Source organism: Tetrao urogallus, assembly GCF_951394365.1.
Source record: "Tetrao urogallus genome assembly, chromosome: 6".
In the NCBI taxonomy this organism is placed as follows: Eukaryota; Metazoa; Chordata; class Aves; order Galliformes; family Phasianidae; genus Tetrao; species Tetrao urogallus.
The window spans coordinates 49,683,450-49,927,288 of NC_136819.1; the positions used below are offsets into that span (position 1 = coordinate 49,683,450).

The 243,839-nt window shown below is 41.8% G+C and overlaps 7 protein-coding genes across 14 annotated transcripts; 4 read left to right on the top strand and 3 right to left on the bottom strand.

The window, feature by feature from the left end:
• Positions 1–1,219: 1,219 nt before the first annotated feature.
• Positions 1,220–43,598, top strand: DYNC1H1 (dynein cytoplasmic 1 heavy chain 1; the record flags this gene model as incomplete). Its single annotated transcript, XM_079537008.1, has 78 exons — positions 1,220–1,499; positions 3,739–3,826; positions 4,374–4,547; positions 4,765–5,020; positions 5,648–5,834; positions 6,035–6,306; positions 6,417–6,644; positions 7,398–8,474; positions 8,763–8,942; positions 9,459–9,608; positions 9,905–10,051; positions 10,180–10,320; positions 10,458–10,634; positions 10,736–10,846; positions 10,932–11,051; positions 11,282–11,521; positions 12,107–12,262; positions 12,633–12,746; positions 13,335–13,445; positions 13,526–13,735; positions 14,117–14,263; positions 14,438–14,604; positions 15,269–15,442; positions 16,142–16,307; positions 16,386–16,574; positions 16,660–16,854; positions 17,526–17,808; positions 18,064–18,164; positions 19,592–19,751; positions 19,874–20,117; positions 20,289–20,472; positions 20,964–21,176; positions 21,333–21,571; positions 21,696–21,852; positions 22,281–22,508; positions 22,697–22,927; positions 23,058–23,198; positions 23,475–23,708; positions 24,265–24,471; positions 24,567–24,688; positions 25,056–25,221; positions 25,485–25,648; positions 25,909–26,038; positions 26,776–26,909; positions 27,164–27,278; positions 27,396–27,557; positions 27,634–27,848; positions 27,934–28,138; positions 28,277–28,450; positions 28,548–28,667; positions 28,789–28,909; positions 29,516–29,711; positions 30,313–30,430; positions 31,221–31,436; positions 31,973–32,185; positions 32,351–32,478; positions 32,649–32,802; positions 33,520–33,666; positions 33,748–33,898; positions 34,093–34,346; positions 34,516–34,650; positions 34,744–34,838; positions 34,921–35,095; positions 36,179–36,254; positions 37,291–37,451; positions 37,724–37,835; positions 37,917–37,977; positions 38,258–38,381; positions 38,721–38,834; positions 39,110–39,280; positions 39,491–39,708; positions 39,859–39,962; positions 40,365–40,576; positions 41,241–41,394; positions 42,150–42,292; positions 42,654–42,822; positions 43,234–43,361; positions 43,470–43,598. 78 exons carry the CDS (start codon positions 1,220–1,222, stop codon positions 43,596–43,598), a joined length of 13,965 nt encoding a protein of 4,654 aa, XP_079393134.1.
• Positions 43,599–54,809: 11,211 nt separating this feature from the next.
• On the bottom strand, positions 54,810–60,855 carry HSP90AA1 (heat shock protein 90 alpha family class A member 1; the record flags this gene model as incomplete). The annotated part of the gene is made up of 10 exons (XM_079537480.1): positions 54,810–55,687; positions 55,867–56,200; positions 56,311–56,579; positions 57,423–57,570; positions 57,698–57,888; positions 58,147–58,312; positions 58,894–59,202; positions 59,673–59,806; positions 60,239–60,605; positions 60,697–60,855. 10 exons carry the CDS (start codon positions 60,853–60,855, stop codon positions 55,578–55,580), a joined length of 2,187 nt encoding a protein of 728 aa, XP_079393606.1. The 3' UTR covers positions 54,810–55,577.
• Positions 60,856–80,775: 19,920 nt separating this feature from the next.
• WDR20 (WD repeat domain 20) lies at positions 80,776–122,963 on the top strand (the record flags this gene model as incomplete). Of its 8 annotated transcripts, none has more annotated exons than XM_079537906.1 (4): positions 80,776–81,039; positions 107,627–107,809; positions 111,066–112,343; positions 122,910–122,963. In XM_079537906.1, the coding sequence occupies 4 exons, from the start codon at positions 80,776–80,778 to the stop codon at positions 122,961–122,963; spliced, it is 1,779 nt and encodes a 592-aa protein (XP_079394032.1). The 8 variants fall into 8 exon arrangements, with proteins under 8 accessions (XP_079394032.1, XP_079394034.1, XP_079394031.1 ...); XM_079537908.1 differs by lacking the exon at positions 122,910–122,963 and adding an exon at positions 121,525–121,533; XM_079537905.1 differs by having other exon boundaries at positions 80,791–81,039; positions 107,627–107,842.
• A 3,907-nt stretch (positions 122,964–126,870) lies between these two features.
• On the bottom strand, positions 126,871–143,899 carry MOK (MOK protein kinase; the record flags this gene model as incomplete). The annotated part of the gene is given in 12 exon segments (XM_079537481.1): positions 126,871–127,007; positions 127,010–127,244; positions 128,189–128,300; positions 128,536–128,709; positions 129,130–129,231; positions 131,544–131,722; positions 132,909–132,957; positions 133,427–133,505; positions 136,245–136,315; positions 137,518–137,607; positions 139,138–139,252; positions 143,656–143,899. Coding segments are annotated over 12 exon segments (1,587 nt in total).
• A 1,257-nt stretch (positions 143,900–145,156) lies between these two features.
• On the top strand, positions 145,157–156,070 carry ZNF839 (zinc finger protein 839; the record flags this gene model as incomplete). Its single annotated transcript, XM_079536931.1, has 8 exons — positions 145,157–145,657; positions 146,460–147,377; positions 148,683–148,934; positions 149,605–149,697; positions 150,039–150,191; positions 152,026–152,166; positions 153,135–153,273; positions 155,085–156,070. The coding sequence occupies 8 exons, from the start codon at positions 145,157–145,159 to the stop codon at positions 156,068–156,070; spliced, it is 3,183 nt and encodes a 1,060-aa protein (XP_079393057.1).
• Positions 156,071–168,047: 11,977 nt separating this feature from the next.
• TECPR2 (tectonin beta-propeller repeat containing 2) lies at positions 168,048–201,837 on the top strand (the record flags this gene model as incomplete). Its single annotated transcript, XM_079536659.1, has 19 exons — positions 168,048–168,281; positions 168,421–168,549; positions 168,943–169,074; positions 170,023–170,180; positions 171,267–171,579; positions 172,342–172,474; positions 173,825–174,283; positions 174,943–175,925; positions 177,209–177,392; positions 178,898–179,071; positions 182,408–182,588; positions 184,009–184,150; positions 184,958–185,198; positions 185,918–186,011; positions 186,827–187,056; positions 190,427–190,575; positions 199,869–200,010; positions 201,286–201,435; positions 201,683–201,837. 19 exons carry the CDS (start codon positions 168,048–168,050, stop codon positions 201,835–201,837), a joined length of 4,383 nt encoding a protein of 1,460 aa, XP_079392785.1.
• A 14,578-nt stretch (positions 201,838–216,415) lies between these two features.
• Positions 216,416–217,294, bottom strand: ANKRD9 (ankyrin repeat domain 9; the record flags this gene model as incomplete). Its single annotated transcript, XM_079537641.1, has 1 exon — positions 216,416–217,294. The coding sequence occupies one exon, from the start codon at positions 217,292–217,294 to the stop codon at positions 216,416–216,418; it is 879 nt and encodes a 292-aa protein (XP_079393767.1).
• Positions 217,295–243,839: the final 26,545 nt, after the last annotated feature.

Here is a 243,839-nt window from a genome sequence, read left to right on the forward strand (position 1 = left end):
GGGGGGGGTGCATTTTTGCAGTAATTGATATAAATAATTACTGCAGTTCTTATTTCCTATCTCTGTCCTGCTTTCTCCTCCATACTTCCTTACTTCACTTTCCTTATTTCTTCCCAGCAGCAATTCTAGATTAATGATATTGTATCTTCCTTTGTAAGCCTCAAAGGTGGTGACATTTTGGTGCAGCAGATGACAGCTGTTTAGAAGAGTGAGCATGCTGCCTAGCTTCAGCTACCTTCTTTGAGATTCCAGGTTATGCTTGAGCCAAGGTGTTCATTTAACTTGTGTTTTTTTGGATCCTTGCCTGATCTGATGTTTACTGTGTGGATATGATAGGTGGCTATTTCCCCCAGTGGGAAGCAGCAAGGCAGGGCCTAGCTATGGATCTTCAGTAGAATTCAGCCTTGCCACAGCTTTTTTTTTTTTTCTTTATTTAGTCTAACCCTTAAAGCATAACTTACACATAGAAGAAAGTGTGTGTGAACAGGCTCGCCTTCACATGGAAAACACGGGAGTGTTGTACCAAACACTTGAAGAACACGGTTAATGGCATATTAAATAGAACACTCAGATGACTTGGCTACCTACTGCTCAGGGGAGAAGGCTCTGAGCTCCAGGGAGACTAAGTAAAAGGGGCTTAAGAAGGGAGGAGGGGGGAAGAGATGTGATAAGGATTTAAACTAGAGGGTAGATTTAGATGAGGTGGCAGGAAGGAATTCTTCACGCTGAGGCCCTGGCCCAGACTGCCCAAGAGCTGTGGCTGCCCCATCCCTGGACGTGTTCCAAGGCCTGCAGCAAGGGGTGGAACCGCACGATGCGTAAGGTCCCTTCCCCCAGAGGCTGGTCGGTGATTTATTAGGCTGCAAATAAGCTGACGCACGAGCTGGATCCATAAAGCGACCAAGGTGAAAAGCCGCAGCCAAGCGTCATCTACGATCGTGCCCGGCCCCAGCGCCTGCGGACGATGGCTTTCCGCCTTCGCTCTTCCAGAAGGAAGCAGTCAAATAAAACAATACTGCTTCTTGTTTAAGAAACGAGGAAAGTGCGCGGCCCCAGGCGCAGCGCTCCGCGCCGCAACGCCTCACGCGGGCCCGGCGCCAAGCGGTGCGGCCCGGCCCCGGGGCGGAGCGCCCTGCCCGTCCCAGGCTCCCCCGCGCTGCTGGGCGTCGCTTATAAGGCGGCGGGCGGTGCCGGAGCGGGAGGTGCCTCCTGCCTCGGCATGTCCGACTCCGGCAGCGGCGCGGGCGGCGGCCCCGGCGGCGGCGGCGGTGAGGAGGGCGGCATGGAGGTGTCGGGCTCGGCCGTGCAGAACGTGGCCGACGTGTCGGTGCTGCAGAAGCACTTGCGCAAGCTGGTGCCGCTGCTGCTGGAGGATGGCGGCGAAGCCACCGCGGTGCTGGAGGCGGCCCTGGAGGAGAAGGGTGCCGTGGAACATATGCGCAAGTTCCTTTCCGACCCGCAGGTGCACACGGTGCTGGTGGAGCGCTCCACCCTTAAAGGTGAGGCGAGGGCCCGCTCCCGCCGCCATCACAGCGTCACAAAATGGCGGCTCTGGGAGAGAGCGAGGGATGGAGGGCGGGTGCGGCGCTTGCGGGGCTCCGCCGCCGTTCTGCTTGGGGCCGAAAGGCCGGGCGGTGGCTGCTTCCGCCGCGGCCGGAGTCCGCTGCGCTTTGTTTGCTACGGCGGGCGCCGGAGAGGCGCTGCAGCGCTGCAGGTGGTGCCCGCCTGCCTGCCGCCTGCCCGCCCGGAACGGCGGGACGAGAAGGGCCGGAGCTGGAGCTGCCCGCGCGGGGCTGCGCCGTGCTGCGTCGGAGCGCCCCGGGTTCCTCAGTCCGGGCGCGGTGTCTTTGTTTAAGAAACGCCGCCGGGTGCTGCGCTGCGTACCGCAGCCAGGCTGGCTGACAGAGGGGCGTTCCTGCGGTTTATGTGCTCCGTTCGTTTGAGAAGTGGCTTTTTATTAAGGCAGTCAGCAGCCGTTGACTGTCAGCAGTCCCTAAATAGGCCCTTCTGGTCACAGGATCTAGCGTGACGGATGCTAAAAAATACGAGTAAGGCCCCTTTCTGACACGGAAGTTTGCCATTAAACAATGCCTGCTGTCTGTGGCTGTGTGAACGCCCTGCGCTGAGCGGCGTCGCGTCCCGCATCCGGGCTTTGCTGGGGCCGTTCCCCCCAAGATCCTCCTCCTCCTTCCCGGCTCAGCAGGGATGACGGCAGAATTTTCTAGACGAAAGACCAACCTGTATGCCGTTAAGGAGGTTCACAGGAGTCTGCGCGGCGTTAGCAGGCAGCGCGGGTGATCTCTGCAGTCCTCTCATGAGGCCGGTTGTGCTCCGTTGGGAATAAAGCAGTGAAGCACTAGAGATCAGGGAGCTCCGGGCATGTTTTCATGCACTGAAAGAGGCATTCAAGGCCAGGCTGGATGTGGCTCTGGACAGCCTGGTCTGGTGGTTGGTGACCCTGCACATAGCAGGGGGGTTGAAACTAGATGATCATCGTGGTTCTTTTCAACCCAGGCCGTTCTATGATTCTGTGACACTTATGTGTGTGGCAGAAGCTGAATGCTGGTGTATTGTGCATAAAAGCTGCTTGCATCAGTATGTTTGGAGTTAGCAGCTGTTTGGGGAAGACGGTTTGACCCAGCCCACCTTGCATCCAATCTGGCAGCATACAGAGATGTTTTTTCTGATGCAGTTAAAAGCAGTATTTTTGTTGAAATCTGGGCATGGCATAGATAGTGTAAAAGAAGCTACTGGTTACAAATACAGCTGAACAGAGGCTGTGTTTCTGAGTAGTGGAACGTTATGCGGTATCACTTGCTATGCAGCCTGCCAGCAGCTTTCACGTGGGTTCCTGTGGTGTCTGATGTGGTGTTGTTGTCTGGCCAGGCTCCTGGTGCTCAAGGTTGCAGCCTGAGAGTGTGCCTCCTATGCAGGGCCAGATGAAATGGGAGAAGAGTGCAATGCATCTGGTCAGGGTGTGTCCCCCATCAGGGAGTAGCCTGCACAGAAACCTCTGCATTGCAGCACAGCTCCACGCATCCCCAGGAATTACATCATCTGATAAGGGCTGCACTACTGCCTGATCACCCCTGGGGGCTGTGATGCATTGGTTCCTCGTTTTGTTCTGACTTGATTTCTAAATCACTTTTCAAAGAAAAAAGTCTGAAAATACAAAGCAGCATAAATGTTTAGTGTTCTTTCTGAAATGTAGCTATCCCAGAGCATATTCCTGCAAAAAAAATGCATTGAATTTCCTGTACTCCAGAAGATTTCATTCAGTTTCATAAGCAGAAAGTGGGTGACAGTGTGGTTGTTGTGATGTCCATTGTTTTGAGGGTTGGAGGGTTTTTTTGGTGGTTCTTTTTTTTGTTTTTGTTTTGTTTTGTTTGTTTTTTGTTTTTGGGGGGCTTTGTGTTGCTTTTTTTGCTGTTTTTTTTTTGGGGGGGTGTTGTTGGGCTTCTTGGTTTTTTGGGGGGGGATGTTGATTCTTTTTTTTTTTTTTAATTTTGTTGTGGTTTTTATTTTTTGTGGCAACCTAGAAAATTGAATGGAGTTGTGCTACAAAACCAATGGACCTATCCTGACTGTGAGGAATATTGCAAAGTAGAATTTAACTACTTTGTGTGATATGCTGATATAGGAATTAAAGATTAGAAAACGTTGTAGCAGAATATGTTCGAGAGAGGACAACAGAGGTTTTAAAAATAAAATGTTTTTTACATAGCGTATTTTTTGCAGAGGATGTGGGAGATGAAGGAGAAGAGGAAAAAGAGTTCATTTCTTACAGTATCAGCAATGACATACATTATGGAATAAAATCAAACAGGTGAGTCAGTAAAATAGATCTTGATGTTTTTACCCTATTGAAGCAAAAGCTACACTAGCAGGCAGATGATCAGTACTTACTCGTGCTTCATGCAGTGCGCTTTTCAGGGGGGCAGTGACTTTTCAGCGGGTAGGCTCTGATAAAGCAAATGCATCACAAGGGATGGACTTGAGAAAACGAATAGTTCTGAGGTTACATTCATAAAGGAAATTGTCTTATTTCATAAGCATACGTATAAATACAACACACCTGCAACTGGGGTTCAGTAATTTCATGTTTTTGTTTGGCCATTACGTGTTGCATTTCTATACAAAGCTTGTTAAGGTGAGTGCCTCTAGTGTCCATGTACAGTGGGTGCGTAGTGACAGCTGAATACTTCAGAATTAAGATGTGTTTATTGGAAGCCTTGTTTTCAAGCCCCAGAAGCAGGATTGTAAAGTATAAGATGGAGGTTAGCATTTACGTCCTGTGAACTGAACTTGCAGTCGGGTTAAAGCTGTTCTGGCTCCAAGTTTCAGATGGTAAAACTCTCCTCTCCGTTCTGCAGCCTGGCATTCATTAAGCGCACACCAGTGATTGATGCCGACAAACCAGTGTCGCTCCAGCTGAGAGTGCTCACTCTCAGTGAAGATTCGCCGTATGAAACACTACACTCTTTCATTAGCAGTGCTGTTGCTCCCTTTTTCAAGTCCTATATCAGAGAGTCTGGCAAAGCAGACAGGTAATTCAATATAAATGCTGCACTTTTCTATTAACAGATAAAAGCAAGTGTTCAATGTGAAACAGCAAAGACAATGACCAAGGCAAGTCGTAAGTGAAAGCGTTTAAGTGTGTAGTTGTATATGAAGCTACTGCTGACCCAAAGGAATGGGGGCAGGGGAATGACCAGGATGGTTTTTTGACTCTGTGCCAAAACAGAGCACTTTGTGCTCTTTCAGGGATGGCGATAAGATGGCTCCTTCAGTTGAGAAGAAGATTGCAGAACTTGAAATGGGCCTCTTGCATCTGCAGCAGAATATTGAAATTCCGGAGATTAGTCTGCCAATTCATGCAACCATTACTAATGTTGCCAAGCAGTGCTACGAACGTGGAGAAAAACCAAAGGTTACAGATTTTGGTGAGAAGGCTGAGGATCCACTGTTCCTCAATCAGCTGCAGTCTGGAGTCAATCGCTGGATTAGAGAGATACAGAAGGTAAGAAGACAGGTGCCAGACTGTGTGGGAGATTCTGTGTAGTACCGTGAAAAAGCCCACTGTGTGTCTTCATGGTGAAACTGGTAATGTAGCACTACGTGCAGAATATCTGAGACTGCTTTTCTAAGGCATCAGAGACTCTGGTCTAATTCTAGACTAGACTAAGCCTTGTCTAAATGTTGAGATTAGTATAAATTATTCTGTAAGCAGTTGAGAATGTGACCATGTTATCTCTACTGGATAAAACATCTGCACATAACTGGCAGTTTCCCAGTGAAGGTTGTAACCATTCCTCAAATCTGTACAGTAAGTTAAGAGAAACAGGACTTTTGTTCTGATGTTTCTCCAGGTGCATCCACAACCACTTCAGAACAGTTGCTCCACTTCTGTCTCACAATTTGTTGTACTCCTGCCTATTATTACGCAAAGGAACTCTGCTGTTCTTCTTGCACCCAGAATTAGCACCTACTTTTTTATTTTCTTCATGGGAACAATAAACATTAAATTCTAGTAGATGTTATATGTCCCAGTTATATTTAGTAATAGAACAAGGTTTTGCAGCAGAACCATGTAAGTGAAATGGTTTTTTCCCTTCCTCACTCCCTGTTTTTTTTCTTTATTTTTAAGGTGACCAAACTAGATCGAGATCCTGCATCAGGCACTGCGTTGCAGGAGATCAGCTTCTGGTTAAACTTGGAGCGTGCTTTGTATCGTATTCAGGAAAAACGCGAAAGTCCAGAGGTTCTTTTAACTCTGGATATTCTGAAGCATGGCAAACGTTTCCATGCTACTGTCAGCTTTGATACAGACACAGGTAAAACATTTGTTCCATAAATCTCTTTACCATCATCTTCGTATTCTTCAGATGTTCTCTGGAAAACCTGTTCTGAAACGTCAGTGTTGTACAAAGAACAGTGCTTTGTAGAGGAATGTTGGTCTCATTAAAGCTGCTGTCTTGTGCAGATTGGATTAACGAAATGAAAAGTTCTAAATCAAAACATCTTTTGCTTTTAGGTCTAAAACAGGCTCTGGAAACTGTGAATGACTATAATCCACTGATGAAAGATTTTCCGCTGAATGACTTGCTGTCTGCTACTGAGCTAGACAAAATAAGGCAGGCCCTTGTTGCAATATTTACCCATTTGAGAAAAATCAGAAACACAAAGTATCCAATCCAAAGGGCATTGCGTTTAGTGGAGGCTATTTCAAGAGATCTGAGCTCTCAGCTGCTTAAAGTGTTGGGAACCAGAAAACTGATGCATGTTGCCTATGAAGAGTTTGAAAAGGTACGCTTTGGGGTTTTGCAATGGCAGCAGCTGTGTTTTTGCATTGAGTAGTGACTATAAAGAGATACTTCACTTGGCAGCTAAAGTTCATATCTTGAAACTTTCTTCAGGTAATGGTTGCATGCTTCGAAGTTTTCCAAACCTGGGATGATGAATATGAGAAGCTGCAAGTTCTGTTGAGAGATATTGTGAAAAGAAAAAGGGAAGAGAACCTGAAGATGGTGTGGCGTATCAGTCCTGCTCATAGGAAACTCCAGTCTCGTCTTGATCAAATGAGGAAATTCAGGCGCCAGCATGAGCAGCTGAGGGCAGTCATTGTGAGAGTCTTGCGACCTCAGGTAATAATCTTGATTGTTACCAGGCAGAAGAGCTATGTGCTTTCCTGCTTACAGGCAATATATGTAATGATGAGGAGGAAAGGGGGTGTTATATTGAACTAGGTGACTGTTCCTGGTATCTGGGTGTCAGTTGTTCAGTTTTTCCCCCAGGTGTTTTATTGTGTGTCTTAACATTCTGTTGTGTTGTACTGTAGTACTAAAATTCTGTAGAAGAGTAGCAAGGGAAGGGGAAATGAAACTTCAGTTACAGGCTGGCAGAGACTGCTTCTGCAGACCCGGTCTTCTTTCTAAAGTGGTCAGGTTAAATACAAATTCAAGAAACAGCTCTTCAAGTTGGAAATTCACTTTCCCTACCAAAACGCTTGCTAAAAGTCTTAGTCTTAACTCTGACATATTGGACTGTATCCTATGTGACCGTATTCATGTTGATAGGCATAGCAAGAGACTTAAAATAGAGGAGATTAATTAGTGTGTATATACGTGCACAGTAAGACGTGTGTGTGTGTGTATATATGTATATATACAAGCTTGGCTAGAGCATAGTGAAAAATGAGTTTATGCTGCACAGTGGTGGAAGTTTGTAAGGTAATTAGTTCTGTTCTTCATGGAACTTAAATCTGAAATATTACTAAAACTCTGCTAAGGATTTGGGTACTAACATGTAACTTTGCAGTGCTTGTTAGAATGGGCTGGCTTTAGCTATTTCTAGGTAAAATTTGAGGCAGCTGACTCATTAACTGTTTTTTAACGCAGGTAACTGCTGTTGCCCAACAAAATCAAGGAGATGTACCTGAACCTCAAGATATGAAAGTAGCAGAAGTACTTTTTGATGCTGCAGATGCTAATGCCATTGAAGAAGTCAATCTCGCTTATGAGAACGTCAAGGAAGTGGATGGGTTAGACGTTTCCAAAGAAGGTACAGAAGCCTGGGAGGCGGCAATGAAAAGATACGATGAAAGAATTGATAGGGTTGAAACAAGAATAACTGCCCGTCTGAGAGACCAGCTTGGTACAGCAAAGAATGCCAATGAAATGTTCAGGATCTTCTCTCGGTTTAATGCCTTGTTTGTCAGGCCTCACATTCGAGGTGCCATTCGTGAATATCAAACACAATTGATTCAGCGTGTGAAAGATGACATTGAGTCTCTTCATGACAAATTTAAGGTACAATACCCCCAAAGTCAAGCTTGTAAAATGAGTCATGTTCGTGACTTGCCTCCGGTGTCTGGGTCCATAATTTGGGCAAAACAGATTGATAGACAGCTCACTGCTTATATGAAGCGTGTTGAGGACGTCCTTGGCAAAGGCTGGGAGAACCATGTAGAAGGTCAGAAATTAAAGCAAGATGGAGATAGCTTTCGCATGAAGCTCAACACTCAAGAGATCTTTGATGACTGGGCAAGAAAAGTTCAGCAGCGCAATCTTGGCGTGTCTGGTCGTATCTTCACCATTGAAAGTACTCGTGTTAGAGGTCGAAGTGGAAATGTCCTAAAACTGAAAGTCAACTTCCTTCCAGAAATAATTACACTTTCAAAAGAAGTGCGAAACCTGAAGTGGCTGGGTTTCCGTGTTCCTCTAGCAATTGTCAACAAAGCTCACCAGGCAAACCAGCTCTATCCATTTGCCATTTCCCTGATTGAAAGCGTCCGTACGTATGAACGAACGTGTGAGAAAGTGGAAGAGCGTAATACTATCTCGCTTCTGGTTGCTGGCTTGAAAAAGGAGGTGCAGGCTTTGATTGCAGAAGGAATTGCACTTGTGTGGGAGTCATACAAACTTGATCCATATGTGCAACGTTTGGCTGAGACTGTCTTCAGTTTCCAGGAAAAGGTTTGTTACACTGTTTATCTTTCAAATTCTGAACTTTAGTACTCCACTAATGAGTCATTAAGCAAAAGTGGACTGTGATAGCTGCTCAGTATTGCTTCAGTAGCTCTTCAGTGAAGTGATCACTTGAGTTAACACAAATTGGTCAGCTAAATGGATATTTTAGTAGAACTGAAATTGATTGACTTAGTGCATCCAAAATAAAAAAAAACCTGACCATTTTTTGCATAGATGTTGTCTCTCTAACCTCTCAAGCTAAATGTTGTCTTTTTTCTTAAACCTTTTCGTTAGGTGGATGATCTGCTCATTATTGAAGAGAAAATAGACCTGGAAGTGAGATCGCTGGAAACATGCATGTATGATCACAAGACTTTCTCTGAAATCTTGAACAGGGTCCAGAAAGCTGTGGATGATTTAAATCTTCATTCATATTCAAACTTACCAATCTGGGTCAATAAGCTGGATATGGAGGTACGTTTCAGATCAAGTAGTATTTATTTGGAGGAAAAAATATAATCAGGTGCAATATTTGTGCAGATGATGGAATGCTTGTTTGTTTTCAGCTGTTATCTTTTGGGATCAATGAACTCCAGGAAGTTCCTTGGAAGAAACAAGTCTGATTGTGTTTGACTGTGAGAGCATGCTTAGCAGTAAGGTCAATAAGGGATGGGCAACATTTTCTGTGCTTGTAGTGAAATCTGTTTACCTTAGTAGTGTTTAAAATTGTTGGATACTAGGCCAATTTGAAAGCAGTTAAACTTGCTTAATTCCATTATGTCCATGACAACAGAACAACAACAGAACCTTTGGTTCTGTTGTTGGCGTTCACCAAAAAGCCTACCAAAACTCTTAGACCTCTTGCATGTAGTAGCTTGGTAAGGGAGCACTTGGTTCTTTGAGGCATCACAGTGTATCTGGTGTCAGAATATGCTGACAGTGAGGCTCAGCACTGTGCAACTGTTCTCCAATGAGGCTTCCTTTCTGTAGATTGAGAGAATCCTGGGTGTTCGCCTGCAAGCCGGGCTGAGAGCCTGGACCCAAGTTCTTCTGGGGCAAGCAGATGACAAAGCAGAAGTTGACATGGATACAGATGCTCCACAAGTGAGCCATAAGCCTGGTGGAGAACCTAAGATCAAGGTAAGTGACCGGTACTTTGTTTTGTGGCTTTTTGTTTGTGTATGTGTGTGTGGGGAGGGGGGTATTTGTTTTTTTCTTTCGTTGCTGGTTATTCAATGTAGTGATTTTTAGCTCCGGCTTTTATGGGAGGTAAACATTTTTTCTGCATCTGATTTTGAAGAAATACTAAGTTTCACCTATATAAGTGTTAGTTGCTTTCCAAGAGTGCATGCTACTTCAAGAAGTCCCAAATTCTTGTCAGCATGGGTTGTAGTAGCATCTTCCAGTATAACTGAGTATGTTCACTGTTTCTGCAGAACATCGTACATGAGCTAAGAATAACCAACCAGGTGATATACTTGAATCCACCAATTGAAGAGTGCAGGTACAAACTTTATCAAGAATTGTTTTCATGGCAGACAGTAATCCTGTCACTACCAAGAATTCAAAGTCAGAGATACCAGGTGAGTGTCGGTAGCTACGTCTGAGCGGTTCTTTTTGCTTTGCACTTAATTGCATTCAGCACTGGCATGTTACTGAAGGACTGAATGCAAATACATTAAAATTCATATATATCACATGTAATTCTCAGGTTGGAGTGCATTATGAGCTGTCTGAGGAAGAGAAGTTCTATCGTAATGGATTAACGCGGATGCCTGATGGCCTTGCAGCCCTGGAGGAGGCGTACCGTGCTGTTGAGGGAATTGTGACGGAGGTGGAACAGTACGTCAAGGTAGGAGGCTGACACTACATAGTGCTACACTTAGATGAATGTGGACTTTGCTCATTTTCATTAAGAATTTTCAGGGTTGGAGGGAACATCTTTTAAAATGTACTGGAAAAGTTAGAAATGTGAAATCTCTTTATTAGGTTTGGCTGCAGTACCAGTGCCTGTGGGATATGCAGGCTGAAAACATATACAACCGCCTTGGAGAAGACCTAAATAAGTGGCAAGCCCTTTTAGTTCAGATAAGAAAGGCCAGAGGAACATTTGACAATGCAGAAACTAGAAAGGAATTTGGACCTGTTGTGATAGACTATGGAAAGGTAAGAAATTGCAGTTATTGATTGTGACAAATGCATTAAAATTTGAGGTGCGTAAGAGAAAACAGGACTAATAACTATTATGTAACCTTGTTCAACTGCAGGTACAATCAAAGGTGAACTTGAAGTATGACTCCTGGCATAAGGAAGTGCTCAGCAAATTTGGCCAGATGCTCGGTCAGAATATGACGGAGTTTCATTCACAAATTTCCAAGGTAAGACTCTTATCTGTCTGTAGTTTTTCGCTTTCAGATGAACTTGTTCTTGTTTTCTGAAATGCTGACTTATTGCCCCACGCAGTCCCGTCAAGAGCTGGAGCAGCATTCAGTGGATACTGCCAGCACATCGGATGCAGTGACATTCATAACATATGTGCAGTCCCTGAAACGTAAAATCAAACAGTTTGAAAAGCAAGTGGAGGTATGTTACCTTGCTCAACGTTTCTTATTTCTGAGAATGTTGGACTTCATTCTTAAGTGAAGTAATGACATTCAAGCATAGCTTCACAGCATTCAAATCCTCCTGAGAATAGACTTGAACTTCCTGTTCTGAGGAGTCTGTAATGAGTTCTTGTTAAAACGTGTTGAATATTTAGTCTTGTGCCATCAGTTAAAAAGGTGAAACTAACTTAGAATCACCGTCTCCTACAGCTGTATCGCAATGGTCAGCGGTTGCTTGAGAAACAGAGGTTCCAGTTTCCATCCTCTTGGCTGTACATTGACAACATTGAGGGAGAATGGGGTGCCTTTAATGACATCATGCGTCGGAAGGATTCTGCCATTCAACAGCAAGTAGCAAACCTGCAGATGAAGATAGTTCAGGAGGATCGGGCAGTAGAGAGCAGAACAACTGACTTGCTAGCGGACTGGGAGAAAACAAAGCCTGTAACAGTAAGTACTGATAATTAATATTCAGTCACCAAATGAGATGGTTTTTTGGCACTCAACAAGAAGTAGGCAGTTCATTTTAATGGTTTGTTGGGTTTTTTTGTTTGTTTTTTTTTCCAATTTTTCATTATGCATGATGGTGAGTCTTTGTGAGGATTCCATTGTTGTTTGTTCGTTAGCTTACTTGTTTATTTGTTTGGTGGAGGTAAGTTTATCCTTAAAATCTGAAATATCTTAAGGACAGAAAGCAAGGCAGCTTTAGTTACTAACAAAACTTTGACCCACATCAGTATGAAATGATCAGAAAGAGGGTGTATATGTAGAAAAACTCTGAAGAGTTGGTGTTTTGTTTTTTTGTTTCTTTTTTTTGCCTTCCCTAAAGTGATATTCAGTAAAGCAAAACACTGCATTTAAAAGTGGGATAGGCTTTTTCTGGATTTGTATTTTGCCTTCTTATCAGTATGCTGGAAATGGGGAAAAAGAAAAAAAAAAGAGACAGACCAACATTTTGTATTCAGTCCTTGCTTTTAAGTTAGCTTCAACTTGACTGCAAACTTTTTGGGTTAATACATCTCTTCCAAACTTTAGGGCAATTTGCGCCCAGAAGAGGCTCTTCAGGCTCTTACCATTTATGAAGGAAAATTTGGGAGGCTGAAAGATGATCGTGAGAAGTGTGCAAAGGCCAAGGAGGCTCTGGAACTAACAGACACAGGATTGCTCAGCGGCAGTGAAGAACGTGTCCAGGTATAACCTATTCACACAGCTTCTTGTCAGTCTCATGGCAAAATGGTTCAGTTCCATTTATTTCTTCCTTTTATAAAGTGACTTGTATTACTAAGTAATTGTATCAAGATGCAGTCTCCACTGTCAATCAGTTCTAGCCTGAAAGATTGTCCATCATTTCTTCTATGACTGCCTTACTCTTGTGAAGCTATTAGGTGACAAAAAAATGCAAGAATCTGTGCTGGGTCACTTTCTGTTGCAGTCTTGTTGAATTAGCAGGCTAACTAATTGTTTTTGACATGTTCAGAGGTTCTTTCTAACTCCCCCATGCTATATTGACTGTGAGGAAATGGAAACTAATTGCTGATGTTTGGTTCCTTTTCTACTCTAGGTAGCCCTGGAAGAGTTGCAAGATCTCAAAGGCGTTTGGTCTGAACTCTCAAAGGTCTGGGAGCAGATTGATCAGATGAAAGAGCAGCCCTGGGTTTCAGTGCAGCCTCGCAAGGTACTACGCTGCTGTACACATAAGCCTTATAACTACTGAAAGCGTGTGTCAATTAAGAGTTAGGCTTCTTGAGATAGAAGTTCTCAGTTGTCACACTCCAGTTGCACTGTTTATGTACCTTTGCATGCATCTCACGAGTATGTTTCTTGAAATGCTAAGCTTAAAATCACAGCATTTGTCGCAAGTTACATAATTCTCCAGTGTGATTCCATTAATGAGGTTGGACCGTATACAGAGAGCATATGTGTGTGTGCTCTGCTGGTTTTAAGTAGGCTGTTGGACCTCAATAAGGGAACTTCATCTTACAGCTGGATGAACAGCATCAGTTTTGTTTAAGTGCTCAGGAGGTAGAAAGCAAAAGGAACGCTAAGCCAAATAACCTGCCTGTGACAAAATTTCTTAAATCTCAGTTGGACAAATAAAATTGTATTCTCAGCACCAGAGCAACCCAACTTACACAAATAACTGCAACATTGAAAAAGCTGTGCCGTAGATTACACATTTTCACATAAACCTCTCTGAAATAAGATGCTTACTTTTATGAATGCAGTCATATGCACAGAGAAATATTTATTTTGTTATTGGCAGCTTCGACAAAACCTAGATGTTCTGCTGAACCAACTAAAGAATTTCCCTGCCCGCTTGCGACAGTACGCCTCCTACGAGTATGTTCAGAGACTTCTGAAAGGCTACATGAAGGTAAATTGCACTCATTTCTAAAATGCCTCAGTTTTGTAGTTCGTGTTCCAAGGAGTAACCTGCTTTCTTGTCTTCTGTAGATAAACATGTTAGTTATTGAACTGAAATCAGAGGCACTCAAAGATCGTCACTGGAAACAGCTGATGAAGAGGCTTCATGTTAACTGGGTTGTCTCAGAACTGACCCTGGGGCAGATCTGGGACGTTGATTTACAGAGAAATGAAGCAATCGTCAAAGATGTACTGCTTGTGGCACAGGGAGAAATGGCTTTGGAGGAGTTCTTGAAACAGGCTAGTAGCAACTCTTCTGTGTATGCACTTACTGTCAAATCAAAGCTGTTCTGACACTGTAGCTGACACTTAAGTAGTAAACTCAATCTAAGCTGTTGATAGAAGTGCGCAGACTCCATGGAACACTGTTTTTTCGGAACAGCTTAAAGCTGTGAAAGATTCTGGTAATGAAACTTGAATCATTTTGGAAGAGCAGTCCTCAATAATGACTTCTAAAAATGCTGGTAGTGTTATATTCTCTATCTTTAATAACAACTAGAGCATGAACTCAGAATCCTTGAATAAAAAAGAGAAATCTGATTATTCTTAACAGATTTGTACTTTGTAGTTATGCTGAAGCAGAAGTAATTGATGCCTTATCTCACCTGTCTTTCCCTTCAGATAAGAGAAGTATGGAACACCTATGAACTGGATTTGGTCAATTACCAGAACAAATGTCGATTGATTCGAGGATGGGATGACCTTTTCAACAAAGTGAAAGAGCACATTAATAGCGTGTCAGCTATGAAGCTGTCACCATACTACAAGGTAAATGGGAGAGAAAAACTAAACAATCTTCATTGAATTCTGACTTTCCTGTCGTGTATTTCAGTTGACAATTAATTGCATATGCATACTTTATTACTCGTAAGTGGTTTTCTGCTAACAGGTACTGGTCCTGGTATTATTAAAATGAGTGTTCATGTACCATTTAAACTTCAGGTGTTTGAGGAGGATGCCCTCAGCTGGGAAGATAAACTGAACCGGATCATGGCGCTCTTTGATGTCTGGATAGATGTCCAGAGGCGATGGGTCTACTTGGAGGGTATCTTCACTGGTAGTGCAGACATCAAGCACTTACTGCCAGTGGAGACCCAACGGTTCCAGAGGTAACTTCTTGATTGCTTTTTTCCTTTCTTACCTATCTGAACAGGTCTACCACTTCATAACTTCAGTGTAGCACTTTCTTAAGCCAAAATGCCCAGACTGGTTGGATTACAACCCTGCTGCAAACTTAAGTTCGTTAAGCAAATAAATAAAGCAAAAACTACCCGTTGACAACAGTGACAGAAAAAGGCTTGTAATAAAAAGGGTAACAGGCAGTTTTAAAGGTTGATTTGAATTCAGGTGTTTTTTCTGAGTTCCAGTCAGTTAACTCTGGAATTTTTCTGGCACTGTGGCTACCAAAAAGCAAGCTTACATCTGTTTCCATAGCCTTTCATGTTACCCTAAAGTGCCGTTTTCTTCCTCTGCTTTAAGTCATTGATTTGTCCATGTTTATTCCACACACTTTCTATCAAATCAAAGAATCACTTCGATGCATCTTTGCAGGAAGTGAAGAAAATCAGCCTTCAGCAGTGGAAGTGATGGAGTTAACTTTGCAAAGAAGCTGTATTTTTTTTGGTGGTGGTATTTTGAAATAAGTGAAGAGCTGGTTTTGTAATTTAGTCTTGTGTTCCATAGGGTAGCTGCAACAATTAGAGAAATAACTTTGGAGATCTGTCAGCCTAAAGTGAGTGAATTTACACTGAAGTACTGTTATTTTACTTGCAGCATCAGCACTGAGTTTCTGGCACTCATGAAAAAGGTGTCCAAATCTCCACTTGTGATGGATGTTCTCAACATACAAGGTGTGCAGAGATCACTGGAGAGACTGGCAGACTTGCTTGGGAAGATCCAAAAGGCGCTGGGAGAATACCTGGAAAGGGAGAGGTCCTCTTTCCCTCGGTAAGAAGCTGACTGTGGGAGAAAGTAACTTGCTGTTTCATACAGGAATAGGGTACTGTTATATGAAGCCTCTGCCAGTCTTAATGTACTGCGTATAAATAAAGTGTTATACCTGTATATTTGTGACCTCAAAATACTGAATTCAGTTCTCAAGAAGTGGAACTGAAATTTCTGGTTTTAGGGATTCAGAAGTTTAAGAGTCATTGCAGCTGATTTCTATTAACTTACAGATTGTTTTCTGAACTGCTTAATTTGGGAGACCGAAGAACAGTATCTGAACTGTCACAATCCAGTATATAAGTTACTGGTTCTGAGTTATCCCTAGTCATCAACTGCTCTGTTGCTTAACATGAGAGAATATGAGTGACTTAGCAAGAGAACATACAAAAGTGGAAGTTCTGCCTGTGTAAGAGAATTCCCAAGTACTGCTGTGGATGTTTCAGAGATGGATAAGTAAATTAAATGCTCCACAGTATGAAGCACATATGCAGTATTGTGTGGATGCTGTTACGTGAACTGAAGCTAGGTTTTAGAACTGAGCTCGCTCTTCTGGTGAATTTATGGTTCTTGCCCTTTTACAGTACTGGAGAGTTAAGTGTCAGTTACTCCCATGTAGCGTCTGTCTGTGAAATGTCCATGTCTATAAATAAAAGTGATAGTTGGAGTTTTGATACAGATCTAATTTTAAATAATTATTAGGTTTTACTTTGTTGGTGATGAAGATTTGCTTGAGATCATTGGAAACAGCAAGAACGTTGCTAAGCTTCAGAAACACTTCAAGAAGATGTTTGCTGGCGTTTCTAGCATCATTCTCAATGAAGATAATTCCGTGGTTCTGGGCATATCCTCACGTGAAGGAGAGGAGGTAGATCTGCATTGTTTCTCTCTAATTAAAATTTTGTAAGTATGTGAATATAGATTGACTTAAAGCTCATTCTTCCAGGTGCTGTTCAAAACCCCAGTCTCCATCACAGAACATCCCAAAATTAATGAGTGGCTCACTCTGGTTGAGAAAGAAATGAGAGTGACCCTTGCCAAATTGCTTGCGGAATCTGTTACTGAAGTCGAAATCTTTGGAAAAGCAACTTCAATTGATCCAACAGTCTACATCTCTTGGATTGACAAATTCCAGGTATCAACATGGAACATCTAAGCATACTGCAGCTTAGTTACTGCAGTGAAGAAAACTGTCTGATGAGGATTTTTTTGTTACACAGGCTCAGCTTGTTGTCCTGTCAGCCCAGATTGCATGGTCTGAAAACGTTGAGTCGGCCCTGAATGGTATGAGTGGAGGTGAGGACAGCAGTCCTCTCCAGTCAGTGCTAGCTAACGTTGAGGTCACGCTCAATGTGCTGGCAGACTCTGTGCTGATGGAGCAGCCACCTCTTCGCAGAAGGAAACTGGAGCACTTGGTAAGTAAAAACCACCTTTCTTCTTGTGTGTTAGGAAGAGAGGCTCTGTAATAATTCAGTGAGAAAGATCAGTCTGAGGCTTGTTTTTTTTCCTCTAGGAAAATGTTTAATGCAATTTAAGCAACAAGCCCTGGTCACGTAGGTGGCTGTGGTTTGAAACTCTTGTGATTTTGCTACGTGATGGCATATTATAGACTAAGCTGCCTGTTCCAAACGTAAATGTTAATGATTTCTTCTTTCCAAAGTAAAATACCTTATTAAGCTGCTATTACTATATGCTTTTGTGTCTAAGTAGAGATTGAGAGTTGGGAGCAGAAAGTAAAATCACTCTGAGTTATTCCTTTGGATTTTTAAAGGATGTTATCTCACCTGTTTTGGGAGCATTGTCTTCATAATTTCTGGGAAGTGAAATACCTTGTTCAGCATTGTAATGGATTAACAGACTAATGGAGGACCAGGCTGCTTTGCTGAAAGCTAAGAAAGTCCTTAGCCAGAGCAGTCAACATTGTTAGTTCTGTCTTTCTATTAACGCTCTTTAAACAGTGTAGTTGGTAGTTCGTGATTTCTAAATGATGGCAGTTTACTGTGCTGATCTGAAAAGTTGTAGAATTCCTGGCTTTACTGGCAGTGACTTGTACTGCTGCAGTCTGAAGGGTTACTTCATTTTCCAGATCACTGAGTTGGTGCACCAGAGAGATGTTACGAGATCACTGTTGAGAAGCAAGGTCGACAACTCCAAGTCCTTTGAGTGGCTCAGCCAAATGCGGTTCTACTTTGACCCAAAGCAGACAGATGTGTTGCAACAGCTCTCCATTCAGATGGCAAATGCCAAATTCAACTATGGTTTTGAGTACCTTGGTGTACAGGATAAGTTAGTACAGACTCCTCTTACTGACCGCTGTTACCTGACAATGACGCAAGCCCTGGAGGCAAGACTTGGAGGATCACCATTTGGTACGTTGGGTCTGAAGAACAGTAAAAACTTCAGATATGAACTCTTACGCTCTGGAGTGTATAGCTTTAGTCCAAGGTTTCAGAATGTTTTTAACTAAGATGTTGAAGAACAAAACAGTCTTTTGGGAGAATCTGTAACAATTTTAGGTTCCTTACTGAGTACCATTGGAATAGGTATGCTGGCAGGTGATGTGGTTAGGCAATGGTACATGAGACTGTCAACACTAAAACACATTTCTCTTGCTTCAAAATTAGGTCCTGCTGGTACTGGTAAAACAGAATCTGTTAAAGCTCTTGGACATCAGCTGGGTCGCTTCGTGTTGGTTTTCAACTGTGATGAGACATTTGACTTCCAGGTAAGCTGCTCAATTTAAAAGAACGTGGTCTTTGGTAACACGTGCTAAGAATCTCTTCGGAACAGCCAGCAGTGTTTACTTTTGAAATGATCATGTGTAACGTTTAACTGAGCAGGTTACCTGTAGTTGTACAGGTGCTCTATAGCAGAAAATGCCTGAAGCAAAAGTGGGGTGAAAAATTGTTTGCAGGGGCAATGTTCTTCTGTTTTTGTTTGGTTTAGTTTTTTCTTCAGAGCTGGTAGTTCAGTAGTAAATTGAGGAAAGGGAATAAGAAGGGCAGGAACACGAACTGGCTTTAGGAAAGTAATTTTCTTAGTAGTGCTAGTTTAATGAAGAACCAAGGAGAGTTTGAGGCTGCATGATTACCAAATTATCCTTTGTGGCAAAGCTGTAGACTTCGCCTCAGCGTGTGAAGGATGACTCAAAACTAAAAAAAAAATGCCCAGATATTGTAAAATTAGTAATGTTTTCAAGCTGAGAACCAGATGAAATTTCTCTGTTAACTGTAAAGCAGTTCTGTGAAGAGTTTCTGTAAATACAAATACAAAACACAGATGAGGAATCCTGGTCCTTCCTGGACTCAGGTGGAGTGCAAGTATGTGTTTTTTGCTTGTTCATTTGTTTTTCTATACAGCTGCGTTCTTTTAGGACCAGGAGTTCATTTTGTCAGTGTTTAGCCTATAGTGGTAACCGTAAGAAGGAATGGTAAGAAGTGATAACTTAGAGAGGAATAAGAACAGGGATGGCATGTGATATTCTTGCCCCTAGCTCTCTTCCTACCTCTGACTGGTGTCAGGATCAGTAAGTGCCAGGATTAAATGGGTTATTTGCTGTTCATGTTTCAATGAATCTTTACAGGTACTTACTTCTCCCCTTGAATTCATTTGTTCCTGTAGCATTCTCTACCAGCTAGCTCTACTGCATTACTGTGCACTTTACAAAAGAGCACCTTTAATCAATTTCCTGGCTCTTGTATTAGAAAATGAAAAGCTGATTCTTAGCCATTTTGAACTACTGTGGCTTTTAGACCTCCAACATACTCTCTTATTTTGTGGAGTCTTGCTTAGAAGGCAGTCAGAATCTGTCCATCCCATTTGCTCTTCTGAAACGCTTTGTAATTCAGTAACTGTTGTGATAAAGTACAAGAACAGTACCTAGCATTAGCAATACCAACAAGCAAAGCATCTGGCAGTGGATATACTTCCACTGTTTTGTGAATGCACCATAGGACTGTAGTAACAAAAAGCAGCAAATATCTGAAAGTCAGTTAAATTCTTTACAGCTCTTACAAAGAGTCTGACTTGTGTACAAATGCAGTTCCTCCTAGCTTTGGGTGCCCTATCTAAAGTACTGTTGTCCGTTCCTGTTGCCTATGCGTAGGCAAGAAGGATGGTGCTACTTCAGTGAATTTTCTTGTCTGTGTGCAGGCAATGGGACGCATCTTTGTGGGACTTTGCCAAGTGGGTGCTTGGGGCTGTTTTGATGAGTTCAACCGGCTGGAGGAGCGCATGCTGTCTGCCGTTTCACAGCAAGTTCAGTGCATCCAGGAAGCCTTGCGAGAGCATTCCAACCCCAACTATGACAAGAGTATGTCCCTGTTCATTTCTGGTAGTGTTGTGTAACATCCTCAGCGTCCTTTGTGCTGTTTTGTTGCTCAGTTACATTTCTCCCAACAGTCATGAATGAAACCGCTTTCCTTCTCTTTTCAGCTGCAACACCTATTACTTGTGAGCTGCTGAACAAACAGGTCAAAGTAAGCCCTGACATGGCTATCTTCATCACCATGAATCCTGGCTATGCAGGCAGATCGAATCTGCCTGACAATTTGAAGAAGTTGTTCCGTAGCTTGGCAATGACAAAACCAGACCGTCAGCTGATTGCCCAGGTCATGCTGTACTCCCAAGGTTTCCGTACAGCTGAAGTGCTCGCCAATAAGATTGTACCATTCTTCAAGTGAGTGTCAAGTTTTGCTCCTGTAGCTGCATTGTACAGCTTATTGTTCTAATTTGTGATGTTCTATGCAACTCACTAAGCACTGCATAGCAATTAAACGATGGCATGTATTTTCTTGAATGTTGTGTTGGTCTCTATTGAGAGCCATATTTTGTATTTCTTGATTCTTAGGCTTTGTGATGAACAGCTGTCCTCCCAAAGTCACTATGATTTTGGCTTGAGAGCACTGAAGAGTGTGCTGGTTAGTGCAGGTAATGTGAAGAGGGAGAGGATTCAGAAGATAAAGCGGGAGAAGGAAGAGCGTGGTGAAGTTGTTGATGAAGGAGAAATTGCAGAGAACTTACCAGAACAAGAGGTGACGTGGGTGTGAACTCTTCTGTGACAAAGTGCAGGATGCAAACTAAGCAAAGCAAACGCCCTGCGGCGTTTGGCAATTGGCAAAGTTATGTTACTCAGAGGAGGTGATAATTGATAGCTTAGAAGCACTAAGTGAAAGAGGTGCTGAACTCAGAATCCCATGAATAACAGTAAAAGATTTGTTTTTATGTGACTAATGCATTCATAATTTTTATTGCTGCTCAGTTCTTCTCTAGTTATTTCCAAAAGCATATTGAGGAAGCAACTACAGTTGTATAAACTAAAAATCAACAGGAATTCATTAAGTAGTTTGAAGGCAGAGTCCTACTTTGATGGTTGCTCTTACCAAGACCTTGCTACTTTGGTGCCTTATCAGTGAACTTTGCAGGGAAGTGCTCCTTTTTGAACACCCTCAGCAAAGTGAACTTAATTAAAAACTAAACTAAAACTAAAAACTTAGCCTTAATTAAAACATGATTCTCTCTGCAGATCTTGATTCAAAGTGTATGTGAAACCATGGTACCAAAACTGGTTGCAGAAGATATTCCGTTGCTGTTCAGTCTCCTTTCTGATGTATTCCCTGGAGTGCAGTATCACCGTGGGGAGATGACAGCCCTGAGAGAGGAGCTTAAGAAAGTGTGTCAGGAAATGTACCTTACCTATGGTGATGGAGAAGAAGTTGGTGGCATGTGGGTTGAAAAGGTAAACATAAAATCAAAAACATTGTGCAGTTGGAATTAATGCATGTGTAAGACTTAATATTCCTTTTTATTATGAACTTTCTCACCTTAATTGAGCAAGAAATAGAAGGTTCAAAGTACTACTGAAGTTGTTCACATGTTGTTTTTTCTGTCACAGGTTCTTCAGTTGTACCAGATTACACAGATAAATCATGGATTGATGATGGTGGGTCCCTCTGGAAGTGGAAAGAGCATGGCTTGGAGAGTACTATTGAAAGCTCTTGAACGACTGGAGGGTGTGGAAGGTGTTGCTCATATTATTGATCCAAAAGCAATCAGCAAAGATCACCTCTATGGTACTTTGGATCCAAATACCAGAGAATGGACAGATGGCTTGTTTACGCATGTCCTGAGAAAGTGAGTCATAAGTAGCACAAATGAAAAGTGGGAAGTAGATATGTGCCCTGTTTTTTCTTGGCCTCGTTTTGTATTTGTTCACTGTTGTCTGTAACACTACAATAAATGTTTCTTTCAATTACAGAATCATAGACAATGTGAGAGGTGAGTTACAGAAACGTCAGTGGATTATCTTCGATGGTGATGTAGACCCTGAATGGGTTGAGAACTTGAACTCTGTTCTGGATGACAACAAACTGCTGACTCTGCCAAATGGAGAACGTCTCAGCCTTCCACCAAATGTAATGCTCCTTCTTTATAGTGACTTTGTGACTTGATTTCATACAAACTTGATGCTTTTTTCTTGTGTTGTGCTGTTGCCATTCCTGTTTCCTCCATAAGCAGGCTAATATTCATCTCAGGTCTGCAGGAGTTCGGAGCTCTGGTGGAACCCAACATTTTGTGTTAGGTTTATTCTGACCCTGTGAGACCAATTCACTGCATTCTATTAAAGTTTAGGATAGAAGGCAGTAATGATGAATTTTGCTTATAGGAGTTCAGTGCTGCTGGTTCTTCAGAGGCTAAGTACACGCTGACTTCTAAAACAAGGTGTAGATATGGGGTTGGTAATTTTTCAGGGTTTTGGGGGGAGTTCCTTTGTCTGTTGTTGTTTTGTGTGGTTGTGGGTTTTTTTTAACTTTAAAATCTGTTTTAAATTTGTGTTCTTCAGGTGCGTATCATGTTTGAGGTACAGGATCTGAAATATGCCACTTTGGCTACTGTGTCAAGGTGTGGTATGGTCTGGTTCAGTGAGGACGTCCTCAGTACAGACATGATATTCAATAACTTCCTGGCGAGGCTAAAAAGCATTCCTCTGGATGAAGGTGAGGAGGAAGCTCAGCGAAGGCGAAAGGGCAAAGAAGATGAAGGAGAAGAAGCAGCATCCCCAATGTTGCAGGTATCATGAGAAGCCTGGTTTACTTCAGATTTGTGTCAGCTTCTCATAGAAAAGCTGACTTTCTTGTTAAATCCTTTTTTTAAAAGAACGTTAAAATAAGAAGCATTTCCAACTTTAAACAAAATTACTTCCTGGTTGTCAAATGCAAACCAAATGTTTTGAGTAGTGCTTATCTCTCCCCCCAACAGATACAGAGAGATGCTGCAACTATAATGCAACCATATTTCACATCCAATGGCCTTGTAACCAAAGCACTCGAACACGCTTTCAAGTTGGAGCATATTATGGATCTCACCCGTTTGCGCTGCCTTGGTTCTCTGTTCTCCATGTTGCATCAAGCTTGCCGTAACGTAGCGCAGTACAATGCCAACCACCCGGACTTCCCAATGCAGATAGATCAACTGGAGCGCTATATCCAGGTGAAGATGCTGCGCTGCTGCGTGATTTCTGTCTTTGATGTGTCAGAATAGTAGCTAGACTTTATTTATTGTACATGAAGTTCTGTTCTATTGCTGTATGAACAACAGCTTCTTTTGCTGCTTCCTACAGAGGTACTTGGTCTATGCAATACTCTGGTCTCTCTCTGGAGACAGCCGTCTGAAAATGAGAGCAGAGCTTGGAGAATACATTAGGAGAATTACCGCTGTTCCGCTGCCAACTGCACCCAACATTCCTATAATTGACTATGAGGTAAAACTTGTCTTATGCAAACACTGCTGCTTTGTAGTCTTGGAAGCTTGATTTAGATTTTGAAGATGAAGATGGAGAATAAAACACTAGGTAATCTTAAGTTCTGCAGTTTCTGACTTTCCAGAGAGCAGTGGTCTAAGCTGCGTGTTCCCATAATCACATCAAAGTCAATGCCACAAGATACTCTGGTTTATAAACATGCATGTATTTTAAATAAGGTTGAATGACGTTCCTGTTGTAAGTTCTGATGGTGTTTTCTGATGGTTGTGTTCTTAGGTGTCCATTACGGGTGAGTGGGTGCCATGGCAAACCAAGGTTCCTCAGATTGAAGTTGAGACACACAAAGTGGCAGCTCCTGACGTTGTAGTACCAACCCTAGATACAGTTCGCCATGAAGCATTGCTGTATACCTGGCTGGCAGAACACAAACCTCTGGTACTCTGTGGCCCACCAGGTTCTGGAAAGACCATGACCCTCTTCAGTGCTCTCAGAGCCCTTCCTGATATGGAGGTATGCAGGAGTGTGTGCAGTCACATGTGTGTGTGAGCAGCAGCAAGCTGCTAATTTCCTTAAAGATTGAATTAGTCTTGATGTTGTACTGAAGCGATTTCCTAGCTTGAATTCAGTGGTGCTTCCATCTTAATCAGTGGTATATCAGCACAGCAAAAAATAAAAATTATGGTGTGTTTAAATTTATTTCTCATGATCCTCAGCCCAAAAGCTAATTCCTTCATATCTAGCATCAGTGAATGCAGGAGCATACCTCCGTTTGGTAATGAAAATTTTGTAGTAATGTTTAAGAACAGCTGTCATCCTTGAGAGTATTTAGGTAGAAAACCAGTGAAGTAAAGCTGTGATGTTCTGAGTACACAGTTGGGCAGGAAGCATTGCTGCATAGTAAATGGAAAACCTGTGGAGGGAAGCATACAGGTTACTATAGTCAGTAACCTGATGGTATATGTACTTCTGCTATGGCAAGGTGGGCTGTAGGGTACCTGTTTTCCAGGACACTGTTTCGAGCTGTAGTGTAGTCTCACTTAACTAATTTTCTCTTCACTATTTTAAGGTGGTTGGACTCAACTTCTCTAGTGCTACTACTCCAGAACTGCTCTTGAAAACTTTCGATCACTACTGTGAGTACAGGCGTACGCCTAACGGAGTGGTGCTGGCTCCTGTGCAGTTAGGAAAGTGGTTGGTGCTGTTCTGCGATGAAATCAACTTGCCAGATATGGATAAGTATGGCACACAGAGAGTCATATCCTTCATTAGACAGGTTTGTTTTTCATTGAAGTTAACTATATCGTAACAGTTACCTTCACAGAAACTTAGTGTTATGCTGATTTTGGTTTCTTGTTTTGTTTTTTCCAGATGGTGGAACATGGAGGATTCTACCGTACGTCAGATCAGACGTGGGTGAAACTGGAGAGAATTCAGTTTGTTGGCGCTTGTAATCCACCAACTGATCCTGGAAGAAAACCTCTCTCACACAGGTAATACATTTGATAAACAGCTCTATGTAGCTACAGAGTAGCCAGGTCAAAACGGAGGCAATGAATATGAAATCCATTCTTCATATCCTTGTTTAGTACTAACTGTGCTTACATCGTGTTCTTCACTTCTGAAGGTAACTGCTAGCTGGTTCCTATTCTGACAGTCAGTGGCCTCATTGTTAAATTTGAGTCACCTGTCTAAAATGCAGAATTCTTTTTGGTCCAAATCGCTATGATCCACCTTGATCAACTGCAGTTACTGTTGTGAATTTTTTATCAAGCAGTGTTTTAACTTGGCAGAAAAACAAGTGAAATAGTGTAGTCTGTAACTTGGCCTATCAGACTCTCAAATATGTTAATCTTTCAGATTTTTACGACACGTTCCTGTTGTTTACGTGGACTATCCTGGACCAGCTTCACTTACTCAGATCTATGGAACGTTCAATCGTGCCATGCTAAGGCTGATCCCATCACTTCGCACATATGCAGAACCTCTTACTGCTGCTATGGTAGAATTCTACACAATGTCTCAGGTAATTTCATGACTACAACCCTAAATTCTAATTAGTCTTCCTTTTTGCTAAAGCACTTTAACATGCGTTGCTTGCCTTTCACATGTATAGCCCATGTACGACTACTCAACTAATTACTTGATTTCTGATGAAAGTTTCTGAATGCGGCTAGCAAAGTAATATATGGCAACTGAAGTCCTGTAAAAGTATGGCACAATTTTGAGATGAAGTAACTGCTATATATATGTTATATAAATAGAACTAATAGATGTTTGGGTTTTTAGGAGAGATTCACTCAAGACACGCAGCCACACTACATCTATTCACCTCGTGAAATGACTCGGTGGGTGAGAGGAATATTTGAAGCATTAAGGCCGCTGGAAACCTTGCCGGTTGAAGGCCTTATCAGGATTTGGGCCCATGAAGCACTACGTCTCTTCCAGGACAGGTAAGAAGCATGAGATGGGAGAGAGTGAAATTTAAAAAAAAGCAGTGCAAAATCTATTTTCCCCACTCGTTGCCTGCTTTCATTAGAAAGCTGAAGTGTGCTCTATGTTAAGGAGCTGGACTACTTTCCTTCACTTCAGCTTAACTCTTGTGAATAGTAACTGCAGTGCAGAAGCACTTTGTTGGTAGCACTGCCATGTGAGGTGACTGCATCCTCCCCCTGCAGAGGATTGTAGCCGTGGTATTTTTTTCTTTTTCCAGACTTGTAGAAGATGAAGAGAGACGTTGGACTGATGAGAACATTGATATGGTTGCTCTGAAACACTTCCCCAACATTGACAAAGAAAAAGCTATGAGCAGACCTATCTTATACAGCAACTGGCTGTCAAAGGTAATAAGGAGTAACAGAATAATGTGGGAGCAGTTAACTGATGAAGCTCTTTTGCCTATATTTGTATTTTTGATAATTTGTATTTTCCATTGGATTAAGCTAATTTCTGAGAAGTTCTTGCTGTGATTATCTGAAATAAGTGACCACAGAGTTAATAGTTACTATTCCAGGGATGCTATCCTTACTATGGGAGGATGTACTGTAGTACATAAAAGCAGTTTTAAATGATGTTTCTCTAGAATAGGATAAAGCTTTCCAAAAGCTGCTGGCAGCTGCTGCTTATGGAATCTCCTGACATTGTAAATTTTATGGTGGACTGTTTCTCAGTCTGAACAGACAGATACTGCTGGGCAGTCCGTGGAAATATTGCTGCATCAAGTCATGAGTCATTCTAATCTGCTACCCTTTTCTGCGGCCAATAGCAAATGCTTAAGGCTGTCTGAATGGGGGAGTGAGGGAGATCAAGTCTGTCGCACTACTTCCAAGTCTCTTTTGTGACTGACAGCTCAAGCTAAGCTTATAATAGGTCCAGTAGATAAAGTGTTTAAACTGTGTACCACTATCAGTGGGACTTGAAGCTGTAAACATGTCCTTGTGTATCTTAAATGAATACAGCATTCTTAGGCTTCCATTAGGGGATTGCTTTATAATTCTGCTTTCATCTAGTACAAAATTGATCCCTGAACAAAATAACTTTCAGCTCCTAAATTCCCTACTCTATTGACTGATTTTTCTAGGATTATATTCCAGTGGATCAAGAAGAATTAAGAGACTATGTGAAAGCTAGGCTTAAAGTCTTTTATGAAGAAGAACTTGATGTACCACTTGTTCTGTTTAATGAAGTCTTGGATCATGTATTAAGAATTGACCGGTAAGTTGAAACTTCAGTTGCTGTTTGCATATGTTGTATTAAGAGACTTCTTTCCAAAGCAGAGCAGCCTGTATACAGGCTGAGAAAGGAGCTTGATCTCATTCTTATCCATAAATGGTCTTTTAGCTCCTGGATGGCTGGATTCTAGCTAGAGAATTTTTGGTTTTGGTGCTAACTTGAAGTTTAGGTACTGAAGAAAAAAGCTTTATTAAGTTGGTAACACTTGACCAAACCTGCTGTGTTATTTTTTTCAGAATCTTCCGTCAGCCGCAGGGTCACTTGTTGCTTATTGGAGTCAGTGGAGCAGGAAAAACAACGCTCTCAAGATTTGTTGCCTGGATGAACGGTTTGAGTGTCTATCAAATTAAGGTTGGCATGCTGGTTTCCTGACAAAAACAGTCAGTTGAAGCGTACTTCATGAATGCCTCTACAAAAGATTCTACCAAAATGAAATTTATATTAATAACAAATGTTAAATCTTTCCAGGTTCACAGAAAATACACAGGTGAAGATTTTGATGAAGACCTTAGGACAGTTTTAAGACGTTCTGGCTGCAAAAATGAAAAAATAGCTTTCATAATGGATGAGTCAAATGTATTGGATTCTGGATTCCTGGAGAGGATGAACACTCTCCTAGCCAACGGAGAGGTAAGAATATTTGATGTAATCATGTTAAGCACCCTTTTACCACTATAATCTACTACAAAATTATCTTTTGAATTAGGTTCCCGGTCTGTTTGAAGGAGATGAATATGCCACCCTCATGACTCAGTGTAAGGAAGGAGCACAGAAGGAAGGTTTAATGTTAGATTCACACGAAGAACTCTACAAATGGTTCACCAGCCAAGTTATTCGCAATCTCCACGTTGTGTTCACTATGAATCCATCTTCTGAGGGCCTGAAGGACAGGGCAGCTACCTCTCCTGCCCTCTTCAACAGGTAATTGCTGTATATTCAAATGTACATTTTCCATACTACGAAAACAGTATTTTGGGGAATCCTTCACAAATGCTTTGTGTTTCAGATGTGTTTTGAACTGGTTTGGAGATTGGTCGACTGAGGCGCTGTACCAAGTTGGCAAAGAGTTCACAAGCAAAATGGATCTCGAGAAACCAAATTATATTGTGCCTGATTACATGCCAGTTGTGTATGATAAGCTGCCGCAACCACCATCGCATAGAGAAGCTATTGTTAACAGTTGTGTGTTTGTTCATCAGACTCTTCATCAGGTATGTTTTATTATATTGCTTAACTTGTGTTGTTCTCTAGGCCTCAGAATCACACACTGTTTTCCTAAAAAGTATGGTATTTAGCTTCTGAATAGGTTTAAAACCAGTGAGTGATCAACAGTTCTTTCTTTCCTAAAGGCTAACGCTCGTCTGGCAAAACGAGGAGGCAGAACCATGGCAATCACACCACGCCACTATCTGGATTTCATCAACCATTATGCCAACTTGTTCAATGAGAAACGAAGTGAATTGGAAGAGCAGCAAATGCATTTAAATGTCGGCCTTAGAAAAATCAAGGAAACAGTTGATCAGGTACGTGTCTTTAAAACTGCGCTCTTTGTGAAGGTTGGGATGATTAAATGGATCTCTGTGCTTAATCTGAATTCTCCCATCTGACAATCTAACTCAGGTGGAAGAGTTGCGGCGTGACCTAAGAATAAAGAGTCAGGAACTGGAAGTGAAGAATGCAGCAGCCAATGACAAGTTGAAAAAGATGGTTAAAGATCAGCAAGAGGCTGAGAAGAAAAAGGTAAAAATCTTTGTTAGATCTCTCATAAATATTCTTGGTTATGACAAGAACCTGTAGAGTAAGTACTTGAGGAAGTTCAGCTTCTAAAAAGCAGCGTTTTGTCTGTGAAACTCCCACCTAGGTCATGAGCCAGGAGATTCAGGAACAGCTGCACAAACAGCAGGAGGTCATTGCAGACAAGCAGATGAGCGTGAAGGAAGATCTTGACAAGGTGGAGCCTGCTGTTATTGAAGCACAGAATGGTATGTCAGCACGTGAGGGGATCACGCTGTGGGATTGGATCTAAAACTGAAATCTGTGGTAATATGCTTCAGTGTGGTCCGAGTTGGTCCTGTCTAATGAAGATACGGGTACCTAACATGGAGCTGAACAGCATTGGAGAAACTCCTACTATTTTAGCTTCTGTGTTCTGTGTTGTTTGTAGTATTATGTGACATTTGGTACTCATTGTGGTTTGTGACTTAATTTCTGGCACATCAGCTTAGTTATTCAGTCTGTATGTTTGTAAAGAAAGCTCATAATCAGAAAAGTTGCTGATGCCTTTTAATGGCATAGACAGTATACGAATGAATTGCATTTTCATAAAACTGGGTAAAAGAAACATTCCTTATAACAAAGCTTCAAATAAGTCATTTTGAGACAAGAGTAAGTTGCCTGCAGGCTGTTGTCCAGTTAAGTTTTGTAAAAGTTTGTCTTGTGGTATGGTAGTTTTGAGTGTTTATCTGCTACCTCAGCTTCCTTTGAAAAGTTTGAAGCATTTTTACATATCCAGGATCCTTTAGCAGACTCTGCTAACAATTATTTTTCTTCTTTCAATCAACATTTGTCATCTTTCTGACACTGGTTAGCTGTGAAGTCCATAAAGAAACAGCATCTGGTAGAGGTCCGTTCTATGGCTAATCCACCTGCAGCAGTGAAGCTAGCACTGGAGTCCATCTGCCTACTGCTGGGTGAAAGTACAACTGACTGGAAACAAATACGTTCCATCATCATGAGAGAGAACTTCATTCCAACTATTGTTAACTTTTCTGCTGAGGAAATCAGGTAAAGAGCAAGAGAGTCTTATGTGAAAAAAACTATTCACAAAGACATGGGTAGTCTTAATTGGACTTTCCCTCTTTGTAATTGCTTTTGTTGTATTTCTTTTGAGACTGCTTTACTCCTGCACTTGCTACAGGGAACAGATTTCTGCAGCAAAGATGGACTTTACAAACTGGGTCAAAACAGTTCCTGTATTTCAGGGCATAATTCCAAATCATTGTACTGCTGTCCAAAGTCTGTTACTGTTCTAAACTACTCTTCCAGCAATGACCAGGCTGACTGTAGCTGCCCCTGAGCCTGAGCAGGTGATCAGACGAGACCTCCTGAATTCCCTTGCAGCCCCAAATTATTCTGTGATGCTGTGAGCAGAGTTAAGCAGTTTGTGATGAACCAGTTAGAAGAATTCATTAAATAGCCTTTTATGACTCATAAGCTATAATTTCTGATACAATGTCTTAAACTAATGAAAACATGTCAGCTGCCAGTCACCAAAACTGTTAGGAACTGTTCTTGGCGATTGTGAAAGGCAGACCATTCTCTGAGCACCACCGGTGTGCTGACCTTCAGTGAACTCACGTTGTCTCTAATAACTTTTCTATTGCAGTGATGCCATCCGGGAGAAAATGAAGAAAAACTACCTGTCAAATCCAAGTTACAACTATGAAATTGTAAACAGAGCATCACTGGCCTGTGGGCCAATGGTGAAATGGGCAATTGCACAGGTAAAGTTAGTGCTGCAGGAAAGAATACAAGGCGAAGAGTGCACGAAGGTGTATAGCGGGGTCTGAAGGCTCTGAATTTGCCTGTTTCAGCTAAGGAAGCTACTTTGCTTTGAAGGCATTGGTAGAATATCCATATGGATACATCCATATGAACATCCAGAATGTTTATGGGTTCTATAGTACGGTGCCAGAGATAGACTTTTTGCACCAAGAAACTTCAGATTTACAGTGAATAATAGATGATCCTTTCTCTGTTGTTTTACTGTACAAGATAATTTTTTTGAGCTTTCAGTAAGACGTGCTGGAAAATGCACCGCAGTCTTCTTACTGAAATTTCTGCTGTCTCTGTCTTGTTTCACAGTGGGGCACGTTCACAAGCAACTCTGTTGGAGTCTTTTAGAAAAAAATGAATTCTTTACTAGGAAAAATAGATGAGCTCAGTATGGGCATGAATGAATAATTAAATATTTCTGTAAAACAGTGTTGCATACTAACAAATGTGGTCTCGACCTTTTTGGATGACTTCTTGTGAGTGCAGAGCAATACACCTGACAGAGCAGGTATATTGCAAAAAGCAGCCTTTTTTGTGCTGGGACTTGAATTAAACTGAGGCCTTAAGATTTCTGAGGCAGTCTTTAAGTTTCTGTTAAGTAGCTATTAGTTCCTCTCCAAGTGCTGCAAGTACTTTTCAGCTTGAAAAGTTGAAACTGATAGTGTGTACCTGAACACTGGGGTTTTTGGTGACTCATTTTAACATGGAAAGTACAAAGGGCCTATTGATTGTTAACAGCTTAACTATGCGGATATGTTGAAAAGAGTGGAACCTCTACGCAATGAACTGCAGAAGCTGGAGGATGATGCCAAAGATAACCAACAGAAAGCAAATGAAGTGGAGCAGATGATTCGTGATCTTGAGGCCAGCATTGCTCGTTACAAAGAAGAATATGCTGTACTGATTTCAGAGGCTCAAGCTATTAAGGCAGACTTGGCTGCTGTGGAAGCAAAAGTAAGACTTCACGTATTTTAGTTTTCCATTCTTTCACCTTTGGTAGTCAGAAATTGAAGCGTTCTTCAAAATTATGCTGAGAAAACTGAGCTGCTTCCTCTGTGCATCTGAGCTATCTGTTTAATTGCTGGGTCTCACAAAGCTTCTTAAGCTACCTGGCTAGAGTTAGAAATATCCAGCTCCTGTTGCCAGTTAGATAACAAGAAAGTTTACATCAGGCTTAAAATAAGCTGAAACCTTTGGAAAACAGCCACGGATGTAGTGTAGTATTGTAACAGGACTTCATGTTTTTGCAAGAGTTCCTCAGTCAGTTTGACCTAACCACCAGCACATCACTACCCAGTACTTAACCTTTTAAACTTTTCAAGATGAATACCAACCTAATGAATTGATGCTGGAGTGCATACACACAGATTTAATTTCATTCTGAGTGTCTGTGTTTAAATTGGAGCTTGAATCAGTGTAAGTGCTGTTCCTTAGAACTTTCAATACTGTAATTATACATCGTTTAATGAGACTGCTTTGCTTACTCCAAGGTGAACCGTAGTACAGCTCTTCTGAAGAGTCTTTCTGCTGAACGCGAAAGATGGGAGAAGACAAGTGAAACCTTCAAGAACCAGATGTCCACTATTGCAGGAGACTGCTTACTTTCAGGAGCTTTTATTGCTTATGCTGGTTACTTTGATCAGCAGATGCGTCAGAACTTGTTCACTACATGGTCTCACCATTTGCAGCAAGCAAATATCCAGGTAAAGACAACATCATGACAATCGTAAGTCTGTTTTCTGTCACAGTTCAAAAAGCTCTAAGATTTCTAAGTAAAGAATGGGACTACTGGAGATTTGCAGAGCTGCATTTACTCAAAACGTCTTGACAGTGTCTAGTCAAGTACTAACAGTCTGTGCTTCTTGCAGTTCCGTACAGACATTGCAAGGACAGAGTACCTTTCCAATGCAGACGAGCGACTTCGCTGGCAAGCAAGTTCTCTACCCGCAGATGACCTGTGCACTGAGAATGCCATCATGCTCAAACGTTTTAATAGGTATTTAACTCCTATATTCAGAATTCTAGAGGTGTTCTGACAGGGGGCAGGCTTTTGTACCCATCAGAGAATTCATAGGAACTCTTTCAAAGCATCTGAATTCATAAAAGCTGCTTAGAGGTTATCTGGGTCAGAACTCAAATAATGAAAGTGGTTTTTTGTTAACTTAGGTATCCACTGATCATTGATCCCTCTGGGCAAGCTACAGAGTTTATCATGAATGAGTACAAAGACCGTAAGATAACTCGGACTAGTTTCTTGGATGATGCTTTCAGGAAAAACTTGGAAAGTGCCTTGAGATTTGGAAACCCACTCCTGGTTCAGGTTGGTTCCGTGATCTTGTAGAAACTGCTTGCAATTCTTAAATTCTTCGCTGTTTACTAGAAGAGCTGCAGTCTTTCTGTTAGTAAAATGCAAGTCATCTAATTTTCAAGGTATTATTTAATCAGTACAGAGTAGTACGCGAAGTATTAGTGGTGAGAGAAGTGAGATAAGCAGTTATAAGAAGCCATTTCTTCTTTCTACTTTTTTAAGGTCAGATGCTTTTATTTTCAGATGATCTTTTTGTACTCTCCAGACTTGCAGCCTATTTCCTTCATCCCATATGCTGTCTCTAGTCATAGTTACTAATGGCTAATATGCCTGGCTATGCAGAATTAATCTGTTCTGAGTGGCGGGAGGAAATGTCAGTAGTGGTTGGCTTTCGCTTCTGAGATTCTGTTTCCTAGCATAGAACTGGGAAAACATGTTAGCTCACAGATGAGATCAGCAGCTATTACCTGTGTGCTTAGAATGGGGCCTATTATGCATTTAAACTGATGCACCTAGGCCATTAACAGTACTCTTGTACTTGAGGCCTTGTATAGTAGTAGCATAAAGTCTGAGCTTGTGTTGTTCAGCTACAAATGGAAATCTGAATGTGATCTCTATTCCAAACTAGCTGTAAATTGAATGCTACCCGAGCATTAGCCTTAGTTGGATCAGGAGTTTAGCTAGAGATATGTGTAAGTAACAGTTTGTGTAACGCATCTCTGCTTTTAGGATGTGGAGAGCTATGATCCAGTTCTGAATCCTGTTCTGAATCGTGAAGTCCGAAGAACTGGAGGCAGAGTTCTGATTACTTTGGGAGACCAAGATATTGATTTGTCACCATCCTTTGTTATCTTCCTCTCCACTAGAGATCCAACAGTAAGCAAAACTCAGAGCTTTCCTGGTGGTATAAATGGTGTGCCAGTGAGCTGAGAAGGTTTTTCATGTTTTCTGTGATAGGTTGAATTCCCACCGGACCTCTGCTCTCGTGTTACATTTGTGAACTTTACAGTAACTCGCAGCAGCTTACAGAGCCAGTGCCTGAATGAAGTCCTGAAAGCTGAAAGACCAGATGTTGATGAAAAGCGCTCGGACCTCCTCAAGCTTCAGGGTATGGTTACCAAAGTTAGAGCACCTTCCTCTTGCTCTCAAAGAATACAGTGGTTTAACTGCAGCTGTAGGCATACACAATGAAATACTTTATAGTTGATGGCCTTGCTTTTTTTGTGTGGCCAGTGGCAAAATTTAATCCTTAAAAACTACCACACTTCTGCAGTATGTAACCTAATTTTTCTTCTAATTAAGGTGAATTTCAGCTGCGCTTGCGTCAGTTAGAAAAATCCCTACTGCAGGCTCTTAATGAAGTGAAGGGACGTATCCTGGATGATGACACCATCATTACTACTCTTGAGAACCTGAAGAAAGAAGCAGCAGAGGTTACTAGAAAAGTAGAAGAGACTGATATTGTCATGCAGGAAGTGGAGACTGTTTCACAGCAGTACTTACCCCTTTCTACAGCATGCAGCAGTATCTACTTCACTATGGAGTCACTGAAGCAGGTAGGATGAGCTCTTCGTACCAGAAACCTCATCTAATTATTATTCAAAGCTGATTTGGGACTGCATAATTGCAATCCCAGCTGCAGTGTAACAGTTTTGTAGGCATAAGCCATTGGCTGACAGAACCAGCAGAATTCTAGAGAGGAAACCAAACTCTTTTGTGTTTCAGATACATTTCCTGTACCAGTACTCTCTCCAGTTTTTCTTGGACATCTATCACAATGTCTTATATGAGAACCCAAATCTGAAGGGAATCACAGACCATACCCATCGTCTCTCAGTTATCACAAAGGATCTCTTCCAGGTTCAGTATTTTACTGAGTAGATACACTAATAGTTTTTGGAAGGTTGGAGTTGAAGGCTCCTGATGCCACTAACTTCACTCTTTTCTGAATAGGTGGCTTTCAATAGAGTAGCACGTGGCATGCTGCATCAGGATCATATAACATTTGCTATGTTGTTGGCCCGGATTAAACTGAAAGGCACTATTGGGTAAGTGCTTTCTTCAGTTGAAAAAGGGAGGGATGTTTTGAAAACAGCATTGAGCTACAATTTTCTGTTCCCTTAACATTAGGGAGCCTACATATGATGCAGAATTCCAGCATTTCTTGAGAGGAAAGGAGATTGTACTGAACACTGCATCTCTCCCCAAAATCAATGGTTTGACTGTAGAGCAGACAGAAGCAATGATGAGGCTGAGCTGCCTTCCTGCCTTCAAGGACCTTGTTTCTAAAGTTCAAGCTGATGAGGTAAGTGTTGGCTGGGTTGTTTTCCTGCACCCAACTATTCGGCTAAGCTTTATAGCTTTCTGACCTATAAGAGCTTCGTGTTACAAGTAAGTTTTCCTAGTGTGTTGTGGTCTTTGTGAAAATTAATGGATTTATTCATTTGTATACGAGCTGTGACATTGGATTTGTAAATATCAGCATTGTTCATCTTGGTGTTTGTCAGATTTTGCAGACAGAAACTGATGCTACGTGTCTTTTTTACTGTATCACTATTACATGATTGTTGTGAATTAGTGGGGAGTATACCTAGCCATCATTATGGTGAGCTCTGGCATTTTAATACTGGAGAAAATTTGGATAATCGTCAGCTGCTGAACAGTGTGCTCTTTTGATTGAAGATACAACCCCAGTGTTCTAAAATTACAGCACTGTCCCACCTGTAAAACTGTATGTTCCAAAATTCCATATCATCAATAGCTCAGTTGCCTTGCCTGCTATTTTTTTAATAGCAGAGCTGAACTCTCATTGTTATCTCGGGCAAATATTCTTCACCTAGGGTAGAATGCTGCGTGCTTTGGGCTAGGGCTTGGTACAGAGCTGCAGAATCAGGGTATGCTGAAGGCAGTCAGGTATTAGGGAATATTAGTGAAACAATTGAACGCACCTGAGACAGTATAACACACAGAGCATAATTTGGGTTCAGGTGTGGACTTCTTGTTTTAGTACGTGAAGTTTTTATTCTGAAGATGGGTGATAGGACAGGAGCATTAAACAGGAGAAATCTTTCAAGTTGTATATCATGTTAACCAAACACTTAACTACTTAACAAATTTTTTTAAAAATCTACAGGGGATTTTTCAAATGAAGGGCTAGTAGAGCTTGGCCTCTGTCAAGTTTAACTTTACCATAACTGTCTTTTGTTTCTTACCCTAAGTCTATAAGTAGCTGAATACTGCAGTACATTCAATTATATATTTAAAGGCTGAAATTGGAGATCTCTGTTGCATCATGAAGAGGACCTAGACCATGCAGCACACTTTCAGTGCTGTGAAACTCCATTTCTTTGCCATTTCTGTAAATACTTTGCCTTTTCTTTCAATACAGCAATTCTGTATCTGGCTGGATAGCAGTTCTCCAGAGCAGACTGTACCGTACCTTTGGACTGAGGAAAAGCCTGCAAGTAAGTTAAGTTGCACTATTGCCCACACCAGTCCTACTGTACTGACTTCAGTGTAAGTAGAACTGAGGAGATTTTAGAATAATCCTAAAATACAGCTGGAATGGAAAATCACAAACTTAAGACTGCGGAAGAAACTTGGTCTGTTCTTAATAAAGACAAAAAACAACACTTTTGTAGGCAGTGTTTGTAGGCAGTTGTTACTATACTTTATTCCTGCTCCTTGTTCTGTGATGTACACTTTGACTTCTAGGAAGCACAGTAGTCTAAAAAGCTCCAAGTTTGATGTATTTTCTGAGGAGAGGTCTGTTTTACTATACTGTTTTCTCCTGCAGTTGCAACTAAGCATGAAGTCTGAATTCTTGCTGCAGTAGTTATGAGAGCTAACTTATTAAGCGCTGCTTGCATCTCAACCAGTGCCCCTCAGTTACTCCCCTATCCAAAAGGTAGTGCTAGGAAGTGCTTGCCATCTGTGGTTATCCAAGGCTCATTCCTTTAGGCAACGTTGTATGCTAAGGTTTTTAAGCTTATTAGATACTGTAAGGCTGCTTCACCATTAACTGAAGCAACTTTATGTTACCTATCCTGTCCATGCTGGGCGAGTATATAATACTTTGAAGTCCTGAGGAGCAGCAGATTATTGAATTAGGGAGATAATGGGAAGAGATCTGTTGTCCCTGAAAGTTTAAAATGACATGATGGCAATTCTGGAGCATAGCTTTTGTGAACAGGTAGCGTTTCTGTAGAAGCATTTGATGAAGTGGGCTTTTAAAAGGCTTGCAGCATAAGAAATTGGGGAAGTAGTTAAAATGTCACAGAAGACAAATCAGCTGAAGCTGATACATTTCTTCTTACTGTTAAGGAGAACACCAAGTATAAGCATTCCATTAATATGTTGCAGCAGATCTTACAGAGGGATAATTACTCTGTAAATATTTAGTGTTTGGAGTGAGATAGGAAAAAGAGAATGGAGGATTGAAAAGAAGGTGCTGAGAGTTGAATTTCTTACCTGTCCCCCTAATTCTGTTCCCCTCTCCAGCTCCTATTGGACAGGCCATTCATCGCTTGCTTCTGATCCAGGCCTTCCGTCCAGATCGCTTATTGGCAATGGCACATACGTTTGTTTCAACAAATCTGGGAGAGTCTTTCATGTCCATTATGGAGCAGCCTTTAGATCTGACACACATTGTAGATACAGAGGTAAGTTTCCTGTTTGTGAAAGGATAAAATCCTGAGGTAATGCTCTGTGCTGCTTCATGGGAGTTCCACAGCAAGTAAAGTTGTTCACAGAACATTTCTTCCTGTACCCTTCTGCCTGTGGTATGAAGAACGGATTGTTTGCTTATTTGTTGGAAGGAAAATGAGGATAACATAATGATTTCAGCTGTCCAGAGGGAGGAAAGACTGAGCTTCATGCATTCATGTGTTCACGCAAGGACTGCTTCATCTTATTTCAAATTATTGCGCAACAGGTGAAACCCAATACTCCTGTGCTGATGTGTTCAGTGCCTGGTTATGATGCCAGTGGTCACGTTGAAGACCTTGCAGCTGAGCAGAATACACAGATTACTTCCATTGCTATTGGTAAGAACTGAATATTTTTCATTATCTAAGCATAAATAAAATTGTTAGCAGTAAGAGCTTTAGCAACTGTCTGTCTTCCAGGTTCTGCTGAAGGATTTAACCAAGCAGATAAAGCAATAAACACAGCAGTGAAATCCGGGAGGTACGTTCTATCTGTTTTTCAGCTAGAATGCCACCTGAAATTTATAATAATTTATGCACAGCTGTTCAACTGAAGTATTTTCAGGAGAGGTGGGTTGTAGCTGCAGAACTGGATAGGTAGCATGTTTACAGTAGTATCTGATTCTATATAATAGAAGGGTTTAAAAAATGGAAGAAAGCCTGTAGCATTAATATCAGATTCTGTTGCTCTTGTGATAGTAACCAGGATCCTTGAGCAGTGTGCTATTAATAAACACTCCTTCTGTTTCAAAACTTCATAGGTGGGTAATGCTGAAGAACGTTCACCTGGCTCCTGGCTGGCTCATGCAGCTGGAAAAGAAGTTGCACTCCCTGCAACCCCATGCTTGCTTCAGACTCTTCCTTACCATGGAGATCAATCCAAAGGTAATGCTGATCTGAACGTTGATGCTTTGATAGAGTAACTGGCTTGAAGAACCAAGAATGCTGCCCAGGGAAGGATTTCTCATGACTGCCTCTCTCCCTTAGCAAAAGGAGAACACATGCTGGCAGGAGTTAGTTTTAGTAATTTAATTCTACCTGAAAACTTCATATAATTCCTTCTACTGATGACCCCGCCTTCCCGAAGAAAGGCAGGACTCACTGAGGACACACTGTGTGTGCTCAGAACGAGGTTTTGAATCTAACACTAATGCTATTAGAGGGATGTAATGTAATGAAGGCTGAAGGAGTTGGATTTGAGCTTGTTGATCTTTTCTCTTCTAGGTGCCAGTGAATTTGTTACGTGCTGGCCGAATCTTTGTGTTTGAACCTCCTCCTGGCGTGAAGGCAAACATGCTGAGGACTTTCAGTAGCATTCCAGTATCTAGAATGTGCAAGGTAAGGCTGTGCCTTCTGTGGATGAAAGGGAAATGTCAGAATGCGTTTGTTAGAATTGTACTTTAGAAATCTGACAAAACCTCAGCTTATAAAATATATGTAGAGTATCTTGTTCATTCAGAAGTAAAGTAGTTGCTCCATCTGTTGATAGAACATACTCAGTTTTGGTAGCAATCTAGTACTAAATGTGCTATTTTCTAGCCTTTTAGCAGGCTTTTTCTTTATCAGTTCACTTGGGTAATAAAGCTTTTTTTCCCTCCTCCCCTACTTCCTAGTCTCCAAATGAACGTGCTCGTTTATATTTCCTGCTTGCCTGGTTCCATGCCATTATCCAAGAGCGTTTGCGCTATGCTCCACTGGGTTGGTCCAAGAAGTATGAATTTGGAGAATCTGATCTGAGATCTGCCTGTGACACAGTAGATACGTGGCTGGATGACACAGCAAAGGCAAGTAGTCTTATACCCTAGGCATAGGTATTATTTAGATTACTTAACTTCTTCAGTCATGTAGTCTCTTCTGGAAACCTTCAGCTACTTAGACGAGTAAGGCTTAAATAATCTGCTGGCAATTCAACTTAGCTGCTGAGTATGATTCCTCTAGCAGAGGAGAGGTGAGGAGGATGGTTTCCTGCTGATTGCAGTGTGTTTTTCTTACAGGGCCGCCAGAACATTTCACCTGATAAAATCCCCTGGTCTGCCTTAAAGACCCTGATGGCACAATCTATCTACGGAGGCCGCATCGATAATGAATTTGATCAGCGTTTGTTAAACACTTTCTTGGAACGTCTGTTTACTACTCTGAGTTTTGACAGTGAATTCAAACTGGCTTGCAAAGTTGATGGACACAAAGATATTCAGATGCCAGATGGGATCAGGTATCATTTTTCCTATGCAGATTTCTGCACGCATTTCTTAAACTAAAACTTAACCCTCATCTGTATTTCTGTGCTGGTGTTCAAATGGACAAATAATTACCTTGCCATTCTAATAAAGGAAGGCCTTCTAACCAAAATTCTTACTTGCAGACGTGAAGAATTTGTCCAGTGGGTTGAGATGCTGCCAGATACTCAAACACCATCGTGGCTAGGCCTGCCAAATAATGCAGAAAAAGTTCTTCTTACCACACAAGGTAAAAACAGAACTTTAGCAATTACTTACGAAGATTAGAAGACCAACAGTTTATCTGAAAAGAGATGAGACACTGAAGTCCTGATGAAGAACAAAACATTAGCTTTCCCTCCTCTCTCAACAGTTGATTTAAATTCTGCAGGGTAAGGGCTTTAGCATTCCAGAAACTGCCAAGAGGCTTCTGTGAATTCAAAAGCTGACTACACGTAGCCTTCCAGATGGCAAATTCCCGTAGTTCTAGAAAACTTTATACTCAGCCCAAGAACCCCATGCAGCTAGACAGTTCTGAATCTTAGGTCTAGAGCTGGGGGAGAGATAAGCCCTGATTCTTGCATGTAGTAGGATGTTTTCGTCTCAATGCCAATTCTTTTCTGACTAATAGTGTATCTTTTCTGTGTTTTAGGCATAGATATGATCAGTAAAATGCTGAAAATGCAGATGCTGGAAGATGAAGATGATCTGGCTTATGCAGAAACTGAGAAGAAGACAAGAACTGATTCTACATCAGATGGTCGCCCAGCCTGGATGAGAACACTGCATACCACAGCTTCTAACTGGCTTCACCTTATCCCACAAACTCTAAATCATCTGAAGCGAACCGTGGAAAACATTAAGGTAAGAATAAAGTTTTGTCTGATGTGAACATAGGAGCTGCACAAGTTCTGATGTATTGGAGAAAGTGCATTGTGATTTCGAGCACCACCAATTAAGCTGTTCTGTGGGACAGCAGAAGTTGTGTTGGTGCTGATTCCAACTGCCTCAGCTATATCACGACCCATTGAGTTTCTTGAAATGCTCTTAGAAGTTGGCTCCGTGCTTTTAGGGAATTCTTTAAATCACAGGAACTGCTTCTGAAGCTTCTTTGTGATAAAGTAGCACACTGGCTGCTACTTATCGTACTGCCTTTCCAGCTAGTGCACGCAAATTGACATTGAAGTTCAGTGATAGTAAAGGAATATAAGGCAGCAGCTTCTGCTGAGCGATAGCACACATTTCAGAGGGAAACTCTTGGGGTCTGGACAGTAGTTAGCCTAAGCTTTAACTCCAGAGTAAGCTCCTCAGTTTAAGATGTCCATGACTGCCTAATTGCTTCAGAAAGCTTAACTGTGGGACAGCAGGTGAGAACCTTTTGTTGCTAATCAAAAGCAATCCAGAAATGATTTGAAGGAGCTGCAGCACACAGTCTGCATTTGTTGCTCAACAAGAAGTCTTCTGCTAGTTTTCCAGCAAGAACATTAAATGTTGATCTGCAACTTACTTCAAATGTTCTGATGATCAGGATCCTTTGTTCCGGTTCTTTGAGAGAGAGGTGAAAATGGGAGCTAAGCTGCTTCAGGATGTGCGTCAGGACCTTGCAGATGTGGTTCAAGTGTGTGAAGGGAAAAAGAAACAAACCAACTACCTACGTACACTCATAAATGAACTGGTGAAAGGTATGGGAATTAAAACTGGTATCTCTCTGTGCTCCGTTTGCCTCTTGTACTCTGTAAGTTAGAGGCTGTTAAGCTCAGCAGTTTAAAAAAGAAACTGCAGGGAAATCAGGATTGGCTTTACCCTTTGGGACAGGCAATCCCTTTTGAGTTGAGCATAGAAATGCAATTAGTTTAATAAGAGATTTCAAGTTGGGGACAGTAACTTTAGGCTTTTTCAGATAGTTTACATTAGCAGCTTAATTTCTAGTGCTATTAGATTGTTTCAGTCTCTAAATGGCAACGGAACAAAGTTTTATAGCACAAAGAAACATCGCTGTTAATCACATCTAGTAATTTCTTCATTTTTGTAAGCTTCTCTTTCAAGCTTGTAGGTAAACTTGTATTTCTAATAATAACTGAAGATCTGTTATTGAAGTAGCACTCTGACACCTTTTTTGAACAAAAACAGTGGGTAAAGCACAGTAAATCGACCAGTTCTTTTTATGGAATTCAAATCTTCAAGAAAACATAAAGATCAGTTATTAGAGTATGTAGATGCTTGTAACTGAAGTTCCTTTTGAATGATTTCTGTAATTGGATGGCATTTTAAGTACTAGACCTAGAGGCTCTCTTGAATAAATGCTTTTACTTACTAAGAAGCATTGTAATAGATATTTGTGTCCTGATGCAAGCCCTAAATGGTTATTGGAAGAGGAAGAAAAATTGATAGTGGAAAAATAGTGCACAAATCTTAGTTTTAATCACATTTTTCATAGGTATCTTGCCTCGCAGCTGGTCTCATTACACAGTGCCAGCTGGAATGACTGTGATTCAGTGGGTGTCTGACTTCAGTGAACGCATCAAACAGCTGCAGAATATTTCCCAGGCAGCTGCCTCTGGCGGAGCAAAAGAACTAAAGGTACTTTATGCTTGTATCAGCTAGAGATTGCATCTGGATTTAGGTGCATAACTGCTTTATGGAGTCTTCATATCAAGACTCCTTAGAGGTTCCTCAGGAAAAATAGCTTCAATCAGTTTTTCCTAATTGTGCTTGTAAATGCTGTTAAGTATCTGCCGATACCAAAATAATGAGGGCAGCAGGCTAACATGTAGATCAGAGGGGAAAATAGAATTTTTACAGTGACAGATAACGTAGACTTAAAGGAAATAAACACAGTTACACAGTGTTCCAGCAGCAGGAAGATTTTAACATACGTTTAGATCGATGAAGCAATAGCTATAACAATTGCTATTCTTTTTCCTCTTCCCTCCTCCATTAGAACATCCATGTGTGCCTCGGTGGCCTGTTTGTACCCGAGGCATACATTACTGCTACACGGCAGTATGTTGCACAGGCAAACAGCTGGTCCCTGGAGGAGCTCTGCCTTGAGGTCAATGTTACAACCACACAGAATGCTGTGCTGGATGCCTGCAGTTTTGGAGTCACAGGTAAAACTCACTCCGGAAAGAGGGGTCTCTGTTCTACAATACTTCCACAAAGTGCTAGTTTTGAATGGGTGTCCTATGAGAAAGTCGTATCACTACAGGAATTACTGGACACTTTCTGAAGTTGTTACATACTTTCCTATTAATAATATCTTTTATCATGGTAATAAGCATCAAAACTCAGGTCAATGTATACTTAAGCAGTATTCCATAGAGTATCTGTTGTGACCCCTCTATTTGGGGCATGAAATACTTACTGCTCTCTTAATGGACAAAGCGGAGAACCTAGTTTAAAATATATTCTTGCAGACCTTGATGGAGTAACATCACAGCCCTTAAATAGTGCAGAGGGAGACTTACTTTCCTTAGATGTAAGAAAGCTCTTAGAACTCTAAAGTGCAATTCAATTTACAGGCCTGAAGCTTCAAGGAGCTACATGCAGCAACAACAAGCTGTCACTTTCAAATGCAATTTCAACTGTATTACCTATTACACAGCTTCGTTGGATCAAGCAGACAAACGCTGATAAAAAAGCAAATGTTGTAAGTATTGACTGAATTTGCATCATATAAATACCACTAAGCAGCACAGGAACTTCTTCCCGTCTCCAGCTACCTTGCATAACTCTTCTGTGTTCACATTTCTCCCAGGTGACGTTACCCGTTTACCTGAACTTCACTCGTGCTGATCTGATTTTCACGGTCGATTTTGAAATTGCTACCAAGGAAGATCCACGTAGTTTCTACGAACGCGGTGTTGCTGTTCTCTGCACTGAGTGAAAAGCTTACAAATTGGCAATACTGTAATAAGTGTCACTGTTTTGTATATTCCTCATCTAGATGTAGTTGATGTGGATAGGTTGTCAGGTGGTTTTGTGTGAAGTTGAATTGGAAGAAGGGGGGAGCGGTAGTTTGAAAGCTGCTGGGCTAGGTTTGTTTGAAGGAATACCAGATGAGATTTTTAGATGGTTACTGACAAGCAGATTTGCTGGTAGTATTACAGGAAATAAAACCCATAAGCAAGATTTCTGACTGCCTGGAATTATTATGGTGACTTTCATCTGGAGAATTGTATCTACAGTCTTTCCAGGGAATAACAATTAATAACCTGGTATTCAGGCTTAGTGCTGATCTTCACAGGGCTCTCTCAGCTAATTCTGTGACTAAAGCATAGAAACAAGACCACTGACAGACAAGTCTCTAATGCACTAAGACACAGGGCCTAATGTCATCTCCTATGAAGTCTGATAACCAAGTTTAAAAGTAATTCACTTGTTAAGTAAGCTGTTGTTACAACGCTGCTGGGATGCATTCAGAAGCTGTACTGTTTTAATGAAAACATTCCTGTGGGGGAGGCTAGCAGAAAAAAGAGGCATTCCTCTTAAGCTGCTTTTATGGTGGCTGAAGGCTCCCATTTCATTTTTGTTTGGGCCAAGAAGCGATCAGAGATGCGTGTGAAAAGTTATCATGCAAAGGTTAGTGGAATGGTAAAATACTACTAAGCTTGTAGCTTGCAAGGGGTTTTCCACCTTTATTAGTAGATTTAGGAAAATCTGTATGTTATTCTGTGCCAGTCATACAGAATGAATGCTTTCACAGCTAGTTGGTACCAAAATATTTCAGACAATTATACTTCTGGGAACACAGGCCATTTGTGTGGAAAATAGAGACAGCAGATGAAAAACACAAAGAGCAATAGCTATGTAAAATCAATTGCAATTCAGTCGTTCTTCCTTCCCTCCTCAACATACCCTTGTAATACTTCCAAAGCTGAACAGATGTTTCCAGACACAGCACACAGGAATCTGGTGCCCAGACACTGAAGTAGCACACAAGCATCAATCTCAGCTGGGTCTGGAAAAAGCTCATCTAATTCTCATTTAAATTGCCACACAAGCTTGTTTAGTTGGTTCCATCCTTCAAGATGGATCTCGGAGCAGCTGTGTTTGTATCATCATCTGAAGTCTTGTTCAGGTGCTTTTGCAAAAGAAACCTAGCAGGTTGACTTCTAGAATGAGAGACTTCATCCAACTACTTAATTCATACCTTAAATCAAATGGCCTGGATTTTCTTTCTTCGTTTCTCACCAGCGCTCTCAGAAATGGTGATCCCTTTTCTTTTAATAAGTGGTTGTCTGGAAGTGGTGCCATCACAGTCATCTGCTAGCAGGGGTTGTGGAGAATTATCACCTGCATTTGCAAGGAGATGAGCAGGGGCTGAAGGATTAACACCCACTAGTAAGGAAGGGTCAGGCATCAGCCATGTGGAGGGAAGCACTTCTGTGTCTCTCCTCAGCTTAGAGGATTGCAGCAGGCTTCTTGGGAAATCCTTCTGCTGGCTAGGTAGTTCAAGGGGAGATTTGCCATCATTTACTCTCTGGCTGTGAACATCACTGATTTTAGTTTCTGAGCAGTCCAGAGGTTGAGGGAAAGACTCTCCATTCCCTGAAGGATCAGCATCCTCGAAAGCCATTGCTTTTGGAGCACTGCTCATCCACGGTGCAACTTCTATACTGTTCAGAGAACTCAAGCTACAATCAGAGTGAGTGGCTGTGTCTTCTGAATCACCATCATAAGGATCTAAGAACTGAAAACAAAGATCTCTCTAAACACGGAGGACACTTAGTTGTCTGAAGAAAAATACAAAGGTGTACAGCAGGGTTAAGAAACACTTCAGCATAGTGTGGAAGTTCCGTTGATCCACTCCATTTTAATTTTTGAGTGAACACAGAGAACAAAGCTGCTGCGTAACAGCTGAACTTACTTGCAGTCCCTTGGAGTCTCTTGCCTTCCTGAGTCCTTCAGCAAGTGGGTTATGCAAGACCTGTTTAAGTGAAGTTGACATACGTTTATAAGGCATCTTCCTATGAGTCACTGATGACTTAAAGTAATATTAAAGCAGATAAAAACCTAAAGAAGCCAGATTATCCCATCATCTCAAAAGAAAATAAAAATGTGTGGCAGTCTAACTTCTACAGGCCTGGTTTAAAAAAAAAAAAAAAAAAAAAAAAAAAAGCCTGAAGTAGAGGGAGGAGGGAGGAGAGCCCTGCTGAGTCTTAGCACTTCAGACATGACTATGAAGAGAATGATACTGTAATCTCACCACCAAAAAAATAAATTACAAATTAACAGTAGAAAAGCTGTCAATTGGAGGCTAGAGAGCTTCCTTCCAAATTAGGTCACTTCTTGTTCTCCGACATTAGAGGCATACAACCACTACACTGAAATCCCCAACAGAGCAAAAGTCTGAGCTACACGACTCAGCACAGGAGCTGCCATTATGGCCCTGGCCAGCTCGGTGCTTCCAAGGTGCTCATAAGATCTGCAGTGCTCACCCTCAGCATTGCACCTGTAAGATCTGACAAGAGTCAGTTACATACAGCATTTCTGTATGCTCACTGTATGTATATACACTTATCTATATGAAGTCACCGTGAACAATAAGATCAGAGCTCACAGCAGCAAGTTCATTTATATTCTGCTGTGCTTTGTAGCTCCTGACATATAGGAGCTACACATAGGAGGCTAACAGAACAAATTCACCAGAGCTCAGCTACACGTTATGGACAGGAATGTATGAAGGGTATGAAACTAAAAATAAAGCCAGCTCTCTACTCCAGAATGCATTTGGTTTCTTTCCTACTGATATTAACCACACTGGTTTGCCAGCCAGTTCAGGAACCTATCAATGTTCACTACCGACTGCCACAGCTCTGTTCTCTCCCATCTCATCTGAAATGAGCATTCAGCAGAGCTCCTGCAGCAATCTTGCCCAGCACCACCACCAGACACAGCCCAGATCTGCTGCAAGCACACCCTCACAGAGAACTGATGAGGGCCATTTTGGTATAACCTGAAACTGCTGCTTGTTCTCTCCCTGAAATTTCTGTACAGTTTTAATTCCAGCAACCACTCCTTTGGCACTTCTTGTCAAAAGCAAAAGGGTGAGAAGAGCTTCTAAGCATGGAAACACCTCAGAATCTGGGCCTCACCTCCACGCTGGATTCAGACTCTGACTCCGTGCTTGACTCCACCACGCACTTCTGCTGCAGAGGAAGAAGGGAAAGAAGCACCACTCGTAGCTGAAATTCAGACAGCTTCGGGTTGAGGCTGAAGGCCCTGCATGAGCCCGAAGTCCTGTGTTTTGTCAGAGTTTTCATCACAGGAAGCTGCTCAGCTTCTCAAATATCTCACTTTTGTGGTACTGATTGGGTTGTGCAGGGCAAGACACCATGGAAAGCAGAAGACTTTCTCTTCCCTCCCCAAAGTTTGCTCTCCCTAGGGGTTGGTTTTTTTTGGTTCTTTGCAGGTGAATTAGATTATTCACCATTTGAATCAATTTATTCACAGATGTTTCTCATCAGCTGTTCTTCAGCACAGCTCCCTGTACCAAAGCATCCAGCACAGTCTATTTTGTAATTTAACAAGAAGAAACAGCAATTAGAAGAAAGTTACCATGTATTTACGTGCCAGTCTTTCTACACAGTCCAAGCTTTTAACAGAATCCATAATTTCCAGAGCATCTAACAGAATGGGGAAGGAAAACACATCATAGAATCATTAAGGTTGAAAAGGGCTACTAAGACTATCATCTATTCCAACCCCAATCCATCCTACCATGCCCACTTACCCTTAGTGCCTTAGTGCCCACCTCCATGGTTCTGGAACACCTCCAGTAATGGTGACCCCCCACCTCCCTTGGCAGCTTTTGAAGAAGCTTACACTCCATAAGGGGATTTCAGATGCTTTAGAAAAGGCACAAGTTTTCAGAACCATTAAAGAGGTGTTTGTACTCAAGACATGAGACCAGCAAACACAAGGCCATGCTCAGAGCCAGTCCTGCACCCAGCCCTCCCTATGGGGTCCCACTCACCTCCGCCCAGGCCCTCTGCATACCGCCCCACCCGCCGCTGCCTCCTCGGCCGCTGCCTTCTCTCCAGCGAGGCCATCCTGCTGCAGCTCAATGTGCCTGGGCTGCCAGGCACCAGCTCACACCTGCCTCTCTGTTCAGTTCCAGCTGAAGACAGCTTAAAAAGGGACATAAAGAGGAGAGTGAGGCCTCCTGCAAAAGTGCTCTGTACCACAGCTGAAGGCTCCAGACCCCTCCTCAAACCAAGCTCACTGGACTGCACATAGGCCTACAGCAGAAGCCTATAGAAAATAGCACAGCAGCTCACATACCTTACTCACATTCCTGATACTGAGAGCACAATTACACACAAGCACACACAGCCAGAAGTGCTACACTCCATTTCCCCCTCTGCTTGCACTCATTTATTTTCTGCAGCCCGGTGTCAGTCACACAGCCCTCAGGAAGCAGCCCCGAGCGTGCAAAGGCCTTGACGAAACAAATGCCCACCACCAGTTGTCAGTCTAAAAAGGCCCCGTGAGTCAGACCCTGGAGACACAGAGCAGCCCACAGCAGCCTCCCACTCTGCACCTAGCCACCAGCTGAACTGCACACGCCTCCTTTCTCCCCCAGCAGTTGCTGCTTTTCCAGCTCCTTACCTCATCTGCCTAGGCCATCCAACAGCTAGGCCCTTCTATCTAGAAGAGGCCTGCAAAGACTCCTACAGCTCTCCCGCCACTGAAGCAGGCTCTGAGTGGAGTTCTGTCAGTGCTTGTAGTACCAGCTGACTTCAATGAGTGCAAATAGCCATCACCTTTCATCCACACACATGGCTCAGAGTCCCTCCTTCTACACAGGCCTGCCCCAAATAGCTGCTGATGCTCTATGGGCAACAGCTGTTAGCAGTCGCTCCCTACCAGGTAGGACTCAGGAGAACTGCTAAGGTGAAATCATGACATTAAGATTCATGTCTTCCACACATCAAACATTTTAGAAACACACTATGGGAGTGCACTGTAGTGAGAGTGCTTCTATTTCACTTGCAGTTGGGAGCAATCTACTCCACAAAATAGTCCCTATGGACCACATCCAGTGCTGGTACTCTGTGGTATACAAACAAGATTTCAAGATTCTTGATTTTCTTTGGTCCTTCGAGGCAGCACAAGCTGGAGACCTGAACCAGGAGCTTGAGAACACAGGTTGTGCTCATGACTTTTCTTTGTCTGAATTCATTATCTTGCAGAAATGATTTCACAAAGGGAATGAATTAGCACTGCTTGACAGCACTGATCCATCCTCACAGTAGATGCAGCAAAGACATAAAGCCAGAAAGCCACGCTATTCCTCTCCATTCAGAGAAGGAATTTTTAAAGGCTGGCTAAGCTATTGCTGTTTTACTTCCCAGTCTGTTCACAAGTACCAGAGTGGAAGTATTTTGCCTGCCTTCGAATATGGCTTTCTAGTAACCCATACATTTCTACGGTAGCAGATGCTGTTCTGAAGATGTAGTGCTCCAAGAGTGCCCGCATCCCCTTCGCTCTTTGAGGTCAGAAGAGAGAGGATGGTATTTTGGCTGCCTCAGTTCTGCTTGTCACTTCCTCAGCTTCTTGTACTGAGGATGCTGAGAAGGCAAAAAAGGCAATGGGAGGATGGATATGTAGATTCCTCTTATTAAAATCCTTTTGCATATAACAAATATGCTTAAAAAAAAAAATCAAAAAACTGGAGTTCTTTTGCTTGAATACGTGCCTGGCTGTGCTGGGAATGCATACTGCTTGTTTTAATTGCTTCTCCCAATTGATTTCATGCCTGAATATCAAGGGATATGTTGAAATTATTGGAAGAACAAAAAAAGGATCAATTTGCCACTTTTTTTGCAGTTTCACTTTTTCTGTTCAACATTATGGTCATAGCACTGATTAGACTGAATGGTGGACAGCATAATATCTGAATGGGGCTTTGTAAAGTGAGAGAGGACAAAGGAGCTCTTGCAGTGTAGCTGTTTGGTTTTTTTTCTGACTAGATGAGCAGTTTTAGCAAACTTTCCAGAATCCATTTACCTCAGGAATATACATAGTCCTTCAACAAACTATTAGCATTACATCAAGCTTAATACATATGCTCTGCAGAGATAGAAAAGCTCCTGGTGAAATGTTTGTATTCAGGCTAGACTCGTGGTCATTGCTGTTACCAACAGCCTAAATATGAAGGGCTTTCATCTTAAAATTAGAGATCACCCATGTTGGCAGGGGTCTGTGGGATCCTGCAGGTGATGGGACATCAAGATGACATCAGCATTCAGGCAACAGCACGGGACAGATGCACCCTGCTCCTATCTTGACATATCAAAGTTCTGTTGATCTCAAAATCCACCTGTCCTGCATAGGCAAAAGTGGCATGAAGATATGAAGCAACAGGAGGCCACTGAAAACTGAGCAAGGAGAAAACTCAGTTCTCATGATTCCATTCCATGAATGCTGCAGTCTGTACCATCTGCTGCTCTGGATCTAATTTCAGATTGCAAGGACGCACCTGGTAACTACTGTTACAGTACATGCTGACAGTGCTGAGTGCCTAAATCAGTATCTGCAAAGAATGTCTTCATTGAACTAGCATGACCCTCCATCAGGGATTTGCCTTGTGCAATAACTGTAACATTTGGCTTTGTTTCCCAGAGTTGTTCCATAACATTCTGGGCCTGGAATTACTGAAATGTTGCTTGGTTGTGCCATCAAGAAGAATAACTTGCACTCTCCTCACAAGCAGAACAGAAGGCACTGGCTGTGCTCTATGGCAGATGTTTAGGAGGACTGGCCCTGCTGTACTTGAAGCTGCTGGTCCCTTATAACTTCTTTGCTTAAGGAATGGAGCATGGTATCTTTAGTTGGACTGGTTCTTGGAAAACATAGGGAGTAAATGAGTGATGTGGCCATCTCTTATCACAGTGAGTGCCAGGAACAGCTCGTGTCAGCTGCGAGCTCTGGGGAACAAAGGTGCTGTGTACAGATTTGTCCAACTTGTAGGAGAAAAATTAAAAATGGGATGTTGTGATTTTGAAACTTGAATTCTACTATACAATCTCCAACACTGCCCAAAGGAAGCTAGGATAAATACTTCTGACAGTGCATTAAAGACCAGAAAAAGTACTATAGACATTATTAATACAGCAGAGCCTCGTTTAGGTGACATGAAGGGTTTTTTTTCTTTTTTTTTTCTTGTTCAGTGGTACATGGTAGAACTGCAAACATTTGTTGTTTGTTCACACACATTGCTGTCTCACTCTGGTAGCAAAGCAGCTGTAATACTGTTCTCCAGAAATGCTGAAGATTCGGACGGCTCGATATCCATGGGTGAGGAGCAGTCAGGCCTCTGGGGCCAAACTGCCTCTGTACTAGCTCCAGATTTCTGAGATGGTTCACACAGTTCCATCAAGAATGCTGATAAAGCAGATTTCTCCTCAGCAATTGTTTCCGTTGGTGCTCTAAAACCATCTTCTGGTGCCATATAGATATCGCTGTGGGACTCTCTAGCTGGCAGGACTGCCTTTCCAGGAGAAGGAAAAAACTGTTGTTGATCTTCTGAAAGGATGGCATCTCTCAAAGCTGCTGCCTGTGGCAGGCCCTGCTCCGCTACAAGTTTAACTCCTCTGCGACGCTTACCACTAGTGACATTCATACTGGAGTTTGAGTAGTGTGAGTAGTGTGAGCTGTCTTCTGGGTAACTGCAGTAAGCATCTAAGAACTGAAATAAAATGACTTTCAGTAAGGTGTGTTCTCACCGTCTGGGCAGTATAATTGAAAATCAACCAGAAAGAGGTAAGAAAAAAGTGAAATCCACTTGGACGTTGTACTCCCATATTTTAAAGCACAGAATAAATGAAAGCTTGCCTCTGTTTTAATGGCAGAATAGTTCAAATCAGAATTCTGTGCAGTGGGGCAAAAAACACATACAGCATTTACTGCCCACCCTCTTCCTCACCATCCCATCAGAACTGCACCTTGGTATGAAAGAACGTATGCCTCCGTCTCATCTTCATGCTGCTGCTAAAGGCACTGAACGCTGCTCTGATACACCTCTTCCTCCTTGGACCAGCCATACTGCAGTGGAGGTTTATTTGCCAGGCATTTTCTCGACCTTAACTTTTTTTAGAAATACAACGTTTATACAGTTGACCACCATAAAGATACATCTTGGCCTAAAATTGCTTTTCAGTGTAAGGTTTAGTTTGTTTTAAATGAAGAACTATTAAACATTATTTCATAATGAACTATCAGGAACATTTGATCATATTTGATGTTCATGTCACCCCCTTTAGGGTGCCTAAAGAAATCTGGAATAGGGAAATCTGAAAAAAGTGAAGTTTGATTTACTCACAGGTAGAAGTTAGCCCAAAATGATGAATATGCCAAAGCTTCTGTTGTAGAATTCGTATCATCTCCAAGCAAATTAAGAAGGTGAATGAAGATCTCAGATCAGCTGTAAACTGATAAGTAAAATACTCTTCATCTGCAGGATAAATCACTACTCATGAAAACTATATAAACAGTGTTCATATCTGTAGTCTATCAATTACTGTATTTGAAATGCACTTTATTTCATAAATCCAGTTGATGCTTGGAACTCAACGGAGTTCATGTTTTTGTCAGTTCCTAAGACAATGAGTTACTTTTCTTCCGCCACCAAACTCTGGGCTTTACTGCATGCAATGAGGTGAGCCCTTCACAAGGGGAACAGGAACATCAGCCAAGGTTCCAAAATCCAGAACACACGGACCAGTTTACTTCGAGAGCAGAGGAGTCACATACTTCTGAATGCAGCGTCCTAATGCCTTAAGCTTGATAACAAAAAGTCTAGCATCAACAGGAGAGCATTCTGAATGTCAGCAGAACTTGAATGTCAGCAACATAACCCCTAAACAAGGAGAGTACGGCCAAGCTGTGAAAAAGAATTCCCTTGTAATCACTTACTCAGTGGGTTGGCTGCACTGTACTGAAGCTCCAATAAGCAGAAGTACTTTTATTTTGGCATCTGACCTTTTCATACAATCACAGAACGGCCTGAGTTGAAAAGGACCACAATGATCACCTCTCTTCAACCCCCCTGCCGCAGGCAGGGTCGCCAACCACCAGACCAGGCTGCCCAGAGCCACATCCAGCCTGGGATTGCCCTTGCTGAATTTTGTTGTGCACTTCTGCTTAGAATACATCAATCTGTAAACTCTTAAGCAGTGTTCCTAACTTATTTCCAAGGGAGGGAAAAGCTTAAGATTTGATGGGAAAAACCTTCCTCCATTATGAATTTTACATTTTTATTTACTAACAAAGATTTTTTTTTTTTAATGATGATCTTGTAGAATAGATTCTAGTCTTAAGACACAGATATCTTAAAATTCAAGCACTTTTAAGCCCTTGGTACAACATTAAGATCGCACGTCAGTGAGATCTTGGACTGAAATCTATGTTTAACACAGTTCTGAACATCTGATCACTAAGGAGAAGCACCTTCACCTTTTGATCAGTCTGTATTACCCACGGTAGAAAACGCAACTCAGTACTGATGGACACGTTTAAGTGTGTGACTCTTAGGAGCCAAGACAGGGCCTGTTTTGATGTCATAGTCACTACTATAGCAACATATCCATTCCTATGCATTCTGCTACATTCTCTTTCCATGGAAGATCTCGTCTTAAGCTGTTTAAGGTTGAATCTTAAATAGAAATAGTCACACTGACTGAGTCTTGTCTCATTTCCAGGCTAGGCAGAGGAGAGCAGAAACGCATGGCCTGTTTTATGCTTTGGCATTTCTCATCTTTGCCTTGCCTCCCTTTCACTAACACAGTAACTGCCTGTAGACTTCTGAGATAGTTGGGACTTCAAGCATTTTGGACATTAAGCAGTGAGGAAGTAATACAGGCATAGAAGCCAAATGTCTCACCTATGACAAGCTGCAGATATCCAACCATTACTGATTTATCTAGCTGTTAATAAAATAGCTTTACAAACTTTGGACAACCAACCAATCAACCACAGTTAAGTGGGGAACTTCTTTTCTTTTCAAGGTTTGTTTCTATCATAAACATAAGGAACAAATGACACTTCACTTTCACAGCACACATCAGCAGCAGCAAAAGTGAGGAACTCCTCACCAAGGGCACTGGTGCAGTAAAGAGCATCCAGCAGTTCAGGTCTGCTACAGAACACCTCATCAAGAGCAGTCCCTTGACAAGGCCTTGCTCCAACTGCAAGTGTCACAGCTCACAGGCTCTTGTCCTGATGGGGGATTTCAACCACCCAAGTTATCTGCTGGGATAGCAGCACAGTGGGTGGCAGACAATCCAGATTCCTGGAGTTTGTAGAGGGAAGTTTCCTGGTCCAGGTATCAGATGGACCAACCCGAGGTGAAACCTCACTGGACCTGGTGCTCACCAAAGCAGAGGAAAGCATCAGAGAGGTTAAGATTGGAGGCAGCCTGGGCTGCAGTGACGACACCCTGGTGAAGTTTGTAATCTGGAGGAATGCTGACTGGCAAAAAGCAAAATAAGGACACTGAACTTCCCAAGAGCAAAGTTCCAGATGCTCAAGGAATTGCTGGATGAGATCCCCTGGCAAACTGCCCTTGTAGGCAGAGAACAGAGCTGGCAGCTTTTTAACACCCTTTTGTAACTGCAAGAGCTCTCCCACTCAACAGAAGTAATCAAGCACAGGAGGTGAGCAATCAGCCTGGCTGAACAAGGACTGGCAGCTTAAACTGAGGAATAAGGCAGAAGGGTACAGGAAGTGGAAGCAGAGTTGTGTTACCTGGGAAAAATGTAGGGACATTGTCTGCAAGTGTCTATTAGGAAACTCAAGGCACAGACAGAGCTGAACTTGACGAGGCATGGTAAGACTATTAAGGTAAATAGGCAGGAGGAGACAGACCAAGGAGAGTACCAAACCTGTACAATTTATTGGACAGCCTAATGCTGCATGTGAAATTCACTGCCAGTACAACACAATGAACAAGGCTTGCAGTTTTAGGAGCCTGTTTCTGCCTTACAAGTACTGGTAATGACATCTATTCAACCTAATTTTAAGCACTGCTTGGAAGAGATTAAAATAGTCTTTAGCCTCTATTTTTACTGTTCCAACATGTGACACCAGTTTTTGTAGTGGCAGTACAAAACATGCAAGATGAACTCAGGGTAGCTAATACTCGAAATCCGTAACACCCATTCTGACCAGCAGCTTTTGTTCCCAGTATTAACAGACAAGTCAGCAACAACTCATTCTTAACACTTTTATTCTTACAGTTCTAGGTTTGAACTGTACATGCAGATTTGCATAAGTCACAATAGAGATTTACAGTGGATTCTATTCTATGGTAGAGTGCAATCCAGAATCCTTGAACAGTATAAAAAACAACTTTAAACATCAAGACCTTGTTAGGAGCAAAAGGGTTAAAGCTTCCCCAAGTGTCAGCTCTCATAGATACCTAGTTACTAGGTACTCTATGTTAGACATATTCAGAGTTGAAGAGCTGTAGAACACTAAACAAACTTGACCATCCAGATGTCATACCATCTTTGTTACTTTTCTGGCAATTAAGAATAAGTCAAAAACCCTGCCACCTGCAAACCAGCTAATACAGACAAAAATAACTACTCCTTACTTGCCTGTCTAGGGTTGTACAGAGTTAAAGAAAATACTCCCTCAATGGCATTTGTTATCTCACATCAGCTGAAAAAGCAATGTAACAAAAATAAAGGTATAACATCTTTGAAAATAAATATAAAGAGGGAATGCAGACCAAAGTGTCAAAGATTTTTGTGGTTTTTTTTTTGTTTTCTTTTTTTGGCAGGTAACATTCATAATATACAAAATATAACTTATTCATATTAGCCAAGGAAACATTCGTGAGTTCCTGTAAACTGTTTTAATCCACCTCCTCCATACGTGATGTGTCATCATCTCCTTCAAGAGGTGGCATCTCCTCGGTAACTGCAGGACTGGCCTCCTCTGCAGCAGTATCATCTTCATCAATGCCTGCACAACAAACACGAGGACCATGAATGCTTATCCCGGAACTCAAAGCCTTTATTTGCCTCCACAGAACTCTCTATGGCCTGAAGGTTTTCACACCACCCCACTGCTCCATGTGCTCAGAAGACATGGAAGTATAAACACACCCAGAACTTACTGGAAACAGAAGATTTCCAACTTACCCAGGCCGAGTTTGATCATCCTGTAAATGCGGTTGGCATGTGTCTGGGGATCTTCTAAACTAAAGCCAGAGGACAGGAGAGCTGTCTCGTACAGCAATATGACAAGATCCTTCACAGACTTGTCATTTTTATCAGCCTCTGCCTTCTGCCTCAGTGTTTCGATGATGGAATGATCAGGATTGATCTCCAGGTGCTTCTTTGCTGCCATGTATCCCATTGTGGAGTTGTCTCTCAACGCCTGTGCTTTCATAATCCTCTCCATATTGGCAGTCCAGCCATATGTACTTGTTACAATACAGCATGGAGAAGTTACCAAGCGATTGGACACAACAACCTAGGAAAGCATACATAAAATTTAAGTTCTTAGCTTAACATTTCAACATTTCTAATGCACCAGAACCCCACCGCCTGGTCAAGGTGCAAGTTACAAAACACCACCATTACCTTTTCTACTTTCTTCTCAAGGATATCTTTCATTATTTTGCAAAGGTTTTCAAACTTGGCTTTTTTCTCTTCCTGTTTCTTTTTCTCCTCTTCATCTTCTGGAAGCTCTAAGCCCTCTTTTGTTACAGAAACCAGGGTCTTGCCTTCAAATTCCTTCAGCTGCTGCACACAGTATTCATCAATAGGCTCAATCATGTAGATCACTTCCAGCCCATGTTTGCGAAGGCGCTCCACAAAAGCAGAGTTCGCCACCTGGTCTTTTGTCTCACCTGCAGGAAGCATGAATGTCATGTTCTGTTTGAACCTCAGCACTGTCACATACCCAACTGTATTCTGGAAGAGCCTATGCAACCCAATGATGCTCAGTAGCTCTTACCAGGGATTACAGATTATGACAAACCACGGTAGCAATCCTGCTAGCCTGGTGAGACTTAAGCCTTCCCAGCACTGTTTTAATTTGAAAAGATGTTTGCCATTCCAACCCTTCCTGGCTCACAGGGGATAAAATAAACTAGCTGTGCAAATGCAGTTTACACCCTTAGCTTTGTCAAAAAGCCAGCTTTATATGTGTTCTTCCTTACCTTCCAGGAAGCGATGACAATGAACATATTTCAAAACTAAGGCAATGCTTTAAGAGTAGCTGTAACAATGCAGACCAACACTGCATTGCACTTGCCAGGAGCAGTTAATGCTCCAACTAGCCCAGGTTAGACAGGAGGAAGCATCCTAGGATACCTTGCGAAGTCTGGAAGTGCAGTTTGCACTAGTAGTAAACATTACTTCTAACCAGCCCAGCACACCATAAGCTACTGACTATAATCCCATTCTACATGGCAGTATCTACTTGTTTTAGAAATACTATAGGAATCAGCCAGTATGACAGAAACACAGCAAACTTCATCTTCTCCTGATACATGCCAGAATTTCTCCATCACAACAAACTACATAACTGACAAGTAATCACGTGCAAAGCATTGCACTTTTCACAATGACTTTTTTTTTTTTTTTACATCAATTATGGAATTCATTTAAAAACTGTAGGAGAGAAATGAGCATCTTATCCCAACAACCTTACCTAACTGCTTTTCACAGGGCATTTCTTGCCAACTCACCAGTAATGTAGTAGACGTGTTTCTGGTTTTCCTTCATGCGAGTGCAGTAGTCCTTCAGAGAAACCATTTCATCACCAGATGCAGAAGTGTAATACCTGAGTAACTCTGAGAGTTTCTTGCGGTTCTGGGAGTCTTCATGAATACCAAGCTACAGAAGTAAGAGAAAGAACGACTGAAAGGCTTCCTTAAATAAATACTAAGCTGTGGGGTGCTCAGAATGTGGTACTAACAGAAATCTGTACAGTTTACAACCAAGATAAAGGAATACTACAAACCTTGATATTCTTGGAGAACTGCTCATAGAACTTTTTGTAGTTCTCCTTGTCTTCAGCCAACTCGGTGAAAAGTTCCAAACACTTCTTCACCAAGTTCTTCCGTATCACTTTAAGGATCTTGCTTTGTTGCAGCATTTCACGAGAAATGTTCAGAGGTAAATCCTCAGAGTCTACAACACCTCTCATGAAGTCTGGAAGGAAAACATCACAATTAGCTTTGTAGGTTTTGAAGAACTAAGATTTACAATCACTACGAAGTGGCTTTGCTGCTCTGTATTTGAAATAGACTTCTACTCAATTTTCATACAAAGCAAGCAGTGCTTTCTTCAACTGCTCAGATACTTCGACTCTCAAGACTCTGCCTTTCTCCATCCCCATTTTCCTCTTTTGAACATAAACTCTGCTAATTTCTCTAGGTATTTTCAGAAATATTCTTCTGCAGCACTCACTCAGGTACTCGGGGATCAGCTCCTCACAGTTGTCCATGATGAAAACTCTGCGCACATACAGCTTTATGTTGTTTTTCTTCTTCCTGTTTTCAAACAGATCGAAAGGTGCCCGTCGTGGGACAAACAGGAGAGCTCTGAATTCCAGCTGACCTTCCACAGAGAAGTGCTGTAAAAAAAAAAAAAAAAAAGACCACTTTTTAGAATTGCAATTTGTCTCTTAAGTAATGCTGATCTCTTTCACAAAAAAAGAAAAAACAGTATTAAATGCAGTAAGCAAGACATTGGTCAGAAAAATGAGCATGTTCTCCAAAACATCATCTGAATTCTACTCAGCTGTTGCCAGGCTGTGAAACAACTGTGAACTGTGCAGCACCACCTTCAACCATGAAGGCCTGGAAAGGTTAACTGAACCCATGCTCCCATTTTTAAAACTGAACTACAAACCAAAACAACAGCTAGGTTTCTATTTGAGATCCACTTTCAAGTTTTGTAAATAGATTTTCCAACTAAGAAAACATTTGCATTTATATTTGCAATAAACAAAACCAAATGTATTTGTTGAAGATGCTGAACACAAGCTTTACAAGTTGCCTGAGCAGCTGTAGCACAAGCATCTCACAATGTAAGCACTCTGAACAGTATCACTCCTAACAGTAAGCAACTTCTACAATACTCAAAACAATTTAGATGCTTGGCTTTAGTGGCAAAAAAAAAATAGTGCTTATAAAAAGACAAACAAGAACGTACTTTGACAGCCAAATGGTCCTCCCAGTCATTAGTTAGGCTCTTATAGAACTCGCCATACTCCTCATTGGTGATGTCATCTGGATTCCTGGTCCAAATAGGCTTGGTCTTGTTGAGCTCTTCCTCATCGATGTACTTCTCCTTGATCTTCTTTTTCTTCTTCTTATCTCCATCCTTCTTTTCCTCTTCCTCGTCAGAGCCAACATCTTCAATCTCTGGTTTATCTTCTGTCTTCTCCTCCTTCTCCTCTTTTTCCTCCTCCTTTTCTTCAGCTTCATCATCACTCACCTCCTTATCGCGCTCCTTCTCCACCTATGAAAGAGAACATCACTTGGACTTCACATGCCACCTGTTACATTAAAAGCAAGTAATGAACTGCAGCCTAAGTAGGTAAACAAACTGCAATTAAATCTACAAACAAGCACAATGCCCAGTTTTTGTCTTAGACTCAAACACTTGGCAGTGTTTCAGTACATGTGGTTCTATGGCAGTTCCGCTGTTGTACTGCATTGTAACGACTTTCCTCTAAGAATCTACGTAAGCACAGTTAAGATTTGAACTGTTTGGAAACTGTGATGCTACTGACTTGGCTCCATTTTTTTTGTTTTAGCTTCATCTTGTAAAATTAGTTCACTAATTAACAGCATCACGTCAGTTGAAGAGCTACACCCATGCAGAATCTGCAGCAGCAGAGCAATGTGGTATACAGACTGCCCATTTATATTTAAAAAACACATTTTTTAACTCCTGCTCCTTAATACACAGTATTTCAAAATACATACGAAGAGCCTGATGGGGTAGCCAATGAACTGAGAATGCTTCTTCACGATTTCCTTGATCCGCCGTTCTTCCAGATATTCAGTTTGGTCTTCTTTGAGGTGCAGGATAACTTTTGTTCCACGGCCCAAAGGCTCACCTGGAATGAAATGTACAGGTAATACTTACACAGAAGCAAACCAAGCTGTGATAAACCCCACAAATATTTGATTTAAACACCATACTCCTCTACCAAGGATTTCTTTATCCCCAGCAAAATAAGACACTATACTAAAGCAAGCTTACAGATGACACATTCTTACTGCACTCAGCATTTTGCACATATTCCTGATGTTTCAATAATTACTCTCTTCATCTGACATCTTCCAAACCTACACAAGCATTTCTATGTGTAATTTTAAAATAGCCCTCATTACCACACACTGTTTACTCCAGACATTCCCCTAGCACATCTTAACAATTACTCAAAATAAATCTGACTTAATACAACTGTTTTCTTCCACAGAGTAAGCAAGCATCTGAATCATTTGCTAATAACCTTTCAAGAACTGACCTGAGCAAAAACACTCACCATTATCGAGTCTGACAGTGAAAGATCCTCCAGCTGATGACTCCCAAGCGTACTGCTCATCATCATTGTGCTTGGTGATCACCGTCACTTTCTCCGCAACGAGGTAGGCAGAGTAGAAGCCAACACCAAACTGACCAATCATGGATATATCAGCCCCCGCCTGCAGTGCTTCCATGAAAGCCTTGGTACCAGACTTGGCAATAGTACCAAGATTGTTGACAAGGTCAGCTTTGGTCATCCCTATGCCAGTATCCACAATGGTCAGAGTACGATCATGCTTGTTTGGAATCAGGTTAATTTTCAGGTCTTTTCCAGAATCTAGCTTGCTTGGGTCAGTCAAGCTCTCATATCTGATCTTGTCCAGAGCCTATCAAAGAAAAGGCAAGCTTTAGCATCCCCTACCTAAAAATCTTGGCAGTTCTATAAACATAAACCAGTCCAAGAGCCCAAATACTTACATCTGATGAATTGGATATCAGTTCCCTCAAGAAGATTTCCTTATTAGAGTAAAAAGTGTTGATGATCAGAGACATCAACTGAGCAATCTCAGCCTGGAAGGCAAAGGTCTCCACTTCCTCCTCCATTGGTTGGTCCTGTGTTTGCACAGCTTCCGGCATCTGTGAAGAAATAAAGGTGAAATTCAATGCTTAACAACTCTAGCTTGCTGCACATACACACTTAAAGGCACTTTGAATTCAAATCAATAGCTATGTAGTTTTAATTACTGTAGCAGTAAGGAACTCAGAGAAAGAACCCGAGAGTTCTGAAAAAATGCAAAACTAAATGGGGCTTTAACCACATGCTTTTAATGTACGCTTCAGTTTGCAGTTTTACCATTTTACAGTAGATTACAGGGAATAAAAATGGAACTGAAAACCTGGCCGGATATTCCGGATGCTAACTGCTCTATTCTACAGGCATCTCACATTACGACTTGTACTTGGCTCTCTTTCTCCCGAGCTGCCGTTCTGCTCAATGAACTACGACCACTGGCTCGCAGGACTCGCAGCACTCAGCACGCACTGAACACATTCAGCCCAAATGAACACATTACCCGGTAGAACAGAGATGTTTTCTCTCAGGAAGGTCAAACACAACTCCAACCAAAAAAAAAAAAACCCCAACCTCAGCCCCGTTTTAAGTGGCGTACAACGAACAGAAAACAACCACAGCAGGGCAATCCCGCCCTACACCGGCAGCGAAGCGAGCGCCGATGAACTCTACGGGCGCAGCCGCCTCCATACAGGACGCGGCGCCTGGCGGCACAGCCGGCCCTGAGCGCCCCCTGCAGGCTCCCGCCGGAAGTAGCGGAGGTTCTAGAAACTGCCAGAGCCTTCCCGCCGCCCCCCCGCCTCCACCCACCGCCGGCAGCGGGGCGCAGCGCGCACCCCGCCCGCCCTCCAATGCCGCCATCCGGGGCTCCAGCACCCCGCGCAGCGCCCTGCCTATACGGCTGGGTTGGACCGCCTTCCCGGCGCCCTCAGCTCTCGCCCCGGTGAGAGAAAGCGTATCTGCACGGAGAGCCCTTAGGGAAACGCTTCCTCCAGCAGCGACCGAAATGCCAGCCAGGCGCTGCCCGCCATGCCGTAACTCGCCTCACAGCCCCATCGGTAGCAATGAATTATCACAGGGGTCGCAGCACACCCCACCTCCCCGCTCCACCTCCATTGTACATTCCCGACTCCCTCTACCACACGTTTTAACGACAAGTTGAAAATGCGTCTCGCACCACGCGGCTCCCCGCCCCCCCCCCCCCCCAGCCCGCAGTACCGCCGCCACACAGACGCCGCCAGAACGCCGCACGAAAGCGCCCTGTCAGCGCTACCCCCCCTGCAGCCCAGCTGCAGCTCCGCCGCCGCTCACCTCAGCAGCAGGGATGGGCTGTCGGTCACCTCACAGAATCAGCAAACGCTCTCTACCCTCAGCGCTGCGCCTCCACTAGTGCGCGCCCCCGGCCGCCCGCCCGCCTTATATACAGCCGGCGCCGCCTCCTTCCAGAACCATCGGGAACCTTCACTGACAGGCACGGGGGAGGGGGCGGGGGGGCGGGGCAGAGCGCCGCTACGGGGCGGGGCCGAGCCTCGCTCAGCCAATAGCAAGGGGCCGCGAAAGGACGCCGTCAGAGCGCGGGGCTAGCGCGGGCGTTCGCCGTTACTTCAGCCATCGGGGTGAGGGCGGGCTCCGCGCGTGCGGAACGAGGGGTGAGGCGGTGCGCGCGCTCCCTATTCGCTCGAGCGGCGGTTCAGCCCTACGGCCGGGGAGGGGCTAATCGGGCGCGTGCGCGTGCGGAGGTGGCTGCTGAGGGGGGTGGGGTCGGCCTCGGGGCGGTTGTGCAAGCGGCGGTGACGTCATCGCAGCTCCGCTCCTCATGGAATGTCCTAGAAGGGGCCGCGCTGCGCGCTGCTCCGGCACGGGCTCTAGAAGGGCTTAGAAGGCGCTGCGCTTACCTTTCCCCGACCCCCCACCGCCTTCAGAAGAGCCCAGGAGTGGGGTGCGGGCTGGGAGTCGCCCGTCTTCTCTCGGAACTCTGTGTGCGCCGGGCGGCTCCTGCTGAGCCGGCTGTGCAGGTGGCTGCGGCTCCCCTCGGGCGGGCTGGGGCTGCCGGGCCGGCTGCGTGATTCACAGCACGGTGGTGCTGTGTGAAGCGTTTCGCCTAATGGAGAAAGCAGAGCAGCTCCTCACAAAGCAGATGTTGGTCTGAAGGCTGAGCAAGGCTGTGCCTCTCAGTACGTAGACCTCTGTGGGATTAAAAGAGCTGAGGGATCAGTTCTGAGAAGCTCAGAAGGCCTACATAGCGATGCGGTTACCTCAGGGTTTGAGCTGTAACAGCAGATGATAGGCAGTGCTGTTGCATTTGTTAGATCCCAAAGCCAGAAACCCACTGAGGTTCCCAGGCTGTGCGCGGTCATTGCTGCCTGTCAGTGGGAAGAGGTGGCATTCAGAGGGCAGGCCTTTCTCCATTTATGCACTATGCGTGAAGTCTCTGGTGTCTGTCTCCTTACAGCGAGATGAGCACATCTAGCAAGGAGGCTATTTTTATATCCCGAACAACCTGATTGGGAGCGAGGCACCAAATGCAGGCCTTTGTGTCTCAGGAAAAGAATCTGCATCGAGTGTCTTCCAAGCTGCCTTCTGAAACTTTCCTCTTGGAGCTGATCCACTCCTGGGGATATAAATACCAAGTGAATGTACATGTTAAAACTGTTCAGAGATGGAAGCATCTCTGCAAGAAGAATCTCATTTCTGTAAAGCACAGCCATTTATTTACGTGAGGAATAAAAAGGATGCTGTTTCTGTAGCAAAATTTATCCCAGGCCCAGTTGGTTTTTTTTGTTTTTTTTTTTTTTTTTTTTTGCATTTCTGTTGTCTCTTGGGCATACTCCAAACATCTATCTAGGTCAGCATCTGACTGGCATGAGAATCTAATTTTTGTATGCATAACCTGCTCTTATTCCAGTTAAGCATCCTAAATTATGCTGGGTAGCACACCCTGTGAATTAGACGTTATGATGCTTAGCTCTATGAATGCATCTAACTGAAGGTCCTTAAGCCGAGTCTGATTTTTTTGCATCCTTTATCCTGCAGTTCGACCTAAACAAGCATCTGATTGAAATGGGGCCTACAGGCTTGATTTTGTTGCAGAGCTGTGTCTCTCAGGGAATTTTCAGTCCATTTTGTTATCTTCTCTGACAAACAAGAAGATACATTAAGTATCTTATTAAGTAACTATGTTCAAGACTAGATGAGGAGTTAAAATTACAGCTCGCTTCACTGCAGTTTCTGCAGTATCTGCATCAGGATCTGCGCTGGTGCAATGACTTAGAGGACCTTGCCCTTCTGAGCAGAGATGTTATACCAGCAACATAAACAGAGGGCCAAAATATGGCCTTAATTAGAAGTAAAAATTAATTGTAGTGTCAACAGTAATGCAAGATGGTGTAACATTAGCTGCTGGTTAGCACACAGGAGAAATCAAACAGTGAGAGTGAAGCTATTTACTCAGTTTAAAGCTGGATTTCAGCCAATGCCCAGCCTAGAAAGTTCTTTGGTTCCACCCAGGCCACCTCATCTCTTTGGTGCTTACACTGGTTGGTTTTTTTTTTTTGCTTTACTCCTCAGCTCTGATTTTGCAGTTGTTGTCAATGCGTTACTTTTTCTTTCTCTTGAACGCCGAAGTCTACAGAACAATATAGTCCAAAATCCTTTCTAGAGAGTTACATGTTCCTTCCATTGCACAGTGACTGCTTTCAGGTATACTTCAGCTGCTTTACTCATCTGCTTCCTTAAAGCAGCTTAATGGCTTTTATACACTGTGTAATAAAGTGTGACAGTTGTACCCAAAGTATCTTTAATGCTTTTCTTAGATACAAAATTGTCTTGATCTGTTATGCTTTCTATATGACATACCTTTTAGGTTGAAACTCTTTTCGGATTCCATCAACTGAAATGTTTCCTCGCCTGTATTTGGATCAAAATAACTGAGGTATTTTAGTGAACTGCTAAACTGTTACCACCTATGCACATCTCTCCAGTTCTTTTGTTTTGTGTAACATCCTACTAAAATTATTTACATATCCAAAATTTTAAGATTGCCATTTTTATCAAAATATTAAACATGTTTTTCTTAAGTCTTTTACCTTCTCATCTCTTGACTAACATGCATTCAGTCGTTCATATCTAGGGATATACTTCGTGTTAAGCATATGAAGACCAGTGGAAGGTTTTACTTGTGGTTGGAATCACAGGCCTTCACATGGTCTGATGTCAACGTGACTGAAGTAACAATTCTGTTTTTCTTTGGTTATTGTGTTATTTAGCTTTCAAAAGCAGACTGATTTTTTTTTTCTTTCCAAAATTGTTTGGCAAAACCAATAGGAAAAGTAATCTCATAACAACTCATCCGAGTTTTCCAAGCTCTGCTTAACACCAGTCCCTGTCTGCCTGTATAAAGCTACTATTTTCTTCAGGAATTTTGAACAGTTCTGTATTCTTCTTCTGTTACACAGTGAGGGCTGGTGAAGACTGACATTTTGTTCTTGTGGTTCTTCTATTTTAAATGATCACAGTTTCATATTGCTTCAGATTTTGACTAAAGTGTTGCAGACTTGGTTTCTGCCAGTTCAGTTAATTTGGGGAGAAGATCTGTTCAAAATATTTCCCTTTTCTTAACTAAGAGAGTAGTATACTTCCGTGTGTTAACAAACAGTTCTAGTAATGGGGACATTGCTGAAACCTGATATTTTCAAGTCCTTTGTTCTTGGCACATTCACATACAAGTTTGTTCTGTTCCACATCCCCCAGCCATTCTCGCTGTCCCAAATCCATCTGTCCTTTGATTTACAGCCTGGACAAGAAGCAGCACGGTCTGTGGCTGCCACACACATGTGCTTACTGAGCAGCCGGCCATTGCCTCCCAGCTCTTAGGCTAGACAGACAGCGAGGATGAAGCTGGACACTCCTGTACCTTCCTTCAAAAGAGCCTACAAGGGGATGCATCGCTGCTACCTGCCTATTCATTTTCTAGGACTTCAACATCTCTATGATCTCTATTCCTTTGTTAGTTTAAATTGAATTGCTTAAATAAGTCAGGATTACTAAGAATGGATTGATGGACAGCCACAACATTACAGCGTGTTTCATTGCCTTAGGAAACTAGACTAAAATAATTCTTCCCTTTTGCTTCTCTCCCTCCTTTTTTTTTTTTTTTATACAGACGTACCCAGCATTTGAAGAATGAGAACAGATTTTTCTTTGTTTTTCCTTATTTTTTTTAATTATATGGTACTAAAATAAATAACAAGAGGGACCTGCCTTTTATTCACTGAGATCTCCTGCTTCAAACATTACTGTAAATGCAAAGGCAAGGAAAAGACAACAACCACAGTACTCAATCTAATCCCAGGCAAATCATTGCCTTTTTTTTTTGTCAGAATCTGAGCAAGTTCAGATTTGGTTCAGATTTGAACCAAATATTGAAGAACCAGGTATTTTAAAATCAAAAACTTTTAAAATCAGAACTGTTCCATACCAACAACACATGCTGTAATGTTTGAGAATGCTCCAGGGAGACTTAACTGTCTCTGGCCTTCTGGTACTTGAAGGGAGCTTATAAGCAGGAGGGGGACCAGCTTTCTGAAACAGTCTCATGGTGATAGGACAAAGGGTAATGGCTTTAATCTAAAAGAGGGAAGAGGTAGGTTAGATGTTAAGAAGAAATTCTTTACTCAGGGGGCAGTGAGGCCCTGGCACTGCTGCCCATAGAGCTGTGGGTGCCCCATCCCTGGAGATGCCCAAGGATGGGCTGGGTGGGGCCCTGGGCAGCCTGAGGTGGGGGGCAACCAGCCCATGGCAAGGGCTGGAAATGGGTGGGCTTTAAGCTCCCTTCCAACCTAGGCTGTTCTATGGTTCTGCGATGCATTGCTGCTCTGTCTGCAAAGGCTGCAGTCTTGCATTTGCTGCTTTTCCAAGGATAAGCCCCATACCTGTTCCCTAAATACATTGCGTTTTATTAGAGGATTTAATTATATAGTTTTATTGAACTTAAAAATTAACAAAGAACAAAGTAAAACATGCTGGAAGTTATTTAATATTAAAAGCATTGAAATAACACTCAGGAAAATTGGGTTTTATTGTTGGTTCTCCCACAGGCTTCTTTGGTGTTGCTGAATAAGACTTTTTTTTAATATTATTTTTATAACCACAAAGAAATTAAATGAAATCTGCATAGAGGATTTTAATTCCAACATTTAACTAATCCTTGAGTGCTTGATGTTGCAGTCTCAGTGCTTTTGAAATTAATTCTGTCTGAGTTCTGAGACAGATTCGTCATGTTATCTCAGTGCTTCAGGGTTTTTCCTTATAGAAAACAAAACTGCAGCATCGAAATCACCCATACAGTAGTTTTCAGAAAACTGACAGAAAGATGTGGAAATGTGTGTCTGGATTTCTTTAACGCATGGAATTACGCATGTAAAACCTGCGTTATCATAATGAGATGCAAAGCTGGCTAGGGATTGCTGGCTGAGCAAAACACCGTGCTTTCTTTAAAACTGTTCGTCAGGCTGTCTTCTTTCCTACTTTGTCATGCCTTACTGGGAGCTGATCGTTAGGTCACAAAAGAAGTGATTTGTAGCAGAAATAGTATCAATCATCACCTTCATATTTTTTGTAGTGGAAGGGTTCTTAAAAGGCAGAGAAGAAAATAGCTTCCTAAAATGTTGTCGTGCTTCTGAACTGTAGATGGCAGCAATAATTGTATGGAACAAGGGCAACATGTATGGAAATGGGCATCATTCTTGTAAAAGTGTATGGTTTTTAAAGTACGTGGTAAGAGTATGATAGCAGCCAGTTGTTGCTCTCAGAAGGAATTCTGAAAGAACTTGTACTGTTCAAGAATACATTGGTTATAACAAGAGTCAACATTTCCAGTGCTAATACATCCCAAGCGTAACTTACAAAAGCTCAGCTGCATAGAAGGGCTGAGAGAATGAGCATGGAATGTGGAAAGGCCTCAGCACGACTGTCTAATCTTAACATAAACCACTTCATATGCTGTTTCTTACAAAATAAATAGACTTTAATCAGTATAATTTAATATTTTAGGTTTGTCTTTGCATTCTGTTGTGACTGGAAAAAGAAATACTGTGTTGGAGTTTTACACCACATATCCATATTGTGATTTACACTTTCCCAGAACTGGTGCATAATGATGCACTTTCTCGCTGTAACTACACATACACATACAACAAACCTAGACTTACATCTATGAAAACACAAAGGACACTCTTCCACAAGGTTACAAGTGCTTCTTTCCACTATCTGTTTCTGCTCTTTAGGAGCACTGTAAGAGGACTGCAGTACCTGTTCTCTAAAATGTGTGTTGTCTTGTCCAGTGTGAGACAAAAAAAAGCAGTACATACATTTACATGGTGTAGAGAATGACAGTAGAATGCCATAACCATCAGAGCACCTTTAAAGCAATATGCAGTCAGGAACAGGAATGTTAGCTTTGTACCAAGAGGTATGGTCACAGCTGTAGCTTTAATATAGCTACAGTTAGGATTTTTATTTTTATTTTTCCCATTTATGGGCCAAAGTTGCAATAGATCCTAACTTGGGAGAAAAAACTTGGAGGAAAAAAAACTCTTCCAGAGAGCAGGTGGTTTGGCTGAGAAGCTTTGGACAGAATTCTGGACTTGCCATGAAGATACTGAAAAGTTGTGGTGGGAAAGTCACACCTCTAGAAAAATAGCAGAGCCTTATCAAGAAGTGTGGAAATAACCCGATACTTTTTCCCTGTGCATATTCAGATTATAAAAGCTGGATTCAGTATGACAGCACGTTATAGTTTAGATGCAAGTTTCTACAAAGCTTTGAGAAATGACAGAAATTTAAAAAATGTGCAAGCTCAGTTCCACAAGGGACATTGTTAGCATTTACAACAGAAGTCCATAAAATTGATTCTTCTTAGTCTTTCAGACTTGGGATATCATCTTTAGTATCATTCTATACTTTTAAGAAAAACTGATTTAAATCTGTGACAGGATCTGGGAACAGTTTGTAGCACTTGGTTGATAGTTTTGTTTTTTCACATTTCAGACTTGGAACTTCCATTTTACTGCAGATACATTTAAAGAAAAAAGATTCTAAAATTATGGACTACTTGCAGGTAATAAAGGGTTAAGTCTTCACATCTGCCTGTGATGAACACTGTGTTTATGTGCTGTTTAATGTTATTTTTCTTCTGTCAGATCAAAAGATGCCTTTCTTAGGGGGAAAGAGTGAAACAGGACAGCCCTGAATGTCAGCCTTCTCTCCAAAGAATGAAAAAAAAAAAAAAGCAGCAGTAAGATAATCTTGATTAAAGCTGACTGTGAATAGGAACTATGAGAAATTTTGTCAAGAACTGTATGAGTACTTGATTAATCACACATACATTTATCTGTAGGCTATGCTACAGGAAACAGGCATGGTGAATTACAGGGAAAGTCAATTTTCATCTCTTTCAAAGTGATGTTTCCTGCCACAGTAAGGCAAATCTCCTGCAGTAACTTTGCCATTTATACTGAAATCCTGCTTTGCTGTCAGATGAGCTGAGAGTATTCTTAGCCAGTTAATGTGAATATCAGTATAATGCAGCTGCTCTACAGTGCCTTACATTATAAAAGTAGGACAGACTAGAATTATTAGAAGTCACCAGGTTATTTGTAAATCAGAGCAGTGCTGGTTGGTACTTGTCAGTAGATAGTTCTGACTCTTTTTTCTATCCCAGAGACTACTAAAAAAAAGTCATTTCAGATTCTGAATGGCCAGGTAAGCTATATCTCCACATTATCTGGATTAGATATGTCTGGAATAGTGAAAGTAAGTTTGCTTTGTTAAATTTAAGTTACTTAAAAAATTTGTCTAGTATTTAAAATAAAAATGGCAAGTTCACTTTAACCAGAACAGTTCTTTATTATAAAATAGAAATATAAAAAATTGATGATCAAATGCATATTCTGTGCCTTGCTTTTGCTCTTTTAGAGTAAATCTACAAATGTGAGTTGCAAGAAGTAGTAAAGGATTGGGATAGTAGAAGAGATTTTTCATCTTTTTTCTTTTCCAGGGCATAGCTGTTCTTTCTAATGAGTTACCTAAAATTATATTTCCTCAGATCATTTGGTCAAAATGAAGTATCTGTCCCTTGCCCATAGTTCTGTGGAACTTTTTCAACTTTCTTTGTCTGATAGAAATGCAGTTTTGAGTTTATGCCAAATATAACCAGAATGATTTAGCTCCATTCTCCTTACTTGTCTAAGATGGAATATTACAGTGGTCTGTTATTTTCACTAGGAACCTCTGCATTCACATCCCTGTTCTGTTCTTTAATTTGCATGTTATTTCCATCTTCACTGACTTCCCTGCATGTCAATGCTTTTTTAGGACTATGGGTCATTACAGGTCATATGAGAAGCATTTCCAACCCCACTTTGCATTTTCATGGAGTTCATTCATGAAAAATAATACTGACTTACCTGGTATTCAGAATGTTTTTCTAAATTGCTTTCTGCTCATCTTTTGTGAGTTTTGGAGCTAAAACTATAAACTTGCTGTTTAAAAGACATAATTACTACAATGGTCAGTGTCAACCAGACTTCTTCTTTGGCCATAAATGTACAGCTCTATGGTATATCAGTATAAAATATATATTCAAAGTTTATTACTTTATCCACATAATTAGGATGTTCAGCTGCAAATCTGTATTTTCATGGTCAAATAGTCCAGGTTTTAACAAAAGTACCAGCTGTGTCTCACTATACTCACCAGCATTAATGTTAGTTTTATAAGATATCCTCTAAGTTGTGAAGTGAGAAGATAGATAGACTGGTAAAAAGTATAAATATGTAGATAATTGTCTTAAAGTGATCATTAGGAAGAAAAATCCAGAAATTATCACGCACAAAATGTAGAATCTTTCTTGTAAACATTAATGCTAACAGTACAAAGACAGCTTAGTTACTGCTCTACTAATAGCATCTGGGAATGCTGCAAGGACATTAGGTATTCAGCTAGTGTTTCCAAGTGTGTACTATTAGCATCTCAAACAAGACACTTACAGAGAGTGTAATTGGATAGCTGATGAATTGAGAATGCTCCTTCACAATTCTTTTGATTTGCCTTTCTTCCAAATGTTGTCTTTGGTCTTCTTTAGGATTTAAGATAATCTCTGTTATGCAGCAGAGAGGTAACCCCTGAATGAAATCTGAAAGTTTTAGTAGGCACAGGTGGCCAAACAGTAAACTCTTTCTGAAATTAAGGATCAAGATTCTCTTGCTATGAAATCTATGAGAATATCCCTGAGAATGATGAACTGATGCTGTATACCTATTCTGTGATGCAATAAACGTAACAACTACAGATAGTACAGCATTTCACTTTCCCTCAATTTTCAGAATCCTGATGAAGTGCAGCAGCATACAGCAACACGCGCACGACAAAAATGATTTGATATGGCAGAAGTTCATTAAGCTTGACCTTTTTCTTCAGATGGTAGACTTAGTAAAACTGAAATGCAGCAGTGTTGTAATGTGTGATTCTATCTTTATTCTTTTGCTATACGAATTTCAGTCAGTGGTTGTTACCCAGCAAAATTTGCTGCTAAAGTTAGAACTGCTGTTCTGTTGTGCACCTGTGCTCCCGCTGCTGTTTTGCAACAAACTTGACATTAATGAGCTACGAGATGGAGAACGGTAAATTCAGTTCACAATCGTTTATCATTATTAACAATGACAGCAAGAGAGCCTTGCACTGAAGGTGATATACATACTGCCTATCATTTTGCTTTGTGACCCCAGCACATTTGTAGTCAGGAAGGCAGAGAAGAATCAAAGCTCAAACAGAGCAGTCCCGGAGCTATCAGCACAATAAATGTTTCTACGAAAGCTTTAGTGCCAGCATTCACGGCAGTGATGGAGTGGGCTTGAATTGTCCTGTGCCTGACTACATGATGGTGAGAATGCAGTTGTGCTCACTGAGTTGGGCATGCCCAGGACCCAGCTAGTCTAGATCAATAAGGGCCACCAGTCTGATTTGGTTCAGAAACCACAACAAAATCAGGTTTGAGCTTTCTCAGGCTATACATAGGAATTCAGCTGTATTTTACCAGCTGAGTCACGATAATATCTCAATTAAGTACATCCAATACATTGCAAAATGGCTCCCCCAAAAAGCTTCCTTTTTGAAGTACAAAGTGTTGATGAGCATCTACTGGAAGGCAGAAGTCTTTCTCTTTTCGTCCACTGGCTGATTTTGAGTTTGTGCAGGTTCAGTGCTAATAGGGTAAACAGGACTGAAAACTCACTGTGTGTATATACATACAAACTTGACTGTGGCGTACAACTTCTTAAACTGACTGGAAAAATACAAATAATTTTGGATGTATGTTTTGAGAGTGAAAGAAGAGCATAATTGTTGTTACAGATGTAATATTAATACTTTATATTTTGGACTTGAATTCTCTGATTTCTAATTTCTTGCTTAAGGTAAAGGCAGCATAAAATGAATAATTGTTTAATCAGGAGGAATTTAGCAAGCTTTTTTATGTAGTCAGGTTATGTCATAAAGCAAGAAAAGTAATCATGTGATTTGGCTTATTACCACTAATTAATTTCCATTTCCATTTTGGGACATTACAGAGTTTAAATTTTACAGTTACTACAGAAAAACAGACACTGGAGATTCTTCTCAGTCTCCTTTAGCAGAAACATTACCTGTATTGGAATGCTCTGATGTAATTGAACTTAATGAACACGTGAGATTTTGGGGGAGAATAAGAAGTACTGGCCTAGCTGCTATAATGAATATTCCACTCAAGTTAGAATAAGACTGCAAGGAAACATTTTCCTGAAGGGATACGCCACACAGTAAAATCCCTCCTGTTTAAAGATAACTACCTCTGAAAGTGTCTAAATGTGTAGATTTCCCCTTTAGGATGTGTTTATATTTAATGTTCCTATTTAAGGTATATTTAAAGTCTCCTTTATTCACCTTTTTTGAACTAAGTTTGTGAGAGACTTACATCTCACCAGTAGCGAGTGCTATTTTGTCCACAGTTCTCTCCAGCCACAGCTGTGAGAAGACAAGAAATGGAACACGTTATGGTTTAGGCTATCTGGAATGATTTAGAATATTATGATAAGATTATGTTTGAATTTTCCAAGGGAATTAATGGAAAGAAACCTACTGTAGTCACATTTCAACTTGCCTTAGCAGAGCAACTAATCTTCATCAGCCAGGTCTGGCAGTAGAAGATTGACTGTTATCACTCATTTTTCTGCAGTCTACTCTATGCAAATAACCTTCAAGTCACACTTTTAAATAAGTCCATCACTTGCTTGAGACATGCAGTGGGAGAGGGAGTGTAAAGAGAAACTGAGTAAGACTTACTAAGCATGGAGCAAGTCAGACTTCCAGTTGGACAAGTACTTAACATGCATTTATCTGATACACTGTATATCAAAGGCTGACTGGGTTTTCTAACCCATGTGTTAGAAGCAAGCAGCCTCCTCATTTGTGATCTAGAAACAAGCATCCTGATTCTGCACTTCAAAACAACTTTTATGCCTACAGCAGGTATGTAAAAGGCTACATACTAAAAATAATGTTGACTTACATCAGTCTTGCATAAATATATATAGTTCTGTAAAAGCTAACCTTACGGAATCACAGGATAGTTAAGGATGGAAAGAACTGTGTTGGAGGTCATCTCATCCCACCTCCCTGCTCAGGGAGGATCACTGAGACCAGGCTGCCCAGGACCACAGCAGCTCCTCTGAAAGGAACCCACTGATGGCTGTCATTCCTTCTCAGTCACACAGAGTGGATCACAACTGTGTCCAAGAAATATACTTAAAACGAAACCTGCTGCTGCAGCACTGGAGATAGATGAACAGACTCTGCTTTGTCACACATCATCTCAGCTCGAAGAGCACTCGAAGAAAAGAAGAGAAGGATGCATCTGTTTGTGAATGGCTAAAGTGCGTCGTAGGACTGTTCATATTTGTGAATGCAAATTAAGATAGTAGCACTTGCAAGATGAATCCATTAAACAGAAGTAAAGCTTAGAAACTATGTTAATGCTATCCTAATGAGGATTCCTTCTTGGTGCTCGCACTATTGCTGCTGTGACGAAGAGAGAAAGGAATGTGGGTCTCCTTGTATGTCCCACCACTTACCTAAGAGCTGGAACGTGGGAGTTCAGCATGAAGTTTGTCGGGTTTGCAGTGCAGTTAGAATTCACCAGATGGGGCTAATAGAGCAAATATAAATATTCTCTATAGAAGTCAAGTCATACTGAAGAAACCGTATGTACTTACATACATGGCACAGCAGTTATAACCTTCTAAAAGTCTGTTTTAAAAAATGTTAATCTTCATAGTGAATTCATTATTTACAAGATATTTTATTTTGATCACTTAAAATATTTGATTTTTTTTAACAAATTAACTATTTGAACAATTCACCACCACCAATATCTGACTCAGGAAATATGTAGGCTTCTTATTTATATGTATATATATATTAATCTCTAAACTACTACGGAGCCACAAATGTAAGAAGGGAAGTTCAAGCTTATAAATCCATATGGCTTTCCTTTATGATATGGTGCATGACTGATTTTGTCTTCTAAGTCCATCTCTCAGATTCAGTTTCATGTGGAGACTCTGAACATACTTAGATATCACAGTAAAGTTTTAATTAGCTGATTTAAAAAAAAAAAATCCTGCATGCACTGTATCTCTGAAATGACCTTATCTATGTCACATCATCAAATCAAAATGTTATTATTGAAAACTGAAGTACTTGCCTATGTCAGACTGCCATTCTTTATATTCTGCCATGTCTTTAATAAGTGATTCTATCGCTTTGCCATCAGTGGTAACAGAAATACATTAAAATCTAGCATGTATCTATCCCGTGTTTGATTTTAGTATGATAAACCTAGCTACGAAAATAACAATGAGCAAATATACTTCAGATGGCATTTAACTCAACCTACTGAACAAATACTGGCAAATGACATAAATCATGTCACTATGTCACACCATGTCACAGAAAGATGGAGGTAAAAGACAAGAAATATCACATTACTGTGCATACTTGATTAAATGATTACTGATAAGTATATCTTAGCTAAGAATATAATGTATGATCTGAATAAGGATGGTAGTTTCAGGTGAACAAGAAAAGCAGGAACCCAAGAGCCTCATCTACTTAGGTAGCTTCCAAACTTGTACTTTCTTCAATAATCGCATCACTTACAATAGGAGAAAGAGAGTAAGAGAGAAACTGAACAAGTTTCACTACACATGGAGCAAGTCAGACTTCCAGTTACACAAACATTTACAGTGCTGAAAGCTTCAGTGCTGATGATTTTGTATGATCTAAAATGTATATGTGCTAAAATTGTAAGGTACATATGTTAATGAGAATAATGAGAATACATGTCATAGCAAGAAATCTCCATTCTCTTCAGCCAATCCCTCTTCACGTTGCCTTGTAGATCACAAAATCCCTACCATAAAACTATAATTACACTTTGACATAAAAATAGTATTGGGAAATTTTGTCTAAATGGTTACACAGTCCTACTCACCAATCTTCCAGGTCTCAGATACGAGTAAGTTCTGGACACAGTGGATGTCCAAGACTTGTGAATTTAACTTACGACCTTGCCTTGCAAAAGAAAGTAATGAAAGTCGTGAGGATGACCATAATAATAACCATAATGAAGTCAGCACATAATCCAGAGAAATGAGCTCTCCTTTCTATAAACATGAAATGATTCAACTAGCATTGAATGAACAGCCTGTGCTATACAGCATCCAAAGCACTTTTGCTTCAGTGGGCCCATAAAAAGTTCCATTAGAATATCATCTATCTAAGATTTTAGTCTTTCAATTGAAACAATTTGAAGCCAGTCATTCAGGCTATGGAATTGAAATAGCAGTGGTGACACTGATGAAGAATCTTTCAAAAATTGAGAGAAAGCAAATAGCCATTCTTTCAGTTAGGATCTTTGCAGCATGTTTATTTTGAGAAAACACTGTTTTGTGAAAAAGATGATAAAAGAATGCAGAACATGCTAACAAGCTTTCAGATCCTCTTTGAGAAATACACCAAAGCACCAAGAAAACAGCTCCATTAAGATGTTCTTATTAATCCTCTCCTCAGTCTTTTTCAGAAATGAAGTTTGAGTGCCAGCAAACAGAAGAACAACAATTTTGCTGTTGCCAAAGTACTAAACCTAGGCAGTAAGCAGTTGAGTAGTCAGGACAGACAACCCATCCTCTAACAAGCAAGCCTTATTTGAAAATGTGCACTATTATGCAAAACTGAGACAGAAGAACCATGGAGTTGCTATTAAAAAGATCTCATAATCAATTAGGTAAATGGCCTGGAGAGACTGGGGAACCTAGAATAAATTTGTTTTAGGCTGGTAATTATCGAATTGTAGAATCATAGAATGGCTTGGGTTGGAAGGGACCTCAAGGATCATCAGGCTCCAACCCCCCCACCACAGGCAGGGCCACCAGCCTCCATATCTAATACTATAGCAGGCTGCCCAGGGCCCCATCCAACCTGCCCTTGAACACCTCCAGGGATGGAGCATCCACAGCCTCTCTGGGCAGCCTGTTCCAGCACCTCACCACTCTCTGGGTAAAGAACTTCCCCCTGACATCCAACCTAAATCTGTCCTCCTTCAACTTAAAACCATTACCCTCGTCCTGCTTGTAATGCTTCCCTTTCCATTGCTGTTACAGTCTGTTCTTTCCAAGGACACTTTTCTCAGATTTCCTGTTCTGCTTAAAGGAGATTTAAATCACACAATGGCAGCCAGGTTTCTTTTTAATTTGCATGGCTGACTAACTGTTAACTAACTGTTGTTCACGCCAACTGCAAGTTGCTTGGCTGACATGCAAAACCTATCAATAAACATGTACAATCACAACACGATCACCAAGAAGACTTGCTCAATAAAAACCAGCTGAATGAAACAATATTTACATACTGAATATTTTGATGCTTTAGTTACAAACATGAGTGGCTACTGCAAACTGCAATTTAGGCACATTCTTAGCCTTCCTGATGGCACTAACTTCTCACTCTACAGCAATGATAAGCATCACTGTCTAGAAATACCAGTTTTGTAAGCAACTCAGTTATTGCTACTGAACAATGATCAGACTTTGCTTATTCACAACTCTGTCATTCCTCCCTTGGATTACAGCAGTACCATATGTATGGATAAATGGTCTTCCATATCTAGAGAATTTTGAGAAGCACATTATGCTGCAGCACATTTTACAAACACAGCTATTTGCAGGCTTATCAAACCAGTCTTTCCAGCATTCCACAGAATTTAAATTAAGTTCTTAATATCAGCCTTGCCTTCAGAGAACATAATTTAGGGGGTAGCTAAGACTTCAAGATAAGAACTGTTTTTGTCAAGAACAGCAGTCTCCACTATGGAGGTAAGCTAGTCTGTTTAGGAGCTAACTTTCAGGGAGCTGACTGCAAACACCAAAATGAACTCATTCTGAGACACAACAGATTTCACTGTCACTCAGTTCCAACTGCAAAGCAAACTCTTCTTTTACATAAATGTTTTTTCTTTCTTTAGATATCCATTTATTTTTAATTAATAAACCCCCAAAGCTATGAAAACATATTTTTTTTTCACATACTTATTCTCTTAGGGAGAAACAACAGCACAAAACCACAATGTATTCTAGCTGAGTAAACACCTACATGCTTTTCTAACACCCTTATGTTTTGTAATACATATCACAATGCATTATCACATTTATTTAGAGTTGGTAGCTATGAAGAAATTCTTAACACAAATACAGAGTTCAGATGTGCTGCTTACATATGTGTGTATACCTGTGCCTGCTAGTAATTCACACACATCAATCATTTGGTAAGAAGTAACATATGCAAAGTTTTTGATACTCTGAAGTTGGTCACCCATTAAGTATCTACATTCTTTTTGGCATCAGTAGTCCAAGCAAGACATGACAGACATACTACAGTTGATAAATACTCCAGAAATGGGCTCCTGATTTCTGCCTCATAATCTGCTGGCAGTGCATACCAGAAGAGATGCTTTTAGCATGATGGAATAGGGTGTAGTCACCTTTTTTTTTTTTTTTCTTTTCCCCTCAATAGTGCTGATAAAAGCATCACTGAAAGGACCACTGATCTCAGCTGTTGCATTTGCAGTGAAGTAACAGACGACATTCAAATTCAAACATAAAAAAGTTTTGTTAATAACTGTGCTTGGATCACCTAAGTTGTAAGGTTCTCGTTTTCTCAAGGCCAGTAAATGCACTATTTATAATGCAGCATGAAAAGCTGTAGAACCAACTTAAGCATCAATTTCAGAAAACCACATTCTTTTATTAATGTTAGTGAATTTTGCTCATGTCTGCTTTCCAACTTACCAAAACATCTGCAAGAATTACAGGCACAATACAGCAGTGATTCTGACTGACTTTTATTCATACAAATGTATGTGCATACAAAACAACACATCTATGGGTGTCCTAATGGGATCATTTCAGAACTATAATCTTTGGTTCTCTTGAAACAGAAGAGTTTACAAGTGCTACAGATAACTTTTTCATAAGGCTGATCACTGTAATCTTTTTTCCCATTCTTTAAACAACTATTTGGTAAGGATTGTTGATGGGGCTGTACAATAGCGTTCTTGTGACTTGCAGCTGTGTTTTTTGAATGAATATTTGTCTTGGATTCTCTGTGGAATCTCTCAGCAGCTTTTATTGACGTTTCTTGGTAAATGTTAAACACTGCATCAATTCTTTGGCTTTCTGCACAATCACGTACTGCTGATAACCAGGTACATGTTCACTTTATTTATTCTTTGGATCACACTCATTCCATTAGGTGACAGATGGCCTGCTATGGTTTTAGTACAGTTTGCATTCCACACAACCCCTCCATTAAAATTTCCTACTTAGTTTCTTGAAGTGTTCTACTCGATATTGTCAGTGTGCCATGAATAAGACATTCTGAGCATGTCAACTTGGAACAACTTTTTGGGGGGGTAAAAACGTCTGTTTTTAGTATTACTATCATTTAGAGATCTTTGCATTTCCTGCTCTTCTTTTTATGAGTGAAAACATTCTGACCTTCTCTCCAGAAGTCCATTCATGAAATTTCTGCATGAAAGAACCAGTCTCTAGATGAAAACTCTTAAAATAATTGCAGCTCTGCTCGCCTACTTCACGTACTTCCAGGAGTACATCAATACAGTCTGGCAGCTGGCTGATAAAGTGACGAGATCTACTGGTCATAATCGATTGGCTTTATCTTAAGAATTTCAAGCAAGGCTTCAATACCTGGCCTCACTACAGTTTGATTATCTGTACTTGTTCAGATATCCACTAAGTTATATACTCCATTGTATATGCATTAACCTGGAGATCCTCAGCTGTTTCCTGTCTCTCAGCTACTTCGTACTCATATCTCGATGATCAACAACAAGGCAGCATTTAGATTCAAGATAAATCCCGTTGGATTAAACTGATTTGAAAATAAACGTTAGACCTCAGGAGTCTGAGTGAGCTTTTGTGATTGAACAGATGGAGTGGAAAGAAAGCGAGGTCCTGCTTCCCTCCTGCTCTGCATTTCCTGTTTCCTTTCCCTTATACAGTAAGCATTTCTCATTTAACCCATTTCACCTTTGAATCACAGAATCAATTGAGTTGGAAGGGACTTGCAAAGGTCATCTTGTCCAACTCCTCTGCAATAAACAGGGACATCTACAGCTCAATCAGGTGCTCAGAGCCGGGTCCAGCCTGACCTTGAGTGTCTCCAAGAACAGGGCATCCACTACAACTTGGGGCAACCTGTTCCAGTTCCTCACTACTCTTACAAAAACCTTTTCATTAAATCCTTATATTTGAAGGGGGTACCCATGTATCTTTCAGAAATGGCTCATTACAAGGTCAGATGAACACCACAGCTGGTGAAGGTACTGACAGTAGAAAGGAGGGAGCAGGACAACACCTATTGGAGCAGCTATATCAGAGCAAATCAGCTAGATGTGAGAATAACCTTGAAAGCACATTGTTACAAGGCAGTCTGACTCTGTGCTGATCAGCAGCTGATTCCGGCAGCTGCACACTTCCAACTCCTTCCTTATTTTGGCTCTAGCAGCTGTGATGATGGGATCAGCTTGGTTGCCAACCAACAACTTGCTTGTCATTTCTTCATGCAGGGTGCTTCTCAGGCTGATCTGACTCACCCTTCGGTTGCATGATTACTGGAACTGATGCAAGGGAGGCAGTGGAAAGAGGCACCTGAAGACAGAGAGCTCAGATGCATTTCTACAGCTAGAGATCAGTCTCCAATTAGTTTAAGCCGACCACAAGGCTGATGCAGTAATCAGAAGACACAGCTTTGCCTCCCTAGGGAAAGTAACCCTTTCAGATTCTGTTCACTTCATCCCTTAAACCAGAGGAGGACATTGACCTGCTTCACCGCAGATCTGGCTCACAACAACGTGGGTTACGTGACAACCCGTTTTTCCAGTTAGCGCTCAGCTGGGCCAACTCCCCAGCCTGGCCCTGCGCACGGCAGGCACCTTAGGCAGTCTCTCTTTACAGAACCATAGAATCGAGTCAGCGGCGGGTCGACTCGAAGCGTCCAACTACGGCTGCGCGTTCTCTTTCACAGACCCACGACAGGCAGCTCCCAGAACGAACCCCGGCTCGCCCTCTTCCCGCCGCCGCCATCTCGGCCGCCCCTCCGGCGAGCCCCCACTGCCCCCGCTCGCCGGCCCCGCCCCTCCCCGCCGAGTCCCGCCCAGGTGCAAGCAGCCCGGCGCGTGCGCGGAGGCGCAGTAAACAGCGGCCGCCGCTCCTCCCCCTTACGCCGTTTGCGTGGCCGCCTCCGCGCAGAGCCGCGCGAGCGCCGGCGGCGGCGGCGGTTGCGCAGTGGAGCTACATCCGGGCACTGGGGCAGGATGAATGCTCCTTTCCAAGATGGCGGCGGAGGGAGGAGGGAAGGAGATGAACGAGATTAAGACCCAGTTCACCACCCGGGAGGGGCTGTACAAGCTGCTGAGCCACTCGGAGTACAGCCGGCCGAACCGGGTGCCCTTCAACTCGCAGGGCTCCAACCCGGTCCGCGTTTCCTTCGTCAACGTCAACGACCAGAGCGGCAACGGGGACCGGCTCTGCTTCAATGTGGGCCGGGAGCTCTACTTCTACATCTACAAGGGGGTCCGCAAGGTACCGGGGCTCGGCCACCGCGCCGGGGAGCTCGGGGCCTCCGCGCCGCCCGCCCACCCTCTGAGGGGCCGCCCGCCGAGGGGCGCGGGGCTGCGTCGTGGGCGGGGGGTGGCGGGACCGCGGGGCTGACGGCGGCCGGGCCGGGCCGGGCTCGGCCGCTCGCGAGGGAGAGCTGGGGTGGGAGGGTTGCGTGAGTGAGCCGGCGCCCGCTCCTTCCCGGGGGTCTGTCGCGTTCGGTGCCGCACCCGTAGGTGTGTGGGGAGGTGAGAAGGGGTGGGATCGCTTGGGCCTTCCTCGCTGTGCGGGAATGGGGGCTGGGTGTTCGGTAGCGAGGAAACCGCGGGCCTCCTTCGCTCGCTGCTTCAGGTCGGAGGTTGGCGGGCTCCAACGCCGGGCGTGATTACGGTGGTGTCAAATCCCCGGTAGGGCAGAGGAAGGCTTCCGAGCTGTGGTCGGAGGGCTGCGGTATTCGCTGTAATTTTAGGCCTTTCTTACGGCTTTGAAGTACGGACTGGTTTCGAGGTTGTTCCTAAATGGGAGCGGTGCGGAGAGCTGAGTTTTAAACGTCAGGTAATTAATGCGGAGAAAGTTGCTTTTACGGAAGGCGCTCATTGGTGCAACTCGAGATAGACTTCTAATGGTTAACGTTAGATGCAGGACCGGTGGGGTGTGCGTTTGATGTTTCGGGTCACCATATTTATGAATAAATCCCTTCTACTAGTTGTTTCTTAGGGTCGTTGCCTTTATGGCATTTAGAAGAGCATTTCTAACTTGTCGTGCTGTTTGAATGTCACTCAGTATATGAGAACACAGGCATAATGATCGTTAGGCTTCTGGTTTCTGTTTCAAGAAAGGGGGGTTTGTTATCTCGTATACTTGAGACTTAGCTTCCATAAGGTGAGTCCTTTGAAACCTTCCTGCCTTTAGTTTACCGTGTAACATGGATAAGGAGGTGGAGAACTGGCAATACACCCAGGACTGTGCAGAAAGCCTGTGGGTGAGGAGGGAGTCAGAACTGGGCCTGCAGGCTGCTAAGCAAACACCCAAATCACTGCTCCTCTGTAAAATGTGAGCATCTACTGGAGAATTAAGTCTACCTCGTTATCTGTTTACTGTGACTTGACAGATCTGATATGTTCTGTATAATGGTATGGATTTTAGTTTTGCACTGCAGTGAATTTTCTTAACCTAGTTGTTTTAAATAATCCTTAGTCAACAGTCTCTTGAAACGTGTCATGAGTGTTCTTCTATCAAACATTTAAGCAGTTGCTTTCTTTCCTATTTACAAGATATTATGACAGTATCTCTGAAAATCTAGCATTTAAACTATTGGCATGTTTGTGTTCTTATATCTTGAGTTTATTTTTTCCATACAAAGTAACTGTGGAGTTCTCTCATGTGTTACAGAATGAGCCTTTATGTAGTGTAGTTATGATACATGTGATTCTTGCAAGTCGTCTTAGTCACCTCTTGCCATGCTTAAAATAAATAAAAAATGAAATCTGAAGCTTGGAACTGCATTGGAAATAGGGAACTGAATGACTTTTTCAAATTGTAGAAAGGATTTTGAGATTAGTGTTCCAATGTATTTTTTTCCTGGCTGCTAAAAGCAGCTTTTGTGCTACATGGTAACAGAGAAAGTGTTAGTTTGTCAGATTGTTAACTTATGAGCTTTGTGTTAACCTGTTACAGCACTGCCTATTGTTTTCCTCATAGCAGTATAAAATGCATTGTTCAGAATTCATTTCAGTGAGCTCTTATGGTACTAACAAATGAAAATATACTTCAAAATCTTTTTATGTAATGTGCTAAGTTCTGTAAAATTAATCCAGAGAAATAGCTGAAATAAGCTAAAGAAATATTTAAAATGAGAATAGAGAAGCCAGGCTGTCTTAAACTTGTAATGGTTGTTTCTTTGGAATTTATTTTGGAACTATTCATTTGAAAGGTGCTTTTGTCTGTGTACAAAGTTCAGAGAAGAACAGGCTGATGCTTTCAACTGATGATTGGGGACTTTTGGTATAAAAGGTTACATATTTTCTGGCTATGGTTGCAGGAAGGAGCTACTGTTACCTAAGTTGATAGTATGTATGTCTTAAACTGGACAAACTAAACTTTGCATGGCTTCCACTTGTTGGGCGAGGGACCCAAAAATTTGTGATCTCTGCATAATACAAATGCTAACAACTTCTCTTATGAGTTACTTCACAGTTATCAAAGTGTCTCTTTAAAACACTCCCTGATAATTTTCAGACTGTGATTTTCATCTTGGTGAAGTCATTAAGATAGAGTACAAATTGAAGTTAGTGAAGCTGTCTTGTATCAGGTAGCTAAGATTGTGTCTTTTATTTTACTTTTCCAGAGCAAGAACAGGAGCAAACTTTAAATGTTATACTTCTATTAAAATGAGTGAAAGAACCACCAGGACTTTATTTTAAGGAGAAGTGTCTGTCTGATGCTGGGATAATTCTTGTATCAGTGATCTATTGCAGATCAGTACATGTCAAACAGGAGTTGCACTCAAACCACAAATAATAGATAATGCTAATATTAAGTGAAAAGTACCACTTGTAAAGATGTTTCTTGAAATCAGTGATGCTAAGTTTCCTTCTTTTAGTTTCCATTAAATCCTAAATATGTTGCATCTGCGATGTCTGGTTTGTGAATCATTTTTTAAAGTACGCTGCTAACACGTGTTCAGTTTAGGATATTTAAACTATAGAAAGTAAAACCTTTTCAAGACATTTCTTTAAGCTTGTTTTATTTTCTAAGAAGCCTGATTGAGGAACAGTGTCCAGTGTTGGGATTGGAATACAGATAAATAATGATGATAGTTAGGAAGAGCAGTAAGGGAGCTTTGGTAGCATTTCAAGCTGTCTCTAGAGATTTTTTTTTCCTTAAAAAGTAAAAAATGTTTTTCACACAAATTCATTCTTAAACGAATATTCCTTAAAATAATAAAAGCTCAGCTTTCTTTCTTTTCTTCTTTCTTACCATAAAGCATTGCCATTACCATGAAACGTATCACTAAATTGCCGTGTATTCCATGGCAGTGAAAGGACATCAGTTGTCAACCACTGCTGTGAGTTTTTTCTAGTCTGTTATTTTGTTTGTGTTTTAGGCTAACAAAAACTTGATCAGTTCTCCTTAGCTAATAAGGTAGTGCTGGCTTCCAGAAAACTATTGTTTTTTGGTTTGTATCCACTGAAAAAGGAAGTGCGTATATAAGTTAGAAAGGAGAAATTGAACTGTGATTGAATGAGAGGTGGTGCTTTACATATGAAAGTATATAATTATTCTCAACTATGCTGAGTGTCAGTAGGCTTTCCCTTACAGTCCTCCTTAACTTTGATATTAAGGCAAGATATGATCTTCTGTTAAACTGAAAGGTTGAATTTTTGTGAACTTAACTGATCTAGTGACTGCTGGAAATGATGGTACAGCAACCAGGTATCTTCTTGGCAGTGTGCTCCCTATATCCTTGCTAGCTTTGGCTGTGCTCAGCCTCAGTTTGAGCTGGTTTAGCTTGACGAAGTTTAGCTTGCTAAGCTAGCGGTTCAGTACATGCGCTTTTTTAATTTTGATTTGGTGAGTTGAACCATTTTGTCTTGGGTTCAGGTATGAGCAAGCACAGTGAGAGCAAAGAAAGGGGTGAAGAGAAAAGGAACAAAGCTGCCTCCAGGCTGTCAGGTTGGATTCGTTGCTTGACGGTCTCACCTGAGCAATGCCTTTACTGCTGCCTTAAGTTCAGATTCAGAATGATCTGTTCTTTAGGGATTGTTGAATTAATCTTGAGAGTTATAGATGATAGAGGAGGCTTTTTCTGTTTCACGGAGTAGAAGTATAAGGTAATCATTCAAAAATGATTGATCAAACCATGATGCATTGGTGCTTTGGGTGGGTTGCCTTTTTCTGCAACGCACATCAGGAGTGAGGGCTGCTGCTCGAGTCTTACTGATGAGACAGTCTCAAGGTACGTCAGTCTGGTTTGTGTCTGGTTTTGCAAAATGGTTTATTAGTTGATTCATTAAGCTTGAGAAGGAGCATGCTATTTCATCATCTTTCTTGTCATAGGAATGACTGACAAGACAAGGCTTTCTAGATCGCTGCTGACATTTAACTACCAAATCTGTTTCCCTTTTTACTCGGAAACTAGTGCGTTTTCCCTTTCCCCCCACCACTATAATTAGTGTATTCTCTCTGTTTATTATAAAGGCTTCTGGGCAAGTCAGCATGCAGTTGAGGCTTCAATACAGTCACATGAAGGTGCATATTAGCAGCAGCGTGGCACTGTATACAGGCTTGGTTTTTACCACACATTGGGTTGTTACTGAATTTGAATGCCATTCAACTTATTATATTAATTTTTCTTTGCTAACATGTGGCAGGCTTTCCCAACAGTAGTTGTTGGTTTACTTGTTTATTTTGAACTTCTTTCCTGCCAAAAGAGAATGTCTTCAGTTGTATTTCTTTTCCTCAGCTACTGAAGGCAGCAGTCTGTCAATAGCTGTGTGATGTTAGAGCGTGTTATAATGGTATCGTAGTGAAAAACAGGTAGCTGGTGAGCTCAGGTTGGGGAAGGCGTGGAGGGTGGAATCTGTGTGCTGTCTTTTCAACCTTACATTGAAGAACTGACTTAGAAATAATTATATTTGTCCTAAGATGAAGGTAAGCTCATATCTTAATGTCTTTTACAGCATTCTGATAATCCCCAGTTATCAGCAAAAATACTGCTGACGTGTAGGATTCTTTCCTTTGCATTATTCTAAATTGCAGTGTTGTGTGTCCATTTGGTGAATTCTTAAATATGTCTTTATTGGGATCTCTATTGTCCAGCTGAGAAATATTATACTTGGTAATGACTTTTGTTCTATAGAATGTTCATCTAGGATCTTGTCTTAACGATGGAACGATAATGGGTGGCATTTGTCACCGTGCTTAGTATATTGCTTCCTCTGGGAAGGGTAGTGCTCAGCAGCTCTAGGTTGGAAGCTGGAATCTGCAGAAACAGCACATTTTCTCAAACTGTGGTGGGGAGGTGAGTTAATACTACTTCATATTGAGGTATCACTAGGCTGTATCAGACCTCCAGAAAGATGCGCATTCCAACAGCATATATGAGCTGTGGAAATATTGAGGTTTGTGAAGATATTTTTAGATACACTTGCTCTGAAGCACAGTGAGGTGCACCTACATCTTTGAGACCAGTTTTAGAATAAGATTGCCACAGCCCTCATGCATCACTTAAGAATAGCGTTCCTATTTTTTTCCTAACATCTAACAAAACTTTTTTCTCCGGGGGGAGAAAGCTGATTGCTGTTTTCTGCTGGGGCCGTGGAGAACAACTGACTGCCTTTGGCAACAAATCTAGATCTCTTTTAACCTTTCTTCTCATGTTGTGACTTTTAAGTGTTTGATTGCTCTTCTCTGTTAGCTTCAATTAGCTAGCATTATCTGCAGTACCTGAAGGAGATATCGCCCCAGAAAAAGGGAGAATAATTCCCTGTGTCATTCTCCTGATGCTCTTGCTACCATATTGAAGAATGTTGAGATCCTCAAATTATTCTCATGGTATTGACTTGCTGGGGTGGTTTATCGCTTCTTTCCTCCATGCTTTCTTTTAATTAGTCACATGGCATTTTCATTGAATTCTGTTCTATTTGCTTTATTAAAAGGTGTTTTTATTTCCAGTTCTGTGCTGCATACTGCAAATAATCCTTCTAATCTTGCTGTTATTCACAAGTCTGGTGTGTTTTCTTGTCCTTAAAAAAAAACACCCTTAAAAACCATGATATTTAGCTTGCTTGTAGGCATCACATGAGGCATACGAACACAGAAGTGTTCCTAATGTCAAGGCATTGTGTTTGCTGCTGACCTTTTTCTTACAGTCCTGTTATTCTTATTTTTTCTTCAGAATACAATTAGACTGATTTGATGCTGACTTTTGGCAAATTTGCCATCTGTGGAATTTTCCCCTGATTGTCCGGCTGCTTATAGATATTACTGCGGTATTTTTCATACCAAGAAAAGGCTGTCTGTAACTGTCAAATTCTACTACAAAGTTTTTGGCTACTAGAAATATTGTGGAAATGAAATCAGAACTTTCCTCAAAGGTGTCTGATGCAATCCTGTAGCTGGGTAAATATTTCTATTCTGTGCTATGAGGGCTTGTGTAGGCTGCATCTATTCAGCTGTTGTGGATGTGGCACTATTAACCCTTTTAAAAAAGACACTGCAGATTTGGTTGGATGTGCTTTTATGGTTATTTTCTCTGTGTGTGTGTGTCCTGAGAGATCCCTCAACTTCTTTCTGAGTTTTTCTTCCTTGCATTGTAGGTAAGAGTTGCATTCAAACTGGATTCACCAGTCCTGTGGAGGTGTTGTGGCTGGATCACTAATTGGCTTCCTACAGATCTGTGCTTGTGAAAGTATTTGAAAGACTTTTGGAAAATCCAGGCTTTTAATGGATAGGTAGACTCACTAAGTGAAGTGCTGTGATGTAACTGGATGTTTTCTTTGATTCTAGCTGGACCCCATGCTAAGGACTGCCAGGACTTGTTACAAAATGATTTTTTTTGTTTTTTATTTTTTTAGGTTTTTTTGATTTTTTTTTTTAAGTTTTTTTTTGTTTTCAACAAATGTCTTTCAATGACACTTAGGAGGGAAGTAGCCAAGACTTAGTGGTGGGTTACAGGGTAACAGGTAGTTTTAACAGGTTAACTCTGTCACGAGGCTTATACAGAACAATTAGGGCTGACTTGAGAGAAAACCTGACAAATAAATAGCTGTTTTAAAATGACCCTATTAAACATTTCTTACTGTGGAAGAGAAGGGGATACTTGCACTTGATGAAGCCTACAAGGTGATGATTCTCTGGGGGCTGCTTCTGTTCTGTAGGTAGTAGCATTAGTCTGTAGTGCTTTCAGCTTCTCTAGTCCATGCTCAAGTCCAGGCTTCCAGCCTGCATTGCAACTGTCTGACTTCAGTAAGCTGTATGTTGCAGCGGCAAGTGCTGGGAAGGAGATGAACAGGTCGTTCATCTCTATCTGCCTGCATGGCAGCAGTGTTTTAGTGTCAATGCTGGGCCCTGCTGGCCAAACCCTTATGTTGGTAGGCAGCATTTTGTAGGCAGTATTCTGTAACTAGGGATTTTTTGCCACTGCAGGTAGAATTTTTGTTTGGCATTACAAGTATATTTCTAGTACACTAAGTAAGTCAGAGGAATTTAAACTAATATAAAACCATTCGTTGTGGTACTTAATCTTTGCAGGCCAACAACATTTTAGTCATAATGCCTCACATGCAAATAATGATCATTTGTAGCACAAACGTTTTTGCTTCTGGAGAGAGCTTTGTGGGCCAGCTTTGTCAGAATATTGACGAAGGAGTTGTGCTTAGATTGCCAGGAGTTTGCATTATGCTTTGACATCTGACAGTTAATAATTAAAATGAATATTGAAGGTGCTTCAGACTCTATTTAAGCCTTGCATAATCTTATCTCTGATTGGCTCACAGGCCGTAATTGGCGTTTGACATTGCAAAATCAAATTTAGTGCCCTAGATTAAAGTATTGCAAGTCTGTGTGAAAGAAGCCATCTGAAATGCTTATTTTTGAGTGATATGTATTCAAAGGCCACTTGCTGTCCAGTTGTCCCAACTGTGAGTTGACACACTTGGAAACGATGCTGTTTGAAAATGGGCAAGGAAAGCCAAAGCTTTTCAGCCTAATAATGCCACTCTCCTTCAAGAAAACTTAAGGAAACTAAACAGTAATAATAACTGTGCCATAGTGTAAGTTGAAGTAATGATATTTTGTTATATCCTCATGAACTGACAATCTTTCCTTCCTTACCTCACTCTACTAATAAGTACAAATGTGTATGCGATCCATCTTCCAGCACCTAAATTGCTCCAATTTCTTGCCTCCTGTAGTTTAAAATAAAGCAGCTGGTTTTTTCTTGTTTCAGCTCCTGTTTAGCAGACTGCTGGTAGAAAACATAACCCTATAGTTTTTGTGGGCAGGACCACCAGGCACTGCAACTGAAGTCTTTCCAATGACTGTGACATAACTTGGAGTCGGAATTTACTCTTGCGTTTTTCAGAAAAGCTGTTCGTAATGCAGTGACAAATCTTTAAGTGATGCTTTCTGTAAAATGATTTCAGTTCTGGCATACCGACCGTGATCAGTCTTTAATTTCATAAGTTAATTGTGGAATTCACAGGTGGCTGCAGTGGTCAAAGTAGTAATGCTTTTCTGTTGGTAACTCTGTGGGATTGCAGAGTGGTTAATAAACAGATCCTTGTTTAATAATCCTCATCTTTGCATGCATGGAGAATGTGAAATGCTGTATTAGAGTAACTGCTGGCCTGAGCAAGAGCTCTTAACTAAAGAAAGCCCCGGAGTAAGGAGGAGAAGCTGCATGAATATTGAATGTTATAAGCAAAGTTATTGTCCTCAGTCTACTAGGAAAACAAGATGCAATTCCTATTATCTGTATTAGGAGTTTGAATACGTTTGTTAGGAAAGTGATAGCATGGAAAATTTCCATGGGATTCCAGCTTATGGTTTTAAAGTTCCCTCTTGACTAAAGGAAGAAGAAGCAGTGACAGAAGGAGACTGAGTGGATGTCAATATATATTGAGGCTGTGTTTAAAAAGCCCAGAAGTGTTGTGAAATAAGCTGTTGGAATGGTGCCTTATGGACACTTCAGCCTGCACAGTCACAAGGATAACAATAAATATGAGCAACATGACTTTTTTTAGACCTTTTTAATAGGAGTGTGGGCCAGAAGTCTTAAGTAGCTAGCTGTGTATACTGAAGGTGTCACAATGGTCCATCTTGAAAAAGTGATTTATGAGTGCAGGAATAGTTGCATGATTTGGCAATACAGCTTTCAAAGTTTGATATTTTGAAAACGCAGTGTTTATTACTTGTATTCCCGATGCAGCTGTGTTAATCCAGGTGGATGTTTTTAAATTTGTTTGCTTTTTTCCCCCAAAGATGATTGTCAGAAATACAGGGTGCTCTCAAGGAAACTGTCCAGTGATGTTCGTGTCAGCCTAACACGTGCCATGGCTTTCCTTTCTCACCTTGGCAGGGAATCTGTGTTCCCTTGTGCAGAATAACTTGTAGCAAACTCCTGCAAAGCCGTAATGTGCTGTTCCTCTCAGTGAAGTTTGTGACCTTCTAACAGAGTTGGCAGGGTAGATTCAACCGAGCCAAACAAAGTTCTGTGTTTGATCCAAAGTGCAGTATTTGAACTGGGTTGGTTGAAAGGTAGGAATTGTTCTGACAGCAGAAGTCCCTGGCACGTGTAGAATTCGTATGCCCGTATCAATGGGATGGATGGTTAAACAGCTGAGCTCTGTTCAGCTCCATGCTCTAGTACAGGCTGCTTTTATGACCTTTGGCAAAAGGCTGGAAATGTGGATGGTTACTTGTGGCCAGCACAGCTGCGTGCAGGAAGATCAGTAAGTGACAAGTAGCAGGCAGATGGCTCCCTTCTGTCCTTCAGGAGATTATCATAGGAAAGAGGCAGTGTTGTGTGTCCATTTGGTAAATTCAGACCTTTCATGGTAATTTTTAAAGAACACGATTAATAAGTGCCATTTTCACCCCCTCACCTAATATCTGTGCCACTGGAGTTGTCAGCTCTCGTTGCTACTTAGAGTATCTTCAGTACTGCGCATGCTTTAAAATAAGGCTGTCAGGAAAACTTGTGCCCAGATCAGATCAAGTCTTTTGCTCTCGAACTTCCAAAACAGGATTCTGGTTTGCAACCTAGGTGATATCCCAGACCTCGTATGGGTGTGATTATGGAAAATCTGAGTTCACAGCAGCGTATCTGTCAGGGATTTGGTTCTCGGTATGTTTTCTAGTAGCCTGCCTCTTATTCTTGTTCAGCAGCACTTTTTGCCTCATTGGCCTGGGTTGTTATGAAATGTCTTTAGGCCCAGAAGGAAGATACAGTACTGTAAATTAACGTCAGAACAAAGAGTTAAGGCAGATGTGTTATTTCATCTGTCTGTTACTAAATACAACCACGAAAAGTATAAACCAATGGGCCTCATTCTGGATGGGAGCATAGATTATATATTTAGTAGATACTTTATTCACATACCTTCTGCAGAACTGTTCTGGGGCTGTAAGAACAACAGCGAGTTGCATCTTATTTTTAGTACAAAAGTAACTAGGCTTTGTTCTAGTAATATTTTGTTAACTTGCTGCAACGTGAGGGAGTTGTTGGCTTAATAAAAATAGTGTACGAAAAATGTCTGGCATTCCTGTAGGGCTTGCAAAATCCAACAGTAGCCAGAAAGGGACACAGCTTTGACTTGCTGGACAGACATTTCTATATTGTATTTGACTCTTACTGAGCTTTGTAATAAAAAAAAGCCATGAATTGATTAACAATTAACTGCTACAGTGAAATAAGTTTCTATAGCAACAGTGCAATGCGGGCTACAATTATTCAGGCTGCTTTTCTGGAACAGATAAAAATTTTTCTTTCAAGCAGTGAATTTACGCTGCTGGACTAAAACATTGGTTTGTTATAGCAACGGATAATCCTGAGCTCTTTGGCTGCTGCTTTTTCTTTTTAAATCCTAAAGAAATAACTTGGCCTCTTTTGTGCTACAAGAGAGGTGGGAAAAACATGAGAAGATAAATACTAGAGTGGTGAACTGGTGGAAACACAACTTAATATTGCTTGCCTGTAGGCTATTTAGTATAACAGAGCTATAATGGATGTGTTGTTAAGCGGTATGAATTTATACTTCCACCTGTTGACAAGTTTACATGAAATGGAGCTTGCTTTAATTTGATAAAAATGATCGTATAGCAGCTTGGAGATTACAAGTAAATTGGCTAATAGAGTTTAGTCCTAATGAACTGAATGCTGATATTGATTCTATAAATCAGTCAGGTTCTTGTTTGTTGGTTTGTCTGTTGTTCTGTGTATGTTTGGAGTCTCTGCATATTTTGTTTGTTTTGATACTTGTGAATGCCCTTAGAGGAGTGTTCTACTGCAGGCTTCACTGTTAACACTGGGAAATACAAGGGTTTTATAAAGGGACAACTTTTTTTTTTTTTTTTTTTTTTTTTTTTCTCCACAAAGCACACCTGTAAAGCCACTTTTTGGAAGTAACTATTTGTTACTTGTTTTGGTCTTTTTAAAATTGGAAGAAATGGAATTTGAACAGCTGTGGTTTAGAAGCTACTGTTGCTTTGGTCTTTCAGCAGGGAACTTAATCTTGTGTAAGGTGTTTTAAGGATACTTTGGTTGTCTGAGCACTCGAAGGAAGAACCAAGAACAGTGGCAATATAAAGTCAGTGCCAACAGACAGCATTCACAGATACATATGTTCTGTTGAAGTGTCTTTCTTTTTCTGGTAGCAGAACATCGTACTCACATTTGGGAATAGAAGAATAAAATTAATTCAAAGCTCCAGGGAAAGTCCAGGCTTTGGAGGTGTGACTTGAGCAGAACTCTTGTCCAACAGGTTGGATAACTTCCTTGTGTGTGCTCAGGAGATGAACAAGTCAAGGGATGATGCTGTCAAGTCCCGTGATGTTTTCAGTTTGTTCCATGGGCCACCGAAGAGCAGTCAGCCTGCTCTAATTTAAATAAACAGCACTTCTAGCAGTTACAACTTTGTAAGTTTTACTTAGAGATTAGCCAATTTAAACAGTTTCCAAGTGAAAGAAACTTGCAGTGTTCTGTAAGTATCCCTCCTGAGCCAGAGCACTGAGCAGCAGTTGCTGAATTGGATGTGTGTGCTTTCATGTGGAATCCATTTAACATTTACGTACCTATTTTCCTTGTTTTGTCTCTCACATCTAGTGTGTGTGTGTGTATCTTTGTACAGGTTGTCTGAACTTCTTTAGCATTAGAAATAGGTGGGAGAGGATTGCTTATAAGTGCAGTAAGTCGTATGGGTAGACTACAGCATTAGGAGAAAATGAAAGGGTCTACTGGAGTGTGAAGAATAAGAAAGAAACAGAAATGTAACCTTCCTACAGCTGTGAGTTTGTTATAACGTGCTAGATTGTAACTGCTGAGGAAGGGATTGTGGTTAACTAAGTGTACATCTGAAAAGAATCTTGTCAAGCTTAATTATATATCTTTCCTTGACTACTTCATAACTGCTTCAGTAAACTGTAATTCTCGCAGTGGAAGAGACTACCCTATGTACATCTACTACTCCTGTAGCAGAGGAGGATTGGAACCATCATTATTTAGTTTGGAAATTCACCACTGTGTGTTGAAATGCCCATTGCACTGGTATAAATGTCATTCATAACTTTGGCTTCAAGCATCGCTTCAATCCCCGTCCTTTTCTGAACTGTCAATTCTGGATTCATCTATTAGATATTTGAACTGAGGGAGATCTAGAACCTAAGCTCACTCTGTTGTGAAATGGGGAATCAGAACAACTCTTGATCTCCTTTTGTGTGCCCTGCTGTTTGAAAGGACTGTAACAGCTGTTGGGAAGAGAACCTCAGGATGAGGTATTTTAGCAGTGATTTTGGAAACGACAAAATCTTTTTGTCTTTAAGTCACTATTGAAAATAGTAAACAGAGTTCTTATAATAAAGTTGAGAGGGATCACTGTTTGTATTCAATATTCTATATGGTGAAACAAGCCACTATCAGAACCGTAACCAATGAGGAACTGTATTGGAGATGTACTTATGGACTATTTGCTTCAGCCTGAAAGCTTTGAGAAGATGTAGACATTACCGCGTGGTTATCAAGCTGAGCTAACTTGAAGTACAGCTGTTGAAGACAGGAGGTAAATGTAACTCAAAGATCGGTGAAATGAGTTTATCAGTAGAAGTAGGGAAGTGACTTTGCTGTTATACAAGGCATTGAAGAGTTGTCTTTAATACTGTATAAAATTTTAGTTACTCATGTTGATGAAAGTGAATTTCAGCTGCTGCTGTTAGGAGAAGGTAGTGTGTGATGTAACGCTGGCAAAAAATGAACATGATTTCAAGTAGCCTAGCAAAGCAGTCACTTTCTTAAGTTGTGAGAGGAAAGAAGGGGAGAATAAATAATACAAAACCCTCCTGAGATGTCTGAGAGACATTGCCAGATCTGCCATAAATCCTAATCCCAAAAAATTTGCTATTAATTCAGAAGGATTCTGCTCTTTGACCAACCCTGCTGTAAGCTGTTGCTAATAGCTGAACAACTGCGTAATGAAAATAGTGCAGTGTCAGAGGTTATAGACTCCATGGGAAGTACAGAACAGCTTTTAAGAACAGGCAGAGCGTTTCATCCAGAAGCTTCTTACAGCCCAGCTGGATGAAAGCAGTGAAGAAAATGTATTTATAGTGATACATGTCCAACTATCTGTGGTACCCAGAGAGACTGCCTCGCTAGCTTTTAGATCCAGAAGAGGAAATGAAATGCAAGACGCAGAGGAGGCTGGGGACAGTAAAGCCCAATGAAAGAGTGGGAGTACAGCTGAGTTTGCAGATACTGTAGAAAGAACATACAATGTTTTGTGGAATCTCAGTGGTTTTACAAGCAAGCTTTGGGGGGGTTGTTCCTTAGATTTTCTTGTAAGTCTATGCAGCAGGCATTGAAGGTCAGAATTATTTGTCTGTAAGCATGAGACCTTCCTGAATAGTAACATCACATAATGGTGGGTCTGTTAATTTATTATTAAGGAGGTGACGAACTACATACACATTTATTTCTTTTCTTGGGTAGGGGATCTTAACCAACTAAGCAGTAAACTGCTTTTTATTTCAAGATTTCCTAATGTTACCTACTTTTGCCTGGAACTGTACTACACTAAAGCATTTGATGCATTTTCCAGGAATTAGGAAAGACTTTTGTGCTCGCCCAGTCAGGTGTTTTCATATTCATGATTCTGTAATTGAAATGAATGTTTGAAGAAGGATCTTTCTTCGAAATGGAAACTAACAGAGGCTGGTAACTGTTGCTTGGCTTGGCCCTGTTGCTTATCCATAGAGCTTCAAGTAAGTGAGCCAGTTACCTGGCTCCTCTTGCATCAGAGCAGCAGGACCGTTTTCCCCCAGGCTATGAGCTTTGATGTGCGGAAACTGTCTTAAATACACTCTTGGAATACATCTTCCTTTCTGCTGTGAATGTAAAATCTTGATTCGCAGGAGAGAAGATACTGCCAAATAGAGACTCTTCTGTGTTCTGCTGTAGCTCTGTAGTTATTGAATACACCTTGTGCCTCACATTTGAACGTGTTCTGTTTATTTGCACATCTTTGGCAACAGAGTGTCCTTATTACCCTCCCATTTAAACAACAACAAAATCTTTTGAGGTTTGTAATTCTTAAGGGTACTGCTTCAGTATGAGAGCTGTTGGCTTTGCTGGTTGAAGCACTTAGGATGTGTTCGTGTGTCCTGATTAATATGCAACACTAAACAGTTAAACAGAATTTCAAGTAGATGCCCAGCCTGCTTGGTTACCATGGCAAACACAGCAGGAAACTCATGCCAAAGTTTGGAAGCTAAGATACGCGGAAGAAAACTTCTAAACCAAAATAGTCACGTCAGAGAACAAATGCAGTTGTTCGTAATTTCAGATGCCTTTTCCAAAGGGTAGTAATTTATTTTTTTTTTTTTTAATCAAACAAACCTTAATTCCCAGTCCAGAGCTTTGCACAATGCAGGCAATATTCTCAAGCAGGGAAGAGTGGCATTCTTTGTTTGCTTGCCCTCTAACTGTAAGGGCACTGAGTGAATAGAATAGCTTCTTGGAGCTGGATAAATTACTTCAGTACAGTAATCAAGTGTTATGTATCTTCAGTGTGCCTTGTCATATTTAACTGGTGTGATGAGGATAGCTGTTGAATCATGTATGTATGTATGTTAATGCTGTTGAAGAATTTAACTTGCTTTGTCACAGTTATTTGTCCTAAGGCTGGCTAACTGCAACTGAGGTCTGTAAGTTGGTGTTTTAGTTGATGTGGTTCTCAATTTGTTGACTCCCTGTTCAGTCAGCTATCTGCCTGTGAGCACAGTATTTGGTGTCAGTTATGTCAGTAGATTATGGCAAAATGTGAAATTTTTGAGCATGGCTTTTTCCACTGTTATGGCTGCATGCAGGTCATGCAGTTAGTGTTCTTTCTGAATGCAAATCAGTATGTGTATTTACATATAGCTTTTTCAAAATCTCATCCCCCTGAGGGGAAGCTGTCTTGCAGAGAAAAGTCAGCCTGTGGCTGAAGTGGTGTTCAGGAGTTCTGGTGAGTTTAAGAATAAATAGGTTGGTCTGCAGGTGTGTTACAAATAGGACAGTTACACTGGACTACAGGTTAGTTGGTTCTTTTTGCAGGCCTTTTTGAAAGGGTCAGTCATTGCTTCATAACACGACAGAATGGGAAAACATCTGGGAGATTATACTAAGGTAGTTCAGAGAAAGATGACTTGAACTGCTGCCATTTATTGGGCACATTAAATAAAGCTTTAAGTAACTTTGCCCTAATAAGCTTAGCATACTAGAATTTAAAGTTCTCTGGCAGATCTGAAACTTCCAAGAAAAGTAATAATGGTGAAAAGCAGTTGGTCTGATTTGCCTAAGTGTTGAGGCAGGAGGCAAAGAGAGATGTTGTGCTAGGTGAGTGAGCGCAAGCACTGTGTGCTGGGTGGCACGCAGTGGAGGAAGAAACTCAAATCAGTTTGGTACCACTGCACAGAAAAGGAAGGGAGGGTGCTGTAAATGATTCAGCCTTAAAACTGATCAATACTTGAGTGCTGATTTTTCCTTATTGTGAGAAAAGGATGAAGCAAATCATACTCCATTGTATAAATTGGTAGCTTGATCTCAAAGTGCTCACAGATTGCTAAGAAAGGACCTGTTACAAAGATTCAGAGAAGTGAAAATATAGTTATCTTAAAACATCTGTGAAACTACAGAAAAGGCTGGGACTGCTTATTTCAATAAGCAATATAAGTGCTGTGTATGTAAGAAATATTAGACAGTACTGTCTTTCCTTGGAATCTGGAAACCATTCAGTGATATCTGAAGGGAACAAAATTCAGAAATTATATTTTATTCTACAGATTTCACTTGACTGAAAGGCACTGGTTCGATCATCCAAGCAAATAATAAACAGCAAAGTAGGTATTAAAACAATACCTGGTGATGTTCTCAGATCTGTGCAGTTGTTAATGCAAACAAATCCCATCAAGTGTTGTTAAACTCCCATGTTTGCAATTCAAATGACTACTCAGAAGAAATCTAGATGGAAGATAAGAAACAAGCTGCATTCATTTATTGTCTCTCCTGGGTCATGTTTCTGCCCAGCACTGAAGGAATGGCATTGAAACAAAAAGTCTGGATTGTGGTCCAGCTCTGTGATAATGAAGTGTCCGTGTTCCATGACTTATTAAATCTACATCTTAATTTTTAAACCGTTACAGTAGAGACCAGTATAAAAATGCGAACCTTTCACCCGTGGTTTAATTATAGCCCTGAAAGATCATTGTTTTGAACTTAAAATTGTGCAGCGAGATCTTTTTTACATTCCTCTTTAAAAAGAGCTGAGTAGGGGGAGAAGAGGAGGAAGGTGTCTGCACCGCATGCAGAACGTGCGTGATTCTGAACTGGGTTTCTGCTTCAGAGGTTTTTATCCAGCTGGCTGAACTACATTTGAGCCAAAATTCTGTAGAACAGCCACAGGGAAGAGACAGTACCAATATCGTGCCTTCTTTTCACTTCTTCCCTTTAAAAAAATTGCACAAAAGGCAACTAATTGCCTAAACCAAAATAGAACATCTAAATCAGTTCATGCCTATTGGGAGTGTTTGATACAGTGACTATATTCCAAGTTGTTTAAGTAGCCTGTTTACAGATCTGGTGTGACCAAGCCTGTAATCTGCAATCAAAGTCTGTTTTGTCTGCAGTGTGTGGTTAGCTGATGCTCACGATAAGCATAAGGCTGGAAAAGGAACTTAACGTCTGTGGAATACTAGTTTCATTAGCTGGTTTACGAGTGACTGACTAGAAGCTCAAGAAGAAGTTAAAGCTCTCTTCCGCTTTCTGTATTGCATAGTAAAATGGTACCGTGGAAAGAGTGACTGAAAGGATTGAGGCGCTTCTGGAGAGGAAGGTGACGTTTTCAACCGCAGGAATAATAAGAATTAACTTACAAAAATATATAGAAACAAACACCTTTCAAAAAGCAAGGTTACAGTGTCATGTCATTTCCCCAGAGCTTGAATGGTTTGATTAGAGAGCAGCTGAAGATCGCTCAAGTTACTTGGAGTGCTTCCAGTCTACTTCCTGGCTGTTATTTTCCTTTCGGAGGAGCTCCGCGCTGCTCACGGCCCCCTTTGGGACTGAGCAGGGAGCGCTCTGCCGAGCTGTGCTGGGTCGCGCTCAGCTTGCGGGAGCTGTGTGCTCTGAGCTGGCTCTGGAAGCAGCCTGTCACAAGTTGTGCTTCTGCTCTTCTGCTGGAAAGCAGCAGTATTGGGTTGGGCGTAAGCCCTAACCAGTGTCTAACAGGTTGAATTGAAAATCCCTTAAATTTGTAAAGCAACAGTTGCAGTGACTTGCATGCCACAGATGCAGGCAATAGTTTTTGGTTTGGGGGGGGATGGGGAGGGAGAAGTATCAAAATTCTTCAATTTCACTCAACTTCCCTGGTGCAAATGAGTTAATGTTCCTGTCCTACTTTAATGCCCTTTGCCGAAGGGAAACAAAGGGTAACTTGATTCTGTGTGCACCTGTGAAGTGAAAAGTGATTTGCAAACAAAAACAATATTTTGAGGATGGGGAGCCTGTTCTAATTTCTGTTTTGTTTTTGAGCTCTTTTAAGCTCAGTGGTATTGATAAGCCAGTACTTGCACCTTAAATACTCCCAATAGGATGTGCTGGTCTATACTATGTGGTTGATATGTAGATAAATATTTTTGTTCAAGTCTTAATGTAATGGAGTTAACAGTGCTGTGGTGGTTGCAGATCAAGTAATTCTTTGTCTCTTCTTTATGGTGTTCACATCCATATTCTTAATCTTGTCAAAGATTCTGTTTGTCTTGTATATTTATTTCAAACCATTGCGTGCTCCTTGTTCTGTTCAAGTGCTTAGAATAATTCTTCTGGAAGCAGAAAATGATAATTTTATTGGATGCTCCAGAAAACTAAATAGATTTATGTCCGGCTGTCTGGACTAAAGCTTTCATCGCAATTTACGTGGTCAGAGTTGTCTGCTATGTGAATAACCATTGGAAGCCTGTTAAGTAATGCTTCACTTTTGGAATTCATGGCTAGCTTGTATGGCCCCCAAGTGGAAGTTAAATCTGATTAAAGAAGAGCATCAAGTAGCTTCCCAAATTTTCAGGCAGCTTTGTACAAAATTGATGTTTAAGGCTTTGTTATGGGTAAGTTGTGTGGAACATTTTATGTAGGAAAAAGAAATAGGTTAAGTAAAATTACTTGGTGTCCCTGTTTTACTTACAGAGCTGTTCTGAAGCAGTATCCTAGAAACTCCGTCGTGTACCTGAAGTGTTCCTGTTCAGCTTTAATGAAGTGCTTTGTGACTTGCACAAGCCTTCTGCAAAGATACAGGAGCCCATTTATGAGGAACAGTGATATTAAGGAGCGTAAATGTTCTGTTGAGTAGAAATAAATCTTGAACTGCTTTTGCTTGGAGCTAGTGCAAGTTATTTTGTACTTTGAGATCATCAAAAACTTCTATGTAGTAGATAGAATACATCAAAAAATGTGCCCTTGTTGCTGCAGAATCTATAGAATTTCAGAAAGTAAAACTAGCGCAGATTGGCAGCTACACTTTCTGAAGTCTCCTTGGAGTAAAGGAGTCTGTGGAGAAATACCTTAAAGGAATGTCTTTCAGGCTGTGTGTTAAGAGTATCAGACGATTTTTCCCCCTTGCTAGTTGTTTTTTTCTCTTAGTTTCTTAGTTTCCAATTTTCCAACTTCCTGTTGTCCTGTGCAATAATCATCATCACTTTCTCACAAGCTCTTCCTTTCGATTAGAGAAGAACAAGAGAAAGTGGCTATGTGCTTGTTTTTTGTGTTAGTTGGTTCTTGCCCTTTTCTTAATTGGCAGCAAACAATTCAGCACGGGTTGTGCAGTTGTGTTAAGCTGTTGATGTTCACAGAGTTTGAAGTTCAGGCAAATATTAAAAGCAAAAGTAAAAATGAAATAATGTTTTGTATGTGTTTGAGCATAACTTCAGAGTTATGAGTTATGTAGAGCTGATGCATTGAATGTGATGTTGCAAAATAAAGGCTATAATTTCATTAGCATCAGTGGTTTTGCAAGGCTTAGGAGACAGAACTGGTCTTTAGTTACGCACCAAACACCCATTATGCAACTGTTACAGTTAAACAAATCAGTTAGGTATGGGAAAAGCAGCTCAACTGTCCTTAGTTACTTAAGAAACTGTCTTTACAGTGTAACTGTATACATAGGGCTACTTTACAAATGGCGACTGCTGACTTTCTAGAGAGAATTGAAATATTTGCATTTTTACAAAGTTCCCAGAGGCTTTCCTAGGACTGAGGTGAGATTGCCAGACTTTGTGCTTTTTGCCCAGAAGTGTAATGTCACTAGCTGCTGACTGCTGGCTGTGTTTGTAGAAAGCAGTTTATTACTGATTGGCTGTGTACTGTCATCTTTACCAAACAGTGTTTTATTAGGGCTTTATGTATGCAGTGAGTGCCTGGACTTCATGCTGTGTATGTCGTATAAATTAAGCAGAACTTTTGCTCTACATCAGTAATCTTTATAGGGCTAGTCAACTGACCTGTAGTTTTCTTCCAGCTTAAGTTTCCTTTAAGACATAAACCAGACCTGTTAAGTAAGCCGGCCCGGCCCTACTGCTGTTGCTTTGGCTGGTCCTGAGTATAGGGTCGCAGGGTCTTTTGGGTTGGAAGGGGTCTCTAAGGGCCTCTGCTCTCAACTTCTGCCCACAGCAGTCAGTGGGAAGGTCAGAGCAGCCTGAAGCGTCACGTGTTGGGGTTTTACAAAAATATTCCAGAGATGATCTCCTTTTCTACTGAAGTATACAGAATGATTACCAGTGTGAAGCGTTCAAACTAGTATTTCTACCAGAAAAATAAAAAATAATGTGCAGGGGCACTGAATAGGCTTCACCAGAAAATTCTACAGAAGTGCCGAAAATACCACTGGCACACACTCAAACAGCTGGGGTTGGCAGGGGCCTCAGAGATCATTTAGTCTAACCTTTAGCACACTGTACAGAATTGCATCTAGGTAGGTTTTGAGTATTACTAGAGAAGGAGGAGATTCCACAGCCTTTCCAGGCAGCAGCTGCTTGTGCTCTGTCACCTGCACAGCAGAGAAAGTCTTCTTCGTATTCATATGGAACTTCCTGTGGTTAAAATTGTGCCCGATGCCTCTTAGCCTGTTGCTGGGCACAGCTGGAGAGCCTGGCCATCATCTCATTACCAACCTAACTGGAAGTACTTGTATATATGGATAAAACCATCTGTCTTCTCCAGTTCTCTGCCTGTCCTTATCAGAGAGGTGCTGCAGTCCCTTTGTTTTCTTGGTGGCTCTCTGTTGGGCTCTGTGTAGTTCCAGAGCTCTCCTGTACAGAGGAACCCAGCGCTGGACCTCACAAGGGCTGAGTAGAGGGGAAGATTGCCTCCCTCGGTATGGTGACCACACTTTTCCTATTGCACTCCAGGATAGCATTGGCCTTCTTGGCTGTTCTTAGTAACAATTACAAGAATTGACTTGTTATGTTATTGTAAGCATTGTAACAAGCAGTGTTTTCCCAAAATAATATGTTTATAGATTGGGATGATTAAATCCCTGAAGAGGTACTAAGGATACTAAGCTACAAGTAATGGTGTGAATTCCAAGCTTCAGAAACTCTGGAAAAATTGTTCTAGAAGTGTAGGATTTGTCCTTTTCTGTTGTTGCTATAGCTGTGTGTATATAGCCAACCTGTAATCTGTCATTCAGGATAGTTAATTACAGAATGGCCAAGGTTGGAAGGGACCTCAAGGGTCATGAATCTCCAACACCCCTGCCACAAGCAGGGCCACCAACCTCCACATTTAATGCTAAACCAGGCTGCCCAGGGCCCCATCCAACCTGGCCTTGAACACCTCCAGGGACGGGGCATCCACAACCTCTCTGGGCAGCCTGTTCCAGCACCTCACCACTCTCTGGGTAAAGAATTTCCCCCTGATGTCCGACCTAAATCTTCCCTCCCTGAATTTAAAACCATTTCCCCTTGTCCTGCAGTTATCAACCCTTTCAAGGTGTTGATTCCCCTCCTATTTGTAGGCTCCCTTTAGGTACTGAAAGGCTGCAATGAGGTCACCCCGCAGCCTTCTTTTCTCCAGGCTGAACAAGCCCAGCTCCCTCAGCCTATCCTCATAGGGGAGGTGCTCCAGTCCCCTGATCATCTTTGTGGCTCTCTTCTGGACCCTCTCCAACAGCTCCCTGTCTTTCTTGTACTGTGGGCTCCACACTTGGACGCAGTACTCCAAATGGGGCTTCGCAAGAGCAGAGTAGAGGGGGACAATCACCTCCCTGTCCCTGCTGGCCACTCCTCTTCTGATGGAGCCCAGGATATCATTTGCCCTCCGAGCCGCTAGAGCACACTGCTGGCTCATACTAAGTTTTTCATCTATCAAGACCCCCAGGTCCTTCTCCTCAGGGCTGCTTTCAAGGACCGTTCCTTCCAGCCTGTACGGATGCCTGGGATTCCTCCGGTCCAAGTGCAAAACTCTGCACTTTGCCATGTTGAACCTCATCAGGTTCACCCGGGCCCACCTTTCTAGCCTCTTGAGGTCCCTCTGAATGGCATCCCTTCCTTCTACCGTGTTGACCGCACCGCTCAGCTTGGTGTCATCAGTGAACTTGCTGAGGGTGCACTCAATTCCTACATCGATGTCATTGATAAAGATGTTGAAGAGCACCGGTCCCAAGACAGACCCTTGGGGGACGCCGCTTGTTACCGGCCTCCATGTGGACACAGAGCCATTAATGACCACCCTCTATCTGTGGCCTTTCAACCAGTTTCTTATCCATCGAGTGGTCTACCCATCAAATCCACATCCCTCCAATTTGGAGATGACGATGTGGTGGCGGACCATGTCAAAGGCCTTGCTCAAGTCCAGCTAAATGACATCGGTCGCCTTTCCCTTGTCCACTGATGCTGTCACTCCATCATAGAAGGCCACCAGATTGGTCAAGCATGACCTTCCTCTGATGAAGCTGTGCTGGCTGTCACGGATGACACGCGCATCCCTCATGTGATCAAGCATGTCATCCAGGAGGATCTGTTCCGTGATCTTCCCAGGCACAGAGGTGAGACTCACCGGCCTGTAGTTCCGGGGTCCTCCTTGCTCCCTTTCTTGTAAATGGGAGTGACGTGACCCTCCCTCCAGTCATCTGGGACCTCACCTGACAGCCATGACGATTCTCTGGACTAGGGAAATTCTCTTATGAGGATTTTTGGAAGCGAAACTTTTGTTTTGTGTTTGTTCTTACTTCCAGCCTTAAAGACCTGCTATTCTGTCTCAAACTCACGTAACTCCAGTAACCCACTGAAAGCCAGTGTACTGGCAAATCTGGTATTAAATAATATTAAGTATCTGAAGGAAACATTTTAATGACTAATGGAATTGTCTGAGAGAAATTAATAAATAAATCCTTCCCTGTCTGTTCTTGGAGATGTTTTTTTAGCTTTGCAGGACATATAATAGCTATTATATTTCATGTAAAATGTGCAGAAAGCTGCAGATGGAAGCTGGAAAAAGATGCAGGAAGAGCTTGGCATCTGTCAAGGAGCATGATTAAATGCTGATTTGAAGTAATGTGATTCAGTGTTTGTGAAACTAGTATGAAAGCTAAAGTCTTACATCAGTAGTACATCAGAAGAATGAATCTCAGACAAATTAATCTGGCTTTGACCTTAGAGTTCTGAATGGTTGTTGGTACCCATCCTAATCAGACATTTCAAGTGTCCAAATATGAGAACTTAATATTTGCTTCAGATTGAAGTAACGGATATTTTCTTTCATTCTGCTCCCAGTATTAAGAGTTCTGCTCAACTGCCCTTCTTCTGGATGTCTCTGTTCAAGGTGAATGGGCAAATTACATAGGCATGCACACTTTTATATATAAAAAAAACTTACTTCTGTGTATTAATGTGTGTGTATATGTAAATATGTACATTTCACTTCCCTCTCCCTAACCCAGTATGACTTGTGAGTTCACTAAATGGGGCTGGGATGTCCCCAAGACAACTACATGATTCATGTTTATTTCTAGAATACGCCACAAAGAACCAACTGGCAATGTTGTCAGGTTTTTTCTTCTGCATGTAACTGTACGATTTTGTAAGGACTACTTTGATCTGTACAAGGACAGAACTTGGAAACCATCGGTGTCCCAGGTACACCGATTTTGTTAGCTGCATCACTGACTTCTGACAAGTGTTGAGTGAGATTCTTCTTGCTCTTTTTTGCCCTATACCCGATATTTGTTTTTCCTTTGCTCAGGGGGTACTTGAAATACAAGTGCTGTAAAGGACAGACTTTTAGTGCAGGTGTCAGTTGGCCCAAATGCTATTAATGAGACTTGATTAATAAATATATCCTTCAATGGCTTTTGTAGATACTTTTATTCCAAAGGAGAACAGTCTTAATCCTTAACCTTGCATTAAACGTTCCGATCTAATTTTAGTCAAGCCTAAGTATTTTTTCAGAAGAAAAATTCACAACAATTAGGACAAAAAGCACAAAAATCATTAGCTACCAACTCAATCATAGGCAAGGGTGCCTTATGTGCTTGTAGCTGCCGTGTTTGGTAACACTTAACCAAGGTCTTTTGGTTCTGCTTCAAAGTACATCACCGTGTTTTTGAAATAAGGACAGTTCACATCACCTTTCTGAGTAAGTTGTGTCAGATACCAGCACAGCTGTGGACTGGGATTCTCTTTTTCTGAGAATCATGTCCTCCACAGCAGAGCTATAGCAAATGGACTTAATGGAATGCTAATGAAATGCTGAGTCATAGGCCCTATTGAATTTTATGAGTAAGTGCTTTTCTTGTTCTTATCAAAAATCCAATGGCAGTTTTCAAATGTGCAGAAATAGAGACAAAATGGCTTTTGGTTCTCAAGATCATTGATTCTATCCTGTCTTTCAGTGAAGACAGAGCAAGACCAGAAAAGTATTTTGGTGCTTGTAGTTTTGATTGATCTCCAGGAGACAGCTATGTCATAAATATAACTGAAAACACTAGCAGCATGTAAACAAACAAAAGATAAGGCACCCCTGTCATTAGAAGCCTATCTTCTGCTAATTGAATTAATTTGCTTGCACTCCATTTAAATTCAGACAGATTGTCACTGCCATCTGGCTCCCAGAGAGCAGGTAGGACAAGCACAGTGAATTGTGCTTTGATTTCATTTATCAGAGTTTCGTGTCTTGCTAGATTTATCACACAATTTCAGAAGGCTTTAGCCACTGTAAGTTTTTTGGACAAGGAAAATTATAGCACTGGTGCAAAACTCTGAGCAGACAAGAGTTTCAAGCTGTAATTGGCGATGTCTGGATTCTGTGCCACTTAAGAATAGTAAGGATTCAGGCATAGAAGACCCTGGAAATAATTGATTTCCACTAATGGGAGAGTCGGCCATTCTGATCTCTCAGCATGATTCAGGCTGAGTTCCATTTATTTTGGAAGGGATTTTAGGTGCTGCGTTGTGATGAAAGTTTTGCCAGGGGCCATACCTGGAGTCTCCTGGCTGAAAGCAGGGAGGCACGGTACCTTGCTCGCTCCTGGCATTTCCGTGAGGTGCAGAGGGATGCATTTCTGTAAAATGGCCTTCCACATGAAAACATTGCCACCATTTTGTGTGTTATCTCTCGCTATCACTTGGGACATTTAGGACAAGAGAATCTTGCACAGTATGGGAGCCCAACTGCGTGGCCTCTAGGATTTGCTTTCTGGTTTCAATGTACGGATTTACATGCCTGAGAATGCGCCTCGGTGGGCCTGTGCCTCATCCTGTGGTCCCAGTAGGGCTAGCATTCTATTTTAAAGTTCTCCTTGAAGAGATATTGCTAGTATTCTTTTTAGCTTATAATGGATCTCTGGGCTCTGGAGAATCACTTCATAATCTGCTGACTTCAGAAGGAGGAATATATTGTCTCCTTTTGAAGTTTTCAACCAGAATGCTGTACACCTGATTAAACTGATTTATAATATTCTACAAAACATTAAGTGCAACTCCAGTGCTGTAGTATATATTCCCAATCACATGTATCCCATGGGTAAGTTTGCCTTGGAAAAGGCTCACCTGATGTGATTCGCAGTGTAGCTAGTCCTGGTCTTTACCTACTGACAGACAGGTCTGTTTCTGTATGTGTAACTCTGTGCATGCAGTGGATTTGTTATCCTTACATGTTATTCTCCAAGATGCAAGCAGTTTTCTTTTCAGCGAAGCTTGTCCTCTTCCTCAAACAAGTTTTATTTCCTCTATTGCTGGCCTGATTTCCTCTGACTAAAAATACTGTAAAAGTATGTATCGGAATTAGAAACCAAGACTGAAATCACAGCTGCATCAGAACTTTGTAACTACAGGCTCTGTAAATAGAGAGGTTTTCTTCTTTAAAAAAAAGAAGGAAAAAAACCTGAACCTGATGTATATAATGGTGCATAGTAAATGTGTGGGTTATAATCGGGATGATGGAAGATTAGAGTGCCTGTTCAGAAGTGATACAGGGATAAGCGTGGGTTACACAACCAAGAGCATTTTAAATGACTTTTCCTTGTGATTCTTCAGGCACTTCAGTGCCAGATCTTCATTTGTTTGTGTTGAAGCTCTTCTCTTTTGTTGGCACTTTCTAATGTCTGTCTGGATTATTGAGTAAATAAAATTGATATATTGACTCATAAAATGATTTTTGATTGCAGGTGCTGCAAAGTATTTCCACGTTTCATAAGTCAGTGTTAGAATCACAATCGTTTTTTAGCTTAACAGTGAAGAAGTGCTTTATAGTCATGGTATCAACGTTCCAAGTCACTGTTCCTAGAAATCTCTCATTGGAACTAGTCAGTCTTTTTAATACTGATACCAAGATTATTTTTGCCTGTTGTAAGAGGATGCACTTATAGCATAAGGATTAGCATGTACTATTTTTGACTACCAGAACCGGTTGTAATTGATATTGAGGAAGCTGCTACTGGAGAAATAGAAGGTACCTTTTTTCAGGGATGGGATGCTGCTTCTGAAAGAAAAGCCTTCTGGGAATAGGTTGATGTTGAGGACTCACTGGAGCCTTTGTGTTACTGAGCGCATTGGTTGTCATTAGTTTGTCATATGATACAGTTCCAAAGGCTGGGTAGGTGTAGTGTTTTGCAAACTTGAAAAACATGAAAGAGTTACATTTTATCAAAAGATAAACCTTTTAAAGACATGTTTTGGTGTCAGTAAAGTATTCAGTAAATACAGAGCTGCATTTTAAAGTACGATTTTATGACTGCATAAATTGTTGCTTAATATAAAGTTATTTGTAGATAGAACTTGCATGTGTATACATTGTGATAAACTGTTTCAATTCTGTTTGCTCTTTTTGCAGGCTGCGGACTTGAGTAAACCAATAGACAAAAGGATATACAAAGGAACACAACCTACATGCCATGACTTCAATCACTTAACAGCCACAGCAGAAAGTGTCTCTCTTCTAGTGGGCTTCTCAGCAGGCCAGGTCCAGCTTATAGACCCTATTAAAAAAGAAACTAGCAAATTATTTAACGAGGAAGTAAGTAGAAATCTTAACATTGTTGCATGCAATGTATTTCTGATATAAAAGATCCTCACATTGCTATAGGTGGCTTTGTTTGCCTATACAGCTCATCATTCAATCACTGCCTTTTGTTTTCCAGATGCTTCGTTGATTTAGATTCTTACTGAGCAATGTTATTCGTGAAGGAACCTTTTGGGGTTGTCATGTTTTAAAGGAAAAGAAAAAGTCAGGACTTCTTACTTTGGGTGATACTGTAAATGGAACTAATGTCAGTTAGCTTAATAGAAAAATATCTTCACATCTGCATGTTGCTACATGTTCTCTTACAGATGTTTCTAGAGGCATTTAGATCCAAATGGAGAAGAAAACATTTGAGCCCTTTTTAATATGTTGAAGTCAAAATATTAACTCTTAATTAAGGTAAAAATACAGTTCTGTATGGTCAGAAAGCTGTCTGTATCAAGAATTCCTACGGGCTTCCTCAGGGAAGACCAGGATATTAAACTGAATGTTGCACAGGGGAAGCAGAATGCTCACAAGGTCTAGATTGTGACATTCCTGAAAGAATCTCCATCTGTGCCGTAAGGAAGAAGAAAAAAATAGAGGGAGTGCTAAGATGGGTGGCGAACTGAGATCGGTTTGCAAGACCACTGGCTCTCATTGCCTGGTAAAACTGGTATTCTTAGAAAGGTAAGTTTACAGGGGGAGAGATCTGTAACTGATGAAACGTGGACAGCATTTTCTGCAGAGGATAAGCAAGAGATTATTTATTGCTGCTTTTTATGTTCTAATCCAACTGCAGGTAATGCATGAGGTCATCAGAGGGCTTTGCAGGTGGTTTGTTGTTGGAGTTGTTTTTTTTTTTCCCTGAGACTTCAAATCTGGATAAGAGCTTTGCAGATTAAGTTAAGCCTTGCTCAGCTTTCAGTCTGAGAAAGCGTGTCTTTCCAACCTCAGGGAGTTGTTTTCTTTCTCTGTCTTTGTGCAAAGAAAATTGAAGTATTGTTCTCAATGGGGTTGTTTTATAATTAGAACTGTCTAATTCCTTCTCAACTTTCTAAAAGTAGCTACAACTGGATCAGAAGAGGAGTGTTCTTTGTTCCAAGCCTTTTACACCTGTTCTCTTTGCTTGTGTAGAATGGGAAACAGTGCTGGAGAGCCTCCTAATTTTGCATGGAACATTCTTTTTGGTAGAAACCACTGTATGTATTCCTTCTAACATTGTCCTTTTAAAAACAACAAAAAGCAATCGCAGAAAACCAAACTCGAGCATTGGTACAGCTTCACCACTGGGAGTGCTTACGTGGATGTGAGCAAATTAGTTGTGTCAACGCAGCTCTGGTGTAATCTTCTACGATAGTAGCACAAGTATTAAAAATGGTGGTAGAAAACTGATAGCTAAAATAGCCTTTCACAGAGCAGTTACCACTCTTGTGGCTGATCTGTAGTTGTCTTAAGGAGAAACTTTTGCTAAAATGCATTCTGTAAAGATCAAATGCATGTTTACTTGCTTTGATGTTTACTGTCTAACTTCCATGGCGTAGAGGTGCGTTGCAGCCTGAATAGTGATAGAAACACTGCAGCAATCGGACATTACGAAAAGCAGCCTTTTCTGTTATCACCAACAGTACTTCACTGTGATGGAAGTGTATCTTCTGCCTGTTTGGTGGAAATTAAATGATACCTCTTTCCTACAACTCTAGCAGAGATTTGCTTGGTGCTCCCAGGTCTTATTCATGTGTCGGGTAGAGTTAGAAGGCGCATTCTTTTTTCCTGCACTGATTTTCATCTGTGGTTACAACCAACTCCAAAATGTCTATTTTTAATCTGTCAGTTCCAATGCTGAAATTTGCTATGGCTATGTTTAGAAGTTCTATCTCTTCTCTAAAAACCATTTCAGAGAAACATTAGTGAGTGTTTATGTTTGAGTTGGTACGTTTACTTCACAATGAAGGTGCCGGTTGGTTTTAGAATATATTTAGACTTTAGTACAGAATGAGAAGTTAAGGAAGAGAGGATGCCTGGTCTTATACTGAACTTGGCAGTAGCATAAGATTATAAGCAGATTATAACAAGAAATGGCCAGGTGCCATTTGATGGTTACAGGCCTAGAATTGATAAAACTCAGTGTATTATCCATCAGTTTTCATTTTGTGATAAACAGCATAGCAAGGGATTTTTCTTCTTTTTTTGGGGGGGGGGGGAGAGGGAGGGGAAGGGGAGGGTGGCTTTTATAACTTGTTCTGGTATTTCCTCAGACTCTCTGTATTTGCGTTCTTGTCTTTTGTATAGCTCAGCTCTCCTTTTAGCCTATAATCAGTCTGTCCCAAATACAGACCTTGCATTTGCTTGTAAAGAATTTTGTTTCCAAGTTTCAGTTGAGTGATGTCATGGCTGACTGTTGACCAGCCCACCGGAATTGCACTTGACTCCCTGAGTTTGACTTTACCTCTCAATTCTTAGAGCATTGAAGACATGAGTTGGGCATGTTTATTTGATGTGTTCATTGTTTTGTGATGATGGACTTCATGAAAATGTTTTCCTTTAAATGAAGCTGCTTAATCAGGTGATAATTAAGAGTATAGATAGATTCTTGGTTAATTATTTTTTTGGAATTGAAGGGAATTGAAGGATGGGGTTTTTGAGGTGAAGAGGATGTGTGCCTTCTGAATTTGCTGAATTACATGCATCTGACTATTAACTCTCCAACCAGGGGACACTGTGTAGCATTTGCTCCATAAATCAGTAAGCTGGTCAAGGTTCCTCAAGGTTTTTTTTTTTTTCCTTTCAAGGGGTGATTTTTATGTATGTGATTTCAGATAAAACCTGAGTCTAAACTTACTGCTGCTGATTTCGAATGCATTTGCTCTGTAGCACAGATGAGTAGCAGCCTTTTTGCCCTTTAGCTCATTCTGTGTTGTTGGTGTTTTGTTATTTTTTCATACCCTTTAACCTACACAGTGAAAAGTAAACTTTAGGACTCTACCTTGAGGTTCATAGCAAGAGATAGGCTTTATCAGAGTATGTTCTTTGCAATATGACTGGACAACAATAACCTTTGGTAGCACTTTCTCTAAAAATCACTTTCTGTTAATTGCCTGACAATCTTATAAGTGTTTGTGAATATCGTAACGTAGCTCTTTTCCAGGAAGTTGAGTTGACTTTGCTTAAAGTTTCTTCTCTTTCTCCCCAGAAAGTTCACATTTACAGTTAATCATTAAAACTTTTACTTTTCAGACTTTCTGATGTGTATCTTCTTTGTTTTTCACAGAGACTAATAGACAAGTCCAGAGTAACCTGTGTAAAATGGGTACCAGGTTCGGAAAGCCTTTTCCTAGTAGCTCATTCCAGTGGCAATATGTACTTATATAACGTGGAGCACACTTGTGGTACCACAGCCCCACACTACCAGCTACTCAAACAAGGAGAAAGTTTTGCAGTTCACACTTGCAAGAGTAAATCCACAAGAAACCCTCTGCTTAAATGGACAGTAGGTGAGGGTGCGCTGAATGAATTTGCCTTTTCCCCAGATGGAAAGTTCTTGGCGTGTGTGAGCCAGGATGGTTTTCTTCGCGTGTTTAACTTTGATTCCGTGGAATTGCATGGTACAATGAAAAGCTACTTTGGAGGACTGCTGTGTGTGTGTTGGAGTCCCGATGGGAAGTACATAGTGACGGGTGGAGAGGATGACTTGGTAACAGTTTGGTCTTTTGTGGACTGTCGAGTAATAGCAAGAGGTCACGGACATAAATCGTGGGTCAGTGTTGTTGCGTTTGATCCATATACCACTAGCGTAGAAGAGAGCGACCCGATGGAATTTAGCGGAAGCGATGAGGATTTCCAAGACCTTCATTTTGGCAGAGATCGAGCAAACAGCACGCAATCTAGGCTATCCAAAAGGAACTCTACAGACAGTCGTCCAGTAAGTGTTACGTATAGATTTGGTTCGGTAGGCCAGGACACGCAGCTCTGTTTGTGGGATCTTACAGAAGATATCCTCTTCCCCCACCAACCTCTCTCAAGAGCAAGGACACACACCAATGTCATGAATGCCACAAGTCCACCCGCTGGAGGTGGTGGAGCTAACCCAGGAAGTAACGGAAACAGTATCACAACACCTGGAAACTCTGTACCCCCTCCTCTTCCACGGTCAAACAGCCTTCCACACTCTGCAGTCTCAAATGCTGGCAGTAAAAGCAGTGTCATGGATGGTGCCATTGCTTCTGGTGTTAGTAAATTTGCAACCTTATCACTACATGATCGGAAGGAAAGACACCATGAAAAAGATCACAAGAGAAATCATAGCATGGGACATATATCTAGCAAGAGCAGTGACAAACTGAACCTAGTTACTAAAACCAAAACGGACCCAGCTAAAACTTTGGGAACACCTCTCTGTCCCAGAATGGAAGATGTTCCCTTGTTAGAGCCTCTAATCTGTAAAAAGATAGCACATGAAAGACTGACTGTGTTAATTTTTCTTGAAGACTGTATAGTCACTGCTTGTCAGGAGGGATTTATTTGCACATGGGCAAGGCCTGGTAAAGTGGTAAGTTTTAATCCTTAATGCTGCATCAAAGAACTAGAACTCTGAATAGGTAGTTTTCTTGAGATATAAATGAATGTTGAATATAAAATTTCTTTATGCTTAATGTAAAAAAAAAAAAATCCTCAGAGCCATACTTTTGGATACTGCATGCCATATTTCTGAATGATTTGAAGTGTCTTGGATACAATTATTAAGTATAGTTGCCTTCCAGCAGAAGAAATAAATACTGTGCATCTAAACTATTGATCAGTGTTCTTATACTTAAGCGTAACCACAGTATGGCGAAAGCTATTTATGTAAAAATTGAAGTAAAACATGTCAGTCACTAAAATAATTACATTTCTACAAAATAACTGCACTCCCAATAGCAGTAGCTTATAAAAGCTGCTGCTTTCAAGTCTAACAAGAAATGTGAGCCTCTGAAAAATTAAAACCAAAGTTTTATTCCTCCATCTTTTCTGTGGTGGTCTGCCGTTAATGTAAAGCCACTTCTTATTAAAGTGTTGGCCATTCTACGAGCAGATTTGTGAGCCCATTACTGACTGTAGTTTATGCTTTTGAAACTGTGAATCAGCACTGTCAAGGAAATCTAATTTTAGCTGGTCTTGACTTATATATTCTTCGTCAAATTAGGGAAAATACAAGAGCGAGCTTGCTCTACGTAGGTTCACTTTTATGTTACTGTCACTTCTGTTAGCTGAATTTGGTTATCGCAAGCTTGTGCTTTTTGATAGCACCTGAACCATCAGTTGAACCTTCATTAAAATATATTATTAGTTTTAACTTTCACCGTTAATGCACTTAAATGCAGTTAAAATCTTATTTTTCTTCTGTTCAGTGTTCAACAGCAAGCTAAACTTGGAATGAAGCTAAAAGTGGTGTTTATTTTATTAAAAAGCACCTTGTGCTACGTTGGCTTTGTTTGTCAGCAGTATTTTAGAGGAGTACAGCTAGGAAAACACTGCCAGAGCTGATCCACCAAAAAGGGCCATTACTTCCATGAAAGCTTCTGGGGTTTTGTGAAATGTAGGTCATCGCCTGAAGGGAAGAAATCTGCCAGTGCCCAAATAGTGCCACTACGTTGGGCAGCATAAACGGCCATCTGATGGCTGTAATATTTTAACTACTTTGTTTGTGAGTCTCACTCTTGGAGTGGAGGTACTGTAGACATTTAGCATTAAACACCACTCGTCCATTGCTGTAAAATTTTAGGTAAGGCTCGAGATTTTTTTCTTAAAACATTTCATATGATGTAGATTGAGGTGTTCTAGAATCTGTCGCTATTTCTGTACTCAAAGACAGCTTTGCCCACTCTACATTGCAGTGCATTTTTCAGGGTTATAACTAAGAATTGCAAGCCCTTCTCTGAAGAGAAAAGTGGAATGTAATAGCTAACAATATTTTTTGCCTAAGAACTACAGTTCCAGCATTAATTTAAAAAACGAAACAAAAGCAACTTAACCTGAGCTACTTAGTTCTAGCACTGAATGAAATGAAAACACTAAAAGTTATCCTTTCTGTGACTCAGTGCAATTAGTAAGTCTTAAGAATTAGCATAATATATGTACAGCAGTGCCTCAGATTTCTATTGAGCTGTTTTTTTCTTTTTGTTCTAAAATTCCTCTCTGCAGCACTAAATGCTACGGTGTTAAATTTCAGTGGCTGAAGTGGGTTTTGTTAGGCTGATTATAACTGAAACACATTCTTTCTTGTGCATTAACTTTGATTTGGAATGTGACATTTCAAATATTTCAGAGATAAAGTATGCAGTACCAAAAATCAGGATTTATGTATTGGCCAATATGGAAAACTTTAATTACAGGTAAGTAATTTTCATGCTGAAGTTATCACTTTCAAAATTAATATTGCACACTGATGTAAATGCCATATTGTTTAGGAAGTATTTACTTAGAAATTTTCAAATGAACTTGTTTTTCTGATATCACTTGCATTTCTAGTGAGCTCACTCTGATGGTCAAAACTGAATTTTGATGGCATGTTTACAGGGGTTTGATAGGAAACTATTTGTGCCAGAAGGACGTTATGAGCATTGTTTTTGTTTATAGAAAAGCACTTAATTTTATTTAATGAGAGTTGTCAAAGTACAAAACACTCATGGTAATGTCTTTCTTACTGGGTTATATACCATTCATTTGTTTCGCCACCTGTTTTATCCTAGGCTGTCCCTTGACTCGGGGTTAAAGCTGCTATTTCTAGTCTTCCTTTTGAAATATGGGTCCCCAAGTGATCTTAAAACTCCGTCACTTTTTTTTTTTTGTCTGCCAACTCTAGAGTGAAAGCCTCTGAATCTTGCTGCTTCTTCCATCATTGCCTCAAAAGGCCTTCTGTAAATTCCTGGCACTGCCAGCCTAAAGAAAGAATTGGATGGAATGCTGAAGCAGATTTGCAGCGTTTAATATAATTTGCCTTGAGCCAGTGCTACCTTTCCCTCATTTTTAGTAGCCATCAAAAGACACGCTGGATAATTGGACAGTGCACGGCAAGGTCTGAGTTCTGTGGTTGCTCTGGTGCTGCCGTCAGTGGAAAAAAACAAATCCAGAAACTTCTTTTCAGCTGTGCTCCTTAGGATAGGCTGTACAGTGCATACAGCGTCCTCGCCGTTTGTAAACAAGCTCTCCAAATTGCTATGTCACGTGTATAGCGTAATCATACCTTGAGCTTCCTCACTGGCTATCCCATGCTTGTATCTCACTCCCAGAACTATTATGCTAGCTCCCGATCAGAATAAGGTCAAGTAAATGGAAAAATTTTAATAAGAAACAAGTTGATTGAGACTCAGGGTTCATTGAAATTTTTTACTCTCATTTTTTCTTAGCCTGTTTCTGAGAGAAGGTTCAGGGTAGTAAGAAAAATAGGTTGCCTTAACAAGAGTATGGACTTCCTCAACTACATGGTGACAATTAACTGTCTCCTTTTCCCCGTTTATTTCCCAGCCCTGCAGAAAATGTAAATGGCATTATAGAGCTGTTGTATTTGTCTTAAGACAGGGGGAAAAAAAATCTGAGAGGAACTGAGGTAGGCTTCGTGTCTGACCTTTATAGCTCCTTCAGACTGAATTACAGGAACTGCAGAAGCAATTAAAAAGCAAAGCAACAACAACGAGAAGAAAAAACCAAAGCAGGAAAACACTAAAAACAAACCCATAAACAAAGAGTGAAGTGGGGCCTAGAGATGCACAACAAGCTTTCTCTGAGCTGAACGGCCAGAGGAGCCCTCTGTGACTTCTGCTCGCTGCCGTGCGCGGCGGCTCAGTTTATTGACATGAAACTGCTGCTGAGTTGCTTCCTTTGTCAGAAAGCTCAAGGTAGGATTGGGCAGAGCCACGGCCAGGTGAAATGGCAGTGTATAACCTAGCAAGACAAACACCTTACCATCTTGTAAAACAAATGCACATGGAATGTATTTATTTGACTTATTGTACAGGAAAACTTAGACTTAAATTATAACATCCTTGAACTTTCCAGTTAACTACAATTGTAGTACAGTATCATGTCTTAGTATGACTTCTGTTTTAGTAAGAGTACTTAAACATTCATGCACTATATTTTGAGTGAGATGAGCAGCTATACATACTAATTCTTCCTCAGTGGAAAGGAGCATTTCATCGTTACAATTGAAGTTCAATTGCTGGTATTTAAGTACTATCAAATAGATTTCTTTCAACGCGATACGGTATCTGTATAAACTTCAGGGATGACTCTAGTAGAACTGAAACGCAGCTACGACTTCAGGTTACCGTGCTGAAATTTGAGGCTTTCTGTAACATGCGTAATGGCAAAGTTGCACAGAGCATACCCGCATTATCAGGGTGAACTTAAACCTAGTACACTGGCGTGATATTTATAGCAAGGTGTGTGTGTGCGTGTGAGAGGAGGTGCGGCTCCGCCAAGCCAGGAAAGACCACGGCCCTGCAAAGGCTTTATGAGGAGGATGTCTGGATTAGGAAATAACATGACTTTTACTAAACGCTTTTTAGAAGACCCGTGTTCCGAATTACCACCTCTTACAATTTGGTTATGTACTTGCGATGACTGTATATGTCTGCCCCTTTAACAATATAAAGCTTCTAAATTAATATTTAAAATGCTGGCCTGCTTATGTTACAGTAATAAAATTTGTGTCAGTTAATTCACTGTCGATTTACATGTAAAAATTAAACAATATTTTTTCTGCATTTTATGAATTCTGTATACTGGAGTTTGTTAAAGATTGCCATGTTAGGTGATACTGTACAAAATTGTATTGACTACCTTTAGTGAAAATCAAAAGTAAAATTCATATGTATTTCCTTTTTACACTTCCATCTAATTTCTTGACAACTTGAATAAATTTCATAGAGCCTTTCTAACATGAACTATTGTTAATTTAACTGTTGCAATAATTAAGCTTTAAGAAGTATTGTTGGTATATTTATAATTTTAAGAAAATTATGTTTGTTTCATACTGCTTATTTTTAGCTGTTCTATTGTCACTGTTACAGCTGAAGAACTTTACTAAATACTTGACATTACAAAATAACTTGCTGGGGTTGTCCTCTGTATACTGATGTTAAATAAAAATGTGTGATTGAACTGTAAATGTAGATAACTTTCAATAGTCCTTTTCCATGTTTGAGTTCTAATTTATCTTGCAGTCTGTAGTGGTCCTTTGCTTTCATACTGTGCTGAACAAACGGCCACAATGCAAACTGTTAACTTGCCATGTTTTAAAGTAAGTTGAGCGCATCCTGTAACCAGCTCTGAGTTAATGTTTCCCTCCAGCTCAAGATAATGCATACATTTTGATGTTTAAATCTTGCTGATAAGATTGTGTCTTCTGATATATATGCATATATATATTTTTAGGATTAGAGTAACAGAGTATTTATAAAACCATTTATGAACTTTAAGCTCAGATTCAATAAAACACAGACGTGGATGGTTCTGCCTAGCCACCAAGCAGGAGCTGGGCCGGGGCATTTGCTGTTCTTTCTAGGACTCTCCAGGAGCTCTTTCTTCTGTGGACTCTAGCGCAGGGTACGTTGTTTATTCCAGTGTTAGACTTTGACATTTACCTAATGACATTTACCTAACGAATGCTGAATCTACAGCCCTGAGGATATGGCTTGCTCAGATGATTCATGCGTCTTTAGTCTAGGAAAGCTTTGACTAGTCTGGAAATAAGCTCATCTGAACTTGAATCGCTTTAGGTAAAGTTGCATTTCATCTGGGTGGCCTAAGGGTGGCTTCACCCCTGCAGCCATAGTTCTGTGTTAACTCCTGGAGGAAGCAAACAGGTCATGCTCATTGCAGTGTTTCAGAGGCACTTCTGAGAAGTTTCAGTGGAGTATTTTCTTAGTGGCACTCCTGTCTGACTGAGGTAGGGCTCTCTTCACCTCTTAGGGAAGTCATCTGTAGACTACAACTGAGGAAATGCTCTCTCTTAAATGAACCTGAGAACATACTGATACTTCAGAAGTACCGGCTGGCCACTTTGTGTATAATGTGTGTATTTAAGAACAGAGGCCAGTGGAAAAAACAAAATAAATCAGTCAAATAAATCAGTCCCGAAAGCTGATGTGGGCCAATTACATCATATGATGCAAGAACAGGTTGTTCAAACCAGTTCTCTACCGTCAGTGTGTGAAACCAAACCAGCTTCACAAGGTCTGCAGTCACAGAAGATAACAAAAGATGACTTGGAACATGCAAGCGAGAAGACACCTTCCTTTATTTAATGACGTTGCACAAACTTGTCAAGGAAATAACTTGCTTGGTCACATTATTTTCTGTTTTTCAAGTTGGATGTTAGGTAGGTGCTTCTTCCTTTGTTTCATCTCTTGTCATGCTGAGATCATGTTTATTCTACAACTAACCAAGATGAGCTTCCCTTCAGTCATCTGATTCTCCCCCGGTTTTTCTCCTGGTTTATTTCAATTGCATTATTTTCTAATCTAGAAAGTTAAAACCTTAACTGGCTTTTATAGTTTGGAGAGGCTGGAGAGAGAAGTGTTCTGGCCATGTGAGCCGTCGCTGCCTGAATGAAGCTGCAGTTCTTATTGACTGAGTGAAATCAGGTTTCTGCTGGCAAAAGCATTCTGTGCTTTCCGTGATGCTTAGTTGCACCTTACTCTTCTCCAACAGGAAAATAAGCAAAAATTCTTCCATTTGCCATTCAAAAACTAGTCTTGAGGTAACCATACCTTGTACTGCTACACAGGCAAGATTTTTTGCTAGTCTTCTAACAGCTTCTCATTGATGGCAAGCAAAATGGTGATGCATCTCTATTACAAGAAAAATTCCTTTGGATATGGAGAAGTGAAGGGCAAGTGTTGCTACTACACGCTTTCAGGAGATCTGATCTGCCAAATGGTTCAAGAAGTTATACTTTTCTATAACGCTACTAGAATAAAACAAAGCCAACCAAGTGCAAATAACATTTAGAACTCTATACACATTGTAAAGATAGGAGGGCAGAGCCAAACTGATAGCTGAATTCCATACAAAATGGTTCTCTGTAGCAGGTTTTGTTACTGTTCAGCAAGCACTGCCTTGAAACTTCCTTAACCTTCTTCAGTGATAAATTTTGACTCTGTCAGAGACTGATTTACTAAGTATCTGATTTAGTAAATATATGCAGTTCAGTGATTTAAGCTAATAAATGCTGACTCATCTGGATAAGAATCTGTTGGCCATTTGTTCACACTAATCTTAATCCAATTCAGCTGATTTGACTGCAGGATTTTAAACAGATGTGAAAAGTCAGCATCTTATTGCTCCAACGTGGGATTAGGCTGTGGGACTTTTGTCAAGTGAAGCACTCAGTCTGGATGACTTTTTGTTTCAGGTGACTCTGAATATCACAGTTTTGAACAAGAACTGTGTGCGCAATGCTCTGCCAGTAATTATTATTTCATATATTGGCCATAGCAGCAATGACAGAACAGATCGATGGCATTTTTGCATGGGTGTTCGTTGACTCTGCTATTGTTTGTTGCTGGCCTAATTGCATTAGTGACGTGTACTGTGGGACCTGTTGGCCTCTGTGCGTCCAGAAAGTTCTATATTGGTTGTATTTGCACTCGAGTGTTTGCTTCGCTGCTTTTTTCACCTACTTTTCAATTTCCAAGCAAAGCAGAATTGTGCAGAGCTCTGCCATCCAGCGAGTTCCCTAGTCGCTGCTGTTAGCATCCAGTACCAGAGCTGTGCATTCGCACACAGGCAGCAGCTTTACGGTGACTTGACCATGTGTCCAAATGTGCAGTTTGCTGTCTACATCAGTGACACCTTTGGCTCCAATTAGTGCTGTTCTAATTTACATAAAGAAAATATCAACTCTGTCGCTATTGATAGCTTTTATTCTGATTAGCTGTGTCTTCCTGATGTGTTTTTCCCATCAGCTGTCTCATCCTGATCTTTCACACTATTCACAGAGTTTCTACTAGGAAACTTTGTGTTTCGTGTAATTGAGGAAAAAAACCAGATCTTAAAAACAACTCCCTGCCATCTCAGGAATCGTGAGTGCTGGCCTCTGCAGGGCTTTCTGAGCAGACCACAGGGCTGAGCATTGTGCATTTGGATGGAAATGGTCATTTTGATTGCGTTTGTTACACTTTTTATTCCCATGCAACCCTATTGATGCCTTCAAAGTTTTTACTGAATACACAAAGCGCTGTGTGTTTCGGGAAGCCAGAGAATGTGTGGATCAATGTGGTGTGGCAGCGTGCCCTGAGACTGCACATGTGATGCTCCCACGTTGCTGATGGCAGAAAAACAACCCAGCCCTCTGCCAAAGAGGCCCAGTGGAACAGCAATGATGCAGCACCTCCTTGGGGCTCTCTCTGAGGTTCTGATGAAGGTGGTCCTATCCAATTCCTGACTTGAGTTTCATAACTGCTCTGTTTCTCGCCCCCTGCCAACATCACGTGCTGACAGAATAACAGTGCTAATAAAGGACTGCATTTATTTTCAAAACTTTTCTGAACAATCTCTTGATTTGTCTCTGTTGCATGCTGAGTACGGTCTGTTTGTTCTTAAGCTAAGCTGATGTGCGCTATGTGCTCTTCGGCGCAGCAGATCTGAAGCTGTGTCATCTCCATTATTCGCTTTTTCTGTCACAGCTATTAAGCAGCAGTGTTTCTGTTGCTCTAATGAGGTGCTGCAGGTTTTGTTCCATGCTTCAGCACCCGCCTGCCCAGGCTGGGTGGTTTCACCACAGAAAGCGCTGTGCTCTGATCCCTTCATCCTTTGTTTCCACACGGGAACTTTTGAGGTTGTTACAACCTTTTTCCTGGAGAATGTCAGTTGAAATATTGCAGTCCCACAGCCTTTGTATTACAGATCGCAGTCTGACATGGTAGTTTTTGTACCAAAACTTTTGGGAGCTGTCGCATGCTTTTCTAAACAAGACTTCCTAAAGCTGCTTTGTTGTGGCAGAGCTCCATAGAATCTTTCTTGCTACTCAGGACCTACCTGGAATTCTTAAATTCTTACCTTCCTCTATGAAACTTTCACACCTGAAGCCCTGACCTTCTTGCTTTCCTTGTATGAACATCCGTGGTCTGAGATGATTTTGGAAGACTAAGTGTTCAGAGGAACTCGCAACACTGACCAGTGGCACAGAAGTGAATGTTGGGATAGCGATTGCATTGCTGTAACTTGGTCATGTTTGAAGAAGATACTTGCTAAGTTTTAGGATGTGTACAAGCATCGATCATAACGTTCTCTGCAGTTTGGTGTCCCTGTGCCCTGCCTGCTCACAGATGCAGAAATAATTTAGAACAAGGGCTGCTCGTGTGCCAGCTGTGTGGGCTTTGGTTGCAGGGAATATGCACAGCGTGGAAGATGAAACCAGGGCTGAGAGAATCTGTGTGCCTGGTCTTGGAACTTATGTGTTCCAGAGCTGGTTGTAGTCGCTGGGGAATCAGGCACCACACTGCATTTCAGCACTTGCTACCAGTTTCTGCAGGAGCTGTGGGAAAATAAATGACTCTTCATTTCTCAATTATGGTTGCATTACAAATGCAGTATTAGAATAGTGCTTATTTCTCTTTGCTTGAGTTTGATCCTCCTGAAAGATCCCCACTATTTTCTGTGTGCTTATAAAGCACATATTTGCATATGAACCATTTGTCCTTCTTATTGAAGATTTACAATAATACTTTTTGGACATCTTTTTCCAGGGTACATGAAACTTGCTTAGTGGATGTAATCTTGCAAGAAAGACGTTCCAGTTGTTGCTGGATATAATTGACTTCTGAAAAAGGCTTCGGTAAACGAACTGTAGAGTTGTGTTTCATCTTCCTTGCTTTGAAACCTTTCTTGGTAAAAACTGTCAGGAGTGCCTGAGTAGCTTGTTTGCTTTTAAAAGTGTGCCTTCTCATTACTCCGTAAATAATAATAATGAAACTTTTTCTTTTTACTGAAAATGCAGCGTCTCTGAGTTGAACCCAGCCCATCCAGTCCCCTTTCCACCCCTGTCTGTGGTCAGGATATTTCTCCATCAGTAGTGACTTTTCAGTTCTGCAGCCCAAGCAAGAAAGAGCTCCTGTAGATTCTAAAGATGTGACCTAATTCTGCACTGTGTGTTAACTGCTGCCCAAATCTGTCGGCTTTGATGAGTCACAGGAACTTTATTTTTGAGGTAAGAAACTAAGCTGGTAGCTATTGAGAGGAATTCGTAAAAGTGCATTTATCATGCCCACCATGTAGTGCAAGTGGCACAGCGATGGTCACTGGTGTGCTTCCAGCTTAGCTGCCATTGTGTGAGTCTGCTGGCAGTTTTAAGTAAATAGTGACAATGCAAGAAAATGAAATTGTAATTAGATATTAAGCTTTTCCTAAATAACTGGTGTATGGTTCCTTTTATGTGAATAAATAAAAAGGAACTACTACACATACATCGAAAGTGGGGTCTTTTGCCCCTGGTATGGCTGCCTTAACTCAGAACGGTAGCCCCTGCTGAGCTAGGGCTGCCACACAGGAGCAGAATTACACTTGAAATAAAGTCTCATCTCATTAGAATGGCACTGCAGATTAAATAAGTTCTGAACACAACAAGCTTAAGTTGTAATGGGAAATTTCACTGAACTCTGACTCAGTGTGTCCTTCTTACGATGACATAAATAACTCAGTATTCGGTTAGAGAACCTAGTTTTCTGTTTAAAGCTTGTAATGTTCAATAGCATATGAGACTGAACGTTCTCCTGTATCAGGTTAGCTGTCAACCTTGCTGCTCCTGAACCAGATTCGTTTGTTGACACCCCCAAAACGATCGCTTTTTGGTGTACCATCTTTGGGGCGCAAGGCAGACTGAAACCCAGTGCTGGAATCCTGTGCACCACGCGTCTGAAACGCACACGTGTCCTGACGTACTGAAAGCTCTTCTGTGTGCTGCTGACTGATACCATAGTGGCTGAGGTTCTTTTGTGGGGAAGGAGGTGCTGATACCTTCAGTAAGCAAGTGGTGGTAAAACTAAATTGTACTAATCTTAGCTTCAGGCTAATAATTTTATAAAAGTACTCTCAGGTTCTCTTGCTGGATTAATGTAAACTGCTTTGTTTGCAGGGTTTATTGTCATCCCAAAACCAGGCCAATTCTCCAAGTGGAACTGTAGTATAGCCACCACACTACTGCTAGCAAATCTCTGAACACAGGACAAGAAGTAATGGCAGTGGAACCAGGAGCCGTTCTTCAGGCAAAGAGCATCACAAATTATAATGTGGCAGAGTGTAAACATGGAATTATGTGAATCACATAGTTAATTTGAAAAGGAATAATGTAATGAGTTCTTATTACAGCTAATACTGCTAGCTGCTCACCCAAGGAAGTTTTCATTTGAGAAAAAAAGCTTCCTTTGGTGCTGCGGTAAAAAATATAGTAACATTTTTGGTTTTCTTTATACTTTTGAAGTCCAGTGTAATTTAATCTATATATATAAATATATAAATAAAAATATATATAGTGTAAAATAAAGTATGTTTCTTAAATTGAAGTAAGTTCAATGGTTAAATTAGTACTTCACCATTGTTTATTTTGCACTGATTTTTTTAACCAGAGGTGGCGAGAGGACAGCCTGGAATGCACTCATAGAACATGAAAGTCATTACTTTCCGGCTTCAAATGTTATTCAGGAAGATGGATGCTGCAATCATAGATTTTTAAAACAGAATTGTTTTGCACTTAAATAGTTTAATGCTAATAGAAAATTACTTTAAAATCGGTGTCTAAACACCAGAAAAACTATGTTGTGGAGAGAAGATCCTTTGTATCTATTAAACATTTATTTTAATATTGTTGTTTCCAACTGCAATCAGCTCTGTATTATATGTATAAATAATGTAATTCAGTGACGGGGAGGGGATTAATGGATCATTACACTAGAAACTCAGTCATTTAAGAAAGTGATATTTCTAATTCAGAAAATACATATTAAACTATCTTGAATATGCATTTTTGTTTACTTTCTGTTCAAATTTGATCCGTTTTGATGTAATCAATCCTTTGTTGAATTAAATGTTTGGTACAGAAATATAATATAAACTTTGTAGAACAAATTCCTTTTAAAAAATCTCACCTGGAACATTGCTTCATGTTTAATATAGTTGAATTTTGACTAGGAAAATGAAGTAACTTTGGTCCGTTCTCATTCTTCGTGGTTGATCTCAAAGCACATCAGGCAGCGGAAATCTCGCAGACAGCTTTGTGGGGTGAGGATTCTGTAATCCCGTAATGCTGCCTGTTTGTCTGGGAGTTTAGAAGTGAATAATCCAGCGGGAGCAGACACAGCCACCTTCTGACCTGGCAAACTTAAAATGATGTCAGCATGCAGAAGAAGACAACTTGTTGTTCCCTCTTAGAGGCATCTCGTTTACAATTCAACAGTTTTAAACTGATAACTGTTATGGAAATGCACCTCACGCATTTGTACAGTTTAATGCTGCTTGTCTAAACACAAATTTAAGTCACTGGCAACAGAACATTTCAACTGTTTTTTGGCATTTCTTGCAAAGATTGAAAAAAAGAGAGCTGCTGTTTCATCCCAAGCCCCAGCAATGACCCGCGTCCCTGGCATCTCTCAGTGCTGAGCAGAAACACGCAGCCTCTTGGCCAGTCTTGCAGATGGGCATTGGGTCAGCAGAGCAGAGCTGAGGCCACAAGCCTGAGAGTGCAGCGTGCCTGACAGTAGGCACAAGCTGTGCATGAGGCCGTAATTCAGCAACCAACTGCCCGTCCTGCTCCCAGCCACGTAGCTGGGTTGGAATGCTTTTAATTGCAAGTAACCATTAGGCACCTTTAGGCAGGAGATGAATGAAAGCCTGGAGAGAAACAACTGCATAGCTGCTTGTAACTACATCTCTTATTCTCGTCATGCAGCTGGCACATAAAGAAGTGCCAGCTGTATTTATAAACTGGCATTTGGATTGTCTACATCATTTAAAGACAGAACTGTACTTTACAACTCTCATATACTTGGGGTTTTCTAAAATAGAAGGAATGGGGAAAATACTGAAACTGAGCAGCATTATTGTTCAGAAGTTCTGTTTTATTAACGTATTGGGTTTAGCTGTTAAAATACAGATAAACCTGGTCACTGAAAACTAATGCAGTTACCTCCCTGGAGAGTTCTTTGTATTAGTGCTTCATAATGTTTGAGTCAAAGTGAAACAGCTGAGGAAAAGATGTAATAAAGGCCTTTAAAGGACTTTTTGTAGTTTACCAACTGTAGGAAAAAAAAAACCAACAACAGTACCATAAGGATCATAGCATCCAACATCAGGGTAATAACAGCAGCTACTTACATACCTGTTTGCAGAGCACGTCCTGCTACAAATCATAGTTGAATAGCAAAGAAGGAGTCCGTGTGTGCATCTGTTTTTTTGCAGTATCTCTACCACTGGGCAATCACCTGGAAGCCTTCCACCCCCCATCCTTTCTTCACTATGGGAAAACTGATTTTAGGAAGAAAAAGAAAACAACTTACCTGGAAATAATGTAGAGTTCTATAAAAAGCATAGCTCTTAACATGGTAGGAAAAAATAGCTGTAGGTTAAAGCAAATTAAATAATGAAAGAGATGGTCTCAATGCAGAACTTTAGCTGGAAGGATTGCTTGCCAATTTATATTTTAAAGTTGAATGTGTTTTAACTAGAAAGCAAGTGGGAAAACTCAAGTTTGCCCACCAGTCCAACAGTCAGAGAACTATATTTGGTTTCCAGAAGAATAGTAAGGAACTTGCTATTAAATAAACGTCCATGAAGCGCTGTATGTGCCCAAATGTGCAAGATCCACCTGAAAGCTTAAAATAAATGAAGAAAACATTCCACAGTGGTGCTTCATATGAAATACCCAATTTTCATAGCAAAAGCAATCTGCTGAATTGCTTTTTTTTTATTCTAACAGGCCAACAGCCTCAAATACTGATGTGAGAGAAAATTGCTGTGATATACAAAGTCGGATAACTTTTTTTCACCATCTGCTCTTGAGGAAAAAAAGCACAAACCACCGGATAAGCTCACAGCAGAAAATGTAAAACGTTGGAGGTTACTGTTTGTACTTTGTTGCCTGTAGAGCTGCAGTCCTTCATTCAGTTTCCTAAGCTTAGCATCACACCTTTTAATTTATTATTTTTTTAAATATAAACCAATGCTAGAAATTCAAACAAATATTGGATTGCCTTATTACCGCTCAAGCTCTCCACCTGTTTGGTTTCAACAGTATGAACCTCTAACAAACAAAGATGACTATCAGCAGCAGGACAGTATAACTCAGCTGGTCACCGTGTCTTCACGTATTCACACTCACTTCTGATATAATCGTGGTTAGGAATTATTTTCTACTTAGAAGCAGGAGGAAGATGACCTTCCTCAGTACGACTTTCAACTAAAAAGAGAAACAGCACCTACCTGTGCCGTTGCATTCTGCTGTTTAAGTCTCCCTTTTCTCTGTTCTACTGTTGGACTGCAGTTCCTCCGCTAAGACAAGTATGTGAGCAGAGTCTTAGCTGGTTTGCTCTTGAATCAGATAAAAAGTTGCTTACCCTTTTAACTGGTGGGTATATAAAAATGTTGACCAGTTATGCTAACTTGATCAAAATCAAACATATGTTTGTATAATCTGCAAGTTCTCGGTAAAGCTTGAGGTTGAAGTCATTGAATACAGGAAGTAAATACTTTCCAGAAGTTAGCAGTCATTTATTATCTAATATGAAACCCTGTATTCTGTGGACAACGTTCCATTCCTAATACTGAACCTCATCAAATCTTCTCGTTATTTTTAACCAATCCCTTCTTCTGTCGGGTTCTAAAAGAAAAAAATATATATATTTAGAAAGTCCAAAGCAGAGTGTTTAATTAAACATCGATCATCTTCGGTAGCAGAACACCAAAGCATTAGGTGAGCAGCCCTTTATAGCTCTGGGAGGTTTCTGACAATTGTCAGAAAAACACAAAATAAAGCACTGTTGTTCTTGTTGGATCTCTAACAGTGATCACTGCATGCTCTTGTTTTTCTTCACACTCTCAATACCTTAAAATGGCCAGTAACCTTCTCCTCTTCGTTCTATAGCAGGTAAGTGGTAATGTTTTAGGGAAGACTTAAGGGTCTTCTGTTTCTCAGACTGTTGAAGAAACAACAGAAGTTTAAAATATGCTCCATAAAACCTATCTTGTTATACTCTAATGAGCAAGTGAGAATCTGTACCTCCATATTGGATCCAATAAATCTAACAGACTGCAGCACAGAGGTTGCATCACTTTTCTTAGCTGCAGGAAAAACTGACTGCGAAGCAGGTGTAGGAGGGGAAGGCAAGTTAGCAGCTCCAGAAGGTCTTAACATTGGTAGCTCTCCACAAGGAAATCCATGCTGACATTTTGCTTTATCCTGGGCTTTCCTAAGAGAATGCTTTTAGGACAGAGAAATAATGTTTAATTTCTCTCAGAACATCTTAGAGAAAACAAAACAAATCAAATACTATTTTGGTGTTTTGTTTTGTTTGTTGTTGTTTGTTCATTTTTGTTTTTTAATTACTACCCCATGAGATGCTTTGGGCAATTTTTTCCTTACAGAAATTCTCACAAAGCTCACATTGATTAACCCAGGAACTAAAGTGGTGGAAAAACGTGTCTGATGCTATGGAAGAAGAACTAAAGCTTTCAATATTGGATGCACAGATATTTTCATAGTGATTGCTTTTTTTTTTTTTTTTTTTTGTGACAAAGCTGCACTTGAGAGTTTTTGCATGCAGTACCAATTTCTGTCTCACTTTTCAGATACATTGAATTCTAAGAGCACTTTTGTTGGGTATTTTCACGTTATTTGACTACAGAGTTTTAGTAGACAGAATTTTGAATCCAATTTTAATTTGCTGATTTTCTGAGTCGAATGTAAGTTCAAGATTTGTCTGGATATCAGCTGAACATGGAATAACACTGTTAAAAAAGAAGACAACCAAAAAAACGTATGCAGACTGAAGGCCTTGAAAGGCAAAAATAAAGTTTGAGCAGAGAACAGAAAATGTATCTGAAAAACGTTTTAAACTCAGGGGTAAATTGGAAAAAATGAAGAACATAATTTGAAAAATGAGGCATTGACTTCCTAAATAGCAGCACCCATGAAAACTCTCTGTCAAAGGCATTATGCTGTGTCACAGCTTTTAAATGCTAACTCATTTGTTGCAGGGTTTGGGGGGATGGGGTTCTGCTCCAGACCCAATGAAGATTGGTTTGGGGCAGACTGAGTAAAACCAAGTAATCAGCTTAACTAAAACATTTGTTTCTAGCTAACAAGCTCAGTCTCACAAATTACTTTCTCGAAATGGACTGTCAATGCTTCCATGTAAATATTACCTCTCCTTGACTTCCCTTTGAAATTTGCCACAAATGCAGAGGCACTTGCCCTACTGTATTTTCTAGTAATCTTACTTTTTTGCGTGTGGCCAACGTTTGTGTATCAGCTGCCCTAAAAAGGTTGGGGCAAAAAGAAGAAAAAAAGAGGGAAAATGTCAGTTATGCTTTAAGTGAAGTTCAGACTTAGTGCAAAGACTTATGTTGACTGATATTTCATTGTATTGCAAAAGTTAAGTATCAGCACCATAAGCAAAGTTCACTTCAATCCACTTGAAATAATAAGCACACAGTGTTCTTCCACTTCTTGATCTTAGTGTTCAAGATTGAAATGAATTGAAGTCACTTGCCAGAGCTCCTGAAAATAAGGATGCTGCAATGCTTGATGGGCAGCAATTCTCTCATCAGGATCGTATGTTATCATTGCGTACAGGAGAGTTAATCCTCTAGCAGATAAATTGTGCACTGGAGGAGGTATCCCTTTTCCTTTTTTAAAAGGGAAATGAAAATTCAAACTTGTTGACCTGTGTTAAGCAAGTTGAGAACAGTTACTCATAAATATTCGCAGCAAAATTGCAACTTACACTTGAAAAAAAAAAAAATCAGAGTTAGGAAATCAATTGTTAGGGGAAAATAAGTAATATTGGACAAAACATCTTCTTTCCTAACAAGTCATGTCATTGGCCTTAAGCAAGTATGGGGGGAAAAAAGGCCAAATAAGATTGTTCTAAGCTCAGATTTCTTCTGCTGTGCCTACAAGGATCACAAATGTGTGACGGTCTCTGGGGAAGAGGGGTAGAAAGAAGACAACGCTCTTTGGTCAGCAGCTGTCACAACACAAGTAGAATTTGGTGGCGCTTCTCTGCCCAGAAACATCCCAGCTGTACAGTTGTATTTTGGATATTTAACCACTGAGATTAGTAACTACGAGAATGCATACTTACTGCTTGAACTTGTTGAGAGTTCTGTTGGCAGGAGTGCCTATCACATCATGGATTTTTGAAATTTGGTCTAGATCATTAGATCCAGGAAAGAGAGGCTGAAAACTGCAAAGCAAGAGGTGGTAGTAGCATTACACCACAGTTAGTTAAACTAGTTTAAGTGACACCACTGTCACCGATTGTTGTTGGTTTTCTCCTCCATTTAAGAGAAAGATAAACTTTAGGATTATTTATTTGTGAACAGTTTTAATACCAGCCAACAATTACAGGACAATATGTGAGCAGCACATTACTACAGCTGCATTTTTTAATTGAAAAGGAAGTTTGCGTTATTAAACAGAAATCTATAGTTGTCCTTTCCTCACAGGGTTGGGGTGAAATACGTAAGGACAACATCCCTCTTTGTGAAAGGTAATGCATATAGGATTTTGTTTTCTTCTAGCATAGTTGCAGATCCCATAAAACAGAGTGTTTTATGCACAAAGAAATACATATTTATAAGAAACATTCCATTCCTACACACAGGTTCTTTTCAAGCAGCAGCACTGGAGAGATGGTAATTTGAACTACATTCCTGAGCCTTATCCTCAGTTAATATAAAACTTGCAAATAGTCCTTGAAAACGTTGTTATCAATAGAGCAATCTGACTCAACAAGTTAGGTCCACTAAAATTCAATTCTTGCATATGTTCCCTTCTTCCATGCAGGCAGAACATTTCATTTGGCACATAATTTTAAGAAATGCTTCCTCCTTAGCACCACTTGGTTCTTGAAAGCAAAACATTCAGCCCCCTTTGTAGAAGGGAAAAACTTCTATTAACTGTTGGTAAATTCAATCCAACAGCTGTCTGCTCACCTCTCTGAATGTCTTTGTAAGGCTTTGAGAGGAAGGAGAAAAAGAGATTTGATTCCCGTTGCACAGCAGTATCTCACAATTCAAGCAGGAGTGGGAGTGGCTTTTGTGTGAATAACAAAAATGTCAAAAATGCACCATCTCGAAGTGTAACCTACAACTGAAGGAATGACAAGTGCACAAAGGGAAGGAATCCTCAGCAATCCAGGACCGCAGGTTTATGAGGAGTAGAGAAAGGGAGAAGACTTGAAAGACAAATGTGACTGAGTACAATTCAAAGATTCTTCCAAAAATGTGGTCTCAAGTGTAGACTTTGGCAAATGTTCAACAGCAAAAACTGCAAGATCCTCTTAAGAAGAAACAAACCTGTCCATAACTTCCTTCAGCTTGGCAAAGCTGTACTTTTGAAAATTCACTTATTTCCAAGGAACATTCCTCATTTCTTTCTGAACACATCTATTGGGACTCTGGAAATATGCAGTGGTTGCAAAGACTGAAATTTGTTACATTAAGCTAAAATTAGGAGGAAATGTCTCATTTGTAGTGTGTAATTTTCTTGCAAAACTTCAAAGCACACCAATTCAAACTGGAATGGGAAAACACGGCATTTTTAAAACATTTGTTCCCAATTTACTTTGCAAGAGAACCACCGCATTTGGAATTTTTCAGTTAACAGTTTTCTGAGCGAATGAGGACTGTTTCTGCAAGTTAGCAGCCAAAGCACAGGAGCTGTCATTTAATGTGATGGCAGCAGCTGCGCCTGCCATGTGGAGGAGGAGGAAGGAGAAAAGCAAATGTTACCACTCCTGGTTGCAGCAGTGTGGGAGGAGAATAGAGAACTGCTGTTGTTGCTATGGCACAGAGATACTGGAGAAATAGTCATGGTGGTTGTTAGTTTTTTGTTTTCTGAAGACCAAGGACAATTTCACTGAGTTATGCTTTTATCATCTTTGATGATCCTATAGGACTGTAATCCATTGTTTTCTGAACACCTCCTTCACTGCAACCCAACTTGAAGACATCCCAGGACAGAAGGTTCGGGCATGGCTCAAGGGTCTTGAACGACCCTTCCTACACCAACTAGTTGTGCAAGGGAGCGCCTTCACTGATCTTCTGTGCTCACGGAAGTCATGAAAAAAGGGGAAAATCTGCCATCAAGTGTATGAACAAAGGCTGAGGATAACTAGTGATACCCATGCCAGGACTTGAGCCGTACTTCAGAGACACGGCAGATAAAGTACAGTCCTGTGAAATTCAAATATGAAGACAGAGGCCTGGGAGCAGGGGACTGTTCAACAACGTTATTCTCCTTGTAACTATTTTGTAATGGGTATGATGTTTTCCCAAACAGCTTGCTGCTTTACTAATGGCACAATAAGGTGAACGGAGTACCAGACAAGGGATGATTGCTGCCTCATCAGCCCTGCAGACTGATCATGCAGTAAAGTTCCACGAAATGGTGGAAACAAAGACCAGATTATCTTTACCACGTGCTCCTTATTTCAGTTATTTACCTTTGATTTTCCTGATATCAATAAGCAAAACCCTCCACTGAACACGGTACCTTGTGATTTCATAGAAAACACAGCCAGCACTCCATACATCCATTTTGTAGCTATAGTAGCCATTTGTAAGCAAGCATTCAGGTGCTCGGTACCAGCGTGTGGAGATATATTCTGTGTATGGCTGCTTAGAATATATCGTCCTACAAGATCCAAAATCTGCTAACTTCAGGGTATTCTGCTGCAAAAATAAAGTATCTTGAATTTAGAAACACGGAAATATTCAGGCAAGGATTTTCCTGACACATTTGAAAGTAGTCGCTATAAAAGAAATCACAGATTACTTAAAGAATAAAATATCAGAAAGCCCAAGGGGAGTGTTGTAGCAGTAAAACTGCATTTAAATAGCACACAGCTCCAAGAGTTGAAGAGATCTGTGTCCCACAATATGAAGAACTGCTTTTCTACCTCATTAAAAGGCAGAGCTAAGAGTTAATTGAAAAGCATATGGACAATTACTGAAAGGAAGCCTGCTAAATAGGACATCTGGATTAAGTGATTTTCTTTGACTTCTTGCGTTTAGCAGTGATGTAATGGATGGTTTCAGCTTCCTTTTGCAACAGTTCTCTCCTGTATGCTTCTATGATATAGAAAAGAAAAAAATATATCTCCAGAAAATAAAGTTTCATCAACTGGATTATAAAATCCTTGTTTTTCAGACATTAGCAAAACAACATTCTGGAACTGGTGAGAGAATAGATTTCAATGGAGAAATCATCTGAAAGCTACTATCTTCTGCTCTCTTCCTTAGGAGTAGCTTCCACTTAGAGATTAAACCTAGAAAGAAAGATGCAGAACTGAACCCCACTGCTCGTCTCTAAATAAACACAGAGGAAAATATACACGATTAAGGATCATTTTGTAGATTGGCAGAGAATTGTCATAGAATCACAGAATGGTTTGGGCTGGAAGGGACTTTTAAGATCATCCAGTTCCAACCTCCCTGCTACGGGCAGGGGTACCTTCCCTTAGAGCAGGCTGCTCAAAGCCCCATCCAGCCTGGCCTCAGGGCTTTGACACATGGGCACGGACACAGGAGGCTCTAACACAGCTGATCTGCCTCAGGTTTGTGCTTGTTCCTTCATTCTTCTAGATTAGGATGAAGCATCAGAGGCAACTTTTTATGTAATTAATATGAATTATATAATGTTTATATATTTTTATATATAATACAAATATTATAATAAGATCATATATAGTTACTTATGTAAGTATATAATTACTTATATAATATATAACAACATTATATATATATAAAATAAAAACTGTGCTTCTATTCCTAAGGAAGTATTACTTTCTCAGCATAAACAAAAATACACCAATACGTTTCATTTTCAGTTAAATATTCTCCACACAAAATGCATTACCTTTATTAATATGTTTTCTGGTTTCACATCTCTGTGAAATATCCCATTTCTGTACCAATATGAACACATCAGAGAGAAGAGTTCAGTGCAAAGATAAATACTATCGGTGCTTCCACTTATTTGTAAAACAAACAAAAACCAACCAAGCAAATCAACCATAAACTAACTAACACTTCCATCAGCAGAGTAAAACATTAATTCTACCACCACAGTGGGACAAGAGCTGCAGGTATGGGAATGGGGAAAGGGTAAGTGGAGGAAGGGGAGGTCAAGCTTTCTACTTCTGCTCTCGTGGTTACAAAAGGATGGGAAGGGCCCCCACGCTCCCAGAAGGGCTTCCTGCAGCTCCCCTCAGGTGCTGGCAAAGCACTGGCACCAGCTTGCACCTGGGCAGTGTCCTTTTTTCACCCTGCAGCAGTCTGCTGCCTCAGATATTTGTGTGGATCTACTTAGCAATGACCCCAAAATCAGTGAATGATGCATTTACCGCAAAGGTGTTGCTGTGCCTGGTCTCTTACCTATGTATGTGATCAAGAGATTTGCATAACTGGTACATGTAGTTCTTTATTTTTTTCTCAGATAATGGCTTTCTCCGTCCTAGAATTAAATTTCAAGTTGTCCAGGTCATTTTTAGCAAACAAGAGAATACCAGGAAATACTCTTCAGCTTCCAATAATGCACTGACATTACATTTCCAGTTATGTTATTTCTGTCGTTTAGAGCTAGCTTTGTAATCCATTTTCCACTCAAATTCAGGCATAATTTAAATTTCAGTGAGAACCAGAGTAGTTGGGCTAACATAACTGTCAGTTCTAGTCTGTAAACAGCCTTAACTTTTACTGCCTGTTTTTCTTCCATTATCTGCATCTCCAAATTCTGACAGAACTCCAGTATTTCACTTCTAAAAGTCTGATTTCCTTTCTAAAAAAAAGTTACAGGCCTTCAGGTTCATGATTCCTATCCATCACCTCAAATTAGCGTGATGTTTAAATGTCTGTGATTCACTATTGACTTGCAAATTACAGGTTAACCCAGATAGCTGCTTGCTGTTGCACCATAATGACAGTTATAAAATGCATCTACTTTACAGAGCCCTATAGTAACTACTGGGCCTTTTTCTTTTATAGGCTCCAAAGGCCTTTTAATCTCACTGTAATACCTTTATATAATGCTGCAGTGTTGTCAGCAGTGGCAGAAGTGATCAGATTTTTGCAAACCACAGCAGGTAGGCCTGTGCCCTCTGCCATCAGCGTGGGTAACAGGTGGGGCAGGAGGTGGGGACTCCAGTCTGCCTCCATAATGCACCGAGCGGGATCAGCTCACGGGGCGCTGGAAACTGAGCACACTCACATCAGGAATGTCACATTCTTACCCCAGTGGAAAGAGAGGGTGTTTCAACATCAGGATTTTTGCTGTTTTCAGTAGAAAAGATGTTAAAAGATTTGGCCGTTCAAACCAACTCTGATCACTGGTAGTATTTAAGAAACCAAACCTTCATGAAAAGAAGTCGTGCTCAGTTGTCTTCCTCTTCACAGGTCACTACTAAAATCTGGAGCAGATGCTCTTCTACTTTCAGATTTATACTGCAGAAAGCTTACTGGGAAGCCATTACGAAGCAAGCCATAAGAAGGCAGCATTAGGAAGCTGCAGTCATTTTTCTTCGGGGCATCTTCCTCACCTCTCTCTGAGCCTTATTTACTTCCTCATTTTAAATGACCAAAATGTTCTGACTGAAGCAAAGGCAAGGCTGGTTGTCACTGATACCCCCACACACTGAGAGCAAGAGAACGATGGCTTCATGTATACACAAACAGCCTTAACTGAACTAACAGGAATCTGTCAGTGTAACAGAGGGAACGAAATGGTAGGCTCAACTTCTGCTCCATAGGAAACCAGTGATGCCTACTGTGAAACACCAAAGTTATTTTCTGAAGCAAACAAACAAAGAAAACCTACCTGGAAAACGATCTTGCTGGTTTAAAATTAAAAACAAAAACCAACTAATTAACCAAACACTAAAACCAGAACACATTGAAACCACTAAAATAATTTCCATCTGTGTTCAATGCCTAATATAGCAGGTTTTTCACATTAAAAAATACAGACACACACACAGAAAGCAAGTGCTCTGGGGTAAAGAAAAAAATAAAGGCATTTAAAGAGCAAATCCATACATTCACTTTTTCCACAATTGTAGTATAGTTCCTAGAGAGGGAAAAAGGAAGGGTGTTGTTAATGTGCTGAACTAACTTCATATCAGTGAGGGCTCCTTCCTGCACTCAGCTACTCATCTGACTTAACTTCAAAAATTCATCATGGAAAAAAAAGAAAAAAAGCCTTAATAAAACCAGCAATTATTCATGTTTGTTTCTTTGATCAGTGGAGTCAAACAACTCTATTTTAATCTCAGATCTGTAGCGATCTGAACACTCAGTGTCACAGATACAGCATGAGAGCAAGTCTTTACTTTACTACTCTGAATATCTTCCTCACCTCTCTCTGAGCCTTATTTACTTTTTACTTTTTACGTTTTTTTAAGTTTTTTACTTATTTACATTTTAAATGACCAAAGTGTTCTGATGGAAGCAAAGGCAAGGCTGGTTGTCACTGATACCCCCACACACTGAGTTTTAAAATTAAAAACAAAAAAACCAACTAATTAACCAAACGCTAAAACCAGAACACACGTGTTGAGTTACTTAAATGAATCACCCAGCCGTAAAGACAATAAAATTTTAAATAACTCCACCAAAAAATCCTCTTTGACTACTGAAATTGTAAGTAAGTGTCACTCGGTTATTGTAACCAACTCCTTTGGTGTCTACAGATCCTTTCTTAAATCAGCTTTTGTTCCTTCTGTAGGAATGCTTCCTTAAGCCCTGTGGCATCCCACCTGCTTTCACAGCCACTTTCAGAATTCTTCACAATGGGTGTTTCCAGTGAAAAATGTTCACTGAAAAGTGGAGAAGCGTTACTGCGCGGTGTTTAAAACAAACCGCAATCATTTTCAAGTTGTTTCATTGCAGTCCTGACCTAACAAGAGCCTGTTCAGGTTGCATTTTTTGTTATATAAAGCCACTTTTTTTGTAGTCAAGGTCGTTTCCAAGTTGTCGTGTAAAGTTTGACTGCAGAAATAGAGGGGCACTGACCTGACTCTTTAGAAACCTTCGGCATGCATCCATGCTTTAAACAACTGGGTAGATGAAAGAGAGTAAATCAGCACAGCACAAAATTTCACTACAAAATTCAGAACGTGGAAGAGTGAAGAGAATATAATTAATTCCACTTTGTAGTCTACACAAGGAGAGTTTGTCTGCTTAAGCATATGCCACATACCTTTTATCAGCTCATAAATATTCATATCCATAAGTTCACATATCAGTGAAAGGCAGCCAGCTTTTTTATCACTGAAGAAACAAATTAGGAGACTTTAAACTAGAAATAAAATGTACATGTTGATTTCTATACAGTGTAGAGAAAAAATAATTTAACTAGTACTAAAATGGACACTTTCAACTGATGCTTTCATGCTTTCCAACTTAGGCTCTGACTTCTCATACTTATAGTTCGCACTATCCAGAGTGTCTTCTGCAGAATTTAATTGACTTACTCTGCAAAGGTGTTGGAATGCTTTTTTTGAGCTACACAACACTGTTCAGTATCAAGAAATTTCCAGTAAATTGAAGTGATACAACCTTACAACAAGGTAGAAAACACATTATGCCATACATGAAAATACTTTCTAGCTTGGTCATCAGTAGCGCGTTGAGTGGAAATAAGCATCTGACTGCAATCTCTGCTCACAGCAGTTTAGGTAGATGATACTCTATCTAATACTTTATTTTCCATTTCACTGCCCTGTAGAGGCAGATGTCTCTTGGCCTTCCGTTTTTCTAAGAAAATAATTGCATTAAAGCACACCCCTCTGCAATGCTGTTAACCCTGACAACTACTGAGAGAGCGTACAATCAGCAATCCAGTTCACAGACAGACTGAGAAAGAGCTAGGTGAGCTGGTTGGCCATCTGGATGACACTGTATTAACATCACAGCAGCTGAAGCTGAGAATTCCAGAGAGCTGCTGACATGACTACCAGCTTCTCATGTACTATTTGCAAAGCACTATCTGTAAACCTACCTACAAAATGATGCTGCCAAATAGCTTCTCTGGATCCCGACTTCAAACCGCCAGGCCAAACCAAGATCCTTGAAGTATCAGGGCATATTTCAGCAAAGAAGCTCTGAGCTTGCCAAACCAAGAGTCTCCAGCAGACTCGGTGTTGTGTAGTTAAAGTAACTCAGTGGGTTTGGGACAAGGGTTCAAATCATCAGCAAGTATTCTATGTTACAACATGAAGTTTAGGTATGCTAGAAATACACCTAGCCTGTCATCTTAATACGGATGTTGAAGTGTTTTTCAGATTGCTGCAAAAGACAGCGAGCTCTCCTTTAATAAAAAACCACAATAACTTCAGAATTTGACAGATCTGCTGTTTTTTCTTTCTGCTGGAAGGAAAGGCTGGCTGAGCTCCTACAGGTTGCCTCTAGATCCAGAAGTTACCGCATGTTGCTTGAACAAAATAAGGAAGAAATGAATGAACCATACTTACAAAACAACTTCATGTAACGTAAGGATATTAGGATGTGGACTCAACCTCCTCAGGGCTTGTATTTCACTCAGATTATTCACTTGTTCAATACTAAAGTTGAATTAAAAAGAAAAAGAAAACTGACTTGCAATCAGAGACCAGATTACAATTGTCCTCCCCTGCCACGACTGTCAAAACTCACTTCACACTAGTTCTGAAACTGAACTTACAAGGGCAGCATCAGATAAATTGTTTGCCTCCTTTGTTTCTTTACGGAACAAATCAATAATCAGCAGATTATTGGCTCCATTCCTTCTTGCAGTCCAGAGCAGCTGGACTTACCTTAACATGATCAGTCATGTACTGTGCTCTAGACACCAGCTGCTGTGCCATGGACATAGCTGGCAGGAATGCTGTGACACGTAATATGATGCAGTTCGTTCTAAGCTGGCGTTAAACATTAAATCATACCAATTATTGCTCAGCATGCTGCTGGAAGTGACAGTCTAGCCTTGCCAAATTTAACATTTAAAATTCAGTTTGAACGTTAAGCAATTACATGAAAAATATATGCTATTCAGCTGTTGATTAATTATTTTGTTGCCCCCCTAGACTATAATAAACAACAAAACTAAATGCTATAGAACCTCTGAGGAGGGAGGAGGAAACAAAGAGCTTTGTACACTGTTAAATGGATCAGAAGAGGAGACATAAGCTTTTTCATGACTTTAAAGCTAAACACCAAGTCATGATTTTCCAATTTGAAACCAGGAGAAATGCTTTGAGTGGGCTTGTTCTATTTAGAACACTTGTCTGTTCCTCGAAGAGTTTACCAAGAGAATTTGTCAGCCAATTCACCAGAGGGTTAAAGGCCTAAACAACATTAAAACCGTACTACGTGAGAACACAAGTTGGCTTGTTATTCCCTACCACCGAACTGCATACCTCCTGATCTTGATGTAGCTGAGCAGGTAGTTTCAGTACTCTTTTGATCACAAACTGGACAAGTCTGGTCAGTAGTAGGTAATGCATAAATGACCCAACAGTTGTCTAACGCGGCAGAGAATCAGAAGTCACATCATTAATTGAAGATATTTGGGTTCTTTTGTGTTTGGTTGAGCTTACAGTAATTTTTTCACACTTCCACTTTTCCTTCTCTAAAGTTCTGAGACAGTAAACCGCTGACATTAGTGAAGTTTCACTTCAGAGCAAAATGTCCTAATTTACGTCTTCTGTACCAACGTGTCACTCCCACTGCGAGCAGCAGGAAGTTAAGAGAGTTAAATGAGAATAAGGTCAGTGACCCACAAAAGCAGAGTTGGGTGCATATATATTTGAAGCAGAATGTCAAGTGAATGTCTCTGCTTCCACGCGGCCCCTACTTTTCCTGTTTAACTTTCCATCCAGCAGTGGTCAGGCAGCATTTGCTATAGTAGAGGACAACAGTTCAAGTACTCAAGGTAATAACCCCACTACCAAATAGGAAGGCCCTTCATAATAAGCAGCAGAGATCTCTTCCTACACTGCATGCAAACCTTTTTACTACACAAGTATTCAAAAACCTTCACTTAATCCTTATTTTTCATTTCCCCACTAGATTTCAGTAAGATACCCTGCAGGAGTAGAATTAGTTACGCATACCTTTTAAAATGTTGTTTCATGCATTTACATGCATAGTACTTTCCATCTCTAAGACTCAACATCTTCAGGACATCAGAAAACGTTCCCTCTCCTATCTTACAAACTGGTTGATATTCTAAAAACAAAAACACATTGTTTCACTTTACAGTAGAAATTGTTACAACGACTGCATAGCGATCCAGAGTAATTTGCTAAATTCTGACTACTGGAATCTTTTTTTAATAAAAGCTTGTTTGTTTGTTTTTTTTTCTGTTAGCACAGAAAAAAACTTCTTTGAGAGGAAATATAAGGAATAACAGAAAACAACATTTTGCTGCTCATATTACATGAACTTGTGTTCCTGAAATACACTAACAAGGTTCAGGAGTAACCGTGCCTCCTCGCTCAGAGACACGATGCTCTCCACGTGGCACTTCTTATCCTTTCTTTCTGTTACAGTGCATTAGCAACTGAGGAATGCATTTATGCTTTGTGTCTTTCAGAAATGTATCATTTTCTTGAAAGGGTATCTTGGCATTGTTTCATTTTTTTCTTTTTTAAAGAAAAGTAATTACTGGTTTTAAAGCTTTATTCCCCTATCGTCTTCAGTCAAGAGTATCCAAGTAGGCCAAGAATAAGGCTTTATTTAAATATTCTCAGTCTTCTGATCTCCTTCAGAACTGACATTTCTTTCCTCCTTTATTCTCCTCCAGCATTCTAATCAACTGTTCTCAATCCCACTGACTGGTTCTCTTCACCCACCTTGTCCTCCTGTTTCCCTTTATTTATAGCACCCACAGATTCTACCCTTGATACTTCTTCCACTTATTTTACCTGGACAAAACCCAACTCTGCTAAGCTCTACGCTGCTCTTGCTTTTGAGCTAGATCCAAACCCAGGGAGGCAGAGCAGGAGACCTCCTCTACCCTGTTGAGCCCCTCTGGGGAGTCGAGCAGCAGAGCAGTAACTCCAAGGAAGTGCAGCTGTCTGCATAAGCTGCCATGACAGCACGGAGCCAGGATGTGCTCTGCGACACTGCCCTCCCAGAAGCCTTCCTAACCTGATGGGAGCACTCCTTCTAAGGCCACTCCTCGATCAGATTCTGTCCTACTGCTTGGATTGGAGGAGAAGGGAATTTACTAGTGTAGATGTGGGTCATTTCATGCCAGTTGCTCTTTGTGGCCAAGAAGATTTCCAGATATGTTTAATTTACAAGTATAAACACAGCCTCACAGCAGAGAAAGCCTGCCAAGGAATTTTGCAGAGAAAAAGTCACTTAGGCAGAGACATTCTAATGATGTTTTCCAACTAGCAATCAGTTTGTGTTGCCTTCACCTCTTTTCTCCTCCCCAAGCTTCGCACTTGTTAAAAGTCTTCTTACCTTGTGATGCAAGTGCTTACATTTTAATTAGCAGAAACTGTCCCCACGCAACCCCCCCTTTCTCCAAAGAAGCTTCTGGGAGAACTGTCATTTGCTTGTCTTGTTTTTGTCATCTGCTGCTGAGGTTTTCTGATTATCACGCTTCATGCTGTTCCAGTGTAAAAAATATATATATTTCTTTGCCCAGATTTTCTTTAAAACCCAGTCCTCTCCATAAATTCAAACAGTCTTTTCATTTCCTACATTGTTTCCTCCCCTTTTCCCCTTAAACTCACAAATTAGGCCTTCTAATTAGAAAAAGAGAGAAAACAGAGCAATTTAAAACCAATCACACAGTCTAGTGCTCTCTACACAATTATATATGGAACAATTACTAGAAGCAGAAATAGAATTTGAAAACCATTATGGGTAAAGGAGACAATAGCAGAGACTCCAAAGTATGGGTGAGACCATGGGGTTTAGCATGTGTGGCTGTTAGCAGAAACTGGGCAGGCAGTGCTTCAAGCAGGGTGATTTCTAATCTTTCGTGAGCTCTGAGGACCACAAGCAAGAAGCACATGCCCTCCTTAAGTTTTAATTTCCCATCTAAATAGCTAAATATAAAACAGGAGTCATAAAATCAAAGTAGTTAAATCCAACATTTCTAAAGAAGGTTTATCAATACAGTTTTTGCTAGCAACTGATCTCCACTAAGACACAAACACAGTGGCTGTGCTACATGCTCATACAGCAGCAGAGCCAATTTCCGTGGCAAAAAAATACCCAAGTAGCCATAAAAGTTGAGTTATGTGTTGACCAACCGAGCCATGAGCGATGCTGGGTGCACCTCTGGAGGAGCAGATTTAAGAGAAGGAAAACCAGCTGAGGAACTGCAGCCGGGAGAGAGGAGGGAGAGAAGCAGCTCTGCTGCCACCAAGGTGAGGCAGGAGGTGCTCCAGGCATGGAGCAGAAGCACCCTGCAGCCCAGGGGAGGCCTATGGTGGAGCAGCGATGGAGTGTTATGGACTGCCTGCATTCCCCTGTGCTGCTCCAGGGAAGGAGGGAGAAGAGGGTGGACGGGAGGAAGGTAGTTTTGGTTCTGGTTCTCATTGCTCTGGTCTGTTAGCAATGGGCAACAAACTGCATTCATTTCCCTATGCTGAGAGTGTTTTGCCCACGATAGCAATTTGTGATTAATACTCAGTCCTTATCTTAACCCTTGAGCACTTTTCCATCACCTTTTCTCTCTTCCTTTGAGGACAGGAGTGAGAAAGCAATTGAAGCAATTATCTGCCCATTAGGTTGAAACCACCACAGGTCTACTTATTTTTACAATAAAATGCTGCAAGGCATGCAAAAAAAGATCACGTGCAAATAACAAACACCTGAGGAAAAGACTGGAGAGCCATCCTCTCCACCAGTGACAAGAATGACAGTTGAGAATCAGAAATGAAAATTGCATTAGTCAAAATGTTGTTTTTTTGTTGATGCATAAAATTAGCAGGTAAACTCTTAACAAAGCAAGTCACTGAAAATGGGAGAGCCTTTCTCCTAGGGAGGAAATGGGAGAGTGATCATACAACAAGTTATTGTTTAATGAGAAACTGAGAGGAACTCAGACATTATAATAGCGTGATTTTACAGATTGAGAAGGAAAACAAATTAGACTTGCAGCATCCCAACAATTTAATACCAATTTTGAAGTCCACAAGCCAAGATTTATGAAGATCCTTAAACATTCACTTCCACATAACCGATTCCTCAAAAGTGACTAGATGGCAACTAGTCTATAGGGGAACTGTTATGTCACAGCCCAAAATGATGATTGGGCACCTGGTGAAGGGGGTGGCTGGCCCAGGAAGCACAGGTGCAAGAGATTCATCTGTGCTTTCCATGTGACTGGAAGAGGTGGACCCAGGGTCCACACCTCCCTGGGCTCATTTAAGGGCTTTCCTTGGAAGGAGGAATGTCTCCTGGGTGAGGGCTGTCTGTTAAGAAGTGGTCTATAGCCAGAGATCTTCATCACCAGTTGGGTAAGTCAACTCTTTCTTGTATGTGATTATAGATATTCCTAATAATGCTTTGCATGGTATGGCAAAGAACTTATCAGCAGCAGTTTCACTGCCTCTAACGACAGACACCATTAAGCAGTAAATTATAGTAACTTCAAGCAAACACTGAAATAGAATAACCAGGTTGAAACATTTCAGTGTTAAGCTATGATGTTTAATACAGCTGCAAAACAAAACTACCAGTGAGTTTAGCTGAACTTGTGGTGAAGAGAGACAAGATTTTAAAATTTCCTGAGTGTTTTAAGACTGACTACTTTGAGGATTAAGGATTAAATTAAGTAAACAGTGTTTCTCTTACTGATATAACATCAAGAAATGCAGAAGACCTAATCCCCAATTCCTTTTTTTTTTTTTTTTTTTTTTTTTTTTGTGGCATCTGTAGCAATGCAGATGCTAACTAACCTTTCTTTCCTGGCTATTTCAGCATGTGTAGAGTCTAAGAGGCTTCAAATGATTAGAGAAGGCAGACAAGGATTAGGAAAATGGAATAAAATTCCATACAAGTCAACAAAATAAGGACTAGGATACACGACTTATTTACAAGAATAAGTTATGGCAACTTGAACTAGTCTAACACCAGAGCTGTGGCCATGAGAATGGCAGAGAAGCAATCCTTCACTAGAAAGGCATTCTGGTGTACAAAAAGCTACAGGAGCCAGAAAGTAAGAGCAATGAAAGTTGTGTGAGTAATAGAATGCAAAGTCTGGGCCCATGTCTCTGTATCTAGAGAGCACAGAAAATCACCTTCAACTTGGAACTGAAGAATCCATTGTGAAGTGACAGAAAAGACAGCACTACAGCAGTCAATAGGGTGGTATAACACCTAAGGCACATATTCTGTTGAAATGAAGCTGAGGAAGAAAAAGCCATGGTGTTTAGGTGTAGTGTTAAGGCATGTGAGAAGGCAGAAACGAAGACAGCAATGGAAAGCTTGCCCTCGGGGCGCGGTCAGCAGGCTGTGACACTTAAGGCACTCAGTGACCTGCTGAGAGCGTGGGGCGTGACATGGCATATAGGAAGACCGATGCCAAGCAATGGAAGGCACGGCTTGCAGATCGTGGTAAGAAAGAGGGAACTCGTGATTTTTGCAAAGGCAATTGGAGAGACTGGGAGGCGGGCAGGCCGCTGCTCTGCAGAAACGTTCGTTAGCAGGCTGGGCGTGCAGGAGAACAGCATTATCCAGCAGCAAGACGAGGAAACCTCGGGGCTGCGGCCTCCGGGGCCTCAAAGCACCGCCGCCGCCCCGGCCCCTTAGCAGAGGGTGCCGGCGGTGCCGCCTCAGAGACGCCCGAGCCCGCGCTGCGATTCGCGAGGAGCCTCCCGCCCTCCCCCGCAGCCTCTTACTGTTCATCCTGCGCTCGCCTGCGGGTCCCCGAGCCCCGCCGAACCGTTCCCTCAGCGCGCCATGTTGTATTCCCGTCGCCTTGGCAACCGCGCAGGCTCCGTCCGCCCGCCCCGGGCTTCGGCCTCGCGCAGGCGCAGTGCGAGAGGCGGCCGGCGCTGCCCCGCCCGCTGCGCGTGCGCCGCAGGGCTGAGGAGGCGGGGCGGCGGCCGGGCGCGGGGTTGCTCCGTGTGGCGTTGTGCCCCTGTGTGGGATGATTTTTCTCCTCAGGCGTTCTCCCAGGATGGAGGGAGTCTGTGAGCGGTCTGCGCAGCCCTCGCTTCTAGCTGAAAGGCGTTCCCTGATGCTGAATGCCGCACCTGTAGCTCTGGTTTGTGCCGGGCGCTACCGCGCCTTTGCATCCCAGCATCTATCTTCGATGGCCGCCTGATCCCTAGCGGCTCCCGCCTGCCACTGCAGGCTGTAGAACGCAGCCCGTTACAGGTGTGCGCGCCGCTGGCTCGCAGTGGGTGGGAATGGCATCGCTGAGGGCGCCCGGCTCACACCGAGTCGTACCGAGCGTAGCGCCCGCGCTCGGTTCTTTGGTCGCATCCTCCAACGCAAGTGTTCTGACAAACCCTGAAGGGATGCTCCTGAAATACGAAGCAATTGCTGCTGAAAGGAGCTGCGGGCGGCACAGGCTTGCAAACTGCAAAAAATACACTGAGCGCTTGGTGTTTTCCATGCTTCCTAGGGAGGTGAATCTGTGGCACCCGGGTCTCTGCGCATCTCTCTCCCGTGCTTTCGAGTTGAAAGAACTCTTCATCTGTAATACAGCCACTACAAGGAATTGAACACACTTAGGAGACTGGGGCTAAATCCCTTTAGGGGCTGAGGGAGAGGTGGCTCGCACCACCGGGCCGGTTAGCTCAGTTGGTTAGAGCGTGGTGCTAATAACGCCAAGGTCGCGGGTTCGATCCCCGTACGGGCCAGAGGGTGATCTGCTTTTTGTTTCGTTTCCCCCCCCACAGTAGTGTTTCGGTTCAAAGCTGCGTGCGCGCTTCTCCCCCTTCCACGTCACGCCGTCGTCGTTTACCTTCGTACGTCAATCAGGCTCCAGAAGCGCCTCCGCAGCTTTTTGCCCCCTCGAGGCCGCCGTCGGTACTGTGCGGCCCCGCCCGGGGGGCGCCATTGGCCCGCGCGCCGCCGATGCCCTGACTGCGCCCCGCGCCTCCGAGAGCCGCCCGGGGGGGTCGATGCGGCTGCCGCCCGCTGACGCCTGCCAAGATGGCGGCTCCAGAGGAGGGGGGCACCGAGGCGCCACCGCGTCCTCCTCCCCCGGCTGAGGGCGAGCCCCCCGGAGCCGCCTGCGGGGAGGCGACCCTGGGCGCGGCGGCGGCGGAGGAAAGCGGCGGCCTCCCGGCCCCGGCAGAGCTGCGGGCGGTTCCGGAGAAGCCGGCTCGGAGCTCGGCCGCTCAGGAAGGCGGCACCGTCCTCTACGCGCGGGCGGAGGGCGCGGGGCCGAGCGCGGAGGAGCAGCCGCCCTCGCCGTCCCGCCACTCCGCCACGCCTCTGGCCCCCGCGGAGCTGCGGAGGGTGATCGAGAGGGTGAGCAGGGCCCGGGAGCTGCGGGAAGCGTCGCCGCCGCTCCGGGACTGCGGCCCCGAGCCCCCCGCACCGCCGGCAGCCGTCGTGCAGAACGCGGCCCTGCAGCTGCGGAGCGTGGCCCAGCGCGTGGCCCTGCAGCGCGGCGCGGCACCGGCGCCCGCCCGCCTCCTCCCGCGGCAGGTAGGGCTCCGAGGAACCGCCTGGCTCTGGGGCGGGAAGGAGGTCTTAGCGCGGCGATGCGGCAGCACGGGCTGCGTGGGGAGGTGGGGGAATCACCGTCCGTGGAGGTGTTCTTCGGGAACCGCGGAGAAGTGGTGCTGAGGAACGTGGTCAGCGGGGACGGGCTGGGGTTGGACTGGGTGGTCTTAAGACATCTCCAGTTTTAATGGTTTTTGACCCCAGGGTAAGGCAGGTGGTTGCCTGCTCCCTTGGGGGAGAGGAGCTGGTGGAGATTGGGCAGAGCTAAGGCAGGAACTTAGAAGAGGGGAGAATAGGAAGGAAGGGATAAGAGGAAGCATGAAGTGTGTTGTACTGGTCGTCATAAAGTTTTCTTGAACAGAGCACTTACTGCTGTGTGTTCTGGGTCTGGCGTTCGGCCTGCGTCATGTTACAAGCTGTAGTTCTCCTGCATTTGTTTTGGTAAAGGTTACAGATGTGCCTGGGTGATAGCAGTGCTGCTGTCCCAGAACCAGCCTGCTTGCAGGAAACAGTGCTGCGGTGTGACCTGGGAGAAGACTTTACATGCTTTAGTTGACAGCAGTTACATTGCTGAACATGCAGGAAAGCCATAGCTTGAAGGAAGAGAATCTGTGCTCTGACATTAAATCAGTGCTTTGATGCTTTGAAATGGAAATTGAATGATGTGTGCTCATTTCTTTATGCCTTCCTTTAAAGGTATATACGTGTCATATTGGTAAATACCATGTTCATCTAACAAATGCGGTATTTGTGTAATCTCAGCTCTTCCTTTTTTCCACAAAAGCAGCTGGAAGCCATTTGTGTTCAAGTTCAGCCAGGACAGATGAAGGAAACAGAAAGGCCAGTGCCATCCTTGGCACCAATCCAGTCCAAAACTGTAATGCTGAGTCAGTCTGTTGGTAGAAATTCTAGCATGCCAGGACTTGGCATTATTAATCCCCAGATAATTAAGATGCAGCCTGTTACAGGACCTGAGCAGCAGCAGCAGCTTTTCCTGCATAGTTCTTCTGAGTCTCCAGTTCAGTTGCTTATGCAGAAACCTCTACCGTCTCATGGATCAGTGCCTGTGAACAAGATTCCTACAAGTAAGGTGCTAAACGGACAGAAAACACGTGCCACAGGATCACCTGCAAGGTCTTCAAATATTGCAGCCAGCTCAACAAACACTCTGATGCCATGCCTTGAAAAAAAACAGAAAGATGACAAGCTAAAAAAGTCTTTGAAAGTGAAAACTCGTTCTGGACGGATTTCACGCCCTCCAAAGTACAAGGCTAAAGATTATAAATTCATTAAAATGGAGGATTTGGCTGATAGTCATCAGTCTGATTCCGACGACTACTCTGAGCTGATTATAGAAGATGATGAAGAGGGAAAGGTGAAGGGAAAGGATGCATTGTTCAATTCTTCAAATTATAATCTGAAACCCAAAATGTTTAAGTGTCAGACTTGTGAAAAGTCCTATATAGGAAAAGGAGGATTAGCAAGACATTATAAACTTAACCCTGGTCATGGACAGCTGGAATCTGTATCTCAGAAAACACCCTTAAATAAACCTAATGGAAGCATATCTGTGGACAATCTCTGCGGAAAAGGAGAGGAAATTATGAGTCCAGTGCATTTGAATTCCATTGCTGTCACTTTAAATAATGAAAACGCACTACCTACCAATTTGGAAGAAACTGCTGGCTCACAGGTTGAACAGGTAAAGTGTGTTACAGCTGTCAGTTTTGTAGAAATCAGAAGGGCAGTTTAATAGCTGCATACTGCAGTCATTCATCTGAGTTCCCACTGACAACAGTGTTTTTTTAAGACTGAAGGTAGAAATTTAAATACATGTGAATTCACTTGTACGTCTTGTTAGTGAAACATACAGGTCAGTACTGCTCAGTAATATTTACTAATATGCGAACTTAGACACACTGCTGATTAAAATGCTCATAAGAGATGACAGCTCATTTTCTTTGAAATTGCATCAGGAATAGTGTTCCTGCAGAGGCACATAAAACGTTCCCTGCGTGATTGTTACTGGATTTCCAACATACGGTCTGCAGCTCTGCATTAATAGCCTTTTCTTGTCCACTCAGAGAAGAATGCTAACATTGATCGTGCTTTTTGCATGACAGACAGCAAGGCATCAACTACCTTATCAATTTCTGTTACTGAAATAGAGGATTTTCTGTGGTGAAACTTATTTGGAATCACAGTGGACTGCAACTCTTCCTAGAGCAAGTCTTGAAAGTGAGGCTTAGCTTACCTCTGTGAACTGAGTACTTTCATCTTGACTCTCTGAACTGGAAGCCGCCACAGTGGCATTTTTTCTGTGATGTTTTAAGCTTGCCAACTCAAAGCTCCTCTTCCAAGTGAAGTTACCTCCCAAGTAACAGTTTGTAGCAATAGCTGATGCCGTTGTTGATGTAGTTGTGTAATCTTTTAGATGTAGCAGCGTCCCATTTTTTACTTTTATTGGTAAAACAGAAGTTGTCAGAAATATGAAAATTTGCAGGTCAGAGTTCCAGTGCAGCAAATACAACCCTCATTCCCTGCACTATTCTGTCATCTTTGGAAAAAGAGAGAAGCATAGAATACTGAACTCAGTTGTCTGCATTGTTATGTATTTGTTTCCCTGTGCAGCATTCATTTCATGCAAGATGATGGAAAATCTCCTTCAGACTATCTCAGTACTATTACTGACTGCTAGATTGCTGTAGTACCTGCAGTCTTTAGCTGGAAAACCCCATTTCTCAAAGTTTGTACTGTAACTCATTGCTTTAAACAGTGTTCTTGCTCAGGCAAAGAGGTTTTCTAGAAAGAATATCAGGCTTACCAAAGCTGGTACACGGATAGGTAGAGGAAAACAAATGAGACCTTTGCTTGTATTCAGCCTTGCATTTGTTTAATATCCTATTTATTTTTTGCCCAGACTAAGAATTTCATTATAAAATGATGCTGTACTTAAAGCACTGTTTAAAATGATGAAAAAAGGCTTTTATTTTTTCTTTCATTTAAGACTTGTAAGTCTGCAGAAAGCAGAAACCTGTTGGCAGAACAACAGAATGAAAGCAGTTCAGGACAGCGGGGGCCCATAACAGCAAAAGGACCTGGAAGACCCAGACGACCGAAGAGACGCGGTCGACCGAGGGTGGGTGGAAGATCCAGGTGTTCTGGGAGGCTTAGCAGACCTGGTCAGTCCCCTTCAAAGTCCCTTAGTGGTGTGTCCACAGAGCGCAATGTATTCAGAAGAAGAGCTAGGTTAAAAGAGGTATGGTTCTCTTCTGCAATTATCTCATAAGTATCTTTTTTTCCCCGTCCTTTTGGTTTTAGTTTTTGAATCGGTGCAAAGATTCGTTTTCAAAAGGATTGACAGCTGGCATTCCTGTTCACTGATAAAAGCCTAAGGCGTTTTCTAAGAAGAAAATATTAATAATGGCTTTTAAGGGGAGAAAAAAGGGAAAATGGGAACTCTGTGGAAAGTCTTTTTGACATGTAGATGTACTCTTGCTTTTCTTCTGAAGAAGATGCTAGCTACTACTGTGCATCACCTCTGTTCCTGTTCTGAGTTTGCAACGTTTATGGGACTGAGTGTTATCTGTAAACATGGGTAGTAACTGTTTTGAGGTATTTCTCATCTCCTCTTTTGGTGTTACGTTTGCATCTATTCTCTAAGCTGCATAAACATACAGTATGTATATCCTCCCCTCCAGCCTTTTTCCAAAAGGCAAACCTACTTCTAGGCTGCATTTTTTTAAAGCGACTGCTTTATGGGACTGAGAGTCTGTCTGTTGTCTATTTGAAACAGAGAAAGAAATCACTGTAGTGTAAGGTAACTTCGTGTATCCTACAGAAAAGCAGTACTATTTTATTTCTGAATGTGGGCTGCATTACCTTTGTAGGCTACTTTGCTTTAATAAACTCATTATGGCTTTTGACAGCTAATACAACAATGTGATAATGAAGATTTGATGGAGCTGGTTCTCCCACGTCTTACAGAGCTTGTTACAGTGTATGAATTCCTGTTGATGAAGGTGAGATTATCATTTTATCTTTTTAATGCAAATATATTAATTATTTTAGGGAGGCTTTCATTGATGTACAGAAGAAGATTCCATAAGTAATGCATCTGGTTTTTCTAAGTTAGAATTGTGCAGAACGTAGATGTTCTAGATATCACTTCAGTTTTACACAGGCAAAATGTTGATGGATCTTACTGAAAGTCTAACTCTGCTGCTTGGTTCAGTGGTGTTTCTGAAAATTCCAGAGTCTTGATTTGACTGATAGTATTTTTAAACACTGAACAAAACAAAAGATTTTTCTTTCATGCTATTTGAAATATATAGGGGGAAACAACACATTTCTTCTCTTCCAGGTTGAAAAAGGTTGTCCAGCCAAAGCTTACTTCCCTAATGTGTATAGAGAATTTGAAGAGTTGCATAATATGGTAAAGAAAATGGCTTATGATTACCTCAGTAATTCTGATTTTCTGAGCTGCCAGCAGCCAATTGAAATAAAAGATGCTAAGGTAACAAAATGTTCTCCTTGGAACTGGGATTTTTTTTTTGTCTATTTTTAGATTATTTTTTTATATTTTCTCTGATAAATTTTTTTTATCCTGGTAAACTTGAACAAAGCATGTTTTCTGATGAGCAAAAGTGGTAGTGTTTAAAAAGTACAATAACCAAGCAAAGAGAAAAAGAAATCCATAATAAAACTACAGTTCTAATATGTGACAACATATATAACTAGAAATATATATTTTATAAATATATATAAATACATATATATTTATATATATTTAATATATTTAAATATATAATAAATATTATATAATTATATATAAATTATATATATAAAATAATATATAATATTATTATATATTATTTTATATTATAATATAATATTATAATATAATATATTATATATAATAAATATATATATTTATTATATATAAATATTAATATATATAATTTAAATATTAATATATTTAAATATATAATAAATATTTTATAAATATATATATATATACATATATATATATTATATAAATATATATAAATATAAATAAAAGACGATAACGTCAATTCTAGCAGTGCTGATTTCTGATACCTGTGTATATTTAGAGTACCATGAAGCTGCACATCACTGCAGGGTGTGTTCAACATTAGAAGTATATTGTGACATTTAGTTAGGAGGGAAGGGGCTGTATTTAAAATGGGCGACCTTGATTTAAAAGGATCCGTGGTTTCATTGCAAAATGAGCACAAACTGAATGCTTGTGTGCATTTCAGTCATACTGGCAAATACAAAAGTTAGAGAATAAATTAATGAAATTACAAACTGCTATTTCAACAACTGCAGATTCATTGTATATGCAGTTGTGTCTAGAAAGACTTTTTTTGTGTGTTATATGGATCTGTTTATCCTTTACATAGTCTGTGTTCCTTCTGATTGGAATAAAACAGATCTTTGTACTTAACATATTTTTGTTTTCCCTTCTCTGTTTCCAGTAGCAAAAACACTACTTTCCATATTGCCTCCAACACAATTTCTAATGATGTGTTTGTTAGGGTACCTGCGCACTGAACTTGCAGCCACAATGAGCGAACATACGGAAAACTCAGAGTAGAAGAGGTAGAGAGAGAACGCTGGCTCTTATAATAATCCCAGTTAAGAAGTGAAATCCTGTGTGGGCTGTTAGTAGCAGTTAGTATTTCTTCTTTTTTTAATAAGTCACCATGTTCACTCTATGTACTGAAAAACTTCCTAGATGTACTGCCTGCTCATCTGGCTGTTTTGTAGCCGATTACCACTGATGTTTCTGTTTGCAGTAGTGAAGGTGCATCGAGTGAAAGGATGCTGTTGATGCTGTCAGTCCCAAAATGGAACCTGTTTCTTGTTTTCTTCAGTTTCAACATGCCTTTTTAATATAGAATTTGCTCTTTAGAAGATAACAGCCCAGAGAGGTCGTATCATAGCATACCTACATAAAGATGAAAAGAGAATGTGGAAAATACATACAAGCTTCTAACAGATCTTTTAAAATAGGAAGACATAAATGTTGTTGCTTTTTTTTTTTTTTTTTTTTAAGTAATGAAGAGCCTACACAGAGTTCTGTATTAAGCTCTGCTCTTAGTAACCATTCCTGGATTCTATGTATAACCAGTGTCTTTGAGTTCACCTGTTAATATTCACTTTGAAATATTCTATTAATCCGGAAGTTAGTAGAAAACATAGCACGTTAAATACTTAATTGAGCTGTCAGACTGAAATTCTGTACTTGTAGTTCAGTTTGAAGAAATATATTGAGATTGGAGAGACTAACTGTCACTTATTTTTTCCTGTAACTGTTTGTACAGGTTGCCGAATCTCTAGGAATTGCAGAAATAACCTCTGGCAAACAAAAGATGCACGGTGTAGACTCTTGTTCACAGTGTATAATTAAAATGGTTAGTGAGCAAGTGCCTGTGGAGACACTGGGACAAAAACGGTTAGCTGAGGTATGGAATGCTTTTGTGAAAACTAAAAATGGAACGAGAACAAATTGAAGCTTGTTGAAATAGATACGTTTTTAGAAATCACACTAGTATTATCTGACCTGTATTAAAGTGAGGGTTTGTAAATACTCAAGTGAATATTCTACTGTGGTGTCACAGCAGAGCATGTGAACTAGCAGATTAAAGATGTACTTTGCATTAATGCTCTGTAATACTGGAGACAGAATCTCAAAGGTTAACATGTAATACCACGATACAGAGAAGAATCCTGTTGATGTGGCAGTAAATGGGCCCCATGGTAAGAAGGATCCTCAGATTCTATAACTTCTCTTACCAATAAGATCTTACCTATAGCAGGTTCGGGCATTGGGGAAGCTTTTGCACTAATAATTGGTTGGTAGAGGTGCGTGAAAACAGTTGCTTTCTTTCTAACAAGTCAGTTTACCAGATTTGGTTTCTTGAAAGCTGGAGCAGGCTGTGCTCTATTTCATTTTCTTGAAAGTCATATCCTTATGGTCCTTTCCCTCAACTGTTCTATGTAATCTGGAGTTGTTTCTGGTGGCGGATAAACAAGATTAGTACTCTTCCATTTTCTGCCTGTGGTTAGATTAGAGCTGATCTGTTCTTCATTAAGCCAGCAATGCTGGACAAGTTGTTCACAGCTGTTTACTGAAGTCAGAGAGAGTTTATGGCAGGTGTCACGCAATACAGCTAACCCCAAAGCCTAGAGAGAAGCTTTGATATTCACACTAGGCTGGTTTGTTTCTACCAAATATCAAAATCTATCAGTAGTAGTTTGGCAAAGTATGAGAACTGTGTTTAAATTCTTTCTGCTCAGGAAGTTCTTACTTCAATGCAAAATCTTGTTTTCAAGGATAGTAGTGCTGTGACGTGCCTAGTTAGCTTGTTTTCTTTTCCAGTGTTGTGAGCTGTTATGGTGGCAGCCGGTTAATTATCTCTTGTATTGACAGAGCTCAGGGGAGGAACTGTTGCCATCAGCCAAAAGGACCAAGTTAGAAGACGTAATGGAGAATGTGAATAATGCTTATTCCAGTCAAGACGAAGTGAAAGAAAAGAGTGGAAATTTATGTGCACTCTTTGAAAAAGATGGTAACCTCTTCATGTTTTCCAATTCTGTTGTGTTCACGGAGCAGCTGAACGAATCTTTGTTCTTCAAACTACTGTGGTTTTTGTCCTAAGGTTTCATTTCTCAGCTTGCTTCCCAGGTTCTTCAAAAGCAGCTTTTTTACTGGAAAGTCCTCACTGACAAGAGGGGAAGTTAAGAATGATGCACAGCACAGCAGTAGCTCAATTCTAAATGCACAGTAGTGTGTACATGGATATTACTGCAGCACTGAGAGAATAGTACTTTCTTCAGCCGTGTGCTTCCTGCCCGCTTCCTGTCTGCAGTGTCCCTTAGAGTGGTGACCGTGCACAACTTTTGTGTTAGCAGTGGGAGAGCAGTAGAAGAGGAGCAGTGTGTATGTCCTTCCTGCTGCCTGAGTGGACTGCAGGGGTGGAATCATCTGAGCTTTGTGGACCTGGGGGAGGGGAAGAACTGGAGGTTATCCTGTATCCCAAGGCAGGTGCAGGAGCTAATGACTGGCACTAAGACAGTATTTTTTGTGATGGTCTTTGGGCACGTCCTTTTTTTTTCTCCCTTCTTTGTCTTTACTCCTCTGGCTCCTCAGGTTGGCAGGCAAACAGCGGGTTAGAGAAGAAAGCGAGATTGTTGCCACCTGTAATCTCCCCACACTCCACTGGTCTTTAATCTGAAAGCGTTTCACTATTCAGAGGCATTGTGTTCACTGTCTTGAAGGATTCCAGCCCTTACCCATCTCTAGTAAACTGTGTACCGCTTCCATCTCTTTGCTTTGTACCTATCTTTTTGATGTTGCTATGAGCTGCTTTTCTTTTGCTCTTTGTGTGTCTTTGTTAGTGGTTGCTTTCTCGTTTGTTTTTGTGTTGTTACCCGCTCCTCCATTCCACTTCACCCCCTCAGTTTAATTTTATTTCTCTGAAAGGCTCTCTGCATGACAGTGCTTATTTCTTCTTATCATACAGTTTTCTTCTGAGCTATGAGGTTGTGGGTTAGGTTGTTTTTGTTTTAAAAGAATCCTGTTTCACTTGCACAGGCTGGTAGGCTTCTGTTAGTTTGCAGTACAAAAAGTTAAAATAATCCTTTTAGAGTTGTTAGGTTTCCTTTTTTGTGCCATGATATCTTCCATAACAAAAATTACCTTTGTTCCTTTTGATCTTCAGTTATAAAAACAGGCAGCTCAATCTCCTGCTACTTAGCCGTTATTGTTCAGCTCCCTACTGTGCTTGAGAGCCCTCAGTCCAACTCATACAAGTGGCACAACAAACTAAATTCCTGTTGTTTTGCCCTTTCTGTCTCAGGCTGAGCGTGGTCCTGAATTTGCTAACACAACTCATTAGCTACACGCTAATTTGACTTTTCTGAATCTTCAAAAGCTTGACTTGTCAACAGAATTTTAATCAAAGTTTAAAAGCTTCAGTCAGTTTATTAATGCTTATGAGGATGAGCAACTGACAACCTTGCACCATGTTCTTTATTGCTTAATGTTACTGGCTGTATGCCAGATGGGGAAAAAAGATAAATCTGACTTTCACCCCAGGCTGTCTTCAAGATTAACAGGAAAAAATGCTACTTCTATTTAAGGCTCTTTCGTATTGAAATACACAATAATATTTCACTATCCAAAAAATACCTTGAGTATTGTTATGCTGGCCCCCTCACTCCAAAGTGCTCTGAAACTGTATAGAAAATGCTTCAGGCTTGCTAATTTGAGAGAGGAAAGCAGTCTAGCATTTGCTCCAAAATTATCACTGAAAAAATAATATTTTGGACAAGTAGTATTAGACTACCCAACAAAACTATATTTCTTCCAACTTTTCAGGTCTTAATCCATTAAATGGAGAAATCCTGCTTTCAGAAGACAGACATGTCACTTGCTGCACAACTGGAAGCATATTACCTGCGGAGGAGGAACATAATTTACTTGTTGATTCAGAAGTTAGAATCAATGCTGAAAATTCAGGTACTTTCTCTCAGACTGTGGAAACGAGGATAGAGTATTCCCAACCTGTAGATGGGCAGGGACCAGGTATTTTGGCTGACACATCTTTGCTACATACTGAAATTGTATTGCCTGTAGAAGCGGGAGGTGCACCAGAATCAGCTGAAGTACATTTGGTGAGTCAAAACACAGCGGGAGGACTGTCAGCTGCTGAACCCTGCAACTCTGTCTCAGAGCATACAGTGGGCATTCGGAGCACTGACTTGGCAGTGAGTGAGGAAAATGGTCTCAGTCAAAAATGTCAGACACCGCAAGAAGAAAACCAGAATTTTGCTCTGAAAGGACAATCTGAACAACTTCATGACGCTGGTATGGCTGAGATGCAGGAAATGGAAAAAGCTTTTTCAACACATGTGCCAATAAATTATCCACACGGTGCTCAGGCTGAGTTGCACCAGAATCCTGTCCAGGAAACCACCCTGTCTGCTGGTGTGAACCATGACTGCGCTTATAATAACATGAGTGAATTTTCTTGTGGGACAGAGGAACAACATGAGCTGGAGAATGCAGTTACTGTAGATCAAACTGTAGCTTTTGAGATTACTGATGAGAGCCATGACTTCTTGACTCAGGGACATGAACAGATTTTTATTCAGACTTCTGATGGGCTTATTTTGTCTCATCCCAATGCTGCTGTTTTGTCTCAGGCAGAAGGTATTGTTATTGTAACTGATTCTGATGGTACTACAATGCACATCCGCACACCTGACGGGATACCTTTGGAAACTGTGGAAGCACTACTGGCAATGGAAGCAGATGGCCAAAGCGAAGATGTTCTGCTCTCACAGAGTGAATTGGAGCCATAAATCAGAATACTACACAGTCTTTCTTCTGGGAAAGACCGACTATATAAAGTGTATATTTTTCTAATGTGAATAGTGAGATAACTGAAATTTAACTTATTTGTAAACTGTTTCTATGCCCTATACTTTTTATAACTTATGTTTATAAAAATCTAAAACAATTGCAACCAAAAATTCTGAAATTAACATTGTTCTCCTTGCTTTATATGTTGGGGGGTGGGTAGAAAGTGGAAATCTGGCAATCCTAAAGCTGTTGCACTATTCCCGTTTGTTACGCAATTCCTTTTCTCTCTAGCCATCTAAAAATGCAGTAAGTTGTACTGCTTTTTGGCAGTGATGTGCTGTGTACTGGCGAACTGTGTATGGGTAAAATAAAAGCTATCTGAAAGTATGCATTTTCTCTGCTGTTGAGATTACAAGAAGACTGCTGTTTTGCACTTTCTTAAAGCTAGGTCGAATACATCAGCATCTAGATTTGGCATGCACAGCTCCGCCTGGAAAAATGGGGGTTTCAAATACAATCCATGCTTGTGCACTCCAGGAACAATGTGACAGCCCAACTGATCTTTATTTAAATAGCATTAGGCTGTGTGTGCACTGAGTTAGAGACAAAAATAGCCTCACACAAGAATTGGTTTGTACTGAACTACTGGCAATGTATTCAAGTATTCTCGCTAATGTTTCCTAATGGTCAGCTGTGCATTCAGCACTTACTGCTACTTGGACAGAAATGGGAAGGTTCAAAACTACTGAACTTCTTTAACAGGATAACAAATCCTTTTTAACTTTTAGGGCCTGGTGGTCTCTTTTAATTCTTAGATTTGTATTATCTTTTTCCTAGATTTATATCTTTCTTTTTCTCCTCCATCTCATAAATTCTAAGTTTTGGCCTTCCCAGTTATTCTACGCTGCTCTGTACTGTTTAATCATAATAAAAATTTAGCCTTGACTGTAATTCCTGTTTCTCTACGCAGAGATTAAAAGTTCTCATGTTATTTATTACCTTTTGCTATCTTGTGTGGTAGTGAAGTGGCATTTAATGCTTGGATGATATTTTGGTGGATGCTTTCTCGCAGCTTGTTGTCCAAGCCACTGACTTTTCTTTTAAAAAGCTTATCTGGTAAAAAGGATTAACCCTAAATGACCATTATCTGAATTTTATTTGTAAACTCTTGCAGATGTTAATGAAAACTGATAAGATACACTATATTTGTTGCCTCATTAAAACTACTGAGATAATTGGACAAATCAGCTAAAAGCACCTATTAAGTGCAGAACTGTTCTTAAATCAAATATTCATAGCATTTAAGGAAAAACATACTAACGTGGAATCCAAATGAGAGAGTGAGACAATTTAGAGATTAAACTGTCTGCCCTATAATATTGCATTTATTTATTTGCTTGAACAGGTCAAATTATGATTGGGCAGAACACTGCACTTGTAGGGTTGTGGAAGATGCCATTATGTGCTTGTAAGATCCTGTCTGGTTCTTAAGTTTATGGAGGGTTTTTTGGTTTCGTTTTTGTGATGCTATTTTTGTTTGATTTATTGTTTTCTTTTTCAGGAGGTAATAATGGTCGTTGCCTTACAAAGGAGGTAATGAAGATACCATGCAAAGTGCAGTTCTGTCAGCCTTTCCAAGACTTTGATAGCAGTAAGCAATTCCTTCTTACTAATCTTCCATACTGTCTATCTAATAACTACATCTGAGGGCTCAAATGTAACGATGAACTTTATATAAAAGCATCTCTGCAGTGATGATTTTACAGCAGTCTTCTGTCCTGTAGAAACTAAAGAGCAAAGGGATTCACAAACATTAAGTCTCCTTCCTGAAGAGCTTAGTTCTTCTCAGAAATAAGAACAAACTACAATTTCCACCTGTGCAGAAAATGAGAACTTGTTTTCATACCCTATTGATCTGCTCATGGTAGGAAATACAACATACCTATGCACATCTTAAAAGAGCAATTCTGTAAGTGAACCCACCTTGTTTCTTTGCAAAATATTTTCCAAGTATGAAAGTGTTTCCATAGTGACAAGGATCTGGCCCTACTCAGATAAATTAAGGTGGCTGTTCAGCTGCTGCATAGGACACTTGCAAAGAAAAACAGTAAAAATTAACAAAGCTCTCCCTGATTGATTGCATTCTTGAGGTACAGTAGAATTTCTTTTTAGACAGTAGAAAGTTGGGCTAAGAATAGGACACTATGAAGCTGTCAGAAACAACCTCTGTTGAACACAGAAGAACACTCTTCTGATTCATGTATGTCCATTTGGTTGCTGCAGGCAACATTTGCATTTCCCTTACCAAGCCTATGAGGTTTCAGCTTGGAACTAGCTAAGCAAATCCTGAAAAACCCTGTTTTTCCTATCACAAATCTGTGCCAGAATCGCTCTCTGTTAATGAGGTTTTTCTCATATCAAACCACAGCTGCTATAGCCATTTCTTAGCAGCATGCACTTCACATTATTTTTAGTTCAAATAGTTGGTTTCAGGGAGAAATCAAGGGCAAACATCTTTCAGAGCACAGCAATGATTCAGCAGCACCTAGGAATGCTATTTAATGGTGTGAAACGGAAGACCTAAGGCAACATTTCATATAAGGAGCAGGTCATATGTGCAATCAGTAAGAGGGAGGAATTTGGACTATTAATCTTAAGTAAGAAAGAAGGCCTAAATTCACAAAATATCAGGGGTTCAATTAGAATAAAGAATGATGGAACAGCTGCAGAGCTTCCAAGTTGTAATACACTTTGCTGAAAAGTGCTAATTTGCAAGAACAGCCAACAGTTATTAAAGGCTTGGTAAGTGTCACAGCTTTTCTGTGCCACCCAGGTCTGATGCAGTGGTATGCAAAGGCATTATTATGTCTTTAGGAATGAAAGCAAATAAGGGTATTGAATTCCTTTTAGCATTTAGCTTTTGCGGTAACTGTTCTTCCCAAACATACTCTCTACTCTCCTTTTCAAAGAAAGGCAGAAAGCAGCACAAAAAAAGGAAAGCAAAAATTTGAGCTGCCAGTGCTTGTTAGAAAAAGAACACTGGCCACGTTAACAACAACAACAACAAAAAAAAGCACCACCAAACACATCAAGCAGCAGTGAATTTCTATGGTAAGAGCAACAGTGTAGATATTTTAGAACATCAAGACTTGGAAAGTAGTTAATTGTTTGTTCCAGGTATCTATGTGCATTGAATCTCCTCCCTGAGACCACTACAGAAGTGCTCATCTCTCATTATGGAGCACTTGTACCATGAAGCGTCTAAACAACCTCCTACCCATAGCCTCTGTCATATGCTTAAAAAGGATTAAAGCAACCAAAACCAGATTGTGAAGAAAAGAGTATCAGCTGAGACAAAGTAATAAATACAAAAAATATTTTTAATAAGTTTTACAAAAACTTAATTTACTTGGTGAGCCTCATCCATTTGTCATTTCAGTTTCATGTAAGCATCATTAGAAGCAAGTCGAGCAACATTTGAAATTCTAGCACTGTCTGTGCCCTGTTTCCAGAAGCATGGCTTCAAGCAGTAGTTTGCTGCTGTTGTCAAGGTAAGGCTGGTATAACCATGATGATAAATAGACCATCATCAGATCCTGGTTAGCAGAATGAGCAATTTCTTGTACGATTGTTTGCTTGAGTTGTAGTTCCTTCTTGTACATTTCAGAGAGCTTCAGAGAAACTTCATCTGAAATGGATTGAAAAAACCAAGCCCACTGATGGTAAGAGATCAGCAGTTTGCTTAATGCTGAATTACACCCATACTATTGATCACTAGAAGAACAAAAGCTGTTCCCCACATTTAAACATCTTATTTCTTATACAGTCAATAACGTTGTATACTGGAGCATAAAATGCTGAATAGTTTAGTCAGTTTCTGGACATACTTTCAAAACACTAGTGATTTTGATATGAATCCCCTTTTAATTCTAGAACAAGCAGTGGTATTGGTTTTCAGGGCAGTTGTTATAGCCATTCTTTTAAATAACTGAAATGTTATTTAAGATTTTGCAATGCTGTCTTAATGTAGGAACTTCAGATCTCAGTCGTCACTGATTTTATCTAATCCAAAGAATGTCCTCACATGCTGTCAAGCCCTTCAGCAATGCATGATTGCCAATAAGAAACACCAATAGTGAAGAATAACGGGGAAACAGGACAACTGACCAAACCTGAAGTGCATAATGTAAAAGCTAATATTGTTACTAGTTACACTGGTAATATATATAGTGGCTTTAAAATACATTTATATAATCATCTGTTTGATTGATTTTCTAAAAAAAAATTGCCACATAAATTCATTGTAAAGAGAGACTGATTTTTGTTTCTAACTTAATCTGAACTATTGCTACTTTAAGAGGATTTATTCTTCCCAAAGAGAAGACCATCACTAAATGATTCAGTCACAATGACTGTTTTGACAGCAGTTGGTTCTCATCATCATTCTTAACCTTTGAAGTGACAAACTAGTATGTAAGATTCCCACTGGCTTGTGGTAGTGAAATAAGAAGCAGGGCTTTCACAAGGCATGACTTTCACTGCACAGAGAAGCCAGCTGGTTTGCATGCAGTTAGGCTTCTCTACACTAGAATAGCAGTTAGGAAACTATCTTTTGCAACCAAGCGAATCCAAAGAAGATTGATAGTAACAGAAGACAGAAACAACATTCTTTACTTATCTGGAGTGATACTGTGATAAGAGCTACTTTTCTTTGTTTGCCTGAGAATTAACTGAGGAGTATCTCATTCTTTGCATTCAAGGATTTTATTTCGGTGTCAAGTAACAGGTCTGTCTGTAGCCAACAGCTTAACATTACCAAACTGCAAAACTCTCTCTCTCTCTCTACAAAAGATGTGGCTGTTGCAGCTTGGGCACTGGAAGCTGCTGACAAGCTCAGTTCTAAGCTATAATTGTTGCATGTCAGACAATGCTTGGCAATTCATACAAGCAGTCATCAGCAGTAATCCTAAACCAAGGAATGCACTAGTGTGTTTATCGATTAGTCAATTATAAAGAAGACTGATTCACATACTTTCTCTCTCCAAGGGAGGATAAACAGATATAAAAGGGTGTATTTTCCAGTCCTATGTTGGATGACTTCAATGACAGAGTGCGTTTATCTAAAACGATCAATAATTTACTTACAGAAGTACGCTGTGGGCCATGTGTGAAACAGGGGTGCTGTGCAACTGCCAGCTCCATGGTGGAACTTCTCCAAATCACAGATTCCTTTGGTAGTCGAAGAGAGCTTTTCCATTTTCAGCTGTATTTTTGTCTGAAAACAATGAATACATAAAACTCCTGAGTATCTCAGGAGCATTAAGTCACTGTAGTCTTCAGCATTTTTTAAACACTTTCTGAAGACTCTATTTAGTCTCAGCATTTCTAATTCACTTTTTTTTAAATTCCAAAGCTGGAACTTACATACAGAATTAATGAAATACCCTAAAATTTCAGATGCTGCAGATAATTACTGATTCTGATTTTGCATAAAAAGGAAAACACCCAGATTACTTTGCTTCTTCCCACAGAATGCAATCTGAAGAAAATCTGAGTGCTCCTGCTTATTCTAAATACTGGTCTGGTAGCCTGTTTGTACAAAAAGCCTATCTATTATCTTTTTAATGATCCTCCAAAATGGCTAAAGGCTGTAAAAGTCACGTTTTTCACCAAAAATTTTACATCTCAGTACTGAGCAAAAACTTCCTGTCTGAAGTGTGAAACTGAAATGTGACATTAATTCCTGGCAATGCATCCAGAAAGAAGGTGGGCAGAATAATAATGATCTTTCTCTACTCCTTATAGAAAGAATGAGCTCTGCACAGAAAGTACTGGTAGGCAGACTGAAAGTGTAACTGCATAATGTCTGAGCAAAGATAGCTGCAATGGATATCACAGCAAGATAAAGCACTACTCTGTGCTTTAAGTTGGTGTTTACTTTGTTCTAAACAGAGGGGATATTTGGGATAAGAAAACAGACATCAAGTGCATTTTTAGAATGGGTTATTATATGACTTGTTTTCAGAGGATCACACTATAAATAACATTATAAGTGGGGAGTTAATTTTAAGCAGAAGGTAGATATAAAAACAACTTTCCAATCTATCAAGCAATCAAACAAATGGAGCATGCTGGATTTATATTATTAAGGTTTGAAGGCAATGAAGCATGAATAAAAATCCCCGATTTTATGCTTACAACAGATACTTAACATCATGTGCTTATGTTGTACTTGAAAACTGTTGATACTACTTTTAAGACTGAAAAATGAATATTACCATTTTTTTTAAGGTCTCCAGTAACTCTGTGCAGCAATTGTCCAGTTCTTCATTGTATTTTGGAGACGGCTTTTCAGATTCTGTGGTACTGTTGTCACAGGTTACCTCCAGTTTGTTATCTTGAAATCTGAAGCAGAAACGTAAGTCAAGGTTTACTCAAGCTGTGCAGACTTACAGTCCATGTGATCTGGTCCCGCAGAATCTCTTAGAGGTTGTTCATGAGAATTTCTATATAAAACCAGAAAGGAACATAGCTAACCATATCAGCAATTAAGGCTGGTAAACTTCAGAAGAACATGGGGTTTCTCTGCTTTAGAGTCTGTGCTCAAAAACACCCCAAAACACTCACAAATGTTAAGATAACACCTTTTCCTACTTTACCTTGTCTCTGACAGGGGAGAATGTATGCCAGGCTTCAACTGGCCCAGCCAACAGGCTGGTACCTCCCCACAGTCACTTTCACTGACTGTTTGCCATAAGATTTAACTGCAAACCAGAGCAGCTACTGAGCAGGCACATGTCCTGTCTTGCTGACTCTCCCACTTCTCTTGCTTTACTTTCCTGTAAACATTGACAGAGCAGAGGGAGGTGCTAGAGAGAGAAAGCAACATCTGAGACCTTTACAGCAAAATATTCCTGAGCCTGTCTGTTAGAACTCTATCAAACAAACCCTGTTCACCTGTCAGACTTCAGAAGCTACTTCTCAAAACACTGATTGTTGGAAGGTTTTTCTTCACAGCATGATGAAAAATTCTACCAAAATCATTTTACTGTTTTGTTTTGTTTTTTTCCCCAAACCATCACTGTTATAACTTCTTCTGACCATATAAAACACAGATTTATTTTTCTTAAAATCTGCTGAACTCTTGACTAAAGTAAAATTTGGTAATATTGGCGTCAGTGTCAATATATACAAGAGTAAAGAAACTCTTGCATCTCTGTCACAAATCTCTGCGTAGGCACAGATTTGTAGGACTTGGTTCTAATTTTGTACATTCCATAAGTATTTTAAATAGCCATTATGCTTGGGTATGTGTAATAAACATTTTTTGTTTCTTGCAAATGCCCCTACCTTAAGAGATTATTTTAGCATTTATGAGACATTTACATCTTATTTGAATGTTTTATGGAACCAAAAAATGCAGCTTCTGAGTTAAGAATTCACTCATCCTCTCAGACTTGTTCTATCACCAGTCTCCAAAAAATTTTGTAGTGAAGAAAACAGATTAATTTCTCAGTAAGGCAATCCTCATGCTGTCTTTACTTGTATATGTTACCAGCATACTTACTGCTCACTGATCTTCATGTTGACTATTTTGTTGGCAGTAGAAAATCCATTGTCATTCAGTCTCTCCCATTTCATCATCAAGTTATGCCAGTCTGCCGCATTATCTTTAATTTTTCTTGCACTGACAGATAAAACAGGTCTTCTTGGAGTACCATCAGCAGGGCTTTTTGCTATGTAAGAAAAAAATAGGAAGTTCATTGAAAACATACGGAAATAAATCAGTGTGGCTGAGACGAGGGAAAGGTTTTTTATAGTAAGGGTGCCCCATCCCTGGGGACATTCAAGGTCAGGCTGGAGGGGCTCTGAGCACCTGGTGGAGCTGTGGGTGTCCCTGTTCAGTGCAGGGGGTTGGACTGGATGGCCTTTAAGGGTCTCTTCCAACTCAAACGATTTTGTGATTTAGTGAAAACGCAATTTACGTTAACCACATTAGTTACATTCCTCACCTATCAGTTTTGTTACTACTTACACGAATTAAAAGCATATTCCGAGATGCGATACTTTAGCACGGACAACGTGACCCCTATCTCTGACCACAGAGCGTCTCAGCGCGCTTCCCCGCAGCCCCCCGCTGCCCCCCTGCTCTGCCATCCCGCTCCAAATCCAGGCAGGCGGCGCCCAGCGGCGGGCTGCAGGACCGGCCCGCTCCCTCCTTCCCTCACTCACCCGCCATAGCGGCGCCCGCGGAAGTGCGCTCACGTCCGGCCCCGCCCAGGCCCGGCCCCGCCGAGCGGCTCAGGCAGCGGGGCCGCCGCCGGTGCCTCGGGGCCCGAGCGGAGCAGCATCCCCTCCTTCCGGTCCGTCTCTCCTCACGCCCCGCCGGCAGCTGTGACCGCTCCCGGCTCCTGAGCAGGTGAGCGCCACCGCGTCTCCGTGCGGCCTCTGCCTCGGCGGTTTGCCGCTGCGGTGGAGCGGCCAACGGCTCTGGTGCGGCCGGCGGAGCTTCCCCACCTCCTTCCTCTACTCGTGGAGAGGAACGCGGGCGAGCGCCTGACGGAAGCCCGCTTCCAGGCGGGAAGGCTGCGGTGGGCGCGGGCGGCGGCGCCGGGCGGGCGTTGTGCGCGGGGCGACTGAGGGGATCCGGGCCGCGGCGGGCGCTTCCTCCGCAGCTTTGCAGGGCTGAGGGGAGCTCGGGGCGCGGCGCGGCGAGTGTCGGAGGAGAAAGTTCGCCCCGAGAGCGTGCTGTGCTCCCGTGTGTGCGGGCAGCAGCGCGGATCGGCCTTTTCGCAGCCCCTGTCACCCAGCGTTGTTTCTTGTTTGTGTTCCCACCCCCCCCGCCTTCTGAATAAACGCCAGAAATGCAGCGTTTCGTGGGTAGCTCAGAGCCGTGTGTGCGTAATTCGGTGATAGCTACCTGAAAACGTGAGTTCTGAAACAAAAAGCGTTTGTGGCTGGCAGCACGTGTCCGAGGTCAGAATTTGTCCCTCTCCAAAGGGCCTGAATGTACGGGATTTGTTTCTGTCGAAGAGCTGAACAGCAGAGCTGTATACAGAGGATGCCTGGTTCGGAGAAAAGCAGCGACAGCTTTGGCCTCTCGTGCTGAGTCTGTGACACACAGCCAGCTGAGCGTCTGTCTGAGTGCAGGATTATCCCCCACACTGGCCGTCCCTGTGAGGCAAAGCTGAGCCCTCTGCAATGAAAGGCAGCAACAGCTCTGCTTTTCAAAATGTTCACTTAACACAATACCTAAGTGCTGTCTGCAAGTTGCCAAGGGAGGATTCTGATCTGGTTTTCAATGGGCAGCATCAGGTGTTGCCTGCGCTCTGCATCCACTGCTTAGTGCTTGCTCCAGGTGAGTGCTGACACAGTGCTGCTGAGCCAACAGCTGTCTGCAGAGACAGCCCTCTGCTTGCCTTTGGTTAACAAAGATAAAATAGAATCTTGATAGTAAATAGGAAACCATATATGATGTGTAGGTGTAATTAGAGATTAAAGACTGTAGAGGAGAATGATTGCGTTTACAAAAAGCATCTGAGTGTGTAGGGTTGTGCTGCAATTCCCTGTGCTGCAATTCCCTGCTCCCTTATACATTTGTTTGGCTTAATTAGCAGTATTTTTAGTAAAGTGGTGATTGGAGCTTCCAGTTATATTTTTACGCAAACAGTGCAAGTACTCAAGATTAAACTAATTTCTTTGTTGACAAATTTTGAGTTTATTAAGACAATTTCAATTGTATAGGATGAATAAATTATAGAAAAGAAAAATAAACATTAGTGTTTACAACTTCTTCATTAGAGGAAAGAGTGATAATGTTGTACAGTAATCTTAGGAGAAATGAGACCCCTAACCTGACTGCATTTTTCAAGTTTAATTCAGTATATAACAAAAAATAATTCCTTACAGTGCTTTGGGATGGGGAGAAGGTACTATTATCAAATACTTCCCCATATATCTATATCTATATATATATATTTTTTTTTTCAATTCATTGTAAACACAGGAAAAAACGCAGGTAGGGTTACTGTAGGAGGAAGGAGAGCACACTTTTTTCTGAGTTATAGAAGTTTCTGTAGTTTGTAATAGGTTATTTTTTCAACAACTGCATTTGAGCTGTAAGAGTAATGGATGGAAAACGAGAGAGAGAAAATTTTAAGGACTGTGAGGTCCTTCGGCAGTTGGGAAATGTGCAGTGGTTCCAGGTGCGGGAGCATCTTAGCGTGGTGAGAGGCTGATGTCAGCTGAAGAGGTGACAAAGAGGAATTAAAGAAATAAATGTGAAGTTCATGAAGCAGTAATTGGGGAGTTTATGGCAGAAGTTTACGTTAGAGGAAGCTTTGTGTGGGACTCAGGGCAGAGTCTGGGTTTCAGTTAAAAAAAAAAAAAACAACAAAGTCAACCAGGAGGCATTAAAATTGCATAACCAGCAAAGCAGCATGGCTAGGGGTGCAAGCAGGAGACTTCAGCAGTAGATTTTGTTGATGTTTAGTTGTCTGTATGGATAGAAGGTAGAAAATGTTAGGGGAAAGGAGTTCTAAAATACATATAGGAAAGAGATGTGCATAAATATTATATAAAAGTGGTGATTAGGTTGTTTGTGACTTAGTCAACAACTCCATAAAGAACTCTTGCCTGAGAAGCAGTTTGTACACATTCATCTGCTAATCCCTGTGATATGTTATGAAATAGGTGTCACGACTGTTGTAAACAGTGCCAGAGTGGAATTATTTTCTATCAAGCAGTAAGATTTACCACAGTTAAGAACATCTGATAATTGCTGTTAGCTTTTTCAGTGGCTGGTTTATTTTTTCGTAACTGAGAACATAGGAGTCCAGGAACAACTCTTAATTCCTGCTGTCTTGTCTAACATGGGCTTGAATGGGCAGTGCATCAGAAGTAATCCCTTGGATTTGGTGGAGTTGCGTGCTGACAGCAAGTGTTGCAGGGCACGAAGCCAGCACGGCGAATCCTCTAGCACAGTAAGTGACAGAGCTTGGAAATTGAGACATCAGAGCTTTTCACAGTAGTGGAGATATTAAACGAGTGCAGCAATGTTATTTCTAATTTAGTTGAGATACGCTGTAAGCAGTGCGTGAAGCTGTGGAACAAATACCATGTTCATCCTTAGAGCAGTACTAGCTAGGCAAAATAGGACATACCACGCAGACTGCACGAGGAATATTTTTCAGAACAATTTTCAGCATTTCTGTGTTTTGCTGTACTTCTGTTTCTTTTTTCCTTAAGGAAGTTACAACTGCTGAAGCTAAAGAAAGTCTTTAACATTGCTTGCTTAAGTAACTGTAGAAAGCTCTCTTCTCTCCAGATATCCACAATTCTCCTTTTGGAAAGCTGCGTTTGTTTTTGGGGAGCTCTAAACCACTCTGTTGATTGGGTTTGCTTGTAGCAAATGATTTCTTGAGGCCGGGGGCAAGGAGAATGGGGAACTGAACATAAAACCTAGATTGACACTTCGATCTCACTATGCCTGCTTAAACAGTGAACATCCTGTGCTCTCACTTCTGGCAAGGTTGAGGGGAGAATCTTCAGACAGATGAAGAAATGTTCGTGTGGATTGTTCTGTGCCAGGCACAGCCCATACAGATCTTTCACTAGCCAACTGAGTTCAAATTACTCTATCTTCTCAACTTTGATAAGCTTGTAGCTGCAAGGAAAAAAGCTTATCCCAGAATTAGCAGTTACCATGCATCCTTAGATTACTGAACTGAAGAAAACAAGCTTATTCTAAAGAATGAGAGTGTTCTAAGAACAGCTTACGTCCCCTAGAAGAGTTAAGCTTTTGGTTTTTTATACTAAACAAAATCTGACAATTTCTGCATGCCTACTTGTTAGGCAGTGACTTTCTGTTAATTACTTATTATCTCTGAGGAACTTAATGGATTATCTTTTGGTTTTGTCTTTCAGATTTCCTTATGCCATGAAGTAGATGTGTTTATTTCAGCCTTAAAATTACTGATGCCAGTGCTTGCTATGGCATCTGTGGCTTCACCAGTTCTATTTAAGGAGTTTTGTCCCTTATATTATCTACTCAATGCCATTCCAACAAAGATCCAAAAAGGCTTTCGCTCTATTGTGGTGTACCTCACGGCACTTGATACCAATGGCGACTACATTGCAGTGGGAAGCAGCATTGGAATGCTTTATCTCTACTGCAGACATTTAAACCAGATGAAGAAATATAATTTTGAGGTAAATACGAACTTTTAACTGTGTTCCTTCTAATCAAGTTTTTATCTGTGCTAAGGTGCTCAGAATTGAGTGGCTATTCAAAACTGGTTCTTTGACTCTCAGTAACTCTGCAAGTTTTATGTATGGTTTCTTCCAACAGGGGAAGTGTGAATCTATAACTTTTGTGAAGCTGCTGAGCTGTTTTGATGATCTAGTTGCTGTTGGTACAGCCTCGGGTCGAGTTGCAGTTTTTCAGCTTGTGTCTTCATTGCCTGGAAGAAACAAACAGGTAAATCTTTGCTTTTGGCTAAACTGTGAGATTGGTTATGGTGAATCCTAGTAGAGTGTTATGGGGATTCTTTGTAATAGTGAAAAACAGAGAATTTTGCCTGATAAAGCGTGAATGTTTTATGCTTCGTATGTTAAGCTTAGAAAAGCAGTCATCTTAAAACATTTTTTTCATTACAAAAGGAACTTAATCAAAAATTCTTCTGCTGAACTCATCTGTAGTAGCTGACTGAACTGTTCAGTGGTGAGTTGTTTGTTATTTGTTTGCTCTAACAGAAATTGGAACGACTTGCATTTTTGGATTGAACCTCTGATTTATCAGTCCAAGTCACCAAGTAGGCGTTGTGTCTGTGTTTGCCCTTCATTCTTGTCTTTCTTTGGTATTGTTTCACAGCTTCGGCGATTCGATGTTGCTGGTATCCACAAAAGTAGCATTACAGCTTTAGCTTGGAGTCCCAATGGAATGAAATTATTTTCTGGAGATGACAGAGGGAAGATTGTCTACTCTGCCCTCGATCTAGACCACGTAAAAGACCCTTATTCTAATTTACAACTTTCTGGGGGAAGGAAAAAAGCTTCTGTGTTGAAATACGTAGCAGTTAGTGAATTGCTTCATGTCATGTGGTTAGTTGGATTGTTTTATTGGTGTGTGAACTCATAGGCAGCTGTGCGTGCACCCGTGAAGTTGACCAGTGGGAATCCTTTGCAACAGCTTTAAGAAATATAAAATGGGAAGGATCAGTATTTTTAGTTTTTATTTCTGAAATAACTGTACACCTCTTCAGATTTCAGCAAATAATTTTTCCTTGCTTACTTAGAAAGAGTACACTCCAATGATGCAGCTTGCTGGTTCACTGGATTGTTGGAGTTTTTGTTTTTTTCCAGCATCTCAGTCTAGAGGTGTAGAATGAAAACAGGATTGGGTTCTACTGGGTGGCTCTACTGTGTTACCAGAGAGTGGGATTTTTCTGATCATTTTTGAATTAATATGGACCTGGGACATCAACGTAACAAGTACTAACTTGTTTAAACTTTTCTTCACACATATGAAAACAGCAGCCGTCCTGATTTATCTGTGATTCTTGGGTGGGCTAGGACAGCCAATGACTAATATGACAGAAAGTTTTAATGTCACCAAACGTAACAGTTGTCATAGCTTCCTGTAGCCTGGCAGTGGAGGAGAAGGAAGAAAATACATATTTGAGGGTTTCTGTTGAGTTCAAATGAAATAAGCTAAATTCCCAGGGAAATTGAATTTCATTGTGCATACCAGCAGTCGCATGCTGTCTAACAGCTCTCTTGTCTGCATAAAGTAACTTTGTGTTCAGTAAGTGAACATGATGGAACAGGAGGCCAAAAGTTGCTTTTTGCTTGTTTTAACATTTTTGGGCGTGTTCTTTTGCTTAAAGTGTTTGCTATTATCGTATGTTTTTTAGAAAGTTTGACTGTTACTAATTTCATGTGTCTTTAAAAGGGTGTTTGCAACTCCAGCCTTGTGCTGGAAGAGCCATCTTCGATTGTCCAGTTGGATTACAACCAGAAAGTGCTGCTTGTCTCCACTTTACAACGAACCATACTATTTTACACGGAAGAGAGATCTGTCAAGCAAGTTGGAACACAGCCCAGAAAAAAGTAACCCTCATAAAATCTTGATGCAGGCACATTAGTTAATTCTAGCTTTTCAGGATGGATTATAGAAAGGGTGACCTAAGCAGTGAAATTAATAGAACAGAGCAGTCCACTTACAAAAAATGCAGTTAGAGTAGCCATGTATGCTCAAACATGAAATGACAATTCTGCTTACTTAGAAAGTTGGTTGCAAATGTATTACAGTCTTTTTGTTTGCGATGCAAAAATTATTTAAGGTGTTTTCTTGTTTAAACTGAAAGCACTGTTAAACTTTGCAGTCCCTCACTCTTCACTGTGGCTTAGGGTGAGCAACCATTGTAAACAGTGGTCTGTCTCGTGGATGGTGTATTACCTAATGCAGTCAGTGACTTAATTTCTGGGTTTTTTTTTAACACCCCAAAGTGAATTAAAAGGAATGTGCATAGGAATCACTTAAGGCTAGGAACTTCTAGTATGGCTTCCTGGCATCTTTTATTGTGTTATCATTCTGGGTTATGGAAGAAGAGGATACTTGGTATTGGATCGGCGTGACTGACTGCATCTGGAAACATTGGAAAGTGACTCCTTAGAGGGGGTTTATAACATATGTTTCATATGGATAATGATATGAACACCAAGGACCCCCTTTTTTACTTTTTCAGTGATAGTGCTTTTATGTGCAAAGATTTTAACAGCTGAGATCTGTTCCTTGCAAATAGAGGTTGTCAGTTTCTTAGCGTTCTGTAGTGGAGTTTTGCTTGTTTTCATCAATACTGAGAGAAGGATGGCTGCATAGTAGGATCTTTCTAGGATGGACAGAGTGGTGTCGGGACTGTGAGTCGTGTTGGGGGGGGGGGGGGGGGGGGGTCATTTAACTTGTCTAACAGGCTTGATGTCTGACACCTCAAACTGAGGGAAAACCCATGTTACTTGGTAGTACAGTTCTTGTTTTATATGTATTTCAGACATTTGATGGAATACTTCAATTGAACAACATTTTTAATGTTGATAACCTGCAGTTGTAAATTTATGAGTAAGTTTATTAGTCTTAACATTTGTTTCCGTGTTGTGTGTACAGCTTTTAAAATGCATTCTTGTTTTGTATTTTAGCAGTGGCAAATTTGGAGCATGTTTTATACCTGGCCTCTGTAAGCAGACTGATCTGACGCTGTTTGCTGCCAGACCTGGGCTTCGCCTCTGGAAATCTGATGTTCATGGAACTGTTCAGGCCACGTTCATCTTGAAAGATTTATTTGCTAGAGGAATACAAACTTTTGAATTGTATCCTCGTTTGGAACCACCCGACAGAGGAGGTTACAGCTCCCCAGAGAAACACCTTGGCCTTGTTTCATGCTTTTTTCGAGAAGGATGGGTGCTGACCTGGAATGAGTACAGCATCTATTTATTAGACACCGTGAACCAGGTAGATGAATGTTATGGATGCATATTCTGTTTCTTGCTTTTGTTCATGCTATGTTGTGGGACTCTTTGGGTTGTGTCCTCATACTCGTACGGTTTAGACTCATGCTGAAACCTAGAAAGGTTTTCTCACTCCTCAGGTTGTTGTTGCAAGGATATACTCACAATATTTATATATTAAATGTAACAAAAATGTATTTAAAGCTTTCAGGCCAGATATTAACTTTGTAATCAATTTAAATGCTTAGAAAAGCGTATATAAATATAAAATGTAGTAGTTCATGCAAAAAGAAACTTTATGCCTAGAAGATATGCCTGGAACTATTTATTTCCTTTCTACAACTGTTGGTGTCAGCCAAAAAACTAGCATTAGATTTTATTTCTTATAAAAAAGCTGCTATTTTGTCTTTTAAAAGTGCGTATGAAAATGAATGCAAGCTAATATCTTTTTGTATAAATGATATCAAACACGAGTAGTTTGGTTTTTTTTTTGCCACCAAATTATGTATTACTGAAGTAATTGATTGCTTCTAATTGAGACAGAAGTGATTAAACTCGTGGCATTAGAATGGAAATGAGTACAAAAATTGAGCTATGCCCAAGTTGCAATGTGCTTTCTTGTTTCTTTTTTATTTTCTTTTTGTTAACATCCTCTAACTGTCTGTGTCAGTTAAATTTCAGTGAACAATTTGTTAAGAGCCTAATCTTGTCCAAACAATGGATTAATCTGTAGCCAATTATTTCTGTATTTGGTGACTCCTTATAGGCTTTGATTGGTGGATTGGAAGGATATGGTGATATTGTGTCTGTGTCCTGCACCAGCAATGAGATTTTTCTCTTGAAGGGAGATAGAGACATCATAAGAATTTCAAGCAGACCTGAAGGACTGTCATCACTAGGTTTGTACAACATAGCAAACTTGAGTATGTGCCTTGTGGAATGTGATGTCTGTCATACCTTTGGGGTTGGTTTTATGTTGGTATGTATTTGCTTACTGGGAAAAAAAACCAACCCAACCTACTAGTTTCTCTGGAATTGCTCTTTTTTTTTTTTCTCCAGAAGACTGTATTTAGAGCTCTGATTTATCTGCTCGTCTGTCTCTATTGTCTGCAAGAGTGAAGGCATTAAGAAATTAATTATATTTTTTTGAGAGTTGATCAATATTTTCCTTACCAAGCATCTTTATTCTCAACAGTGTTTCTTGAGCAATCTGCTTTCACAATCTTGATTATCTACCTACTCAATTGTTTGGGTTGGTGATAATTGAGTGGGATGATTTTGTTCCACCTGTCATCACTTGTGTTCCAGAGGAAATCTCAGCCTTCCCAGCAATGACTAAGAAAGAACTGGCAAAGCACCCAAAGAATATTCATGAAATCTCCAAAAATAATTTGAAGGCTTTCTTTTCTTATTTGGTGACATCTGAGCTCAGCATCTGTGTTCCTAGAACTCTGTAAAAAGGATTAGTAATATTTCCTTAATGATGATGCTGGCTGATTTCTCCTCGTTAAAAAAAATATATGTCTATAAACACCATTATCCAGCATGTTAGACTCACAGAAAGATTACTTGTGTATTTAAAAATCTCGTCTCGGCTTTCTATTAGCAAAATGCTAGCAGATATGCTGTGAAGATCTGTTGGATGTTACAGATGCTAGAGGACTTAGTTTGATCCTCATGCTTAGTGATAGCTTTGGTCATTTAAGTGGTTCAGCACTCACAAATTCTAGGGACCGTTTACTATTCTATTCTTAATTTCCAAGCATAGTTGGGAAGAGTCTTCTAGAAACGTATTTTCTTCTAATTACCACAGTGATTTGATCTGGTCAGTTTTCCTAGATCTTGGTGGATGTTTTTTGTTGTTTCTTGTTTGTTTGTTATCATTGTTTAGGTTTATTTTGCTCAAGATACTGAATGTTTGAAGAAATTGAAAATAGGTGATGGTACTTCAGTACATAACACGGTTAGGTCTTCCACTCTAAAGACCTATAACCATTCTCTTTGTGTAAACATAAAAGCAGAATTTTCTAATAAGGCTTTGATGGATTTGGACTTTGGAGGATTGATTTTACTAACATAACTTAATATAGATTTACTTGCATGAAATTTACACTGTACATGTGTATGTAATTGAAATGTTGTGCGTTTAGATAAAATTCTTTTGGATGAAGCTTTCTTTCTCTGAGCACTCTCCAACCAAGTTGACACCCTAGTGTTTATACCTTTATTTTTCTTTTGGTCAGTTTCAGATGGGAGTTCAAAGCTGCTGAATCCTTCAACAGATTTGAGTCCTCATTTGCTGACGCCGATACCAGTTGTTGCATCTGCATCATCCAGCCCTTCAGTGGAAACAAATAAAAAAATAGTTACTTCTCCCTCAGCTGTTGGTGATAAAAGAGACTCTTTAGTGAAAGATGATCTGGAAACTCCAGCACTATTGGAGAAAAGCTTTGATAGAGTGGGAGACTTGAGCAATGAAACAAGAAAAAGGGGCTGCTCTGTAGCAAGTGAATCAAGAAGCAGGAGCAGTTCAGTAAATTCTGTGGACAGTGGCTCTAGTTTTATGATATGTGCAGACCAATTTTCAGAAGCTCAGAGAGAATGTCAGCTTTCTTCACAACGGTTCAGCGCTATCAGTTCTGAAGACTTTGATCAGGAGCTCATTGTAAAGCCAATTAAAGTGAAAAAGAAAAAGAAGAAGAAACAAGGTAAGCTTTGCAGAAATTTGACTGCCTCTGGTCATTATTAGAATATGTCACATCTGGTACATCTCACGCGAATGCATTCTTGATGTGCTTTGTTTATCTTGCATTCTCACGTAAAATCTAAGATCTGACATATTTGGAATGGTTGTGCTGGGCCTTTTATCTTTTAAGACAAATGCCTGCTTTGAAATCAATACATTGATGATACCTTTCTTTTCAGATCTGTTTATTTTATTCCTTGTAAGTTTGTTTTGCTTTATGTAAACATGCTTAATATTGTAAGATATAGCAGTTGGTAATATACAGTGGGATTCTACCTCCAGTTTTGTTGGATTTGTGTAATACCTATTCATCTGAAAGTATTTGACACTATTTCTCAGCCATTCTTTTTTAGCTTATTGAGAGAGTGTAAACAGTTAAAAGATATTCTGAGAGTTTTTTTATGTGGATATTGAAATTTTAAAATGTTTTGTTATTCAGTCGTCTTCGATTTTGTGTGTATCATTTAGTGTTCAAGCAGAAAAACTAATCAGTATGCCAAAATGTAGATTTAATTCTATTCTTAGCACCAATAAAAATATTAATTAAATCTTACTAATATGACTCATGCCCTCCTCCTCTCTCCCTTTTTTTTTTAATTTTTTTATTTATTGTGAGAACAGACAGTGGAGCCAAGAGGAACCACATCTCTCTGGAAGGTGCACCCAATTATGAGCGTCAGCTTTCTGGTGACAGCCCGCATTCAGTGAACGCAGATTCATTTTCCATGACATCCAGCCTGATGAGTGGAAGCATTGATCATTTGAGTACTGGGTCTCCAGATCAGGAAAGCATGTTCAGTGTGGAGTCCAATACAGTCCTGCAGGAAGATAACGGATCAGAAACATTTACTGTCCTACAGTCTCCCGAGTCTGCAACTGTACTATCTAATGAAGAAAATGGAGATACAGTTGACTTACAGAAACTTCCCAACAGTGACAGTGGCATGGGTACATCGACAATTATAGATGCTTTGACATCTGTCTCTCCTCCCATCCTCACAGAAGACTTAACAAGCACTGTTGTCTCTGAAAATAACCATTGTGTGTTTTCTGCAAGCAGTGAAGGCTGTCTTGGAAAGCTAGGCCAAGAAGAACAGGCTTTTAGTACATTGCGTAAATTAAATGAAAATCTAGATAAAATGAAGCTGCAGGATGGTGAAAAATGTTTTGAACAGCCAGACCAAATGCTTTTGGAATGTAGCAGTGTACTTGGTGTTCAGACATCACCGACGCTGAATGAAAGTGATGAAACTGGTAGGGAAGACCAACAGCAGCATTCTCTAATTGACAGTGCTCTGTCAGTTCCTTCTGTTCACCACTTTGACATCTCTAAAGGTGTTTCAGAGCATAGTTCCATTTCTGGATGGAATTTTGAAAGTGTAATCAAAGCTAAATCTAGTACTAGCACTGCTGAATGGATAACAAACACTCGTGAAAGTAAGGCAGAGGAGGAATTTGCCTCAAGTGATGAAGAGGATATTTATGGACATGGATTACCATATTCATCCTCAGAGACTAGTGTGCCTGAAGTTGGTGCTGAGCCTGGTTCCCAGGATACAGCCAGGATAAGCCTAGATGAAATGGTGCTGTTAAAATCTGATCAGGTATATGTTTCAATTTAGTTAAAAATATTTTAAATCTCAACATTTTGAAGAAGGAAAAAAAAAAAAGGAGAACACTTGCGTGTGATGACTATTCTTTATATCTTTAGGGAGGCAGTTTTCTTTTTGCTTAGTTCAACAAGTAAAACGTAAAACCAAAGCAGCAATATGTGTCATGACTCTTATGAAATGTGATGTATCAGACTTCCGAATGGTGGATGAGTCCTTAGAAGCTGAAGAAGCTGTACTGTCTTCATAACCATTATTATGATTTCCAGTTGGACAAAAAAATTGTGTCACAAGCACATCCGTTAAAGAGTGAGAAGCAGTCATGCTTAAAGGCTGCTCTTTGTTAGGCCTCCAGTAGTCCGAGTCCTGCAAGATAGTGCTCCAAACTTTCATTAACTTTGCAAGGAATTTAATGCTGGTTATCTTTCATGGATGGATCTGGTTAAGGTTCATTTTGCCTGCAAATACTCAGAATGAGGATTTATCCTTTTTTGTGTCATAGACAGCAGTTAATGCTATTTTAAACGCTGGTGTGTTTCCTTCTCCTGTTACCCCTCTTTTCTTAATTGTTATTTTATGACTTAAACATAGCCATAGAAGTAGGAATATTCTTATAGATTATAGAAGAGAAGTACAAAGATTAACTGTAAAGTCTGTAAAACAGAAAAAAACAAACAAACAAACAAACAAAAAAAACCACAAGGAGTTTTAGCAGAGGTCTTAATTGTTCCATGTGCTGAGATCAACCAAATACTTGTCAAGAAATGAGTTTTAAGTTGATAGCATCCTATTTAGTCATAGCTACAGCCCAAAGTACAGAAGCCTTTTTTTGCCTTTTTGAATTAATTTTGGGCTGTTATATTCTGAAATGTTTAGAAGTGCTGTGTAGATGCTTACAATACAGGTCACATATGCAGATGACAGCATCAGCCTGCTCTGGTGGTTGGCAGCCCTGCACAAAGCAGAGGGGTTGAAACTAGATGATCATTGTGGTCCTTTTCAACCCAGGCCATTCTATGATTGTATGATTCTATGATCTAGTTTTCTTCTTGCTATAACTTTTGTTGTAGGATTTTTAGTTTGCAGTACATGGTATGTTAGAAAACAGTGATAAATGTAGTTTTGTTTTACCCTAGGCACTTATTGATTAAGGTACATAAGAACTTTAAGTTTAGTGTTTTTTAAAATCAACAACATGGCAGCTGCTCGTGCTTATACAGCCATTTTCTTGCGCAGTTGAAAGACATCTGCCACTGTGCTGACTGTACAGTTCTTAGTTTGCAGAGAGCTGGATGGGATACTCTGGCCCTGGCTATGGCATCTTGAGCCTGGCCATCTCAGAGAAGTATATTTGGTGCCTGGACTACAGAGGCAGCCTGTATTGCAGTGCACTTCCAGCTGCTGGGCTGCGGTGGCAGAAGTTTGAAGATGGAGTCCAGCAGGTGGCGGTTTCCCCTTCAGGTTGGTTGGCTTGTACTTCACTGTAACCTCATAAATACGGAACCTTAATAGAACTGGTGCATTCCCTTTGCTTTTTAATTTTTTAATACTTAGCTGTTATTTGATTAGATGAGGAAAAACTCAAAGGATATGGTTGCATCTTCAGTACATCTGCATACCAGCTTAATTTAGCTGGTGGTCTTTGGTGATGAACTTGCATCATTTTTAGCTATTCAGATTACTTCAGGATTGGTATGCAAACAGAAGTTCCCTTGCTATTTTCTAAACTACAGACTTCCTGCTCTGCCATTACTCTTCCTCCTCTGTCATCTCTAAAAGCAAATCAGTCTTTGCTTTGTGTAGAAGATTTTCTGTCTGGTTTAAGAAGAAAGGTTTTTTTCTTTGAACCTGTAGTTGGCTTTTGTTCTAGGAAAAAAAAAATACAGGAGTGGCTGTATTAGATCAGAGTATAGATTCATCCAGCTCAGTATCATGTCTTTGAAACTGGACAAAGGCAGATGCCTGCAGGAAAGAAATAGGGCCAGCATGTCTGACATTTGCCCTCAGTAGTTTTAGATTGCAGTTGGTGGTGGCCTAACCATTTCTGTCAATTTGTTATCCCCTCAGTTCCAGGAACTTGCCCAATGTTTTCTTGAGCCCATGTGGATTTCTAGTATTCACAGTTTTGAAATTGGGTATATTTACATGAGCTTATTAACACAAGAGTCAAAATGGAATCAAATCCTGCTTTCAGGAATTATTCAAAGACAGTTAATATAATATATTACTCTGGTATGAACCAGCATGGATGCTAACCAGTAGTTAAATTTGGAATTTCATTTGCTTTTCTTTTTCTAATTGGAGAAAGCACCTAAGATGGATTTGTGCAGTTGTGTTTTTGAGTTTTGTCTACTTGTGACATGCTGAGAAGTAGACAGGTGATAGCACTGCCCACTGGTGTATGGCATGGTGCAGCCTGTTCAGGTCTTTGTCACCGATCCAACAAAGTTACGATTTGGGTTACTAAAACTGTTAGTATTTGTGAAAAGTGGGAGGAGTACAATTATCCCCTCTTGATATGCTTTTTTAGAAATCAGGAAGTACAATTTTTGTGAAAGGATTTGTTGCAGACATTATCAGTGTCTCTGTAGATGTGCCAAGGATGTACTACCTAGTGGGGAGACAGGCTGTAAGCTTAATCTTTTAATAGTGGGCTCATTTTATCCTGATGTGAAGTTTTGATGGTTAGTTTTCAGTGTATATAACTAAGAAGTGATTTTCATTTAAACACTTAAAAATCACGTGGAATCTATAATGATAAATGCATTTCAGAAATTTCTAGAGAAGTTGGCTACTGGTTCTGCTCTTGCCTTTAAAAAGAAATTGCATGGGTTTATAAATCTTGCATTTTAGTTTAGCAGTTGTTTTTCCTACACGTCAGTTAAGGTGTGGGTGGGACAAGTCAGCATCTCTGTTGTGGTAATTGTTTAGTGATTTTGTGTTCTCTCTATTTATTTCTCATACAGGGGCTCTTCTCTGGAAGATTGAACAGAAGACTAATAAAGCATTTGCTTGTGGAAAAGTGACTATAAAAGGAAAACGACACTGGTACGAGGCTTTACCTCAGGCTGTATTTGTAGCTTTAAGTGATGACACTGCCTGGATTATCAGAACAAATGGAGATCTGTATCTACAAACAGGTACTTTTTGATTTTTGCAGGCTAAAATTCTAGAGCTCAAGTCTATTAAACAATTGCAGTTGGTTTTAAACTTTTGTTTGCAGTCAAAACATAGAAAAACCTTTTCATCTTGAGAAGTCTTTAGAAACAGTTGTGAGATTTTATGTGGGGCTGCTGAGTAAACCAATTCATCTCCACTTGTTCTTTTTGTTAAGTGGAGGATTTGTGAAAAAGAGACATAGGGTGAATACAGATAAATGAAAAAAGGATTGCAGAAAATATTGAAATAATTTTCTTGCCTTGAAAATGGCATGGTACACTAAAACAAGTGATCCTCGAGTGGGTTTTGTTTGCTTGCTTGAAGGATTTTAATGCAGCTTTAAGTAGGAATTTGAGATGAAATTAGGTAGTGTATGGATGTTGACAAGAAATTCAAATGTAGGGGAGACAGTGCGAGTGAAAGCAGAAGCTGTTTGTTTTGAAGAGATAAAATACACCAGTTGATAATGAAAGGAAGGTAGTGTGCGATGGAAGACCATGAATGGATTCAGAAGTGTTGAGAAATGGTCCGTGGAGGAATGGAAGGGGCTAGGGAGCAGCAGTCTAGAGCTGCTTTGTCACTGGCTATGAATGAGGAAGGATCAGATAGGGATAGTGCAGTAGGAACTTTGAAGCGATGGCCTTAGATTTATCTGCTTCAACACAAAGAGGAGAAAACATTTGGAAGATGTTCTGTAGAGAGCATTCAGGTTAGATACATGCAGCTAAAGGAAAGTCCATTTTGAGGATGAAGTTTGGGCAAGGGGAATTTGCACAGAGAAGTGAGCTGATAGAGAAAAATCACAATGTGCTGAAGGAATTGTTGTACAAGTAAGAGGACGATGAGTAAAGGAAAAACCAATAAAATATATTAATATAGGATAATATTTCTAAGTAGCTGTCAAAATTCTTATTTATCTTCCATTTAGCTTTTGTTTTCTAATTTCTCTTGTAGATTTACTTGCTGTAGTGTAATACTGAAATTCTTTTTGATCAAGAAAATTGAATAGCATTATTTCAAATACATTCTGCTCTTAAATTATTTTCTTTTAGTGTGCTTGGTAGTTAGAGGGAAGTCAAGTGGCCTGCCCAAGGTCACGTGTATACTGCCAATAAGCACGGCTAACAGTGATAGAGAGTGAACTCGATGCCAGTCATACAGGGCTCTGTAGGGGTTTTAATCAATATTTTGCTTCCCTGTGAGAGATTGGTTTGATTAAATCAGCTTGCATTCTGCTATTCTTGGGCTTCTAAATTTATCATTGCCAAAAATAAATTCTCAGTATATGTCTTGTTAATGTGAGGCAACTAGTGATGATAGTTGCTTCTTTAGGATCTTTTCATTCCTCACGCTCTAATGGATGTTTGGAATTTAGCAATTGTCTTGTTATTCTAAAATATCATACAGTTATGAGTCTATTCCTTCTTCATAGAATTGTAGAATGATTTCAGTTGGAAGAGACCTTTAAGATCATCTAGTTCCAGTCCCCCCTGCCATTCGCAGGGACACCTCCTTCTAGACCACATTGCTCAGCACCCCATCTAGCCTTGGCTTTAAAAGTTTCTAGGAGAGGGCAGCCAGAGCCTCGCTGGACAACTGGTGTCTCACCACCCTCACAGTAAAAATTTCTTCCTGAAATCTAGTCTAAATCTACCTTTTTCCAGTTTAAAGCCATTTCCTCTTGTCCTGTCACTACATGTTCTTATAAAAAGTCTCTCCCCAGCTTTCCTTTAGACCCTCTTCAGGTACTGGAAGACCACTATAAGGTCCCCCCGGATCCTCCTCTTCACTAAAGAGCCCCAGCTCTCTCAGCCCCTCCCTGTAAGAGGAGGTGCTCCGACCTTCTGATCATCTTTGTGGCCTTCCTATGGACCTTTTCCAACAGCTCCATGTCCTTCTTGTGTCCGGGGCCCCAGACCTGGACGCAGTACTCCAGATGGGGCCTCACAAAGGTAGAGTAGAGAGGGACAATCACCTCCCTGTCGCTTCTGGCCATCCCTCTTCTGATGGAGCCCAGGATACCATTTGCTTTCTGAGTTCACATAAGTGCACATTATCAGCTCATGTTGAGTCTTTCATCAACCAACACTCCCAAATCCTTCTGCTCAGGGTTGCTCTCAAGCAGTTCTCTGCCAGCCTGCATTTATGCTTGGGATAGCCATAGTTGCAGGACCTTTTACGTGGCCTTGTTGAACTTCATGAGATTGGCATGGGCCCACCTCTCGAGCCTGTCCAGGTCCCTCTGGATGGCATCGCTTTCCTTCAGCACGTCACCTGCACCCCTCAGCTTGGTGTCATCTGCAAAATTGCTGACGGTGCACTTAGTCTCACTGTCCATGTTGCCTACGAAGATGTTAAATAACGTTGGTTGCAGCACTGATCCCTGAGGAATATCACTCATCAGTTGTCTTCACTTAGACATTGAGCCAATGACCAAACTCTCTGAGTGTGACCATCCAGCCAATTCCTCATCCAGTGAATGGATCAAATGCTTTGCGTGAGTCCATGTAGAGTATATCAATTGCTCTTTATCCACTGATGCTGTAACTCCATCATAAAAGGCCACCAAGTTTGTCAGGCACAATTTGCTCTTGGTGAATCCATATTGGTTGCCACCAATTACCTCATCTTTGTTTTCCATGTGCCTTAGTAGGGCCTCTAGGAGGGTCTGTTCTATGATCTGCTCTTTGAGTTAGAAGCATGAGAAGACTAAGCAAGAGCTTGATCTATTAGGGTGTTTCATATAGGTGTGTAAATCTGTCCTCAGTGTAATTGTAAAAAAGAAGCGCGTTCCTCCAGGTTATAGGTTTAAAGATGTAAACTGCCTGTAATCTACCAGCACCTCTCTCCTTTCAGTACTTCTTGCTGTGCTAGGCTCTTCTGAAATTGTTCAGCTGCCTCTATGCAGATCAGGTTGTTTCTTCTTGGCCTGTTTGGGGCAAAAACTCTTGTGGTGTTGTCTTCAGTGCTTCTCTGAAGTCTTAACACATTTTGTAAATGGAAATTCCTGATACTGACACTAGAGGGAGAAAAGGAACAGAAATGGTGGCGCAGGACTCATAGGCTCTGCAAGATGTTGAAGGATGCACAATGTTTTATTTCTTAAAATAGAAATCCAGCGATATTAGAGGAAGTGATTAATAGTTGATTAAAAGAGCAGACTATCAAGACAATAGTGATCAAATGAGAGGTGTTAACATCAGAGATATTTCCCCCAGCTTTTTCTTTTTTTTTTTTTTTTCCCTGTTGGTAGCTTTTTCTCTTTCAGTTGCAAAAAGTCCAAGTTTGTAAAGCAATCCTCCTTTTCTGATTTCTAGGCCTGAGTGTGGATCGTCCTTGTGCCAGAGCAGTAAAGGTTGATTGCCCTTATCCACTGTCGCAGGTTACATCCAGAAATAATGTTGTGTGGGCATTGAGTGAGCAGCGGGCCCTGCTCTACCGGGAGGGAGTCCGCAGCTTTTGTCCTGAAGGAGAGCAGTGGAAGAGCGATATTGTCAGGTAACGGTGCTGCAGCAGGCCAGCTTCGTAACCAGAATGAAACAAGTTGTTTTCGTGTTAGAACTCCTTGATGTTTGCAAACTTGTTATCTGAACCTCGCTGTGGGTAGCATGTGGGTATTATATGTCTGTATATATGCGCACGTATCTCCTTTCAGTCTTTGTGGAGATGTATCCAGTGTTTTTCTGTCTGATGAATGGCTTTTATGCAGTGAAAGAAACCACTGTAAACAGAAGTAATAATTCAGTTAAAAGAAATTTTAGGAAAGTGAGAACAATGCTTAAAAGACTCCTAATAATGTATGATAACATGACTTCTTTGATGGAATACTTTCTTTAATCTATGCTCTAATGGCTTTAATGTACTCTTTAATGTACTGAGCTATTTTTTTCAGAGACTGAATCTCAGCATTGTCTTGCCCACAGCTTTTCTATTTTCCAGTCACAAATTTTTTACAGATACTCTGGGTAATTGTTATTTCGCTTCCTAGTTGGTCCTGTGTTCAGAGTAGGTAGTTTGTGATAAATTTAAAAGCTCCAAGTGTTTACTGCTGGCTTTGAGAATCAGGAATACAGTCTCTTGTAACATCAGCATGAAGCAAGTATAGAAAGAAATTCCAGTTCTTGCAGTCATATGACTTTATTTCCTCCTGAATACCCTGTTGTGAAGTTCCAGCTTGTTACCTCCCAGTCTGGTACTTGACTCTTCTTGAAGAGACTGAAGATACATTCAGTGTCCTGTTCAAATCTGAAATTTGCATATCATTTTGTCAGTTTACTTAAAGAAGATGTTTGCTTGGCCTACAACTTACATATGCTTAATGTTCTTCTTTTTCATAACAAAATAGCAGAAAGAAATCCATATTTGTTTTTAAGTTTTCGAGAAAAGTTCTCAGAAAGAAATAGCATTGTTGCCTACTCGTTAAATGCCTGATAAGATCATCTGATACCGTTGACCTTCTGAACTTAAAGATGATTTATTTTGCAGGAAACTTGCAGTCCAACTCAGTATTTATCTCTGCTTTGTAGTTAGGTTCAGTTTTCTATTTATGATACCTGAACTGCTAATATTGATCTGTGAATAGGGTGAGGAAATTGAAGGAGATGTATTCATGGAGCTGCTTTACCAAAAACTTAAGCTGTTTTTTTTATTAACTACTGAACAATTTAGTTTTTGTCTTATTGTTATGTTTCGGAGTTTCAATCTTTAAAGATCTTTAAAGAAGTTGTATTTTGTTGTTGAATGGTTTTTACTTGTGATCATTCAAATTTATTAGTTTGCATAACAATAACTGAAAGTTTGAAATCAAATGCATTTTTGAGCTTTTACAGTTTGAACTGCTGTTAGCAGCTTCCTGAAAACACCACAGGCCTAAATTTGAAGTGGAGTTTTTAAATTTTATTCTGATTTGCATTTCCAGTGAAATGCAAGCTTTGGAACCAGTGTGTATAACCCTTGGAGATCAACAGACACTGTGGGCTTTGGATATCCATGGAAATCTGTGGTTCAGAACTGGTATAGTTTCAAAGAAACCTCAAGGAGATGACAACCATTGGTGGCAAGTAGGCATTTATTTATTTACTTCATTTTTTAATTTTGCTTTCAGTTTAATCTTCTGCCCAGGGTTTGTTTTCTCACAAGTTTCTAAGCATAAAATGTAATGAATTGCACAATAAATAAAAGTATTCTTTATTCACTGTATTAAAGCTTCAGGATGACTGTGGCTGAAATCCCTTTTCATGTTACAGAAAAGAGGAAAACAAGTATTCCATGGTCATCCAGAGCAGCATCATGGTAGCTTTCAAGAATACAAGAAGTAGTCTGCCAAGTTGTATCAGTGCTACATGTAGCATGACACCTTAGCTCAGACTGCTTTTCTTCTTGTGCTCTCAAGCATTTCTTTCCTTTCTGGGAGTACCCAGACATTATCATCCTAATTGACCGTGATAAAACTTATGCAATTGATCATTTAGACTTCTCCTACCTGGTTTTTGCCATGTGACTTAAATTGCTATGCTGTGCAGGTTTCTCTCTTTCTTTTGGTGAACTGCAATTCCACCTCTTAATTTGTGGGGTTTAGTTGGAGAGAGATGATGTTCAGTCATCTCAAAACGTAGGACTTTCTTAAAGTGCAGATTTTAAAGTAGATTGTTAGGTAGGAGGGGCTTGTGGTTTATTATCAAGACTTGCTTAATCAGAATGTACCATATATTTCTTTCTCTTCCAACACTTAGAAGTCTTCTAATCTTGTGATAGATTTCCTGTACGGAAAACAAACTCAAATAAATGGAATATTTGATAATTTAGTGGAATATTCTGTCTTTCACCCTAAAGCTTAGTTAGTCATCAGTAACATTTTTCTTTTCCAGGTAAGCATCACTGATTATGTAGTGTTTGACCAGTGCAGCCTGTTCCAGACAATAATCCAGGCCACACATTCAGTGGCAACAGCAGCTCAGGCACCTGTAGAGAAAGTGGCTGACAAACTTCGAATGGCGTTTTGGTCACAGCAGCTTCAGTGTCAACCCAGCCTCCTTGGAGTTAATGGCAGCGGAGTCTGGATCTCTTCAGGCAAAAATGAATTCCATGTGGCAAAGGGAAACTTAATAGGTTAGTGTGATTTGAGTCTAATGTTTCCAAATTAAAAAAAAATAAACAGGAGAAAGTAACTAAACTACAGTTCGATCACCACAGGAATAATCCGTGGGGAGTCAGGGCAGCTTCAGCAAAGCAACTCCATGTTTGAAAACCGTATCTTTAGCAAACAGTCTGAATGCTTTCCCATCCAAAGGGAAATGTTTTTCATGATAAATTCATTGTACACAAATGGACTGTACACAAGTTACTCTTGTTAGTACTTGTGTTTGTCTCTTCTCTTGGGTGAGAAGGCAGTCTTATGCTACTGTTCTTGTTATATGTAGGCATAATGGATCACAGTTCAGGATCAGTGTGACTACACAGAACAGCACTGTTATGGTATTACAGCAATAATGGAGCAATACTTTATTTTTCCAGATATATTTCCCCAAATAGAACTTTCTTTTAGTACATTTTTAAAATAGATAAACATTAAGGATAGGCATATACTGCTGTCTATTTAAACTCATCATCCATTTGGTCTCCTGTTGAAGACCATCAATTTTTTCCCTTCTTTTTTCCTGAATCCAAATTCTATGTGAACATGCCATAAGCAATATGTATGTGTTGAGGCAATTTTCTTTCCAAAAAACAGCTACTGAAAGATTGGTGCAGAAAATTGTGTCTAGGTGACATTTGAATTGTAACAGAAAATTGACTTTCATACTAATGACACTGTTCTTTCCTTTCAGGCACTTACTGGAATAATATTGTGCCTCGTGGTACTGCTTCAGCCACAAAATGGGTTTTTGTGTTGGCTTCCCCAGCTTCATCTAAAGAAGGTTAGTGAATCAACAGTGTGGGCCTATGAGGCCTAATTTTAATTAGAGTGGCATTGATAGTGTAAGTAATCAAATACATTGAGTTACCTCAGGTTTTGGTTGTCTTTTTTTGTATATAGGGGTTTAAAATGTTTGAAGTAAGATGGGAATGATCTGAAAAACTAGTGGACGTAAAGTTGTGTCATTCTGACTTTGGTGCAGTGACATCCAATAGAGAATAAGTAGTCCTTTAGGAACAGGAGCTTTGTAGCTTGCTGCAGCATGCATTGCCAGAATCTGTGGTATGAAATCCTGGAACATGCTTTGCTGCAATGCCTGTGCTAACCAACTACTTTTCTTGTCAGTGCAGTTGTTGCAGCAGAGCTTGACACTTTATTGGTAAAACTGTGCTGCTGACATGAAAGAATTCTACTGTTGGGTAATGCAGTTGCTAACAATTGCAGCTGAATACACTAACTTTATTGGCAAACGTGTGTAACATAGAACTGGAAAGGTATGCTGGCTTTTCAAAAGCAATTACTAAGAAAGCAAGTAAAAAAAAGAAGGGAAAACAGTGCACTCTTACGTGTGCCTTCTCCATTTTAGTTTCTTCATGTGAGAAGGTTTTTCAAGTGAGATCATTTGCAACTTACTTGATGTAAGGGGGGAGTATTTCAGTGCCTAAATAAGCACTTAGGATGCTTATTTGTACTTGGAAGTCTTAGATTAAGATCTTTATTTCTGTCTTCAAATGTACAGATCATTTTCAGAGGAAGAATTAACTTTCTCAGAGTAGATTAGGAATGATTTTAATAACAGAAATCTCCTTACCATAGGAAGCTTTTTGTGGCTGTGCCAAAGCAACAAGGATCTGTTTTGTGTCAGTGATCAGAGTCCTCAGTTTCGTCCTTCTACGGTGCAGCTGCCACCAGAGACTGAAATGGTGCACTATTCTGCGTGCCAGGATGCCATTTGGGGTTTGGACAGTCTTGGGCAGATATTTATCAGAACTCTTTCGTCCAGCTGTCCAACAGGGATGCACTGGACAAAACTGGATCTCTCTCAACTAGGTATGGCATTTTTATTGAGTAGGCTATCTATTAACTCTAATAAGACAGTGTTTTCTTTCAGGTATGTCTTTGTTTTCTTGATCTGGAATATTACATTTACTGGATTAAACAGTACTTTACCATAAAGTACTGCTTTGCAGCAGAGGACCAAAGAACATGATAACCAGTCTGTGGATGCTTTCAAACAGTGCTCTCTGTTTGCAGGACACTTTTTATGCCTTTGTCCTACTTACCATTTTTAAGTTTGAGACCATTCAGCCTGACACCATGCTGTGCAAGTATACCAGCAGCTTTAAATATTTCTTGTACTATAAGCAGGGTACCCATAATCACATGGCCCTGGGCAGTTCCCTACTGAAGGCCCTGCATTTTGTGGGTAAATGCGTTCTTAACACTGACCAGAGCTTCATTGGGATCTTGGTTAAGAAAAACCGTGCTGTAAGAATTGCATCATCCGTAGATGATACAGCTGATGACACTCTTATGTTTGAGTTGATAGTGATCTCATGATTCAGCATAACGTTGAGAATGTGCTACTGGTTAACTGCCCTTTTTATTTGGTTAGGAACAGGAGCAAGGTTGTCTGACTACATTTTGATCATTAAAATATCCTCACAGTTTGGCTCTTTGCATCACAGTTAAGAGTAGTTCTGGCCACTTGCCAGCTTCCCCAGTTGTATTCTAATTGGATTTATTTCTTTGATAATTCGATTGTTAGAATACTCTCTTCTCTTTCTGATAACCTGCATTCCTATTTCAAGAGAATGTAAAAGAAGGGGAGACTCTGTGCTAGAATAAATTTAAGCTGTTTTGTATTTTTTCCATTTTTAATTGCAGTATTCATCATTGTCCCAATAAGCAATTTTATCTCTTGTATACTTCACCTGAAACTTTTCTAATAACATCTTTTAAAAAGAATTTATCTACCAGTCATAAAACATATTCTCCAGACCTGATAAATGGGTTCCAAATCACTGATTTTACCATAATTTAAGCAATACCTGACACCTTTTGTCTTTACTGACCTACAGGGTAGGTTTGTCTGTACCGTCCTTCTCATCTTGCTCAGTAGAGATTAAAATTTTCCTCAAGATGCCATTGCTTTCCAGCAGTTTAGATAATAGCTGCAAAACTGAAGTAATAGCTCCTTGATGTTGCTTGCAAATCTCAAAACATTGGTAAAGGCAGTCAGTGCTAGCAGACTGTAATACCTGGTGTACTGACTTCAGCAGTTCTGGGGTTCAGCCATCACATTCAGCTGTTCCTGATAGCTTTGTGGCACACTCTGGTGAGACTGCGGAAATCTGGGGCCAGGAAATAATTCAGACATTTTGCCTAACTTGGTACTGTGGGTTAATTAGTAAGTATGAAGAAAATTTCCTGCTTTCTTTTCCAGTTAATTGCATCTGGGTAGGTCACTGCTGCATAGCCACTGTTGTAATCTCAGACTTGTATTGCACTAATGGGACTGAAGAAATCCAGAGAATTATTGCTACTTATATATAGTTCAAATGTGTGTCTATTCTCACTCCTGAAATGTTAGGACTGTAAATTGAGAAAAACAGAGCAAGTTGCTGTAAAGTGAAATTCAGAATTCTCTGTGGAAATGATAGTATTGGGAGTACTATCTAGTAAATTGATTAGGGCTCCTCTGTCAAGGTTTCTAAGCACAGTAGAGTGACCTTTAGGCCTTAATTATAAATAATGTCTCTGAATTGCACTACTTTTTCCTAAACAGTGGTTGAATGTGGTTAGCACGACCTTCTCCTAATGTAAAAGCAGTAAGTGGGAAGAGAGAGAAACCCCCAAACATTTACATAAGGACTGCATTTTTGAATATCAAATTGTACTGTAGACGTAAATAAATCAGCTATGCCGAGTAGGTGATATGTGATTCCATGTCTGAGGGCTGTGATGCTTGTTTGGATCAGAACACTTCAACAGCTGAGACATCATGTGGCAAAGCCATTACTAGCAGTTGTACTTTGTTCCAAGGAATCATAACGTTTTAAATAAAAGCTGGACTTTGTTGCTGAGTGTGAAGCCTCTGACTGCAGCAGGAAGTTGTGCTGAACGTTCTTACCCAAAGCAGTTGAAGTTTGTCTGTATGGTTTTGTATGATATGCCATTCCCCAATAGGAAGATGGACAATGAAAGGGAGTTCTAGGGTGAGATAATTCAAATTCCATTGATTCAGAAAGTTAAGTAATTTTGGTTGATGCTGAGATATTGAGAATTTCGGTTAACTAAAGGATAGAAGCTGTGTAGTCCTGTTTGTTGCCTGTTCCTTGCCCCAGCAAGCCTTCCTGAATATTGCCTTCTGTATGAATAAGTCTTTAAACCCCTTCTTATGGGATAAAATCGTACCCTCTACTTGAGTGATGTACTTTACAGGGATTTGTTCCCAGATTCACATCACAAAATAGAAAACTGTTACCAAGAATGGGATACCCCAAGAGGTGCTGGCATGTTCTATCAACCAGCAAGGCCTATTTTTAGTCTTTAGTTTGGAGCGCGACCAGAGCATTCCTTCTGTGGTGTATCTGCACTGGTTGAGTCTCTCTTTCTGTAGAACATGTTTTCCATTACTTAGCATTGTGTTGTCCCAGTGCTGGAAGGCAAAATAAAGAAAATAAATAAATAAATGAAGTGTTACATATATTACATCACATGGCTATTCTGAAATGAACGTGAAAGAGTTCCAGCTGGCTCTTAGCTAGCAGTTCTGTCTTTACCAACTTTTAGTAACAAGACTGATGGGTGTGATTTGTTTATGAAGAAATAATAATAATAATTCCAAAACTTACTTATTTGGGAACTTTGTCTTCATTGTGTTTGACTTGCACAGAGTTAAAATACTGCTGTGCTTCTGACATAGATGTAATAAATAATAGATATGTACATGGAATATAAACCCACTTGAAAACCAACTCCTTTATTTACAAATGTGACACTGGTGTGTTAACACAGAGATGTACGATCCATGTGCTCTTGTATTTTTTAAAGTACTGGTAGCATTAGGAATGTTCATTGCTGAATGTATGGCTGAACACTGTGAAAAATACATAGGCATGGCCAGATACAGAGAGGAGTTCACATTAGGTCATGTGAAAGTTTGTCTAGACACTGATAACATTTGTTACAGAACTTTTCCTCTGCTTGAATTCGATTATTTTAATAGCATACTCATAGTGTGCTTTAGAGGTGGCAGTATCCTGTGACTTTAGATATTTATTTTTAAATTTAAGAGAAAAATACCTCATGTGTAGTACCGCTTGGTTTTAATCATTATATGCAGTAATGAAAGTGCGCATTATTAACCGAATGTGAAATTAAAACGCCAGGTTGCTAACAGCCTTTTTATTGTTAGGAGCTGTGAAGCTGATCAGCCTGGCCTGTGGAAATCAGCACGTTTGGGCGTGTGACACCAGTGGCGGTGTTTATTTCCGTGTAGGAACCCAACCTCTTAACCCGAGCTTGATGCTTCCTGCATGGATAATGATTGAGCCACCCATACAGGTAAAATGTTGATTTGAATTCTTTATAACACAGTGCTGTAGCCCTATGCCTTTGAAAAAGGAATAAGTTAACACTTAAGGAAAACAATAGGGCCAGATTTTAATGGTATGTCTTAAACGTTTGCCCCACGTGTTCAGTTTCAACGTTTACTTATCTTCACAAGAGAGAACCAACCCCGCAGTCAAAGAGTCAGTACAACGTACTCTGAATGTGCTGCCTTATTACAAATGCATCTAAGCCTTACAAGTCACTTTTTTCCAAAAGTGGAAACTTTTTTTCTTAGCCAAAAATTTCTCTAATAGTAATGCAGCAGCTTTGTAGGCATGTAGGAAAATGCAACCTTGAAGTGTGTGTGGAATACCTTCTTGTTTGCTAGGCAAGAGGCTGGACTAGAAAGCAGCATTAAGCAGAGGGTGTGGGAAGGCTTTGCTCATGGCATAGTGCCTCCTGCCTCATCCTTTATTCTCACCCTTGTGAGTCTGGGATGCTTGCCAGGGTGCAGTGCCTGGATCCAGGGACTTTTCTTATCACCCAGTGGTTAGAACTGTTCAGTACAACTGCATTTCTTTTCCTCCCTTGTTCTCAGAACATGCAAGGAAGGGATCCTTTCTACCTGCCAGCTGGGGGGATCAGGGTGGAAAAAAGCCTTCTAAAGTATTCTAGGACCGTATTTTCTGAATACAGAGTGGACAAAATAATTTCCTCCAGTGTCTGTTTTCTTATTTAATCTCTTCTTAAACCTCAGTGCTGCTCAAATGCTCAGGAAGTCAAGCTGTGAAATGGGTGTAATTCTGTATCATGGTTTGGGACTGCTGTAAGAGAGTTGACCTCTGAGTACCAATTTCATTCTTTGCTCCTTGGCACAAAATCAGTTGAGCTGTCTGCTGATCTAGTAGCACTAGATTTGTTTGCACATTCAATTTACGTTCTGTAGTGTTACAGAATTTCTTCTGAAGATTTTGAAATATGTGGTACTTTTAAAAGATCACACTAAGACATAAAAGTAAGTCCTTGGCAGTGTAGTTGCAGTAGTTTTTTGTGTGTGTGTTTTGTTTGGTTTTTTTAACATCATTCTCTTTGGCTGCTAGGAGATAAGCAAAAGTAAGTTACTTCTGTCAATCTTGGGTTATAGCAGCAAAGAAGGGCCAGGACACGAAACTGCAGCTTTGCATCTCATCAGTTAGCACAGCACTGGTTAGACTAGTTCTTCTCTGTTGGGGATGTGTCAGTCAAGCCTAGAGAAATGATATCTTGTTTTGCAGAATAACAGAGCAGGCTGATAAGTATTAAATGACTTAAGTGATACAACAAGGGATAGATTTAACTGCTGGAGAATGGATGTTTGTTGTTTGCTTGTTAAGAGGGTGCAGGGCAGCAGGAAGGGGAGGCTAAGAATAATACTCTTAAAAGGGGGTGGAACATATTCCACTTAATTGAGCTGCAGAGAGACAGAGATATAAATTTGTGCAGTATCTTCTTAGCAGATATTTGTTTATCCAGGAAAATAACTTCATGAAACCTTAAAACAGTGACACTATTTTGTCTGTACTGACTGCATTCTTTAATCTGTAGAAATTGGTTAAACTGCTCAATGCAAAGGTGTTTGCAAGAAGGTGGGAATTGCTGTGGCTTTAGCAGTGATTTCCTTATGGAGAAGGTCTTTAATTGGAAAAGGTTGAAAATCAGGTTACTTCTTTCAGCTTGCTGAGGAAGATGGGCAGTCGTTTTGGATGTTGCCTTCCAAAATGATAACCTTCTGCCACCTGGAGCACTGTCATTCTCTTTTTGTTATCATGCCAATTCCTGACATTGCAAACTCTAATGAGTCAATATAAAAGGGCAAATATTCAAACATTGCTTGCAGAGATGAAAACTTGTGGATTACATGCTTGTTTTGAGACAATTCCAGCGCATAGAAACAAATCATTAAAGTACTGAGGGAGCAACCATCCATGCTTTTGCAAAGGTTAAATGCAAAATAAGAGAACATGAACTTGAAAATTATCTCCAAATCCTAGCTCAGTGTTTGGATAACATATACAACAAATGACTGAGAAGTGGACTGTTCAGTGAAGAATATTTGCTTCTTAGTAGCTGCTATCTGTTCCTTAATTGACTTTGACATCATTCATGCTTCATCACTTTATCTTCACAACAGCAGAAGGATTGTAAGAAGTATTTGTGAGCGATTCGCTCATTTTCTGCTTGAAGAAGGAAATGGAAATTGCCTTTCACTTGCTTTAAGTGCAGGAGCATTCTCAAATAACATAATTTAAAACCGACTGTGGATATTTCGTTCCCTAGTAAATGTCAAAACTGATGTGACCTGCCATATCCCAGATCTCATGACTCGTGAGCAGCTATAGGTTCTGCTTGCACAGTGTCACTTCTTGTTTGAGGAGTGCTGTAATTGAGCAGCATCTGCTATTGCACAGCTTCACAGATGTACTTGGGGACAATAGCTCTGTTTAGATTTTATGCAAAAACAGTGAATATAATTCCAGTTCAGTTTTTGTTCTGTGATTCCATATGGCTTTTTCGAAATCTGGACCAGAGCTGTTCTCACTTTTTTGCTCCCTTCATAAGTCCTGACTGCAGTATCTCTTCATGAAAAGCAGCGTTTTGTGTTCTCTGCTCCCCGTCTTCTGAAGTTGTGGATGAGAGAAAGAAGTGATTGATGATACTACAGTATCGTGAACAGTAGTAGTTATATAGTCTTGTAGTCTTCTGCACTTCATCCGTTTTATTCTGTGGTTTAAATGTCAAAATTATGTAGTTAAGCTGCTTTTCAGAAGCAGCTTTAAAGGCATTGACAAAGCTGATCAAAACTCCTTGATGAAATGGTTTTAGTCTAGGAAATTGAAAGTGTTTTTCATTCCACTCTTAATATTCAAAATAAAACCATTGTCTGCATTTACTTTAAATGTAATTGTATTTAGTATAAATAAATGCCATGATACAAATATATGATAAATTATAAATAAATGTCGTTTAAAAAGGTTTACATTCACATTTAGTTGCATAAATACATAATTAGTAACATAAATACATAATAAAATACAAATACTGAGCAAGCAGCATAAATATTAACATAGATATTATGGAGTGTGAGTGTATGAGGCTGCACGTATATTCATTAAATGTAATGCTTTTTAAATTTGTCATCTAAAGAAACAGTCAGAAACCAGAGAAAAGATTAATACAGTCAATAAGACTAACATGGGTTATTGTAAAGCACAGGTTGATTAGAAGTTAAAAATTACTTTCACCTGAAACATTGTTTTGACAGATCTCTAAAAGTTGAAGGTCCCTTTGAAAGTAGTTCTTAATAAGTTTGGGGTTTGATTTTGGGCACATACTGAAAAAGGTGCTGAAGAAAAATCTGATTTTGAGAAATGCTTTTTAAAGTCTACATTAAGGGTTCTGTTAGATAAGTAGAACTTTTATTTAAGAGTGGATGGATGCAAATGGATGCAAAGATGAGGACAAATATTTGTAATGAGTTGCAGTCTATTGTAAACAATCTATCTTAGTCTAAAAATAAACATTTTATTAATTGCAATTTTCTTAATTACTACTCCGTGCTCTTTCATAAGCAAAATATTATAGAAAATGAAATTGTAAAAGCTCTTTTATTAAATCAAGAGGCTTATTTAAATATCTGTCCAAATGGTGGAAGGAAGTTATTTGAAAAGACATTTGCTGCTCAACTGCTGCATAAAGCTTTTTTGATTCTTTGTAGCTCCCGGGGTTGGCAGCAGAGTGCTGCTTAACTCAGTTTGCCATAAAATGAACTCTTGCAATATAGACTTTTCAAGTTAGAAAATCTTTGATTACTGTTCCCATAAACAGCCAACTAATTGCCTTTCTGTTTTAAGCTTGAGATTGCAATTGAGAGCAGATAGCTTCCCCAAGATCAGTAAAGATTCTATCTTTTCCATATACACACACTAAAGGAACAAAGCTAAGTTATGGATTGTTCACCCTTTCACTGTTATTCAAAAATTCTTAAAACTAAGGAGCAACTGTTAGAAATGGCATTTGAAATTTTACTGATTTCTATGTCATTCTGTCTGTGTGCAAAAATGAGTGCACAGTGGATTTCCTTTCTTTTCTAAACCTTCAGTTTTCATAATCTATGTTCAGCATAAGGAGAGTGGTTATGCCTTACAAATGTCAGTTAGAAATGGTTGCCAGGTCTTTGTTTCCTTTCCTATCTTTGAGCTCAGCTTACCGTACAGAACACACAGTACTAATCTGAAGACTTTCTTCCCTGCTTTGCTGTTGCATTTTTTGGTGAGGTTCCTGTTAAGGCCAGTTCTCTGTTAAGTCGTGCTTCACAGGAGGAAGTGATGAGCACTTTTTTTTTTTAAATCAAAGCTGAACTGTAATAGGGGCTCTTTTGAAACAATTATGCAAGGACTGGATATCTGAAGGGTGAGGAATTTTTTCTGCTGGGAATGCTTTGTCATTTATACTTCAGAATCATCCACGCTAGTGTTGAAAATACTTGCTGTGGAAAACTATTATTTCTGGTGCATAATCCACATGACTGTTCTTTCCAGACTGTTTTTGCTAGCACAGAATAGCTTGCTCTACTTAACTGTTGTGTAGATGTCTTTGTGCACTGCTGTGAATTCTACTTTGGGGTGATGCTAAGAAGAGAGTTGTACAGGAACTATCTTTCATTAGGTCAATTATATTTAGATTGAGATGCAAAACATGAGGCCTTCTACTTACCTGTATTTACTCATGCGAAGCCTCCCAAAGCCATTCCTCCAGGAAATCCTCTCCCCACTGTTTTCAAGAAGATGTAAAGGAAAACTGCAATTGGCAGCAGTCACACTAGCTGTATTGAGGTGGGTTGCAAATAACCATATGGGATCAAAGCTCCTACTGCTGAGTGCTTTGCTTAGCTTATTCAGAATGCCACAGTGTTCAACTTCAAATATATACTATTCTCCATAGACATGCAACTTTCTTGTACATTACAGAAATGCACTTTAAGCATTTTACTAAAGTTGTTTCATGTCCATTGCTTGGTGCTTACTGTCTTCCTTTTTATTGCAAGTTAGGAGCAACTGTTGTCACTGTGTTTCACTGTATTTTACTGCTTTGGATCCTTCTGGTACTTGTTTTAAGGCATTGCTATCATCATGTTCAGAAAAGCACACATGTAGCCTGTCACATTCGATAGCAATTGTTATCAGCACCAGAAGCCTTGGTTCACTAAAAGGATACACAAAATGACACACACTCAGAAAACCGAGCAGACGATTTTTCCAAATCCTTCTGAAATAAAAATCTTTATTTGCTTTCTGACAAGACTTAACTAACACTGAAACAGAAACAGTGAGAAGCTTTCCTTTTCATACTTTCAGTTGCTCAATACCGCTAGCAGCCTCAAATCTGAGCTCTTGCAGTCTGCTTGTGTTTCTTTTAGCTAGTGCTGTAATGCTTTGCATTATTATAATAATTTTCATTGCCTGTAAGAAGCAGCTGTTGTACTAAATATTCTGGAAATATGTTATGGACCTGCTGGAGCTTTAGTGTGTTGAATAGTCACATGGGTTTGATGTGACCTTTTCTAGGAATTGATGCCATGTGTTGTAGTCTCTTGCATATTTCTGTGAGAAAATGGTTGGGATAAAAACTAAAAGTCGACCAACATCAAGAGAACAGACTCCATGCCTTCTTGCCCTTTCTTCTTGGTTGCACTAGCCGTTAACTGGAGGTATGGAGCTAAGGCTGTGGTCTGTTTACTCACTGAAGGCTAAAAGTGGAGGAAGGAGTCATGCTGCTTGTTGTAAGGCTTCTGAGGAAAAGAATGCTCTAGTTTTCGAGTCAATAAATAATCTCTGACAATTCTATGGCAGCATTACTGAAAAACATGTGGCTTCCAGGAAGACTAAACATAGATTCGTAATCTTTCCTGCTCTTGTATACTGCCTTGAACTTTTCTACAGAGAAAAAAAGAGGTAATTAATTTAGCAATCTGCTCTCCTTGAAGACTGAGTGCAAACCATTCTCTTTGGTACTGCTCTCACATTGCTTGTGCTTTCTTGATATCTAGTGGTTGTAAAACACTTTCACCATCTTTCAAATGAAGCTCTGAAAATAACGTGCAGCAGTCGGGTTTATATTACAGAATCTAAGTTGTATTCTTTCTTTGTCATGCTACTTTGTAAGGTCTGGATGTCTATTAGCAATCAAAATAGTCATATTAGTCTGATCTACAGATAGTGCTTGATAGTGGGGGAAATATCTCAGATGTGATACTCTTTCATCCTGGCCTTGGAGGATCTGAAGGTTTTTCTGTCTTTTGAATGCGAGTAGAACACCCATGCTGCTTGCAACCACTAAACCATTATCTTAAAAAAGAGGGAAAAGGGATTTAATGAGGCTGAGAATATTATGTTTAGTCTTTCTCATCCTGGGTATTTGCAGAAGAAAAGAGATAGTGGAGGCCTGCCAATATATGTCTGAATAGTGACTTGGAATGCATTCTGATGCCTTTTTGGTGATGCATGCACTCTCCTTGACAGGGAACTGTTTTGGGTTCATCTGTGACTGAAGCAACTACAACAAGACAGGACTTCTGAGTAGTAGTTCAGGGATGGAAGGCTGCATTAGTTTTTATTTTAGATTTTATTTGATTCCATTGTTTAAACAGAGGGCTTGCACTGAAAATTTCTTGGTGGTCTGCAAAAGGAATGGAAATGATTTGCGTAGAATTACAAGGTTAATGGGCAACTTCAAGTTTACTTCATTTTGTCAGCACTGTTTTGTCATCAGACACGTGAGTGCTAGCAGACTATTTTTCATGATTCTTGTTTATAGCAGACAATTAAGATATTCACAGCTCTTAGCATGTAACTTGAAGTACTGAAAAATACATAGTTGGCTTGTGTGGCAGTACATGATGTATTGGGAAATCTTTGTTAGCAAAAGATGGAGAGAGACCGAGGTTCTTGTAAGTAAGGTGCAAGACCAGAGGACAGGAGGATGTGTATTTGTGGAGGATGTGTAGCCATCTGGTGTGTTTAACACCTCTCAGAATTGCCTGTCCCTGTTTCACGGTGTCTTGTCACTGCTTTGTTCCCAGAGCTATTGGGTATCACATCACTAGCTGTCCTATAGGTCCTGTCCTCTACTGCCAGTGGCACGTCAGAAAGCTGCAGTGGAGTAGGGACTTCTCTTCTAAGAGCACTGGATGCTGCCATCACTGTCTTGCCTGGATCTTTTGTAATGACAGTGAATAGGAGGATTATTTCCTTGATGCAAGTTTGTCAGAAAGAACTAAGTAACCAAAAGCAGAATATCCAGAGAAGTGGGAAAACTCAAAAAGAGAACAGTTTATTTAAAGAAAGCCAAAGAATGACAAAAATTTTTGTCCAAGCTTGTAGATTTATTAGGACTCCATAAATTCCATTTATTTCTTGGATACATCAGTGCTGCAGGGTTGGGTAGAGGTAGTTTGATTATACTTAAGCCTGCAGTTGAAGCGGAAGCTGTCTAGCTCTCTGTGGTGCAACTCCTTTTATGCAACCCCTTTGGGATATTTTATTTGCTTTACCTAGCTTGTAGTACCAGTAATTCTGTAGTAATGCATAGGCTTAGAAGCTAGGCATAAGCACTCAGTAAGTCTTTCTGGATGAAAATATTCCTCCAGTTATTTCTAAGGGAGTTCTCCTTTAGGCAAACGATAGAGGAAGAGAGGAATGATTTCCTGATATGGGAGAGTGGAGAGCAAGGTGCATAGATCCCAACAGATCAGTAACAAGGGTCGCACCAGGCTGCTCTTCACAGTTTGTACTCAGTCTGCATAAGCTGTTACTAATTGCACAGCTTCCTTGAAAGCAGGGACCACAACATCAGAAATACAGAGTGATGTGATGAAGCTGGAAACAGCACTGTGGTGAGATGCACTGCATGGCAGTGATGTGGGGAGGCGAGCAGGCTGAAGGAAGGAGCCAGAATCAAAGTAATCATAGAGACAAATTAGAAAAGAGGGAGGAAAAGAGGAAGGGAAACAGTTGTGAGGATGACTGCAGGTGTAGAGGCAGCAAGACAGGGCATATTCCATGGGTTATTTTATTTTTTTCTTTCCCTTTCCTCAATGTCAGCTCATGGGAGATGGGGGGGAGGGTTGGTGATGGTGTTGGAGGATGTTTTTTTGTTTGTTTTTTCTGCTGGTGTTTTTGGTTGTTGGTTTTTTTTTTTTTGCAATCTAGTAATTTATTTGTAACATGACAGAATAACAACTTGAAAGTAACCAGGTACTTACATATTCTATGTATTCATTACTATTCAATACAAATAGCATTTTTCTGTAAGTGTTCAACTTGCAGCCTTTGTCAATTTACTGTGACCAGAAATGCAAACATTTCTTCAAGTCTCTACTAGCTCCATGCTTCCAGCATGTGCAAATACCTGATGAGAGCACAAACACAAGAAGGCAGTCTGTCAAAGGTCTTAAAACCTAAATAGACAGGATTGGTTTGGAGTTTTAAGTCAAACTTAGTTATAACTGGATCAGACCCATGTTAGCAGCACAATTTCAAAAGCAAGAACAAAGCAGGTAACTGTTATGTACACAGAAGGCCATCTGGCATTGGGTTGCGTGTTCTTATAAACACAGAGATTATGATTCTGTATTCCTCTTTATATGTTAATATGCACAAAGAGCAGCTTGCTCTTAGGTTTGTCACACTGGCTATTGAGCTTAGGCCTGTGAGGTTATTGTGAGAAATGCAGTGCTTTTGTCAGATGATGACATATTTCAGGGCATCTTACTGTTGTCTCTGGTGGAACGTTTTTTGAGCTGACGGGGAGAAAAATCCTTTTCTTACCTGCATTTTATTTAAATTGTGTGGCTTTCCCTTCCTTCCCCACCACCAAAGGGATATTTGCATTCACTAAACCTGTTAGCTAAATATATCAGCCACAGAATTATCACTGTTGTTTTGATCTCTTTAAAATTCTTTGGTCAGTAAAACTGATTTTTGCCGGTAGTTAAGACAGATTTCCATCAGAGCAAATAGAATAAAGGAGAATGGGAAGAGTGTGTCACTTGGGCTTGCCAATAGATAGTGGTGTGGATATTCTACAGGTGTGGCTGCTCCAATACTGCAGTGGGCTGTGGTGAATTCCACAGTTGTATTCCTATAAAATGACATATGGGGAAGAGGGCAGTTCACTGTACCGTTGCTGAGATGAGACATTCAGACCTATATATATAGATATAGATATAGATATGTACTAAATTTAAATACTGCACTTGAATTTTACAGCCAGTAGGAATCAACTTGGTCAGCATTCACTCAAGTCCAAACGATCAGATGTTGTGGGCCATTGACAGCAAATGGAATGTCCATGTACGAGTGGGAATTACAGAGGAAATGCCTGTAGGCACCGACTGGGAGCATGTACCAGGTAAAAAAAAAAAAAAAAAAAAAAAAAAAAAACAAACCTAAGGCATGAATTCCTTGTGCTTTCTGCTGTTTGCTCACTGTGATTTTTTTTTTCCATGTTGCGTTTTCAGTTTGGTAGTAATGTATAAATCAGAGATGTTTCTCAGCAATCATGTATGTTTATTTATAGAAACGTCTGTGAAGCGTTTGATAAGGATTGTCTTTGAAAGAAGATCTTGATTTTACTTAAACACATTGTATAGTTAACTGAAGAGAAATCTGATTCTGGCATGAATTTATATTGTGTGCTATTTCAGGCTGCTGCTGCTGGATTAATAAATGCCACATTTACCTTTGAGTTAGGATTAAAGTAGTGTTCCTAAGCAATAGGAAACCACTGTGCTTTCAGAAGTTTTGTACTGAAAAGTGATATAACACAGGAGTTCCCATCTAGATGTGGCTAACAGGAACTTAATGTTATTTTGCACATCTTTCTGTTAATCCTGTGTTCTGGATGCATTCTGATTTAAGTAATTATATTTTTGCCTTGCATTTATGTAAAATTATATTTTAGTTGCCCCTTTTTAAATAACCATTTATTGATGCTGTCTGCTTTGTAAAGATATTTCAAAGTGCATGGCACTTCAGTTGCAGAGAACTTGCTTTATTGTGAGGAGGAATGAAAAAAACCAACAAAAAAAAAACAAAACCAACCAAACGCTGATGCCCACAACGTCTATGATGTTAACCATTTTTAGGCAAACTAATGTTATAAATTTCAGATTTTACTATCTGGTAGTAAAATACAGTGGAGGTTCCAGAAATAGGTTTGTAAAGACTATCTGGTCATTGCTTCTGGCTGTGGCCACAGAGCAGAGCGTATCCACACTGCGAGATCAGTATGGTCAGTAGATAGATGCCATGTCTACAAAGTCCACAGTTAAAAAGCCTTCTTCTTTGTAAGTGCTCTGTGTACTGCAAGTGGCCTTCATTCTTATACTCTGTTTACACAGGGCCAGAAGCTCAGATGCTATTTGAAGCTTCTCTGTTCTACTCCCCTAAAGTTAGCGGAAGGAAAAATGCAGTCCCGCATTGTCATCTTGCCAGTCCTTTCTTAGGAAGCGTACAGGGAAATTTAGTTATTTCTGTCTGCCTTTTATAACAGAAAGTTCCTTTCTAATATTAATGTAAGAGGATATAAAAATATTACAGTCTTGCCGTCCTATTAAGCTTTTCAGTGAGTATATTTAGTACAAAAGAAAGCTTGTGATTATTGCCTTTTGATGGTTATCTTTAGGTTTGCAGGCATGTGAGCTGGCTATAAGTACAAGGACCGTTTGGGCACGCTGTCCGAACGGAGATGTGGCTCGTCGTTACGGTATTACTGACAAGAATCCAGCAGGTGACTACTGGAAGAAGATTCCTGGAAGTGTCGCACGTTTAACAGGCAAGTTGGTTCTGTGTGCTAATTCAAAAGCGTTGTGATGTCTGCTTTGATTTCTGCCTGATGGTGTTCAAGCTGACCATACGCAGGGAGAGCTTCGTGGCCTGGCAGTTTCATCAAGGAGCTTTTATCACATCAGTAAAAACCTTCCCTAGGTACAATTAGAAAAAAAATAAATCCAAATGTTATTTATCTAATGTTACTGGACCCTTGTACTGTTATTATAAGATGTCTAATTCATGCTCTACAGTGACCCCTCTGGATGAACTGTGGGCGATCAGTACTTCAGGATCCCTTCTCCAGCGCCTCACTAAGACCTTTAGCCATTCCCATAACCAGCAGAAAAACGATACTTCTGTTCTGCTTCACCCTGATGATTTTGAAGATGAATGGGAAGTGATATGAAGTCCCTCAAGCTTGTGAAGCAGTGAAAAAAATAGAAGGGCATATAGAACTTCTGTAATGTATGTACAGAATGTTGGATGTAAAAGCCACTCATACTGGACCTTGTGATATTAGCACTTTTGTATTAAAAAACTGACCTGTTAAATAGCCTCTAAGCTGTGAGTTCTGATGTTTGTTCCAGTCTCTCTTGGGAGACTCTTTAGATGTGGCATACTGCAGTTACACTGTACTACTGTAGCAGCTCCTTTGGAAAACATAACTCTTTAACTTAATCTGATTAGCTGTGAAAGTGACTATTTCACAATAGCATGCACACTAATACATGTGTACTTACTTTGAGAAGAAATTCTATTGCATTAAATATTTCTCTACATCAGAAACATTAAATATTTCTCAATTTCTTTTTTTATGTGGAACTCCAAACTGTTAGAAATGCTCTTCAACTATTGTATATGTTTAGAATGACTTTTCCCTTGCAGCATGGAAGAAAATAAAGGAAGGTATTTCTTAGAGAGATCTTAGAACATCCTGATGTCACGGTGTTGAAATGAGCTTAGTTTGGTCCATTTCTATATAAACATCTGTAAGGCTATACTAACATTCAGCATTTAGAAATTTTGTTTCTAGCATGAGAAGTTTGGATTGCACATAATATCAAGGGAACTTTTCCCCATTTCATGCAGCCATCAGGGAGCTGACAATTTTTAAGGGGTAAGTCCCACTTTGGAAAAGAAGAAAGTTGCATGTTGAGTTTCTAGTACAAAGTAGGAATGTACAGAGTAGCTTTCATGATACCTGTTGTGCTACGTTTGTGCCTCCAGCCAGTGCTTTAACCTCTGGACTCAAATTGTTTTGAGTACCAAACACAGATGTATTAAAAGTAAAATGGTAATTGATAGAATTACCTGTATATCCCATTAAAATTGAGATATTGTGAGAAAATACTTAACAATATTGTAACTTTTAGCTATGTTAGCTAAATTTTGAAGTGTCTTATGCGTACAGATGTTGCAGCAGAAGTATGTAATGAACTGGGAAGTAACCTAAGTTAGTCATTGCAGGTTATTTTTCTTTAAATCTTCTTTGAAAGATACCTCATCTTTTTTAAGCAATAGAACTATAGATGAGAGAACCTGAGTTCACTATGTAGGTGGAAGAGTTATTTTGTATTTGTTCTAAGCATACAAATCATCAGAATGTTTAAGCAGCTGCTAACCAATACTGTAAATGAGCCAGCTTCAGAAAAAGGCCGGGTGTTAAATTGTGGGGATGTTTCTGTTTTGAGAACTTAGCACATATGGAGAAGGATGTTTTCTTTTTAACCTCTGTTCTTTTTCAGAATAGGTCATGCATGTACTGCACTAAACTTGGAACAAACGTGGTGCAAGGTGAGAATGTACATCTGTGGAGAGAGAACCAAGTTATGTCACGTTGTGTTGGTTTTTTTTTTTAGTACCACTTCTGATACTGGCTGTGAGGTCTCAGTCTGATCTTTCAGTCTTACAGGGAAGAAGGATTTATTTCCCTTTTACAAATGAGATGTTTGCCTCATTATATCTATACATGGTGATTACTCCAGAAGGTTGTTTTTGTTTTTGTTTTTGCTTTTTAGCCAGTCTGGCAGTGGATTGTAATGGATTGATTCATGAAGTAACCCAGTCTGTTTTCTGCAAGCACAGCTTGGTATCTTGAGGACCCCAAAGATGCTGAAATTTACCTTAAAAGTATATTTTGGCAGCTCCTGTGTCAGCCACTTTGGAGCAGAAATATAAGTACTTCTCTGCACCTTGCCAAGCTCCAGGTGCTTAAGTACAATGGCATTACCTAATAGTGACACTTTTCTATTACGTTATTCAGAGTCATCTTAGTAATGGTTTGAGCTTGCTAGTTATTTGTTTACTGTATAATACCGTATCTTGCTATGGTCATTAATATTAAATTGGTGTCAAGAGCTCTTTTCAGACTACTTTTTAGGGTAGCTTTATTAAAACTAGGATATATTTTTTCCCTTTTTTTCTGTATTTAGTTTTTTTGTTTTGTTTGTGCTTTGAGACAAGTGCAATAAACTAGATTTTTAAGAAATAAAGTACTGTGGTAAGACTCATCTGTCGTATGGTTCACAAAGAGTTCTGTTTGTCTGGAAGTTGTCTTGCTGCTGAAGAAAGACATGCTTATGAAACCTCTATCCTACTATTACCCAGGATAAAATGGTAAAAAATTCTCAAGAAGAAAACAGGTGATTGTACCTGATACTGTAACCATACCCTTCTTTGCATTCTACAATATCAGAGCTTACCTGAAGGCTTCCTGTCATTCTGGCCTTTAACTGTAACCGCTTCTGAGACATATAAAGCTCCCCTGGCTTCATTTCCCACACAGGAGAGCTGTTTTCTGACAGAGCCCAGACCTGTGTAGCTTCTCACAAGAAGGTGTAGTCATACTTAATGACAATTCTGATGCTGATGCCTGCTTCCAGCTATAAGAATCCTGTTCAAATTCTGATGGCCGTGTATTTACTAATTACCATAGCTTTTATCTTGACAAACTGGTTAATCTGCTTCTGTTGGTTCCTGCAGGGAAATTCTAGCCTTCTTTACAGCATCAGCCTGTTCTGTTATAGAGCAGTGATCCTTATGTCAGCACTTACGGAAGTTCAGATACCCAAGGTGAGTTGGTGTGAAACACCCATGTAGATACATAAATAACACTGGTTTTTCTGTGTTGCAGCAATAAAAAGTAGAATGAAATAATGTTAAATGGTGCAAAGCAAGTTTTTCACTTAAAATTGTCACAATGCTTTAATTGCTTAAGTGAGATAATACAGTTGTTAGGAAACGCTGTTACTGCTAAGAAAATGATAATAATATTTAATTATGACTTTATGTCATCATTTAAAAATAGGTTTATTTATACAGGAGCAGAGAATTTGGAATAAGTGTTTACACCTCTGCAAAGAGCATCTTTGGTGCAATGTACAAGAAACCCACTTCCTCCCAGACGTGTGACTATCAGGAGATCACAGCTCTGACTCTCCTTTCCCGACAGCTGAGTGCTCAGGTGTCTCAAAGGCACCCGTGGCTTATTTCAGACTAGCACGGCATTCTGGCTTATCTTTTCACTTTCCTCACAAATGCTCCCTTAATGAGTGAGCTGGTTGTTTCTATTGGAGTCCTGGATAGATTTTCAGTAAATTATGTTATGAATGTAAAGGCCTGCAGCTCAGTTGCCTGAATGCCTGTGGGTTTGCCTTTTTAATTAGCCATTACAGAAGTATAAATAATCTGTGAAGATATGCAGGTCTACTAATTACTTTGGTGAAAAATCTCTGGTCCTTAGTTTTTCCAGTAACCAGCCTATCCATATCCTATTCCTGCCTTCATGAGTAAAGAGATAAGATCTTAATTAAAGACACTTAATTAAAGTATAGAATGTGAGGTGCAGGTTTTATTCCCCTTATAGCCTTCCTGAAAGTAAAACTTGGCATGTATTATGGCACCAAGTATCAGCAAAGAGAGCTATCCCTTGCCAAACTAAGTAGATCACCCTGGTTGGTTGATACTAAGTTACTCCAATTAGAAATAACCATGGCACTCTCCCAGAACAGAAGCAAACTTGTAATCTAGAGGACTGGATTTTAATTAGTGGAAAGTGAAAGTTGAGTTGCAGTCATTATCTTCTGTGAATTACTGTAGCCAGAGCTCTACTGATAACAATTAACATATCTAAATAAATTAAATAATCTCCCTACATTGCTGAATGGTGATATCTAGGTTTATCACAGAAATAACTGTGGCTTTCTCATCACTCAAAATGAAGATAGAGAGGTTTGGGGTTCAGTTGCAGACCGTGGCACAGTGGAAGCTAGGTGAAATCACTGTTATGATTTGCTTGGTCTTTGATGTTGTCTGACTGAAAGGCTGTTTCAGTACATCTATTAAAGCTGTTACACTAGCCATTAAAATCCTACTTGATGCTGGTGGGGGGAAAACTGTACAGGTAGTAAAGATCTGTTTGAGAAACTTTATATTCCAATGAAATGTGAACTTAGAAATCAAATATAAGTTTTCTAAAAGCTGACATTAATGATAATAAATATCTAAATAAGTAGCTAATGATTTTGATATTTTGTAGTGTTATAAGTTCCCCCAGATTAAAAAATGCCCTATTTTTGGCCTTCAGAAATGACTAAAACGTGCTGAGTTTCGTAGCCTGACAGAGGCACCAAATAGTGCACGTCTGAACAGTGCCAGATGAAGATGGATTAATCTTTCAGATATTATTCACTGTTTCTATCCAATATAGAATTAATCAGTGATTTTTTTTCTAATACATCTTTCATGACCTTAGCTGAGATTCTCTTACAGCAGATACAGCAAAAGGAAAAAGTCTTCAGTTTACAACGCTTGTGCTTGAAGACTTCATGCTAAAAGATGTCTACAGAAATTCATCAACACCCTGTATTTACCGTCTTGATTTTCCACAAGTTGACTTTGGTTTGGTGTTGTAGACCTGGGACCCAATCAATACAGTGAGCCTCTTCCAGGAGGAACATGTGCATTATTGTTATGTTGTATTGGAATGGTGAAATGGTAGAGATGTTACGTCTGTAAAGCACGAAGTAAGAATACACAGCGGATGATTCCTATCTGAGGTTGTTACAATGCTGTATTTTGCCTAGCCATGTGCTGGGTAAATTTAGCAAAGCTCACCTGGGTCAGATGAAAAGTCAAGCTAATTAGAGCACAATCAGAAAAATTAAAAGACTTGGAGGGAATCTCCAGGGAAGTGCCCAGCAGGCTGCCTGCTGCAGGCGTCTGGGGAAGAAGCCGGGGCATGTCTGAAAAAGAATGAATTCATTTGTGCTGCAGGGGGTGGAATGCAGCTGCCAGCAAGGAACCCCACAATCCCTGCTTGTCAGAGGGGACAGAGCAGCCAGCTGATCACTGGAAGTGCAAAGTAGAGTGAGTGCTAGAATGACGGAGATTTTATTTGCTCAGCTCCCACACTTGTCCTGCAAAATCTGTGCTCTGCCTCAACAGATGGGCTGTGTAGTCTGTTCCCTCCATGAGCTGTGCCCAGCACTCCAAATTGGGGTAAGGAACATGAACCAGCAGATCTGCACCAAGTTCCACTGTGCTGTAGTGGAAGTCAAATACTTTAAGTTAGGGAGAGCACTGGAAGTGATTGGTGAAATGCTTTGAAATAACAGGTTTACCACTGTTAATTCACTTTACAATTACTGTAATAATAATGCCAACCTTCTTAAATATTAACATTGATGCCAGAGGTACTTGTGTAGGGAAGATCTCAGGCTTCAGTTCTAATTAGCTGCTTAACAATGTACTGTCAGCATGAGGTGTTCATTCTAAAGAACAACAATAGAAACCTGAAATGTTTGTCTGTGTTGAGAACAGATAAATTGGAGAGCGGAATCCTGTTGCTCTTAAAACCTGCTGACTTCTTTTCATCCCATTCTTTCCCGGTACAGGGTGCTTTCTCCCATCCTCCATGTATAACTGCATGATTACATGGTGCCCATACAAAACAGTGCTTGGAGGAGAACACAGGACTCTGTAGAGGCTGTTCTGAGTGTTTTGTTTGTGGCCTTCCCTTCCCATCTTGTTATTTTAATTGCTCTACACCAAGAGTTAAGGTTCAAGGAGGCAGCAGAGCTGCTCCTCCTCAAGCTCTGCTTATTGTGTAAATGGAAGTAAAAGCCAATACAGTTTTGTGATACTTCTGATCATAGAATCACAAAGTTGGAAAGGACCTACAAGATCATCTAGTCCAACCATGATCTGATACACCGTTGTCCGTAGTCCTTTGCAGCACTTTTCACCAGTGTTGGCTGTTTACAATATGGTAGCATCGTAAACCTGATCTTAATAGTGAACTTTTAAAATGGGAAGTGAAGTGTGTTTTTGGTTGTTTTTTTTTTTTTTAATGAGCGAGAGAGCCCATGTCTTTTCAGATGAGGTTTTCAGAGCATACGGAACAAGATGAGTTCAGTTTCCTCTTAAAAAGCTCTGCTTTGTTCCGTCCCTGAGTTCTGCTGTCATATCTATTAGGACCAGTTCTTATTAGGGCCTAAACACAGCCAGACAAGTAGGGAATGTTGGAACACTTGTCTTTCATATTTTGCCTTATATAAATCTATAGGGACAGCTCTCACTACAATGGACATGAATATGGCTTTTGGAACATTATTAGTAAAATCTAAGGTAATATCACCATATGATATCTTTAGAGGCAGCTCTGCTTGTGTTCAGCCAGACAAAGGATGCTTTTGGAAACCATCCCAGGCAGGAGAGTTTGCAAAATAAATGCATCTACTTTGTTTGAAGTGAGAGCCAGGTACCAAGTGTTTCTTCTTGGCAGTGACTCAAAGTTTTGACATGGATGCCACTTGGGGTAGGGATGTGATGGTTTCAGGGGATGCTGAAGAGAATAATTCTGGCCTACAGAAGAAGAGTGAGCAAAGAAGAATCTTAATGGCAGGAAATATGTCCTCGTAATAGGCCTGCTATTTAGGCTCTGCTACTGTCTTTGATAGGAAATGGTGGCAGTTCCATTGTGTGAGTCATTTAGCACTGGATAAAGGGAAGAAACAATCCTCATAAGGATATCAAGGGGTGAGAACACCCATTAAGCCACTGAATCTTTTCTTGTTTTGCTTGACTGTTGTTGTTTTCTTTTTCTATATAAATAGTGTCATTTTGTTTTCCTTTCTAAGTATTTGTGCCTTTTTGTTCTGTTGGTAGATGGAAGTGCCCTTAGCAGAAAGAGCCTTTGAAGGTGCAGAATATGCATGTCTCACATTGATGTCATTTTGGCAGGCTCTAGGTGCTGGCTTCTATAATCTTTCTTCCCAGACGTTAGCCTTCCACAAGTGGATGCTCATGTCTAGCATCAGCTTTTGTTTTCATCAGGCCTGAGCTATGTCATGTTACCCTTTATTTTTTATTTTCTGTTTTGCACCAAAGTGAGCCATCGCATCATTCTCCATGTCTCCTTTGGGCAGCAGCGCTCTCTGAAGCAAAAATTTGTCTTTACCTATAGTCAGGTGAAGAGAGAGGGCATGCAAACAGAAAGTAGAAGTTGAAGGTTTGCTGCTGACAGACTTCCTGTCCTCAGGAGTGGTTTCCAAACACTACTCAGAAAGGCATAAACCTGGTTGGTGAGCAGGGTGATGTGACTCATTAACCAGAAGTTCAGCTGAGTGTCAAGCTTGCATTTTACAGCAAAGGTGTATGCTCGAGGACAGCACGACAGTCAGGACAAGTACATTCTACAGTGTGCAACAAAGAGTGAGCAACAAAGCAGTGTTTTCCCGTTGCAGAGATTAGGAAACTAGGAAGGCAGCCAAAAATGCCACAGTCATCATGTTAGAGCTTAATGTTTTGAAAGGATATGGGTTCTCTGTAGGTTCTGGGCTCAAGTCTTGCTCTCACAGCACAGCCCACTAGCCAAACTAAAAGCCATTGGCTCAGATAGCTAAGTGGGCTTGTCTCTTCACAGAGACCAGCTAACAAAGGTAGGGCACATGTCTCTCTGCCACGCTATAGTTAATGCCTGGGCCATCAGAGATACTTGTGGTGCTTATAACATCCCATTGTAAGAGTGAAGGTTCAGTGTGTGTCCCATTGCAAAGGGTGTCTCCTACTGAGTCACTGCATCAGTGTCAGGTTTGTGTCTTGAGTGAAGCTCCATTGTGGCCTAAAGTAACAAATGGAACTTGGTAAGGTCACAGTCTAAAGCAGGGATATGGTTACATACGTTTCTCTGCTTTTGTTTTAACAGGGAGCCTGCACAAGATTTGTTTGGTATCTGAGCAACCAGTTTCTAAAGCATCAAATGCCAAGCAGTGGGCAGGAAGGAGTTCTTTCGGTTCTGGAACAAAAGACTTCTGAATCGCCTTGCAGCTCAATACCCAAGCTTTGGCACAGTGCAGTACTACTTCTCCATGCATGAATTGTAAATGCTGAAAAGGTGAATGCACGCAGATCCAGACTACCAGCTGGGTTCTGTCACCTCCCGAAGTGAATGTTCAGTGCTGCTTAGCATCCCCTAGAAAGCGGAGCATTCTCTAAGCAACACTTTTCCCATGAGTCGGAGATGGGCAGAGCCAAGTTCTGCATTACTCCTTCCTTTTGCCTGGCACTCCCTCGATGTCAGGGCAACAAAGGAATTTGCTCCTCCTTTCTTCACCTCCCATCATTCAGCAGAAGTAGAAAGAACTGGAACTTTGTCTTGCTGTTAGAACAGAGCGCAGAGAATTGTGACTCTTTTCTGCCCCCGTAGGCTTAGCTGGGCAATAGGAAAAGATGTTTGCCTGACAGCTCTCTGACTTGTACAAGCAAAAATGTTGTTTGCAGGGACAGCATAGACCAGACTGTTGCAGGACAAGAATGAGACTGCCAGCTTGCTGTGTGCAGCTTGAAGATTACCAGCCACCGCAGGGTGATTCTTGAGCCAGAGACCTCTGGTGATAAACAGCATTTGCTGACATCACTTGAGGAAAAAGCTCTATCTGAGGAGCTGGGATTGCAACTGTTTTGTGTACTCAGTAAACTGGTAGGGGAGGAGATGTGATGGCTGATAGCTGTGTGGTACCAAAGCATAGCTGATACTGCGTGGTACCAAAAGATGAAGGCCTCAGGTCCTCACAGCACAGATGTTGTGGTGCTTGGCCCCGTGGTTTGCCTGGCTGTACAGAGCTCCAACAGGACAGCCACTTCTCGACTTCTCCATAGGGGAGACAACCTGAGCAATACATGCACAAACAGCACTGAGGTTTTGTCCTTGAAATATTCTATCCAATGAGTGAATCAGCAACTGACTCACTGGTCTTGTCTCCCAGCAACTTCTTACCTCACGTCTGTCTCAGAAGGTGTTTTTCTGCCCAGGCGTTCTTGGTGTAACCACATCCCCAGTGCTGCTGCTGAGTCAAACCTTGGGCATCTGAAGACGACAAACTTGACAGCATGCTGCTCTTTTTCTGTTAGCATGTTTCCCTCTCCAGCATTGGAGTTCACTGATGGTTCTTGTCACACTGCTGGGGCCAGGTGTTTGCTGCAGCTGTCACTGGCAGAGGTCTACCCATCCATCTTATTCACTGTCAAGTGAAGCCCTGTGGTGTTGTCAGTGCATTTCCTTAGCTCTGTGGTCCCTAAGGTCCTAGCATCCCTCCTGCTGGGCAAGCCTGAAAATATTTGTGTCTGTCCTGTCTCCTTGCAGATGCGGTGGCTTCCCAGCCCTAGGACAAGCAGCCACTTAAGTCACCTCCCTCACTCAGCTCAAGACTGTTTTGTCAGCCTGCTGTTGACTGTAGTCTTGCCTGTGTGGTCATTAACAACAAACTGAAATAAGTTTGAGCTTCTGCATCCCTCTGCCTTTCACTTTGAGTCACTAACTTATAGCTTTCCTTGTTACAGGAGTGTGAGAAAGCATTGGACCACTAGCAGATAGTTTTGTAGGGAAGGACGTTCAGAACTCGGCTGCTCAAGGGACTCGATTACAGTGAGTTAGAAATTACTTAAAATTTTAGGCTTTGTTCTAAAATTCTGCTTTGAACATTTGACACTGCATTAAAAATAGAAATGTGGAATGCTCTAACATGTTTACTGTAACTTGCACCATTAAAAGAATTAACAGCAGGATGACAAAAGAACACCCTACATCAAAACAGTAATTACTACCATGGCTGGAACGGAGGGGCAGAGGGGCAGTCATGGACAGGGAAGCTGTGTGAACGGAGAGAACATGGGCATACTCAGTCTTCCAAATTGAACCAGAGTCTGAAGATGCTGCCTAGTTGCTGGTGTGAAAGAAGAGATGGGCAGATGGGCACTTTGTCATTGGAGCCATTGGGCTGCAGAAGTTGAGCTGTGGTGCTGAGGCTGAATCAGAGCCCAGCGGTTCCCTGATGTTCTCTCCAGAGCTGGAAGGCTGCTGCCTGTCCTGGCAGAGATGTGCAGCCAAGTGCTTTCTGCCTAGAAGTGATGGCCTCTCTCTCTTCCTTTGGCCTCCTTCCATTGCTTTTAGCAGAGGAGCCTAAGGGAAAGCTTGGCTGGCCTGGTTCCCTGCTCACCTCCCTGCTGGGATCTGTGGAGCTTTCTGCCCTCGTGTTGGCCCTGAATAGGGAACATAGGGAATGGCAGATGGGTCCATGGTCCTGCCTCATGTCCCAGCTATGTAGGTATTTCACCATGAGTCAGGGTGAGTTGCATCAGGCCTGAATTTTGGGGCTAAATGCTTCTCCTGAAGGGGAGAGCTCATCTAAGACTGTATTGGACTTGTATATAGGGATCAAAACCCACAGACCTCAGCAATGATCTGTAAATGTGACCAGTTTGTCATCATCTGAGGCTCCTGAAGATTTGCGTTGTTGATTTATGTGATCTTTCTATTTATCAACTGGTAGCAAAGAGCTATCAGTCCTTTCAGAGGCCAATGAGAGGAGAAGAAACCTTTTTTATCCCAGTTGAACTTCTTTTTGTAGCAGTGAACAATCTCTGTTGTTTTGGGTGGTTGTTTTTTTTTTTTTTTTTTTTTTTGAGTGTGTGCTTTTTTGTTTCCTTGTTTGCAAACTGTTGTATTTCTTTTTCCTGCTGTGAATGATGAAATGTGTTTTGCAAGAGAGGTCTGCTCCTTCCATTCTCGTGCTGTTCATGTATGCATACCTGCTTGATGGAAGGAGCAGGAATAAACCAGTGCAAGCTGCAGCCTTGCAAAATTATAGATGTGATTCTTGCATTTGACAGTACGTGATGGATATATGTGGTCTGAGCAAGGAATTGGCAGTTTCTTTTTCACATGCACAGGTGGAGGAGTGACCACTTTATCAGTCATCAACCTCAGAGAGCTTCTGGCACCAGCAAGTGATGGAAGTACTGCCACAAAGGTGTTAGGAAAGTTGGTCTGCAAGGATTTACAGTTTAAATATTAAGCACAAGGCTTGGGTGCCTTGTTTGTCTTGTTAGGGGCATTGATCTGAAGATGGCTGATGCAATGCCCAATAATCTGCTGATGTCAATAGATCTGTTACATTGCAAGTCAAAAACCCGTACAACTTGAATGGTAGACACGGGACAAACAGAGATTAGGAAACAAACCTGGCACCACGTCCCACTTCTTGTCGCTGTCTTTACATGCCTTTGTACTGGATCTTTGTGCTTCCTACTTTCAGCTTCATTTCAAAGCAGTCTAACTACAGCTCTGCCATAGCCACGGCCTCTGCCTGCAGCTGTCTGTGCTCAGCTTCGTGTTCTCAACTTGATGCCTGTCTGGTTCAGTTCGCAGAAGTTGTCCACACGGAGGAGCCTGTTCATTAACAGCCCTCTTTCTCTCTGAAATGCTATCTATTTGCAGTGGGTTCTCATTGTGCTGTGTTAAGCGGATTTGGAGCGTAATATTCCATTACTGTGCATCTTCATGAGGGGAGTTATTTTCAGGTGTGTAACACCTGCATCTTCTGCTGAGTGGAAGGTGCCTGCGTCTGGCAGCACTCCTACCAGCCTATGGTACGATCCTGCTTTTATGCCAGAAAAATACATCAGGGAGTTGCATTCAGGCAGATGTTACGTAGTTTTAAAAACACCCTTTACAGTAAGCTGCCCAGTTTTGTGTTCTCATCAGTTTAAGTTCTTAATATTTTGGGTAAAAGAAGACTGTTGAAGATCCTAAATCCACCTTTTAACCGAGCTGCGCACAATCAAAATAGGCTTGAGCTCCTTTGGCAGGTGCTGGGCAGGCCAAATGTTGTGACTCCCGAAATATTTAAAGGAGCTGCAGAGAGGTGTTGATTGCAAAGAGGAAAAAAGCAAAAGTAATGCACTGCTTCTTCCCCTTTCTTTCAGAATCAGACTGTTTCAGGCCTTCTTAGCAAATAAAATCAGTTTGTACTAAAAGGTGGGTAGCAATGTTCTTATTTTAAAGTGTAACACATGGGAATTATTTGTTATCTTTCCTGTTGTTTCATGATAGAAGGCTTTTCAGAAGAGCTGGCTATAACTAAGCTTTTCAAGAATACTGGCTCTCTGTATAGCTGCGTATGCATTTGAAAGCACTTCCCACAGATGAGCAAGATGCCTTCATTAATCTGTGAGGTCACACAGAAGATCTTATGTCCTTACCTGTGGGCTCTTGTGGTGTTAGGACCTGGTGAATCTCCTTACCCTCACTTTGTGGTCAGCTCTCTGACTCTAGTACTGGCAGTGCTCATCTGCAGAGACAAAATGACCACCCCAGTTTGCTTTATTCAGCTTGACAGTGGTGTCAGGGGCCTGGTGGTGTAGGACAGGCGTGCTGGCAAGTTGCTGTGAGGTGAGCTGTTGCTGCTATTGCTTGCTCTGCAGCCAAACAGTGGACTTCTGTTTCCAAAGCTGAGAAGCCCCAGCCTCTTTCCAAGCTGTGACTGTTTGAAGGCAAGCCTGGACCCAGCTGGGTGAGTGATGTGTGCAGTCACCGGTGCGGTTTGCCCACATTGCTAGATGAAGCATACCAGACACATTGGCAAGGCGCGCGTGGTGAGGTCTGTCAGTGACCTTCAGCAGAGTAATCCCAGCATGGGCTCAGCAAGGCAGCGACAGGCTTGACTTCTGTCCTAGAATAACAGGAGGGGCACAGCAATTAGCTGACTTTGGACCCATCGCACCATATTGAGGGGGGAACGCATTCCATTTGCTAAAGTAAATTAGTCTACTAAAGTGAATTACCTGAAAGCCGGTGGGACCTTCCCAGCCCCCCCATCTCTGCCTCCTCCCTGACCTCCACACACTTTCCATGTGCAAGTTAGCACTGACTGCTGCACTTTTCATTGGTCTTGGAAGAGTTCCACAGCATTATTCCAACAGCGCTGGAGAAAATGTACTCCAATGAAAAATTTAACAACATGGATTTTTTTTTCATTAAGCTGCTAAGAGAGGGATAAGTTCCTTGGAGTTTTGTATTTTTTATCACCAACACGTTAGCTGAAGAGAGAATAGGTAGAGCTGTTATATGCTTTCCAACGTGGAGCCTGAATTTCTTGGCTTCCCAAGGAACGTTTGCTCTTCTAGGAAGCGTTTTCAGTGCTATCAGTTTAAGAATAGCAATCTTCTTCCTTACATCTCAAATTTCAGAGGTATGGCTAATCTTTTAGTGTGTGGGCAGTATGGAGATATTTTTTAGTGATGAAATACCGCTCTTCTGCTGAAGAAAGAATAACATAGCACCTCATTCTACAATTTATTTTTTTCTAACCAAGATGAATTCATGAATAAAGAAATTAATATTTTGAACGTGGCCTCTTAGCCCTCAGTGCATCAGTTCTGTATGATTCTGAAGGGAACTGCATTGCTAAAATAGTTCAAGTGGCAAATTGCTCCATGGCTACAACTTGAAGCATCAAAACAAAACCCTACAGTTCCACTGCTGCCTTCCAACAATAGGGGCAGTGCTGCAGCTTGGGGGAGATTTCCATCATGGAAATGGCAGAGCCAGCACAGCTCACTCCCATAGAGCAGGCAGGGGCAGTGCCAGCTTTACAGGAGCAAAGCAGCACAGCTGCCCAGGATTGTGCAGAGTAAAGGTTGCAGAGCAAAGAATTTAATGCTGCACCCTTTACTCGGGACGTAAGCTTTGCAGCAGGACCTTGCCCCTAGAGGAGTTTTCTATCTGAAGCAGCTTTGAGGGCATTTCACATACCTTGGAGCATCTCATAAGGGATATTTGAACCAGAGTCATTACCACTTTCAGGGGACAGGCACCAGGAGTTGGAATCTGCATGAAAAGCTGCCAGATTGCCACATCCAAGTAAATCCCTCTCATTGGGGCAGAGGTTGACCCTCCTGCACGCTCCATGCCAGCCTCCTCATTGCCCTGAAACGATGGCACTTCACCCTGCAGCAGGAAGAGAGAGCTTTCTAGTCCTGGCTGTGAGGGCAGGAACAACTCTGGCCAGCTTTTCTCTGCTCCTGCCCTCAGCATGGGTCTCCCCAAGGAACAGAAAGAACACTGCAAGGAAGCCAACTGCTATTTGTGCTTGTTTTAAGATACTATTGGCTCAGCTGCATGTCCCTGCCAGCCTTGTTTAAGGAGGTTTTAATAGTGTCTTCTCTTCAGTTTTGTGTACAAGATTAGGAAGTTTTCATCTGTGCCTTTAAAAAAAAAAGCCCACATCCCTGCCAAGATGTATTAGGAGAGCTGCTAAAAAGGAGTCATCCTGTTCCAGGACTGCTCAGCTTATGTAACAGGGAAATCCTAACTAGCAGATTCTCCCCCCTTGTGCTGTCGGCAGGCACGTGCCATTTCAGAGTTTTCAGCTGCTTGATTGATACTTTGGATCATGTCTGCTGCTGTTTTATTTAGACGTATTTACAAATATATTCTCCCCCATATCCGTTTGTACAGGCTGTGTAATGCTATTATAAAACGCAGTACAGACCTCACCTCACCAAAAGGATCTTTAAATAAAATATATTGTAAAGTGCCAAATACAGTTGTTTTAAAAAAGACAGTTCCAAATAAAACAGGTACTTGGCTGCCGCAGGGGCAGCTTTGCACACCGGGACGTTTCCAGCACGAGTCTTTCTTCCCTCTAGCTCTCCAGTTTCAAGTCCAATGGCTTTAGGAAGTGCGGCAGAGGCAGATCGTCCAGAGCCTCGGGGAAGTGCTCGGGTGCAATGGTCCTGATCAAGACACGCATGGCTCCGACAAACAGTGACAGGGGAGCCAGGCCCACCAGGCAGCGGAACCGGCTCTCCCCCAGCAAGTCCTGCCACCGCTGCCGGTCGTCCAGCAGTTGTTGCTTCATGGCAAACCGCAGGTCCTGAGGCACGAAGAGGAAGAGGCAGTCGAGGCAGAGCAGCTTGGCACGCATGTTGGCCCCTGGCGCTTGGCCTACCTGCTGCAGCAGGGTGTCCAGGGGGGTGTTCCCCACGGCATCAGGCAGGCAGGGTGATGCGCCGTGCCCCAGCAGCAGCAGCAGGCACTCAGGCCGCACCAGCTCGCAGGCCAGGTGCAGGGCCGTCTTGCCACCCTCCACGCGGCTGCAGCCCCGGCGGTCCAGGTGGGCGGCCCGCTCTGCCGGCGGGAAGGCCTGCACGGCCTTGAGGATGCGGAAGAGGATGCGGACGCGGTTGTAGCGGACGGCCATGGCCAGGTGAGGGGCCGAGGCCTGGCAGCAGCTGAAGCTCTGGCTGGGCACGGCCAGCGCGCTCTGAGGGAACTTAGCGAGCAGGTGCCGGGCATAGGGCTGGTGGTCGTGCACCAAGGCATACAGCAGCGCCTCGGAAGGCGAGTAGAGGCTCACCTTGCCCCCATCCTCCCAGTGGAAGACCTCCATGGTCCGCATGTCCTCCAGGAACCAGACGGGCAGCAGGTCGCGCACCGCTTGGTAGAAGGCGAAGGACGATTTCTTGCACTGCTTCTGCGACTGGGCGCCCCGGCCGCCGACCCACCGCAGGCTCCAAGGCATGGCGGGGGGCTTCCTCCCGGCCCGGCGAGCAGAGACCGCATCGGCACCGACCTGCGGGAGCGGAGCGCCGTGAGAAGCCGGGCAGCCGGGGCCGCCTCGCCGCACCCCGGAGAGCGGAACCCCCCCCCCCCACGTCTGCGGGAACCCGGCGTCTTCTCCGCCGCCGCCCTTCCCTCCGACCCCTCGCCGCTCGGGACGCTCTCCCGCTGCCGGCTCCGCGCCGCACTCACCTCGCCGCCGAGTTCCGTGCCGGCGCGTCGCGGTGGTACCAGAGCGCCGCGCGGCGCCGCCGGGGCCTTTTATCCCCACCCCCCGCCCCGGGCGGTGAAGGTCGGTCAGGACCCGGGAACTGTCCATCCGCCGCCGATTGGCGGCAGCCCCGGCCCCCCGAGCGCCCATTGGCTGCGGGGAGAGGACGGGGCGCTGCACCGCCGCGTGCGTCACGGGAGGCAAAGTTCCAAGAAACTTGGGAGGGCGCGCGGACGGCCGGGGGGCGGGGAGAAGCGCAGGGGGCGGGGCGGGGGATCCCGGCTCTGCGGCTGAGGCCTCGCGGGGGGCTGCCGGTGCCCAGGTGTGCCCGACGCATCCGCGCCGTGCGTAACCTGCCGTGGTAATTGCGGCCCCTTCCGGGACTGCTCTGTGTCGGAGGAGAAGTGCGACCTGCGCCCTGACACAGCCTGCAGTGACAGAGCCTGATACCTCGGCACGGTTTGAGTGTGACCATGATGTATGTTACGTGTGGACGCACCGACAGGGCTTGTTTGTTTGCATTCCCGCCTGGGTTTAATCACTTTGGATTAAGTAACTGATCTTATTACTTATCTGGCTATGAGAGGGCTTATCGCAGGTTGCTTGGCACATGATGGAGACACAACTGGTTGTCAGCACAACTCTGACACGTCCTCTTGCAGCTCCTTCTCCTTTGCCTTCCTCCAGCACATCGAGCCTTCCATTTTGGAGAAGAGAAGGCTCTGGGGAAACCTCATTGTGGCCTTGCAATACTTGAAGGCAGCATAAAAACAGGAGGGGGAACAAACGGCTGTTTATGAGGGTGGATAGTGATAGGACAAGAGGGAAGGTTTGAGACAGGGGAGGTTTAGGTTAGATATTAGGAGGAAGTTTTTCACTCAGTGACACACTGGAACAGGTTTCCCAAGGAAGCTGTGGATGCCCCATCCCTGGAGGCATTCAAGGCCAGGCTGGATGTGGCTCTGGGCAGTCTGGTCTGCTAATTGGTGACCCTGCACATAGCAGGGGGGTTGAAACTAGATGATCATTGTGGTCCTTTTCAACCCAGGCCATTCCATGATTCTATGATTCCTCCATCCAGTGAGCAGCATAAGGCCGCTCGCTGCCCCAAGGCCCACGTGGCACAAAGGGGAAAGCTCTGCAATGGGTGCTGTGTGTTACCTGTGGTAACATATTGGCCAGTGACTTAATGGGCACGATTGTGGGTGTTATTAAGGGCAGTATCAGAATAGCCAATGTGAACAACGTTGTTGAACATAGTTAATGTTTAGCATTGCTCTTGAGTAGGAGATAAAGAAAGGGCGATTAATGCATCCCTCAGTTCTGAAGAGGCAGAACAATGCGGGTGTCAGGCTTTCTGAGCTAGTCTGGTGCTGAACGTTTACCAGTTCCCCCTATTGCAAGCAGGCTCAGGACCAAAGTTCAGCAGCGTTTGGACACAGCCCCCAGGCCGCAGTGCTGGAGTGGCAGAGCTGCAGGTTTGCTTTAAGCCCCTGGAGGCTTTGTCAACAACTCAGGCGGAAACCTGGCGTCCCGCTTAGCTGAACTTCAACATCTTGAAGAGAAGTAGCGGGTGAGGGGTTGGCAGGGAGCTGCTGGGCTGCAATGCTCATGCTGTGTGGCCTTCTCCTGCTGCAGCTGTATGGATGCCCTCCCAGCAGCATCCCCTTTGCTTGTCCTTCTCCCGGCGGCCTGTGTTTGTGTCACGGCTGCGGCTGTCGTGGCATCACTGCTGACCCTGAGCCCCTGCCGAAAGCATCAACCATGGCTCCCTCCCTCAGCCTAGAGTCTCCTCCTCACTCCTTTGTGCTGTTCTGCTTCCTGGCTCAGCTCAGTGTGAATCATTGCTACAGAGCCCGAAGTCCCGTAATCCTGGCCTGGTTGCTTTCTCTTCAGTAGGATTGGGGTCAGCTCCTTCCTGACCCACAGCGTGAAAGAAAACCTGCGTTGGGAACAGCAGGGTGAACAAGCCTTCTCTTATTACTATTATTACTATTATTACTAAGCCTACTCTTATTACTACCTTCATTTCCTGGCTGCTGATATGACGCCCTTTCAAAAACCTGCATCCTTGGGATGCAGAGACAAATGGGAATCTGAGCACAGCTTCAAGCCTCCTGTTCTGGCCAGGACACGGCTCCCCCAGCTCTGGGGTGAAGACCATGCCATGAAGGCAAGCTGCTCCCAGACGTCAGCCTGGCTGGGTGGGGGTTCTTCAGCAGAACCCAGATTTTAGGCTTTGAAACCCATTATTTTTAAGCCAGCCTGAGGAGGAGATGGTCCTCCATGTCTGTCTGCAATCTCAGGCCCTCAGGTTTGGTCACAGGCCACAGGCATCCTTTCTGGCTGGGTCAGTGACTACTCCTTGTTGAGCCTTGATTTTGTCACCTGTGATAAGTGAGCCATGTTCATCATTTCTGAAACCAGCACAGAACCACAGCTGAGACTGAATTTAACCCAATCTATTACAGGAGGGGGAGCTTAAAAGTGTGCCTGTCCTTTAGAAGACCAAAGGGGCTGGATGTCTTTTGGGGAGCTCTGTTGTGTAAGGGATTGGGGTCCATGGGCTCTTGGCATCCATCAATGGCTGTGGCCATCAGCTTGATGCTGCTTGTTAAAAATATTTTCCCAGCTGTATTAATATGACCAGACTGAATTGCATCTGAGCTGAACATTGTGAGCCTAAGGCAGGACATAAATATAGAATCAAAACAGCCTGACATAAGAGTCATCTGTCCTCTTCTGTGCGAGAAGTGAAGGGGAAGGAGGACGAGGGCATTCTGGGGTGGTTCTGGGGCACTTCCAGGCTTTGCCCTGAGCCTCGATCAGCCCTGCACAGGGTCTTGGGGCACAAGGGACCCCAGTGTGCCCCTGGTCAGTGTCCGTGCCACAGGACTGTGCGTTCAGCACATTTTTATCCTGGGGTTACATTTGCCTAGACAAAGTCTGCAATCATGAATGACTATTTGTTTGATGTGTTTGCCTAACTGGATTACCCTTATCATAATGATAGAGCAGCCCGGCCTTGGCACAGCTAAAGCCAAGGGCTGGGGGGAAGGGTGGTCGAGCTCCTGCCTCCCTTGCCCGAAATGCAGCCTGACTCTGCTACCTTGGCAGCACCCAGCTGGTGCTTTGCTGGCATTTAGTGCTCCGCTTTTGGAGAGAGCACCTATGGTGTGTGGATGCTGACATCGCGCCGGGCATTTCTCTCTCTGCACCTGAAAAAAAAAAAACACCAAAGAAATCAATCATATTAAAAAGCCAGAAAAAGGACGCAGCGTTTTGCAATGAAGGTGCCTTCTCTATGGGGAATTGCTCCAAGTGAGAGCCTGATTGAACTCAGGGTGAATCTGTGACCCTCTGGTTCCCTGGGAATCAAGCTGTAGGGAACGGACCAATAAGTTGCTTGCTTTCTGCATTGTACACCATGAAGCTGCCTAAAAATACTGCAAAAGCACCTGCTTGTATATGTGTGATTATTCAAATGTGCTGATTTGAAAGGCTCGAGGCAGGCCGGGCCCTCCCCAGCAGTGCTCCCAGCAGCAGTGAGCAGAGCCCTGCTGATGCCCACGCCTGCTCCTGGCCGGGGACCTTCTCACTTTCACTGCTGTTCTCCCTGCCTGAAGCCCGCCTGCCCGCCCCAGGTCCAGGTGCTATTTGCAGAAGCAGAACCCACCGCCTGCTTCTTGCTGGTTCCCAAACAAGAAGAATCCTCTATTTATAATGTGCTATAATTGGCTCAGATGAAACTTGTGGTTATCAGCCTGCTGGGGCCCTCAGGGACGCTGATGCCGCGGGGTACAGAGGTGTGCAGTGTGAGCTGTGTGCTCACAGACCCCCACTTTCTGGAGCACCCTCAATTTGTCAGGGCTGGTGGGTCTGCTTTTCTAGGTGAGGTTTGGTGGCAGTGAGGCACTGTAAAGCCAGGAAGAGAGAAATCTTCCCACCGCTCCTTGAAGATTCTTTTCACCAAACCCATCGTTTCTAACCCCAAGGCTTTTATAGCAGGGATGTGAGCAGGGCTCCAAAATGACCCGCTCCATCACCAGGCCTGAACCACTTGGGTTCGCTGCATTTGATGTAGCATCTGTTTGGTCTTGGTGGGCCTGCAGCCGTCTGCAGCCCACGAGGGATCCAGCTGTTCGGACTGAAATTGCCCTGGCCTCATAGCTGGACACAGGATGAGGTGCTGCGGTCTAGGAAGAGGCCGTGGCTCTTCCACTTAGAAGCAGGTCTATGTCTCGTCATGCTCACCCCAGGCCTGCATTCGGGCTGCTGTTGTTGTCTAAATTCTTCTGCTGTTAGAATTGTAAAACATGATGGATATATGGCCAAGCAGGGGGATTTAAAAAAAAAAAAAAGTGGATGCTTTGCATATCTTTGAGGGCTTATTTTTATTCCCATTTGTTCATTCTCTCAGCTCTTGGCTGCCATCGGGTTTGCAGAAATAACAAAGGGGGGTGAGGGAAAGGCCAGCGCTTTGGGGGGCTCCTCCTGTTGGTGGAGGAGGCTGCAGGCAGCTCCAGCAGCACCTGTAGGCTTCATCATGTGCAGTGAAACAGGAAATCTGCTTGCTTCACGTTGAAAAAGAATATTGATTTATCAGTCAAACGCCCTTTTGCTGTGAAGTGCTGCTTAAAAGAAATCTTTCTTCCCCTTTCATTTCATAAAAACGCACTCAGAAGTCTTCTAGCAGTGCCTGGGGCTGCTCTGCTGCCAAGAAATCCCCCGGGTCTGTTGATTAAGCCTCCCTGATATTTCCGGTTTCTCTGTAATTGTTTTCTAATGAAATTTTCAAATCCGAGTATAATCAGGAGGTTGGACCACAGAGAGCTCACAGCAGGGTTCCTCATTTGGATATTTCTTTTCCTAAATCAGTGGCTGTCTTCTATGCAGAGATGAGAAGGTAATCTTCTGTGTGTAAAGACGTCCACAATCCAGGTGGCAGCGTCTTTTACCTGCAGGGTCCTGCGGTAACATCATTTTATGCAGCTCTCCATTGCTTTTGCCACTGAAATTATCGTTGCTGTCTGGTCAGATTTGCCTGTTCGTTTGTCTTTTTGTGGCTTAGCGAGTGGCTGAGGTATCACGACGTGGTTATCCCTGCCAGAATTCCCCCAGCGCTTCTGTGTATGCATTTTAGCGAGAGGCTGTCATGGAACGCTGTGCTGTGCCCCGAATTCAGCCGTGGGCTCACACTCCCAGGTATTGCCTGCACTTCATGGCATTCTTTGCTTCCTGCTGTGCCTCCAGCGCAGAAAACAGAAATACAAGAGAGCAAAAAAGGTTACGTAAAGAGGAGAAATGGGTGACAAAACCAAAATAGCTATAAACAGGAGCCCGGTATAAATAGCGAGCTGAGAAACACCCGAGCCTGGCTGCTGCATGGCAGAAAGGTCGGCTCCACTCCCTGACCTGTCCTGTGACCCTGAGCAGCGGTGCTGGGGTACACGTGGGGGTTGTGGCACCTGGGCACAGTCCTTCCTTATAAATGTCACAGCAATGGGGTGGGGCAGGAAAGGTGCTGACGCTGAGTTCCATATAGCTCCAGGGGTGGGATTTTGTGCAAGCAACAGAAGTTCCCAGAGTTTCATACAGCTCATGCAAAGACAGGCTGCTCTTGCAAACCACGTGCGTTATGGAGCAGAAAAGACCTACAGTTTGGCCAGCACTCAAGCACCTTTCTCTGTTGTCCTTGTGATGTGTCAGATAAGGGTTCAAGGTCTTTGGTTACTTGCATAGAATAAAAGCAGTTTTTCTTAAGTTGCTGCTGGCATCCGTGGGCTCTGGGTGCTGCTCTGTTGTTCTGTAAGTAAGACGACAGAAGTGGGAGGGAGGTACTGTGTGCTGAGTGGTAAGGCTCCCAGCAGATCCCAGCATTGCCTGTGGCTGTGCCCACACTGCTGTGCTCTTTGGGGTCGTGGCCGAGTGGGGAGATGGGGACAGCAGGCTGCTCCTGTGGTCATGCTCAGGGTGATGTCATGTTCTGGGCTCCTCAATAAATAGATGCTCTAATTTGCAATCTATTGCAAGATAATCATTTTAGTTACCCACTCCAAACACTGGATTTTTTTCTGCCTTTTTAATATATGTCACGATCATTTTCTTACGCTATCTGAAACCAGGATAACCAGCAGTCGCTTTCGTTAAATGAAGAGCTATAACCACCAGTGCTCCTCCAGCAGAGCTTCCTCCTGATGTCTGCTCCGACCTGCCTTGCTGCAGGAGCAGTGCATCAGCAGCCGAAGGTTACCCCCTGCAGTAAATGTAAGGCTACTGCAGGTGTAGCACGAGCCAGATTGCATTTACTGGTGAGGATTTTCATGCTCAAAAAAAAAAAAAAAAAAAAAAAAAAAAAAGGCAAGAAGGCAAGAAAAAAGCTGCTTAAAAGCTACTTGCTCCAATAGAATCCGATGCTGCCTTGTTTTATCACTGTCAGACTGTAAAAATTTGGTCCTCCTCCTGTTTAAAGATTCTTTTTTGGAGAACTGAGTTTCTGGGCAAAGTGGTGGCCTTGGGCATCACCCACACCAGGGTCGGCCCACTCTTCAGGAGCATCTGTCCTAGCAGACCCAACCCAACCTGCCCCATTTTGGGGCTGCAGCAAGGCTTGTCCATCTCACCAAGAGAGTGGGGCTCGGAGCTTCGTGCCCCCAACAAGCGCAGAGCCCTGAGCTCTCAGTGGGATGCTGGCACGGCCCTTGGCAAGGCCCAGTCTGTGTATTCTCTTGCAAAATTCAATAAATACAGCATTTTCAGGAACTTGGCTTAATCGGGGTTTTCAATCTTCTCCTTCATTGCCTTCTAATATACCCTCCTAACAATTAACTCTGGGTGTTGGGAGAATGCCAAATGCAGGGTAAAAGACTTCGTTTTTCTTTCCCATAATTAAATGTCATGTTCACTGTCTCTCCCACTATATTAAGTGTCCAGGCATGGTCTAACACAACCGTTGGTGAATTTCCATTGGGTCTGTTCGGAGCCCACATCCTGCTCGGCTCACATGGAACAGACAGGGGCCCTAACAGGGAGGAAGCAGCTTTCTAATGCTATCCTGGGAAAAACAAGCCTGCAAAACCTCTCCCCTGTCTCCAGATGTACTGTGACAAATATATTATGTGCCACCAGGTGCTGAAGAAGGCATGGTGGGAGAGGAGAGCTGGTGGGGCAAGCTGAGATGGGGCTGTTTCTCCCCAGTCCTCTGGGCCCAAAGGCACCTCATCTCCCATGGGACGACCTGCCTGGGGGATGTCCTGTCCCTGCCTTCCCCACCTCCTCCCACATCCCTCTTTGCTTTGGATAAACAGCCCTGAAAAGGGAGCCTTTGTTTCCAGCCGCATCAGGGGAATGGCTCCTAGTGGCACCGATAACCCTGCTTGCAAACAAGAGGACAGGCCTGACTACAAACAGGAGGCTCACAATGAATTCTCTTGTTTTCGGCACTTTGCCGTGTGAGACGTGTGACCGACTGCACGCGAGGAGCCTGAGCGTTGGCCTGCCCGGGAGCTCAGCCCTTGGTGACAGTGGGGTCCTCCCAGTCTGTGCTTGTCTGTGTCTGGGCCACAGAGACCCCTGCTATGGTTGTCCCCAGGTGGCCAATAGATGTGGGCTTTCTTTGTTCTTAGGGTGCCTGTTGAAGACCTGAAAACCATAGAATGATGGGATCATGAAGGCTGGAAAGAAGGCTGTAAGATCACCCAGTCCAACCATCTGCCCATCCCACCATACCCACTGACCACATCCTTCAATACCACATCTCCACAATTCTTGAACACCTCTGGGGACAGTGACTCCACCACCTCCCTGGGCAGCCTGTTCCCATGCCTCAGTGCTCCTTCTGAGAGGAGATTTTTCCCAGTATCCAACCTGAATCCGGTGGACAGAAGTGCCACGTGCATCTGCACAGTGGTGTTGGGACACCTGGTCCATAGAGGGTTTGGCTAACATGGGCTTCAGGCCTGTGTGACGTCTGGGAGAGGACAGTCAGAACAGTGCTAGGAAAAGCAATGCTCAGCAAGATCAGGCTGGGGTGTGTGTGCTTTTATTTCTACCTTTGGCTGAAAACTGTTGGCTAAAATGCAAATAAAAAGCACTGCTGTTATTTTTTCAGCCTGTTCAAACTGCCATGAAAAATACGACCATTCTGTTCTTTTATAACCTCTTATAAGCCCTCATTTTTAGCTTGCACTCCCCAGATCCCATAAAACAAATGGGCAGAAACGCCATAAAATGAACAAAATACTCAAACATGGCCAGTTCGTATTCCAAGTGTCTTATTAAATGCTTATTTAAAAAAAAAATCCCTCTCCTTACATAAATATGTGATTGTTTATAAATCTGTAACTAATTTTAAACTATTGGAAACGGCTTCACAGTGGAACGACCCTATAGAAACAGAGCTTTGCACTGGGGTGCCAGCTGACTGTACTAAAGGATGAGAGCACAGCAGATGTGAGGTACCTGCACTTGAACATGATCAGAAAAGTTTTGCTTAGAAAAATCCTAGGTTTCTAGGAAAAAAAACCACACTCAAGTTAGAGTTCACTTATTCCATGTGTTTGGCTTTAACTAATGCACAAATACATATCTCCACATGCTCTCAGTGGTCCCAGAGCCATCTCCTCTCTCCTATCCCCAAATCCTATGTGCTCTTTGCAGTGACAGGCTGAGAACTGAGCACTCTGGAGCAGATCTGCAGGAGCACAGCCAGCCCCAAACAGGCTGGCATGGCTTCAGCTCTGCATGTGAATTTCACCCATGTAGGCCAGGGCTGGAATGTGTCTTTGGGAGCTGGACAGAAGCAGTCTGTGATACCAGCCTGGTGTGGCCAAGAGAACTGGGGCTGCAGACACCAATTGCTCGGGGAATGGCATGAAGCCAAAGGGTTTGATACCAGCACATTCGTGTAGAATAATCCCGTATCAGTCCTTAAAGTGCTAAACTGGAAGTGAAATCAAGATTTTTCTCACTGCTGGATTTCATTCAGCCTTTCCAAATGGCTGAATACCACATACACTAAAGCTGTTTTGATAGCCTCATTCATCCTGAACAGCTGGAGACTTTCTAAAAAACAGTTCTGCACCCTGCAGGCTGCTCAGGTAGCATAGATGCACTGCAAAAATGTTTCAGTGAACATCTCAGAACCCTCAAATCCAGCCTGCAAGCACCAGTACTACCTCACATCAGACTTCTTATTCTAGCATGGACTTTCCCCAGCAGGACGATGGTGTATAAAACAGCTCCCAGTGACGTAAGCACAGGGCTGGGCTCTGCTTTTGGGGGCCAACCAACTCTGCTTCTCTAGATTTCTCTCAGCAGAGTAATTTGCTGGGCAGCACTCAGCTGAGTGGCACAGCTTTGGGGGCTATGGAACCAGTGGTAGGTGGTGTTTCCCAAAGTTCTGTCTCCCAGAGGGACTGCACGGAGGCTGTCACAGGATGTGTGACTCATACTTAATGAGACTGAGCTGTTTTTGTCATTGTTGCTGACCCACATGGCCTGGGAAAGGTTTCCTGGGAGAGACCCCACTGTTGCCAGCCCTGTTGCTGCTGTAGGGCTCAGGAGGTTCCTCCTGGGCAAGGCAGTGGGGTCAGGGCTGCGTGCATCGTCCCTGCTGGCTCCAGTGGGTATTCTCTCCTAGGGTGAGAGAAGGCACACGTGCACTGCAAGGACTATTTTGGGGACCTTGTGCCATTGGGGCTGTCAGTAAGACCTAAGAGCACACAGTACAGAAGGGTTCCCTAGGTTTCCCCAACAGGAATAGCCACGGTGCTAAGAAACCAAGGAGAGCTTCTCAGCCTGTTTGCTAGGGAAGGAGACATCCTGGGCAGTGACATGAAATTGGATCTGCATGGTTCTATGGCATGGGTCTCACCTTACTTGCCCGTTTCCAACACACTGAGCAGGCAGCTGTGTCTCATAGTGGGCTCACTCCTGAAGCCAGCAATGTTTTGCAGCTTTCACGCTGATCTGAGCACACGGATGGGTAACAGCCTCTGAGGCCCTCTTGGCACTCACCCCTTACACATCTCTTCTGTCCCTTGTGAAACAAAGAGAGAGGAAATGTAAGGAAACCAGCCCCCCCCCTGCCATAAAGCAGCCCTTTGCCTGAGCAGCTCCTGTGGAAATGAAGTGTCATTCCTCTCTAGAAAAGCAACAGAGAGCTCTCTGCAGAGCTGCAGAGCTTAAAGGTATGGGGAGAGAAGGAAATCAAGTAAGTGACAATGATGACAGCATCCGTCACAAGCTGAGTCAATCAGCAGATGCCCTGCTTGCATTTCCTCACACTCAATAAGGGTTGAATTTTTCTTGTTCCTTTCCCGTTGGGTGCTCACATCACATACAATGCTTCACAAATGCAGATTCCTACCTTGTGTGTAAAAAGTGAGGTGAATGGTTTCAGCACAGCTGGTTCTTGTAAAGCTGTTCTGGCTTCAAGTATTCAAGGATCTTTTCTGAGCCCCAGGATCTCCATTCCCAGTATTTAAAAGCTCAGCTTTTATTTTAAATTCTGCTCCAGCTCTCAATTTTTCACTTATAATTTTGCTCCAGAAAGGCAAAACATAGAAATTAAAAGACATCCCCCCATTATTTTTTTTATTTTTTACTTAATTTGATGCTATCTTGAAGCATTAGAATCACAGCTGATAGTATCAAAAAGAACATTCACAGTAACCTCTGTGTTAAACAAATGGCATATAAAAGGCAGACCGACATTAAAACCTTTTGGAAAATAAGTAACAACCCATGACACAAGGAAGAATAGGTGGTAGGAGTGTAACCCACAGGATTTCTGCCTGGTTCTGTAAGATTATTGTCCTCCAGTTGTACCACAGGAGGTTCAGGTGGGATATTAGGAAAAATTTGTTCTCCAAAAGAGCAGTGATGCAGTGGCACAGCTGCCCAGGGTGGTGGGGAGTCACTGTCCCTGGAGGTGTTCAAGCTCTGTAGAGATGTGGCACTGAGGGACGTGGTCAGTGAGCACGGCAGGGCTGGATTGGGGTTGGACTGAATGATCTTAGTGGTCTTTTCCAAATTTAATGATATTTTCATTCTAAATTCCTCACCAGAGCCGTGGGAATCAGGTAGTCAAAGCTTTCCTTTAGGCAGGTGGGCCCCCATGTGATTGCTGTAAGCTATTATTGCTGGCTATAGAGGACACCCCAAAGGGGTGGGGGCTGGTTTGGGTTTCCTAGTGGGGAGGTGCTGGTATGTTCAGGGGGCTGGGTGACCATCCTGGGGTTTGGGCTGGAGGGGAGCTGGGCTTTTAGTGCTTTCTGTTGGAGGGCTGAGCATTTCCTGTAAGGAACCTTTGTCTATCCTGGAGGATGAAGGTGTGCTTCCATCTCCCAGAGGTGTAAGAGCCTAGACTAAGGCTGGCAAAGCCTCAGTGTGCTTCCAGTGTTGGAGAAGCAGAGCCTGGTTGATGTCCAAGAACTGAGGAGCTCTGTGCACCTTAATGACAGTGAGTGCAGTGTGAGATGCTTCCCTCTGTGGGACAACCTGCCTATCTGGGTTATTCTGAACTGGGAACTGTGGAGCTGGTGTGTGGGTGGATGTTTGGGTGAGGGAAGGTATGTTTGCAGCAGATGGACCTAGAGAACACCTCCCACAGTGACAAGTTTCCGTGGTGCTGGCCCTGCTTGCTGTAGGGACCAGTGCTGGCTGAGCTGAGTCAGGAGCAACTGTTGCTCTCCAATGGAGTGTCTTGCTGCTTTAGGTGCATTGCTTTTAGGCTGATGTGTGGCTGATCTGGCCCTTCCAACAACGGCTGAATGCTAACAGCTGAAGGCTTAACAGTAATGTGCTTACTGTAATAAGATTTATTATTTTAAATGCCTGATTAAGTGCCCTAGGGACTGGAATCCTTGCTCTTGCTGGGGCACTGACAAGTGCCCTGGCACAGGTGAGTTCATCCCTCTTCAGTAAATGCTGGTGTTTTATGCCTTTTGTGTGTGTAAAAATGTGCTTTGCTCTTGGAGCTGCTACTGGTTTCACCAGGGGCTCCTCTGAGGTGAGTTCTGCTCTTGGAGCTGCACGGCCATAGTTGGTTGTTTCATCTAGCCTCAGAATTGGGCTTTACCTGAGGGCACCTGCAATTTAGAGCTGTGAAGACACAGCCCTTGGCATCCCAACAGCACCACTTGTGTGGGGAGCGGTTCTGCCAAGCGCCTGGGCATTATGGGCATTATGCAACCATCCCTATGCACGATGTATGTGCACGATGCCCTCAAGGTAAGGAAGGGAACGGGCCATTGCTCTGAGGTGGGAAGGAAAGCACACTTCCAGCAGCTCAGCCACTGTGAGTTCCCAGACAAAATCTAAATTTCATCTTGATGATAAATATAGTGTGCTTCATGTCTGCAACTGTGTGCTCAAACTGCACTAGAGAGTTAGAGCAGAAATTGAGAAGAAAATTTAATATTCAGATTCAACCAGTGATTCCCTTGGGGGAAATTTTCTCAACTTGTCTGATTCCCCAAGGAGGCGGTATGCCCACAGAACTAATTTTGCAAGTAATGATCAGATGAAATGAGGTTCTATCCACGGCTTAGGAGACCTAACTAGGCACTAGTTGAATTCATATAAAAGTTTTCATGACTAATAATGGAAAAGTGTGTTTGGAAACTTTTCATTGAATAAAATGGACTGAAATAGAAAAGCATTCTCCTTCTCAACTTGTGGATAGAATCATAGAATCATTAAGATTGGAAAGGGCCTCAGAGGTCACCTGGTCCAACCCATCCCCGCCATGCCTACTGACCATGTCCCTTAGTGCCACATCTGCACCGTTCTTGAACACCTCCACGGACGGTGACCCCACCACAACTCTGGGCAGCTTTGCCAATGCACTGCCATCCTTGATTGTGCCCTCCGAGGCTTGTATTGAAGGGAATGCTTCTCCTTTCCATGGCCTTTGTTCCTCCTGTCGGATCTCCCACAGGAGCTGATGTAAGTTCTCACATCATGAGAGATGTAGAAAAGTTGCCTGTTGTCTTGGAAACGCAGGCAGCTACTTCTGGAAAAGTGGATTGCAAAGGGCAAGCAGGAAGGCAACTGATTTGTTCCAAATTCAGATTCAGTGTCCCAAATAGCATATGTCTGCTGAATTCCTGCTCTGTCTGGGACTTCTTAAAAATTTTGCTTTCAGAATATTTGGAGATAAATGCTGTCACTACTTAGCACTAGTAGAATGGCTGAGAAGTTTAGGGATGACTTATTCCTTATTATTAAGTATGTGATGGAAAATACACTGATTTTCCAGTATGCTCTGACCTGGGCGGCAGAGGAACACTTGGAGTGCTGGAGTAAGCAAAGAAGATGGGAAGATTACTGGGGGAAGCTGATGTCCAGTGGCTGGTAATGCCCAGAGTCCCCTCAGGAGGAGTGTTGGGGGGAAATCCTCATGTCAAAAGTGGGTGCCAACCCCAGCAAGCTCCAGTCAATGTCTGAGCCTGGATGAGTTTCCCCTCAGCAAATGCTCATGATGGATTACTCTGAGTTGCAGTCATCATTTGGTGACAGCCATCCAATGTCCCAAACCCCACAGGAAAAGATATTTTGAACAGAATTGTTAAATGGCATCCAGAGGGAGACCTGCAAGAGGCCCAAAGTCTTCTGACTGTGACCATCTCTCCAAAGCTAAATGGGATGATGCTCCCAGCGTGGCCAGTGATCTCTTGGGGAGGTTAAGGCCTATCTTGGTGTGCAGGAGGATACTGGTTTGTGCTGAACTGTGGGGTGGAAATATCTCTGTTTTTTTAGTTTAATTCCTTTGAGCGGAGGAGTTGCATGAAGGCTTGATTCTCCTCTCCTTTGTGCTGATTTTCCACCAAGCCCTGGTGAGTCTGACCTGTGACCACAGTAGAGAGCTGACTTGTTAGCCTAACTCTCTGCTGAAGCTCTCAGAGTTACTGCAGTAAGTGTGCTGAGATCCACGCTGATCCATTACTGGACTTGGGGTTGGTTTATCAAAGGAAATCAAGGTGTTGGGGCCACGGACATCTATCACATCTATCTGCAAATGCCTTTTGCATTTTGTGGCTGACCTGGTCCCATAAAGTTTGCTCTGAAAACACGGCTGGGGAAGGGGCTGTTCCTTGAGCTTCTCAGGTCTGAACCATGGCTTGAGGGCTTGGCCTTGGGATGGCATGCTCAGTTCCCACAGGGTGAAGCTGGCAGCTCTCAGCTACGCTGCTACTCCTTCAGAAGACAGGGGCTGGCGTCCCAGTGGTTTGTGGCTCATGCAAGATCCTTTGAAATCTTTTTGTGAGTGGGGATATTTTGCTTTTTTTTTTCATCAGATGCCAGTGTGGGAACAGTGCAATTAGCCCCCTGGCAGACTGGAGCAGCGAGTAGCAATTGCTTTGTTTCTAACCCACCACATTGGTTGCATAGCTGTAGTGTTTCCTTTCCTCAAAAAAAATTTGCATTTTAGAGGTTGGTAACCGTTCACTTAAATTTCTCCTTGCTGAGAGGAGAGACATCTCTTGTTGCTTGCTTGTACAAAAGACAGCAGCCTGTGGACAACAGAGATTTCAGCCCTAGAAGCACTGGAAGTTCAGATGATGTGTCAGAGGTCTCTGTCTTGTGTTGTGGGGTGCTTGTAAATTGTATTCACCCTACCTATAAAACCTGCTTTACTTTTCATGGGACTGAGCAGTGATGGGCACTTGGTTGCCTTTTTTTAATTTATTTTTAATTTTCCCAGCCATCATCGTTGCTTTTTTTTTTTTTTTTCCATAATTTCAAATCCACTAGAGGGCAACATGATCTGGTGTGGGAGAGGGAGAAGTGAGGAAATGGCACAATGCTGGATGATGGCCGTGGGGATGAGCAGAGGGCTCTGGGTGGGATGGGGATGGGGATGGCAGTGGCAGGGCAGGAGCAGCTCCCCGGTGGCCTCTGGTTTGAGGCTCACTCATGTTTTCACTAAAAAGTGAAAACTAAAAGGGGTGTAAGGGGTAGCAAATAGCCTGCGCTTAGCTGCAGCAGCTTGGGCAGAGCAGGAAAGGAACAGCCCTGTTGGAGGTGGGGAGAGGTGAGGATGGAGGTGGGCACTTATCAATGAAATGCTCAGGGTTTTGCCAGCTGTGAGGTCAGAGCTAGTGAGCTGTGGTGGCAGCTGGCCAGCAACCGTGTGGTGTGGTTATAAAATGTGTAAGCTCTAAGACATGTTTCCTTGGCTGCAATCTGAACCCTTCTGCTCTACTGTGAGCACTTCCCCTTCCGCAGCGTCCTCGTCCTGCAGCAATACCATCCCACACCTCATATCCCAAACACTGCCGTGACTGAGCAATGTGACCTTTGTCCATAGGAGAAAAAGCGAGCAGGAGGACAGCTGGAGTCTTCATATGCTCCAGATGCAGTTTCACCGTTTACAGCCACCTCTCCATCCAAGTTTCAGTGGAACGCGCTGTGTTCCCACTCTACAGCTGTCCTCCTGGGCAGCACCTTGGGAATGATCTGAGGTGCTGGGAGACTCCTTCCTGAAGGCTGCCAGGACAGCAACGTTAATTCCAGCTCAGTGCATTATGTACTTTATTTTCCTTCTGTGGTTTGCTTTTCTTTACTTTCATCTCCTCCAGATTTGGCTGCACAGAAATTTCTACTTCAACCCAACCTGTGTGCTTTTGACAGACAGTCTGATTTATGATCTACAGCTGGGAGGAGTAGTTAAGGTTCAGCTGCAAGCTCTGGAGCTAAGGTGAGAGTGCTGTGTTTCAGCCTAGTCCTATTTTATGATCTTAGGTACGGAGAGCTGTGAGCAGCTGAAGGACTGCAGTGCTCTGGCTGATGTTCCCAATCCCACCTCCCCATCCACTTCTGGGCACCAGACATGATCTATTGGGTTCAAGGGGCTCAGCAGGGGATGCTGCAAACTATGTGCATCCCCCTGGGAGTGAGTTCCATGTTGGAGAAGGGAACGTTAGGCCTGGCCTCTCCCTAGGCCTAAACTGATGCTGTAAACAACTGCTGGAGCTCCTTGGAAACAGGCCCAGATGGAAATATGCCCAAATTTCCTAAAAGTCAATGAAGCAAGAAGGTAGCGTGAGATCTTTAGAAAATAATAAAAATGCTGTTTCCATTGCAGAGCTATGTAGTGACTTTGTTAGCTTGCAGGAGCTTTTGCACAGCCTTCTCTTGTCATTCCCTCCCCCTTTGCCTTTCTGAAGGTTTTCGTGGGAAAAGTGGCCAAGGAAACTGCAAACACCCAGTGGAAAATTTAGAAACAGCTCTTTCTGAATGAAAACTATATATGTATATATTGAAAGGCAGGGACAAACCTTGCTGCGTTCTCCAGAAAAACCTCACTTAGTTAACTTTTGTGAATGAATCATCGCCATTAAGAAGGAAGGATTGCTGCTCTTGTCCCTCCTGCTTCCTCTTAGGCTGCTGCCTCATCCCCAGAATATGCACTGCTGATTCCCTGCAGCAGCTGGCTGCTGGAAATTCCCCCTTTTTCCCAGCTGGGGCGGTTGCTGCTGCTCATGAAGAAGCACAGCTGAAACGTGCTGTGATGAGCAGGAGGAGCCCTGCTGTGCCTGAGGGCAGCAGAGCAGCCCAACAGGAGAGTCTGCTGGGGGGCTCTTGGGAAAGCGGTGCTCTGCCCCAGCGCTGGCAGGAGAAAAGTGAACTGCTGCAGGGCAGCAGGAGCTCCATAGGAGGTGCTTGGGAAATTTGTGAGAGTTGCAAAAAATCAGGGAAAATAGCATAGAATCATAAATGGTTTGTGTTGGAAGAGACTTAAAAACCCACTTGGTTTCATGCCTCTGATGTAGGCTGGTTGCCCCAAGCAGATCAGGCTGCCCAGGGACGCCATCCTACCTGGCCTTGCACCAGAATGTATATCTAAGGGATGGTCAGGTTCTGGGCCCACAGCAGGGCTTAAGGACTCCAATGGTGTGGACAAGCAGTGTTAGTCAAGAGGAAAAATGATAGTGATGGGTTGATGGTTGGACTAGATGATCTTAGAGGTCTTTTCCATCTTTAATGACTCTGTGTCTGGGATGCGGAGCCCCTAGATGCAGCTGGGAAAGAAATTCAGTGCAGAACACAAAGCATGGCAGCCTTGCAGAGTGGGACCCGCTGTAGGCAGATGACACCAGCGAGCACCTATGTCTCCAGTTCTGCCAATCTGGTTGTGTCCTGGTGGCTGTGTCATGTACAGAGCTTCTGGCTGCTGCTTTTTCCCAGCTCGCAAAGCAGTGCTGTGAGCAGGGGAACTCAGGGCTCACTCAAGAAGCGCTAATTTTTCAGGCTCTGCCTGTACCTGATGGCTGGCTGCCTTGTAGGTTGCACTGTGTATGTTTATTTTATTGCTTTTTTTTCTTGTGATTTTCATTTTATGTATGTGCATTTTCACCAGACCTGGTGAAAATGTTTAGCAGCTTCTACATCACTTAAACTTCCCCTTTGCTCCCTACCATAACTGGCTCTGGGGTAAAATAGAATGAGAAATATCCATGTAGCTCAGCAAAGTGCAGATGGGAAGGGGCCTTTTGCATTTTCTCTGGTTTTGCTTCTGGTTAGCTTTTGTTCCATGCAAGGCTTGCAGTCAGCAGAGAGGAAAAAAACAGTCTGCTAGGAAAGACGGGATGCAGCTGCGGGCTTCTGGCTGCAGATTTGGGAGTGGGAGTGCAGCACAGTCCCATGCACTCAGCTGGAGCTGTGCAGCAACTTCTGCCTGGGGATCGGTGTGAGAAAACCCTCCCGCACCTCTGCCCTGAGGTGAGTGCCTGCAGCAGGGGGTGCAGCTGATCTGGAGGCAGAGGAAGGCTGAGTGAAACCTTTGGTGTTTGTCTCAGCCTTGCAGCTCATAGTGGGAGCACTGGGGTTCTTTCACAGCGCATGCAAGAACCCAGTGATGCCAGAATGGCTGAAACCTAAGGGAAATTAAAACTGAGTAACTCCCGTTGGTTTTTTTGCTTTTTTTTTTTCCCCCTGAAAATTTCAAAAAATGCTTTGCTTCAAACTCTTTCCCCATTTCTACTTAATTTTGCTTAACTTTAATTAATGACTTGAACATCATGGTTCAGTACCAAACCTAGTGCTTAAATTCACATACAACTGAAGTGCCAGCAGCAATAATAACCCTATTTATTAATGGCCATTCCCATAGCACAGAGAATCATAATCACAGAATGGCTCAGGCTGGAAGGGACCTTGAGGCCCATCCAGCTCTAACCCCTGCCATGAGCTGGCTGCCCCCACCAGCTCAGGCCACCCAGGGCTCCATCCAGGGATGGGGCACCCATAGCTCTCTGGGCAGCAGTGCCAGGGCCTCAACACCCCCTGAGCAAAAAAAAAGTTTCAGCTAATATCTAATCTAAATCTCCCCTCTTTCACTTTAAAGCCCCTTGTCCTGTTGCTATCAGACAGCCCTGGCATAAGGGGGCCATGGCCCCTTCTTTCTGACCTTCGTCATTTCAGGGCTCCGGACCACTCTCATTCCCTCCCTCCTGCACCTAAAGAGTTAATAAAGGAATTAATTGTAAGCTGAAGTAATTCTGCTGCCTGGGCTTGATTTAGCTTGAGGGGAAAAAACAGAAGAAATAGAAAGCCAAACAGAAAAATACCAAACGTCATCCCCCAGTTGAATTACATTTTTTCTTCTAGTTGAGTAAAGAGGGATGTTTTGAGGAAAGCGAACCTCGGCAGAGCATGCAGGCGCAAGGAGGGCTGTGTGATATATGATGAAGTGCAGCCATAGCGAGCTGGGCAGTTTAACTGTTCTAGCAGGCAGATGCAGAGGAGTGAGAGGATGTGGAGCCACATGCTGTACACACACACACACACACACAGAGCCCTGCTGCCTGCAGGGACACAGCTGCAGTGGCACTGGGCCTCTCAGCTCCCAGCTCGGCTGCTTCCTGCCCATGGGGCTGTGCTGCAGTGCTGTCCTGGTGGTCAGTGAGGTGATGATGTAACCCTGTTGTCACCTCAGCTGTTCTGGGTGGGGACAGGTTTTCTGTCACGTCCATCTTTTAGTGATTTTTGTGCTGTCTCAGCATTGAGGTGCTGGCTGTTGCTGAGCAGCAGCTATGGGTATCTGCGTGATGCCCATCTCCATAGCCAGTGTGCAGCATGGGGCTGAAGGGCTCTTTGTATCCATGGCCAAGAACCACCGTAACAGCAACAAGTTTGTGTCGTTCATCCCTCCCCTCTGCCTTCAGAAGGAGAATACTTTGTGGAGCTCACAAACCCCAATGGACATGGTTAGTGGGCATGGCAGTGATGGGCTGATGGTTGGACTAGATGACCTTAGTGGCTTTTTCCAACCTCATACCGTGATTGACTTCCAAGGCTCTCCCATGCACTGCTGTTTTGAGCTGTCACTTTGTGCGCTGGTTGTTTTCCAGCTTTTTCTGGGCTCACCCTGTCCGTGGAAAAGGCAGTAATCTCACATATATCTGAGAGGTGAGAGCTGAAGGAGAAAGCAGGCTGGAGCTGCGTGGCATGGGGACAACCACTGGGATGGGTGCAGACGTGGCGCCGGCAAAGGGTCGGAGTCCGCTGGCTGTCGTGGTGCCAGGACACCGCGATAAAATGCTGAGCAATGGCATCTGGGACTGCTTAGCTTCCTTCTTCCACCCCTTTGGATGCATCTTCGTGGCTGCTCCATCCAGATCAAACCCGTGGGGTGGCTGCTGTGCTCCTGGCAGGGTTTGGGCAGCCCAGCAGAGAGTCCTATTGCTGGTCCCTGTGTCTGAGGATGAATGAGGCAGATCTCACGGTGCTGGTTGCTGTTCTGAGTGGTGAAATTGCTGAGCCAAATCTCATGTGCTCAGGAATTGTTTGTCTGTTGTTTTCCTGGATTTCTCAGCAAGGACAAGATCTAAAAGCCTCTCTCATTTTTTTCTTAAGAGCAATATCTCCCAATGTTCTTATAACTCCAGGAGCTGGGGGGTTTAGGGCACCAAATATCCCCAAATATGTGCAAAAGATGCCATGAGCCATCTCAGCCCCAACCCTCATCTCTTTGAGATGGGAATGGGGACAGTGTTAAGCCTGTTCCTGCAGTTGGGCAGGGCTCACGCATTCCACTCATCACTTCTATTAACAATGTTTGATGTCACTGAGGAAAAATGCTTTATTTATCTTTCACTCACTTTAACCCAATTTGAAGAAAAGGCTTTGCTTATGTTGCCTGGTGAGGAAGTTGTCCAGCAAGGGCAGAGATGGAGGCTGTTGGAGGATGTTTACTCAGAGAGCTGGCGCGGAAGGGGAGTTTCCTAAAGAGGGAGTTGGGTGCAGGGGACATCTCTAGCTGTCATTTTAATTTCCTCTGTGTGAGTGATGGGTCTCTGCCTCTCAGGGACAACACACAGATGCTGGACATGCATTTTGCAGTTGTGACAGAGTGCTATGAACGAACTCATGCCTCCAGATCTGCTCCATGGACACCCTGTTGGCTCTCATGCCGCAGATTGGGTGGTCTGATGACTCCCCATCTGCCATTGGGATCCTCCATTTAATGAAAGGCAGGGAGGTGGCAGCAATGAGAGGAGCTCCTTTCACCTTCAGTGCTGCCTTCTGTGGTATGTGCCCTGGAAGAGATGTAGGGTGAACACTGTGGTTACCCTATGGCTTCTGGACCTTTTCCCCTGTACCCAGACTTCTATGGGTGTTCATGGGGGCTGAGGGGTGGCATGACTACCTGCTAGCTGGGAAATTGGATGTGCCAAATGGTGCCAGTTGTCTTGGAGACTGAATTACACTGCTTTTCCTCTGGGTGCCCAGCCAAAACTACAGAAACATAGAATGGTTTGGGTAGGAAGGGACATTACAAACCATCAAGTTCCAACCTCCTGCCTTGGGTGCACCAGCTCAGGCTGCCCAAGGCCCCATCCAACCTGGCATTGGGTACCTCCAGGGATGGGGCACCCACAGCTCTCTGGGAAGCAGTGCCAGGGCCTCACTGTCCTCATAAAGAAGAATTTCTTCCTGGTGTCTGATTTATGTACCTCTTTTATTTTAAAGCCATTGCCCCTTGTTCTGTCACCACTCTCTTCAATAGAGTCCTTCCCCATCCTTTCTGTAGGCTCCTTTAGGTACTGGAAGGCCTCTATAAGATCTTCTTAGAGCCTTCTGACTGTATCAGTCTCCTTCCCTCAATCCTGAACCCCGGAGGGACTCCTCCACAGCTCTTCTGCAGAGGGCACCATGGAGAGATGGGGATCCGAGGGGTTTTGGGCACAGTTCTCTGCCTGAAGATGTGAGGACTAGTTTGGAAGATATGTGTGAGGTGGTAGACTGGAAGGGTTGTTCTTCTGCCTATGGTACCAGACCAGAAACTGATGGGCTGGGGTTGTTTGTACTAGCAGGAGCTGCATTATGATGGGACTAGTGAGTAGTACTTAACATGAAGTTAGGTACTGAGAACAACACAGACTATTTTTCATCTGTGTATACCAGGCCTGCAGCAGGGAAAGCAGTGCTTTGTTCCCATGATTCTATGGCCAGCTCAAACCTGCGCTTGTGCTTCCTCCTGCTTCCCCCCTCACTGACAGGCACCTGGGTTTCCATCCATAGGTGTAGTTTTAATGTTTGCAGGGCAATGTTAGGCTTGCCTTCATGCTATTTTTATTTTTTTTTTCCATGCCAATCATTAGACCTCCCTTCAAACTCCGGAAAAGAGACATGAGCATGAGACTCTTCATTGCATTTCGTAGATTGCACATACAGCATATGTTTACAATGAATTTATAGACCCCTATAAAGGGGCTTACATGCATTATGTTTAATTAATGCAGCAGAAATTATATCATTATAATAACTGCCTGGCCTTTAGATGTAAAAACCAGCGCCAAGGATTCCCAGATGAATCATCCCTGATAAGAACCAGAAATGACACAGGCCATATATTGTATGGCGAATTTGTTTGGATTGGTACCTTTAGGGTATTCAGCCTTGCCAACTCTCTGTGGTGCTGACACAGTTTATTACACATTTTCATTTATTAAGAGATTATTTGACTGCAGTTTGTTGTTTTATTGTACAGCAGGTGATAATTTTACACTAAATTAACTGTAACATCTCTTTTAGGAGCAGGCCGAAGAGGCTTCCTGCTACAAAGCTAAATACTAAGTAAAGGCTTTCATTTGGTGGGGGAGCAATACGCCCTTGTGCATAGGGCTTGGCTAAGACTCTCCCCACTGCTTGTTATTGGTCCATGTGTGTTCACTGTTTGGGTTGGGGCTAATGGGTCCTCAGATAGCATCTGTGTGCTCATGCTGAGTGGATCCCTGCTTGGGCGCTTGGTGAAAGTGGATTGAGGCCACCAAATCCACACACTGGTGGCCACCCAGGTCTAGCAGAGGCTGGCACCCAGCAGGTGACATTGGGGCAGGAGAAAACACAAGCACTCCTGGCATGGTTTGGTGCTTCAGGGAAAGAAAAAAGGTGCTACTTCCATTCCTGGCTTAAATGTTTGTTATTCAAACAAACCCAGAAAATCATCTTGAAACCTTTTTATGAAAACAAATTAAAAGAAACAACTGAACAACCATTCCCCGTTTTCCACTGAGATGGATAACTTTGGAAGGAAAAATATTTATTGAAAAGCCCTTTTTGCCATTTAAAATAGATTACAGATGAAAGTAATTTGGCTGTCCCTTAATGAAGTCCATTACAGCAAACTCGTTTCATAGCCTGTCTCACACAGATACTGTTGAGCTAAGCTTTGTGGTGGGAGATGGGAATTCCACACCAAATTGAATTGGAGACAGAAGCAGGAATAATTATTGCTGCAAATTATTAAAGCTTTGCTATATTGGAAATTCACAGCATGCTTATAATGTTAACTTACCGTTAAGAAGAAACATACTACAAAGCTAAAAATAGAGGAAAAATCAGAACCACGTTGCTTTGATCGCAATTCCATATTTAAAGGAAGTTATTACTGGCAAAATAATCCCCCTCCCAGCTGTGCCGTGAATTACCTTTGGTTAATACCAACATTTCCTCTATGTGGAGCACACCAAGAGGACAATTATAAATTAAAATCCAGGGCTGGGTCAATTGGTGGTAAATAATTTATATGAGGGAACCCCCAATCATACATACACACTCACTTTCTTATTTGTGCCTTTTCTGCAAGCAAACCCTTACCTTCCCTGGTGCTGGCATTCCTTTGGCTCAGTAGTGGCCAGCACTAACACTGATGTGCAGTGGCACAGTGAGCAGTTAGCTCTATGAGCTGCACACACCTGCTTTGAGCAGACAAGATGATTTAGTGGGATGTTTCTGGCTGCTGATGGCACGACCAGAGCTTCTAAATCAGGTGTCCAGCACAGCTGTGAATATCTGGGGGATCTGGCTGTGCAGAGTGTGTGCTTGAGAATGAATCCCTTACTGGAGAGCTAAGGAGAGCTGCTGCTGTTCCTAGAGCCACCAGCAATAAAAGAGATGAGCAGAGTTAGGAGCGAGTTCCAAACGAATCCTTTGTGCATCTTTTGTGCACAGCCAAGGATTTCAGTGCGCTGTATCCTCTGGATGGAGGTTTCCTTTGGTGCACATGTAGGGGGATGCTGTCATGCACCCGGACTGGACCACAGCTCCACCAGCCCCTGACTGCAGCAATCCAGTGTCGTACTTTGCCCTAATTTTCAGCTATTTTGTACCCAGAGCTGACACATAACAGTGCAGTGTGAGCTCGTGAAGCCCTGGGAGGCTGTGGTGAGGGCTGTGGGTAGAGCTGTTTGGTGCTACAGGCTGGGGGCCGCAGGCAGTGGAGCGAACACAGAAAGCAGCCAGGTTGTCTGAGATGTGGGTGCATTCTGAACTACCCCGAGCACCACACCAGGTAATTTCACTGTTCATAACAGCAAAATGCAGTCTTATTTTTAACATCCAGCAAAATGAATAGAGACGCTGCTGTTATCATCAGCAAAGATGGAAAACCCTAAAAGGACACTCTGTACAGCATGATGCTTGCAGGTTGTACCGGAGCATACACTATTATTTTATACTTCTTCCTATGTAGCTTCCCTGAAGCCTGTTTGAGGAACTGTAAGTAAAACCTGAACTGCTGATAACCATTTTACATACGAAAACCTTGATTTTATTTGACAGCATCAGACTTGAGGAGAAGGTAGGGGGAAGAACATAGAGCAAAATGTATTTTATTAGTAGAGTAAATGCAGCAGAGTCACTCCAATTTCTGGGAGACTGTTGGGAGCAGCATGAAAAGGCTGGAGAGAAACAGCAGCTTAAATTCTGATTGTCTGTTTGGGATGATAGTAAAGTCAAATGTGCCGTTTCCAACCTAAAATCCCTGTATCCAACACTAAAGAGCATTAGAGCCTAAATGAGGATTTGAATACAAATATCTTCAACTCCAGCTCATCACAAAACTAAAGGATCTGTTCCAGGACACACAGTATCTGCATGAAGAGACCCCCCCCCCTCTAGATCCATGCCTTTGAAGCTTGGGTATTAATTCAGGATTAATAAAAAAAAAAAAAGAAGTTGCTGGAGGCCCTGCTGAGGTCCGGCACGGTGCCCTGGACCAGATCCTGTGCTGCTAGCTGCCAACGCAGGGTCCAGCACTCGGTGAGGGGCTGCTGCTCAGCAGGCACAGCTGGTGGTGCTTTACCTGCCTCCTCCTGCAGAAGATGTGTGTACAGCCTCTGCATTGCTTCCGCCAGCTCTGAAAAAATACTTTGAAAAAATTTCCCTTCTTCAAAGAAAGGACTCATTAACTGTTGTGCTCCTCTGAGTCTGGGTGCTTCCCCATTCCCAGAGGCACAGAACTGAGCCTAATCACCAACGAGAACAACTGTGGCCTTTATTTTGGTGTAAAGCTGCATGCAAAAAAAAAAAAAAAGAAAGTCCCCTGTGTGTACAGCTGTAACACTTGCACGATTGTAGGGAAAATGGAGGAGCCCACAGCTGATTTCCAAGTCTACATCTTTCTTTTTCCTGTAATGAGTGCGATACATAATTTACACATGAAAAAAAAAAAAAGGCTTATGAAGCTGAACATTTTTTTCTTTCTGTTTATTTTCATTTGATTGCAGAAGGGCTGGGGCTGCAGCAAGCTGAGATAAGAGCCCTACCCATGCCCTGCTGCTGCGTGCACTGTACGGAGGAAGGATGGAGGGGCCGATAGTGCTTGAGGTGCTGCCGCGGGGACGTGGCTGGGTCTAACAGTTCTCAGAGAGGCCTCTCCTCTCCCCTGTTCTGACAAGGAAGAGCATGGCAGGGAGCTCTCTGTGCTGGGGGGCAACGGCAGCTTCGTCACCAGGATCCCTGCCCACACCCTGGGCTGCAGCCATAAAGTGCTGGCTGAATCCAATACTGTAAAAATTCCTCCCTGGGTGCTGTGGCAACATCACTTGGGCAATCTGTGGGCTTTGCCACCACTGAGTCTGTTAAATAGCTTGTTAGCAGCAAGGATGGCGGCGGTAAAACTTGTATGCATGATGAAAAGCAAACAATATTCTCTTCTAATCCGGTCTTTAAGGCCAGAGTTAAACAACTGTTTCAAGGGAATGCTAAGATAGAAAAGTCCATCCTTAGCAGAAGACAAATGTTTAGCTGTCTGAAAGTCCCAGTTTGTTATGGAGAGATAACAGCTCCATTAATTAGATGATCAAATATGACTTTATTAGTGAATTGTTGAACTGGTGTGGCGTGGCTCTTGCTTGTTTGCGAGATGGGCGAGCATCTTCTTTTGAGCATTTATAATGAAATTCTTCCAGCGATTTATTTACCGTAATTGCTGTAGTTCTCTAATCCGGGTATTTGCATCAGGGTTGATTATGACCTGGTTCAGTGCGTTTATCTGTGCTGATTTTCAGCAACAAGAAGCCAAGCAGGTCTCTGCACAGCAGAGCGGGCCGCATTTCTGGCCTCATCCCCACCACTTTGCAGGGACTGCAGCAAAGCTACAGTCGCTCTATCTGTATGCCAGACTTCTAGCACACAGTACTCATGTGTATCTCAAGGCGGGACAGACATCAATTAGCGCTGCTCGCTAATGAGGGCACAGCCAGCGAACCTTGCAGTGCGCAGCGCTGTGTGAGAGGCTGAGTGCTGCTGGCAGCTGGGGGCACCCTGCAAACAGCATTGCACTATTAGGGGCATTTCTGAGCTCTCTGAAGAGTGTGATGTCCACCTGCAGCAGCACAGGGCCTGGATGAATGTGAAAGCTGAATGTGAAATGGGCTGAGTTAGGAGCAATAAGGAAAGGCGTTTGGGGTGTGCTGGAGATGCTGGGCCTGCTGTGTCCCCATCACTCCTGGTGGTGCTGTTTCTGTGGGGACTGATTCGCTTGCTGTAAGGAGCCATC